Here is a 243,793-nt window from a genome sequence, read left to right as displayed (position 1 = left end):
CTCTGTCCCAAAAATAAAAATAAAAAACGTTGAAAAAAAAAAAATTAAAAAAAAAAAAAAAAAAAAACAAACAGACCTGGGTTTAAATTTAGGCATAAACGTAATTTTAACGAATGCATATTTCTTTAATTTTCAATGATATAACCATTCCTCTATTATAGCTTTTTTTTGCTATTATACATAGTGATAATTTATAATTTTGTATATAAAGCTTTTTCTCAACTGGCAATTTCTTGGAGTAAGTTGTTAAAATAGTTGAATCTATTCACATTTAGCAAACTTATACAGCACATGGTGCCAGGCACTATTCCAAAAACTTTGCAAGTAATGATTCATTTAATCCTCATAATCCAGTAGATACTTATCAGAATTATTCTCATCTTAGAAAGGAAGAAACTGAGGCATGTTAATTTAAGTCACCTCAGTTTACACAGTTGGTGAGCGGAGAAGCCAGGATTTAAATCCAGATATTTGGACCCCAAGGTCAGTATTTTTAAAGGGACCTTACATTAAAAAGAATTAATATTCTTAAAGCTTTTGGTACCGATTGCCAAACTGCTTTCCAACCGAGAATGGCGTACAATTTCACCAGCACTGCTGCGATCATTTAAATTGTTTAATTTATGGATCAGAAATGGTATCTGATTGTTTTAAAACTGTTGTTTGATTACTAATAAGTTTGAAGGCGTTTGGAGGGTTTTCCCACTTCTGTGAGTTACGAGTTCTTACTCTTTTCATTTTTCACTCTCGTTTCTCTTTCTCTAGACTCGTCGTGATGTTTTCTTCTTCTTCTCTCTTGACATTCGGTGTTTTGCATGAGCTTTTTACATAATAAACTCAATATATGGTTAAAAAAAATTTGGGCGCTGCCACTTAGAAGCTATGGAGGCTAGTCATTTAGCCTCTCTGAGCCTCAGTGCCTCCTTCCGCAAAGTGGGGATAGCCCCGTTAGAATCGCGCTGTGTTCTGGCACGAAGCGGATCACCGGGGTACAAATCCAGCCCTGTCTCTTGAAAATTTTTTTTTTTTCAACGTTTATTTATTTTTGGGACAGAGAGAGACAGAGCATGAATGGGGGAGGGGCAGAGAGAGAGGGAGACACAGAATCGGAAACAGGCTCCAGGCTCTGAGCGGTCAGCCCAGAGCCCGACGCGGGGCTCGAACTCCCAGACCGCGAGATCGTGACCTGGCTGAAGTCGGACGCTTAACCGACTGCGCCACCCAGGCGCCCCAAGCCCTGTCTCTTGAGAGCAGCGCGTCCTCAGGCAAATCAGTTCACCCCGTGCCCCAGTTCCCTCCCTGTCTCGGTGTCCTGTAAATTGAGGGTGATGGAGCCCGGGGAGTCTCTGCAGCCGGCTTTCCTCGAGCAGTTAGTTGTTCCCCAGAGTCTTCTGGACTCACAGAATGGTGCCGATGGGAGGGAAAGTAGAAGCTGGTCGGCCGCACCCCTTTAAGCATCCCACGAGGAGCTGCTCGGGCAGCAAAGACCCGGGGTCCCAGGGCGAGCCGGCGGCACAGAGAGCTCTTCCCCCTAGGCATGTGCCCAGCGCTCTTTCCCCGAAGCCCTGAGAAGAGATCCCCGCGGGCCCGGCCCAGGGCGGGATATTACTTCGCAAGTACTCGCTGCCTGGTTAACAGGAACAGCCCTGCGCTCTTGCCCCAACTCGCCCCCCAAATGCAGAAACGAACACCATCGTTTGCTGAGCACCTGTGGCGAGCCCGGCCCTGCTCAGGAACCGGGCATGTGTTACCTCGCTTAATCCTCGAGGTAACCGGTGAGCGGGGGCGCTATGGTTTCCTCTCGTGTGTAGATGGAAACACGGAGGCCCACGGAATTGAATACTCAGCCTGAAGCCACACGTCCTAGTAAGGGAAGATGCCAGGACTAAAAATACAGCCTCTTCACTCTGAAGTCTAAGCTTTTTGCCTCGCTCAGGCTCATCCTCTGCCCCCCCCCACACACACCCTGTAAAGATAGAGAGGGCCTCCTTGCTGTGAATAATTGGCCGCTATGACTTTTTTTTTAATTTATTTTTTGAGGGGGGTGGGAAGGGAGCAGAGGGGGGACAGAGAGAGAGAGAGAGAGAGAGAGAGAGAGAGAGAATCCCAAGCAGGCTCCACACTCAGTGCAGAGCCCAAAGTGGGGCTCAATCTCACAACTGGGAGATCAGGACCTAAGCCGAAATCAAGAGTCAGACGCTCAACTACTGAGCCACCCAGGCGCCCGTGACTTTGTAAATTATGCTTGTCTTCCGTTAGCCACAATGGATGACGATTGCTTTCCACTCTGATTGGAATCTTTAGGTACTGTCTTGAATACTATTCCTGGTTTCTGAAGAATGCAACATACATCTGTCAGAGGGTGAAAAGGGTGCCCCACTCACACAGTAAGTAGACGCTTGACCTTGGCACTTGGCAATAAATGCCTTCTCTCAAGGAGCTCTAGAATTCAGTGATTATCCCGTCTTCGTTAGGGACCAAAAAGAGCGGGTGCAGCTCAGGCGGTCGTCGTCAGTTCTAGACAGAAAGTGTGGAGGATATTTCTGATTCCTGCTCACCTAACAGTTGGATGTTTGCAATTAGGTATAGGGGAAGAAAAAACAAAGCGGGAGTCAGCCCAGCCAAGCACTATGGCTTTCTGTGTGATCTCGGGCAAGTTTCTCATCCTCCCTGACTCCCATGTAAGCTACAAATACAAATGGACAAAGAAAGATCAACAAAAGAGACCCCATGTGAACGCTCAAATTCCTGACCAAAGCAAAATGAGTAGGAAGAATCCAAGAATAAGAAGGCAGCATGAGGTGCTACGAGTAGGGTGTATGACGCCCCTCTCCTGGTCTTAGATGGTAGCAAAGCCCCCGTTGACTCCCGGAGAGGCCAGACGCGAGCTTTTTTTCCCTCCCACCCCTGCAGACAAAAGTGGCTGATCTGGCTTATCTGGTCCCCCCAGGCGACAGTGTAGCCATCTACCTGGACAATCAAGTCAAAGGACTCTGGCCTCCTAAAAGTCATGGAGCCACATGGGACTTGCATTGCCTTTATTCTGCAGCACAAGAGCCAAGATTCGGGGTGGAGCTGGGCTGGGGTCCGGGGGTGGGCAGGGGGAGCAGGAAATCTTGGTCGCTCCTTAGAGTCGAATAGCTCTTCTTTCGCTCTTGCCGCATGAAAATCTCCACACGAACAACATATTCCATCTAGGGAACAACGTGTTACTGAGTTTAGAGTAGCTTTTTGCAAACTGGGGACACGAGGTGGATACAGCTGGGTAACCCGAAGCCATCACCGGGCGGAGAGTGGAGACTGGAGAGCTGTCCCCTTCTCGACTTCGCTGCCAACCGGCAGGGCGTCTGGCCCACGTCCTTCCTCTCTGACACAGACTCCTGAGTCCCCGCCCACTGCCCTGTCACACCCTTGCCCCCCCCATCCCCCCCAGGAGCCTGGGCCATCGCTGTGGGACCGGAGTTCATGCCTCTGTAGCGTTTCCTTCTTTCTCAGTACCTTGAATTCCCTCTTCTTCTTCTCTTCCAGCCTTAAAACAAAAATGCCTTCAGAATATCTGCCAGTCCGTGTGAGGCCTTGAAAAGATGATGGGACCTAACGATAAACTGGACGACATCCCTTCACCCTGGCCCCTGGCCCCAGTTGGCTGGATGTGAAGAATTGACCAGGCTCCAGCTAGATCATCAATTAACTGAAAGAGGTTCTTTGGGGAAGTAGCAATTCTTTCTCTCCTGTGAACCCTGCGAAGGGGGAAGGCCAAGTGTTAGAGCTGCCCTGAAACCTAAATCCACCGTCAAGAATCTCCCGTGATGCTTACGGCGATCCTGAGACGGGAGAAATGGGTTGAGGGGTATCACAGCAGCCGGAACAAATGAGTCCAGGCACTGAGACTCTGACACAGTACCCAGAGTGACTTACACTTGGGATTTTAGGAAGACAACACGATAAATTAGGAAAGGGGAGCCCATACCCTGGAGAGAGTCACATAGGATTTCTCTACACCACGAACCCACGCTTGGTTATATACAAGTAATCAGACTCGCTGACCATGGGATCCCGATAAATCTCCATGCCCCTAAATAGCAGGTGATGAGAACCTTCCCCCGGAGGAAGTGTGGCTTTTCTGTTGTTGATGTCTTGTGTCGATTTCTCGTCTGTGGGTCCCGCTGTATTTGGGGGTCTCGGGTTCCGTGACTCACTAATAGGAGACTCCCGGAGCCAGAACAGCTTTTATGCTCACATTTCCTTCTTATTACAGCAAAAGCCTAGAGATTAAAGTCAGCAAAGGTAACAGGTGCAGGGGACAGGGCCCGGGAAAGGCCAGACATCAGCTTCCCGTTGCCCTCTCCGGCGAAGTTGCATGGGCACCACTTAATCCTTCCAGCAATGCCAATGTGACAACACGTATGGAGTATCGTCAACCAGAAAAGCTCACCGAGCCATGGAGTCCAGGGCTTTAATTGGGGATCAGCCTAGAGGCATGAAGTTACTCTGTCTTTAGGCTCTCCACAGGTCAAGCCGACACGCCGTGACCCAAGGCCCCTGCTATAAGTTGTATTGTTAGCTTGGAGCATCTGGCATGACCCAAAGCTCCAGGTCTACGGACACGCTTGTCAGGCGAGGGTTCGGAGGTTAACCCCGAGGAGCTGTTCAGGGCTGGACTTTTCTTTGGAAGATGCAGGGTTCAATGTCGTAGCCCTGCTGAGTCAACCCTTTCCCAGGCACCCACGGGCTAAGGTGTCCCTGTATCGGTTCGAGTCCCTTTTAATTTCTCCCCAGGCCGCAGTAGCTGCAAACACCCCTGTGAATGCCAAGTCCCCATGCAGAGCATTACTGAGCAGACTTGCTCTTTCCAATGGCCCGTGTGGACCCCGTGCTCCCTCACTGCTGTGCCCGGAGCTCCAGTCTTTCATGTTAACGTTCGGCCCGGGCATTGGTGTCCCACCCTCTCTGACCCATGCCTGCCCTTTGGTGAGAAAAGTCACTCCATTCACAGTCCAAGTAGAAACGATTTCCCCCCATCGGTAGACACTTGAGTGCCCTTGCCCTGACTACCTGTGGACAACATGGCTCTCAGAAAGGTAGAACTTGAACTTCGGGAAGAGACTTCCCTCCTCTCATCACGCGCAGAAAAGATTTAGTTTTAACCTCTGGAACACTTGGGAGGCCCTCAAAGTTATGCAAATGCCAAGCTCATGAACTACACCTGCCATCACGACTCTGGGGGCCTGCAAAGGGCCCTCTCGTTTGCAAAGCTGAGGAGGACATGGGAAATCTCCTAGGGCAAAGGGACCATACCTGGATAGGAACCAAAAAATGAGCACGATTCATCAGGTGGGGGTTGACCTGACCAGACCTTCTCGAATGGATAAAGTTGATATTATTAATCAGGGATCTGTGGCAAGAAAGTCTCCCAGAGGTTCCCCCAAAGAGTAATTTATCATCAGGGAAGGTAGGACTAAAGACTTGGTCCCAACACCCTGGCTATTTGTCTGTGGGGGAAACCGGAGGGTGCCCAGCCATCCCACATCTTGGGGATTATGACTGAGCATGACTATTATGTAAAGTTTGTTTAGGGGCGCCTGGGTGGCTCAGTCGGTTGAGCGTCCAACTTCGGCTCAGGTCATGAGCTCACGGTTCGTGAGTTCGAGCCCCACGTCGGTCTCTGTGCTGACAGCTCGGAGCCTGGAGCCTGCTTCGGATTCTGTGTCTCGCTGTCTCTCTGCCCCTCCCCTGCTCACACTCTGTCTCTCTCTGTCTCAAAAATAAAACATTAAAAAAACATTTAAAGTTTATTTATGTATTTTGAGACAGAGAGAGAGCATGCAAGCAGGGGTGAGGCAGAGAGAGAGAGAGAGAGAGAGAGAGAGAGAATCCCAAGCAGGCTCCGCACTAACAGCAGGGCTCAAACTCACGAACCGTGAGATCACGATCTGAGCCAAAATCAAGAGTCGGCCACTTAACGGACTGAGCCCCCCAGTTGCCCCACGAGCATGACTTAGAAAAGCCCACATGTGGAGGACCTCTAAGGCCCGTGCAGGGATCTGAACTTGAAGTAAAGACAAAGGCTCAGAGGACCACACAGGACCAATTTTCTAGAGTCACCCCATCTGCCACAACAGGGGCAATGACAGAAGGAAAACAGGACCCAAGAGCAACTGAACAGAGCTGAGTCCAGAGTCCACGGTCTCCTAGAGGTTAAGGGGAGGTTTGACCCTCCCCCGAGCTGAATAAGTCCTGATTTGGGGGACGCTTAGGGCAACGAGGAGGCCTTGGGGGTGCTGCCACACTAGAGTTCTTAATAATTTGTGCCTATGTGGCCATCAGGGGTTCACCGATGAGGTAAAAAAGACGGGGCCGTGACCGTCTGCCCGCTGATGAAGGAGTTACAGGTGTAACATCCGTTACACGTATAACATCACTAAACAGGATTCTTCCCAGGGGCAAAGGCACAGGTGCATTTCTGTCTGTCTCATTCACGCCCAAGCTAAACTCATATTCATGAATACAAGCTAAACAGGCAGAAGACAGGGAAGGGGGAAGGGAGGAGGAGGGGGAGGGAAGGGAGAAATTTCGGCACTGAGCCATGCTGCCTGTTGACTTAAGAGTTTAGAGATGACGCGTCTTCTGTGCTGGTGGGAAAGGATTGGGGCAGCTCCGTTCATCGTCAGTGCTCATGAGACACTGAACAATAACTAATGATCTATAAACAAATCTTTAAGGCACACGAGCAACTAATTATCTGCAGAAGCCCTCGGGTGGGTTCCACCAAGGCTCAGCGACCCCAGATCGAATCGTCGGATGAGCCCAGCAGGGAGGGTCAGGGGAACACCTCGGAGGGCTCTCAGTGGGCTCGCCTGCCCACCCAGAATGATCCCATCACCGTGAGCTCGGATAGATGCCCCCGCCTCGACATGGGCTGTCCAGTCTGGGAAGTGGAGTCCCTGCTGTCGTGACCATCCTGAGCGTAGGATTCGCCGGGGTCCGCTGCCGTGGTGCTGTTGTGAAAACGACAGGGGCAAAAATCCCATGAAAACACGTACGGCCCATAACAGCGCTCGATAAGCGCTCGTTTTCCAAGGCAGGGTCCTCCCCACGAAATGCAGGCGGGAGCCGCATCCGAGCAGCGACAGGTCACTGTCCCGCTGCTAGGGAGGAGGCAGGGCTGGTACCCGATCCTAGCGTGTCTGACTATCAAGCCCCATCTCACCCCACCCCACAGCTGGGGCAGGAAACCCCTTAAGGAAAGAGGCATCAAATTCCCGGGCCTTGAGGCCAGGAACATATAAGAAGAATCCCCCAGAGATCCTCTTGCTGGGGAATTCACTAGACCAGACAAAGCCTGCCCTTCTTTGTCAGGAGAGCCCATGTGACTTTCACCAGCCTTTCATCCCCCAGAGTCCCCCTGATGACCCCGAGACACAATCCCTGGGCCCCCAGGCCTTGGAGGTGAGGTAGGGGTGTGGAACAGGGCAGCTATTGTTCTCTGATTACAGCCTGGTTCTCCTCTGGGGCTCGAGACGGGCCCCTTAATATGGAGCCTCACCTGCTCCAAGGCATAGCGTTATGATGTCCCCCGCCCCCTCAGAGGCCTCCCACCTGCCAACCTGCTCGAATAGCTGTCCTCTCCCCGTGAGGAGTGGGGGGAGGAGGGATCACGTGACTAAGGGTCTTCCCTTGGGGTATAAAGGACTCGGTCTCCATCTTGTTCAAAGTCGAGCATCGTTCATCCAGCTGCTTCTAAGTGGGACCTTCGAGGTACGCACCCCCTTTCCCCTGAGGGGTAGGGAGCCGAAGAGGGCGGGAGGGCGGGAAGGTGGAGGGAGGGAGAGAGAAGGATGACAGGTTGGAGGGGGGGGAGAAATGGACGGCAGAAGAGAGGGAGGGTGGGGGGTGCTCTCAAGGGGTGTCTGAGACCCGGATGCTACGCCAGGACGTCGCTGGGAACCGGTCACCCTGAGCCCTTGTGCGTGCGAAAAGATGCAACGTCAGAGGGACAGCACCTGCTGCATGTCCCTGGGGACACTGCATCCCATCAGCGAGGGGCGTGCAAACCTGTGTGCGCCCATGTCTCTCCCCAGGGCACCTGGTGTGGAAAGGGGCCAGACTTACTGAGCACTTGGCCTACACCAGGCACGGTGCCCCGTCTAACCCTCAAGATACCCGGATGAAGAACCCCCTTATGGGCATTTTAGTGCCCAGGGAAACGAGTTCCGAGCAGCGTCAGTGTCTGGCTCAGGACACTCAACATATAAAAGGCCGAGCCCACCCCAGGCCTGGCCAGCTAGACAGGTCTTGCTCTTAGACACTTCCCACAGTGCCTTGGAGTCGGTCATCGGGCGCCAGGGCCCGAGGCAAGGCGAGGGGAGCCCTCATTTCCCCAAGGACCGTGAGTGTTTACCGTCGGCCCCGGAGGCCTCCTTGGGTAAATGAGGAAGAGGCAGCTCTTCCTGAAGGTGGACACAGCCCCACACCCGAGGCACCTGGCTCGCCCCACAGAAGGCTGCTGACTTCCGCAGTGGCCCTGTGCTCGCCCACCTGCAGACCCCGAGGTGCACGCCCCGCATTCGGGTCTCGCTCCCCATGGCTCAGGGCTGAGCGCGTGCTGTCCCCTCAGGCTGGCACCCAAGTTCCCCTTGCTTGGCTCTCGGCTCAGGATTGCCAACTAGAGTGTCACACCACACCCCAGCCAGTGGCTGGCCACTCCGAGGGGCCTCCCAAGCGGGTGCTCCCAAAAGTCACGACAGTCCTACCGCGAAAGACCCCGAGCCCGCTTGTTTGTTGGGCGTTCCGCGATCAGGATGGCACTGTCGGGCGGGTAACATACGTGGAGCAGAGACCTCGGACTGGCTGGCCTCAGACCGAATATTGTGTCTGGTGGTGGCACCCCCTGCAGTGGTGCCTCCTGGCAAAGGGGACTGTGGCCTCACCGGACGTCTCTGAGCCTCAGGTCCCTGCACGGCAAGTGAGGCGTGGGGCGGCTGGCTGGCTCCGTCGGTTGAGGTTCTGAGGTTGGCTCAAGTCATGATCTAGTGCTTCGTGAGTTCGAGCCCCATCGGCACAGAACCCATCTGCTATCGGCACAGAACCTGCTCTGCATTCTCTGTCCCTCCCTCTCTCTCTCTCTCTCTCTGCCCCTCCCCTACTCACCCTCTCTCTCTCAAAAATAAGTCAAACATTTAAAAGAAAAAAAAGAAAGGAAGTGAGGCGTGTGCTAGTCAAATCTCTATATGCCAGTCTAAAGCGCACGCGTGGTGGGGCCCATGACACAAAGAGTGACCCAGTAATGGAAGGCAGTGTTTAAAGGAATAAGGTCCACAGGGCGCCTGGCTGGCTCAGTCCGAGCATGTGACTCTGGATCTCAGCGTCATGAGTTCAAGTCCCCCGTTAGGTGTGGAGCCTTCTTAAAACAATACATAAATAAATAAAGGGATTAAGGTCCTAAAGTTTATAACTTACTTTCTTCTAATTGCGGCAAAATACACACAACCTAAAATTTACCATTGTAACTATTTTTAAGTGTGGAGTTCAGTAGCATTACGTACATTTACGCTGCTGTACGACCCTCACCACCATCCCTCTCCAGAACTTCCTCATCTTCCCCAACTGAAACTCCGTGCCCGTTAAACAACGACTCCCTTTCCCCCCCCCCACCCCGACTTTAAAAAAGACACATTAGAGCTGAGTCAAGATTTTGTCTGTGATAAGGTCACTTTTGCTCCTTTCCCTTCTAATAGTTACATGCTTGAAAATCCAGTAGAGGTCTCTGTAATTCCAATGAGCATCACCCTCAGCCTGTCTCCTCTGAGCGGCAGGACAACCCAGGGGAATCGCCTCCCGGAAGTGAGTGTCCTAGGAGAAAAAGGACAGCAGGCGCTAAACGAAACTGACCACCTGCTTCATTTCACCAGACGGGGGGCGGGGCTTCCACTCAAACAGGGCAGAGGGGCCTTTATCGTAACAGCTGCTGTTTACTGAGTCTTTCCTGTGTGCCAGACACAGTGGCTGTAATTCCTAATGTTTTCCAGCCACTTCTCTCCGTCAGGCACTGTTGTCACTGCCCTGCGTGGATCAGCTCATTCAGCCCTCACAATAGCCTCATAAGTGACACTGTTATTATCATGAGCACTTCCCAGCTCATGGGAAGTGGGACATTGTGACCATAAGTTGCCGGTCTCAGGGGCTCAATGATCTCATCTGTAAAGAGAGTTTGAACGACCTTCTCCAAGCTCCGACCGTCGCAGGATTCTCTCACAGAGGGTCGTGACACCGAGGCTTTTTCTTCCCCCAGGAAACGGTTCAGTTGGGTTTGTACCCGGAGAACTGAGCCCAGAACGCCACCTGGAGTCGTTTTTTTTAATGTGTTTTCTGCTTCTTTGTCCCCCATATATGGTAACACGCAAACATGCAGTCTGATTAAATGGTCTCATGTTACAAGGTCATGAAGGATGTTGTCACGTATGCATATAGCCAGGTTGCCTTGAGGCTTTTTTTCCCTTTCTTGAGGGAGGGGACCCCACCGCAAGACCTCCTAGCATGCTCTCCTTGTGGTGGCAATGATACCAAATGTACCAGGTGATGACATCAGCCTCAGTCTTGTGGGTATGACTTCAGTGGGTATGACCTTCTAGAATGCCTTCAGCTGTTCACCCACAGAGTTTCCAGGGTGGCCACTTTCCATCTGGAGACATCCCAGGCCTCGCCCTGAAGTTTCAGTCTGGTTTCTTGGCCTTGACAAGGAGCCATTCAGACCCAAATCTCCGCAGAACGATCAGAGAGCTGGTCTAACCTGTAACGTTAACCTGCGGTAGGAATTTATGTGGCTACAGAAGGTTAAAGCAGAGCATTCTGTCCATCAGATAATAACCAGAGTCTTAGAAGATGCTTGAGCTCAGTGGGAATCTTCAAGAACTCACGTTCTGCCCTCCGCAGTCATTCAACAAACATTTATTCTATAGCTACTAGAGGCTATGCTAGGCCCTGGGGAAGGTCCACAGAGTAACAATCTCAGGACCTACAAACGTGTTCTCCTTTGGGACACCTTCCACAGTACAAATCCCTGCCCACAAGGTAGAGTGACCCGCTGTGGCCCTGGGTCCATTTGCAGGGCCACCAGGACATGGGACAGCCTTTGTCTCTGGGAGGACAAACTGTAGAAAGTGCTCTTTCCTCCAGGCTGATGCAGCCCGGCAGAGGGCAAACTTGGGAGTTGAACACTGGATGCATTTCAGCCCCTATGTGCCCCTCAGTGCAACACCCTTGCCCAGTGCACAACATGTACAACCCCATCCAGCAGCCATGTGGGTGCCCCTGGGGTAGCACGATCACACTGTGCTATCATTTATACTCTGTTCTATGCACAAGTCAACCATCCATCTGACATTCTTGAAGGAGTTATGTTCCCAGGGAGTTAAAATTATTCTAAAATCCCTCTGGTTTTTAATGTTTTTCCTTCCCCATTAAATACATGGTTGACCTGTTTGCACTAAGTGCCTACTGAAGGTAAATATTTGTTGCCTTGCTCAGATCACGGGGCGCTATGATTGAAATGTGGTCAGTTCTTGGACTCTGCCCCCTTGCCACGACCCCCATGGCAGTCCCTGAGGCATGGTCTCTTGAACGCTAGGACAGCAACCAGGCGTTCAAATCGCTCAGAAGCCATGGGGAAGGAAGAAATAGTCCCTCAGGAAAGCACTGTTTGTTGGCAGGCAGCGCCACCTTGTGGTTGCCAAATTTATTCCTATGTCAAGCGTTGGTAAGGTTCAAAGTCAGACTACTGAAGGTATATACTCAGAATGCCCCGGTAGCCCAATATATGGGTTATTTACAGCTCCGTCTACAAAAGTCAAACTATAGCCCTTGTTCACCTGCCTCCCTTCCCTATTATTCTGTGAACAACTCACAGATAAGGAGCGGTTTTCACTCACTTTGCATTCTGGGATCCTTGCGATGTGCCTGCCGCAGCACAATAAGGGACCATGGGGAAAATGAATAAATGACACCAGATCTGTGGCCTCAAGGAGCCCGGGTTCAGATTCCATTTTACAGATGGATGAACTGAATCTCAGGGAGAGAAGGTGATCTGCTGAATGTCATTAGTTGATGCTGGTTAGTGGCGAAGCTGGGACAGAAACCCTCCTAGGGCTTTCTCCTGCTACCTCAATGCGCTATGGGACAAAGAGCTCGTGGGCATTCTTACTTCCTGGGATTTCCGAAAGCGTACTCATCATCTTCCACCGACTTCTCTCCCAGGAGGCTGTTCCCTGGATGCCTCAGCCCCTCCTTTGCCCTCACGCTATGATCGTGCTTCTCCTGAGTATGCTGATGGCCCCTCACGGCGGTGAGTAACGGTATTTTCCACCGAATTTCTGGCTTGTTATGTAACTAGCATGAACACTGGGGAGTGTTGTCAAATGTCATCTTATTTGCTTGTTACTACTTTTATCCCCTTGCCTGGGAGGGATGGAAGTCAAACAGTAATGACGGGCCACAGATTTAATTCAGCTGATATTTGAGGACCTTGCCCGGGGCACGAGGTGCGGGATGGGCGATGAGGAGGAGATCCAGGGAGAGCACAAGGCAGGGTGGTCACTCAACCATTCCTCCCCCCGATGGTACATCTCGTCTTGCCTTTGCTCGCCGGCCGCTGGCCCGTGTTTCGCTCGTTTCCTCGGAGTGTGTCAGTCCTCTCCACATGCGACAGGAAACACCCCTGTGTAGGTGTGTCTGCTGCAAAGGCACCTCCACCCCGCACCGGGGTCCCACGCCACCAGAGCCTGAAGACATCCGAGCAAGCTCCCTGGCAGCCCGGGCACTCGTTTCCAGTTCACGTGGAGTCGTGGTGACGATTCCGAGACTTCTGGCTCCCTCCTTTCTCGTTTGCGCATTGGTGCAGCTCTCGAAGCCCCCCACCTCCTTCTTTCCTTCCTACCACTGCTCTGGCTCCCGAGTGACTGACGTCACCCATTTACCCAGCCATTTCTTCCTTCCCTCCTCATGTTCGGGTAAACTGGGGACCAACACGCTGAGCCTCCCTCTGCAAGGTTCCCTTCCAAACACGGTAGTGAGGGTGTCAACATTATTGAGAACTGGTCTCGACCGTGACCCGAGTTAGAGGACGCGCAGAGATCTGCGTGCTCCCCGGAAGTCGGTGAGCACCCGTTATAGGGTAGGCACTTCACGGAGGACCCCGAAGCTCTCCTTCAGCTCTGGGTGCTCCCGAGCTCCGCCCCAGACCTTCCCTGCACGACAAAGGAGCACTCCCACTTCCAGAAGTTGACGGGCTGCTATTGATTATTTAGCTCCTTCGCGGATGATTTTTTTTTCCTCATTAAAGCCATTTTGTCGTGATTTGGGTCCCCAGGGCCAGTGGCTTCACCTTTTCCCAGACCCTGACTGTCTTGTTCAAATTCCAACTATGGCCTTGGTGTCCGTCATTTTTTATGATAAAACTATGAAATATTCTATAGCTTTTCAGTCTCTTCCCTATCCTTTAAAATGAGATCACATCAGGGCACCTGGGTGGCTCCGTCAGTTAAGCGTCCGACTTCGGCTCAGGTCATGATCTCTCGGCTTGTGGGTTCGAGCCCCATGTCGGGCTCTGTGCTGACAGCTCGGAGCCTGGAGCCTGCTTCCGATTCTGTGTCTCCCCCTCTCTCTCTCTGCCTCTCTCCTGTCCATACTCTGTCTCTCTCTCCCTCTCTCAAAAATAAATAAACATTAAAAAAAAATTAAAGCCACAGTTGGGGCACCTGGGAGCCTCAGTCGGTTAGGTCACAATCTCCCGGTTCTTGAGTTCGAGCCCCACATCAGGCTCTTTGCTGTCAGCACGGAGCCCACTTTGGCGCCTCTGTCTCCCTCTCTCTGCCACTTCTCCGTGCACACCTTTGCACACACACTCTCTCTCTCTCTCAAAAATAAATAAATCTTAAAAAAATTTTTTTTAAAAACCAGAGCAATAGAAAGTTGCACACACACTCTCCCTCTCTCAAAAATAAATAAACATTAAAAATTTTTTTTAAAAAAATAGAGCCATAGAAAGTTGAAGTGCAAACATATACATGCACGTGTGGATTTAAATGTCCCATACCTGCAGCCCCGACTTTGCAGGGGTGAGTGTGTGACCACCACGGATTCTATGCTACCCAGCCAACAAATTCACCAGGTTTTGGTCCAGGAAAAGGTCTATTTTTTTGTTGTTTTGTTTTGTTTTTTAATTTTTTAAAGTTTGTTTATTTTGAGAGAGAGAGAGAGAGAGCACGAGCAGGGGAGGAGCAAAGAGGGAGGGAGGGAGAGAATCCCAAGCGGGCTCTGCCCTGACAGCATAGAGCTTGACTTGGGGCTCGAACTCACGAACCATGGGATCACGACCTGAGCCAAAACCAAGAGTCGGGCGCTTAATCGACTGAGCCACCCAGGCGCCCCCGTCTGTGCTTGAGGCCTCCGCCCGCACGCCTAGTCTCAAAGAGGCGGGAGTGGTGCCTTGGTCTGGGTCCTCTGGGAAACGGATGCCCGGACTGCAGACGTCCTTGGAGGAAACACCTGGGGGATGGCAGGACTTCAACCAGGACGCCGGTCTCGGACAGCATCCAGGACAGGAGACGTGGGTGCGTCCTTGACCACAGCTGGGTCTGAGGAAAGTCTGGCAAGGCCGCTAGGGAGGAGTCCATAAGCAATGTCCCGTGTGCCCCAGGAAGCTGGGCCACTGGGGTGCACCTGCTGGGTCATGGCCGGGAGCAGCCATGGGGGACGTGAACCCTGTGCAGAGCCCCCTCGGGCTTCCGAGCACCGCAGGCACAGAGCCGGAACTCTGCCGGGCGCCTTCTCGAAGCCGCACCCCCAGGGCCGTCTGACTCAGACGTCGAGGCAAGGCTTTGGGGCGTGCGGACAGGGTGGAGGGTCTCCGTACACTTCCACGGCTCTCTCCGGGGTGTTTCCTCACCCCTGTGGCAGGGGTGGGAGCGGCCCCCTCAGCACGCCCGGGGCCAGGTTGCCCTCTCTCTTCTCTTCCCCGAGAGCTGGCTCGTGACTCCAAAGTGTTGGCCGGTGGGATGGTGGTCAGGCCTGTTAGGAGAGGGAGATACCCTTGAACCTTGCCTACCAGGGAGCTCGACACAGGCCCCCATCGCACAGCAGAAGTGGTGCCCATTCCCCCACCGTCCCCTGTGCGTCCACCTGCCAGAACCTGCGGGACAGGCGGCTGGACACGGGTGGGGTTTGTGCAGATCTTCTGGGCAGAACGCTTCATCGTATGAGACACCGCTCATAACCGCCGACAGACCTCGCCCTCCCGCTCTCCAGAGCTGGCTGATTTTGCTTAAAGGTTACAAGCGAGGATTCCGTGATTCCACTGGGCCGTCACACACTGGCTGATAAGTTGGCCATTTGATGGCATAGTTCGACCACGGGATGCTCATTCGTTCACTGCAGAGATATCTGCTGAACCGCGCTTACATTTGTCAGCGTTCTTACCCTCAGGAAGCCCCTGGTTTAGTGGAGGCAACGGTCCCCGACACAGGTCGTTGCAACCCGGGGTCACAGGGGCAGCGAGAGAAGGGCGTCCCGGCGTTACGGGAGCCAGGGAAGGTGTCCCTAACCCAGCCCGGTGTGGGGGTCGGGTAGGCCCTCTGGAACTCTGGGCAGAACGTGAAAATGTAAGGGCCGGTGACACAAAGGGGAGCAGGCGTCCGAGGCTCAGGGCGCCGCACAAGCAAAGCCGGGACAGCAAGAATTCGTTTGGGGTCTGGAAAACGATAAGCATCCCGGAAGCATCAGCTTCAAAGTCGGAGATGGTTTGGCAGAGTGAGGAAGGGGCAGATCCAGGGAAGCCGTACGTGTCCGGGCGGAAGAAGCTAGACCTTCCCTCCACGGGTCTCGGCTTCGGTGTCTGTGACACGGCCGCGGCGAAGGGGGCCCCACGGCCCCGGGCGCAGCGCCGGACTGGAGGGGATGCCTGCAAAACAGATTCCGGAACAGAACGGGTGCCAGCTGCCTTCCCTTCGAACAGCGCTCTCGCCGAGCCGGAATCCATTTTATTCTGCCGAGCGTTGTCCCCCTCATCCCCTCGGACCCCCCACCCCCCGTCTCCCCCACTGCCATCCCTCTGGGGCGGGCGAGTGAACGAACCCAGTCCTCTGGGATCCACAATTGAAGATCCACGGCGACTTCTGCAGCTGCTAATGAAATGGGTGGGTGTCGACACCCTGAGAGGACTGGGAGTGGGGGCGGGGGGCACGCATGCTTGGGAGCACTTCTCCGCGAGCGGACCACCTCCACCGGCCAGAACACCGGGGCAGTACCCGTGAGCCAGCGAGCCAGGACCCGGCGGCACTTCACGTTGCCGCAGAAGTGGGCCGCGGATGTTCTTAGCCGTCGGCTGGCACGCCGGTGAAATCGTGTCCGAGGCAATTAGACCAAATGTGGAATGTGCCAGAGCAATCACGTGGGCTCCGCGGTAGGACCCACCTGGAGCTGAAGGAGGTGCTGGGTCTCCCCGGGTCGGAACGTCTGTCCGCGGGTCAAGTCCTCGTACAGCCCATGGCTCTCGGGCCGGAGGGAATGCCCCTCGGTGGGAACAGGAATCCGGAGGACTGGAGAGGACGCGCCTGGCCACAGCCGCAGAGCACATCCTGCTGGGAGGGAGGCCGGGGTTGGGGCGAGCTCATCGTGCTGAAGTTCGTCGTGCGAGGAGCCAGGGAGCCAGGCTGCGTCCCCTCCAGCCCATCCCTGGAGGGCCTGGCCGCAGAGGGACCCAGCGCGAGCCCACGGGGTTGGTAGTTGGGGGGGCTGCTCCCCCGCAGACAGGCACCTGCTAACGATGCTTGCGTCCCCGGGATAAGTCCACGGGGGCGATGATGAGGTCGGTGATGAAGGTGAGGGCCAAGCAAGGCAAACCACTTGTTAGTGTGGAGGGGCAAGGGGGCAGCGAGTGGAAGGAGTTGCTCATAACAGTACTAATGGTAATTATTAATAATGACGAATGGCTGCCGTGACATTTGAGCGTCCACGGTGCACCGGCCAGTAAGCCACGTTTTCCAGGCTTCACAGCGCCTCTCTGATCCGTGGTGTCAGATCTTGCAGATCCAAGTTCATCTGCTATCACGGCCTTTGCTCCCACCCTTCCAGAATCTCGTAGACCCCCTGCTCCGTAATGAGGATTCCAGGCCCCTGGGGAGACAGCCAAGGCTGGGAAAAGGCCAAGTCCAAATGGCTCCCTGCCTGAGTAGCTCATGCAATTCAACATTTGCATCCCTTCAGCGCGACTCCACTGTGGATAAATGCAGGGTCGGGAGCTGAGTCTCGGGGTGCACAGACCCCTGGCAGTCATTGGTCATTTTGCTTGCCGATAGAGAGGGAAAGCCCTGTCCTTGAGTAGAGGCTTCCTGGGGTGGGGTCCTTTCCTTGCCTGTGCTTGTTTCCCCCAATTTTTCATCTCAAGGCACTCCAAACATGCAACCTAAGTCAAAATGGTATGCTTTGTATGCAACAAGAGCTTCCAGATGAGTCCCCAAACCTCTCTATCCTGAGCCAGAAGACCATTCTTTTTTTTTTCCTTTTTTCTTTTATTTTTTATTTCAGGAGTAGAATTTAGTGATTCATCACTTACATATAACACCCAGTGCCCACCCAACAAGTGCCCTCCTTAATGGCCATCACCCATCTAGCCCATCCCCCCACCCAACAACACCCCACCAGCAACCCTCAGTTTATTCTCTGTATTTAGGAGTCTCTTTTGGTTTGCCTCCTCTCTTTTTACCTTATTTTTCCTTCCCTTCCCCAATGTTCATCTGTTTTGTTTCTTAAATTCCACATATAAGTGAAATCATATGATATTTAACTTTCTGATTGACTTATTTTGCTTAGCATAATACACGCTAGTTCCATCCACATTGTTGCAAATGGCAAGATTTTGTTATGTTTCAATCACCGAGTATTCCATTATATATATATATATATATATATATATATATATATATATATAACTATATCTTCTTTTTTTTAAATGTTCATTTACTTTTGAGAAAGACAGACAGAGTGCAAATGGAGGAGGGGCAGAGAGAGAAGGAGACACGGAATCTGAAGCAGGTTCCAGGCTCTGGACTTTCAGCACAGAGCCCGACACAGGGCGCTAACCCACGGACCGCGAGATCATGACCCGAGCCGAAGTCGGACGCTTAACTGACTGAGCCACCCAGGCGTCCTTACTACATCTTCTTTATCTGTGCATCAGTTGATAGACATTGGGCTCTTTCCATACTTTGGCTATCGTTGATAGCACTGCTATAAACATTGGGGTGCATGTGCCCCTTTGAATCAGCGTTTTTGTATCTTCTGGGTAAATACCTAGTAGTGCAATTGCTGGGTCATAGGGTAGTTCTATTTTTAATTTTTGAGGAACCTCCATAGGGTTTTCCAGAGTGGCTGCACCAGCCTGCATTGCCACCAACAATGCAAAAGGGATCCTCTTCCTCCGCGTCCTCGCCAACATCTGTTGTTGCCCGAGTTGTTCATTTTAGCCATCCTGACAGGTGTGAGGAGTATCTCCTCGTGGTTTTGATTTGTATTTCCCTGATGAGGAGCGATGCTGAGCATCTTTCCGTGGGTCTGCTAGCCATCTGGATGTCGTCTTTGGAAAAGTGTCTACTCACGTCTTTTGCCCATCCGAAGGCCATTCTTAAGGCCAACCAATGTGAGACAGTAGGGCCGCCTTATTTTCAGCAACAGCTACCCCAGAGACCCGGCATAGAGTAGGTCCTAGAAAAATATACGTCGAATTGAATTTACCTGCGTCCCCTCATCCCCTTGCCTGCTGGCTGCCCCTCCCAGCAAGTGGGTTATGACACTGCTCCTGCTAACACTGCTGTCCTCCTCGATTATAGGGGGCCATCCTCTGGACACCCCACACCTTCCACGGGAGCTGCCTCCAGGACTCTCAAAAACTATCAGTAAGGATTTTTTGAACTTTTCTTGGGAGACCTAGCTGGGAAGGAAGTTGTCAGGGATACTGGCAGAGAAAATGACCCTTTCTATAAATACACCATTTACTGCTGTGGCTCTTGTAGGCACAGTGATTCAAATGGGGCTCAAAAGCCTCTCCCTCAACTGTCTCCCCTCCTGTCTGACCCACCATGGCTCTCTCTTTGGAGACAAAGCGCCAAAGCTCTCATCAAAAGATAAAGGTCAGCTGAAAGGGGGACAGGGGATGGAAGTAAATGGGTTGATCATGGGGGTAATATGGTCACGGTATTTTAGCTTCAGATTGAGCTCTGAGACTCCTAGAAGGCAAGGTAAAGAGAGAAAGAAAGACAATGCGTTCCAGGGCTCAACCTATAAGGAAGATCCATAACTGGTTTTTTGGGAGGGGGAAGTCTTCCTGGTGAGACAGGGTAAAGATTTCTCAGGTGGGCTCTTAAACCGGGTACCGCTGAAGGACACAATGCATAGCGAACCAGCCGGCCACACTCGCCCCAACTTCAGGGTTCACTTCCAGCCTTTCAGAGAGGCGAGCTGAGTCAACCAAATTATTTGTGCATGAGCCCATGCAAGCAAAGCGATCGGTCCCACCCAGACCCAAATGACAATCTGGCCCCTCTCCAAATGCCATAACCCCCCGGCCAAGGGCGATGCCCAGTCCGGAGAGAACTTGTAACAGATGTATAGACTCACAGCGCATGCTGGGCATTTGATGGGAACAAGGCCGGGAAACCCCGTGTGGCAGCAGGCCATGACAGCCCTTTCTCTCCAGCGAGAGCATCCCGGGCGATCTGCGCATCAGGATCCCAGGAGCCCCCCCAGGTAGCAGCTCAGATGCAAGGGAATGGGGCTCACGGAGAGCACCCACAGGACCTGCCCCGGCCTAGAAGCTTTATTCTCTAGTAGAATTAGTATCTCCAGTAACGATTTCATAGGTACCGTTTCCAGGATGCCCAGAAGAGACATGCTCAGTGGCAAGGGTCATCACACTGAGGGGGGTCCCCACACGACTCCCCACTAGGTATTTATAGTTCAGCCGGGGTCCCCGCCCATCCAGATACACCTCGCCCTCCAGGGGCCGTGTTGCTTTACTAACACACTTCCATGGCATCTCCGTGGTAACCCGCATTACTAGAAAGGTAGTCCGAGGTCAAATCCATCCTTAGAGAAAGAGAAAGGGTTTTACTTACTCTTCACAGGGGCGGGGCAGGGCGAGGAGGCAGGGCAGGGGAAGGGCCCGCCGACTTGTTTCCTCTGCTTTCCACTTAGATCTCACAGCCTTCCAAGGGGCGTTTAAAAACGTGGAAAGTGTGGCCGACATTTTTGGTAAGTGAAATGCCAAACTGCTTCTGTCTGCCGGGTGTCAGGGCACGGGGTGCGTGAGTGTGGGAAATCTAAGGAAGTTACCAGGGCCTTGGTCGCTGCTCTCTGGGCTCCCTTGCTCCCGCTGCCCCAGCCAAGCTCTGAACCGTGTGATCCGGGTTCCGACAGGAGCAGTGGTGTCTCGTATTGCATTGAGTGTCACCGGGTTGCGAGGTGCCTGCATCGTCCTGACTTTGTTAGTCCTGATCAGTCCGCAACCCGGGCGGCGGGGCCGGGGGGCGGCGGGGGGGGGGGGGGGGAGAGAATGGCGCCCCTGCTGCCCAGGCTAGGAATCGAGCCTAAGAGAGGTATGTGACGTGCCCAGGTCACAAGGGGGACGCTCCCCTCTGAGTCCAGAGCTTAGTGGCTGGCTCGCCTCTCCCCAGCTAACAAATACACGTAAAGCCTAAGAATTTCAAAGAGGGTCAAAGGCTCCATTTATCAATTACGTTTCTATCCCGTGACTATCGATTGCTGGACCCCGTGATGGTTCCCACCATTGCTTTCTGAAAGTACCCCCCAAATAAGGCTATCCTGCGATTGACAGGGAGCAAGGAGCTCTGGACGGCTGTGGGATTAGACAACACGGGTAGAGGACTGCACTGGAGGTGTGCATGTGACTCAGTGCAGGTGCCCACTAAGTTTTTGAGCGAAAATGCATATTTATATAAACACACACACACACACACACACACACACGCAAGGAGCTTTTTTCCCTCCGTATAGAATCATTTCTTCGTTTTCCGACGAGGCCATGTGAAAACAAACCATGGGAATGGAAGTTTGAATGGGGTAGGAAAAACTCAAAGAGTCTGGGAGGGAATAGTCCTCACAGACCCCTCGTGGACCTCCCCAAGCCCCCACGGGTGACCCTGCGCATTAGAATCATGGCTATGGGGTCACACCCCCTTTGGCGCTTAACGGTCTTGCAGCCAGAAAGGCAGAGAATGGGGAGGGTGGGTGAGCCGCTCGAGGTCAAAAACCTGGAAATTGCTCTCTTGCCAGTTTTGCTCGCAGGAACGTTCGTGTTTAGGGCAAATCGTTGGTTGCTGGTTGGTACCTCGGGCATATCTCTGACCTTCAGTTTCTTTACCTATGAAACAGAAGTGACAGAGTGGCACTGCCTCGTCGGATTAACGGGAAGGTTATGGGATCATGGGCCAAGCGAATGCTTTCTAAGGCGTGACTCGCTATCTCTCTTAACTACTGTCCTATTTAAAGCACATAGCAGTTTCTGGCCCATAATAGGGGCCCCCAAATTATTAGTGTCTGTATCCGTTCTCTAGGGCCACGACTGTATCATTTGGGGTCCACTCATCAGACTCATAGTGACTTAAATAACAAAGGCATTTAATCATCTCACAGAAGCCGTCTGAAAGCCCCAGATGTCGGAGGTATCAGCAGGTGTCAGAGGCCCATTCTTCCTCCACCGCTCCAACTAAGCATGCTGGCTTTTCGATATTAGGCTTGGGGCCTCATGGTGACAAGGTGGTTGCCACGGCCCCAGCCAACATATCCTCACCCATATTCAAGGAAGGAGAAAGGTGTAGAGCCAAAGGATGTCTTCCATGCCTTTGTCCTTTATTATGAAAGAAACAATTCCCAAAAGTCTCTAACCGACTTCCCCTTGTTTCGGCCAGATCTGGGTCACGCAGCCCTAGGCCGCTCACTGTAATGGAAGCCAGGATTCTTAGCATGACGAACCCAGAATGAGCATGACACATCCCCCAGGGATTTGCGGAAGGGGCTCACCTTCGCTGAGCGCCTTTCAGCTTTGTGGGTAAGGAAGAAAGTATGTGACTATTGGAGGTGACCGGCAGGGACCACGGCTCACAAACCTGCCTCCCTCCCATTGTCCACAACGACCCTGAGTACACAGTAGGTGCTTAGTAGGTTGCCGCGGTGCAGGAAGTCCCGGGCACAGGGGCTCCTTCCCGGACCCCGGTCCCCAGCTCCCGGCCTGCTGTCCCCTCCCCGCAGACTGCCTGGGCTCCCACTTCACCTGGCTGCAGGCCGTCCTCACCAACTTCCCCGCGCTCCTCCAGTTCGTGAATGGCATGAAGTGTGTGGCCGGTCTCTGCCCCCGGGATTTGGAGGACTACGGCTGTGCCTGCAGGTTTGAGATGGAGGGACCGCCCGTGGACGCGTCTGACAGGTGAGCTCTGGGAGGCCTGGCTGATATTTGGGAAAGCTGTCAGGAGCTTAGTTCTCCTCCCCTGCGAAGCGACTGGTTTCCTCATCTTTCCACGGCTATGTATCACGTCCTGGGAAGTTGTCAGGATCCTGGCTCTGTCTCACATGCAAAGCGTCAGAGTAGTGACTCTCCGAGTGGGGTCCTCCTGTATCAGAAACACCGGGATGCTTGCTAAAATGCAGATTCCAGGGGCCCATCCCAGACCGACCGACTCAAGACTACCTTTACCTAGAACCTGAAGTCTGAATTTTAAACAAGCTCCCCAGGAACATTATTCTTTGTTCAGAACAGTCCTGGCCAGCAGGGGTCAAGTAACTACGAAGGTTTCCGTTTAATTTTCGCACAAACGTGCGCCAATCCCATATGGACACTCTGCTTAATGTAACAGAATCCTAGGGGCGCCTGGGTGGCTCAGTCGGTTCAGCGTCTGACTCTCGCTTTCGGCTCAGGGCTTCTTGATCTCACAGTTGGTGAGATCGAGCCCTCCGTCAGGCTTTCCACTTCGGGCAGGGGGCCTGCCTGGGATTCTCTCTCTCGGTGTCTCTGCCCTTCTCCCGCTCTTGCTCTCTCTCTTAAAATATATAAATAAACATTTGACATACGCACATAGACAGAATCCTATCCCTGCTTCAAAGACGTAGGGAGCTAGTGGGGGTTATAGAGGAGACACAAGGGGCCCCACGACAGTGCGTGCCCTCCCTGCACACAAGGGAGGGGAAATTACAACAAATCTTCCACCTTTACACACCAGGTTAGGAAGAGAAGTTAAAATGTTAGATGCATCAAGTGTTGGCAGGGATTTGGCAAAAGGTCTGCTGGCAGCGGGAGGGCACCTCTACCCCGGATTCCATGTCCCCACCCACTCGTGTGCCCCTGTGCCCAAAGCCAGCGTGACAGAGCGTGTGCTCTCATAGAAGTGGGAAGGACTCCCCTTAGTAGCAGATGGGACAGCCCGTTGTCTTTCCCGGAGTCTCTCCATTAGGACACCTTCTTTGAATGCAACCTCCATGCTCCCCAAACCTGCCCCTCCCTGCCCTGCACCTGCCACGTGGGACAGCGCATGCACACGGTCTGTCTCACGCTCCACTCAACAAACTCTAAGCGGGGGTGGGGGGGGTGGGAGCTGCGCCGTTTCACTTCTGGGCACCCCCACTGTGGACCACAGCACTGGGCACATAGTAGGAGCTCAGCAAATTAACTCCAATTGCGTTTCGGAGATTAAAATTAAGTAATTACATGAAAAGTAATATATCCTTGCCGGAGCAGGAAAAACAGCTTCGGAATCAAGCAAGAGATCTCTCTCATTTCCACGTCTCCAAGAGAAGATGTCAGTTGCCTCTGCGCCAGAAGGGCACTTTCCCAACTTTGGGACCAGGAGCAAACTGACTCCCAGAACCAGCTCACTGACATTCCGACAGAAAGAGGCTGATCCGTGCGGCATGGTGCTAGGACCATTTCTGGGAATGTATTTTCCTTTCAGGTTCTCCCTTACCACTTCTACTTATTAGAATTATTAGAATTCCTAGAACACCTAGCCAGAAGTCAAAGAAATGAAGCAGCAATCCACCACAGTCTCAATGATGGAAGAAGTGATGGCCCCCCCGAACCGGTGGAATGATGGGCCACACCCAATTTCGGTTACTTTACACAGTTCAGTTGACGGGGGTGGGGATCTCCAAACTCCTGGAGGACTGGATGTTTCTACTTTGAACCTTCATAGCAGATTCCAAGAATAATTGCTATCATTTATTGAGTGCCTACCTCACGGTAAGATCTATATAGATGTTTTCTTTTTTTTTAACTTTTAATATTTTTTCAGGTTATTAACTTATTTTGAGAGAGAGAGGCAGAGAGAGAGAGAGAGGGTGCAGGAGGTGCAGACAGAGGAGAGAGAGAGAGAGAGAGAGAGAGAGAATCCCGAGCAGGACCTGCCCTGTCAGTGCAGAGCACAATGTAGGGCTTGAACTCAGGAACCATGAGATCACGAGCTGAGCCAAAAACAAATGTCGGTTGCTTAACCGACTGAGCCACCAAGGCGCCCCTGATGGATGTTTCCCTGAATCCCCCAAATTTTTGAGTTAGGCAGCTGGAGAAATTTCGTAGCTTGCCCAAAGCTATGAGCTGCCTGTGTACTTTTTCTTCTTTACATTGGTCTCCGCTGACCTCCTGTGCGCATTGCAAGAGCCTCCTGACCCCCATTCTAGTGTCAGCCTCACTCTGAGATTGACTTCGACCTTGGCAAGTTACTGAGCCTTGTACATCTCAGTCCGCATGTATATAAATGCTCATAATGATAATAGCACCTGCTGCACGGGTAACATCACCCAGATGTATGTGCACGCATGCGTATGCACGTGTGTGTGCAAAGAGCTCTATTGGAAACATCACTGCCAGGAATCCTCCAGAGACACCACAATGGCAGACTCCCCTCTCTTAACCTTCCCCCACACTCTCACCTTGACCTCCCCCACCTGCCGCAGCTGCTGCTTCCAGCATCGCAGGTGCTACGAGGAAGCCGCCGAGATGGACTGTCTCCAGGACCCTGCCAAGCTCAGCACAGATGTCAACTGCGTCAGCAAGACGATCACGTGTGGTGAGCATCTCCCGGTGTCTCAGGGAGCCGGGCTGAGAAACGACAGCTCGGGAGGCCCAGGCCCAGGGCTCCCAGGGTCCCCCCTGATCATCACTGCCACGGACAACATCATCGCCTCTGCTCTGAGCCCCTCGAGGGCTGGATCTATGGCATCCGTACCTCGCATGGAGTCGAGGCGCCATAAATGCTTCTTGACACGAAAGAATAGCCCATCCGCAGGTTGTGTGATTTGTGATTTTATACTGTAGCCACCCCGGGAGCTTGGGAAAGCAGATGGCTTGCAGCTCCCACACTGTGTGATGTTGGAACAGTCACTCAACAAGTCAGAACCTCTGCCCGGGGAGGAGAAAACCCCGTGCAGAGATTTGTTTTGAGAATTGAGTTAAACAATGCTTCAAGGTAAAACAGGGGTACCTTTGTTAAACGTAAACAGTGCTCCCGTGTGAAACAGATACCACGGTGACTGGCCTATGTTAAGAAGTCAGCAATGGAAGCGTAAGAGAGGCAGTGATGGACGGATGAGGTTTGTGGTTGCGGCTGAGTCGGTTCAAATCTCAGCTCGCCACCCGGCTCACCATGTCACTCCAGGGATTGTATTTCACGTCCCTAGACGGTCCCGGCAGAAGAATTAGAAGAGGCAAAGGTGTGGGGGGGAGCATGGCACCTTGGGGGCACGGTACATTGGAGCCATTCTTTATGGGCACCTATCATGTGCCAAAGGCTTTATACCCAGCAGATGCAATTGTCCTAACAATCTTATGAGATGGACTCATTATTCCCTGTTTTCGAATAAGGGCAGGAAAGCTCAGAGAAATTAAACAACTTGCCCAAAGTCACATAAGCGGCTAAGTAGCGGCATCAGGGTTTGAACCCGGGTTCCACTGACCCCCAAAGTCCAGCTAGCGAGGACTGGCTGAAGTGTGGCGCGTCGGGAAAGGAGTGAGGAAGGGCATGAGCCTAAATCCCTGCACAGTGAGCACGAAAACACCGTCCATCCATCCATCCATCCATCCATTCATTCGGCAGGTGCATACTGAGCACCTACCTACACTGGGAGCACCTACCTACACTGGATATCTAGGTCCTGGGGATATCCTGACCTTCTCAAATCTCCTCATGGCTGCCAGGCACTGTAAAAATACCAGAACCAAGTGCTAGAGTGTGTTAGAGACAGGAGCCGTGGAGGGAGATAAAGCAGGGGCAGGCACAGGGAGGGCTGGGGGGGAAGGCCCCCTGAGAAGATGCCCGCGGAGCCAAGACTGAGGCGCAGCGGGAAGCAAGCTGGCGGCCGTCCCGGAGGTGGGCACCGCCATGCCAACGGCTTGTGGTTGTGCCTCGATGTACACGGTGCCCCCCGTGCTTGGGAGACAGGCCAGACAGTCAGAAAGGGGGTGAGGAAGCAGGAAGGAGATGAGCTCCGAGCGCAGCTTTTACGTCCGTTGGGAAGTTGTCGGAAGGTTCTAAACCCCCGGAAAGACATGGTTTGCCCTGAGTCTCGAAAGGCTTGTCCTCGATGAGCGTGGACAGGGCAGTAGGTTTGGGGGCGGGGGCGGGGGGAGGCCACTGACAGAGCCCAGGCACGAGCAGATGGGGGCTTGGCCCAGGGAGGGGTGTGGAGGTGGGGATATGTGGTCACACTGTAAACAGGTCGAAAGTAGAGGCCCGACGGTCGGGGGTGAGCGTGAGAGGAGGGGGCACAGAACCCAGGTTGGGCCTGCGCAGCCGAAGCTCGCGGAGCCAACACGGTGAGAGCAGGACGCCCACAGGGGGAGCGGGACCCTGGCAGGCAGATCGGGGTCAGGGTGGAAGGTCGCATTCGCTCTTGGGATTCCCAGTGACATCCTGCCACCTGCTCTGCCCTTGCTCCGTGCACAGAGTCCGAGGACCCTTGCGAGCACCTGCTGTGTACCTGCGACAAGGTTGCCATAGAGTGCTTGGCTCAGTCCGGCATCAACTCTTCCCTGAACCTTCTGGACACTTCCTTCTGTCTGGCTCAGCCTCCAGGTGGGAAGAACCGGGCCCCGCGTCGGTGGTGGGGCCTGACAAGCTGGGGCGGGAGCCGGGGCGGGAGCCTTAGTTGCCGTGTGTCCTCAGATGCGAGTCCGGCCCCTTCCGACAGTCCCCCAATCCGCTGCCCTGAACAGGCTTCCCGATGTGTTTCTTTGCAGAGACACCCAGCACGAGAGAGCAGACCACGCTTCCGCCCAGAGGTAAGGCCTCCTAGGGAGGCTGTTCCTCGGCCCACAGGGGCCAGGCTACAGCTGGAACTAGGAGACACCCCCCCCATCCCCCCGCCGGGACTGCCTGAGTGACCCGTGGCACTGGAGATGTCCCCCCCCTACCTTCCCCTGCCCAGGAGACAGCATGACTGCTGAGAAACCCAGTTCAAACATCCAACAGCAAACGGCCCTCAGGCAAACATCATTCTTTGCCACGTGGACAGGGGTGCGTTTAATCCAGTTAAGGTGTAGACCCCGGGTGCTTTCTCTCTTGCTCTAGAGTCAGGGCCCTGGTGTACAATGAGGGCAGGACAGGGTCCAGTGCTCTGATGGAGGAAGAGGCTCCTCGTGGCTGGGTGAGCTCCTGGCCGCGGAGGCCTCCAAAGAGCAGACAGGCTTCCTCCCTCCTCTGCCTTCCAGAACTTACCGCAGAAAGCGCAGTCTGGGCCCAGACAGGGGCTCCTTGCAGGGGAGGCTATTTTTTGTCCCTCCTCTTAAGACAGGCCGCCTACTGAAGCCAGTAAGTGTTCATTCCTACTCTAAAACATGCGTCTTACGGGAAAAGCGAGGGTTCAGCTCACGCCGGGCGTTCCTCGTTCACCAAAGATCGCACGGCCTCTCCGTCCCGACGCCACGGGTGCCCGGGGATGGGAATTTCGAGGTGCGCTTTGGCAGAGCGCCCCTCCTTTCCTGGGGCTGGGGTCTCCCTCCCAGCCCCGCGGCGTCTGTCAAAGAAGCTGAGGTCAGCGCGCCCGCGCGTGTGAGCGTGCACGTGCGCAGGAGTGTGCTGGTGTAGGCGTGCGTACATGCGTGGCTATGGGTGTGTGTGTGCGTGTCCTATTTCGACGTATCTTCTGAGTCTGGTTCTCTTTCTTCCGTGCCGTCTGCCTCCCTTTTTTTTTTTAATTTTTTTTTTTTTGTAACATTTATTTATTTTTGAGACAGAGAGAGACAGAGCATGAACGGGGGAGGGTCAGAGAGAGAGAGGGAGACACAGAATCCGAAACAGGCTCCAGGCTCTGAGCCGTCAGCACAGAGCCCGACGAGGGGCTCGAACTCACGGACCGTGAGATCATGACCTGAGCCGAAGTTGGCCGCTTAACCGACCGAGCCACCCAGGCGCCCCCGTCTGCCTCCCTTTTGAACGGAGGTCTTTCTAAGTCGGGATATCACGGTTCACAAACCCTCGAGGTCTGCAGGCCTTTCACTGCCGCAGCCTGGGTCTGCTAGGGTCACCTTCCCCGGCCAGAACCCAGCAGGGGCTGCAGCCCCTCCTGTGCTGGGGCCCCGTAAGCATCCCATGTCCCGGGAGGTGTAGGGGAGACAGGGAAACCCTGAGACAGAACAAAAGCCCTTGTCTGGCAACAGCTCTCGCGGCCCCCTCCCGTCTCGGGCCAGCAGTCCCAGCCTGTCCTCTGAGACCCGTGGCACTTGGTCTGGGCGCGGTGTTCCATCAGTCATTGCTTCGGGGCTTTCTGTTCCAGTGGTTCCTGTGGACCCCGCAGACACCAGTGCGATGGCCGTTTCGGGAGAAGGTGAGCACGAGGGGGCCGGCGTGTAGCCCAAATACCCACGCTGTGGTTGTGCCATCTGCCTGCCTGCTGGGACTACTTCCCCTAAAATGCCCCCTGCCCGGGATTGCATGAGACTGCTCAAGAACGTTCCAGAGCCACTCAGTTCCTCCCGACCCCCGCATCTCTTCTCTCTTTGCTCTGCTTTCTCCCACACCCCTCTTCCCACCTCGGTACAATTGTCAGATGCAGGATAGTCACCCTGGGTCACCTGAGGCTGAATTTCAGATGAGCCACAAATACTGTTTTAGTATAAGTATGTCGCAGAATTTGCATGGGATATACTCATACTGAAGAGTGATCTGTCGCTCGCGTGAAATCTGAATTTAACTGGGCATCCTGTATTATTTATTTATTTATTTATTTTTGGGACAGAGAGACAGAGCATGAACGGGGGAGGGGCAGAGAGAGAGGGAGACACAGAATCGGAAACAGGCTCCAGGCTCCGAGCCATCAGCCCAGAGCCCGACGCGGGGCTCGAACTCACGGACCGCGAGATCGTGACCTGGCTGAAGTCGGACGCTTAACCGACTGCGCCACCCAGGCGCCCCGCATCCTGTATTTTTTATTTGCCACACTTGGCAATTCTATGCCTCAGGGGGATCGCCCTGCACCGCCACCTTCCCAGAAGTTTGAGCCTTTCTCTCCTCCGCGGCTGCTGCCGTGAGAAAAGACGCACGAGCTCACTGTGCAGCTGATCCCCGGCTGCCCTCCATGTCCAAGGGCATCTCATCCCCAACAGCTCTCGGGCAGCCCGTGCCTTGGACTCCAGGTCTAGGAGAAGAGGAAACGGCACCCGAACCCAGCCAAAGCTTCACCATGTGCCCCGCCCACACGGCAACCATTCCCCGCATGACCGCCAGTGGCCACTTCCATCAGGAACCGAGGCTGCGCCTCGGGCTTCGCTGCCCACGAGACAATCTCCGAATCACCCTCAGTTGGCACATTTTCCACTTTCTGCAGCCTGTGCCGTCATCACCCTGGGCATGGTGCAGAGAAAACACGCTTCGTAAGGAACCCAGAGTCTAACTGGCGAAAGAGAGTTCGTGCACTCACACGTCGGTCCCCCAGCACTCACGCACGCACACCCATGACCTCGCAGTGCCCACAAATGCCCTCCAGGAAAGGAGGGAGCCTGAATGCAGGAAGAAGCTTCGGTCACAAGGGAAAAAGACAAAGGGCCCGTGACTGTCCTCACCATCGTGTCACGCAACAACCATGCTTTGGAGTTCGGCAGCTTTGGGATGGTCTCCTGGCTCTCCCATTTTTCAGCTGTAGAACTCTGAAAGCATGGTTCGCCCTCTCTAATCTTCCATTTCACTTCAGAGAGCAGCGACTGGCTTTTTTTTTTTTTTTTTTCTGTAAAGGGCCAGATAGTAAATATTTTAGGCTTTGTGGGCCATAGGGTCTCTGTCACAATGACCCAACTCGGTCATTTGGACTGGAACCATAACGTCGGTAACTGGATGGGTGTGAACGTGTTCCGCTAAAACGTTATTTGCAAAAACAGGCTGAGGGCTGAGCCAGGGTTTAGCAGCCCCTGGAAAGGGATGGTTACACCTGTCCTTCGGGGTGACAGGGGATTAAATGAGAGAGAGCATGGGAGGATTCTGGGCCAGCGTCTTCTTCGGAAGTCTGGTGCGGCTATGAAAAAAGCAATGCGGGACACTGGACAATTTGCTTCAAATATTAAATCTCATTTAACGCTCACACAACCCGGTGAAATCATCAACCCCTCACAGAGATGGTAAAGTGAGCTGGAGAGAGAAATTGTCCAAGACATGCAGCTGGGTGGCGGACTGGGGTTCGAGGCCTGTATGGCGTCTGTCCTTACCGCTAGACTGCACCCCCCCTTCGGGTGCCTTCCCCCGTGGACCTGCTCCAGCAAGGGGACATAGTGTCTCGTTCTCCCAAAGGGGCCATTGGCTGGTCTCTTTGCCTACAAACAGGCCTGGTGCTAATGTGGCCCCTCGTCCACTTAATGGAGACCAGCGTGTCCTTATTCCTCATCAGACCACCATGGGCTTCCTCTCCTCAGCCCCCCGGTCCCTCGGCCCCCAAAGCTGTTTTGTTTGCAGGCAACCCCTGCCTGGCTTACGTGCTGAGCTGGGCGGGTAATTGAAGTTGAGTGGTTTCTTTCCACAGTGGCTCCTGAGACCAGAGCCGACCCGCTGACCACGCCCTCCAGGACAAGTAAGCAGAGAAGACTCCGCAGGAGGGGACAGCACGGGATCCGGTGGCGACATGCCATCTAAATATACATGCTCAGTTCTGATGACGGCTCTTTGACGGGCCCCAGAAGACACATTAGTATACCCATTTTTCAGATGATGTAGGAAACTGGGGCTCCGGGAGGTTAAAAGTTACAGGTGGTTCAGCACCAGACTCGCTGGACTGGTCTCTAACCCAGTCTCAGGTTGTAAGACTTGTTCCGTCTCTTGTTCCGTCTTGTTCCGTGTCGTGGTGACTCACGGAGAACAGCCTCGCCCCTAAAAACATCTAGGCCAACGTGTCCTCGGAAGAAGTAATCTAATCATTTACTTCGCTTGTGGTGATGAATAACCATGGACTCTTTACTAATAAGCATATATATCTCATAATAACCATTGACTAATTACTAAGAATGAATAAACAGATTCCTTGGTTAACAGGCAGCGACATCACGGAGGACTTCAATGTGTCGGCCCGTTCCTAAGCCCCTACGCCCATCCTCTGGGTTCATCCCCCTGGTCCTAGGAGGCCCCATTTGACAGATAAAGGAGGCGCTCTGAGGGGCAGTCGTTTGCCTGGGGTAGGACAGCGTAGTATTCCGTTCGTTCTGAACCTGAGAATTTTACTTTGAAGGGAACCATCTTCCCGGCTTAGAACCTCGGAGGTTCTGTGTCCACTTTTATGTGTCCACAGCAGTAGACTCGTGAGCCCGATCTCGACGTATCACCATGCCAATCTTGACCTTTGACACACTGAATTTAAGGCAGTTCCTTCCTTCCCCCATGGTGTTGGCAGTTACCACCACTGCCTCTCTGTAGTACGGCCAGAAGTGCAACAGCCCCCTAGCTCAGTGGTTAGGACAGCCACCTTCGGCCAACTGGCCCCGGGAACTGCATTCTGTGACTTCCTAGCTCCATGACCTACAGTAAGTGACCTGTCTTCTCTGTGTGCCCCCGTTCTCATCTCTGAGTGAGGGTGAGCACAGTACTAATTTGTGGAGTTGTTGTTTAGGACGAGCAAAGCACTTAATACTGTGTCTGGCTTGTAGTAGGTCTTAGTCTGTTCCTGCTGCTACAACAAAATGTCAGTAGCCTGTGAACAACGCAATTTATGTCTCATGGTTCTAGAGGCCGGAAGTCCAAGCTCAAGACACCAGCATGGTCAAGTTCAGGGACGCCTGCTTCCTAGACAGCCACCTTCTTGCTGTGTTCCCACATGGTGGAAGGAGCCAGGGAGCTCTGTGGGGTCTCTTTCGTAAGGGCACGAATCCCATTCATGAAGGCTCCCCCCTCCTGACCTAATCGCCTCTCAAAGTCCCCAAGATCATCGCACTGGGAATCAGGTTTCAACACATGAGTTTGGGGGAAGCACAAACACCCAGTCTATAGCGTAGTAGGAGCCTACTCGCAGTTAAACAACAACAATCTCACTTCGCAGGGGACCGGGGTTCAGCAGTCTCCTGGAAGCCACATAGCAGGCAACTAGAGCCCTTCTGCTGCCTTGTTCTTCTTCGTTCAAAAATACGTGGTTACAAAAAGGTTTTTGTTTGTTGAAACTCTGGAGAAGTCTGCTTTCCTCAAGTAGCTCAAAGATGCACCTGCTTTGAGACCTGCAGGTCGAGGCTGCTTTTGCCAGCAAGCCCGTGTCTGGGGAGGGCAGTCTCTTTGGCTTAGCAGCAACCCAGCCATTACCACCAGCTCCTGGGAGGTAGCCAGGGGCAGAGCAACGAGCACATTGCCTCCTGTGCCCGTGGGATGGCAACCGCTTCTGGAAGCCAGGGTGGGACAGACCGGAGTCAACACTCATCCCGTCTCTCTTTTTTTGTGGGCAGGCACGGGCCAAGGCCAGCAAGGCGCGGAAGCCGCTCGGACCATACCCGCTCCGGGTAAGCACACCGGGTCCTCCCGCCTGCATATAACCGTCATCCCTATACGTTTATGGGATCTGGTGTTTCTAAAACATGGAAGAACCATGGAAACCAAGTCCCTTTTACACCCTCTCCCAAGAGCAGACAAAGGAAGTTAAAAGGTAGGTCCATTTCGAAAGAAAGGGAAGAAAAGGTAGAAAGAAAGGGAAGCCTACCTGATAAAGAGATGCTTTTAGAAAAATATAGAAAACTGTGTATTGTTTTCTATTTAAATCACCTGTAATGTCACATTATACAGACAGCCACTTTCAACAGCTAGAGGCATTTCCCTCTACTGTCTCCCCACCAGTAGGGCAGCTCTATGACCTTAATTAACATGAATTAACATGAACCAAGATCGCTTGGTGCCGTGGCTTTGCAAGTCTGAGCTGTTATCACTTAAAACATGAGGCGACGGGGCGCCTGGGTGGCTCAGTCGGTTAAGCATCCGACTTTGGCTCAGGTCATGATCTCACGGAGGTTCGTGGGTTCGAGCCCTGCGTCGGGCTCTGTGCTGACAGCTCAGAGCCTGGAGCCTTCTTCGGATTCTGTGTCTCCCTCTCTCTCTGCCCCTCTCCTGCTCATGCTCTCTCTCTCTCTCTATCTCAAAAATAAATAAACATTAAAAAAATCTTTTTAATGAGGTGATACTCCCCTGATATTAAATATTTTCCTATAACATGATTTTGAGTGGCTGTACCACAGTTTCTGGTACGGAAGACCATAAATGTATTTAGCCAATTATCTCTAACATCTGTTATTGTGAATAATAGATTTAGGCTTTAAACCCACCACTTTGGATTCATTTGTCACCACAAATGCCGAGAAGCTGAATTACTGAGGGCGTGATCCTTGTAGGGCTCGCCCCATGTTGCCAAATTGCCCTGGAGAAAAACTGGCCCTCACCTGCGGATCCCATGACTAATACCGTGTACTATTGTTTAAAAGCAAGCAAACAAAAACCTCTATTGTTTTAATAGAAAAAAAGACCCACGGTAGCTCATTTTTCCTCCTTCTCCCCTCCGAGGAAAATTGAAAGGAGTGGTTTTTGTACCCAAGAGTGGCTGGCCTCTCACTCCGGGAGCTTTGGACCAGGCCTGGACAGAATTCTCAAATCTTTTTTTTTTTTTTTTAAGTTTATTTATTTTGAAAGAGAGAGAGTGCAAGAGGGGAAGGGACAGAGAGAGAGAATCCCAAGCAGAGCCCTACGTGGAGCTTGAACCCATGAATTATGAGATCATGACCTGAGCCAGGATCGAGTCAGACACTTAACCAACTGAGCCACGCAGGTGCCTCCAGAATTCCCAAACCTTAACCGAATTTATGGAGTGGGTCCCCAGTGTCAGAGCTGAGGGCATTGAGACTTGGACCGACTTTGCCCTCAGGTGCACAGTGACCTTCTCGGCCTGGGAGTTGGGGAGCGAGAGGCATTTGGGGTGGCCGTTCAGGCAGGGTGAGGGATGCCACAGGCCCTCCTCTAAGGGGATGAGGTGGGGGTCTCACGTTTGATTAGCACCAATGATCCAGAAAGTTCTTCCTCAGAGGGGGAGGGCTTCTAGCAGGACGCTCAGACTCAGCAGAGAGACAAACGGGCTTCTGGGGCTCCATCTGCCGATAGAGTTTTCCGCCTGGAGAGCCTCCGACCCCAGACCAGATATGTCATCACCCTCCCCGAGCGATTCTAACGGCTGCTGTTGACCGTGGCCTCCTTGCTAGGCATTTGGCTAGAAGGATTATTCACACACAAAACAGGTATCATTGAGGCGCCCGGGTGGCCCTGGGTCCGACTCTCAGTTTCAGCTCAGGTTATGCTCCCGCAGTTTGTGAGATCGAGCCCCGCATCAGGCTCTACATTGACAGCTTAGAGCCTGCTTGGGATTCTCTCTCTCTCTCTCTCTCTCTCTGTCTGCCCTTCCCTTACTCGCATGCACTCTCTTTCTTTCAAAATAAATAAACATTTAACACAGGTATTATTAACATAGTTTTAGAAATGGGGAAATTAAGATTGAGAGAGGCTAGGGACGCCTGGGTGGCTCAGTCAGGTTAGCATCCAACTTCGGCTCAGGTCATGATCTCACGGTTTGTGGGATCGAGCCCTGTGGTGAGCTCTGCACTGAGTGGGATTCTCTCTCTCTCTCTGTCTCTCTCCCTCTGCCCCTCCCCACACCCCACCAAATGGATAAATAAACTTAACAAAGTGGCAAGACAAATTTTATTCAGGTTTCTGCAGTGGGGAGGGGAGACTCCAGGGTCGAATGGGAGGGCGGACAGCTGTTGGGAGCTCCTGCAGAATCAGGGAAGCAAAAAATTCCAAAATGGGGGGAGGGGGCTGTTTTCTGAAAACTTAGGCAAAGGCAAGTGCTGGGTCAGTGAGCGTCTCAAGCTGTTAAGTTCTCTTGGCTGCCTCGAGCTTTCTCAGGCAGGAAGTCAAGGGGAAGTGGGAGGCTGGGTCATCCTGGGGACACCAGGCTGGGGTTGGTGAGCGTCTCCTTAGTGTGGGGGCAGGGCATGGATGAAAGAGTTTGTGCCGTGAATTTGAAGTTCTCATAGGTCCAGGTTGAGGCCTGGCCGAGAAGAAGGCCCAGAGGAGGCCGGCTAGAGGCTGGTCAAGGAGAGAATCTGTCAGCTCCCAGCAGTTTGGAACACGATGGAAAGAAACCCGCGCGTGGGTTTCTGTTTACGGGATTGGAGAGGGGGGCGTGATGTTAGACAGAGGTTACAACAGGGCTACTAAGGCTGTGTGCCCAACCCCCAGGGAACGGAGTGCTGAGCAAGGACACAGAAGCCCAGGGATATGAAGCAAACCAACATGGTGGATCTGGGGAAAGACTGCAAGTCAGGGGGCCCTTGAGATGCCCCAGCCTCACCCAGCGCTCTGGGTCCACAGATGGTGGGGGCGGAGCCCACGAGGCTCCCTCTGTCTGGACCAGACTGGCTTGGAGACATCCCTACCTCTGGCCAAAAGAACAGATGGGGCAGACACGGAGCAAAGGGGGATCTGGACGGTGCCAGGGAGCCTGGGGGTGGGGGGATGGGCAGGGCCAGACCCCTGGCCGCCTCACGGCCACAGCAAGGACCTGGCACCTAACTCTGAGCGTGGCGAGAAGCTGCTCCCGTATTCCGAGGAGTCTGAGGCGGGGTCCTGCTCGCCAACACTACTGAGTGCCAGGAGCTGGCTTCAGGATGCACCGTGCTTGTTACCCCTTCACTTGTTGTTGTTCTTTAATTTTTTTTAAACGTTTGTTTATTTTTGGGAGACAGAGAGTCAGCAGGGGAGGGGCAGAGAGGGAGGGAGACACAGAATCCGAAGCAGGCTCCAGGCTCGGGGCTGTCAGCACAGAGCCCGACGCGGGGCTCGAACTCACGGACCGTGAGATCGTGACCTGAGCTAAAGACGGACGCTTACCCGACTGAGCCACCCGGGCGCCCCACTCCTTCATTTGTGAACACCATGCCAGGCCCCCCCCCCCCCCCCCGCTTGCCGGCAGGTGCATGGCGGTTAACACCACACACACAGGTCTGGCAGGCTGTGACAGTCCTCGTTGTGGGAGGTCATCCATGTGGCATGGGCTCCTGTCCGCTTCGAGGTTACCGCGGGGCATTTGGAAATTCCCACGCAACATCCGCGGATCCCCAAGACTCAGCCCCGACGTCTGCAAACCCAGATCGAGGACACTACCCGAACACTGTGTTCTCCTGAAACACCCGTCTGCATTTGGCCTTGATCGTGTGTCCACCTGCAAATGTCTTCTTGGGCCACCTTTTGAACACGAGCCGTCACGCTGTGCGTTTTCAGGATCCGCAGAGACGGCTGCCTCGGCACCCGGTGTAACCATCGTCCCCGCTGGCTTGAAGTCTCCGGGCTTTGCTGCGTCCTCCATCAAAAGTGGCCCAGGGGAGACAACTGGAAAAGGTAGGCAGGAGCAGGCAGAGAAGCACGTGGCCTCTCTCGGCCTTGAGATCCTCCGCGTGGGTCGGGAGCAGAGCCCTTCGGGCCACGGTATCACGCTGTGACCTCCTGTCGGTGCTACCTCAAGGGGCCGCTCCTTGCCAGGTGAGCTCAGGAGACACAGACGGGCCCTGACCTGCCTGTGGCCATTCAGCTGCTGAGCCGGGGAAAGGGGCCCGCTGGTCTCGTGCTCCCACCCCTCACGACGGCCCCCAGGGGAAGAGCGTGGGTGGCATTACCCACACCGCGGTTGTTGGAAAGAAAGAAACACCGGGGCGTTCCTAACCCTCCCTTTCTCTCCCCTCCTCCCAGCAGAGCAGTGGAGAGAGCTGCATTTGAGAGGGAGGCCGGGCCGGGAGCCCTTCGCAAGGCCCCTGGTTCCTCGGTTTCCCCCCCCCCCCCCCCCGCCGACCATGTGATCGCGGGGTTTGCGCGGTGGACCGTAGCCTAAGTTGGCCAAAGCCGCAGGCAGGGGAGGCAGGGAATGGGGTGGGGAGGAGGGTGCAGGAGGAGGGCAGAGGCGGAGGCAGAGAAAGAAAATCCAGGCCTCTGAAGGGAGAGCCCTGGCGGAAGGCGGGGGTTCCTGGTGGGGTCAGGAAGCCTGGGAGGCCGGCCAGGACGCCCCCAGGACGCTGGGCCCCTGCCAGGGCCTCGGGTGGACACAGTCCCTCCACTCCGTAATCAGATGTGGCCGAAAAGCACCTGGAGTCCTGACCAGCCCCCTTACACCTCGGGGGGATTTGACCAGGAGCCTGGGCGAGGGCCGCAGAAGCCTGGAGGGAAAGGCTTGTTCTCTGAAACACAACTCGTGCCACACAGCAGACAGGGCGGTGGGGGGGGGGGGGGGCGTGGGGGGTGTGTGTACTGGCGGTGGCGATTTTCCCAGGAAACGGGGGAGGCGAGGACAGAGTTTCCCCGGACCCTCAGTACCCACGTGAATCACCGCGAATGCCGTCCCAGTGTTCCCTGCTCTCCTGACAGTCCTGTGTCTCGCCAGCCTGTGACAGGGTCACCTTCCTGCACCTGGGAAGCAGGAACATCACGCGAGTGATGCCTCAGCTGGGAGAGATGCTCTTTTGTCTGACGTCCCGATGCCCGGAGGAATTTGAAGCTTACGGTTGCTACTGTGGGCAAGAAGGACAAGGCGAGCCGAGGGATGCCCTGGACAGGTAGGGACGAGCGAGGGTGGCGGGACAGCGGTCACTGAGAGGGCCCACTGGCCGTGGCTTCACAGAGAAGCACTAGCCCACTCAGGACGGCTTGCTGCCATCATGGGCCCAGTTTCCTGATGAGCAGTTGAGGCTCAGCCTTGACTAAGGCCGTTCAGCTACGAAGGGGCAGACCCACACGGGTCCGGACCTTTCCAGGTGGGAGTCTAGAGCTCTTTTAGCTCTGCCCCAGGTACTGCCCTGCTGCCCTAAGAGAGTCCATCTGCCTATTTTGCAACGACCCCAAATCTGCTCATTTTGCAACGACCAACACGTCACATTGGCAGCCCCCCCCCCTCCCGGCTCAGGGTGCGCTGCAGGTGGCCACAGTGAAATTCAGCTTCTCAATAACTTTGAAGTCTAACCGCTACGTTTTATAGCCGCCACTCCTGGAAGAATTTTCAGCGACCTCGTGCATTGATGAGTATGTCCATTCCCTCACGTATGCACTCAGCCCACATTTCTTGAGCTTTTGCTCGGTGCCAGGCACCGTGCTAGGTGTGGGAGACACACAAATGGTTACACCCGAACCAAGCAGATCGAAACACGCGGCCAGTGCCGTTACAGCAAATAGTGCTGCACCGGGCACGAGACGGGCAATGCGACAAAAAGACCAGCAACGCGATAAATGCCACGGAGGGGACGGAGGAAACGGGGCAGGAGCCGACCTAGACAGGAGTTGCAGGAATATTCTGAGGGCAGAGTTGATACGGCGTTAACGACTGCACATGAGGACCGCCCAGGCCCACGGCCGGCCAGTGGAGAGCTCGGCGCTCAAGAGGCGTAGGCCCCTTGGGATGGGGGGCCACCGAAGGGAAATCGACAGCCACAGACCATCCTGGAAGCAGGGATGGCAGGCACATGGGGCATGTCACCTGTAGGTGCGAAGGTGTCTGGGCGCCCGTGTCACTCACCTCCACGGGCCCTTCTGCCCTCACCCCGTCATCGAGCTCCACTGCAGGGAATCTCATGGGGAGGAAGCGAGGGGCTCGGCTGCACAGGCCACCTTCCGAACTTCCTTCCCATCGGGTGACACGGAAGACGTGTTTATTCCAGCAGAGTGTATAACAATCATACATTGTCTACACTCGGAAGTTCAACAGCATGCCCTCCGCTCGCCAAGACAGAGAACAACGTAAATACTACTGTCCCTGAGGCCACGGCACTCAGGCAGATGGGGCAAGGGGTAGAAACCTAGGGTCCCATGGAAGGATAGGGGGATGCTTTTGGAGGCCTCCTGGCCACCGGCCATATTGCACAAAAACATGAGGTACGACCAGGCATATTGACCAAGGAAGTCAATATGGCTTCCTCGACATTCACAGGGAAGGAATCAACACTGCCAGCCACAGCCTTGACCGAGGAAGAGGTTCTCAAATTGATACCATTTTCCGCAAGGGGGTCTTTTCAAAACCACGTATGCTTTACATTCTGGGCAACTGGGGTGACTTTTAAGGGCATTTTGATCATACGTGATTTCTGATTCATTCACTCACTGCCTTCAGACTTTAACAATTATTTTAGCTACCCACCACCCCCGACCCCGGGCAGGTGCACGCACCAGACAGTGGGGCTCAGCCGTAACAACAGCTGAGTGGGGCTGCCTACGTGGACCTCCAGCCACCAGCTAACGTGACGGGCACACTGGGGTTGCTGGCAACAGGCACAGCTGATACCTTGGCTGAGCACAAGCGTTACCAAAGGCTGTGACTGCGCCATTTAAGGACGGGACGAGTTGCAAAGGGAGGATTTCGGGGGAGTGGCATCTCCTATGGGCTGGAGGTGTCACCAGATGCTTTCGGATGTCCGTGTGGCTAAAGGACACTGGCAACTGTGAGGCTTTGTCAGGCTAAAAAGCAAGACGCTGTTTCATTCATTCCCATACGGTTACCGAGGTCTTGCTCCGTGTGGGACACTTTTCTAGATGCTGTTTTTCATTTATGCTCTGCTCTCTTTCAAGGCTGGGGGCCAAGGGGGTGCCCTATGGATGTGGGATTAATTATTCTATTATGTAAAAGGTTGGAGGCAGTGGGGTCACTAATCCATGTGGTTCCTTTGTGTAAACGAAAGACAGCACCCCTTCCTCAAGACTATTCCATCTGTGGGCAAATTATTGTAATAAAACAGAAAAGCTTTGCAGTCAACAGAGTTGTGATAAAAATATAAAAAAAGAGCATTTTTAATAATAAGATGCATACAGCGTGACTGACACGGTCTTAGATGTGGCATCTTTGTGCAGTGCACAACTTAAACAGCCACACATAGTGGTCCTATGTGCGTTGGAAAGGCGGCCTTGGCTTCTCTCACTGCTGTAGGGATTGTGGGAGAAGCAGGCCTTGAAGGAGCGCCTTGGGCAGCTGGGTTGTCCCTGGTCTTAGGTGCTGTTTTTCCCACCACTGCTGCTTGGAGCAGGTGAGAAGGCTGGGCTGCCTGCTCGAGAGGCTTCCTCGGTCACCTGCGGAGTGCGTGGACGGTACAGCCAAGTGTAAGTGCCGCGGGCCCGTGCAGCGAGCCATTCCCTTCGTTCATGTCAGCGTCACGTACGGCTCATGCCTACTGATGCTCCCCCCAGCACATTTTCGTCTAGAATGTGATTTAACACTCTTAACCGTGAGGCACAGTTAGGACCCTATACTGACGAGGGCCCTGAAGTTCAACAGGCTAAGTCACCAGCTGCCCGCAGAGCTGGAGAGGAGGGGACCGGGGATAACATCAACAGCCCGTGCATACGCAGTGCCTACCACGTGCTGGCCTGAGATCACAGGGTGTGTTAACGGTTAATATGCCCAACTATCCTCTGAAGGGGCGCCGAGTCTCCCCTTTATGAGGCGGTGGCCAAGGCCAGGGTCACACAGGCAGAAACAAGTCAGTGGCAGGAGTGAGGCCCGGAAAACCATGTTGCCGAGGACCGAGGACAGAGTCCTCGTGCTCGAGTGCTCAAGGGTCTCGTGGCATTTTTCTTCTCTTCCTAAGAAGCAGAAATCTTTCCCCAAGTGAGACCCCCGAGGAACCCCATAAAAAGGGAGAGCCCTGGCCGATGGGAGAGATGTGCCTACGGCCCCCTCCCCCCTCCCCCAGGAGCCTCGGCGGGGACGTCTGAGAACTGGTGTCCCTGTGAGCGAGCGTCACTCTCACGCGCCTCGAGCCCGCTTTTAGAACTGGCTTCATTTCCTCGTCACACACATGATATCCACCCCCAACCCCACGCCATGCAACATTCGAGAAATCGGGTGGGGTTGCCAGACCTAGCAAATAAAAATCCATGAACTTGCATTTCAGATAAACAAATAATTGTTTAGTGTAAGCATGCCCCGAATGGACATAACTTATACGAACACATTTGTCTGAAATGCACATTTAACTGGGCATCCCGTATTTTGTCTGGCAACGTTAAAACAGATTGGACAACAACTACTTCCATTTGACGAAGGCGGAAAGTCTGGCCCAGAGAAGTAACGGTTCCTTCCAACAAGTATTTCCCGAGTGCTAACTCGGCAAATGGGTGTCAGGGATCGACTTACTTAGGTGCTTGAGCACATGGGCTCTGCCAGCAAGGTCCTCTGTCCGGCAAGAGGGGAAGGTGGAAACAGATGATTAATGCACAATGTCATTAACACGCAACGTGCTGGAAGGTAGAACCATAGTTGGGATTTGATGAGCGTCCACAGGAAAGACCCCCCCCCCTTTACTGAGGGGCGTCAGGGAAGCTTTCTAGAGGAGCGGATGCCAAGGGGAGTCTTGACAAACGGGTAGGAGTTAACCAGGAGGAGAAAGCGACAACATTCCCAGCAGGAAGATCACGTATGCTGGATGCCAGGAGGTAACAAGATGGCGGGTGGGGGGACAGGGCCGAGGGCCAGACAGGCCGGCCACGTCCCTCCCTCACGTCCGCTACTCTGTTCTCACCCCCAAAGGTGTGGGGCAGAGCCTGTGCGCGAAGCTGCTTTGTGCCTGTGACCGGACGGCGGCCGAGTGCATGGCCTCTGCCTTCTTTAACCAAAGCCTCAAGTCCTCGGGCAAACGAGAGTGCCAGGGCCACAGGCCGTCCTGTGAGGACAGCTCACACGGAGGGCCTGCGGCCTCCTCCCTCAGCTCCAGCTCTGAGGAGAACAGCGAGGAAGCCACACCCCACGTGGAGGGCCTGAGAAGAAGCAGAAGGTCTCTGGGGAAGCCACCGGGTGGTGTGGGGACCAGGCACCAACATGGCCCCACACAGATCCCCAGAGGAAGTGACGAGCACACCCTGTAGTTTCCTCCCGTTAGGGCATCCTCCTCTCTGTCCTCAGCACAGGCTCAAGGGGAAGAGGGCTGGGGCGACCCTGGCACGGCAGTGTCAGCCCGCGTGGGAATGAGCATTTAGAGGGGGCGGACGAGGGCTCTGTACTTCCTTCAGCCCACCTTGGCATCTCAATAAATACTCCCATCAGTGTTGGTTTTGGTTTGGTTTTCACGACATGTTGTAGATACCGGTGCATGGGTGGATGTCAAAGGTAAGAAGACAGAGCCACGGAGCAGACAATTATTATCTCCACTCTATGATAACTGAAGATGACTTTTTCTTCTATTAAAAACAAAGGAGCATATTTAATCGATCTTATGACCTACGGGACACCAATGACCCGCCGGGGAGGTCTACGAAGAACTGAGATAACACACCTTCCGGTAGGAGCCCTGAAAACATACTTGCCGTTCTAGTTGTTACGAGTGGCCATGTGTCATGGGCCACGGCCACCACCAGGAAGGATCACTGCTCAGGCTTGTCTCAGGTCCTGGACTTTTTGTCTGTTTGTTTTTAAAGGGTTTATCCCAGTGGCTGGAAGTTTTGGGGGTTTAAATGCCCATGATGGCAAATTAATATCACGGTAGCTGTAAAATATCTGAAACGCTAGCCATCCCTCCATCCACCCACTCACCTGACCGGGGTACCAGGCAGAAGGCAGGGTATTACCAGAATCCCCCACAATATTTGGTAGGAACACAAACTCCTTGGTTCATATCACATCCTAGGTTCCCAATCCCCCACAAACCACGTGTCTGGTAGGGAGATAACAGTCCCTGTCTGCTCCTCAGGACCCGCTAGAGTTCAGTGTTGCTGACCTTCTCACGGCAGACAAATATTCTGAAGTTGGGAGGCCAGGGTAAGAAATTGAAAGGTTGTGGTGTGAAGCCAACAGCGGTCATCCTTCCCTGCCTTCCAAGGCAATCACGTGAGGACACCTTTCGATGAATCCAACACACTGGCACCTTTTCAACCAGGTGACTTTAACTAGCAGCCAAAGTTTGGGTTCTCATAGCGAACCCTCTGACAAGAACTTGAGAGCAAGTTCAGTTGGAAAGTGAGGGAAAGCCTGACCGGAGACCAAAGAAACAGGACAGGAAAGATAATGAAAGGTGCCTTAGCAAACCAGGTACAGCTGGAAGTAGAATACATGCACGGAGAGAGGAGAGAGATCAGGACGTCAGCTTCTAGCAGATCAGCCAATACTCCTGGGGAGGGAGAGATTGCCTTCTGGCCTGCGGCACGTGGGAGCGAAGTGGGCTCCGGGGCCCAGAGAAAGCGTTCAGGCAAAGAAATGCAGGTGCTAGCGGTTGGCATCAGCCAGCACGCATTCGATGGCAGAGGCAGGCCGGTCGCTGATGGCAGTTTCTCCAACTACTACGTTGCTGGCTTGTTCCTCCTTCCTTTAGCCCAAAGCGATTTACCAACTGTCTGCTCCCACTGGCAGTCGTGGTGCCAGCCTACCACTTGTATGGCGACCATCTGCCTTCACATCTTCACCGGAGGCGGCTGGTTGTTGCTCAGGGAAAAGAAAAACTGACGTGACCCACCTCACTCTCGTAGTTCACAACCTTTAAACCTCATGCGGGTGCTCAACCTCTTCTTAAAAAGTTGATGTTCCTGCTCTCCAGGACAACTGTCTGGTTTTAGCTCCTCTCTCAGACCTCCCCACACCTTCCCCTCACACTCAGCTCATGACTCTGGAGGACCGTGAAGGGCCTGAGATTTCACCCTCCTTGCAGCTTAGTTGATGTGCACTGCAAGGATGCTGGCAGAGGACATGAGACACCTGGGTCAGAGACAAAGGACTTCATTACCTACAGTAAAGGCAGTAGCCCCAGCAGCATTTATGCTGCTCCCTCGAGCCCTGATGCAGACTAGACACACACACACACACACACACGGCTTCATTACATGGGAGAACCCTGAGTTTAGGTAACCTAAAACTATCCTTGTTGTAAGCCCACCTGACCTTTATCCCAGAACACATTCTCTTTCTACATGAGAGTGAGCAGGCCTGCCCTTGGCTCCAAAGGGAGACACCATCCCTACCTTCCCATAGTCTGTTTGCTATACTACATTCTGGGGGAGGTGGTCCAGGCTAAATAAAGGCTGTTGGTGTCTGCATGCTCACATGACAAGCACGGACACAAGAGACACAGAGAGAATCGTCCAGCAACAATGGTCTCAGCTGACCCTCCACTTTGAAAAAGTGAAGGTTTCTAATGGGAACGCCCTCACTTTCCTGCTGCCAAAGCTACAAAATTACCTGCAGTCTCTCTCTTCCCTCTCCTTACAATGAAGTGCTCCTTAATCTGGATCAAAGGTCAATCCCTCCCACAAGGCCCTGTGTACAACACTCTACTGCCTTCTCCAGGGTTTGATCCCTGCAAGTACTTCCTTTTAAAATCAATTTATCCCTTTTCTTCTATGACAATCTAATCAACATGCAAACGTGCCCTAAAATCTCCCATCTTTAAAAGTCCCTCCCTTGGGGCGCCTGGGTGGCTCGGTCGGTTAAGCGTCCGACTTCGGCTCAGGTCATGATCTCACGGTCCGTGGGTTCGAGCCCCGCGTCGGGCTCTGTGCTGACAGCTCAGAGCCTGGAGCCTGTTTCAGATTCTGTGTCTCCCTCTCTCTGTGACCCTCCCCCATTCATGCTCTGTCTCTGTCTCAAAAAATAAATAAATGTTAAAAAAAATTAAAAAAAAAAGTCCCTCCCTTGACTGATTTAAAGGAAGTGTAAAATTATAAATCTGATGCTCCTAGCTTAAATACCAAACTAGACAGTACTCTGTTGAACACCTTTTACCTGACTCTACATCATCCAACCCTACCTCTTAACCCGCACACCGCGGTGACAACCGGTTCCACACAGGCTTCCACCTGCCTCATTCAGAGAGGTGGGGGTCTGACATCTGCCTTCCGAACTTCCATTCTCCTCTCGATCTGACACAGTACTCCTCTGAGAAGGAAGCATGGGGCACCGTGGGAAACCACTCGGTGCTCAGGTACACATTCCAGAAATGGGGGCGGGGCAGGGGGTAGCTACTGCCAACAGGCCACCCTGGAAAATGAAAGGCACGCTTCCCCGGCTTTCATCACCTGGGTGGGCAGTGCTGAGATGGACCTCCGGTCACCTACAGTGACACACAATTCATAAATGAATCCCCCTAACGAGCCCTTCTCCTTGCATGGCACTGTTCCGGGCCCTGGCCGGGTTTGCTGGGACCGCGGCCCAGAACAATCCCCGAGTGTAAGCCTGTGTCTTAGCCCGGGTTCTCCTACAGCAGCCTATGACCGTGCCCTCCTCAGAGTCTGCCTGTGACTCAAAGCGCAAGTACAAGGCAAAGACAGCGAACAGAAGGCAGGGCTTGATGCTCTGTCTTGGCTCTGCTATTTCATTCATTTGAACTTGGTGCTTGAGATCAGTATTCATCAGAATGGCTGACAGGATCCAACAAGTTAGGGCTAGAAAGAAAAGCAAGTGACACAGCACATAACACAGGCTGCTCCTTCTATGCAGCAGCTTCCCGGAAGTAGCATCAGCGAACCAGGGGGCGGAGGGACCTGGAGCCGCTCTTTTTTTCGGAGAGAATTGATACAACAAGGAGAGATGCAAACCAGAAGCCTGGTGCAGAGAGGGCAGCAAAGCTTTCCCGGCTCACACCGAGAGCTCCACCTTCGCCACATCTCATCACGACTGGCAGCTGCCGTTCTGGTTCTTCGACGTATGTGAGGATGAGGCCCCCTGGCAACCTGATTCCTCCTAGAGCTCTTCATTTTTAGCGAAAGCAAAATATTAAACAAACTTGACTTGGTAAATGCAGTCACTATTATACATATGTACTTATACGGAAGTAATCTGATTTTGTTTTATTGCTTCCATAGGAATTGCAAAGGGAATTTTTACATTACAAGAAGCTCACTTTGTTACATTTCCTACATATACTGGCATGAATAAGACAAATCAGTTCCATTTTTGGACAGAAAGAAGAGAGATGCTAATTGCTGGTGAAGTGTAGTATTTATTCTAAAAGATAACGAGTACAGAAGCATTAAGGGGTGTACCGTGTGTGTGCGCACGCGTGCGTGTATATCAGGTCAACTCCAATGACCAACTAATCTAACTAGTTTGATTAGTGTTGTTGAAACAACACAAATCTAAGGAACATTTATATGTTAGCTATTCAATGTCAAGGAAAAAAAAAATGAGGCAAGTGTATACAGCAAAAACAGAATGATTAACAGTTTATTAAGAGTTTTAAATATCTACAAAAATATAGCCATACAAGTGAACTTCAACAAATCGTAAACTTTCAGTCTCCAAACTGGCTTGGACGTGACCCCCTACCCGCAGGATCTCCTACGGTCTCCTAGAAGGGACAAATAAAGCAAAGATCCACTTCTTGGGAACCATTATTTATCTAGGATATATAGAAGTCTACTGTGATTTAAAAACAACAAGAAAAAAACCCCCGCAAAACCCACATCAACAGTTTACAAACAGACCAAGAGAAAGGGGTGAGAAACATTAATTCAAATGGTTTTCCTTTACATGCAATACATGCATTTTTAAATCACAGAGAAACATGAAATTTTGTAGAGCAAAGTTTGTTTTGCACTGAGTGCAAATGAATATACAACTCCTTTACTTATACCACTAAATTATATATATTTTCATACAAAAGCACACAGTGTTCATCTATAAAATGACATCCAAGTGGATGATGGTTGTTTCTGTGTGTCCCCCTGCTCAGATGTTTTTAAATGCACAAAAATTAACACCCTTCTTTAAAAATAGAGAAGAAAAAAAGGGGAATAGAAAACATAAAACTTGGCCTATTATGTGGTGACACATTTTACCTGATCAAGAGGCAAAGTCCCAGTGACAGCTGAAGTAAGGTCATCCAACCCCCGTGCCGAATGCACTGTTATCCTGCAGATGAACATTCACGACACCGCCCGGGAGGCCCGAGTATCATTTTCTGGGTCTAGACAGCTAGGACCTTTTGCAAGAGGCTTCGAGACCCCGTACGTCAGTTTATTAAAAAACTGGAGGCAGGCTTGTTCTTTTGCCACTTCGTACATTTTTCTGTTCCTTGCAAAGGTGCCCAACAACCATATACACAAACCCCTAACATGCCATTCTCAACTGTAGTTTTTCAAACAAAAAAGGTAAAAACTGAATTGTTTTTTGAGATACAATGTTTGATATGTATATTGTTCTTTGTAAAAAGAAACTGAATCTGAAAAGGCAATATAATTATAAACAGGTTATTCTATAAAAATGACCTAAGACAATTTTATATGAGTTGCAAAGAAAGTTGCTCATTTTCTCTGTGTGATGGAATTCACTAAAATGCACATAATTTTAAGGAAACACTGTGGGGCTAGGAGCACATGTTACACGTGTAGTCTCGGTGGCCTCAATCAACAGAAGCTTCCGCTGACAATCCTTAGCACGCTTGATCACTAAAGCCATAGGCACTCTTTTGGAGTGTAATATAACAAATCCTAAACAGATGCATACAAGTTACAGTTCAAATCTTACAAATTAAAAGCCCATTTGGAGAATCTTTTGACTACGAAGATTTAAAACAACGCACAATATAAAAATGTAAATAATGTGCTTTGGAAGAAATCAAAATGTACACACTCTTCACAGGTGAACTAGTAGCTGTTTTAAATGTCTTTTTTTTCTTACACTAAATACAGATCTCATTTAATTAATGGAGCCACAGCAAAATACTACTATAGTTTCAAAGTATATTCTGTAAACTAATACATCTTATGATGTAAAAAAATATTGCACGGTTTGGTATGCCAAGAGTAAGCTCTAAGCTTCTCTCAAGTAGAATGGTCAACTCTTGGCAGACAACACAGTATTACGAAAACTAGACGCTTTTTAAGTATGGCGATTTTAGGGTTGGTCATATTCTAGGAATATTATTCAAGAGATGTCTTCTTACCATAAACAAGTTGAGGAATGCCTAGCACATGTTACTACAGATCACAACATCTAAAACATGGGGACAACAAGCCACAGAACAGTTTTGCAGCCCCAAGATCAGCAATATATTTGTATGTATTTGCTTTTGCAGATAACCAGACACAAAAGCAATTCTATTTCTAAGCAGTTGTGTAGATGTTTAAGAAAAACAGTAGACACCTGATGCATCTTCAACCCTCTGAAAGCATAATCTTTTAAAATTACCTGTTTGTGAAAAGTTTAAAATACACCGTTGAACTATGGAATGATGGGAGACCAATACATGTCCAACTCTGGAAGCCAACAGGAAGCTCAAAAGAAACTATCGTGACAGAAACCGACCCTCAAAAGTACTCTCAACCATATACAGCTCCACCGTTTCAATGCGGTACGTGCCAAGATTTGGTTGAAGAGAAGTCTCACCGTTATTCCCAGGAAGCATGTTAACACACATTAAGTAAACCCTGAAGACTCAGCGGGGCCTTCATTTATAGGCTTTAGATCCTATGCTGAGGTCTTCACGAGCCACTCAGTACACACACAGATCTGGAAACTTCATCTCATAGACTGGGACAGACTGGTACTGGGCATGCCCAGAAGTAATGGTCAGTGTTCCCGATGGACTAGGAGGAGGGCTGTAAACAGAAGAACAAGCCACTGTCAGCAGGTCCATTTAAAGGCTGTTCGTTTCACCGAGCATCCCAACAACTACCCGCGAACAGCAGAGTAAGACTCCTCCTGTCACACTGCCGGCCAGCTACATACAAGGCTAGCTGGGAAAAGAGGTGGGGATACCAAGCTGGTTTTAAGTCTAAGCCAGACGTTGCCTCTTGAATATATGCAGATGTGATTTTTAGTTAACAGGATGGCACATGCCCATTCTGGTTCAAACTTGCTTTGTTTCACCAGCAGAAAAATCTTCCTTATGTACACATGTTGTCCTCTTTTGCTGACAGCATGGTATCTCATCATGTGGATACACTGCAACTGATCGAATCCGGTGGATAAATGCAAGTTCATTTCCACTTTCCATTACTACAAATAATGTTCACAGGTCTTATACGTACACAATTTTATCCCGTCTCCAGTTTACAAGGAGAATTTCTTAATCAAAGCATACTCACAATGCTGACTTTGATACATATTGCCAGAATACCAGCGACTTATACTTCCATCCGGAGTGTACCTGTTCTCTTTGGCTTTTGTCGTTCTTGGTTTTAAATCTTTGCCAATCTGGCAGGCAGAGGGGAATTCATTCTGATTTTTAATTTTTGGGTTACTACCAGTGCTAAGTATCTTCGTAGATTTTGTTTCCTTTAAAATAAACTGTCTCTGTGAGTCCACAGCCTGTCGTACTCAGATGTTTTTGTCTCTTTAATACGGGAAACTAATTTTTTGCGTGTGTGGGAAACAAATACTTTTCCACAGTTTATTTTTTGAGTCTCAACCTTGTGTTTTGGGTTTTGTTTTGCTAAATGCTTAAAAATCTTACCAAAGAAATCAATATGATTTTATGACTTCCAGGTTTTGTGTATGCTAAGGAAAACTTTCCCTACACTAAGATCATAAAAAAAAAAAAAATGAGAGAAAGACAAATATCATATGACTTCACTCATATGAGGACTTTAGGAGACAAAACAGATGAACAGAAGGGAAGGGAAGCAAAACTAATGTAAAAGCAGGGAGGGGGACAAAACATGAGAGACTGCTAAAGCTAGAGAACAAACAGGGTTACTGGAGGGGTTGTGGGGGGGGGGGGCGAAACGGGGAAGGGGCACTAAGGAATCTACTCCTGAAATCAGTGTTGCACTAGATGCTAACTTGGATGTAAATTCAAAAAATAAATTAAAAAAAAAAAAAGTTAAAAAAACTTCCTGTATAAATTCTAGTATTTCTACGTGTATTTCTAAACAATGGGTTAACATTTTCTGTTTTGGTAAAACTCGTGAAGAATGCCCCCATGCTCCCTCCTTTGCTGGTCACCAGTCTTTAGCAGTTGCCCACACAGGATTTATTAAGCGTTTTGCTCTTCTCCCTGAAAATCTAAACTGTTATCTTTACCACAGATATTTGTATTCCAAACCCTTCTCTGGAATCCCCCCTACCTGCCCACAAGTCCAATACCCTGTCAGTACCAAAGATCTAGATGTTTTCCTCCCCAGCAAGCTCCCCACTGCTTTATACTGGAGTCTTTCCACACGGTCTTTGGCATCATTTGTTCAAGAATAAAAAAAGGACTGTGTGAACATTTCTGACTGAAACTACAGGTTCATCTGAAGAGAACAATGTCTTTAAGATACTAACTTTCTATTCAAAACAAGGTATGAGTTTCCATTTGTAAAGTGCTCTTGTGTGTTTTTCAGAGACTTATAATTATTTCATATAAGTCATATACAGTTCTGTTGAGTTTGTTAGTGATTTAGAGTTATGAACATACAGAAATAAATTTTACCTACCATCCATATGGTAATGAATTTAGTTAATGTACGCACAAATATTATCTAACTGTAAACAGTTCTCAAGTCATTCAGTTGATTCTATTTCCCTGGTATATTATTCTATTTCTGGGAACTAACAATTACTTTGTAATCACCATTCCAGAGTTTGTAACATCCCTTTATTTTTTACTGAGAGTTAATCTTCAGAGTGAAATGCAGGTTTTAAGTGTACTGTTTAACAAGAATTGACAAATGTATACCCTGGTGTAAGCACACCCCGGTTAAGATACTGAACACTTTTGTCATTCAACAAAAAGGTCCCCTGTTCCCTAACCAGTTTCTCCCTACTCCCACGTGCCCACATCCACCAACTATGTTCTGATCCCTGCTACTGAAGATTACTGTTGCCGGTTCCTGAATTTCATACAGCCTGTAAAAATGGTCCACACAAGCTATACTCTTTTGTCTGGTTTCTTTTGCTCATTTTGTTTGTTTAAAACCAAAGAAAATGCGTTCCTTTTTACTGCTGAATAGTACTGCACTCTATTAAAGATAGCCCTATTTGTCTCTTATCTATCCGCTCTCCTGTTGAGGGATATTTGGTAATTATGAAAAAAGCTGCTAACACATTCATGTACATGTCTTTCTGTGGAAATAAGTTTTCATTTCTCCAGGTAAGTACTGAGAAATGGGATTACAGGGTCAAGAGCAGGTATATGTGTAACTCCGGGAGTAACCACTAAAGTCTTACCCAGTGATTGCACGTTTTCTCTCCCGTGAGCAACGTAGGTGTGTTCTTCTATAATGTCCAATATACTGTTAGCTCATCCTATGAAATTTTGTCTTTCACATACTGTGTCACTCTGTTCTTGCATTACAATCTGGTTCTTTATCAGTTTCCTTTTCTCCGCTCAAACATGTGTATCTTTTCCTTTAAATTCTTTGGCGTGTGTGTGCGTGTGGCACACGTGCATGTGTGTGTATTTTTAGGTTCTTGTCTACTAATTCCAATAACTGGATCGCCTGTGGGGCTGTTTATTCTTATTGTATTTTCACACTTCTTTGCATTTCTTGTAATTTCCTTTCGTTGCACTAAGGTCAAAGGGAACGAAAGAACGATGGAGTTTGAAGTGTAAGACTGTCCTGTTTCTTTTCTTGAGAATACAAACCCTTTCCCCTGTCCGGCGATTAGAGTAGGCAAATGAACAAGAAGAAATGTATCAAACAAGACCAAAAACTCTGGGGGGTGCCTGGCTGGCTCAGTCGGTGAAGCGTGCAACTCTTGATCTCAGGGTTGTGGGTCTGAGCCCCACAGTGGGTGCAGAGATTACTTTAAAAATATAAAATCTTTAAAAAAAAACAAAACCAAAAACTCTATTGTGTAAGTTATCCAGAAGTACACCTTCCTAATTAGGTAATCTTGGATGAATTACCTAACTTCTATGTGTCTGTTTCTACACTTGTCAAGTAAAATTAATCACTAACCTTTTTAAGGTCTGTTATAAATATTAAATGAAATAATGTACTTAGCACAGTGCCTAGAACAGCATAAGCGTTCGATAAATATTAACTATTAGTAAGGGTTCAATAAATGCTATTAGATTTGCAATGCCAATAAAAGAGAATTAGCCATAATCATTATTCTAAAATATTAAAGCCACATAGCTAGGACAGTGTGATTAAATGTAATATGGTGGGTCCTAAGCAACATTCCTTTTAAGAACATGAGTTATGGATATGAATTCGGATTTTTCCACTCAGTAGCTGGATGACCTTCAGCAAGTTACTGGATTTCTCTAAAGCCTCAGTGTTTTTACCCAGAAGATGAAAAAATAGCCATTTACCTAAGCTTTTCAGGGCTGTCGTGACAATGAGCAAAAGGAACAGATACAAAACATGTAGTGTAAGATCAATTACAGTCTAGACAGTTACTGTTATAATTAACAGGCAGCAGATAAGTAAGTGCCCACATACATCGATTTTCTCTGAATCTAAGGTATGTCACATACTGCATATTACTGTCTGAGTCTCTGCTCTGAAATTCTGTGAATGAGGAATTCGTAGCTTAGTGAGGGTGGCAGGAATGGTGGGGGGAATGCCTAGAACGAGATGTGATACTGATGACAACATACTTTGCATACAATGGCAGAAAAAAGGCTGAACTAAAAGAACACGTGGACCACACAGCACGTACCTGCCTCTCCTGTTTACAGAACACTGGAGTTGAAGCAAAGCAGGCTTAGCTAATCAAGTTAAAATATAAATTATACCGCTGATGTATAAAAAAAATTCCGAAAGCACAGCTCTGAACTCTGGCTCCAACACGGTGCCACGTCAGACAAAGGTCCCCTTCCACACTGAGGTCAGCAGAAGAACGTGCGTAAGCGCTTTTGTCTGCTTAGACTGAACCTGCCGCTGCCTCTCTGTCTTGTGCTTCGCTACTTAATAACCAACACAAGCAAGTAGCCGAGTGACCAAATGTGTTAGGTACCAAATGTTTAGGACATAAAATAACTTACAACAGGACTAAAATGGATACGACTTAGGACCACCCAAGGAAACTTTAGCAATTGTAGTGAGCCATCCACACAGGTACAATTGGTCTTGCCCTGGAAAGAACTGTGAGGTTGAACCGTATGAAACTGCAGTTTTTTTGCAGATCAAAATGGTTAAATATGAGAAATTATCTGGTTAAGTTTATCATTAGAACGTGAGTCTCCCAAATTACCCAGATCTTTTGGGACCACGGGTAAGGAAGGGAGGGAGGGAGGGAGGGAGGGAGGGAGGGAGGGAGGAAGGAAAAGAAGGAAGGAAGGAAGGAAGGAAGGGAGGGAGGGAGGGAGGGAGGGAGGGAGGGAAGAAGGAAGGAAGGAAGGAAGGAAGGAAGGAGGAAAGGAAGAAGAAGGAGGGAAGGAGGGACCTAAAAAGGGAAGCTAGGAGAGGTAGAAGACACTGGAAGCAATGCTACCAAGGTCTGTCCAGGGAGCAGAATGACTACCAAGATGGAGGCACCTCTACGATCTCATGTTTGCCCTGAGTGAAAAGCACAATTACTTAAACATAATCAGCCACAACTCTACAAGGGTTTAACAGTTTCTATTTTGTTGTTACTTTATTGCTCTTGTAGTAATAAAATCCTTACCGTATGGTGAGTTCCAGTATTTGAGCAAGTCTGTCATGAAGCAAATTTGCCTATAAGGGAGAAAAAAAAAATGTTAAGAAAGGATTATTTTATTTCCCCAATACCCACCTGTAATAACACAAATGCAATTTAAAGGACAAAACATATGGGGCGCCTGGATGGCTCAGGTGGTTAAGCATCTGACTCCTGATCTCAGCTCAGATCATGATCTCATGATCTCATGATTCATGGGATCGAGCCCCACATCGGGCTCTGCGCTGTCAGTGCAGAGCCTGCTTGGGATTCTCTCTCTCCCTCTCTCTCTGCTCCTCCCCCACACATGCACACACTCCCTCTCAAAATAAACAAACAAACAAACATTTAAAAAAAAAAAAAAGACAAAGCATAAGTACAACCATGAGGCTCATGGCACAGAAGGCTTTCATGTTTTGGTTTTCTCTCACATGCTGGAACTGAATGTAAAGTTTCTTTCACCCGTTTCCTAGTCTCATTGGTAAAAACAAACCAACAGACGCACAAGACAAAACACCCACAGCAAAATCCCAGAGAGCCACTGCACAACAAGTACCACGGCCACAGGAACCACCCACGTGTGGTTTGCGACCTGCCATTTCCATCAGTTTGTGTTACATGAAGACATCACTTAGGCTTTGTGGCCAGGCTGCCAGCCCTCAGCCCCTATCTGACACATTACCCCGTGCCCCGCTGATCTGCGTAAAGTTCAGAACCTACCAACTAATTACCAAAACGTCACAAAAATCAAACCCCACCCCCACCCCCTTTACCAACTGTTCACTTACTTTGGATTCACACTGTGCTGCTATTTCTTCAAAAGGTGCTTTCTGGAATTTCTCTATCACAAGACGCCTCTTTTCCTTTTCCTGTTCTTCCATTCCACTGGTATCTATAGACACGTTTACAAAGACCCATTAAAGGGAATACACACTTTTATTGAAACTTGTCAATAACCAGAAAAGCAAATAATCTATAAATCAAAAATAAAGGTAATTTACAGGACTAATTTTAAAAGAAAAAAAGCAAAAGACCCAATCTCCATGAAATGTCTAGAAGGCTAGAAAGCGCATATATATAATTGTTTTTTCTTAATCTAAGGGTTAAAGCCACATAGTAAAAGATCCTTTGTCAAAGACTCCCTTTGTCTCTCTTACCAAAATAGGAGGGTGACAACTCCCTCCATGTGAAACAACTTCAAGGTCCTTCCTGAAAGATGATCCCCTCATGAATATTCATGTCCTCATACATATGAGATACGAAATTACAAGTCTGCTATACTTGATACTGAATGGCACAACTGAAATACAGAGTCATTTGGAACCACACTGTTGTAGCCTTTTCCATTTATTTTTTTTTTTTTAACGTTTATTTATTTTTGAGACAGAGAGAGACAGAGCATGAACGGGGGAGGGGCAGAGAGAGAGGGAGACACAGAATCGGAAACAGGCTCCAGGCTCCGAGCCATCAGCCCAGAGCCTGACGCGGGGCTCGAACTCACGGACCGCGAGATCGTGACCTGGCTGAAGTCGGACGCTTAACCGACTGCGCCACCCAGGCGCCCCTGCCTTTTCCATTTATTTACAATTTAGAAAGACATTTTATCTTAACATGCTGGGTGGTCCGACCAAAGTTTGTGAGACAGTCAAGTAAATAAATGCCTGTCTTGATACTACTGATTAGTGTGTATATTTGCTGAAGAATATGAAAATAGGGACACTTTATGGCTTCTTATTAATGGTCTGTTTAACGCCCCATCAATCATTCAGGTTGTTGTTTGGCTCCCCTGGTGGAGAATTTCATAGAACGAAATGCACTGTCTTCAACATTCTTTAAACCAGCCTGCTTTTCAGGTAGATAACTGCGGATAATAATTAGCTAGTTTTAAAAAGTGGAAACAGCATAAAGAGCAGGTCAAAAGGAAACAGGCATTACATACTTTCCTTTGAAATTGTGGTAGATTAACCAAGGTGAAGAATGTATATACCTCTGAATGACTATCGGCAGAGAACTATGACCACCTCTCTGCTGTTCGCTAGACTGGGGCAAGCAATTCAAATGTGCCAGAGGCCAGGCAGGAGACATACATGTTTAAATCAGGTCAGGTAAAAGCAGCAGAAAATAAGGGGGACTTGGGCAAGATGAGGCATATACAACCTGGTCTTAAATATTCAATTTCTGCAAATATTTCCACCTAAACTTGGCCTGGAGACAGCAAGTTTGTTTTCCATGCTCATTAGCAGTTCTCAAGCTTTCTGGCTTCAAGAGTCCTTTTTACATCCTTGAAAGTTACAAGGAAATCAAGTAGTATTCTAAAAATGTATTCTATCCATTGATATTTTCCATGTTATAAAACTTAGAAACTTTAAAAATATTTAATTCATTTAAAAATAAACCATTTAAAAATAATGAAACCATTATATGTTAACATAAACAAGATTTGCTTAATGAAAAAAATGACCATCCTTTTCAAAATGAAAAATTGAGTGAAGAAAGTGGCATTGTTTTATATTTTCGCAAATCTCTTTAATGTCTTGGCTTAACAGAAGGCAGCTGGATTCTATCTGCAAATGCAGCCAATCCACTGCAATGTGTTATTTTCGTTGAAGTATGTAAAGAAAATCCAGCCTCACACAGATATGTATTGGGAAAGAGTATTTTAACAGCCTTTCACAGAACTGTGAGAATTTCTTCTTGCACACTCCAACAGTCCTCGAGAAGTGGTAGTTTTCTTAAAAGTTAGTTGTGATATGGGGTTTCTAGGTGGCTCAGTTGGTTAAGTGTCTGACTTGATTTTGGCTCAGGTTGTGATCTCCCAGTTCATGGGTTTGAGCCCTGCATCAGGCTCTACGCTGACAGCACACAGCCTGCTTGGGATTCTCTCTCTTGCTCGCTCTCTCTGCCCCTCCCTGTTTGCCCTTCTCTCTCTCTCTCTCTCTCTTTCAAAATACATGAGTATGAAAAAAAAAAAGTGCAATATGAAATGTGAAATCTTACTAATACATTTCTTGTAACTGGTCATGGTAAAATCTATTCATCTATTTTGCACTCCGAATGATCCTTATTTATGCATGACTTTGTAACATCATGCAATGCTCATTTGGAATAATGACCCAGTGATTTATGCAGGTTCTCTAAATACAGACGTGTTTCATTACACAATTTTTAAAATCATATTTGTTAGTTATTACAGCTGATCTCATTGGAAATGTCTTTAAATATTGGGGACCTGTCAAACTCTCCAGCGTAGACAAAAGTTTCAAAATTTTAATTTTGTTCAAAGTGCTGATTTTATCATTAGAAGCAAATACAGTGAGGATGGTTTTGTGTTTTCTCTTGAAGTCACAGCTTCATTTATTTTCCAGAAAATGTCTACCAAATACCATAGGTTTTCCATCAGTCTTTTTTTAAGTAGAAATGGTGTTCCTTATAAAAATCGACTAGCGTAAGCTTGCGTATCAAGGCAATCCAAGTGCTCTATGTGTACTTCCCAAAGATACGTACCCATGTGCTGAGATTTAATAAAATAATTTATAATTAAGAGCATTCCTAAATGAAATCTCGTTTTAAAATAACCGTGTGTGCTGAAGAATATGACCACTGCCGGTCTAGCGTAATGCCACTGCCTGTATTCATGTTGACCGATGCAGTATGAGGCTAACGGTGCCTTAATGTTAGGATGAAAATACTTTTTCACTTGAATGGTCCCCTGAAAGAGCCACCACTGGCTATCCAGGAGCCACAGTCATACTATGAGAACCACTGCCCTAGACTGTACATTTCCAATGGGGGTTCAAAGTCGTTCATGGAGTTCAATTTTATTTTGGCAAATTTGCCATGGTCTTACAGTCACAAAAAAATCCTCTCACGGATTAAGCCAGGAAAGGTCAGATTTCATTTCATGTATGATGGGTGCTAGAGCACTCCACCTTTCCTGGACACCGATTTTCTTCAACTAACATCTCTGAGAGCCAATTCCCACTCTATACTGCTTTGCCAATTAGAAATGAATTGTGAACAAGGCACCATTAGCCTAGTAGTAATTTATATTAATACCTAATTTAGGGGCACCTGGGTGGCTCAGTCTGTTAAGCGTCTGACTTCAGCTCAGGTCATGATCTCACAGTTCGTGGGTTTCAAGCCCCACATCAGGCTCTGTGCCGATACCTCGGAGCCTAGAGCCTGCTTCAGATTCTCTGTCTCCCTCTCTCTGTCCATCCCTCCCAAGCTTGTGCTCTTTCTCTCAAAAGTCAGTAAAACATTAAAAAAAAAACAAAACATAATTGAAGGAACCACTTCAAACTTTTAAAAAAGAGGCAAAATACCAGATATAATTTATTTCCATAAAGGCCAAAGAGGAAAAAAAACCCACAGTACTATGTTATGTGAAGTAAAAAGATTAATCAGTGAGATGTGGGTATGAAAGCTAGCATCAGCATTTACTAGCGATGAGACCTCAGGAGAGTTTAATTTCCCTGCCCCAATGTTCTCGCCTATAAAACCGCACGAGTTAACATGGTGCTATCGTGCCTGCTGACAACCTCAGGCCACTTCTTTCTCTCACCCTGTTGGAAACACGCCTGTCATTACATGACAGGCCTGTTACAAGTTACTGTTTAATTTTCTCAGGTCTTTTCAGAATTTTCATCCCTCTCTCTCCTACAAAAGGAAACATGCTGTTTTCGTGAAGTTCGTGAAGCCCGCAAGTTGGTCACCAGACAAAGGTGGCATCGAAATAGTGATGTGCTTTCAGAATTCTAAGAAAGTCACTCTTTGCAAAGGAAAAGAATAACCTATGACAAGACAGGACAAATGTAAAAGTCTAAAAAATGTGGCTGAATAAATCCATTACACAACCACACAGAAACGCCATGCCGGGTGTGTTCACGCTGGCACCTAATCCAGGAAGGGGACAGCGGTGAGCCAGCCGGCAAAGCATCAGGAGAGTGAACAGATGAAAATCTCACCAATTGCTTTCTTCAGTGCTTCAAAGGTGATTTCTTCAGTGTTACTAACCTAGGGAAAAGTGATTTGACGTAAAACAAAGAGTTACGAAAGGTCAACACAAATAATACCTTCACCCGGTTACAAGTATCTAAGAACAGATTTCAACAGATTTTTTCCTTCTTTGTGTTCGCTGGGTTTGTGATTACATCCACTCTGTCCCTGGTGGTGACAAGGGTCTACTGCAGTGACTACTGCGAGGCTGGTGGCATCAGCCCCCTCCCGGCAGCCGAAGCACCACTGAGTCACAGAACTCAATCCCCAATCGCCGCGTGGGCAAGGCCCGAGTCCCGCTGGCTGAGCCAGACTTCGTGGGCAAACGGTGCTTGGAGGTATTCAAGGCAGAGACCATGTGTACATACGGTCCAGCTATGTAACACGTGAAAACCAAGGCCTCTCCACCGTCTAGATTATCGGTGCCACGTACAGTTTACTATTCAAAAATAAACTGAAAATTTTAACACGGTTTAAGAAAAAGCAAGAATTGCTACTCGGGCAAGTGTTCAATGAGTATAGCTAATCAACATCTTGAAATAATTACATTCTGGATGTTCTTAGGTCAACCACCAAGACCTACTCTCCAAAACTACCCTTTATAAAAGGCATGAAATCAACCGCCTTATGATAAGAAGGCAGTCATAGTTTTTATGGCACGAGTGCATTTTCGGGAGTAACACACCCAGCTACTACAGTACCTCCGAATGAAAGTGAAGAAATGATACCTGCGTACTTGCCTGGGCCTCTGGTCGTCCCTAATTTTAGCTCACGAGCGTCTTTCGCTAAGGCTAAGGCAGCAAGACTAACGAAAGCAAGACTTCGTGCCGGGCACCTGAGCTTCTCTGTAACTCAAAGGCTTTAGCGGGAAATCAAGCAGCAAGGGCTCCACTACCTCCGTTTTCCCACTGAGGGCTCATATTTCTAGGTGAAGTCAGATTAAACTTGGGAATCTTCAGTTGCTTTGTTCTAGATATTTGGAGCAGAGACACAGGATTAGGCTCTGGCTCGTTCATTACTGGTACTTAGAAGCAATCTAATATCTCAGTGAAAAAAAAAAACCACTGTCATTCTTACAACTGGTCAGGAGTTTTAGGCTTTTGAGGAACTGCTACAGTACAGGGGAAAGAACACCGAAGAAGCTACAAGGCCAGCATTCTTGTGACACATAATTGGTCACAATTACCTGTCTGGTCCCAGGTACGTGAAAAGCTGAAGTACTTTATTCCAAAAACCCTTCTTCTCTGTGGGTTCTTGTCTTCCCGAATTCGCGTGATCATGATGTCCCTCTCTTTTCTTTTTTTTAACCTCCTTTCTCCGACTCCTTTTAAGTCACCTCTTGGCCCTGCCCATTCTGCTCTAGAACAGGCGACTGCCCTCCTGCCTCCGTATCTCCAGCCTGGCTACCCCAGGCCCTCCTTACCCAAGGTGGAGACTATTAAAAGGATGTACTAATTGGCCTCTCTACTTCCAGTCTCTTCTTTCCAGTTCAGCCTGGTCACGCTTCTGAGATTCCTCTCATGAAAGCACAGCTCCGATAACGACACTCCCCACATTCCAGGGTCTCCCTACTTCCTACCAGATTACATACAAAGCCCTCAGGTGGGTGTCAAAGCCTTCTGTAATTTGGCTTCCATCTTGTTTCCCACCTTCCCTTCTGTGAATCTGAATCCTATTTAAAAAGGAAAAAGGACCAACTGCTTTATACCAGTGTTTAATGATTCGTATTTTTCACACAGTTAGTTCTAGCCTAGAAGGTAATGTTGTCTTCTCATATTTGAACAGTCATTCCTAATATGCAAAATCAGATTCCATAATGGCAAACGAGCCTGAGACTCCAATGCGCTCAAGTAGCTGTTGAAGACGAGCCACCCCTTCACTGGCGCCCAACCAAACTCCAGTGTGTTTGCCTTTGCACACACCGCTTGCACTGGGGCTCTGCAGAAACGGTGCAAAGGCACCAGCCTCGGGGAGTTTCAACACCCCTTTTACTCTTGGTAACCTGAACCTTATTCACGATCTGTAACTCTACCCTAGACTGTACAACGCCCTTGGGGCCGCGTGAAATCTGCTGTTTGTCTGGTCTTCTTCCAATCGGTCCAGGTGCTCTGTTACTTTCATGGACACCTTAGTAATTTTATGGCACCTAGGAGAGCAGCCTCTGACTGATATTACACCAGACTTATTTTGTTAGCACACATGCAAGCTTCTTTACTTGCATTTGGGAAAAGGCAGGGTATGAATATGTAAAATAAGGGTCTGTTGTTGGTCCTGGACTAAACAAGAATTCTTTGCAGCCAGCCAGCGACTTTAATTTTGTACGAAGAAAACTTCAATATGCACTCAAAATGCAATGTTACACATACAGCCTCCCATCCATTCCCCCAAATAATCAAACACCGACTATTATCTTTTAGAGAGAAGAACCAAGTGGTGATTTCAGGTTCTACTCATATCCATGATGCATATGAGTCATGCCCATAATGCTCAGAGATCAAAGAATCATGTCAATGCTGCTTTATGCTATTAGTCAAGCTGATAATTTTATCTCAGGTGGCAGAGACATTTCTATTCCATGTTAGCCATTTATCTTCTTGAATATTTTTAGATATCTCTCCATCTATATATCTCCATCCATATATCTATATAGATATATAGATTTCTATATAAATATATAGATAAGAGATATAGAGATATCTCTTATCTATCTAGGGCAATTTTTAGATAAAGTTCACTATCTATCTATCTAGGGCAATTTTTAGATAAAGTTCACTAAGTGATTCATGGTGGGCAAAGGTTTGAATTGCAAACATTACTAGTGACAAACCTCAAGTAGCCCAGGTATTTCAATAGACTACTGCTAACAATCTGAGTCCTTATTTAGGGAAACAGAAGTTTGCTAGGATCTCAGCTATATAATCTGACTTTCTGAAAAAAGTTACAAGCTCTAAAAGCAGACACGGGATGTATCTGAGGATGAACCGAGATTATGTACATAAAATTTCAAATAATTACGATCAAATACAAGAATGTTTTTTAATGAGCGATTTTCTTATTTGATTGTTAGCAAATACACTTAACCATAGTTTGATACTTTGTTACACCATCAACTGTTAGGTGAACACCTAACTGATGTGAATTTCTCCTGTCCATACCATGAAATTAATTAGTTCTGGCCTAGAAGGGAATGTTATTTTGTCTTCTGGTATTTGAACAGTCATTCCTAATAATGCAAAATCATATTCCATAATGGTAAACGAGTTTGAAACTCTAACGTGCTCAGGTAAATCTTCTAATAACCTGTACTTAACTTTTCGGCTCAGTGTGTAGCATATTTGACTTAGGACTTAGAGCAAAGAGAAAACAGGATCTTTAACAAGCTAACACATGTATTAATGGACTTTTAATTGCAAAATTTATGTGTAAGAATCTTACTATAGTTAAGTCTTTGTACAAATGCTTCTTCAGTTCATTTTATCATAACCGATGGACTCTTTAGAATAATCTGAAGTGCTATATATATACGTTTTTAAATAAAAATGGTTAACAAAAGGAGGATGGAATACTAGTCAATAAAATGTATTGCACACTCTTGATAAAATATATAAACGAAGGCTTTGGATTGATTTCTTCCCTCAAAAGGTAACAGCAGGAAATTCATGATCATTAAAACACAGAGCTAGCACAATACCTTCCTGACTAGTAAAAAGTATGTAAATTAAAATGGCTTTGAAGAGGTGAATTTAGAAAAGATGATTTTTCTTGAGCCTTAAACTGGCAAGAAATTACACCTGCCACATTTCAAAATGAATACTAACTTCCTCTTCAATTGCTATTGACATTCTGCTTATAATTTCTTAATGAAGCTGATTAATTCTACTTACTGTGGGGCACTGAACAGCATAAAAAGATGTAAGTCAGTCAGCTGTGGCCTGGCCACTAATAAGTTTTAATTCCCGAAGGTGAGCTGACAAGGATTGGGAGGGGGAGCGGGGGAGAAGGAGGTGAAAGCATGAATTCAGGCAAATTCCTTCCCCCTTTCTGAGACGGATGATCTCTTCTTTATACTGTATCATGAGAAATAATGAAATACCTAGGAAGGCAAGCAAGCCCCAAGGAGAAGGCTGGCTTGACATGCTGGTATTCCGGCATTTCTATCGGACTATCAAAAAATTCTCTGGCGATTTGTGTGGAGTAAGTCGTAGACAATACTAGCTGCTTTTTCTTCCTAAAGCACAGGAGGGTACACTTTTGTGCTCCATTGAAACAGGAGGAGAGCATCAAATCTGACATTTCAAATAAGCCACAGTCCTTACATCTGGCATTGACACAGCGTAGCCTACATGAAACTCATTACAGTTACTATCAAATGATAAAAAAACTTTCCCTTATAGATGAGGCTTTGAAACCTTTCAGGTATATTTGCCTTCGCATGAGATTGTACAATTTCGTTTATTCTCAAAATTTGTGTTTCATAAATCTTTAAAAATAAACAGGATCTGGAGAGCTTCCTAATTTATAATAACAGGCCTTATGTGGTATTTTTTACTGATAAAAAAACTTAGTTCTGTTTCACGGATCCTTTTAGTACACTAAATTACAATGTAAGATCTAATGACATCATAATACATACTGTTAAGTTTATGCATCTTTACCGATAGCTGAGTTTCATAAAATGAATAAAAAATAAGCTCAAGGCTAAATCAGATTAGTGTACTAATAGTTTTGTTGAGTTGGGGGGAAATTTAGAGTTCTATTTGCTCCTGTTCAAAAGCCTGGAGGGGCACAAAACTCTTTTACACTGATGTCTCTCTCAAGAAAGCCCTCTGTCGGACACCTTCAGCAACTTACCACATCATCAGAAGGGATGCTGTTGGGCAAAATATCCACCTGAATGGATACGGTGTCCACAATACTTTTTCTTCTAGAAAGTCGATCTTCATCTAAAATAAAAATTGTATTTTCCCCATTATTTGCTAGTGAGAAATAGTATGTCCTTTATAAATTCTACTTCAGATTTCAAAAAATTTTAGAAAGTTAAAGACAGTCTGTTTCACTCTTTCTAAATAAAAGCACTGTGTTCTCAGACTCCTAAATTTCATCAAGCAGATTAAAAAAATAAAATTGGTGGGGTGAACTGAAATAAGGTTAATAGTTTTATTTTTCAATAAGGGGCATTCAGAACAGCAACAGTACCATTATCTGATAATGTAATCAAAACTAAAAGTCAACACTAAAGGGAGGGATTACAGAATCTAAATGGGGTATGTTCATTTTTGCTGAAAACTCCCAATACTGCCCCTATAGCTCTCATGTTTCCTGAAAAGTGCAAAAGCTGTGCACTAACTGGTTCCAGGGGGCAACTCGGGAGCCCACATCTGCGAGGATGCCACCAACCACACTTGTGGACCAAAAGGGCCTGCTGCCCCGGGTAGGAGCTCCCTGCCACCCTTCCCGGCCACTCCACTGGCTCCTGACCTGTTGCTTAAGGCAACCACCTGGTCCGAAAACCCTCCCTTGGCTTCAATGCTCCAGCGCAGCCCCCTGCCCCTCCCTTCTGCACACTGGCTCACTTGCTTGGTCTCCACCAACTGTTCTAATCTTCCTTCCGCCGCCTCGTCTTCTTAGACCGAGTTACAATCCTGCCCTCAACTGCTCTTCTCGGGAGGCCTTTTTTCATAAAAATCCTGTGTCTTGGGGCGCCTGGGTGGTGCAGTCGGTTAAGCGTCCGACTTCAGCTAGGTCACGATCTCGCGGTCCGTGAGTTCGAGCCCCGCGTCAGGCTCTGGGCTGATGGCTCAGAGCCTGGAGCCTGTTTCCGATTCTGTGTCTCCCTCTCTCTCTGCCCCTCCCCCGTTCATGCTCTGTCTCTCTCTGTCCCAAAAATAAATAAATGTTGAAAAAAAATTAAAAAAAAAAAAAATCCTGTGTCTTCCTAACCAGTCAGCTCAGCGGCTACTCCTTGGCCCCCTGCCTGCCTAATTACTTCATGGAAATTTCAATTTTTTTTTATTATAATCTCCTTCCATACATGCTTTCCTACTTCAATTTTCTCTTTCCGCATTCAGCACATCTATTAAGTATTAGGCACCATGTTCGCCGTGAGGGGCAGACTGCCGAATGAAGTCCACTCCAGACTAAAGGCGAAGACCGAAAACAAACAATTACACAAATGATGAGGTGTGATGGAGAAGCACAGGGTGCTGGGAGAACATCCAATAGTCATGGCTTCATCAGAAAAACGGAAGCCACTTTGAGTATCCCGATACACAGAATTAGAGGTTTATTCAACCATGGCTGGAATTGGACAAGTACATTCTCTCTTCTGAGCTCCAGCTCACTATTTCCAATTTTCTATTCATCAGTTCTATTCCACATGTTCTAAACCCAATTTTAGCATTTCTAATAAACCGTCTTTATCTCACACTGACCTATTTGTTTTCAAGAGTGCCGTCATTAATATCCTTCATCTTTTTCGCCTCAATTCTTAGGATGGCTTCCTAGATGATCTAATTGCTCTCCCTTCTATATGAACAGCTATGAGTGCTGTTTCCAGAGTAAATCACTTTCCGTCTCAATTATAATTTTAAAACAAATACGGCTCCCTGACTAATGTAAAGCTTCCCAAGCTTTTGAAATTGGGCTTAAAACATGTCAGCGATAGGTGGAAGAGGCTGCCTCCACTGCAGGCTCTGGTGGCCCCAGGACCCACTCGGCTACTAGAAGTGCCGAGGAGATCAATATCCACACACCGGGAATGTTCCCAACAACAGCTGGGAAGCTCAGGTCTAGAGCCCATGTCTAACAGCACAGTCACTTCATATGCTGGCAATACCCCACCTTTCTAACCCTATTTTGTAAAGACTGTGGTTTTCTTCTACTGAAAGGGTCAAGAATGAAGAACTAAATGAAGGCCGGCAGAGATGAAGAAACTGGTTTCTCTCTTACCGACTACTTTTCTACTCCAAGGGAGCTTTCCATGGTAGTAATTAACACTGTTAATCACATGTGGTAGTTCACCCTCTTTGTAGGCAGACACGAGGACTGCAATTCCAGCTTCTCTGTGGTTTGGAGGGACCATGTAACTAGTTCTGGCCGATACAGTACAAGCAGTGCTCCAGAGAGCAGCTGCCCCATTCGGCTTGGATTCCGAATGGGATCATGAAGTCGCGCACAGTTAGTCTGAGCAACACATCTTTACTTTAAACCACCAAGACCCTACAAGTTTGTTACCACAACATAACTTGGCCAGGGTTCAGCGCTGGCGCTGACACTCTGGGCCAGATAATTTTCGGGCTGGGGTTTCTGTGTATTACACGATGTCAGCTTCTCCCACTAGAAGCCAGTAAGGCTACCCCACCTCTCCTTGCCCCAGTGGTGAGAACTAAAAATGTCCCCGGGACTCACAAATATTCATTGGCATGGGCAACATCACCCTCAGTTGAGAATCACTGACCCAGTCCATCCTGATTGCAACCCTTTCTGTAATGTTCCCTGTATGTCACCATCACATCATAAGCTCCTTAAAACACTAACCACATCACTCCGCCAAGCTACCCACCTCTTGAGGAATTAAAAAGCCGTTCTGGGCTTACCAGCAGTTAACTTCAACTGCCCCCTAATTTATCTAGCATTCAAATTAAATGTGCTATTCTCCCATCTCCGAGCATACTTTGGCCTATCTACCTTCCATACTTTCCTACAAACAGAAACCCCTACTGGAAATACTTTATTACCTGCCCTTCTTTATATCCTCACCACTATACAAATTCTCGTCTTTCAAGGCCTACTTGAATATCACTTCCTTAAAATATTAAATATTACTCCATGGGGCGCCTGGGTGGCGCAGTCGGTTAAGCGTCTGACTTCAGCCAGGTCACGATCTCGCGGTCCGTGAGTTCGAGCCCCGCGTCAGGCTCTGGGCTGATGGCTCAGAGCCTGGAGCCTGTTTCCGATTCTGTGTCTCCCTCTCTCTCTGCCCCTCCCCCGTTCATGCGCTGTCTCTCTCTGTCCCAAAAATAAATAAACGTTGAAAAAAAAAATTAAAAAAAAAATATTACTCCAATTATTTCTACTTACCCCTCTTTCCTCTACCTATAAAAATTTACTATCCATTACGACTGCTCTTTCCCCATCACCCTTCAGTCGTTATTGCCCTTCTAACATTTTCCGGGCCTTGTACTAAGACATGTAAACAGACACCTTCTCTCATCAACCACAGCAGGGCTCAGTGACAGACTGTGCTTTGCATGTGCCATGCAGATATAAATTAGCAAACACGATGGCATCAGTGGCACTGTCACTGCTGACTTGCTTTTTGCCCTCGAAGCTGGCCAACTGTCAAGGTCTCCTCAGAACTCACAATGAGGAACAACCTGCTTCTCACAAAGAACCCCATAAAAGGATTTCTAGGTTAAAATATATAGGCTGATACATGGTATGGAAGAGTCAGCTTTAAGCCCAAGATAAAAATAAAGGGGGAAGAGAGGCATGGGCGCAGGAAAGGAATCACTGAGTGGCAAAATCAATGAGAACATAGTCCAGAGGGAGTGGATTTAAGAAGATTAAACATTTTTAAAGGGAAGGAAAAAAAAAGTAACGGGAAACTCTAATGCTGTATATTCACAACTTTTTTCTTTGGACCTACAGTCACCTGCTTACAGGTGCCAACTGTAATCAGATCTCATATACAAAGTTCCCAGGATGGAAGCTGACAAGGATGATGCCCTCGTTCCTCCCCATGGGCCACCTGCATCTGCTCCTGACCCTTCCCCAGCCTCCTGAAATGCCACCTCACCGCAGCCTCTTGGACGGACTGTTCTGCTGACTCCAGAGAACTGCCTTGTCACCACCTCAGTGTCTTGATATATACACCCTTTGGAGAGACCCAGGCTTCCCTTCCTCAAGGGGGGCTGGGGCGCTCCCAGACACCGGGCCCTCTCCACTCTCCCATCCCGCCTGCTACTCTGCACCCTGGATCTGCTACTCACGGTGGTAATCATCATCTCTTCTTTTTGTTTTTAACTAGAACTTGGATGTTAGAAGCAATTCTTAGAGCTATGCCCAATTTCCTTCAGTGATGTTTTGCCGCCACTTGGTTTATCTGTGTATAACGTACGTAACTGCACTGAAATGGCTAAGAAACAGAGGAGACAGTGTGAATGCAAGAATGGCACAGAACTACATGAAATTGTTCTCAATGTAATTTCCCATGGCTCTATAAAAAAGTAAGACACAGGAACCGACTTCGCTGTATATATTAAGTCACAAATGTAATTAGAGCTGCTATACCACTCAGATTCCATTAAAAATCTACCTGTGGCACAATGAAATTTCACACGTAATTTACACAAAATTCAAAGTGTCATAGTTTAATGCCAATACAGCTCATACAGATATAACTTTCCGGGCCCTAAAGAAAAAACACAAAATTCCATCTAGAGCTGATGCATATTTACAGAATAAAAACAACTAAAAAGTGACTGTCACCATGGAATAAAAAGTCAGTGTGATACAGAAGACAATCCCTTTTTTAAAAAAAGATTTTAAACCAGAACCTCTACTATTTCTCCAAAGGAGAAAATACTTTTATAAGCATATAGTGATTGATATATAACAGGTTTTGATAACGCAGATAAAGGTATTCTTGTGTTATAAATGCTTTTGATCAATAGGACAAATTAACAAAATTCAAAATCCCGACTAAAAAATGAAGAAATTGAAAAACGACTAATACTATTCTTATGTTTATGTGGCATTTTGTTGTTTTTAAAAGGGCTTTCACGTATCTAACCAATTTAAGCCAAAAGGCTCAGCTACAGTTCCTGCTTCACAGATGAGAGACGAGTGGACAAGCTCAAGGCCGTGTGGCGAAGGCAGAGCCAAGCCCACGTCCTCTTTTTCTCTTCACTCCTTCACCCCGAGAAGGCCTCCTCCCTGGGCCTCCTGCAAGCGTCCCCTATTCGCTAATTTCAAAATTCTCATTACAACCTCCGAACTCCCACACAAACCCCAGCCCTGACTCCAACTACAGGGCCCCCGACTGGGATGGCGTCAAAGATACTGGACAAGAGGCCAATCCCCTAAACTAGCCACTCCTTCCTATTCATTTGTTAATAAAAACTCCTTCCTTCTATCATCCGAGACCCAAAACTACACATAGACAGTTACATGTGAAATGCATGGTTTCTTCTTTCTTTGCTTAAACTCAGTCATATCACCCAACCCTCCAAAACAAAAGCAAATGACAAAAATAAATGAAGCAGCAAATTCGCTCCACTCTTGCCCTCAGGGGGGCGCCACCTACCCAAGCGTCCAAGGCAGAAACCCCGACAAAATCTTTGGCTTTCTCTTTGCAACCCCATATTAATCGACTGCTTCCAAGTTCTTTCTTGTACGTTTTTCTAGAAGCCACCCACTCGGCTGTACTCTGTCATCTCTCCTGGAGATTAATACAGAGCATTCTAAAGACGGTGCTCCGTCTCCACTGTGCTAAGCTACAACAGAGGAATACTTCTACAGTGCCTACCTACCCCTGTTGACAATCACTCAATGACTCCCCACTGCTCGCAGAAGAGTGCAAACTAGTCGACCTGGTTCTACAATTTCCAGACTTATTTAATACTAATTCCCTGAAAAAGCCACGTTCTTGCCTCCCTCCACTCTTTCATACGTGCTGTCACTTCTGCGGGAAACACGTGTCTAACACTCGCTTCAGGCTCAGCCTAGGAATTTCTCCCTGTGGAAGACATCGCTGGCCCATCGAACCTGGACCAAATGCTCTCCTCACTGCTGCCTGGGACCCCTGAACTTCTCTGATCGGAGCCGTTAAGGTCTGTTGTGACTGCCCAGTTATTTACCCTGTTGGGAGACAAACTGTATCATGAATTAGCTTCTTTCCTATGCACGTGGCACAAAACTGGTAAAACACCATCTTGGGAAAACTGAGAAAAGAGTCACTCAAATCCTCTTCCGTGTTCTGTGGTCCAAGATGAAGAACCCCGTTGAGGAAGACTATCAGTTTTGTGAAAGTAGAGGCTTCTACCTATCTCGTTCGTTCCTGTTTCTGTTTGCACAGAAGCTAGAACTGTAAATACTCATAGGTACTTAATTAGACAAGTTTACTACAGCCACTGGCACCTCTGATTGATCTAGCTGAGGGGTATTACTGTACCCCTCATGGAGGAGCATTTCACACATGCCTAGACATGCACTATTCACTCAAATTCTGGGTTGAGATAGAAGAAAAATGCTGTAACTACCTAACGTTCATTGACCGCTTACTAGATGTCAGTCACCAATGGTTCGACAAACTTTAGGCAGACCATTCCTCTTTCTTTCAAACCAGTTGCCATTACATTTCAATCATGTGTCTGCCTTCTCTACTAGATTTTAATCCTTAATATCACTCTATCTTCAAAAATCCCCATGTTTGATATATAGTAGGCAATCAGTCAGGGTTTGTGGAATGCACGAAAAAATCCATCTGGATCAATAGGGATGAATGAACAATCTTGATGTACGTGGAAAAGAGTTAGCAAAATCAAGAGATTAAGCACCTAACTGAATAGGCAAGGCAGTGCATTCTAGTGGTGTTAACTCATCAAATTATTTCATTTCAACCTCATTATTCTCATTTGTAAACAAAGATAATGCTACCCTCTTCATCATTTTTAAGATTAAATGAGAAAATGAATACAAGCACTTATCTTAGTGACTGGCATGGAGTTAATGCATACTAAACAGCTGCTAATATTTTAATGACGACAGGTATAGACGCATGGTACACAAGAAACTAAACACGTTTTGCGTTCTATTGAAGGTATTATTCTTAAATCCCCTACTTTTAAAAATAAGTATCAGATGGTTACACAACACAAAGAAATCTTAATAACCAATTGATCATACCATAAAGTATCCCTGCATCTTCGGACTCTTTCTGCACTAAGGCAGGACGTATGTGCCACAGACTGTTTCTAAACTATCGAAGTCTTGGGACACCTGGGTGGCTCAGTCGGTTGTGTCCGACTTTGGCTCAGGTCATGACCTTGTGGTTCGTGAGTTCGAGCCCCGCGTCGGGCTCTGTGCTGACGGCTCAGAGCCTGGAGCCTGCTCCGGATCCTGTGTCTCTCTCTCTGCCTCTCCCCTGCTCACACTCTGTCTCCCTCTCTCTTAAAAACTATCAAAATCTTTATAAATTAAAAAATCTTATTCATACTGAGGGATTTCTATACAGTTACATAATTAAGTATACACTGAAATATATTCAGAATTCTTCCAGTGAATGATAGCAAGGCATTAAGAAAGAGAATATGTCTCTTAGGGGGTTGGGGGGAGAGCAAACCATCTGTTAAAAAACCAAACAGCACCATAATTTTCATTAAAAATTGTTACTCATTACAGAGTTAAAGGAACATGGTAAAAGGAAATAGCAGGGGGTGAAAATACACTACACTATGGCTACTGGGAAGGTGAAGGGAAACTTAATAACTGAACTTATAACCATATAAAACGTACAGGCCACTGGCTCCATTTCTACAAGGGAAATTTTACGAAGCTATTTTCCTAGAGGACGGGGAGGGAAGGGCAAAAGCCAAACTGACACTTGGATTTACCTTTGCGCTTGTGCCTGGGTTTGTGAGGTTTTTTGTCTGAAGGAAAGAGAGCTAAATCCAAATTATAAGAATGAAATATTTTAAAAGTCTTTAAAAAAAAATCTTTTGAATTACAAAACGGTACTGATGTTTTATTCTTAGCACTTTTATATCCGCAAGGACTACAGAATGAGGTATAGAATCTTTTACAGTACAGAACGTAAAAGAAAATGCAAAAGCATTCGTTAACATCTCAGAGGATTATGAAATATCCTTGTAATAAATGTATCTATTTTGGATCCACATTATAAAAAAGACAGCTAGTTACCAAGATTGTACTACTTTTAAGCGATTAATCCAGAGAGCTACCTAACTCAAACCAAACAGTTCTCATATACAAGAGAGGTATCCTCAAAGCAAGAACTAGTTGTGCTAGAAAACTGAATGTTTATGCAATTATCAAATGAAAATGGAGGCGTAGGACAGAAATGCTTGGATTTCGTTTTTAAGGTAAAAATTAAATGCAAGATACCATGCAGTCTTGCCTTCAAAACAAGAATTATTTCAGGCAATGAGAAGAACAGAAAGAAATATACGGCACACACAGGAAAACCTATTAAAGCATCTGAAGGTTTCTTCCACAGTAAACAGCCTGCACTCTTTCCAATAACCACAGTTGCCTAATTCATTCAGCTCAACAGGCACAGATCACTAATTAAACAAGTTACATAAATTTCCATAAGCCAAACACAATATGGGCTAATGAGGAAAGATTTCCATTTGCTTCTTCGTCTGAAGTACGACACTGATGTATTAAGTATAGTAACAATCACGTGAGGCCTCAAACCGCTCATGATAAAATCACAGGGCTTTAAGAGATTGGCTAAAGGTTTTCAAGCGCAAAATTCTAAAGCGAAAATAAAACCTCTTAAGCATTTGAGAAACCTCTTAAGCGAGCACCTTGCTAACTGAGTTCATGGAAACGTTACTGAAACGTAATCACCGGAGTCGGGTTCGAATTGCCCTCCCCTTTTACCTGTTACTTGCGGCACATACGGTACCGACAACCTCTCGACACTGTAACCGCTTCCGCCTAGTGACTCCGCGATCTTGTTGGTCAAAAAGCATAAACTTTTGTCATGCTTCTCTAAAGATTTCGGAAGCCTGTCAGGGTGATCAAAACAAAAGTCGTGCAGAATTATTTAAATTACCGAGCACAAATAAGTTAACACGCAAGCACTCCAGATAAATGCCTGAAGACAACGATAAACACAACTTAAACTGTAATTAGTAACAGAAAAATCGGTGTCGTTTTGGTGACTAATTGGACCATAAGCACGCACGGCCTGTGGTCCCATATGTTAAGCATTCGGCTGGGATTCCTTCTCCAGTAACATCCCAATGGGGCAAGTCAGCCTTAATTATTCTGTGGGTCTTCACACATCAGATGATGAAAAGGAATCAATTCATCTTTAACTTCCATGCTAATTAAAACTGAGAGAAGAAAATCAGAAGTGCAGCTCACTGACGATGAGTGAAGCACGTATTACGAAGCTAAATGCCAGGAAGCACTTGCCCAAGAGGAGCATCCAGGTTCACTTTGTGTTCAAACTGCCGGATACTATCTTACGCTAACACTTTCAGCACGAACTGCTTTGGCAGCCTCAAGTTTGAATAAAGTACTGTTCACGTATATCTTCCATCTGAAGAGCAAGGGAGAATGCAGGGCGTAACACTGATTCTCCTTAAAACATTCTCTCTCCCACCATGCGACGAGTACTGTTATCTTTTACTGAAGGTCTCGAACAGGGTACTGTATTCACTTAAAGGCTGGCTTATTTATCTATGAGAACATGTTCTATTTTAGACATATATCTCCATATTAAAAAAAAAGGCAAGGTAAGGTTTTTCACCAAGGATAGACTCCATGTGTGCATGAGTCTACATTTATAATGTACGAGAACTTTGTTATAGCAAAGGAAGAAGTCAGATGCGTTAAATGACAGAAATCCAAAACGACTGTTATAAACCACCAGAAACCATCCTAGCAGGAGTGTAATCCTTGACAATCGCCATTGGTTGGTTTCTAAGTCAGTAGTACCCCTTCCTTAAAATGTAAAGAATCAACATACATGCACTTCTCTCTGAAAATATGCTCTGGTAGAAAATAAGGAGCTTCCATAGTTCGAATTTCAATCACCTGAAAAATATCCAAAAACAAACCAAAACAAAATGAAAACCTTGCCCCTCACAACCTGGCTGTGAAAATTCGGGAAACTAAAAACAGAGAAATTAAACATTTATTAAAAATACCGGCACTTTATTTTGGAATTTAAGCTACATTTTAGAGCCCAAATGCTCATTTTATTTTCACATTTATTATTTCAAATTATTTCAAATTATTTCACATTTATTATTTCAAAACTTCAGGAGGTCTCAAAACCATGAGAATAAAATAATACACATAGTAAAAAACAACAAGAACATATTACATTTGATTAAGCCTACCACAACAGGATAAGAACACCTATTTTCTCAAATGCCACTGCCCTGGACCAAGCACTGGGCCCTCAGCACCCTCACTCTCCTGTGCCATCTTCTGGGGCCCATGCATGAGGTCTCAATGCGCTTCTGGGATCTGTCCCCTCCATCCCACTGGGGGCAACTTGGAGGGGGCAATCTGCTTTTGTAACATCTGTATCTCTCATGACAGGCATCAAATATTAGCTCAAACAATTGCTTAACGAATCAATGTTTTCTTTCTTAGAATGCACTGAACACCTACATTTTAGCGTGGACTGAGAGATGTGCTTCTAATATTATAAAAATAAGGCTCTCCTTGACCGATATCTTTAAAGAATAAAAATTAGAGTGGACTTTCTCTGCCAGGTAAGTGAAAACATGTATTAAATTTTGCAAGTAGCTATTAAATGAGGTACTGCTGAAAAAAGCTGAATATAGTTGAATGTTTTCTCCAATAATTCAACCTGTGGAGGCACACCTGGGTGGCTTAGCTGGTTAAGCGACCGACTTCTCACAGTTCGTGAGTTCGAGCCCCACACTGGGCTCTCTGCTGACAGTGTAGAGCCTGCTTAGGATCCTCTGTCTCTGTCCCTTCCCTGTGCATGTGCACATGCTCTCTCTCCCAAAAATAGACATTAAAAAAAACATTCAACCTCTGAGATCTGGCTCAAACAGATTGGCTTAAAACAATAACTAAAATAGTATAAACCAGTATAATAAAAAATAATTTCGATACTAAGATTCATAACGGTTTAAAGGGAAAACAATTATGTAAGAATTCACATGACTTATTCTAGAAGAAAACCACGTATTCTACTTGACCACCACACAAAAAAGTTCTAATAAAACAGGCACCAAAGAAAATATAAACACTAGCTGTAGTTTTAGTTTCAAATAGTCACTACTAAAAAAGTGATGCATATTTTTACAGCATTATCTTTATAATCTGACACACAATCATCAAAATCGAAAATCATCATCTCTGGAAGAAAATCAGTCACTTTTATATAGAAATCAAGTTGAAGAACTTTCCTAAATACGTTACCTTGCTGACGTGCTGGCAAAACGCTGGGACGGCTATCATCTGACTTACAAAGTTGAGATAGGCCGCAACCAGAGCCATGATTCCACAGCGATGGAACATGGACAAATTATCCTCATTGATAATCGCACTGTCCTTTAATAAAAAAACAAACACGGCTGACAGATCAAGGTCTTACGCTCCACCAGCATTTTCTCTATGACTATGCTGAAAAATGGCAGGTCGTTTGGAGTGCTGATAAAAATGTCACCTTATAAGAAGTTATTTTTTAAAGAATTCTAAAAGGAAAATAAATGTCCATATACAGAGGAGTTAAATCTCTCAAATAGCTCTGTCTTAGGAAAGTCTTTTGGGGTCGGGGGCAGGAAATACACAAAAAGACACACGTGTATATGTATGCACACATACACATACATGTATCTTATATTAAAATACACATCTGATATGTATTCCCATTACATGCCGTCCTTTCAATACATAACGCTTACACTCCGATTAAACAGCTACATTCGTAACGGCTATGGACTGACCCTCTCCCCCGCCAGACCGAGAGCATGGGCAGAGGGACCGTGCTGTTCTTTCATCACAGTATTCCCATGGCTTTGAACAAATTTAGCACACAACTGATGCTCATTCAGTATTTGTTAAAAGAATGAATGTGATCATAACCTTGAGTATTTTAGAGTTAAAAGTAGACGCCTCCCTTTTAAACTTCATGTCCTTGTGGCACCTGGGTGGCTCAGTCGGTTAAGTGTCCGGCTCTTGATTTTAGTTCAGGCCCTGATCTCACGGTTCATGAGTTCCAGCCCCGAGCTGCGCTCTGCGCTGTTAGCACAAAGCCTACTTGGGATTCTCTCTCTGCCCCTTCTCCTCTCCCTCCATCTCTCAGAATAAATACATAAACTTAAAAAAATAAAAATGAAATTAATGCCGTTGGATAAAGGCAACACCACTATAAAGATGGTATCTAGTTCATAAAGAAAAATGTTTTCTTCAATGAAAGATGACGAAAGCATACCTGTAAAGCAATGGCTAATCGAATGAGATCAATGACCACTTCCTCATTGGCCAATTCAATAGTGATAAGAGCAAGAGAAGTATAAAGTAGCTCATAGTTTTTCTGAACATTGTCTTCCTCTTTACAGCCCAAATATATGTGCCGATAGAGTTGTTGCCCATTCTGAAAAGGGAAATGAGGAAAAAGATGACTTTGCTTAAAGTGTAGTACAGACAGATGTCCCATGCCCAGAACCGTGTACACAGTAGCTCTTATTACATAACTAAACATGGAAGAGAAACTGAAGCTGATAATCAGATGATCATATCGTATTACGACTATCAATACCAACAAACGAACTACAAGCTAACATCAGAGTTGAAGAATGAATCATAAATAAAAACAGCAAGTAGGAAACAGTTCTAGTGTAAACAATGAAAATGCTTTTAGCGATCATTTGAAAAGACAAAAGCAACTTATGGGTTGATTCGGGAAAAAGGTGAAACGCCTGACAGAATCATGGGAGAGACTTCTGCCACGCAGCCTTGGCAAGGATAAAAGAAAACAAAACATCTGGCTCCGGGGAAATGCGCTCGGGCTCCTGGCCTTCACAGGCAGTCTCCTGTGAGGCGGCTTAGGGGCTGTCAGGGAGGAGCACCCGCAGGTTCTGCTGTGACTAATTGAAACTAAAACTACCTGCAGGTTCTGCATGGAGGGACCGTGGAGGGACGATGGAGGGACCAGGGAGGGACCAAAGGCCAGCCCGGAGCCCTATACGAGGGAGAGGTTATCCCACTCCAGGGACTGCAAAAGGGTCCCCCCAAACCAAACTAATCTAGGTAAGTTGATACAGAATACGGAAGCTTTCCCTATCCAAAGCATTCCTGGGTACGAGGCCAACTGCTAAGTGAGAGCTGACAAAAACAGAAGCGTGTTTCCCATTTAAAGTCACTGTGTGGTAATGAACTCAACTCGCTGCACTGGTTCTCCACACGAACTGAAGCTACAATCCCTGGGCGACTGGAATGACCACTGTGTTTCTACCCTCCCCGATGCCCATCCCAATACGATTTATGGTTACGAAGCCCAAGCCTCGGTATTTTTGAAGCACAGAGCTCCCCAGGTGATTCTGACATGCAGCCAGGATTAAGAACACTAGGGGCTTAGTCTTTCAGACGTGGAGGGACTTGACCTGAACACTCCGGACTTGTTTCTCAGCAGATTCATCTGGTTGTTCACGTCGGGGAAAGAGCCGATGGGCAAGACCAGCACAGTCTCCTGAGTCCAGAGTCTGGCTCTCTCAAATGGTTCTATGCTTGGGCGTGTGACAATGGTGTATGTACTGGGCCCTCCCCGACCCTTTCCGGAATCCTGTGGTTCCCGAAGGCGATCAACATTAAAGCTCGCACATGTGGGAGTTTAGATACCGGGCTCCTTAAGTGATTCAAGGTGGTTTTCTACCTACTGCATACCCATCATGTTAGATAACTTGAAAATCGAACATTACGTACTACCATAACAGAGTGTAAATCAGCGTGAGGACTTCACGAAGCGGTTTGGCACGGTCTAGCAAATCTGAAGAACGCATGACCCCTTACTTGGCAAGGCCTCTCCTACGGGCCTCAGAGAAATAGGCTGCCCACAGCACACCACGCGTACAGTAACACTCACGACAGCCCCAAACTAAGGACCATTCAAACGTCCCCGACAGGAGAACGCGTAACTTAGTGTGTTCGTGGTCCGCAACACTACGCGGCTACGCACGTGAACAAAATTTACCAAAGCAGAGCTAAACGAAAGACCTAAGAGTACACGTGACACAGTCTGGTTCCTTTCATATAAAATACAAAAACTGACAAAACCCTACTACTGTATTGTTCAGGGAGCTACAGATGAACACGTAGGTGGCAAACCGTGAAGGGGGGGAAAGAAAGGCAACGAGTCCGTTTTCATGAAAGAACAGGGATTTCCCGCCGAGGAAGACGCGGGGCTGCGGTGGGGCGGGCGCGGCGGCGCCTCCGCTGTTGGGCCAACCGGACGGTGCCCGCACCTGCTACATTTCAAAACAACTCGTGCTTTCTTCCTCCGCGGGATTCCCTGAACTGCCGACACCGTTCCCGAGAGCTCCCCCGCGTGGCGACATTCGGTCAGGAGTAGAGCTTTGGGCACCAGACACTGAGCGGCGACGGCTCTTCCTTGTGCCCGGAAGTGCAGCCGCGTCAGGAAATGAGAGGCGAAGGAGCGCCTCCCAACGTCAACTGTGAAGCTTCCTGCCTGGGACGCGGTTTTCCAAACACAGACCCAAAGCCTAAGATGTCCCTAAGGCGCGGGGATGGAGCAGTCTTGGGCTGGGTAGTGATATCCAGAGGGCGATCCATCATCCCCTGACTAGAGAGCCCCAACTTTATTTCCTTTAGGCTTCTGCTGATATCGCCACAAGGTGCCAGTTAAAGTTGCATAAGAAACCAAGCGGGGCGCCTGGGTGGCTCAGTCAGTTGAGCGTCTGACTTCGGCTCAGGTCATGATCTCGCGGTTTGTGAGTTCGAGCCCCGCGTCGGGCTCTGTGCTGACGGCCCGGAGCCTGCTTCGGATTCTGTGTCTCCTCCTCTCTCTGCCCCTCCCCTGCTCATGCTCTGTCTCTCTCTGTCTCTCAATGATAAATAAACATTAAAAAAAATTAAAAAAAAAAAAAAAAAAAAAAGAAACCAAGCAACATTTTGACTCACAGAATAAACTGGAAGGTAAATGAAAAAGGCTGTCCAGTTATAAAGATAAAATTGAATTTGACAAAAATGAACAGATTACACTACGATATACCAGAAAGAAATGGCTCATACTAACAGTACCAAATGCTTTGCCAGTTATTTAACATTATAAAATGGAAGGATAACTAATCCAGAGAACTTTAAAAATTCAAAACTTTTAATAATTTAGACATGGAATAATAGTCTAATCTTTCAGTTCAACTGGACCCTTCCAAACTGGTTGGCTCGCAAAATTAAGCAACGAAAAGGAGTATTTCTGTTACTGTCACACTAGATAAAATAAAATGAATCCAGTCCTCAAATTCAGGATTGCTTAATGTCATTATATAAAGTCAAAACCTAAAAGTCAACTATCAATGAGTTTTCAAAATTCATTCTATTTATCATGATTAAAATTTCTTCAGTGATGAGAAACTTCTTTTGTTAACTGGATAATATAAAGAAATACTGAAAAAGTAAAAGCTGGAAAGAGTTAATGCCTTTGCCCTATTTATTAACCACTTTTTTCATATATAACATAGCCAAACAAAGAATCATTTTACTCACATTAATTCAGTGACAGTATTTCATTAATCATTTTTTAAATTATTTTAGAAAGAGCATACACATCTGTGAGTGGGGGAAACGGGCAGAGGGAGAAAACGAGAGAGAGAGAGAGAGAGAGAGAGAGAGAGAGAGAGAGAGAGCGCACGCGCGCGCACAAGTGGGGGAAACAGGGAGAGAAAGAATCTGAAGCAGGCTCCATGCTGAGCAGGAGGGCTTGACACAGGGATTGACACAGGTCAATCTCATGACCCTGGCATCGTGACCTGAGGGATAAAGAGTCGGACGCTCAACCGACTGAGCCACCCAGGCACCCCTATAAATCATTTTTCAAATGAAGGGTTTTTTTTTCAATTTTTTAAATGTTTATTTATTTTTGAGAGAGAGACAGAGCGAGCGAGCCCTCAATGAAGTTTTAAACTGTAGGGGCATTAACCTGAAACACAGCGATCAACAGTAATAGCAAAATAAAAGATGGTGACAGGGACAAAGCATGGCCTAGTAATGAGCCAAAAAAAGAACGGGTGTTATAGACGTCTGCATCTATCTTCCTATGGGGCTGTCTGCTGTTCCCTGCACCTCTAAAGACCAAAGCACTTATCCACCATGACTGGGATTATCTTGAAGCCAGCTGGCATGTTTGTGTCATGGAGACTGTTGTATCTCCCAATGTGGAGCTCAGAATCTAGCAAATACTCAAGCTTTGGATGAAGAATACACAGAAAAATTATTCACTATGCTAAATAACTTTTAAGTGTCATGATTTTCTAAATTCAGCTACCAGCCAAGAAACCTACAAAATTTAAGTGATCGGGGGGTGCCTGGTTGGCTCAGTTGGTTAAGTGTCCAACTTTGGCCTCAGGTCACGATCTCAAGCTTTGTGAGTTCAAGTCCGGCATCGGGCTCCATGCTGGCAGTGCAGAGCCTCCTTGGGATTCTCTCTGTCTCTCCTTCTTGCTCTCTGCCCCTCCCCCACTTGCACGTGCGCTTGCTTTCTAAATAAATAAATAAATAAATTTAAGTAATCATAATGAAAATCTAGTTAAGTATGATTTAGAAGGGCAGAAATCCTGCCTACCTCATCTTCATATCCCAAATAATGCACAGAATAATGCCTAATACAGTAAACACTCATTATATTTATTTCTTCAATAGTGATAAGTATTTTCAAAAACAAGCCATTAAAAGTGGAATCAGTATGTGTGTTTGGGGTGGAGAGGAGTGTGGGACAGAAATTATGGGGAGACATTTTACTCAAAGGAAGAATTTAGAATTTACCATAGCATCCAACAATGCTTAAACACAGGCTAGAAGAGATACCATCAAGATAGGTGTGGTAAGGTGGGAGGGCTAAAGACGGCTTGGGGGCGCCTGGGTGGCTCAGCCGGTCAGGCATCCAGCTTCGGCTCAGGCTCAGGTCATGATCTCGCAGTTTGTGGGTTTGAGCCCCGCACTGGGCTCTGTGCTGCCAGCTCAGAGCCTGGAACCTGCTTCGTATTGTGTCTCCTTCTCTCTCTGCCCCTCCCCCCATCTCAAAAATGAACTTAAATAAAAAAAAAAAAAGATGGCAGCTTGAGACTTCCAACTCCAAACCTGAACGGCTTCCTTTTAAGGTCACAGATCAATATATAACTACCTAACAAGTCAAACAGCTATAACTTATATCATGCATTATTTTTACGAAAATAATCTTACCTTTTTCATGAAACTTGTGTCTTGTCTACAAATTTTTTCTCTTTTTATCTTTAGGTCAGCTACATCTGGTATTATTCTAGAGACAACAGATCATTTTTCATGAATAGCACATTTAGTTATAAAATTGTACCTTCTAGGGTATATCATAGTTATACTTAGGAATTTGAACTTTTCAACACATTTCAATGAGCATTTGAAATAAGCCTATATGTAATGATACTACTGAATTACCAACCTCAATTAAGGGGAATTTCATAAAATCATCTTGACTCCTGTCATTCCTAAGTTTAAAGCAAAGCCAAGATAAAAGTCACATAACTAGCGATTACTAATAGACGAGATCTCTGCAAATACATTAAAAGACCTTTAAACATTTGCTCTCTTAATTAATAATTAAATTGCCTCAATACCAATTAAACTTTGAATAAATCTTAAAAATCTTAGATTAAAAAAATCACAATATTAAATACATTAAATTTAAAAACATTATCATTAAGCCTATTTCAAAATGGCCCAATACCTGATCCCTCGAAGTTTTGCCCTGTTGTCATGGCGATCCATGAGGTTATGCATTACTTCCAAGACTAACTGTCTCAGTTCATAGTCTTCCATGAGGGATGGTGATAACAAAGGATCCAGAAAAGACCCAGGCAGTGCAGTAACAATTGTCTTTGCTTTATATCCAGAGGTTACCTGATTACAGGGAGGAAAAACAAAGAAACAAAAAACCTTTGTCATGAATCCTTCTTTGATAAAATGCTCAAACTGTTTTATAAGAACCATAAACTTAGGGAAACAGCAATTATGAACATAAACCTGAATGAAAAACAAAGAGGAAATTTCTAAGGTAGTGAGGATTTTTCTGAATTTACAAAAATACCATAATGAAGAGAATAAAATTAATACAAGCACATGCTTACCATGTGCCAGGCACGAATCTAAAGATGCACTGTATGAGTATTAACCTCATCTTCTCCTCATCCCTATGAGGCAGGCATCAGTGTGTACCCCCATTTGGTGAAGAAAAGAGGCTCAGAGAGGGTTAAGAATCTATGGGACAGGTAGTCAGTACTAAATGGACACAAGGTATTAGGTAGCAAATAGTACAGGTAAGACCTCAAAATTTTAAATTTAAATTGGCAAATTTTTCTTCTAAAGTAAACAGTTTAGGTTAACAGGAATACATTTTTATTTTGGAAAGCTGTACTTTATTCATTACTTGCTTTGACATTTCCGGATGTTATCTCCATTGTTCCAAATTTAAAGCTTTTAAAGAGAAAATATTTAAATGCTATTAAACATTTTAACCATACCACATAGACATTCATTCGGGTGACTAAATGGTACAATTAGGATTAGAGACAAGATGATTTATTCAGGGTACTTGTTTTTAATGAAAAGGCTTAAAAACAAAAGAAATTCCAGGTGGGGAATCTACATTCAGGATTACAAATATGAACATCTGACATTTACATTTGGGCACTTACTACAATTTGAGGTGATTTTATTTATTTTTAAATGTTTATTTATTTATTGAGAGAGACAGAGAGACAGTGAGAGGGAGAGAGGGAGGGAGGGAGAGAGAGAGAGAGATGGAGGGAGGGAGGGAGGGAGGGAGAGAGATGGAGGGAGGGAGGGAGGGAGGGAGAGAGATGGAGGGAGGGAGGGAGAGAAAGAGGGAGGGAGAGAGGGGAACGTGGGCAAGAGAAGGAAAGAGAGAATCCCAAGCAGGTTCCATGCTCAGCTCAGAGGCCAACACTGGGCTCGATCTCACCAACCGTGAGATTACAACCTGAGCCGAAATCAGGAATCAGAGGCTTAACTGACTGAGCCACTCAGGCGTCCCTCGGACGGAGGTGATTTTATAAGTAAGCAAGGAAATTGGTAGGACAACTGCTACCCACCTAGAAAAGTTAAAAATATATCCAAGTCTCACATCACAGACAAAAATCAACTTCAAAGATGCAGCTATGGAAAACTAAATTTTAGGGGCACCTGGGTGGCTCAGGTGGTTAAGTGTCTGATTCTGATTTTGGTTTAGGTCATCATCTCACAGTTTGTGCGACTGAGCCCCACACTGGGCTTTGCTCTGACAGCATGGATCCTGCCTGAGATTCTCTCTCTTTCTCTGCCCCTCCTCTGTTTGCTCTTAAGCATGCACTTTCTCTCTCTCTCAAAATAAATTTTAAAAAAAAGAGCCAAATTTGAGAAACTTTTATAAGAAAATATAAACAAAATGCATTAGTATCATAAGAGGGGGTAAGGGTTCTTTTTTTTTTTAATTTTTTTAATGTTTTTATTTATTTTTGAGACACAGAGAGACAGAGCATGAGCAGGGGAGGGGCAGAGAGAGAGGGAGACACAGAATCCAAAGCAGGCTCCGGGCTCTGAGCTGTCAGCACAGAGCCCAGTGCAGGGCTCAAACCCACGGACTGTGAGATCATGACCTGAGCTGAAGTCGAACGCCCAACTGACTGAGCCACCCAGGCGCCCCGAGGAGGTAAGGGTTCTTAAACAGCATACAAATAAGAAGGCACAAAACATATGAAAGGACTGATAAATGTTGGCATATTTTGAAAACTTCTGTAAGGCAAGCACAATAACCAGAATTAAAAATGAAACACAAAAGATATTCCTAATCTCTAAGTATGAAATATTTCTTTTAAAAAATGGGATCATGTGTATAATGAAGATTTCCTAAAACAGATTTTAAAGATCTTTAAAGATAAAGATTTGGAAAGGACACACATTCCAAATAATCAGCTCCTAGTTTGTTCTAGATAGTCAAATAAAAGATGAAAATAATTACTATAAAATATTCAGAGGACTTCACATATTCGGTATGCTTTTCCTTTTTAGCTATTTATAGCTGAATTACTATCCAAACGAGAAGTCATTATTTGGTCAGTGTACGAAAGAAATGGCCTGATTTGTAACAAGAACATGGTTTCACATTCGAGTTCTAGTCTTCAGTTCCAAGCCTCTGGGCCCAAGCATCTTTGTGTATGAAACACAGTACTTTCTACCCTTTATATGTTTTGTCATTGTGGAGGTCAAAATAAGATGATAGAAGTGAGGAATAAACAGTAAAAGAATAAAATAAAATATTTAAGAATATAAGCCATAGGGAAAAGACTAACCATAAATAGATAGTATCTTATAGTACAAGAAAATGTTGATAACGTCAAGCTGTTCTTTTAACCTCTTCAATAATGGAAGTGTATTCTTCACTTATCTTAAATGCCTTACCATAAGTAAAGATCTCAGCAACATTATCTGAATCCGCCTGGTTCCCAAATCCCTAAGATATACAAAATACTGGTATTATCTTATTAATAGTTATCGACATTAACATTATTTCCTTTATTGGTTAATTTTAAAACTCTATTTTGGTTACAGACTGTTTTCATACTAGCTAAAGTCATGGCTCACTTTATATTCAAGTCAATTTCATATAAATTAAAGAGTTCTATGTAAAACACAAACACAAAAATTCAAACAGAAATTAAAAAGCTATTAGCTCACTCTCAAAGAAAACAGACCAATAATGTAATGATATTCAATCATATGAGCCCACAATGAAACAACCCCAGTTAAAAGATGCTACAAATTGGAGAATGTATTTATCTTGAATATAACTGACATAGTAACTATTTAACATGTATCAATAAGCAGGAATGGACAGATGATTCAAAAAAAGAGCTAACAACTGGAAAAGGTTATCTAATTAATGGTCAAATAAATATAAATCAAATTGAGACTATCATTTCTTTATTAAATTAAAAACACAAAAATATTTACAAACTAAAGCTGTAGCATGTTGTAAAATCAAATCAAACTATAAAATGAGGAAGCCAAAACATATGATCTTTATAATCACTTTCAGTTCTAAAATTCTAGGAATAAGTCGACATTCTGGCAAAAGTGACATTCATCTTTAAAATTATGACAGGAAATCTGAAGTGTTACCCTACATCACATAGGTACATAGATAATGTCCAAGCTAAATAAACCTTCAACCTAGTCAATATAAGACACAGAAAACTTGAGAATGTATGATATATTGAAAACTGATTCTAAAATCACACAATGTTGATGCAACTGGTTAGCAATGTAGTGCCATAAAAACAATGTTTTCCACAGGATTTTTATTACTAATGATTAAAAAAAAAACCATTTTATAACATCACAATGAAATTAAACCCAAGATTAAATTAAAATTTATAGATTGAGAACATAGGAAAACTACATAATCGTACCCTAGTTGACTGATATCCAAAGTGTGAGTGGATGTTCCAAAAACGGGTACTTTTCCCATAATGAACATCATGATTTCTGACCTCTGATAATCTGGTAGGTTACTTCCAAAAAATCCTATGAAAATATTAGGATCAAGTTAGGATAAATCTTACACATTGAAAAGGTTATTTTTCCATAATACAAAATCATAACACATTTTTAATCAAAGCTTTCAATATGTGGTAAAACAATGTCTTTCGGTTACATATAACACTAAAAATATTATTTTTTTTTAATTTTTTAATTTTATTTTTGAGAGAGAGAGAGAGACAGACAGAGTGCGAGAGGGGGAGGGGCGAGGGTGGGTGGGACACCGAATCTGAAGCAGGCTCCAGGCTCTGAGCTATAGGCACAGAGCCTGACACGGGGCTCGAAGTCAGGGACCATGTGATCATGACCTGAGCTGAAGTCGGATGTAACCAACTGAGCCACCCAGGTGCGCCCCTAACTCCAAAGGTATTCTAATTTCTTTTGTCCAAAATCACTTAATCATGTATAGTAGAAGATGCGCAGTACAGACTAATACTTAGATAAAACAGTAAATGTCTGACAGTCTTTTGCATATAGTTTACAGTGGCAAACCATCATCGATTTGAGTTGGACCTTTAGAAAAAGGACGGAAAAAAAAAACCCTTTGGTAGTATTTCTGATGAAATTCTTGTTTGCATATTGTGAGCCTAACTTCTTTTTCTGCTAAGGAAGTCAGTAATTAGGCCAATTTTGGTAATTTTGGTGAAGAAATAAAAAATTTGGTCACTACTTTGGCTTCCTAAAATTGCTGAGATGTTGTAGAATGTCATTACAAAGAACCAGATTTACATTTTAACCCAGTGGGTTAATTCAATATGTGTAACTCAACTAATGCAAAAAAATAGTAGTAACTTATTTGCCTGTCATTTTTCTCATGCACTCTTAGGTCTTGTGGATATTTTAAATTTATCTGCTGTGGCTTTTAATGGTTTACTTCCTAGTTTAAAAGACTTAAGACATTTAGTTATCACTTACTCAAACTTCAAACTTTGTTGTTTCTTTGAAAGACCAGAACAGGTATCAAATCATGCTAGTTTTGTTCAGTTCTTAAAATGCAACATAATCATTATAAAAACCTTCTCATTTTTAATATTTCTTGAAGAATAGTTTCTCAATTTAACTCTTCAGTTTCTATAACTGGAATTTACAAACTATGCAAACTCAAACTGTTCTATTTATCATCTGATTGGATCTGGGGATAAAGTCCTTCCCCATTATCATACACTTCAGCAATCAAAAATCTCATGATCTTAACACGGCTCAATCTATATAAAGTATATCATTCTAATACTTCAAGAGCACATATTTAAGAGGTATTTGGATCCTCACACAACCTGATGAGTCTAGGTACTGTTATGAACCTTCATTGCCTCTCGTGGAAATGAGGAAATGAGAGGTTTAAGCCCTCAAACAAACAAAAAAAAATTACACACCTAACATTAAGGCCTGGGTGAGGGCTATTCATTTCCAAAGCCCATGTTATTATTACACTCTCCTCCCTCCCTGTAAGGTCCTTTAACTTTCCAAGAACCCAATTAGATATGTTCCTAATCACCGTACAAAAACAGACACTGATTTTCTGTTCCAAGCAAGCCAGTCATTACCACAAGGGCAGGGAGTCTCCAACATACTCAACTGGGAGGACAGTCCTGAAAGGAACTCATTCTCTGTAGCCACAGTTTGTATCTGAACCGAGCAGAAGTGCTAAGGAGCCCCCAGGAGGAACATGGCAGGGAGCTGCACTCTTTGATTACCATAAAAAAAGGATCTGACAACAGTCTTGCATTTTCAAGTGCCAAAGGCACAGCAGCCCTGCTCCCTAGTCCAACAGCATGATCCACGTGACCTGATAAGTACCAGAGTACTGAGAACTTCTAAAAGAAAATATTGAGGAAATCAGAAGTGTGACTAAATACAAATCTTACTCACCGTGCCACACTGCATTTCTTTTCTCTCATGTTTTAATTTGCATGTTATTCTGAATGTGTTATATCACAGAAATATTGCTTGTGTCTGCTGTATATTTATTTTGTAACAAAATACTTGAAAAACAATAAATTAAATATTCTAGAGTGAAACAGTAACACTGAATTAGTCAGAAGTCACAATTTAATTAATTATGTGAAAACAAGAATTGATTTGATATACGATCTTAAAATATCACAAAAAATCCGGGGCGCCTGGGTGACTCAGTCGGGTAACTGATCCACTCTGGCTCAGGTCACGATTTCATGGATCTAGAGTACAAGCCCCACGTCGCGCTCTGTACTGACAGCCCGGAGCCTGGAGCCTGCTTCAGATTCTGTGTCTCCCTCTGTCCCTCTGCCCTTCCTCTGCTCACACTCTGCAACCCCCTCTCTCTCAAAAACAAATAAATGTTAAAAAAAAATAGATCATAAAAATCCATAAACAAGCCAAATAAATTTAAGAGTCATCATAAAAGCTAGGTTTACCATATACTGATCAAATTGCTTTAAGCAACATCTAGAATGTCTCTGCTGTATTGAGATGCCATGGTAATTAATACTGGCCTCCATTCTATTTGGTCTTTTCACTCCCCAAAATCTTAAGCACCTACTATGTGTCAGTGTGTTGAATAAGACACACATGGGCCCTTGCCCTCACGAAGACGATTCCCGCGCACATGATAAAATCACAGCTAGGTGAAACAGGTACTACACCAAACAGATAAACCATATTCATCCACAAGGGGAGAGTCACATGCAGCACAAAGCCCTAGTACAGGGCCTGGTGTATATACACGCTCAACAGTTAAGTGCAGAATGCAGACCCATAATGCACATATGCATGTCCATAAAACTTTAGAAATAAAATAAAAAAGATAAACTTTGTATTAAACATTCCAAAGGACTATTATAAATATAAGTAGCCTACTCTAAGGGAAATTACCCAGAAAGAAGGCACAACTGGGGCTCCAGAATAAATTTATATATGACTCTATTTTTAGCAGAAACCATTAGTAACCATCAGAAATTAGGTGCTAAGTCCCAGAAACAAAACTCAATTTTCAAATTATTATAGCAATCACACAGTTACATTAAAATGTGATCTGGAAATTCTAAAGATATTAGGAGGAGGTTAAAGTAGAATAGGAATTTGCTTACTTTACTTTGTATTTAAATACAGTCAGATCATTTTATTTCCCCCCAAAAATTCTCATGGCTGTTTAAAAGTTTTATTTATTTATTTATTTATTTATTTATTTATTTATTTATGAGAGCACAAGTGGGGGAGGGGCAGAGAAAGGGGGACAGAGGATCTCAAGCAGGCTCTGTGCTGTGCTGACAGCAGTGAGCCCGATGTGGGGCTTGAACTCACGAACTGTGAGATCACGAGGAGCCAAAGTCGGACACTCAACCAACTGAGCCACCCAGGTGTACCATGGTTTTTGGTTTTTTTTTTTTTTTTGAAGTTCTTTATTCTTTTACCCTTTGTACATTAACCATGTTTAACAACAACAACAACAACAACAACAACAACAACAACAAAAGACATATGAAATTAAAGCCCAGGGTGTCAGTGAGTACCAGATCTTGGTTTCTAATACCATTCCTCACTAAAAGAAACCACAGCTCTTTGAGAAATGATGGATCCCATGGCTGGGGCAAGAAATATAAAATGAGTCGTTAACAGCTTAAACCAGTAAGGCGGTGCTCAAAAGAAATGGGATGTTACGAAGACCTGGAAAGAGGGGAGTTCCCATTGGCCAAATCTGGGACTTCAGCACCAAGATGTCATAATACAGAATGAATTATGCAGCATGAAAACACAAGTCCGTAAGCTCATACCAACAAAGATATAAATACCTGCACTCCTACCTACATACACAGGGGAGAAAAAAGGACCGCTCACCACAGAACAGAGTGCCACCTGACAGACCATCCACTTGCAACATTACGGTAAAGACTGGTTCAGTAGGAAGGATGAACGGTTACTAAATTCAGGGGGAGGTCTGGGTGAAAAGCAGAACATCTGCATGGTCTAAAAGTATATGCTCAGAGACCGTTTATTATTTGCAAGGATAAAAACGGAAACCGTAGAGCAGAGAGACAGAACACTTTGAGTGATCAAAACTAACATCACCAATGACTAGCAAAAGCACACTGTGCACCTCTGTATGTAACATTCTGAGAAGAACTTTCTCTCTTATGGAGCATCCAACCAGGAATGCACAGACAAACTTAACCATGGGCAAACACTGGACAAACCCAAATGGGAAATTTTTTTTTCCTTTTTACAAAGGGGGTGGTGTACAGTTAAAAACTCACATTTCATAAATGAAAAGTTCCAGGCTAAAGGAACTAAAGAAATATTACAAATAAATGCCATTTATGATCCTAGGCTGAATCCTAGACCTAAGGAAAAACATGCTCTGAAGGACATTAGGTCAAATGACAAAACTGAAATATAGAAGTTTGATTATAGTACTGCGCCAATGTTAAATTTATTGACGTTAATAACTGTACTCTGGTTATATAAGAAAAATATCTTATTTTTTGGAAAAATACTCTGTGGTAAAAGGCCATAGTGTATATGCACTTAATATCTAATGGGTCAGGGAAAAAAAAAACAAGGATGTATGTACCTACCTCTCTCTACATGTCTATATTTGTATATGGACATATACGTATATATGCACATATACATGCATGAGTGCACACACGGAGAAATGCAGGGAGGGAGAGTAAATGATAAAATAAATAGCATAAAATATTAACAGATGAATCTGAGCAAAGGGTATACAGTGTTCTTTGTCCTATTTTTATGTTTGCTTATTTTCTGAATATAATGTTTTTTAAAAGTCTAAGCTACCATTCATCCACCTCTGACTAATGTACCGTAAGAGACCACTCTCAGCGAGAGCTTTCTTAATCACGATTTTACACGATAGTTTTGAAAAGTGAAACGTACTCACCTATTGTTTGGATGATAGCATTCTGCACGATCTTCTCATCGTTGTCTTTGGTACTGGTGTTTAAGTTGGCACTGCCTACAGATCCCCCCTGTAAATCATTTGCTTCAAATTCAACACTGAGACGCAGGTGCTTCAGTAGGGTGTTAAAGACTTCCAGCACCGTGGGTCCTGGAAATGAACACTACTGTGAGCTTTTCCAGTATTATGTACTCGAAACCATTCTCCTATTTCTCAAATTTTTTGGTATTTCCAGAGTAGTGAAAAAGTAAATGAGAAACACCTAAATAAGAAAGTTTCCTAGTTATTCCAGCAAACATTTACTGGGCATCTCTGAGCAACTCACCGTTTGAACCTCTGGTACAAACCACACAAAACGTGTATGTGCATATAAATATTACCAAAAACTTCCCATCCATATAATCGTGTGTACTAGACAAATAATGTGTATTAGGACCATATTTACCTTAACTGTTGTGTCAGAATCCACGGGATTACGGTACTATAGCCCACTGTAATGTTGGAAATTTATTTTGCAACTTTTGAGGCTGAAGAAGGAATTTGCCTCCATTATTAGAAACTTGCCAACTCATCAGATTCAAGTCAATGAAATTTGCTCTCTGCTTTCAGTTCTATAAATACTCTGCACATATGTGTCACTGCATCTATCACACTATAGTTTAATCAGTGTTTTTATGTCCACCTTCAACTCTTAATTACAATGTTCTCTATCTAGGACATGGAGCCACGTTCAAATACTTCTTTAAATGTACAGAGCTTAGCACATGGTACCTTGTACATAATAGACAGTAATGTGATAAGTCAACATATGTTTCATTTAATATTTCAAATTAAGTAACTTTCCAGTTAAACGACTGCTTTCATCTTTTTGAGATAAATTACAAGATGAGCAATAAAAAGTCCATATCCAAAAGGCCCACTCCCTAGCTGACACTGAATGAGCATTAGAGTTTTTGAGTAGCTAATGTATTTCTACTTTGATTTTAAAGCAAAGAAACCATAACCAGATTCTCCTTCTAACTTCAGTAATTCTACTATGGACTCTTCCATTCTTCAAATGACATGACCTGTCCCTTCTCCTTATTACCCCTGTAGTCAGTCAGTTATTGAATCCTGTTTACATTCCCGTTCCTGTGCTGCCCTCCAAGGTCAAGTTCTTTCCCTAGTGCCTACAATGATGACAACCACCTGTCATTTCCAAAGTGCCCTACGTTTTGCAGCCAGATGAATGATCTATCCTATTACATATCTTTGATGATTACAGTAATAAAAACAACGGTATAATTATGTCCACGACCTGGCCACAACGTTAAAGCAACTTCTCTGACTTCCTCCATGCTACCACACATTCTAGCCAAACGGGCTACATAAGATTTTGCTCTTACCAACCTGTTTTCCATTCCTGGTTTGCATTCTGGTTTTCTTACGGTATGTGAACAAATTCTGCCTTGAATTATAGCCTTAGAGAGAGTTGTCTAACTCCAAGTAAACCATAAGTGTCTTAAACCTAGATCCTCCCAAACGTGTAACATATAATTGGTTTTCAAAAATCTTTATTAGAAAAAAGGAAGAAGTGAAGGAGAAGCTGATATGGAGGAAAATGCTCGCATGTACACTAAAGAAGTCTGAGAATCATGCGACCCCAAAATTTCAAGAGAAATTACAGCACATTTAAAAACATTAAAAAAAACACATTAAGGTATTTTTAAAGAGTCTTCCATACACTGCTATACCTACTAAAAAAACCTCTGGAACAGATTAATGCATTAATTTTTTTATTTGAGCTTTTTGGTTTTTTGTGGGTTTTTTTGGTGGACACTCACCTATGGAACCTTTGGCAGCAATGGCAACAGCCTCTAATAGAACCTGAATGATACCTGCTCGGACCCGTGGAGAATCTTTTTTACGAGCATCAAGGTGTCCTAGAATTTCCTGAATTACGTGGTGAGAATACTGAGCCTAAAAGAAGCAAGATAGTATAGAAAAACGTATGAGCAGTTATACGCACACTGGCAGAATTCTCAAAGAGTGAAAAACCATGTGACACTTAAATGTCCAATTACAGGAGGCTGGGACTCGTGTTACGAAACAATATGGAGCCATTAAAAACCATGCTTTTTAAGAACAAATAGGGATACCGGAAAATATTTATAATTCCCTGGATGAAAGAAACAAGTTGCAAAATACTATGCTTAATAAAATTTAATGTTTCTTTAAAAATACATAGAGAACTAGAATTATATACACCTAAATATCAACAGTAGCCAGGATTCATGAGAGGTTTTTATTCTCTTCATACTTCTCTGTAATTTCAAAGGCATTTATATACTCTTATAATTTGACAATAGAACAAATATAGTATTTAAAAATAAACAAGATTATGACATTTATAGCACTTTTCTCTTCCCCAAACACGATATGTATTATTTCTCCTTATGGATATCTAATGCTAAACAGTCAAAACTTCCATCTCATCAAAAGCCAGTATCAAAAGGAAAATGTTATCAATGTACACCTGATTAAATTTAAATCCAGGAGATATCAGAAGCTTTGCGATTTATAATTTACAAAGGAAATTTTATCACAGATAAATCTGATCAATCACAATGAATGCTACTGGGACTTAAATCTAAAATAGAATATATAGAAAGTGTTTACATACTCTTTGATTTCTTTTTTTGTTTAACAGAGTAGCAAAGCTGTGTTTTTTTTAATTAATAACTATACCCAGGAGTCATGAGTGGGTCTACCACCAAGTTGTAAAAAAACAAACAAATAAAAAGGACTATGGCCCTGAATCTCCTGGTCTGTGTTTGCCTTCTGATAGGCCTCACCACTCTCTGAATTTTCAGACTGGTCACCTTTTCCTCCTTTGGAATGGGTGGTTTTATACTAATAAGCAGTATTATGTCAGCCCCACATTATGGCTACTCTGCTCAAAAGCAAAAAAAAAACAAAAAACAAAAAACTTCTTCATCTCTATCAATAAAACCGAATTCGTCTCCAAGTATTTCTGGCATTTCTGTCACAACACATCTACTTTTACAACAACCCAAGGTAAACATTTTCACCTTTACTTTCTGCTATGTTAAAACAGAGGAACGCCAAAACTTACGCAAAACACAAAAGTGAACTTCTCACACGGGAAGCTGGGTGCTTCTGATGCATGAAGCTCACTCAAGTAAGAGTTTGTCTTATAAACAGGATGGCAATTTGATCTGTCCAAACCCGGACACTTCAGACAGTGAGTGAGTATTAATCACCACATAAAGCAGGGCTATTCTAAGCAAAGCAAAGCAAAGCACCTGTTCACAACCGCTTGCAAATACCACCTTGGAAAAGGAGCACAAACAGCAATGCGGTGGATTACACTTCGCGTTGTAAGTTTCTGACGCTGGTTTACTGGGCTATCGCGTACCTGCCACACAACTCACCTCACAGGGAATTTTAAAACAATATTAATGTATGAGTAGCTTTAAGAAGCAACAGGATAGAGTGGCTAAGTGTGTCAGATTTGCCCAAATTCAAATTCAGGCTCCATCACTTTATACCTTAACAGCTTATAACTTAAGAGAGGACTACTTTGGGGCACCTACGTCCGGGGGCTGGGGTGGCCTAGTGAGCGTCCGACTCTTGATTTCGGCTCCGGTCATGATCTCACGTTCCTGAGATTCAGCCCTGTGACGGGCTGCGGGTTACGCACGGACAGCGCGGAGCCTGCTTGGGATTCTCCGTCTCTGCCCCTCCCCCACTTGTGTGCCCACACTTGCTCGCTCCTTCTCTCAAAGTGAATAAACTTTAAGAAAAAAAGAGAGAGGACTACTTCACCTCTCCGTACCTCAGTTTTCCTCACCTACAATATTTAGAAAATAAAAACAGTTATTTCATAGGATTGTTGTGGCACTTAAATGATTTTGTTTGTGTAAAGAACCTAAAATTGTGTCTATCACAGGAAATGTGCTCAATCTAGCCACTACCACTGTTTAATTGGTGACTCCTGGGATCACATATTATTACAACGTTAAGCATAACAATAATGACAACAGAAAACACTTGATTCAGAAGCAGGTGCCAGGCACTGTTCTAAACACCGGATATGTGTTATCACATTTTATCCACACCAGGAAGCAGCCAACCCCAATCACTCGGTGCACTTCACGGCACGAGTGAAGCAGGTCACACAGAAACGCTAAGGAGGCCGAGCTGTGGATCTTGGTCCAACTTCAGGGCCTGGTTCTTAATCACCACATCTTATTACCTTTAACAAGTCAATTTAGAACAGAAGATGAGCTTTAAATATTCTCCCTTTACCACAAATGTCCTATTATATGTGAAACTATTTGAAACTATGTCTATTGTAACCCCTTAAGAATATGAACTCTGGTCAGACTAGCTAGTTTAATATTTTATGGAAAGAGTTTGAAATGTCACCTAAGAATGATTCCTATAAACAATTCTAAGGTAAACAGCAATGAAAACAATTTTACCAGAAGTTTTAATTATATCAGGATAGTTTTATTAAGCAAATTCCCATTCTACTAGGTATGAACATTTAATTTTTGATTAATGGACTTCATAAAACATATGCTATACTTAAAGCTATTTCCAAAAATATGCTGCGGGTCAGCAGTTTCTTAACATTTAATCAGCAAGTGTTCATTGAATTCCCTAAGTTTTTTTCACTTTATTAATTTACTTCTTGCAAAAAACAATTTAATAACAAAATGTGAACGAGGAGGGCAAATGAAGAAATACAAGACTACAAAAGACCAGGAGAATAGTCTTAATTATGTCCACAGATTGTCAGATCCACTTCTAACCTACTAAGTAATTAAATTAAAAAAATCTCAAAAGTTCTGATAAGGGGCGCCTGGGTGGCTCAGTTGGGTAAGCGTCCAACTCTTGATTTCAGCTCAGGTCATGATTTCACAGTTTGTGAGTTCAAGCCCCACATCGGGCTCTGCGCTGACCGTGCACAGCCTGCTTAGAATCCTCACTCTCCCTCTCTCTCTGCCCCTCCCCTGCTCTCTCTCAAAATAAATAAACTTTAAAAAAAATAAATAAAAAAATAATAAAATGTTACAAGAAAGTTCTCACAAGATGGAAAAAACACTATGTGGGGCAATGGATCTTGAATAAACTACTGTGGTAATCATTTTACAATATATACGTATACGCAATCGTTATGTTGTACACCTTAAACTTACACAATGTTATATATCAATTACAACCCAATAAAAGCAGAAAATAAATTTTTAAAATTATCCTGCCACATCCGAACCGGCTTTACTGTAACTACCACTTATCGAAAACTCACATTTGGAATGCCAACTTTAACTTAATGGTTGGTTGATTTAGACCAAAACTTGTGGAACAGAATGGCCACAGTTTCAATCCTGACCTCACTTTCTACCTGCGTGCCCGTGGGTGAGGTATCTGACCTCTCGAAAGATTGGTTTTCTGATCTGCGAAGGAGGGATAATAACACTACCTACTGCTGTACAAAATGAGGATCAAACGACAGCATATAGGTTACTGGCAGAGTCACAGGACACAGTACAGCCAGCACTTCATAAATGGTACTTCTATTTTAAAATATAAATGAATTATTCGGTGCCTGAATATAATTTTTGTTTGTTTCAGAAACGAGAAACCTGGAACTCAGAGGGACTGAATAATTTGCCCAAGTTCACACAACCAGTAAAGAGCACATCTAGGATGCAAATACTCGTATGAGCTACAGTAAAAGCTATGCTGCTTCTTACTACCATATCTCCTTTGAATTAAGGATGACTTTTTAAAGCAGAAAAAAATGTGGATTGTGTAAAAAAAAAAAAAAAAAAAGACTTAAAATCCCCACTTGAATTAAGAGCTACCTGGATCTGTTCAGGTTTTGGGGAAATCTAAGGTGTGGTCCTCTGCAGTCGAGTCAAGTTGTATAAAGGCTGTATAAAGGCTGGAGGAGTTGATACATGCACTATTCTAACAGTATAAACTCAATAAATGCTAGTGATTATTACCAGCCATATGCTGCTGTAATGAATTTCAATTCCATTACCAGTTTATCAGTGAAACATAAATACACAATATATTTAAATATATGCACCATAAACATCATCACAAGATATTTTACTTTTTATTAAATATCTTTTCATCTTGACAAATAAGAAAATAAGTGGTAAATTAAAATGAGGCAAAAAACGAAACTAAGAACATGTTGTATACCTATCTCTAATGGTATGCTTATCAATACAAAAACAAAATTACTTATATAAATATGATAAATACTTAACCAATTCTTACCTGAATGGAATACATTATAATTTTAAAGCAGTGAACTGCAAATTCATTGGGATCCCATAGTTTGTGATGGTCTAAATGCCTGTAATTAAAGAAAGTTAGTTTTAAGAGTTTCTTTTTCAATTCTGCTTTCTTCCTCTAAAAGCTGACAATATGCAAAGCTTATCATAAGAATACTATCTAAAAGAAAGTTCATGTCTCCATTTTCAGAAATATGATACATTTTCCCCAACTGCCAGATCCTTTCATAAAACAACAACACTAAGAGGCTGGAATATATGACTCTGAAATACCTAGATGAGCTGGCAAGAAAGGAAAGTCCCTCAGTTCAAACCCCGCAGAAGGCAAGAATCTGGAGAGGTTAAGTTACAGTGAAGTCAGCAGCTGTCCTAGGCGTATCCTCAGATCTCTGGTGGCTGACAGCTAGTGACGTAAAGGGTTATATACACAGGAGACCGGAGAGCAAGCTTAGGGCCCACTCAGGAAAGGCAAGCTATTAGACCAGAAATCCCTGCATCATTTTAGGACCCCTAAATGATGACAGCCTCAGAGAACTTTCTGTTGTAGAAAACTATCAAGAAACTAACACGCATTGGTCTTGGCTCTGAGGGGAACCATAGAATTCTCTCCAAAGAATTCAACCATACACCCAGTACTCAGGCTTTCACTGTGGTTTACCAGAATTCACAATATCCATGTGGATCAAAAAACTGAGGGATGTAGTTCAAAGTGATGCCTGCAGAACACCTGTGCCTGCGCCTTCAGCAGAAGCAAAATAAAGCCTCTTATGGAGGAAACACCACAAATCCAGGCTTCAAAGAAGTCCCACAAATAAAAGTTACATTGAACGTGAGCTCAAATTTAGGATTTAAAGAGCCACTTTGAAGGAGAGGCAGAGTCTCATCTTTGAGGACTGGAGGTATCACTGGAATTAATGGATTCAAAATTTAAAATAAGTTCACTTTTAGGTTTAAAGAGTAAAAAAAAAAAAAAAAAAGGTGATAAAAATTTGACAACTGAATAAAACTCTACCAAAGATGACAGGCAGATTTGAAAAAAAAAAAAAAACAACCAAATACAACATTCACTTATAAAAGATACAGGGCCAAACTAGAAACTAAATACCAGTTTAAACAGCAAATTAGGCAGGAAGAGAGAATTCATGAGTAAATCTGGAAAAGTACCTTAGAACACAGCACAGAGAAGCAAAGGAATGAATGATGCGTTAGAGAGCCCAGGAGCCAGGAAGTAAAAAGGGAGAAGACCTAAAACAACTACGGCTCAGGTCATGATCTCGAGGTTTCTGGATTTGGGCCTCACATAGGGCTCTGTGCTGACAGCTGGGAGCCTGGAGCCTGCTTCGGATTCTGTGTCTCCCTCCCTCTCTCTGCCCCTCTCCCACTCGTGTGCACTCTCTCTCTCTTTCTCAAAAATAAACATTTAAAAAAAATTAAAAAAAAAAAAAAAGATTCTCTGCCTCTCCCCTGTGCACACACGTGTGCTTGAGAGCACTCTCTCAAAATAAACCTAAAAAAAAAAGTTTGCTGAAGACGAGGACAGTTTTATTTATGTATCTATTCCCCCAAATACATGGTATCTTAGGCATTTACTATTTAATTAGCTAATTAATAGCTAATATATAATTAACATTTAATTAAAAACTTAATTAATTAACATTTGATCAGGATTTAAGTCCACTAAGTTCTACATAGTAAAAATAAAGCCCACTTCAGGTTACCCGGCTCAAGCACAGTTAACTTAGTAGCTTCTTTCTTCTACAATCACTCTCTAGATTTTTAAGGCCTTATAGAGTACCTCTCAATAAGAGTATTAACATAAAAACCAGAATTCCGTTATTAAATCAGCATGTCTGGATACTGAACAATAAATCTGCCTTTCGTTACAGCTGACATCATTTTGATTATTTCCTCAGTAGCATTTCCATATGTCCACAGAGTCATGAAACACAAAATCTCAATTTTTCTTTTTCAGGCAGTGGAAGAATCAGAGATCCCTTTGGAAATCTAATGATTCTATGATTTTTAGTACAATCTCGGGGTTTATAGACTCTTATTAACTAAAGCTCAACTTTAACCTAAATATTTGCCTTTAATAAAGAATCCCATATGTTCCAGTAGTCTGTATAAAGTCTAATACCATAGTCTAATTGGTAGTCAAATAATGTCTCTGAAGACATTATTAGTTGGGAAGGGAAAAGGATGAGGCAAACGATGAACAAAAGACTAGCAAACACGGCCAGAAATTACACAGCCTATTATACAGTAGATCTATCATCTGATGACCGTACGAAGGCTTGACAACAAGGCTTAAGCGATAATGTTTCTGTGGAGAAACTCAAAGTTCACACATGTATTTTCCCTGGGGGGAGAGTCTAAGTACCCATGAGATATTTAATAGTCCTGCTCTGACCAGTCACCAGGTGTAAGATGAAATTTAGAGAAGTGCATGTGCACTAAGGCAATCCAGCCACGGGAAAAAGCAAGCCACGAAACAGAACCAGGGACTAGGAAAAATGACCACAGAAGTTACTAAAAAGAGGTACATCACATTTGGACACTGCTGAGTATTTTACTCTGCATATGCATCTCAAGGCCTGGGAGAAAAATTCACAATGAATGATGCATATGACATCAAGCACTGACTGGATTTCATTTTTCAGGGGAAAGGCTGGTACAGTGCTGGAACAGCACTCAAAAATATGGTGGCCGACTCACGCCTATACCCCTCCCACAATGCTACACTTTCTACCAGTAACGCACTCATGCCAGCAAAATGTGTCCTCTGTAAGTGAATTAGCACAGAATTGACATGGCACGATCACAAATAACCAGGACAATATCAACTCCTTACGCAAAAACTGGTCTAACAGCGTTATTCATATTCCCAAAAGTCGCTCGACCCAGCAGCTCCCTGAAGCAGTTTTCAGCCAGCACGGCAGGGTTCTCTTCTTTGTCAGCAGCAGAAGGAGAAGGAGGAGGGCCTATGCGACTGGAGGAGAAAAGGAGATATGAAGAAAACCGTATGCAAGAATTCCGACACTAGTTGTAACAGCTAACAGACTTGAGTCCTCGGCAATGTGCAAATGTTTTCTCTTTATTCCCAAATATCTTAGAAGAATAAAGGAAATAAACACAGCCTAACCTTTTGTTTAAAATGGTGAATAGCGGTTATTATTACCATTATTATTTTGGTTAGATCTAACCACCTTAGAGCATCCTGGAGGTCTACAGAATAACAGATGTTCGGCTAGAACTTCTACTTCTCACACTTGCAGCTTTTAGTACGACTGGATGCTCAATAATAACCAGCAAGTGTAAATTTATTCTAAAAGAAATAAAACCTTAAGTGTATGAGTAATAATCTGTGGTCCACTAAGCCTAATGTGATCACTAAAGATGAGTAATTTTTCAAAAGAGCACATATTTAAACTCCCTCACATTTATGAGACCACTCTTTATGTAACACTAAAGACAAAACTTTCTTATCGGGCAAGCAAGCACACATGCACATGTACAAAAGTAACACACCCTCCACCTGAAAATCTTTATTAAATACCTGTCAACCTCTTCTATCTTCTGCATGTTAAATAACAGGGATGGAACAATTTTGTCCATGTGCTGGGGTTCCCAAATGGTAGCCCGAAGTTCATCATTAACTGTTTTGCGAACCACTCCCTGAATACCCCTGATTCCAGCAATTCGGATTCTACAAAAAAGAAAAAAAATGTGTCATGAAAAAAAATGATTTATTTGTAACATTTTAAAGTTTATTTGAGAGAGGGGGAGGGAGAGAGAGAGACAGAGAGCGAGTGTGCATGGGGAAGGGGCAGAGAGGGAGAAAGAGAATCCCAAGCAGGCTCCTTGCAGGAGCTCCTTGCAGGCACCTCCCAAAAAAGTTATTTAAATACGTCTGCTCTGGCTGTCTAGTTAAAAGAATCAAGACCAAGTAAATATTATCTCAAGTCAACAAAATGAAAATAATACAATAAATCTAAAAAATTAAAATCTCAAAAATCTAAGACAGAGGTATGGCAGTTCCAAAAAAGATTTACTTTTTTGTTTTTTTAATTTACTAATGTAATGTCTAGCCCCAATGCAGGGCTCGAACTCACAACCCCAAGATCAACAGTCTCGTGCCCTAACAACTGAGCCAGCCAGGCACCCCAAGATTTACTTTGAATAACATCTTTTTAAAAGCTGCACTTAAAGTTTAAAGGGACTATAAGATATACTAATACCAAGTCTATGTATTATTTTTCAATAAAAAAGAATGCAATCAAAAAGCATTAGGCCTTCCTAAGGGACAACAATAATCCAAACTAATGTGAACTAGATTCTTTTCCTTTTTTGCCTAGAAATCTCGGAAGCTGAGTAAAAACAGGATTTCTCTCTTCCTGAACACCTTTCAGTGCTTCCTCAGACCTGTTCAGGGTTTCTCCCAAAGGGCCTCTCCCTTCCTGCAGTCCAGGGAGATAGAGAACTAAGCTGGTTCCCGTAAAGGTATTGTGACACTTGAGAGCTATCATGAGTACAAACAGCTCAGCCATTTTAAACACACCCGTCCACGGGTGACTGAAGATCTACCCACACAGTGCGAGACGGCTGCCTTCCCTTCCCCTCCCCACCCACAACCCTCAACTTCCTCAAGCTCTTCCTCACTCTTAATTATTTTTTTAATTCTATTGGGGGCACCTGGATGGCTCAGTAGATTGAGTTTGGCTCAGGTCATGATCTCACCATTTGTGAGCTGGAGCCCCACATCGGGCTCTGCGCTGACAAAAGTGAAGCCTGCTGGGATCCTCTCTCCCTCTCTCTCCACCCCCTCTCCCGCTTGCACTCTCTCCATCTCAAATAAACGTTAAAAAAAAAAAAAAGCCTTTAGATTTAAGAATGAGAAGAAAAATGACTAAAAATAGGATACAAAAGCTGAGGAGGAAAAATCTCACAAACTGCTAACCTGGTCACCCAACTGCTCAAAAACAACTTCCTTTGGGCCCAGTTTGACTGTTATTTACTTCCTTTTTTGCTACTACTGGAAATACTCATCAACAGAGATTTATTCAGCTCAGTCAGCAGTGTTCCAAAAGCTGTAGGTTTTAAAGAATGAAAGATACCGGGAAGGGGGTGACCACGCTTTACAAAGCCATGGGGATATAACACAGGCATTCAGGAATGGCAGATGGAGAACAGGATACTGAACAGGTAAGAGAGTGAACAGGAGACATAAAGACAGATTTTTTTTTTTAATTTTTTTTTTCAACGTTTATTTATTTTTGGGACAGAGAGAGACAGAGCATGAATGGGCGAGGGGCAGAGAGAGGGAGACACAGAATCGGAAACAGGCTCCAGGCTCCGAGCCATCAGCCCAGAGCCCGACGCGGGGCTCGAACTCACGGACCGCGAGATCGTGACCTGGCTGAAGTCGGACGCTTAACCGACTGCGCCACCCAGGCGCCCCAAGACAGATTTTGCCAGAGTGCCTGGGTGGCTCAGTCAGTTGAGCGTCCGACTTTGGCTCAGGTCATGATCTCAAGGTCTGTGAGTTCAAGCCCCGCATCGGGCTCTGTGCTGACAGCTTGGAGCCTGGAGCCTGCTTCGGATTTTGTGTACTCCCCTGTCTCTGCACCTCTCCTGCTCACTCTCTGCCCCCAAAATAAATAAAACATTTTTTTAATTTAAAAAAAAGACAGATTTTGCCTATTTCAAAGCTGTACCTACACATGCCACTCTCTAAAACAAAGTCTCGAGAGACTCTTACAGAGCTACGACAAGTGGGCAAGCCCAGCATTACTACCACAGTGTCTGCTTCGTGTGCCTGCTGCTACCCCTCGGCTGATGAGAAGACCGAGCAAAGGTGGGACAGAACACAGCAACAAACAAGACGCCAGGAGGAAGGTGGGTCGGCGCCTTGTGACACAGCAAGACCCAGCAGATGGCGATGCCCTTATTCAAAGGAGGCGTGAACTACCGAGGGCGTCTTCGGCTACACAGCTGGCCTCCAATTCGGATCTAGATCTGGCCTAACCAGTATATTCCAGCCATGACCTTAAAGGAATTTTATAGGTTCCCTATCAGTAAAATAGAACTTGCCTGGGGCACAGGAATGTTATAAGGATCTAAATGAGTTAATTCACATACCGTGTTTAGCCGATAAAATGTTAAGTAAATTGGCACACAGTAGTTACCCGGTAAGCATTAGCTGCCCCTACTACTGTTCATCATTTTGATGACGATGATGATGATTGCACCCTTAACTGAAGGCTGCTCAGGAAATTAGAGCTTATGATTATGATGTACAACTTTACAGGTGGGAACCATTTCTACAAGGCAAATATCTTAAAATCATAATAGTGTTCAGCCCCATATTCTAGCCCCCCTGAATTCTATTTGATACAGTTTTGCTAAAAATAAAGGAAATTATAAGTAACTACGCGAGAAGCTAAATAGAATAATAATATGCCTAAAAAAACCCTAAAAAAGTAAAAAGGACTTTTACTTGCGGCAAAAAAAAAAAAAAAAATCAAACCCTGTAAGTATCTTAGAAGCATTTTAGTTTACTCATTTGTTTCAGCATTCAAATGGAATGTCACTGTGGAATTTCAAATATCATACAATTCTGGGAAGACCCAGAATTAAACAAATGTACCCCAAGGCTTTTCACTTGTATTTACAAAACTTCAAATTTCTTTTTGTAAATATTAAAGAAAAATGTTACATGAAAATATGTTCACAAGACAAAATCTTTCACTAGGGGGCAGTAAATACTTAAAAATAAGACACCATAAATAATAAATTTTGAACTTCTTAAATGTACCCTTTCATAAATATTATGGATATCACAAACACATTTCACCTACACTAGTTTATATGTAAAATTCACTTCAACCAAAATTTGAGAAATGTCTGTGTAGAGGTTACTAATATTTATAATACAAAACCAAAAAAATTCTGCATTATGCAAATTTACTTTATTTTAAAAGAAAACAAAATGGTCAAAATCTTGAAAAAAAGTGTCCTTTTCTTTAGCCAATCTATACCTTTTTGCCCCATTAACAAGTTAATGTCAGTCTCTGAGAACGGGGACAAATTTTTTTTTTTAATTTTTTTTTTTTTTAACGTTTATTTATTTTTGAGACAGAGAGAGACAGAGCATGAACGGGGGAGGGTCAGAGAAGAGAGGGAGACACAGAATCGGAAACAGGCTCCAGGCTCTGAGCTGTCAGCACAGAGCCCAACGTGGGGCTCAAACTCACGGACCGTGAGATCATGACCTGAGCCAAAGTCAGACGCTTAACCTACTGAGCCACCCAGGTGTTCCAGGGACAAATTTTATAAAACACTTTTTAAATGTCCTTCAGGTAGAAAGAAAAAAAGATTTTAATTGTGGTTGGAAGAAAGAGGAAATTAACAAGACAATTACAGTTATCTCTACCTTTCTAAGGCTTTACACTCGTAATAAAGGTACAGCAGCAACTCTAAATGGCCAATACTAAACTGAGGAAGAATTATACATACAGTGTGTCAGACAGCATGTTTGTATCTGATAAGAGCTATTAAATCACCTCAGCTTTCTTTCTCCAAGTTAAAATAACTTCTCACATTTGTTTTGGTTTGTGTAAACAATATAGCATGCACACTAAAAGCTAGTTCCTTATATTTTCGCACATTCCCTTATTTTAAAAGTAAAAATTACAAACGAGCTAAATCTTGACTATAAACTGCCTATAATAACTGTCTGAATTCGGGTTAGTCTGTATCAGTGTAGTATGGTAAAGCTCAAACTACTTTATGTATTTACCAAGGTCATTTTGATTGTAATTATTAACTTTAAAGCTTCTCATTTCCACATAAATATCAATCTATAGACTGTGTTTGTAGAGAAGTATTTGATTCCAGATTACTAGGAAGTATCTAGAAGAAATGTTTAAAAATACCCAAATCGGTTGTTATGATAACTTCAGACTGACAACATTCAGTAACAGACATTCATTCATTCAATTCACTTATGTATTCATTCAAAAAGTACTTATCGAGAGGCCCTTATGTGCTCAGCACTATGCAAAGTGCTAGTGATAAAATAGCCCTCAAAGCAAGGACTCCATCCTCCTGGAATTCATACTCTATGGAGGAACAGAAACCGAGATGAGAAGAAGATAAAAGAGGAACTGGGAATGGGATGGGAGGGTTGATATTTAGTAAATAAAAGGTAAGCAGGGGAGGACTCTCCTGAGGAGGTGACGTGTGGGCAGGAAGCTGAGCAAAGTAGGGTGGACAGCCCCATGGGTAGCCGGGGTATCATTCGAGGCAGAGACCACTTAGTCCAAAGGCCCTGAAGGAGAACTGCGCCCGATGTGTTCAAGAACAGCAAAGACACCACTGGTTGGATTAGAGCAAAAGGAACAAGAAATGATGATGGGATGGCAGGGGAGGGGGGAAAGGGCATTCCAGGTGACAGGGAAGACTGCGAAGTTTACTCTAAGTTGAGAAACCACTCTTTCCACCCGATCCTTCAAACAGCCACAGAAAGTCCTATTTTAGGAAAAAAGCATGTATAGTATTTTCCCACTTCCTTTGGTAATCATTATGAAATATACAAACACAGTACTCATCAATAAACCGCTCCCTGTGTCCCAGAGTAAATACATACTCTGTTCGTATTTCTGGATCACTATGACAGGAATGACACATGGCACTGAATCGAGATACAAAAAAGTCGTAACGTCGGTGATAAGACGGTGTGTCTTCTTCAATATTTGCAAATTTGACAAACTAAAAAACAAAACAACAATATAAACATGTTACCACCTTTTTGAAAGTATGGAACACATTTACTTTCATCCAATATTTGTTATGTTAACAAGAACTATCCAAGTAAGTAGCAAATGAAATATATAAAATATCACAAGTGCCACATACATACAAAAGGAATTTTCTTTAACTTTATTATTTATCTTGAAAGAGAGAGCGCGCAGGAAGGACAGGAAGAGAGGAAGAGAGACAGAATACCAAATAGGCTCTGTATGGACAGCACAGAGCCAGACCCAGGGCTCAATCTCACCAACTGCAACATCATGACCTGAGATCATAACCTGAGCCGAAATAGAGAGTCAAATGCCTAACCAACTGAGCCACCAAGGCGCCTCTATTCTGGCTCAGGTCATGATCTCGCAGTTTGTGAGTTTGAGCCCTGTGTCGGGCTCTGTGCTGACAGCTCAGAGTCTGAAGCCTGCTTCGGATTCGGTGTCTCTCTCTCTGCCCCTCCCCTGCTTGTGCTCTGTCTCTCTCTCCAGAATAAACATTAGAAACAGAAAATTAAAAATTAAATTAAATTAAAAATTAAAAGTTCCTTTTGGAGGCGCTGCGGTGGCTCAGCCAGTTAAGTGTCCAATTCTTGGTTTCAGCTCAGGTCATGATCCTGCAATTCGTGGGTTCGAGTCTCACGTCAGGCTCTACACTCACAGCACAGAGCCTGCTTGGTAATCTTTCTCGGCGTCTCTCTGTCCCTCCCCCGCTCGTGTTCTCTCTCTCTCAAAAATAAAAAAATAAAAAAAAATTTAAAAAAAAAAAAAGGAAATTTTTAATAAACTTTAGAAAATCAGGAATATAGCATTATAAGTATTAAATTTAACTTTTTAATCCAGTTTGAGTGAGTGAGCCCACTCTCTGAGAGAAGGAAAGGTCTTCCTCTAAAGCTCTTCTGCATTTCCTAGATACAGACAGTGCTTCAATGATAACCTCAGTTGGGCCTAACCAAACCTGCAGAAAATTTTACTCCTTAATCATGGACACCAAGTCTTCCTTGACAGTTGTGACATAACACCTGCATGAGTAATACTTATACCAATTAGATGAGTCAAGGAAAGGGAACATAAACTGAAAGAAATGTACACTCAATAGACAAGAAAAGTACTGAGATGGTAAAATTTATTCTACCTCCTTTCTAGATATGAAAAAAAAAAATCTATGTATTTGGGAAGTTTTAAATATCCTACATGTTCACAGACCTGGCCCTAAGGTTCCTTTTTGTGTACTTTGTTTTCTCATTAACTTTCCAGTCACTCAGTGATGTGTTACTTCTGGGTACTAGACCGCCTAAAGCAACACTGTGACTTTACTTACAAATTTAAATATATATGAACACCTGCCAGGATACAGACTGATGGCTCGAAAGGCTGTCACCAAAAGAATTATTCAACCAGATTTACCAACACTTTCCTGAAAACTAAACTGAAATAAGAATAGAACAGATGTGAGAAAATGAAATGATACCAAGGCATTTCTAAATTAATTTTGCCGGAGCTAAGTCACCAGTCTTAAATGCTAATTTTATGATTCATATTATCTAGAAAAGGGCCACAAATACTACTCCTCGTTGCGATTAAACAGACATTCATTACCTACTCTGTGCCAGGGACTGTGCTAGGTGGTTCACACAAGTTCCCGTTTAATCATTCAAATAGCCCCATAAGAAGATATGCTTCTTCCCATCTTACAGACAGCAACACTGAAATTCAAGAGGTGAAATCATTTGTCCACACTGACATTAAGTAGTGACGCGGGCATTGGTGGGTAGGGGTCGGACTCCAATTTTCAAGATTCTCACACTACACACTGGCTGCGTGATGTTCCAGAAAAGATTGAACTGAGTATTTATATTTTTCATAAAAATAAACCTTAAATTATATCAGGAAATGTTAAAAAAAAATCTAAGTGGGAAAAAAAACACACAAAGTCTATCTATAACATGTTCCCCACTTTCTAATACATATTTTAAAAAAAGAAAAAGACTGAAGGATTACTTCCGGAAACTGGAATTACAAACATCTTGTTTACTCTTTCATATTTTCTTAACTTTCCACATTTGCTACGATAAGCGTATTACTTTAAATAAATCAGAAATTTTTTAAGTGACCATTCAAAAGCTGAATGTTCTGGAAAATTTTTAGAAGGAGAAACTTTATTCTCTTTCCATTTATTGAAAGTCACAAGTTAGAGTACAGACCAAGGCGTCATTGACATAAGCAGCACCTGCTGCCTTCGAGTATAAGGAACTTTTACGACTTTATGGCCAAAAGATTTCCCAATGCTCTTTATGATCAGGTGGTACTGCGAGTTTCACAAGGAGCAACAAAAAAGATAGAGACGGTGCTATTTCTTTTCTTTTTTCTTTTTTTTAAGATTTTATTTTATTTTATTTTATTTTTAATTTTTTTTCAACGTTTATTTATTTTTGGGACAGAGAGAGACAGAGCATGAACGGGGGAGGGGCAGAGAGAGAGGGAGACACAGAATCGGAAACAGGCTCCAGGCTCCGAGCCATCAGCCCAGAGCCCGACGCGGGGCTCGAACTCCCGGACCGCGAGATCGTGACCTGGCTGAAGTCGGACGCTTAACCGACTGCGCCACCCAGGCGCCCCAAGATTTTATTTTTTAAAAGTCTCCATACCCTACCTGGGGCTCCAACACACACGTCGAGATGAAGAGTCACATGCTCCGCCCACTGAGCCAGTGTTCTAATCCTCCACATCTGTGCTGTCTGTCCCACCGCCCTGACCAGAGCAGGTGTCTTTACCAGGCAAAAACATTCTAAGAGACCAATTCTCGAGATGCTTATTAATCTGAAAGTTAGAGAATAGTTTTACTCACAGAATTTGTTCCAAGCACTTGCAGCTTTGGTTCCCCGGATTCTAGCAGCTTTGCTACCATATGCAGAAAGCTTTCTACAAATGGCTTGATGCTTTGAGAATGGCAAGCCATAAGAAGTTGGTCCAAGGCTTCCATAGCAATTAAAACATACCTAAATAGAAGAGAACAATGTCAGAGCATTTCTAGCTCTCCAAATTCTCCTAGGTGCTCTTTCCTGGAATAATTAAATGTAAATGCGCAGGACAGAGAAAGGCAAATTTAGTAGTTTCTAAGTGAAAACTTACTTCTCACAAGTACTAACGATCTTAGATTATACAATAACCCTCATGCTGAAGTATACAAAATGGTATCATTTTCCCTCCTCTCCAACTCTTCCAGAGCTTCAACATTAGCTTGTGTACATTTTTCTTTGTAAACATGGACATCTACCATTTTCCAGACTTCTAACCATATTATCTCTGTATCTAAACCAAAACAGTTACTATAAGCAATGTGCCTAAAATTTCCAATATAATCTACTTGTATTTGTAAATGTAAGTGTACAAAAACATTACCAGCAACAACAGAATATCATCAGTAAACAGCTCATAAATTCGACCCTATAATTCATCAGATTTTAAAGCTCATACCACAAATGAAAATTGACTTTAGATACCTTTGCTTCAATAATTACAGAACTTTTTGTATCAAGACTCACTATAGTGTTCTAAGCAGTTAATAATTTGGAAGCAGAGAAAACCAGTATCACTTGAAGAATGGAGTTCTCTAGAAAACTAGGATCATAAAATGAATATGGAAAACTATTTATAATCCAAACTATCCAAGTTAGTACTGTTCATCCACAGAGAATAGACTAAGAAGGCAGACCTTTATTTATAGGTAGGGATACAGTCAGCACAGTTTCAAATCAGCATGCTTACATACTCTGGACCTTTAATATCTAAGCCTAATGTAGTTCTCGTTCATTATCTCTTTTATTATTCCACTGATAGATACAAATCGGTTGGTTAACAGAATCTTTCTGTTTGTTTCAAATGTAGAGACTGATTTTTAAATTATAATATTGCATTAATACACTAAGAGAGTCAATTTCTACTATTTCCATTAGAGAAATATTAAAATATCAAAAATCAATGGATGTTTAAGCTAAAGGCCACTCCATTAACTTTCAAAACATGACCATCAGGGGGCGCCTGGGTGGCTCAGTCGGTTAAGCAGCCGACTTCGGCTCAGGTTATGATCTCATGGTCTGTGAGTTCAAGCCCTGCATGGGGCTCTGTGCTGACAGCTTGCAGCCTGGAGCCTGCTTCTGATTCTGTGTTTCCCTCTCTCTCCCTCTCTCTCCCCCACTCACACTGTCTCTCTCAAAAATAAATAGACATAAAAAAAATAAAAATAAAAAAAAAAACAACAAAAAAACCCATGACCATCAGGAAAGTAATAAAAGCTGCAAGCATCTGTATGGTATGACATATTTCCCTGTAAAATATTACAAAGTTTTATCCTCCACAGAGCATCTCTGTGTGACTAGACGACAAAACAATTCATAGCATGATTTAGCCTAGGAAGCATTTTCAGAGATACAGTATTAGCAGCGATTAGTTTTCTTACCCAGAACGATGTCTGACAACATCCCTGCTCAACCTTTCTGCTAAGTAAGAACCAATTCGATCCAACTTCTCTGGAGCAGATACTGCATAAAATGTCAATTTCTCCATGTCTGCTTTAACGAGGCCATCCTAAAAGTTAAGAAGAAGAACGAGGTAAGTAGGCTGTCCACATCTTCAGAGATACTTTTTTTATTTCCAAGCATTGCTTGCTTCACATGCCCCCTTCTGGATTTGTGATTAAATCCATCCTTTAGGCTGAAACTTCCTGGCGATAATCTCCTTTTATGGCATTCTGGATACAGAATTTTCAGAAAGTTAAACAAATGTCCCATTTAGGCAGAACATTTAAATATACCTTCATAAGTGATGAATTACTGTAACACCTTCCTAAATAGAGACTGCTCAACTAACTGCAATATGCAGGGAATGAGATGTATTTTAAAATGTGGAAAGATTTCAAATTTGTTTCGATTTAAAAATTTTACAGTTATGTTAAGTCAATTTTACTCCTTTACATAGATGACAGTGAACACGTTGTTAAAATGATTCAAAGTTGCTGATATCATTACAAAGCCTTAATTAATAAATGAGAATGTATTAAGGACTGCGTGTGTCTCTGCTCATCCAACATACTAAAAAAAACAAGAGTCCCCTGGTGTGGGATCAGCAAACTTTCGTTTGTCTCTGCCCTCTACAGGGAGACCCAGGCCACAGGTCCAATGGTTCTCCCCACCCTTAGACAACAAATCAATTCTCAGCCTAAACTTCTTGGTCATATATAGCCCAAGAAACTAAGGGTTCCTTAGGATTGTCAGAGGAGGTGGAAAGGAAGACAGAAAAATTATGCTAGGGGCGCCTGGCTGGCTCAGTCAGAAGAGCACGCGACTCTTGATCCCAGAGTCATGAGTTCATGCCCCACATGGGGTGTAGAGTTCACTTAAAAAAAAAAAAGAATCATGTTAAATGGTGAATCTACAACTGAAAATTTTATAAATCTGCGCTTTCTACTGGCCCCTCCATATTCTCTGGCTTTTTGCCTTACTACTGCTCCATCACCAATGGAATCAATCCCTCCTATTTTTACCTACTTGGTTGTCCTCAAACTTGCTCCTACGGCCACCTCTCTTCCCTCTCTGACATCAAATGAGCTCCTCTCCTCCTTCTCAGAAGATGGAAGCCATTGGAGTAGAATTTACTGGCAACCCTCCACCCCCATTTTCTCAGTGCCCTCCAGACCAGTGGTTCTCAACCAGGGAGACTGCACCCCGTGGGGCAATGTGTGGAGACATTTTGGGTTGTCACAGCTGGGCAGGGGGTGTACCAGCATTTCGGGTAGATGCCAGGGATGCTAACAAACATCCCACAATGCACAGGATAGCCCAAAAGCAAAGAACTAACTAGATCAGAAGGTCAATAGAACCTGAATTAAGAAACCCTACCCCATGCAAAACAAGACCCCTATTTTCAAAGGACTCATCTTAGAGAAACGTTTGCTTATGCTCTTTCTGTCTGCCTCATACGGCCCAGGATTTGACTCCATTGGTTAGCCTCTCTCTTTCCTGGGTTTTTGTTGTTGTGGTGGTTTTAAAAAAAATTTTTAATGGTTATTTGAGAGAGAGAGAGAGAGAGAGAGATCGAGAGAGATCACTAGTGGGGGAGGGGCAGAAAGAAAGGGAGACCGAGAATCCCAAACAGGCTCCGTGCTATCAGCACAAAGCCGACGGGCTTGAACTCACCAACCATGAGATCATGACCTGAGCCGAAGTCAGATGCTCAACAGACTAAGCCACCTAGATGGCCCCTCCTGGTTTTGTGACCTCTCCTTCTGTATTGGTTCCTCCACATCATCAGCTAAATATGACTGCCTCTCATCCATTTTTTTTTTTTTAATGCCTCACTGATTTTATTGAGGAATAATTTATACACAATACTCTACACCCAAGTGGCGCGTGGGTAGCTCAGTCAGTTAAGTGGCCGACTCCTGGTTTTGGCTCAGGTCATGATCTCACGTTCGTGGGATCAAGCCCCCCATCAAGCTCTGCCTGGGATTCTCTCTTCCTCTCTCTGTCCCTCCCTGGCACACACTCTCTCTCTTGCTCTTTCATTCTCTCTCTCAAAATAAATAAACGTTAACATTTTTTAAAATAAGATAAAAAATAAACTACACCCAAGTATATAATCTGAACTATGAGAGTCGTAGATCTATGAAACCACCAGTAAAAAAAAAAAAAGACACAAAACATTTCTATCATTTGCAGAAGATTCGTCATGTCCTCCTCTGCAGTCCTCCTCCCTCTCCAGGCTACCACTGCTCCCCGCCTTTTAGCATTATAAAAAGCAGTCTGACTGGTCTGTGGACTCCTGTCACTCAACTCACCTCTGCCTAAGGATGCTTCTCTGACTCACCGGGATGACTCACTCCTACTCATCCTGCAGGTCTCAAAGTCCTCCCAAAAGCCTTCGGGGCGCCCTCCCACCCCCCTCCCAAGCCTGGCTGAGAGGCCCCTCCTGCACGTTCCTTCAGCTCAGCGCGCTCAGCGCTGTGTTCCGTCACGCTGTTTTTCACTCGTGAAGCAGATACTAATCAAGCACTAACCATGTGCCAGACACTGTCATGGGCACTAGGGAAGAAAGGGTGAGCCAAGAATTCTATTAACTCATTTAATATCCATGAGATCCTTATAAAATCGGTACTATTTATAATTTCCATTTCAGGATGAGAAACTGAGGTACCTGCCCAAGATCACATGGCTAATAATGATAAGAAACGGTTTGGTTATTTGTCCCCCTCACTAGATTGCTCTTTGAAGGCAGGGACTGTAACCTGTAGACCCCTGCACTCTGGGCACCTACTGCCTGATCTGTTTTAGACACACGAGATCTTTTTTTGTTGTTGCATAAATTAACAATAACAAATAAGGTCAACTGGGTTATGATTGCCACACGTATGCAAGGTTCACGTAAATTTTTTTAAGTCTCCATTTAAACAAATCTTATTTAATACTTGGCAATCAATCAATCCGTCAATAGCTGGCAAAAATACTCTTTATATAACCATTGTCTACCTGTCATCACTAATCTAATCCACCTATCAGCACTCCCGTGATCAAAAGTCCCTCACTGCCTATGAGGAGTTAAAGCAGACAAAGTAGAAGCCCGGTCTGTCATTCACATTCCTCTATAATCTGGCCTCCACCTTATCTTTAGTAACCATATGTCCCAGACTCCTCAAGGAAATGACTTGAATATTCGGTCTATTAAATGACGTGTCTGGAATTTCAGATCAGAAATCATGGTCAGCACGATTACCACCCATTACCCTCTGCAATGAGGCTATTTAAACCTTCACTTCCAGGGTCTTCACCTCAAACCTACCCCTTGCTTTCTCCTGCACTCCTCTGTCTTTTCTCTCCAGGCCCCTCACTTGCAACAAAGAGACTAATCTCACTTCTCCAGATGGCATACATCCTTCAAAGCTCAGCAATCTCATTTCCTCTGAGAATGCTTCCCAGAGACTGCCACCCCACAGCAAAACCTCTGCTTTGAAGGCAAAAACTTTACCACCTGTTCTGCTTAACATTTTGCTTCCTAATTTATGCATTTTGATTTAATATTTAGTATGCTTTTGCTTTATGTCAGTCAGTGGATGGAAAGCTATGTAAGGCAGGTACCCTATCATATCTTAGGGCTTTTACCTGTCACAAATTATCCAGGATATCTGGCAGTCAATAGTATGTAACTGATTAACCTCTTCTAAATGGCTGAATGTTTAAATCGGATTTCATTAAAATGAGATATCTCATATACCATGAAATATATAAATTAATGTTAAGATCACCAAAGGTTTCTGTAATTAGCTACATTTTAATTTTTTAAAGATTTTTTTTAAAATTTTTAAGTGATCTCTGTACCTAACATGGGACTCGACCTAGAACCCCAAGATCAAGAGTCACACGCTCTCCCAACTGAGCCAGCCAGGCACTCTGACTACCTTTTAAAGCAAATTTGGGAAATCAAACCCATGTAACATTTTTCTGTTCATATCCATTTAACCCTGGACTAAAGGAAACTTAGAAAATTCAGGACGGTGTCAAACAAAATCATTCAAATATAGGTGCTTTGAAAACTGCAATCTGCCATAATAAAGTTTAATGGTTATAAAAAATTTTAAAGCATTGAAGTAAAAAGAGAACAAACTCTGCCTGGAACATGCTTCCTTTACTTCTCAATTCTCTTCTGAAAACTGAATGGCCAACCCATTTATTCTTTGGATCTTAGTGCAGATTTTATTTCCTGAAGGCCTCTGTTCTCCAAGCCCACGTTAGGTATCATTCCGACCTGCTCCAGGAGCACGGCGTGCTTCATCATAACATTCTTTCACACAGCACTGTAATTGCCAATTTCCTTGTCTGTGAGCTTGGCGAGAGCAGAAAACCTGGTCTGTGTTCACAGCTGTATTCTTAGCATTTCGTACAAATAATCCGGCACCAGCTCATAAATTTTTGTCAAGTGTTACTTAAATATAGGAACTATCTAGACAAGAGGACGCCATCTGTCCATCATGCCAAATTTAGACTGATCTACGAAAAGGATCAGTGAAAATTAGACAAGCCAGCATGGGTCATTTTGAAGTAGAAAAAGAGAAATATAAAAACAGCAGTGTACAGGATGAGATTTAGGAGTAAAAGTAGAGAAATGAAATTAGGGAAACCTTAGGGAGGTCAGCAGGGGGGAAGGATGGGTCAGCAAAGAGAAGGATCAGTAGATGTAGATCAAATTACTTTTGGATCCTCAGGGAATATGTTGTCCACCAGGCGTTTGTAGCGAGGACGCAAAGCAGAACAGCAGCAACACACTCCTGTTCAAAACAGAGTAAAAACACAAAGTACTGAGATTATTCATATTGTAAACGGACCTAGAAATTCAGGCTTCTGAATATTAATGAGTTATTTAAAATAAAACCCTCAAACTGGCACTGATAATAATAATAAAAAAAAAAGGCATGTGAATTCAATTACCGATTAAGAAATAAAAAGTTAAATCTCCTCTCCCCTCCCCAAAGACACATCAAAATGAATATATTAATGAATCATTCCAAAGTTCCATTTCAAATCATTTGGGGGCAAGTGTGCGCTTGTACACACACATACACAAAACTTACCAAATTCACCCTTTAAGCAAACATATAATCCATACCCCCATGACCCCTTTCTAATCTCATCTCCCACTACTCTCTGCATTGCACACCCCACTCTCCCACTGCCTGGCCCAATCCACCTACAGCACCTGTCACAGGGGTCTTGAAAGACGGTCTGCTCCCAGTGGCTGGCAAAAACACTCAGTATGTGCTATCTACACAAGGCATCATATGAGGAACTACATTAGTGAGGGAAAAAAACCTCAAAGGGAAGTCCAGGAATTTCAAAAATGCTCCAAGCCTGCTCTATTATAGTTTCAGGTGTTGGTATCTTGGAAAGAGCAACGGACCGGGATCCAGAATACCTGGGTACATTCCAAGTCTTACACTTAAGTGCCTACATGGCCTTGGGTAAAGCACATTAGCTATCTGGAAAGAACCATGTAAGCGAGAGGGATCAGTTTTCTTGTCCTGAAAGCTAGTAACAGGAATGTTGGTCTGGAGGCACTATAAAATTATTCCCATGATAGATGAAACTAGGGTATGTGTGTCTCTGTTTATGTGTACATTTGTATGTATTTACAAACCAAAATATAGTATGAAAGACTGCTTGAGCTAGAAGTTAAAAGAACTAGATCTAAGCAGACTTTTACGACTATCTCATAGAGTAAGATTATGCAAGAGACAACTTCTCCAGATCTCACTTTGCTCATGAAGTATGTACCATTCATGCATGCAGTCATATACTAAATGTCAACGGAGTACCCAGCACTGGCCAAAACAAGTAAGACTGAGTACAGATTTGCAGCAGAGTCAATAAAGCACTGATAAAAACAAGACTGACTTAAGCTCTGCACTGCATCTTTAGTGATCACAGAGTACTGTGCATACATTATGTAACACTTCCAGCAAATTAGTGAGGCATTATTACCATTACTTTACAGGAGTGGGATGTACAGCAGAACTGACCAAGTAACTTACTCAACAGCAGTGGCTAAGTGAGCATCCCATGTCTAACTCCGTAACCCCATGTTCTTCCCACAACACCACAGATACCCATGGTCAAATCAGTCAACACCCAAATATTTCATTTGTACCTACTATCTGCCTAAGACCATACCAGATGCCACACATACAAGAAAGTATAAAAGAGAAAAGATCCCTGCTCTTGAGTTTATAAACTTACTTAAAAAATAGTTTATTAATTTCACCAATATATACTTGGCACTATGTGCTGATAATGTAAAAATGCTATTGTTCAGAATGTTTTCTACTTCAACAGAAGAAAAAAAATTCTAAAGAGTCCGAATTTTTCAATTAACTAACACCAAAACACCTGAACTCTTTTTAGAATCCTAAAGCAAAAACACTGGTCCTATTATTAGAGGAAAAGAAGTGGGGAGGGGAGGGAGGTAAGAGCCAAGTAAGCAAAAGTTCTACTTCTGTCCGCGACAATATAAAAATATTTCAGATAAATATTAACACGCTGAAGAATTAAAATCAAATACGTATCGAGTGCTTGTTATACAGAGCACCGAGCTGGGGAATGCAATGATGAAAAGCGCCTGTGACCTGGTAAGAAGATCAAGATGAGCGCTCTGCTAACACTTACTCGAGGCCAAAAATAGCACACTCCAGCTGCTATGGTGGCAAAGAGACTGGCAGCGGACTGAAAAGCAAGTCTTACTGCTTCAAGGTCCCCATCAAAATGGTATGTTGTTACTTTCGATAAGAAAAGACTCTCAATACCATTAGGTTTCACTTACACTGACACTTTTGGATAGTACACATTGCTTTTACAGAGGCTTTAGAAAAAATGTGAACTTGGAATACACACAAAATCCAGTTCCTACTTTCAGGAAGCTCAGGTCCACTGCAAGAAACGGGAGTAAAAAGGAAAATGCCAAACAGGCCAGATGGTGTTAAAGGGAATGGGCTTTGCAGTCAGACAGGCCCAAGGTGACTTCAGGGTCTCTTCCTGTCTAGCTGGGTGGGCATGTTACTTTTTCTTACTATGCCTATGTTTCTTCATCAGTTTAATGGTGTAATAAATGCCTTCTTCATACTTACTGGTAAAATTAAAAAATGAAAGTTTTAATATATACCAAGCATTCAATAAAAGGTAGATATTATTAGTAACGCAATAAGAGAAGTACTACAATGGGTAAGCAGAAGGTGCCTGAGGGCCCTAGAGATAATCTTAAAGACAGTATGAAAACCTTTGCTTGTAAACCAATCGTTCAAAAATCACACCAAACGGGCGCCTGGGTGGCTCAGTGCATTAAGCGTCCAACTCTGGATTTGGGCTCAGGTCATGATCTCCCAGTTTGTGAGATCAAGCCCTGCTTGGGATTCTCTGCCTCTCTCGCTCTCTCCCTCAAAATAAATAAACTTTAAAAAAATCTTGGGGCGTCTGAGTGGCTCAGTTGGTTAAGCATCTGACTTTGGCTCAACTCACGATCTCTCAGTTTGTGAGTTCAAGCCCTGCGTCGGGCTTTGTGCTGACAGCTTGGAGCCTGGAGCCTGCTTCAGGTTCTCTGTCTCCCTCTCGCTCTGTCCCTCCCCTGCTCACTCTCTCTCTCTCTCTCTCTCTCTCTCAAAAATAAAATAAACATTAAAAAAAAATTGGGGTGGGGCGCCTGGGTGCCTCAGTCAGTTAAGCGTCCGACTTTGGCTCAGGTCATAGTCTCATGGTTCATGGGTTCGAGCCCTGCATCGGGCTCTGTGCTGACAACGAGGAGCCTGGAGCCTGTTCAGATTCTGTCTGTCTGTCTGTCTCTCTCTCTCTCTGCCCCTCCTCCACTAGTGCTCTGTCTCTGTCTTTCAAAAATAGTTAAAAAAAATTTTTTTTAATTAAAAAAAATCTCAACAAATTCTGCATATGGTTCACAATAAGCTTTCATAACAGTATCAGTACCAGTTCGGGGGGGGGGGGGAGGCAGTAAAATGTCATTTTCTGAACATGACGTGTGCAGCGTTATACAAAGTATTTTACAACATTCCTCACTTACTCCTACACTCACTTGCTGAAGTGGTTACCATCTCCCTCGGATAAATGAGGATACAGGCTCAGGGAGGCCATCTGTCCAATAGCACCCTGCTGGTAAGGAATGCAGCGGGGCCGAGATTCCAGCCCAGATCTGATGGCTTCAAAGGGTAACAGCCACACTACAATCAAGTACTAGACAGTTTCCAAACCAAACCACGACCGTGACTGCAGGAATGAGTGTGACGAACAGACCAGGAATGCGCAGCCATGCAGGGAAAGAAAGGATCACAATGAGTTTCTCCAGAAGACCCAAAATGATACAAAAACAGTTTCTTGACTACTTACTTACTATTAATGAAAAGCTACCAACTATAGAGACGACATATGAAACCAGGCTTCAAACTTTCAATGTACTCATATTTCTATAGAACGTGTTGAAGAGAATATAATGTCAAAATGACTGTGGCAACAGTAATCACAAAAGAAGTAACATGAACTACTTTAAGGAAGAGAACACTGTACTTGTAAACATCACAAGAAGCAAAGTAAACTGAAATCATTGACCTACTCAGCCACAGAAACGGGGTTGACTCCCTTGCCGAAGTCAATTCGTAGGGCTTTTCGAATTCAGCTGCAGGTACCTGAACGTAGTCTTTCATGTCGTAAGAGACTACTTTCTAGTCGATCTTTGAGCTTCTGGGTCCTTACACCACTGTTCAGGACGTGCCTAGTTCACATCACTTGCAATTAATTAGCAGAGGGCACTAATGCACCGTGACTTATCTTACTGGCTGCTGACATCAAGTGTAAAGCTATCAAGAACTTGATAATATGCATATCAAATTCTGCTGCCAAGACCAAAGAGTTTAAACAAGATACTACAAAAGAACGTGTGGCTAGTTCAATGAAAGCAGGTTTTCAGAGTTTAAGAAGTAAAAAAAAATAAAGCTACTTACACGCTTTTTTCCCTTAAAGCGTTCCTTCAGTCTCTCTCCATCCTCGCTTCTAATCCCTTCCAATAAACTCTTCTGAACCCCAGACCACCCTATTTTTAACCCCTTCCCAACGTTCTCTTTCCAAAGGACTAAGCGTATCACAGAATGCCTCAAGCAGTTGGCAAATCTGAGCAGTCAACAGGATTCTCCCTTTATATTTAATTCTAGTACAAAAGGAGAAGGGAGTCCACTATTCTCCTGGAGCAGAAGGAATTCAGAACTTTACTTATGATACGCTAGTACAAACAGCACGTCTCAAGTGAGAGAATTATGGGAAAATGGAACACGCGTGCAGCTGGAAACAGAAAAACTGACCCCAAAGAAGTGCCAAGCTGCATGAGTATACAGGCAGGCTCATGGGGCTCCGTGATTAATGGGCTGAGTACTAGCTCTCAGGGTTAGGGGTACTATAATATACATAGGCAGTGCCTGCAACATAGAAGCCACGTAAAAACATGTAATATATTTTTTAGCAAATTCTGCATACTCCTAAATTAGCCATTTCTTCTTTAAAGGCACCCCAAGATAATTTCTCCTCCTTAACTCCCTACTAACATCATTCTCATGCGGATTCACCGATGTCCCCTGGCCCTCATCTCAGGCAGGAGTGAGGTGCATTGACCTCTGGCAGCCTCCTTCTTCTGTGTTAGAATTTGATGGTGAGGTGTTAGAATTAATTTCCAACCCATCCTTACCCACAGAGGCATTCAGGGAAGGACCTGAGTAGCTAGTTGAACAGAAAACCTCACAGCTGAACTAAAAATAGGTCGAATCAGGCACACGAGCACACAAAGGTGCTGGGAGAATTCTGCTTAATGGGACAGTATTCCAAGTGGCTGGCCCACCAGTGAGTACTTTGTGACAACATTTGCTTGCTATGTGGGTGTGAGTTTGGGGGGGGGGTGGGAAGGAGTTCTGAATAATTAATAAAGACTCCTTTTCTTTTTTTAAGAGAGAAAGCAAGTATGATCAGGGGACAGGGGCAGAGGGAGAGAGAGAATCTCAAGCAGGCTCCACGCGCAGCACAGAGCCCAATGCAGGGCTCGATTCCACGATCTTGGGATCATGACCTGAGCCGAAATCAAGAGTCTGACGCTCCACTGACTGAGCTACCCAGGTGCCCCAAGACTCCTTTTAAAATAAGCTACTTATTTCAATAAACTATATTATCCAATGATAAGTTAAATCTAACTAGAAATATTAATCTCTCCATTATTAAACCATTAATGTCTCTATTATTAAACACCAACACAGCACTGGGTACCTGGGATAAATCTATCCTCTAAAACAAAAGTAAGTTACTACTAACACTGACACTGGAGTTGAAGAATGCTTAGACCCTATTATGAGAACCAACTGTATGACTTTAAATTAGGTTTCTTTTATGATCTACAGAAGCAGAATATAATAGTATCTGCATCTTCTACACAGCAATTACATTATCTCAATTCTTACAAGTAATACACTGGAAATTCAATGCCATATTTAAGGCTTACTAAATTTCATACTTTTAAATGGGAACAGCTATGATTACAGGATTTTGATTCTTTATGCCTTCAATGTATATTTCTACAACTGCAGTAATTTACATATTTATCTACATGTCGGCCTTTACCACCAGAACAAGAGTCCCTCTAACAGAAAGTCCATACATCTTACTCATTGTTGTGCATGTCTGGCATATAGCAGATATTTATTTTATTTTTTTAAATTTTTTTTAACGTTTTTATTTATTTTTGAGACAGGGAGAGACAGAGCATGAACAGGGGAGGGTCAGAGAGAGGGAGACACAGAATCCGAAGCAGGCTCCAGGCTCCGAGCTGTCAGCACAGAGCCCGACGCGGGGCTCGAACTCACGGACCGTGAGATCATGACCTGAGCCGAAGTCGGCCGCTTAACCGACTGAGCCACCCAGGCGCCCCAGCAGATATTTATTAAAACATTCCTTCACTAAATGAATAAGGACCCAGAGTTCACGGATAGATAAAACAAATTTAGTATCTGCTCACATATGTGCTGAAAGAATCAAAATTATCATCAAGAAAGTATACTGTCCACCACAAAACGCTCCAACACACAGAGGCCAATGTCAACTGAATCATTTTAAACACTTCATGCATTATTTTTAGTCCTACAGGAGGCCATCCATAATCAAGGTGAAAAGGGACAGACTGTTTTTCTATTAGAAGATTCTAAAAATCTCTCACTTCAATAACTGTAGCTCTATGTATCCAGAATCCTTTAAGGGTCAGTAGCATCACATAAAATTTTCTCCAAGGTTAAAATTAAAACTCAAGTTATGTATTCAGTTAGTGTCAGAACAAGATGTTTGCTTCATACAATTAAAAGGACTCAATATTACAGTCCCACTCATACATACCAGTCCCAAGTACCAAAAACTTGATACAGAAATATACATATGCACATACATGTACATGCTATATATAAAGCCTACAACATGGATGTTATTATGCCTGTACTTCAACGTGTACACAGTCACTGTGTGAAGAACTACATGGGATGAAAAATGTAACTATCGGGGCACCTGAATGGCTCAGTCGGTTGAGCTTCTGACTTCGGCTCAGGTCATGATTTCACGGTCCGTGAGTTTGAGCCCCGCGTCGGGCTCTGTGCTGACGGCTCGGAGCCTGGAACCTGCTTCGGATTCTGTGTCTCCCTCTCTCTCTGTCCCTCCCCCATTCATGCTGTCTCTCTCTGCCTCAAAAATAAATAAACATTAAAAAAAAAAAAAAGAAAAATGTAACTACTTAAGAAGACAAAGGCAAGATTTGGACAACATTAAAGGATAAGGACAAGGGATCTCCAGTGTGTAAGGGTTACCCACAGAGGTTCAGAAAGCACTAGGAGCTCACATGAAGAGGCTTTATGCAGGACACGGACTTCAGCCGAGAGCTGCCACGCTGAACCAATGCACTCAATTATAAGGATAAACTGGGGACAGTGAAGGACAATTACAGTCCAGTGGAACAATGCAAGAGTTCACTACGGAGCATGACACATGGGAAAACCAAAATGCATCTTCTAATGGCCCACAGCTTTTAGAAAGGAAGGAATGTGGGAGGCGGCACAAAGGAAGCATCAGAAGGGTTTGGTGACTAATTAGACACGGGGTCAAAGAAACGGGAACAAAATAGTCTTATCGTCAGGAAAGTGTTCCTTTTAAGAGGATTTTAATCCATTAGAGGAATATTTTATTACACAACTCTTTCCACTTGTAATTCTATACCTTCTCTCCTTTCATTCTCCATTTCACTACCTGTCCTTTATCCCCAGGCACAGAACCCTCGTGGAAAAGAGGACAACAAAGGCAATACTGGGACTAATGGCCCAATTAGACACTCTCTCTCTCCATTACATTGCAATACTTGGTCTACAACAAGCGTCACACAGACACATCTCTGACATACTTTCAAAACTACATGGAGACACCCACTGTCCACAGGAAAAAACAGCTTTTCTCTGAGTCAAATGACCAGTCTACACTTAACATGTTTCCCCCCAGTGTCACAATTTCTAAAGAAAAAATATGTATTAAACATTCTCCTACTTAGTCAATTTATGGACTTATACTTACATTTAACTTTACAGTATAGTACACTATCATACTTAATTCGAAACGTATTCCTCAGCAGTTACCCAAAACAGAAGCAATAAAATATAGAATAATCCTGGCTTTTAGAAAATGCAATCCTCCAAGATTCCATTTGAAAACCTCCTGGAATTAACACACAGAAAAAAAATTACCACAAATATTAAAATCAGAAAATGTAATTGTCTCTTCATTTCACCGGACGTTGGCTTCCACAACAATAAGGATCCAACGGATGACACTGAAACCAGAGCTGCCGCCAGGTAAGAAAAGCACTCACACCTGTCTCCACCACAGTCAGGACGTAGCATGTGGTCCACCCCTACTTCTAAGACCACATCCCTGGACCCTGCACACCACAGGCCTTCCTCAAACATGCGCAGGTGGCATTCTTGGAAGGGGAGCACAGCACTCCTGTGTCCCAACATCCAGAGGTAAGTAATGAGATGAGGCAGAATTGAAAACTAAAATGGTATGGGATTCCCTTATTTGATATATAAAATATTAGGGCACCTGGGGTGGCTCAGTAGATTGAGTGACTGACACTTGATTTCGGCTCAGGTCATGATCCCAGAGTCGTGGGACAGAGCCCCACCATCAGTCTCCACACTGAGCGTGAAGCCTGCTTAAGATTTTCTCTCCCTCTCCCCCTCTCTCCCTCTCTCGGGGTGCCTGGGTGACTCAGTCGGTTGCTTAACCCTCTGACTCTTGACTTTGGCTCAGGTCATAATCTCATGGTTGGTGAGATTGAGCCCTGCATTGGCCTCTGTGCTGACAATGCAGAGCCTGCTTGGGATTCTCTCTCTCTCCCTCTCCCCCGCTCCTGCTCAGGAGCACTCACTCTCTCTCAAAATTAATTAAAAAAAAAAAAATTAATTAAAAAAAAGATTCTCGGGGCGCCTGGGTGGCTCAGTCGGTTGAGCGTCCGACTTCAGCTCAGGTCACGATCTCACGGTTCGTGAGTTCGAGCCCCGCGTCAGGCTCTGGGCTGATGGCTCAGAGCCTGGAGCCTGCTTCCGATTCTGTGTCTCCCCCTCTCTCTGCCCCTCTCCCATTCATGCTCTGTCTCTCTCTGTCTCAAAAATAAACATTAAAAAAAAAAAATTTTTAAAATACAAAATAAGGGAAAAGTGGCAACAATCCAGCCAAGGAAGATAAAGATAAAAGAAAAAAAGAAACAGAAAACTAGTAAAAAAAAAAAAAAAAAATTGAGTATACCTAGCTTTAATTTTTCTAGTATATGATAATTAATTACAACCTTAATATCTCAATTGTCAGTTGCAATAATTTTTGTATAAAGCTCATTAACAGATAAATTTCCTGGACATTTATAATTAAATGTTTTATAAAATGCCTACCACAGTCAACGTTCTAATAAGCTAGGCATTGTGAGATGTGTTAACTCACAAAATTGGCTAACATCAAGAATTTTAAATAAATGCAAGATTATAAGGAATTAATGTTACAGAAACAAGAATTCTTTTACTAAAAACGAAAGACAGATGCACACAAAATCCTAAGGACGGCAACAGACTGAATTCACCTTCAGTCTCTGGGGAGGATTACGTATACCCAGTTATGCTGCCTTTTCCACCATACGCATAACACTATCACACCAGAAAACAACTACCACTGTCCTCCACTCCCCTAACAAAGTCAACACTCACAAGTTGTCTACTGTGTCAGTGTGTTTATTCTCTTCATAAGGTCACCTCACAAGAAATCCTAGGAGAGCAAACTAGGTTCCCACAGTACAATCAATGCTTTTCTTAGGGTGCTTTACAAGCCAGCTGAAGAAAAACCTCCTGGAGCACTGTTTTTCACTGAATACTCTCTGACCCCACCCAGGACTTCTGAGTCAATCTCTAAGGATGAGACACCACAGTTCCTATTTTTTTTAATGTTTATTTATTAAGAGAGAGAGAGAGAGAGAGAGCATGCGCACAGGGGGAGGGGCAGAGAGGGAGATTCTCAAAGGGCACACACACGCGCTCTCTCTCAAAATAAACACTAAATAAAAGAAAAGAAAGAGAAAGAATGTCTTATTTTACTGGGGAGTCGGACGAAGGAACTAGGCACGCCCTAAACATAACCCCAAACCGCATTCTTAGCGCCACTTACACAGTGAGCGCTCCACATCTTATTTGTTGAATGAATGAACAAATGTACTCTTGAGGGTCTCTCTCCAGACTGCATTCTGCAAGCCACTCTTCCTGCTTCTATGTGATATTTGGTATCACACAGAAGTGTATTTGGGTCGGAAACCTGTTTCCACATGGCCACATGGGGTCACCAACAAGCTGGAGTCAGGATGCCCTCCCTGAAGAAGGCTCAGTATGCCTGCTCTGCCCACCTGGGATTGCCCCTGGACACACCGTGAAAAAGTCCAGATTTGGAGGGCAAGTGACAAACAAGCCTGACGACAGACAAAAGTCAAGTCACATCCTCTGACCCAGCTTTACTAGTAACAGAGCTAATATACTGACTTGCATTAGACTGAGTTTTAGATTTCTCTCAGTTGGTTCCCAACTCAGAGGGGGACAAAGGTGCTATCGCAACCCTCTTAAAATTGCAACAAATACATATGCCTCAGAAATGTATCTGATTGGGAAAAACCTGTATACTCGATCCCATGTATTCTTTTAGCAAGCTTATAATGAGGCCTACCACGCCCCAGGTACCAGGCTGAATGCAGGGCACACAAACCCAGGCCACAGTCTCTGGCCTTCAGCAGCTCATGCTCTAGTCGTCAAAGACCATCACAGAGAGAACTGCTACTTTGTGTAATGACTGCTATGGCACACCAGGGTGCTATGGGAGGACAGCAGTGCAACATCTAATCTTCCCACAAGAAGTAACGACTGAGTCTTGAAGAAACACTAGGAATTAGTCAAAGAGGGGAGGATTATCATTCCAGGTGGACGGAGCCGCACACGCGAAAGCTCTGAGGTTTAAACAAGAGTGTGGTTTTAATTTGCAAACACACAAAGTTCTGCAACCTCAGAGAGAAGGCTAGACAAACCTATGAAGCCAACTTGGAAACCAACTGAACATAGAAGGTAAGAAGGAGGAGTCAAAATAACAAGGAGATAGGACAGTTTGGACACACGACTCGATGGTGGTGTCACTGACCAACAAGGAACAGAGGAAGATACATCCTGGGGTGGGAGGAGGGTATCAAAAAGGAGAGAAAGAATTTTATTTTGCACACGAGTCCGACTCTCGATTTCAGCTCAGGTCATGATCTCACAGTATGTGGGTTCAAGCCCCACGTCGGGCTCTGTGAGATTCTCTCTCTCTCCCTCTTTCTGCCTCTCCCCAGCTCACAGTGCTGTCTCTTTGGAAATAAATAAATAACCTGGGATGCCTGGGTGGCTCAGTTGGTTAAGCGGCCGACTTCGGCTCTGGTCATGATCTCACAGTTCGTGGGTCTGAGTCCCACATCGGGCTCTGTGCTGACAGAGCCAACTTCAATAATGAGTGACAAAATAGAGTGAGAGGGGTGCCTGGGTGGCTCAGTCGGTTGAGCGTCTGACTTCGGCTCAGGTCACGACCTCACGGTTCAGGAGTTCGAGCCCCGTGTTGGGCTCTGTGCTGACAGCTCAGAGCCTGGAGCCTGCTTCTGATTCGGTGTCTTCCTCTTTCTCTCTCTATCTGCCCCTCCCCCGCTCACGCTCCCTCTTTCAAAATTAAATAGACATTAAAATTTTTTTTTTAAATAACAAATAAACTTAAAAACATGCAATAGCAAAGCAGCTAGCTGGGAGTCACCAAAGGAAAACAGGAGGGAGTTCGGGAGAACGCTGGTAAGGCAAACGTGTAAGGGATGATCAGCAGAGGAGGAAGTGACAGAGAAGACAACGAAGCAACGGAATGAAAACTATGAAAGAACAGTGTTAGAAAAACAAAGAAGTTTTCCAAATCTTGTACCTTCTACACAAGTACCAATGACGTAAATAAAGGACACAAGAACTTCAAACAACACTCTATAAGATCATTTTTAAAAACCAAAAAATCTCAGATTTAATGGTAATGTGAATTAAAATTTCATGATAGATTAAACATTTTGACCAAACACAAATGACACCAGTGGCGAGTACGAATACCCAGACTACAAATCACTGTCCAGGAGACTGGACACTTGAGGTAGGAGAGAGACTGATCACATGGTTCACGGTTGTAAACTTACTAAAACAGGAAGATTGTGCTGTTTAGTAAGATTGTAATCTTACTAAAAAAAACAGATAATATAAAATATCTCTCATAAACATCTAGTTAATACTTCAACAGTTTCAATTCATTTTCAGTAACATACAAATCTTTTACCTAAAATGTAGAAATGGATTATGTTCTGACATTTCGAGTAAATAATGAAGGATAAAATAATTGACTAGAGGGGCGCCTGGGTGGCTCAGTCGGTTAAGCATCCCACTTTGGCTCAGGTCATGATCTCACGGCTCCCGAGTTCGAGGCCCGCGTCAGGCTCTGTGCTGACAGCTCGGAGCCTGGAGCCTGCTTCAGAGTCTGTGTCTCCCTCTCTCTGCCTCTCCCCCACTGGTGCACTTGCTCTCTGTCTCTGTCTCTCTCTCTCAAAAATAAACATTAAAAAAATTTAAAAAATAAAAATAAAAATTGACTAGAATGAGACAACTGCAAAACAGAAGTTCTACTAAAATAATGATCAGAAGGAAATTTACCATGTCTGCAGAATCCCTACCCTTCATTTAGCACTTGGTGTTGAACATATGATAAAAGCAGGCCGTTCTTCTAATAAGGTCAAGAATTAGGCACTCATCCTATTCTAACAAGAGATACAGTTTAACAGAAGGGCCACATTTGAGGAGTTCTTCCAGGACAGACATTCAAAGAATATTTTAACTATTTCAAATGACTAGCCAACCAACCAAATTAGGTTTATGAAGTATCTTCTGCTTGCAAGGTGCAGAAATGCAAGAAGCGTGTATTCAAGTTCTTAATCTAGAAAGGTAAAATTCAAAAGACTCTAGTTGTCACACTATTTTTCATCATCAAAGACAATTTTAAGACTGTGGTTACAGAACTACTGTCAGAATGTTCAGGAAATGATGATGAACAGGAAGTTCTAAAAGGCTGGGAACTGACAAGGCTTTCACAGCTTTGTAATTTCACATCCGTATCTGTTCCCGCACTTACTTCCATGTATTGGCAGTAGTTTGGTTCCCGAAGACTGGGGGTTATATCTTACTCATCTACCTAACAGTGCTCACTTTTTTTTTTATTGAAATAACGAACACATGAAAATTCAATTTCCGATAGAGATCAAAAAGTACAGATCAATAAATAACAACCACTAACACATACAGAATAATTTAACTGAAGATTTGTGAGTTCTTTTCGTTTTTAAGTTTTTATTTATTTTGAGAGAGCATGCTTGCAGGAGCAGGGAGAGACAGAGAGAGAGAGAGAGAGAGAGAGAGAGAGAGAGAGAGAGAGAGAGACTCTCAAGCAGGCTCCTGCTGTGAGCTCAGAGCCTCAAGTGGGGTTCAATCTCACAAAGCATGAGATCTTGACCTGAGCTGAAACTAGGAGTCAGACACGTAACCAACTGAGCCACCCAGGCACCCCTGTGAGTTCTTAATAAACCTATTCTGGCTCCTAAGACTATGTCTCACCAAAAGCCATTTTATTTTGTATATGAGTATATGTAAGATCCACCTTATGACCAAGTAACATCATATGGATTTTGATGCCCATATTTGCTTCTGTGTCTAAAGCCTTACAGGCCCCAAGTAACTGTCTAAGGTAAGAATAGTAAAGTTTAAATGTAATTTTTAGTATGTGGCATCATGTGTATGGCATGATACTTCATTTTGCATAACTCTGGCACAATAAAGCTTTAAGGTTTTGATTCCATGATCATACAAAAAAATAAGGTACAAACACATTTTTCCTTTCTTAAATTTCATCGCTGTCAATGTGACTGTCTTTAAAGTGTGGTACCATAACATTAAAAAAAACTGTATCGCAGCCTGTTGATCTTAACGATATATGCATATATATGTACATACATATATGTATATACGTATATATGTATATATCAACAGGCTTATAAGGAAGTTAAGTAAACTTGAAATCACAGAAGGGATAAATAATAACCTTTTAAAACCAATATAATAGGTGTGCCTGGGTGGCTCAGTCAGTTAAGCGTCTGACTCTTGGTTTCAGCTCAGGTCATGATCTCAACGTTTGTTAAGTTTGAGCCCCGCGTCGGGCTGTATGCTGACAGCCTGGGGCCTGCTTTAGATTCTGTGTCTCCCTCTCTCTCTGCCCTTCCTCCACTCGTGCTCTGTCTCTCTCTCTCTCAAAATTAAACATTAAAAAACATTTTTTTTAATAAATAAAATCAACATAATACATTCTGAGACTCTGTGACTAAACACTGTAATCTGTGATCAACAAACTAAGCCTCTGAAACAGCCATCAGAACTGGGGGCGCCTGGCTGGCTCAGTCGGTGGAGCATGTGACTCTTCATCTCCAGGTCGTGAATTCAAGCCCCATGTAGGGTGTAGAGATCGGCCCCACGGTGAGTGTACAGGTTACTTAAACATAAAACCTTAAAATAAACAAGAGCTAATATTTTTGTTTGAGAGAGCAGAGGTGCATGAATAAGCGTGGCGGGGGGCAGTACAGGGAGAGGGAGGGAGAGAATCTTAAGCAGCCTCCATGCCCACCACAGGGCACAACACGGGGTTCAATCTCAGGACATCTCAGCATCATGAGATCACGACCTGAGCCGAAATCAGGAGTTGGACGCTTAACCGACTGAGCCGCCCAGGTGCTCCGAAAAAGAACTAATACTGAGCTAATGTTGCATTCTGTACATTTCTTGATTTTCAAAGCATGCATAATTTTGAAGCCATGCTGCCTAGCAACATGAGCCTGGTAATGTTCACGGTATACACTGCTGACCTCTGTTCTGTGCCTTATTAGCAAAGTCTGCAGAAGGAGAGAAGATCTGGAGGTTTTGTTTGCTTTAAAATTTCTTCTGCCACACAAAACAAATGACTTGTTCTTGAGAATTTTTCCATTGGGATATTTGTAAAAGTATATTTGTATCATTTTTGTTTTTGTGTTTTCTATTTAATGAACTTTGAAATCAAATCAAAATTTCTTCATAAGCATTTCTATAGAATTCTCTGGATGCTTGTCATCACATTTTAGTCAGAAATGGGCACAATGCATTACCTTCCTGCAACAGCCAGTAAGGTATTTTACTGTTAACTGAAGAGAGTTGTGCCCTACTTCACAGATTCTGCAAAAAATAAACTACAAAAATAAACTGGTTTGACCAACTGTGGACGGACTGTGGCACTGCATATTTGAAGCTACTAAACGCAATTCATAAATCTTAACAAAAACCTTTTAGTTAAAAAAAATGCTTAGCGCACAATATCAAACAGTAAATGTTAAAATATCAGGTATTACTCAAACACTGAAAGGACATCATGTAAAAATGATGACATCATGGGATGCCCACAAAGAACAGAACTCAGGATAGAAGTAGGCAAAATTACTGATAATTCCCTAAGAGCTTCCACGCAGGACAATATAACAGCTGCTGTCTAACTAAAGGTCAGTCTAAGTAATGTAACGATTCTTTACTAAATGCACATGACGTTCTTGCCCAAATGCAAACAAACATTAATGACTACCAATTACTTGAAAGGTACTATAAAAGGTACTGCAGAAGGTACAGAAAAGACCAGCAATGGAAAATACTACTTAACAAGAACTCATACATTTGGAAGGGTAGAAGAAAGACCTACACATAAACAGTATTAACAAAATATAAGCGAAATAAGAAATTAAATTCCAACTAGAAAAGCCTCAGATTGCTTCTTAGAGGATGAGAACAGTGAGCTCTGCCAAGCATGAACGTGAGATCAGAAGAAGAAAAGATTTTTGTGAGCTGAAACGATTAGGAAAAAGCTATTCATTGCGAAAGAGCTGAACTGTGAGCCAGCCTTTGAACAGGAAGAAAATAAACAGAGGTAACAGGGTATTCCAGAAAGGCTGAGGAAAACAAAGGCTGTCCTAGAGTAGCGAAATCACTAACCTTCCTGATTCAGCTGTAGAGCCTAGGAGAAAAAAACCAGTAAGATAAACTAGCAGCAGCTGTACAAATGCACATATTAATACACTCTCTCCTTGAAACTGTAGATCTTGGACACATGGACGAGAAGTTTCACTTTGTACACAATACGAACGATCCAAAACGTGTCGACAGGGAAATGGCATTATGAAACTAATGTAATTATGAGTGTAGTCTGTTGACTGTGCCAAAGGATTTAAAAAATCACTTGGATAGGGCGCCTGGGTGGCTCAGTCAGTTAAACATCTGACTTCGGCTCAGGTCATGATCTCACGGCTCATGAGTTCCAGACCCATGTCAGAGCCTGGAGCCTGCTTTGGATTCTGTCTCCTTCTCTCTCTGCCCCTTCCCCCTACTTGAGCTTCTGTCTCTCTTTCTCTCCCCAAAATAAACAAACATCAAAAAAAATTTTTTTTTAACTCACTCAGTGAAAAACTGTAAGATAATTACCTTCATAGCTATGAGGGAAAATGCAGAATCAAAGACAAAGTAAGGTATGGAGATCTTTCTATTAAAACATGATTTAAGGGGCACCTGGGTACCTCAGGCAGTTAAGTGTCTGGTTTTGGTTCAAGTCATGATCTCAGGATTTGTGAGTTCGAGTCCAAACTGGACTCTCTGCTGTTCAGCAAGGAGCCTGCTTCAGATCCTCTGTCCTGTCTCTCTCTGCCCTGCCAGCCCCCCCCCCCGCCCCGCCCCTGCCCCACTCACTCATGTGCATGCTCTCTCTCTAAATTAAACATTAGAAAAAACCCACATAATTTAAGACAACTGTACCTAAAAGCATTTAATGTACAAAACTCAGCATAAAGAGTAAAGTTTTAAAAATATAATCAGAAGGTGCCTGGGTGGCTCAGTTGGTTAAGCGTCCAACTCTTGGTTTTGGCTCAGGTTACGATCTCACGGTTCATGAGTTTGAGCCCTACATCAGAGTGCAGAATCTGCTTGCAATTCTCTCTCTCAAAATAAATAAACTTAAAAAAAAAAGTAATAGAATCAGATTTTCACATTTCTATTAAAATAGCTTTAGTTTAATTAGATGTAAATTAATATCATTTCTGACTATACAAAATTATTGGTGGCAGGATCTGGAAATTATTCCCATGGTGTAAAAAGCTAACAATCATACTTCAGTAATACTGGTCCTTAGTTCTCATGAGAAACAATCTACTAAACATTTTTTATATGTTTACTTACTCTTGAAAAAGAGAAAGAGTGCGAGCACACACACAGAAGGGGCAGAGAGGGGACACAGGATTCGAGGCGAGCTCTGTGCTGACAGCTTCAGCACTGACACCAGCGGGCCTCACGCGGGGCTCGAACACACGAACGGCGAGATCATGACCTGAGCTGAAGTCGGACGCTCAACTGAATGAGCCACCCAGGCACCCTTAAACATTCTTTTTTATGACCTATGAAGGGCTATGTGAATAAGCAACTCTTAGCACGATACAGCAATTACAGTAAAGCAGTCAACAGGAACTTAGAACACAAGCTAAATGTTCAAAGTGAACATAAAAATGTTCACTGTGCTGCAGATTTTAGATTTTTAATTACTCAAAGAAAAGAAAAAAACTACTAAATCTACAAAGGACAATTTCAGAGTCTATTTCATTCATCTACACTCGCTACTCTTCCCACTTCCTTGTAAGTCAAAGGACACGGATTTCTAAGGAAAGCTGAAGATACGGCTGGGTTAGAGGACGCAGTGCTTCCCACACTGCACTCTGGCGAAGAAGGTCGGTTAGCTGACCTAGTTAGCTGATGTCGGTTGCCATTTTTTCCTCATTTTCATGCTTTAGTATTCTCCTTCTAAATTAACTTGCCATGCAGGTAACAAGAAAGTCTACTGAAGTTTTTGGTTCAAACCCAGATTCACAGAAACAGCCTTTATTCCTCCTCAGAAGTTGTCTGTGACATTTTCAGTTTGTAAAAGTGGGGAAAAAAAAAAGAAAAACTGACATTTTCCATATGCCTTTGAAAAGGATGTGAAATTATAAGGCAAAATGAACACAAAGAACATATGAAATATTTCACTGTACATCAGAAATATTGAGAATATACTGGAAAAGATGGTTAATATAGTATCCACAAGTAGACAATTTATAAGACAGTTTAATCAGAATACACCAAAAAAATCCAAATCACTCATTTATAAAACAGACATGATTAATTTCATAGCCTATTTTAGCTATACACACATATTTATTTAAAGATTTTAAAAATGAAGTCAGTTGAACTTTGCCAGGTTCATTTGTTTCTAATTTGTTTATGCTTCATTGCCAGGTTGGTCTTAGACACAGTCTCCACCTTTTCAGCCTTACTTTCCAAATAAGTAACATCTTTCACAATAAAAACTGTGAATACTCATAGCTCTCAAATCAAGCCCCAAACTTTTTCCTTCCCATTCATTTGTTTATGCCATTCTATCTATACAGAATAATCCATCTTAAAAAATTATAGGCATTCAGTAGTCAATATGCATTCCAATTACCAGACTCCTGGAAGTGAAATCTACTACAGGTTATAAATGAGGAGGTTCAATAATTTCAAATATAACTCATCACACTGAGTTGGTAAAGAAAGCATGAGACAAATGAAACTTTAAAAGGAATTTGCAACACAGGCACCTGGGTAGCTCAGTCAGTTCGGCTCAAGTCATGATCCCCAGGATTGGGGTCAAGCCCTGAGTAGAGCTCCAAGCTGAGCTTGAGACTCTCACCCTCTCTCTCTCTCTCTGCCCCTCTCCCCTGTTTACACTCTATTTCTCTCAAAAAAAAAAAAAAAAAAAAAAAAGAAAGAAAGAAAAAGAAATTAAAAAAATAAGAATTTGCAACAAACAGTTAAAACAGACAGTCAAAAAATGAACCATAACTCTCTACCTGGAAAACCAAGGCAATGGGTTAGCAGTCAGGACAGTGGACAGTTCCGAGTTATCAGGCTGAAGTACATTAATTTGTGGTAACAAAGTTGTCCATTTACTAGTCAGGAATACTTAAAAGATTAGAGAAAGAAATTAAAAGTAAAGCTAACTTTTTAAAGCAATGAACAAATGCTGTGGGAACAACTGTGTTCCCCCCAAAAAAGATACGTTGAAGTCCTAACCCGATGCCTAGGAATGTAATCTTATTTGGAAACAGGTTTTGCACAGCTAATCAAGTTAAAATGAAGTCCTACCGGATTAAGGCATGCTCTTCATCGATTTCCAGTATCCTTATAAAGAGAGAAAGACGTGGAGACTGACAGGGAAGAAGGCGAGGGGAAGACAGGAAGGGATTAGTTATGCTGCCACAAACCAGGAACTCAGGCCTGCCAACAAGCAGCAGAGCTAGACAAAGCAAGGAAAGATTCTTCTTCGGAGCCTCGGGAAGCAGGGCCTCGCCCACACCCTGATTTCAAACTTCTAACTTCCAGCACAGTGAGCATGTTCTGTTGTCTTAAACCATCCCGTTGGTGGTACCTTGTTCCAGCGGCCTTGGGAAACTATCACAAGTAAAATTTCATATGGCATGTACACCCATGAGTTCTCTACTTAGCAGCGATGTGCCCTTTCTGAAATCGATTCCAATGCCAAAATGACCTGAAGTCAGCCCCCAGAGTTTGTAATTCATTCCTTGATATTCCAGTCATTCAAACTCATTCTTTCCCCATCCCAGCAGAAGCATACAAAATAACAGATATGAAAAGAAAGAATTTTTGCTCAATTCCACCAATTTTCTTCTGGAGCCAAATATACTTAAGTTTAAGTAAATGACTGTTCGGTCTGGGTAAAAGAAAAAGTGACTATGCCACCAGCTTACATCAAAGTTTATTAGATAAGCATGGTTTTAAAAATGGAAACTTACAACTAAAAAAAATTTTCACTTTCATGTCTCAAACATACCTATTATAGGTTCAAATGTATCGCCCCCTAAATTCTGGTGTTGAAGTCTAACTCCCAGTGCCTCAAAATGTGACTTTATTAAGAGACAGAGTCCTGCAGAGGTAGTTAGGTTAGAATAAAGTCATCAGAGCAGCCCTAATCTGACAAGTCTTTGTAAAAGACTGGTATCTGTAAAAGAGGTGAAATTCAGAGACAGACACACATAAAGAACTCCACGTGAACACGAAGGGGGGCATCTACCAGTCAGCGAGAGGGGCCTGGAACACACGCTGCCCTCACAGCACTGGGAAAGACCCTGCCAACACCCTGATTCCAGACTTCTGACCTCCGGAACTGTGAACCAATAAAGTGTTTATGCCACTCAGTCTGTGCTCCTCTGTTACAGCAGCCCCAGGCAAACTAACACAACACCCACTGCTAAATGCAAGGTCCGTGAGACACAAATTCTGGTTTCAAGGATATACTGCAAAGAGTAGAAAACCTGAAGACCTAACCAAATGACTATGGGGCCTAATCTACCCCAGGATCCCTGCTCTTATTCCTTATCTGCCAGTCTGATTCTTTCAAAATGCATTTAACAAATATGTGAATATCTACTATATTCCTGATTTTATCTTCCTTAATGTTCACAAGAACCCTATTATGAATCATCAACATTTACAGGTTACAAATAGGGGATCACAAAAGTAAGAGTCCAGGGCGCCTAGGTGGCTCAGTGAATTAAGCGTCCGACTTCGGCTCAGGTCATGATCTCACGGTTTGTGGGTTTGAGCCCCGCGCTGGCCTCTGTGATGACAGCTCAGAGCCTGGAGCCTGCTTCGGATTCTGTGTCTCCCCTCTCTCTCTGCCCCTACCCCGCTTGTGCTCAGTCTCTCTTGGTCTCTCAAAAATAAACAGAAAGAAAGAAAAAAGAGAAAGAGAGTAAGCAAGCAAGAAAGATTAATCCAAGGTCACACAGCCAGAACCGCTGGATCCATTTAAGAGCCTGTGCTCTTAACAGTTTATGCACCGCACTGTCTTCCTGAAATGGCTTAAAAAAAGAAAAAAAACTGAACCGTTTAGTTCAGAGACTGAAGCAACACAGTCAAAATATTATGCAGCTGCCAAAAGACTATACTATTGTTACCATGGTACAAAAACCAAGTCAGATGGCAGAGAATGGAGAAGTGACACCCAGCCTGAGAATGTGTCGTATTACAAACCATTCCACTTCTAGAAATTCTCTTCTTTTCCTACTTATACGTGATTCTGAGCTCTAAAATGTCCCTAAGAAGCAGCTCTTTCTGCTCATGGGTCCTCTCCCCGTGCTATAATAAAAACAAACAAACAAACAAAAAAAGGAAATAAAATGCCCCTAAGAATATAAGAATGTGTAGGGGGAAAGAAGGAGACGCTTTTGTTACACTTTTAGAGCGCCTCCACAAAAAGTCATTGCTAAATTTCCAGCACACCAGAGACTAAGCAAGAGCTGCATGGAGGACTCGACTACTGAGAAAAGGCGGGGAGAACCCCAGGACTTCACAAACAGCCAAACGATGACCACTGCCCGGGATTCCTTAAAAGGCTTTCCTATTCACCGTGCACTTGAGTTTCCGCTTGTAACAACACCGCGCTCTGGCACAAGTGTCCCCAAATCAATAAGGAAAATAATGGAAACGATGCTGTGCAACCTTTCCCCAAATCCTAGCAGCAAACCCGTACTTTAAGCAATATCCGGTTTTGAAGCCAGAGCCCCCACTACTTTGTAACGATAACATGGGAATCCTTTGCTTTAGAGACAGAGCAGGCAGAGAAGAAAGTACAGTGATTTCTCCCCTCGGTAACTATGACTATATTGTGATTATGGTAATCTGATACTGGATGGTTTCAGAGTTTTAAACTTAAAGGTATACTATGCAAGTTTAAAAACGCACAGATAGGGGCGCCTGGGTGGCGCAGTCGGTTAAGCGTCCGACTTCAGCCAGGTCACGATCTCGCGGTCTGTGAGTTCGAGCCCCGCGTCAGGCTCTGGGCTGATGGCTCAGAGCCTGGAGCCTGTTTCCGATTCTGTGTCTCCCTCTCTCTCTGCCCCTCCCCCGTTCATGTTCTGTCTCTCTCTGTCCCAAAAATAAATAAAAACGTTGAAAGAAAAAAAAATTTAAAAAAAAAAAAAAAAAAAACGCACAGATAAAAATATCTTCTTTACAATGAGGAGATTAAAAAGAACTGGAATTTCAGACCTTTCATTTTAGCAAGTCTCCTAGTATTTATCAAAATGTAAGTCCTACTGAAACAAAATCTGGAGGGGAAAAAAAGTGGGGCATGTGGAAATTCATGTTTATAATCACTGCTCAGATAATTCCCAGGGTTTTTGGTTTATATAAAGATCCAGTCTTTCTATACACTTAAAACAGGTCAACTTTACGGGATGCAAATTATATCTCAATAAAGGTGTTTTTAAAAATCAATTACCTCCCTCATTAGACCTATTGTGATCTTAACATGTCATCTGTAACACTAAGGTCATGGTTTAAAACCCTACTGCTACCCTACTATACAAAATGAAAACACGGATAACGAAAAGTGATAGGAGTGATGGTTTTTGAACTTTTTAAAGTAAGCTCTTTTCCAAAAAGCACCAACAAATACCATTTCTACTTTTAAAAACTAAGGCACTATAGTCTAGAAAAATAAACCCTTCAATCAAAACATAATAATTTGTCACTCTTAAGAGCAAAAAAAATCTACCAGAGACAATGACTGAAACTTTTTTCAGTTTAACTAGGTTGATATGCATTATTTTTAATTAAAACCCTCTGAATATTTCACAAGGAGGATATAAGTTATATCAAGCAAAATTCAAATCAGCTTTAAAATCCCACAACTACTTAAATTTTAACAAATTCCTATTTCCCCATTAGTCATAGAGTAACAACAGTGTTAAATCTGCTGGGGATGTTTGTAACTTCCACAATTACAAATACATCTAATATACCAACAGCCCCGAGTCTTATAAATTTCACAACACCCACAGCATCTATGCCATATGTTAAAGATTTTCATCTGAATTGAGATGTTTACATTTTCCGATTAAACAGTAAAGGAAAAGAAGGGTAGCGCCGTTAATTATGTACCTAAACAGAATGCATACTGTAAGTTATTTTTTATCCCAAGTTTAAAGAGAGCAAAATATACCACAGACTTGTTGATAAGCCTTGCTAATAAGTAAAAAGCTGAATAAAAAAATATTAAGCTCCTAATTTAAACCTCCAAGTTTCAGTGTTTGATATAGTCTCCCCAAACTTCTAACTAAAGCAGAGACTCTAAACATTTTGTATTCACTCCAATCATGAGATTTTAGTTAACACAAAGTCAAAAGCCTAAGACTTCTTTTAATTTATCACACACACATTATCATCACAGTCAGTACATACAATTGATTTTTAGTTAATCAAAATGCTAAGAAGGCAATCTAATCTTTTCTCATATTTTTTTAGTGAATCATAAAGTAAAATCTGACGCCCCCATAAGACTTCCAAGGATTACTAAATTTTCGATTTCAAAAGTAAGACATTATGGGCGCCTGGGTGGCTCAGTGGGGTTGAACATCAGACCTGGGCTCCGCATCGGGCTCCCTGCTGTCAGCGCAGTGCCAGCTTTGGCTCCTCTGTCCCCCTCTCTCTCTGCTCCTCCCCGACTTGCCCTTGCGCTCTCAAAAATAAACATCAAAACAATTTTTTTAACCAATTTTTTAAAACTTTTTTTAATGTTTATTTATTTTTGAGAGAGTGTGTGTGCACACAGGGGAGGGGCAGAGAGAGAGGAAGACAGAATCTGAAGCAGGCTGCAGGCTCTGAGCTGTCAGCAGAGCCTGACGCAGGGCTCGAATCCACAGACTGCAAGATCATGACCTGAGCTAAAGCTGGAGGCTTAACCGACGGAGCCACCCAGGCACCCCCCCAAAAAAAAATTTTTTTTTAAACATTATTACTAATGCATGGAAGAAAAAATACCAGCAACTTTCTGTGATGTTATACACCAAGAACCTGTAAATCTGTATATATTTGTACTAGTCACTTTATTACTGCAACTGTTGAAATGTATTTATATTTTTTATATATTTATAAAATATATAAATTATATTTATATATTTCTTTATATTTAATTATACTTATACTGGAGAATTTTAAAGAATCAATGGAAAATTGTCTTTTATGGAAATACTCAAATTGTTTAGCAAGGCTGAAATACAATGCAATTTTAGGTTAAAAAAAATTAAGGATGGTGGAATCAACTGCCATTCCAACAAAAGCTCAGCAGCCAAACCACACTGAATTATATTCATCCCTTCCTAGTCCTCAGAACCACTGGATACAGAGCTTTTAAAATTGTTCAGCCCTTTAAAATTGTACCCCTATGTTTATAGCAGCATGATTTATAAGAGCCAAATTATGGAAGCAGCCCAAGTGTCCAGGGATAGATGACTGGATAAAGAAGATGTAGTATGTACGTATGAGTACACACACACACACACACACACACACACACACACACACCATGGAGTATTATTTATCCATAAAAAAGAGTATCTTGCCATTTGCCATGACATGGCTGGAGCCAGAGAGCATTATGCTAAGCGAAATAAGTCAGAGAAACACAAATACCGTATGATTTCATTCATATGTGGAATTTAAGAAACAAAACAAATGAGCAAAGGGAAAAAAGAGAGAGGGACAAACCAAGAAACAGATTCCTAAGCAAAGAGAACAAGATGCTGGTCAGAGGGGAGGTGGGTAGGGGGCGGAAGAAATAGGTGATGGGGACTAGGTAGTGCACTTGTCCTGATGAGCACTGGGTGACGTACGGATTTGCTGAATCACTCTCCTGTACACCTGAAACGAGTACCACACTGTATGCTAACTATACAAGAATTAAAATTCTTGAAAGCTGTTCAGCCCTTAACCAGCATGCTGCTGTACCCCATCAAGGCAACAAAAAGAGCAGCAATATTCCTATGCTGCTGAAATAAAAAACAGAGGCTGTAAGGGGTGCTGGGTGGCTCGGTCGGGGTGAGCATCCATCCAACTCCTGATTTCTGCTCATGATCTCAAGGTTGTGGAGTGGAGCCCCGCGTCGGGTTCCACGCGGAGCGTGGAGATGCTCGGGATTCTCTTTCTTTTTCTCCCTCTGCCCTCTCCCTCCCTCACGCTCTCTCTATAAAAGAAGAATGGAGGCTGCTTACTGAGTTACAGTCAGCAAATACACAGAAAACAATGGACGGAGGGAAAAAAGAGCAGCATTAGCTGTGTAAGGGGAGAAAATCGTGTGGAGAACTTAAAAGAGCTAGTGGAGGCTCTCAGGGGACAGTTCAAGTGCAGACACCTCTCACGTCTGAGAGAGAAAGCAGTTCAGTTCATCGGCAAGTCTACGTGAGCACCGGACCTGCCGCCAGCAAAGCATTCAGTTCTTTCATGCACACACGTAATAATGAGACTCCAAAAAAGACAACAAGAGACAAGTTACTAACAATTCAGTTCTACGTGAAAATTTTTCTATTACATATGTGGAGCTGCCTTCATTTCTCCTTGCAAACTGCACAATTAAGCATGTTTATGCAGGAATCATAGAACAGTTCACGTCCTCTCAACCTAGAATGACGATCCCTTCCCCCAGCCAGAAAGCAGTGACAAGACAGTTAAGGACTTAAGGACAGGACGGTACATACCATGGTTTCGATACACAATCGTCTTTCGATCCCTAAGCTTTAAATTAAGATTTCTTTCCTAGCACTTCACAAACTGTCCTAGCATCAGATCAAACAGTAAGACACTTTTCCCCCCTTTTCTTGCTATATTGGAATGTTTCAGATGCTACTATAAATAAATGGACCTTCATCTGAGTCTGACACAGCTCTTGTCGTGCACTGGTCGCAGCGGTATTTGATTTATGCGCCACCTGCTCCCTCTTTGGTCCCTCTGCCTATTTAAGCCTTAAGTGGACACATTCCTCAAGGATCTGCCCTGAGCCTCTTTACTCTCTTTACAGCCTATCCTTCAGTAATCTCACCCACTACAAATGCGCTCTGAATGTCCTCTCAGGCATCACACACTTATCACAGCCTAAAACGGACTCAGGTTCCATCCTAATTTCCCCAATTGCTCTTTCTCCAGGAAGTCCCTATATGACTTTCAGTTCACCCCAGTGATCAAGCATGAACCAGAGCCGTTCACCCCAGTGATCAAGCATGAAACTCTGGAGGAATTCTGACTCCTCCTTCTCCCTCAACCCCTCATCCAATTAATTCTATCAACTGTACTTCCCCAGCAGTATACAGACTGGTCCACTGCAATCTGCCTCACTACCATCATCCAAGTTCAAAGCCCATCGCTCAGGCTACTGTACTTTAATAACCTCTAACTGTTCTCCCTCCAACCTTGCTTATGTGTTTCCATAGCAATCTGTGTTTCTCTTAGTAATTTGAGTTACTCTACAAATATACACAGAATGTGTATCACGGGCCAAGCACTACATCAAAAGCTACATACAGTGGTAAAGGAAACAGGTACAGGTGCTCGTAAAGCTCCCTGCCCGGTCAGCGTAATTATGTGCTCTGGACTTGTCTTCCCCACGAGACTAAGCTTCATGAGAGCAGGCATGACATCCATGATGACGCCCATTGTGCCCAGTATGAGCATACTGCTGTACCCTCAGTGTCTATGAAAACTGACTCGTAGTAGGGATTGAATAAATGTGTTGATTAAAAGACAAAATTACCAAATACGCGCACACACACACGCACACACCTTCGAGTCTTCACTTTCCCCAGTACCAATGACTTACTTCAACTGGCTGCTAGTTATTTCCCCCCATATGACTCACCTCAAACACTTTCCCCAAATCCATGCTTCTCCTATCACTCCTCGGGCTTCTGATGGCACCTTGCACTGACCTTCCCCTTGCAGTCTCTTCTCTAGACTCCACAGCACCCTTTTAGGGTGCTTACCACATCCTTTGTGTTACAGCCATCTACACAAGGTTCTATTAACTTCTTAAAGCTAGAGACTGCTTTATTCATCTCTATATTCCCCACCCAGTAGTGCCCTGCCAACGTAGGCACTAAAACAATTTGCTGAATGAATGAATCCCTAAGAGAAATCCAAAGGAAAATGAGAAAACCGGAAGAGAACATTTGTGACTCCCATAACACACTGACAGCACCTATGACTGTATGACTGAAACGACTACAAGGAGAAATCGGACAGTTCCACTCCTGGAGGTCATCAGAGCAAAAGAGGTGAGACGCCATCAGGTCGATGGCTTTGGTTTTTGCCCCTCAGTTCCTAAGCTTTTTTTTTTTTTTTTAATATTTATTCATTTTTGAGAGAGAGGAACATAGAACACGAGCAGGAGCGGGGCAGAGAGAGGATGATGCAGAATCCAAAGCAGGCTCCAGGCTCAGAGTTGTCAGCACAGAGCCCAACGCAGGCTCCAACGCACGGATCGCGAGATCACGATTTGAGCCAAAGTCGGAGGCTTAACCGACTGAGCCACAGGCGCCCCTCAGTTCCTAAGCTTTTAATTCTAAAACATCTTATGTTTTTGTCTGAGGGCATTTTCTAGTAAGATTATAAATTAAAAAAATTTTTTTTTCAACGTTTTTTTTGTTTTTTGTTTTTTTTATTTTTGGGACAGAGAGAGACAGAGCATGAACGGGGGAGGGGCAGAGAGAGAGGGAGACACAGAATCGGAAACAGGCTCCAGGCTCCGAGCCATCAGCCCAGAGCCTGACGCGGGGCTCGAACTCACGGACCCCGAGATCGTGACCTGGCTGAAGTCGGACGCTTAACCGACTGCGCCACCCAGGCGCCCCATAAATTTTAAATTTTTAAAAAGCAGCCAACATTATTTCCCTACAGAAATCGAATGCAGAATCCCACAATAAAAAGCTACTCCAGCTGTGGCTGGGTCAGGTAGAGAAGCCCACCTGCTCGCTCAACAGTCCCTATTATACATTCACGGAAGACACTCTGAAAATTTTGGCTCTAAAGGTAGCTCAAGCTTCCCTTGTGCAAGCCTCCGATGTGGATCAGTAACATGGATTCTTAGGAACCAACAAGGAGAATCTGTGCCAGGGAACGGAGCTTTTGTAAAGGTAACAGAAACAGAACTGAACTGAACTGAAGCAAACGTACATCACTCTCTTCCTGCCCCTGAATTGTTCCATTTCACGCACCTGGTGCAGTAAGACAAACCTGGAGAGCCTCCCAAAGATGCTCCCATCCTCAGAAGACCAAGCAAAGAACCAGGACAGAACCAAGAGAAAAGGTGAACCAAGGAGTGGACAAGTCATGTAAGCTGTTTCTAATCAGGGCTGTGAACTGCAGAAGAAAGTGGACCTCTGACGTTCGCACAGTACAGCCCAGCTATGAGAACAAGAGAAGGCCACAGGAGCTCAGACCCCAAATCCCAGCCACTACCCATCTGCCTGGAGTGCTCTCTTGTCTGCAGAAGCCCTCCTGGAACCTGAGACAGCAAATGGTAATAATCCAAGAAGCACCTACCTTGCCCTCACACATACTGATTCTAATAACACGTTCACGAGGTATTTCTACCTCTAAAGCACAATTACGTAAGTTCTACTGCATCTCAGTATCCCTGAGAGGTAGTATCATTTTCCACTTATCAGGTCAAACAGCTGGTAAAAATACTTATAACTAAGTTCATAAGTCCATTTGGGTCATATTCATAAATGGGCCGCTCCTTTCAACTTCCAGGCCAGTCCTTCAGCCTGACACAGTACCTTCCACAAAGTTTATGAAGTCCCAGGAATTGACAATGGCAGACTTGAACACCTTGTACTTCATTTTCTCTGCCCAGCAGGAGTGAGATCCATTTAAAGCTAAGTGCATCCACAGCACAGAGAACTCTGTAGCAAATTGCCAAGACAGCTGTTCAGAAAGTCAATTAAATAGCAGGGGTGTGAAGAACACTTAGCATTACCCAGAAAACTCCGGCAGCAGGAATACCCTGGAGTTCAGCTAGTGAAAAGAAAAAGGTACAGCTGAATAACCCACCAGGTAAGAATAAAAACAAGCTAAATAAATAAATTAATAAAAAGCATTTAGGAGGACAGAGGTCTTTTTGAAGACTGCAGAGCAAAAATTTAATGCCTAATTTTAGAACACAGCAAACTCTTAATTCGGAGGTACGATGAAAAAAATCTGAGTAGTGACTCCTTCTTTAATAAAAAGAGAATCATGCTATCTAATAATCCCTGAAGTTAAAAAGCAGTAAATAAATACACAGAAGGAAGAATATGACAGCCTACGTGGAAAGAGGAAAAGTAACAGTAGCTCCTGTTTGCTTTAGAGCATATGCAAGAACAAGCTCATTTCAAGAACTGCACGAAGCCGGCAAATACAAATGAGAGAATTTTGACAGGTTTGACATCTTAATCATAGGAGGAATTGCCAGCGTTCATTTTACGATCATACTTCCCTAGAACTGTATTCATTCTAGAACACACAATCATTCCCCGCCCCCACTCAAAAAGACCCTGCAAACTCCTAATAAATTGAACCCACACATAATGACTCATCTTAACCTTTCAGGTTTTCATGATTGAAACCACCACTTAATAAATCAGATTTCTTCCTCCTTTCACACTAAATTACCAATGATTAAAAAAAAAAAAAAAGCCCCATTATTTTACTTCCTATTTAAGAACATTATTCACCAACCACTGTTCAAAGTAATTCCCAGCATTTTACATCTCCCAGCATAGGACAGCAATTGTAGTCAGACAACAAACGCAGTGTTCTCCTAAGCCAGATATATATACAACCAACACTATTTGATCAGTCAATCAAAATTCATTTCCGTGGACTAAGGCAAAAGCCAGTTCAGGGCAGTATTTTAATGTTTCATTTCAGTTTTGTGAAAAAAATTTAAAAATTTTTTAAAAATTAGGTTAAAGCTGTAAAGAGCCTTAAGCACCTTCTTCTGATTGTAGACTATATGCTAACTACATAGAAAATCTGAAAAACACAAATTACAAAGAAAATAAAAATAATTCATAACCTCAGCACATTCAAAAGTATCATTTTTAATGGTTGCATTAATGTTCCTCATTCAATTTCACTTCCTCATTATTGGCTACATAAGTTTCTGTGTTTTCACCATCTTATAAATATTACTGAGATAAACATCTCAGTGCAGAAACATTGGTACAGTCTGTTTTCAGTAATTTCTTAGGGATAGATTCCCAAAAGTGAAATTACTGGGTCAATGAACAGAAGTATTAGAGCACTTGATAAAATATTGCAGATTACTTTCCAAAAAAATCTGTACCAATTTAAACTTCTACCTTTTGTACTGTACCTCACCACCTTTGCCTGTTATTATTAAAAAGTCTTTGGTAGGGGCGCCTGGGTGGCGCAGTCGGTTAAGCGTCCGACTTCAGCCAGGTCACGATCTCGCGGTCCGTGAGTTCGAGCCCTGCGTCAGGCTCTGGGCTGATGGCTCGGAGCCTGGAGCCTGTTTCCGATTCTGTGTCTCCCTCTCTCTCTGCCCTCCCCCGTTCATGCTCTGTCTCTCTCTGTCCCAAAAATGGAAAATAAACGTTGAAAAAAAAAAAAATTAAAAAAAAAAAAAAAGTCTTTGGTAATCTGACAACCCGAAAATGATTTCAGCTTTTAATTTGCATTTCCTTATTAATGAAATGTAATCATTTCCCCCAAAATCTTTATCAATGTTTGTACGCAGACTTTTATAAGCATAGGTGTATGCTTTAACCACACAGAATTGGTGTTCTCCTTGGTTTATAAAAAAACTGCAAATATCAAATTTTTTATGTTTAACATTAACTTTAAATCCTTTACATCTTTAGCCACAGATTTTTGTAATACTTCCATCATGTATCCTTCTGTCCCATATGAAGGCAGTATGAAGGGTATGTAGCTGTGAACACCCCTCCAGGATTCAGATGACCCAGGTTCTGGCAGCACTCCATTACCCAGCTGACTGGCACACTTAACCTACTTGGTTTAACCTTCCTCTTAATGATTGCACTAAATGTTCTTTTTAGCTGTAAAATTCAATTCAATTTCATTTTTCCCTCTCCGGTGATCCTACAGTTCCTAAATGAACTCTCTTTATACATGCTGAATTTAGAAAAGCCTTTGTGAATATTCATCTACATTATAAGAAAAGGTTTCAGTCGGCTAGCTGAGAGGTAAGAAAAAATTATAAAAAGCATGTAAAATAGGGGGCAATAAAGTAGAAGAAAAAAGCCACCTGAGTGGCTCAATCAGTTAAGCATCAGACTCTTTGATTTCGGCTCAGGTCATGATCTGAGATCACCCCCAGTCGGACTCTGTGCTGGGCGCGAAGCCTGCTTAAGATTCTCTCTGTCTCTCTCTCTGTTTCTCTCTCTCTCTCCCTGCCTCTCTCCCCCACCTGCGTCCTTACACACACGAGCGCACACACTCTCTCTCAAAAACAAATAAAATTAAAAACGGCATGATATATTTGGCAAACGATGATATTCTTCTACAACCTGAATTACAAAGCTTTGGTCGAAGAAGAACTGCCATTCTGGTGATCTCCATTTTTGCAGGGGATACATCTCAGTATGCTTTTGAATCTCTTGAAACTATGCACAAGTTTATATGAAAATCTGCTTTCATCAGATTCTCAACAGGGTTTGTTTTGCAAAAATATTGAAGAAGCCCTAACCTAGACAAACAGCTCACATCTTATCTACTGGTCGACACTTTCCTCCTTAAAGTGGGGGGAGCCATACTGGGATTTTCTGTGCCCTCTTCTCCATTTCTGAGAATGCCAGGAACCTGTTTCCTTCAACATCAATAAAACCTCCTACTAACACTATCGGATAAGGAGGTACTCATTGTCTACACAGGGGCTCCTCCAAAGGAGTTTAAAGTGGAGTTTGTAACAGAACTAGCTGTTCATACAGAAAGACTGTCTGATTCATAAGTACAATAAAAATACCTACACAGTGATTCCTTCTTTGGTAAAAATTGGAATGTTATCTAATAATACCTAAAGGAAGGTGGACAGCAGTAAATAAATATGCAAAGGGAGAATATGACAGACTACATGAAATCAGATCTGTCCACTGCAATCCATCCCATGCCTACAGAAGGCTGTTAATGACAACTGGGTCATTCCATACCAAAGCAGAGCTATGTAATGGGTAATATGTAGCTTTCTCCTAACATAGTACCTTCATTGGACTCAGGAAAAAAAGGGCCTCTGCCTCCCAAAACAATGGACTTTTTTTCGTTTAGAGGGATTTGTGGGCTAGCGAGCGGAGAGGCAATATTAGAAATCACTGCCTAGAAAACCAGAGAAAGATGCACTTGCTGGTTCAAGTTGCTCACTCCAGATCACCCACCGTGGCAGATAAGTTCTCCAGAAAGCTGGGCTTACTCCTCCCACCTACCCCTGTATCCACATGGTATAGCTCTGGAAGGTACTTAGAACTGTGTGGAAATCTTGAGATGGAAAAGCAAGGTATGGGCAAAGGGGAACCTGCCTAGGTTCCCCAAAGTTGCCCGACAAGGTCAAGGGTCTTTCCTGACCCTGACCCTGACCTGACCTTACAGATCACTACTGACTAGATCAGACTGCAGGTTCCTTTGGGCCTTCAGGTTGAGAAGGCAATGTCTACAGGGACCCTGGATAGGAAAGCAGGCTGGGCTGCAGGAAGAGCCTGATCTATAACATTTAAATATTTAAATCAGTGGTTCTCAACCCAGGGACAATGATGACTCCCCCAGGGGACATTTGGCAACGTCTGGATACAGATTTGACTGCCACAACTTTGGGGAACAGGGAGATTTACTACTAGCCTCCAGTGGGTAAAGGCCAAGTTGCTGCTAAACCCCACAAAGCACACAGCAGCCCTCACCTCCCAAACAAAACATTCATTATCCAGTCCAAGACATCAACAGAGCAAAGTTTGAGAAATCCTGATTAAGACTACAATTTTCAAGCTTCCGTCTGTATTCTTAGCCTGACAAATGTTAGAGGCAGGCCTGCTAAGAACGTAATCATGAATTATAGAACTCTCATAACACTGTTTTAATGGGAAAAGGTTTAGTTCAGGTTTTGGTATCCAAAGAATAACTTCTGTGACTCCAGTTAAGATTCAGTGATTCAACGTTTACCAAGCACCTGTTATGTAACTAAGCACAGTGCTGAGCAAAAGTAATGGTGAAACTGATAGTATCTGGTAGACCCAACTCCTGCCTGGCTCAGAACAGTGTAGGATGAAAAAAAGCTAGGACTCTGAAGCCAGACCCACCTAGTTCCAATCCCAGCTCTACCATTTACTGTAATCAGGCAAACTGCTTAACTCTTCCTGGACTTCAATCTCTCCATTTCCATAATATGTCAATCAGGGCTTCCTACAAAGTAGAAAATAATGAAATAAGGCATTTCTCATAAAGCACAAAGTATACTGCCTGGCACACAACAGCATTCAATAATTAATTCTCTATTACTAACAGCAAGTTTTAAGTTTCGATAAAGTAATCAGCCTATTGGAAATGGCCAGTATGCCTATAAAGAGGACAGTCAGTGACTGTGACCGCATGAACACAATTTTGGTCAAGTTCATTCATGGCATACAAGATCCTTCAAGTTCTGGCTCCTATCTCTTCCAGCCTTACCTCCCACCATCTACACCCTCTTCGATGTCCCATGCCCCATGAGTGGGGACAGACTGAAAGATGAGATCTAGTAGTCACCAGTCTCAGGCCAAAGGTCACTGTGAGAAAGAAAATTCTTCAGTTGGGACTCTGGCAGTACACACAGGTGCTGGGTGGAAGGGGGAGGAGAGGTGCACAGAACCAATGAACACAAAGAGCTCACAAGCCAGGAATACGTCATTTGCTGGTAATGCATTTCTAAATGGAACCTCTCCACCCAGCATGCATCTTTCGCTTCACAATTCATCAGTACTTTGCACCTCTTTCATAACAGACTGAAAAACAAGTCAAATATAATCAGCCTCATCGGTGGGGAAAAAAAACAAACACGAAGTGACCACATTACCATAGCTTAACAAATCTGACCAGGTATCAATGCCAACATCTAAATGAGAAAAGAAAGCATTAACCACAAATTACTGAAAGTATAGTGTGTAGCAAACAATGGTTACGAGTTTCAGCTCCCCTTAGCCAACATACAATAATGTTACATAGATAATAAAAGAGCACGTTTTACTGAACCAGTTTCGAGGCAACTGTCAGCTCGGGAACCCCTTTCACATAAGCAGTTTTACTAAAACGGGAAGGCTGTGCCTACAGAACCAAGTATCCGCTGAATATACCGGTGAAACCTTCAGCCTTCTTTGCGGCAAGACAGAAGCAAAGGCAAAAATGTCAAATTTTCTTAGAAGTTTACATGCCTGACTTAAGTTTTGGCTAAACTCACTTTTATCTTCATGTAATCGCAGGGAATAAAGGGGGGGGGGAGGGTAAACTACTATCAACGTGGTGCTAAAACACCAAAACTAAACCTCATCTACCCTCCTCGCGGTGAAGGATTCTAGGGACTGGATGTGTGCTGGAGCCCTGGCTCTGTTCCAGGTGTGACCTTAGCCACGTCACTGAGGCTCGTGGGGGTCTCAGTCTCCTGAAACGAAAAAGAAAATAAAATGGCTGGATTAAGCTGTAACATCGCTTCCACTCCAATTCCGACTCAGGGTCTGACAATCTTTGAGATCAAAATGTTTCTTCACGGTCCTTCAAAGGAGAAGCTGAAATAAAGGCCTTTAGGGGCATGATGTATCAAATTGTAGGCTTGTAGGTTTGAAAAGACCATTTAGTGAAACATTCTTAAAATCTGTGCTTAGTGATTACTGCAAACGACTGGCTGAATATAGTGACATAACCACAGAATTATTCCTGTCGCGGCAGCTTCCTGTCAGGCATCCTTCCAGGTAGCTGCTTTCTGCAAAAGAGTTGCCGGCTCTCCAAAATAATTCCAACGAAGCTACTAGTTAACATTCATGTGATAATGCAATTGCTTAGCCTTCAGGGGTATACCACGCTCCATCAGATTCTGCTTATTAACACCGGTTTCAATGACTGAGAGTATCAATATTCCAACTTAGCAACCAAACAGCAATAGGAGAATAATTCGATGGCTGAGAGCAAGGGGCACTTTCAGAGTTCTAGTCTGAGAGACCCTAGTGTTCATCCCCAAGAGAAAAGCAGTACATTTATTCACTAAAGCTTTAAAGGATTAACGGGTCCAGCTTGCAACTGAGCCTCTGAACTCATTCGACATTTAAAAAAGATAAATTAAAAAGTTCAGTTGATTTGGAGAGAGATTCCTTCCTAAAAACATCCCCAAAGAAAGTGCCTATGTTGACATTTATTCTCCACGCAGAATTTCTAAGAAGTACCACGGTCCACTGAACTATCCCAGCAATGCTGGTGGTTCTGGCCACAAAGAGGGACAAAAGGCAACGTGAACTCAACCACTTCACCTGAGTCCTGCCAGCTGGTACTAGGTGTTTACGCAATCACAGAAACTGTACCACAACAAATACGACCAACGATAATGAGAGATAACTCAAACATTTCACTAGCCTTCCAATCAGGCCATAAAATCCGCATCGTTAACTACGCAAATACGCCATGGTTCATCCTTGCCTCATTTTGCATTGTAAATCATATATTTTAAAAGACACAAGTTTCCTGGGGCACCTGAATGGCTCAATCAGTTGAGCATCCAACTCTGGGTTTTGGCTCAGGTCATGATCTCCTGGTCCTGAGATTGAGTCCTGCATGGATCTTTGCTTGGGATCCTCTCTCTCCCTCTCTGCCCTTCCCCCCCACTCGTGTGTGCAAACACAGGCACCCTCTCTCTCAAAATAAATTAACATTTGGGGAAAAAAAAAAAAGAGAGACAAGTTTTCTGAATCCACTCCATGAGGCTAGATAATCTCAGCACTAAAAATTTAATTTCACAGCATAACTTATATTGCCATTTTACCAATAAATTCCACTTGAAGCCTTAACTTTCAAGAGTAGGTGTTTACACCGCCTCTCCCTTTTCCTTTCTCAAAGTAAGATTAGCACAACGCTCATCTCAAATATTCCTGGATAACAAGAACATACATTCAGAAATCATAAACAATAAAAAAGAAAGAACAATGATGATGATGATGTTCCTCCAGTCTACAGGAATACAATTAAAACATAAGTTGACATATTTAAGGAACACAAACTTCAAGACCATGAGTTAAGGACACACATTACTGTGTTCAGAACACAAAATCCACCTTATCCACATAAATAGGGCGAGTTAAAAGTAACCGTTCCATCAAGATCATTTAAAGACTTGCCACAGTATTACATAAACCTTTTTCAATATCCGGAAAAAAAATTCCTCTTTACCCGCCAGTAAACAAAACATGCATTTGAGGCTGACCTGGAAATCCAGTGTCCCTTATGTCTACCAAAATAAGGACAGTTAGGAGTTATGAATTCTAAAAAATGTGAGCTAACTGGAAGCGTCTTTTCAAGTGTTTACAGATTTTACAATATGAAACGCTTACTCAAAAGAGCCCTAATTGAAAACAGTTTCAAATCAATCATCTTCATGCTTCCTCTCCGTGCAAAATTAGGGAATTTCCTTAGTTTGCACAGACACATATGGGCCGCTAGGTTTCAAGTCACAATGCAATTCTCCGGGTCGTTTTAAAATGGGTCATTAGTAATATTGTCCCACCCCGTCTGTCCAAAATGTCCCCAACATGCAATGTTTTTCAAACTTCAGAGTCCCTCAGTAACACCTAGGCCACTTATTAAACACGCAGATTCCGGGGCCCGAGCTGCGGGGTCAATGTGCCTTGGGAAGAACCCCAAACAGCACTTGGCATCAGCAGCCAAGTGAATCGGAAGCAGGTGGTCCAACAGCCACACTTTGGGGCACAGAAGCCGAACAAGTTCCCAAAAGAGCACCTACTTCAGCCACCTCGGCGAGTTACCAACGGGGAGAAATTCAAGCTGCTGGGACTTCGCGAGCCTGGAGGAGGGGCTCTGGGCCGGGCCGGACCCCCCAGGAACCCCGCGTCCCACCAGGCGACGCCTGCCCCCCCACCCCCCGAGGAAGTCAGCAGGCGACGGCGCTGCGACCGCGGTGACTTCCAGCATTTCCATAAAGTCTCCCCAGCTCCGTAGGGAGCTGGGGACAGAGCCTGGACTTCGAAGTCCCACAGGTCTAGGTTACTCCGGCTCTCCCACTTACTCCCCGGGCATGCTTAACGCTCGGGCCTCAGTTTCCCCGTCCGTGCAACGGACTCACGCCTCCCCGCGGGCAGGCTGAGCCGAAACGAAAGTAACTCGCCGGGCGGCTGGCACTTCCTGGCTCTCCCCAGTCCGGCCCGGCTTCCCCGCCGCCGCAGCGGACCACCCGGGAGCGCGCGCTGTGCGGGCCGCCGCCTCCCAACGCCCCCCGCCCGGCCCGACCCTCGGCCGGCCACTCACGGGTGGGCATGGTGACCCCGAGCCGCGCTCGCCGCCGCACCCAGGCTCAGCGGGGCCGCGCAGGGCGCGCCGACGGCACCATGGCGGGCCGGCGCCGGGCCGCGGAGGCCCCGACCGGGCGCAAGGCGAAGGGCGGACGGAGCGGACGCGGACCCCGCGGCTCACGCAACGAGGCCAGCGACAGCCGCCACCGCCGGCCCAGCCGCGCGCCGGACGCCGCGTTGGGCGTCCCCACGCTCTGACGTCAGCACGCCGCCGACGCCCCGGCCCCGCCCCCGCCCTACGGCCGAGCCCCGCCCAGGAACGGACCCGAGCGGCCGGGCGCGGGCGGAGGTGGGGGACTTGGAGAGAAAGTGTCGCCTAGAGTAACTTCGAGCTTCGTTTTGTCGTTTGCATGAGTCCTTACTCGCGGTACGTCAGCGATATTTGTTGCACCGCCTTATAATGTTTGTGAGGGTGTGCGTGATTGCATCGAGGGCATGAGTAGACTTTTTTTTTTTTTTTTTTAGCAAACTGTTGAACTTGCAGTGCGTTCTGATTCTCTGAAAGCATGATTTGAGACGCACTGAGGCCGTTCGGGGTGATGGCTGAGCACTTTTTTTGAGAGGACAGAAAATGTAATTTCCTCTTGCTCCTACTGGTGACTTTCAGAGACATTATAAGCCTCAGGAGGCATTATACGCCACTTGGCTGAGCCACTTAATTCTTGACTCTTGAGTGCCATCAGTAATCGTTGTGTCTAATAGTCACCAAACTGAGCGAACACCTGGAGCCTAGAACATTCGGCACAGCACGTAGACTTTGCTAGGCCCCGTGGGCAGTGCACCGTATGCATGGAGAAATAGAAGCAAGCCACAGAGGTCTAAAACATTCTCAAAGAGGTTCAGGATTTTTTGATGCCTCATTCACTTGGGAACCTGTCAAAAAGCTGATTCGTAGGTCTTGAACTAAATCCACTGAATGACACGTTTCAACTAAGTATTTAAATTTGAGAAACTTCCTCTTTGAAAGCAGTGCCAGCGTTCTAAGGTTAAGAAATGATACTGTGCAGGGGGGGGGGGCTGGGTGGCTCAGTGGGTCGTGCATGGGACTTCAGATCAGGTCATGATGTCAGGGTTTGTGAGTTCGAGCCCCGCGTCCAGCTCTGTGCTGACAGTGCAGAGCCTGCTTCGAATCCTCTGTCTCCCTGTGTGTGTCTCCCCCCCCCCCACTGCTTGTGCTCTCTCTCTCGCTCCTTTTCAAAAATAAATAAATAAACATAAAAAAAAAGAGCAAGTCACAGAAGCAGGTGAGAGGAGAGTATATACAGTGGACTGTCTCTTGCTAAAGGGTAAATGCCAAACTGCCAAGTTACTTGGAGGACACTTCAATACAGTGGTTCATATTTTTATCATCTCTAACATCTTTCCTGCTCTGTTTTTGCCCTGAGACTCTCACAGTATCTTAACTTGCCTCTCCACTTTCCCCATTGACTCCTAGTTAAACTGCCATCAGTGCTTACAGTCCACCACCGGACTAGGCACGTTTCAGAAACCGTCAAAAACCATAGTCCGTATTTCTGTATCCCCTGCCTGGCACACCGTTTGGGGGCTAGGACATTTTAATTTAATAACTACTTAACAACGTCCATATGTATTCGGTGAATATGGGGGGAGAAAGCAGGTAAAATAGAACTAGTTAATGAACAACTTTGCAAGCTGGAAATTTGTCCTTTAGGAAACCATTCTAGGTTCTCTGTGAGAACAGTGACATTAAATAATCAGAAGCCGGGTTCTGTGGAGTATACACCATGACATTAACCATGGAGGGGAGTCCTTAGGACTGACACTGAAGGGAGCATTCGGTGCCTCGTCTTAGTGGTGGCTGTGGAAAAGGAATGAGCTGAATCTTACTGCAGAAAAATCCCTGGGATTTGTCGGCTACTGGCTTGGGACCAAAGGAGAGGCATCTGTTAGTTATGTAACTCCAAGGCTGGAATAAGGAAACGAATGATACTGGGAGAGCAGTAGACAAGTTGGGAAGGAATGTTGCTTTGGGGAGGGGTGTGAACAGAGGATGTGAGTTTCTCCTTGACACATTAAGCTCGATGTGGCATCTTTGCTTAGTTCTGAAGGCAGTGAATAGTTCTGAAGGCAGCTGGGCATACCAGGCTGAAGCAGGTGGAGGGATCTCAAGGTTGGAGATTTGGGAAGCTTTGGCCCACAGACAGGAGCTAAAGCCAGGAGTCAGAGAAAGCCTGCCGAGGGAGGGTGTGGAGCCAAAGAAAGATAGAAGAGATCCAAAGGGCACAGTGCCCTGTAAGCCGAAGGAGGATATGATTCCAAAGGACAGACATCTCTGCTTACATTACTCAAAAATGATGCAAATCCCAAAGGCCCTGAGAGAGTCTGGCCCATAATGAGTTTGGTTCTTTTTTTCTTTCTTTCTTTTTTTTTAAATCCCCTTGGTCTTTTGGTTTGTATTGTTGCCAGGAATAAAATCAGCAGCCAAAGGATTCGGAGGAAGGACAGCTGAAAGTCAGGAATAATTGCGTCATAATTATAGGATCGCATACAACATACATAAGTGTTTTTCTGGTTTACACGTGGGCTTTTGGTAACACGGTTACCATACAGACCCCCGTGCCCTCGCAAATCCTCTGTTTCACCTTCTGCCTGTGCTCCTTTCTGCCCCTTTTTTCTGAGAGGACTGATTCTGCCACCCCCTTCTTTAGACTTGATCTAAGTGTGGTAGCCTCTCCGGGACCACTCCTTCTGTTCCCCTTTGGCAAACACCTTTCCATCCCCTCTGCTAGTGCTCCCCTTTTGAAGTCCAATTTGGGCTGGTAGGAACTGGGCTTTATCCGTCTCTATCAGTCCCCACACTGCCTAGTGCCTGTACGTGCACATCACGTCTCGCTGACACAGAGATGGGCTGCTAGATTCCTCTTCCAGAAAGAACGCCTGCCTGGTACTGTCAGTTAAAGTGATACTGGGAAGATCATCATTGACATCCCATTGGAACATTAGCTTTTAGCCAAATTGCTCAAAATAGCTGCTTCCAGTTTAGTCCGCTATTTGTTCCAATTTCTAAATCAGGCACAGAGACCATGCACTTTTAATTAGCACATGTTTTAGTGGTCAAAGGTAATTGCCAGCAGATTGGCAGCTTATAGGAATTAACTACAAGGAGGCTTCTCCCGAAAGTTTATTCCCAAAAGGTCATCGTGATGCAGTGTGATGCTCTCATTGCTTCGTTTCCTTTATTGTTTAGTATTTATATCAATGACGTGCCCTTTTTGTGTCATCTTGTTCCATTTTATTTCTGCCATCGCTTAATAGTGACTTGGGCCTTTCCAGTTCTTCTGAGGCATAAAAAAGCACAGACGTTAGACTTAGAAAACCTGAGTTTGAATCCTGCCTTCCCCCTTCCCTGACCTTTTGACAATCCATGACCTCCCTGGACTTAATTTTCCTCAATTTCAAAATCAAGAGATATTCCCTTGTGTCGTAATGTTCTGTGGATCTCCTCAAGGCAATAGTTCTCAGGCTCGACTTGAACTTTGGGAATCACCCGGGGGGGGGGGGGGCTTTAAATAAGCCCCGTCCCTGGGTCCTACTTCTGAGATTCTAAAGTAGTTAGTCTGCCGTATGGCCTGGGCCTGGACCTAGATTAAAAACTCCCGGGTGTTTGTAAGCAGCCAGGTTGAGTTCCGTTGCCTTAGGGAAGAAGCAAGATGAGGCTCTAATTCAGAGTCATATACCTCATTGAGCCCTTTCTGATGCCAGTTAAGCTCATGCATTTTGAGATCACTGCCCTCTGAACGCTAGAGTAAATCTTGCACTCATATGCTACCCAAACTAGTTGCAAACATGCGTGAAAACAAATCAAAAGGACAAACCTCTAATCCAGAAGGTTATTACCAACCCTTTCTGTGCCAACTAGAACACCGTGCGAGGCACAACCTTCCGATCATCCCATTAGCCGACTATCATAGTCCTCTGTGCATTGTAAAGACATTGCCAACGGATAGGGAGCAAAGTCTGGTGATAATTAAGAGCTCTTGATTAAATCAGCCAAAACAGCTGGAAACCATTCCTTAGAAACACTATCATTTTAAACAATTAGAGGAAAGCATTCTCTTTTATTGTCACTTACCGAAATGCTAGCTAGCTTTAGCATTTAACACAGAGTGTAGTGGTGCTGTTAAAAGAAAAAAATTACTCCTTTAAATATGGTGGCACCGTAGGCAGTGAGGTCCTTTCCAAGACCTTTGTGACAACTGGGATCAAATCTTATTCATTGCTGTATCTCCTTTACGTTGAACAGATTAGGTGCTCAGTAAACATTTGAAGGAGAAAAAGAAGAAAACACGGAAGGAGTGAAGAGAGAAACCTCAAGGACATAGAGACAAGCAAACAGGTAAATCAGAGTTTTGGAAGAGGCTTTTTGTGGTAGATTGGAAAAAACAGCCTCAATTTCTTCCCCTGGCTGTATGCATTCTCGCAATTAACTTCTCCCAGAAGTACATTCTTTCTCCACTCAATCCGGCCGGGCCTTGCAACTTTGGCCAATGAGACAATGACAAATGTTGGGCAGGCAGAGACATAGAAAATGTGAAGACTGGGCTTCCTTTTGGAGGAGAGGCCCCAGTCATTCCATCCATTCCAGATGAGGCCACCGTAAATCAGCCAAACCCACCAGCTCAGCAAAGATTCAAGAATGAGTCTAGCCCAGACCAACATCAGACCACCCCACTGAGACGAGCCATAATTGTCAACACAGAGGAGCGTGAGCTAAATAAAATAGGTATGTTAAGGCCACTTATTTTAAGTTTGGGGTGGTTAGTTATGCACCCCATAATCACAATTGCTAATCATCACTACATAATTATTAGTTATTAGTTATAACTATTAGTTGTAACTATTGTTAGTTATCACGACAACTGTAGCTAATTAATCCCGTTGTAGAAAAGTCATCGTGGGAGGTATGATTTATCAAGATCTTCGTTTGTGCCAAGTAGCGTGCTAAGAACTTTACACGCACATTCTGACATGGTCCTCACAAAAATTGAGTAGATGAGTATCTCCATTGCTTTAATAATGTGAAGCTTGGAGAGATTGAGTAGGTATAATGGCCCTGGAATTTGAACTTATGTTCATGGGCCCCCAAGCCCAAACTCCTAACTACAGACAGTCCAAAGAGTCAACCACGGAGCAAATCAGAGGGCCTGGCAGGAGATGGTAGAGATGAACAGAAGGTAACAACAATTACGGCCTCTCTTCCAGTCTGCTCTGCTGAGGGAACTGTGACGCCCTTCAGAAGAGCGATTATGTTTTCCAACTGTTTCAAAGACTCTTAGGAAAGTCAGTAGGTTTCGTATCAGTTCTCATTTGGGGGAGAAATTGTGATTGTAATTGTAGACGGGTGCCAGGTTGCAAGGGCACCTGGTTCCGGGGGTCCCAAACAGACCAAATTCAGCCACTCGCCATGGGACGAATGGAGGTGAAACCAGAAAGGAATTTGTGTCAATGAGGCCCACACCAGGAAGACAGCGGACTAACATCTGTCTCGAAAGACAGTCTCCAAAGTGCCAGAAGTACTTCCAGGTTTACAGGAAGAAAGTGTGGGACACAGGTCAGTGAGCACGTGCAGGTAGGCAGTGAAGGTCAAGTCGATCCGTGTCTTGGGGTCACATGCAGTCTGGCTGGCTCAGGGCAGTCCTTTTTGTTTGGCTGGGTGGTTTCTGTTCCCAGCACAGGATGCTTGGCCCGTAGGGTCTTTTGCCTGAGTTAAGAGATAAGCTGCAAAGAATCAGTTAGGAAGGTTCCAGGTTCAAACAGAAGTAGGTGAAGTCCTCTTTCATGGATCACCGCAGAGTTGTCGGATTTCCTCTTGTGTTTAAGAAGATGGAAATAAACTGTGACAGTTGAATATTGTTTTCAAGTAAGTTAAAATAATTCTTAGGGACACCTGAGTGGCTCAGTCTGCTAAGCGTCTGACTCTTGGTTTTAGCTCAGGTCGGGATCTCGCGGTTTGTGGATGGAGCCCCGCGTCAGGCTCTATGCCGGCAGCTCAGGGCCTGCTTGGGACTCTCTCTCTCCCTCTCTCTCTTTGCCCTTTCCCCCCTGGCGTACGTTCTCTTTCTTTCTCTCTCTGTCTCTCTCAAAATAAATAAACTTAAAAACTTAGTTTTAAAAGATTACATCCCATGGGACGTCCAACGCTGGTGAAGTTCGTAAAGGAAATCTTTGTCCGTAAACTGTGCTCTCCCAGTCTTTGTGTAGCAGTTGAGAGTGAGAGACAGAGACATCTGCCTCTTGAATTTGTCTCAAATAAGGTAACAGAGTTGCAGTTAGACAATATCTCCGCTAATCAGACTTACCTTGAGCCTTGAGTGGGGGGAGGGGTAGCTGAAAACAAAGCCAGAACTTTAGGCCTTTGAAGCAGGAACCTCGTGGCAGCCAGGTTTTGGATAAAAACACAGTTTTTTATCCAATGAAATGAAGGTGGGGAGGGGCAGATCTGTTTGGAAATGATGAGAAGAATAAAAGAAAAAAGTTCCCCAAGCAGGTGGCTGAAGCTAGTTGTGGTGGAACACCAGAATGTTGGGGAACGCTGTTCTTACTGGTGACTCAAGGAGTCTGCGTGGCCTGTAGGTGTTTCTGCGTCTTGGATTTTCAACTGCAGAATGTATTTGTTTTAAAAGAGCAAGAATTAGGACAAACCCGGCATTTTAGGAACCACTGTTGGAGGGGAGGGAGCATGGGAGGGTTTTCCCACATGGACGAGCGATTTTCTGGACACCAGCGGGGGTCCCACAATTTGGCTCAATTCTGATGCTACCCCGAGATAGCGACAGTGTCCTTGGGCGAAGAGCTCGTTCCTACAAAGTGCCGCTGCCATGGCACGCCATCCCTGGCCACGGACACGCGTCCCGAGCCTAGACTTGCGTCCTCTGCTTCTGACTGACACAGGGAGACCAGAGGGACTCCATGAAAAGCCGCTTTTTTTTTTTTTGTTCCTTTTCCCTGCTCCTACTCTTTTTTTTTTAAGTTTATTTATTTTTGAGAGAGAGAGAGAGAGAGCAGGGAAGGGGCAGAGAGAAGAAGAGAGAGCATCCCAGGCAGGCTCCACACCATCAGCACGGAGCCCAATGCAGGGCTCAAACCCACGAGCTATGAGATCGGCCCCTGAGCCAAAACCAAGAGTTAGACACTTAACTGACCGAGCCACCCAGGTGCCCCTTCCTGCTTCTATTCCTGCTAGGACCTACACCCCCACCTTATACACACCTTACAGGGCACATAATGTCCTCCTTGTCGAGGTCAAGGAGTCAATGATGTCTTCCAGCATAATAGGTAACATCTTGACCAGGCAGGGTCCCCATGAACTTCCCAAGACCACTGACTCACCAAGAGCTCTGGATCCAGGGTACGGGTGACTTATGGAGGACACCTGAGCACTCATCTTTGTTCCCAAATGCCTGAGAAGACGTGTGCACCAGACAGATCACAGGCAAAAGGGAGACCCGCTCTCCTTTCCTTTCTGACGCTCCCAGACACTCTATATCTCCACTCTCTCTACCTTCAGTAAACTCCGCTCTTACTTCCTATCAGCTCATGTTGGATTTCTATCCCGCCCAAAGCCAACGTCCTACAGGACCTCTTACTTCCTATCAGCTCATGTTGGATTTCTATCCCGCCCAAAGCCAACGTCCTACAGGACCTCCTCTGGGTCCTTGGACCCACACAACCTGCATCACGACCACGCGGCTACAGATTGGAGGTTCCAGCGACCCCTCCTTGGCAATTCAATTCAGATGCCACTTGCAAGTCTGCCCTGTCATCTGTACTTCCGACCAACTGGCCATAAGTCAGAAGTTTCCACAAACCCCTCCTTTAGTTTCATTTGCTAGAGAAGCTCACAGAACTCAGAGGAGCGTTTTCCTTACAGCTCACTGGTTTGCTATAAACGGATATAACTCAGGAACAGCCAGATGGATGGGATGCATAAGGCGAAGTGTGGACAAAGGGCTCAGAGTTTCCATGCCCTTGCCAGGCACGCTACTTTCTTCACACCTGCACGTCTTCCCCAACCCAGAAGCTCTCCAAACTGTGCCCTTTTGGGTTCATATGGAAGCTTCATTGCACAGGTATGGTTGATTAACTTATTGGCCACCTGCAATTGAACTCAGTCTCCGGCCTCTCTGCCTTCCCTGGTGGTGGGGGTGGGGGGGGGGGGCGCGCAAGGTCTGAAAGTCCCAATCCTCTATTTACGTGGCTGGTCCTCCTGGCCACCAGTCCCCACCCTTGGGTTTCCCTGGGGCTTTCCAAAAGTCACCTTCCTGGGGCGCCTGGGTGGCTCAGTAGGTTGAGCAACCAGCTCTTAGTTTTGGCTCGGGTCTGATTTCATGATTCCTGGGATCGAGCCCCGTGTTGTGTTCCACGCTGCCTGTCAAGAGCCTGCTTGGAATTCTCTCTCCCTCTCTCTCTGCTTCGTCCCCACTTGTGTGCTCGCTCACACATGCATGTTCTCTCTCTCTCTCTCTCTCTCTCTCAAGAAATAAATAAACTTAAAAAAACCCACAAAAGTCACCTTGTGAACATAACAAAATACATCTTTATCACACTCATCACAGGAAATTCCAAAGGTTCTAGTAGCCATGAACTAGGAACCACAGACAACCACCAAATAAAATATATTGGTCATGTGAATGACCAGATACGTATTTCCTGTGAATCACAGTCTCACACCTGGAGACACGAATTCCCTGTACTTTTGGCTAGTGCACGATTCGAACTACCCTGCTGCATCCAAAATGTGCACAGAAGCTAGTACAGTGGTGCTGGGAGCATCAGAGAGAACATACATATCCTACCTTGGAGGTATCTAATGTGAGATCAGGCAATGCTCAGGGCTCAAAGAGTTAAGCTATAAAATCAGAGCACCAGATTTGCTCAATGCTAAGGTGTATGCTTTTTGCTTTTGAGTGTTTCTGGAATAAGGTTCCACCTGATGTTTTTGATGTCAGCTGAAACTGGCCAGCCTTGGAAGGAGCGGTGTAAGTTTCTTCCTGAAACAAGTTGATCCCAGTGGACTGTTCCGGCATTGCTCTCATTAATAGGACCACATGTGGTGGAATTTTAATGTGAATGTGCATTCCTAATTGTTGCTTAAATGAGCTCAAAAGGACCAGGCTAGAGTGCAGCATTAAAACAGAAGTTATCAGGGTTGCTCAGTTGGCTAAGCGTCCGACTCTTGGTTTCAGCTCAGGTCGTGATCTTATGGTTCATGAGTTGGAGCCCCTCATGAGGCTCCGTGATGACAGTGTGAAGCCTGATTGGGATTCTTTCTGTCTCCCTTTCTCTCTGCTCCTCCCGTGCATTCCCTCTCTCTCAAAATAAATAAACTTTAAATAAATAAAACAGAAGTTACCACGTGTGCAGGTAATAAAACTAAAAACAGTAGAAATGGCCAATCTCCGCATGTAGATCACACATCTGTCTAGAACATTGATAACAACAACAACGAGAATTTGCAAAGCTAGGAGAATTGCTGTGACTAAATCATGCAGCAAGCCATCATTCATCATCCACAGTTCCATCTGTAAATGCTTCTGACTGGTTCTAAGAGAAACTGTTTTACTTTCGGCAAGAGTACATTTAAGTGAAAAAATATGTGACGCACACACACACAAACGTGACGCTATGAACTTAATCAAATAACGAATGTAGCTAAAACTCTTGTATACTTGGGTTAGCTTCCAAATAATGCTATCAAAGCAACAGTTGCAATAGAGGCCAAGATGAAGTTCATGAAAAAGCAGCATGTCTGCATGATTATACACAGAGCTGTTGAGAGACACATGTGATTCAGAAGAACCTTTGGGTGCTGAATGTGAAGCAGGCTTAAAGTCAAACTTAGATTGTGAAATACACTATAATTATATAGGTCGATATATGTTCTGTTGGTTGATTTTTAAAATACAGTTACATCCATTGAGTTTCTTGTTTCTCCCCAAAACACTATGATTAAATCCATAGCTTATCTCGCAATTGATGGCATTTTACAGTGGAAGAAATGCAATGCACGAACTTATATTGGTTAAGTATATTAAAGACAAAAGTTTGGGGCGCCTGGGTAGCTCAGTCAGTTAAGCATCTGACTTTGGCTCAGGTCATGATCTCACAGTTCGTGGGTTTGACCCCCACGTTGGGCTCTCTGCTGTCAGCATGGAGGCCGCTTCAGATCCTCTGTCCCCCTGTCTCTGCCCCTTCCCCTGCTCATGCTCTTTCTCTCAAAAATAAATAAACATTAAAAAAAAAAAGTTTTATTGGGCCAGGATGCCTGGCTGGCTCAGCGGATAGAGCATGTGACTCTTGATCCCAGGGTCATGAGTTCAAGCCCCATATTGAGTGTAGAGTCTACTTTAAAAAAAAAAAAGTTTTATTGGGCCAAATATAGGAAAAGCAGATTTACCTGTGATCTAATTGATGCAATTGTTGATCTTAGAACTGTTGTTTAAATACCTGCTCTATACAAGGTAATTTTCTAGATTTAAAAAAAAAAAATCTGTATCTAAACAAATCTGATTTGCAAGTATCATAATCACTTTATTCTAGTTTAAACACACACGCACGAAGAGGGAATTTATTATGAGAATACAAAGGCAGGATGCAGCAAGCTCAAAATGACTTGGAATTAAAAGGAAAGTCATCAGGGGGCACCTGGGTGTCTCAGTCGGTTAAACGTCTGACTTTGGCTCAGGTCATGATCTCAGGGTTAGTGGGCTCGAGCCCCGCATCGGGCTCTGTGCTGGCAGCATGGAGCCTGCTTGGCATTCTCTCTGTCTCTCTCTGTCTCTCTCTGTCTCTCTCTCTGCCCCTCAAAATAAAGAAATACATTTTAAAAGGAAAGTCATGAGGAACGTTGGAAGTCATGTACCTTCCTCAAGGCTCTCTCTTGCCTCTCCCTCTGCAGAAGGATTATTTTGCTATGCGGTTCACGTGACTACAGATGGTCATTCCACAGCTCTCAGATTTTATTATCTGCCATACTCAAAATACCAGCAACCCGCGTTGAACTCTTCTCTGTTCATTCTAGCCCCACATTCCCAGGAAAATACACGGTGTGGTTTGAGTCAGATACACGTCTTGTTTCAATCAGCTGACGTATCCAGATGGCACAGCAGTTATTGCTATAATAGTTCTACAAACACACTGCCCCAAACCTCAGGGCCTTAAAACAACCACCATGCTTAGTTCTCATGAGTTTATGTGTCCCCTGGATGGCGGCACTGATCTGGACTGAGCTTGACTGAATTTGGCTAGGGAACAGCCCTGTGGACAGTATACATCTCACGTCTGAGGACCACGCCTGTGGGTGAAAGGCACAGTGAAGGTGATTGTTGTGAGCTGGGCCTCTAAGTCTTAAAACAGGCTAATCTAACACTGTGACACTAACATCTGTCACTGAATTCCCTCACTCCCCCTGTGAGATGGGTGTCATTTGTCTACTTGTTACAGATGAGGAAACTGAGGCAGGGAGCTGTCAGGGCCAGGATGCTGTATCAGTTCTACCTGACCACACAACCGGTAGTCATTCCATCAGATTCAGTTACAAGAGAATTTTTAGCCAACAGAGGAAACTATCAGCAATATTATGTAGAAAGAGGAGAACCAAAGAGGCATTTTTGGTGGATTCATATAAAATGGTCTTAAGGGAGGGGAACCAGACTCAAAGATTCAGACACTCTTTGTGTATCCTTTTGCAGAGATGAGGCATTGCTCCCACCTGTCCATTCCCTCCCTTCCCCCAACCGTTAGGGACTTTTTCCAAATAACTCACCATGCTGTATGACTTATTTCACATGTTTAATGAGTTAAACATTTGAAGCATATGTCAATTCTCTTGGCCCCAGTCCTGAGGTTTACTAAGCTACCTTGGTTTGGTTTCTCATCTATATTTGATACAAGAAACAATGCACTGATACAAGAAACTGCAAACTCCTGCCCTTCCTGATAGTTGTATTTCTCACCTGTGGACATTTGATTTATATACTTCCATCTCTCATGATTTTAATTAGAGTAGATATATTGGTCAGGGCACACCAAGTCATGCCACATCACTGCTTTATTTTTGGATAAATTAGAATCTTATATTACATTATCTCATCTGTGCTCCCCTCTCCCCCCACCCCCGGCCACTGCTAACTGAACAAGACTTTAGCTTATTCGTTCTTGCATGTGTTCATTCATCTTAAAAAATGTATTGATTGAAAAAAAAAAAAATTAAAAAAAAAAAAAAAGGGGCGCCTGGGTGGCGCAGTCGGTTAAGCGTCCGACTTCAGCCAGGTCACGATCTCGCGGTCTGTGAGTTCGAGCCCCGCGTCAGACTCTGGGCTGATGGCTCAGAGCCTGGAGCCTGTTTCCGATTCTGTGTCTCCCTCTCTCTCTGCCCCTCCCCCGCTCATGCTCTGTCTCTCTCTGTCCCAAAAATAAATAAAAACGTTGAAAAAAAAAATTTAAAAAAAAAAAATAAAAAAAAAATGTATTGAGTATTTGCTATATGCCAGGTATCCAACAGGTGCTGGGATAGACACAGCCAACTATCACCAGTTCACGGTGATTGCCGCATAGTAAGGTAGACAATAAGAAAGTACGTGAACAAATATCTAATTATGAATTGTGTTAAGTGCTGTAAAGCAAAGGAATAGTGTCCTGTGATAAAAAGAAATGGGAATAGGAAGAAGGAGATCTGCTTATGAGTTAGAAGGGCTGGAGAAGGCCTCTCCGTTGGCTTACCAAAGGCCAGGCCGTGGGTGGCTGTGGTTCATTGCAGACGCAGGCTATAAAAAGAGGCATTCTTTGGAGAGGACTTGACCACGATGAAAAAAAAATATTAAAAGTGCATTTGCTTTTATTATCACCATGTGCCAGCTATTATAAAAAAGTCAGTGATAAAATGCCCTCTGAAAAAGTTTTTTGTCTAAGGTCTAATCAATTTCTGTGGTTACTGTGAGTTCTAGTAATTTACATGTAATTGGCACATTTTTATTGCTTACAATAAAACATAATATTCAATTTGGAATACTTTAAAGAGCTCCCAATTATAAAAATCAGCCTCCACACATACGGACACAGCTACACACATTCAGAGAGTGGGTTCAGAGCGATTCCAAATTACTCGAGCTAGCTTCTGGTTCAGTTCCCATCGCCAAATCCTGTGTTACGACACATCTCCGTAACGCTATTTAAAAATTTTTAACACTATTTAACACTATTTAACACTATTTAACAATTTACTATTTAAATAGTAAAATTGGAATAAATGATAGCACGTTGACTGTGAACATTAAGAGGCAAACTTGAGGGTCTTCAATTCTTTTTTTAAATTTTTTTTTTTTCAACGTTTATTTATTTTTGGGACAGAGAGAGACAGAGCATGAACGGGGGAGGGGCAGAGAGAGAGGGAGACACAGAATCGGAAACAGGCTCCAGGCTCTGAGCCATCAGCCCAGAGCCTGACGCGGGGCTCGAACTCCCGGACCGCGAGATCGTGACCTGGCTGAAGTCGGACGCTTAACCGACTGCGCCACCCAGGCGCCCCGAGGGTCTTCAATTCTAAGTGACAACTTGTAGCTTTTATTTGTGTCTAAATTTTAAAACAGCAAATTGTGAACTCTGATACATAATATTGTTTGGAAAGGCACATCTCAGTTTATACATGAACCATTTTACATTTCAGTTTATACATGAACTATTTTACTGATTTTGAATGATATTTTAATTTTAAAGATCCTTTTTAAATTAATTGCTTTATTTTTTTAAAAGGCCTTATCTTAATTTCTTCCTTAGCCCCCAGAGCAGTCATACTGATGTGTTTTTTTTTTTTTTTGATGTTTATTTATTTTTGAAAGAGAGAGAGAATCAGTGGGGGAAGGCAGAAGGAGAGAGAGACACAGAATCTGAAACAGGCTCCAGGCTCTGAGCAGTCAGCACAAGAGCCCGACGTGGGGCTCGAACCCATTAGCCATGACATTATGACCTGAGCCGAAGTCAGACGCCTAACCAATTGAGCCATCCAGGCGCCCCTTGCTTTATGTTTTTTTAAAGATTTTATTTTTAGGTAATCTCTACATCCAGCATGGAACTCGAACTCACGACCCCGAGATCAAGAGTGGTACCCTCTACCGACTGAGCCAGGCAGGCACCCCTTAAATTAAAAGTTAAGAAAAAAAATCAGTCAAGATTATATTTGATTTTATTGATTATTAGATTATTACTAAAAGGGGCACCTGGGTGGCTCAGTGAGTTAAGTGGCCAACTTCAGCTCAGGTCATGATCTTGCGGTCTGAGAGTTCGAGCCCCGTGTTGGGCTCTGTGCTGATAGCTCGGAGCCTGGAGCCTGCTTCTGTTTCTGTGTCTCCCTCTCTCTCTGCCCCTCACCCATTCGTGCTTTGTCTCTCTCTGCCTTTCAAAAATGAATACATGGTAAAAAAAATTTTTTTTAGATTATTACTAAATGTATTTTTGTCATATAGAGAAAGAGACTGTTAAAAAATGATTGGCTCCGGTGAAAAAACACAGACACCACTGGGTCTCTCTGAGATAAGCGTCTCTCAAAGAGGAAGGTGAAGTTTAGGAGAAGGTAGGGCTTACAGGTCCAGCTTCCCCAACCGTGTGAAGTTTTCCCCTCAAATTGTCAACCTCAGGAATCTGAGACTTGGGGCGCCTGGGTGGCTCAGTTGGTTAAGCATCTGAATTTGGCTCAGGTCATGATCTCACAATTTGTGAGTTTGAGCCCCGAGTCGGGCTCTGTGCTGACAGCTCGGAGCCTGGTTCCCGTTTTGGATTTTCTGTCTCCCTCTCTCTCTGCCCCTCCCCTGCTCTCTGTCTCTCTCTCTCTCTCTCAAAAAGAAATAAAATAAACATTAAAAAAAAATATTTGAGATTTGCTTTTTAAAGGAAGATGATGTCTCATTTACAGAAGTCTGTAATGGGGAAAGGAATAGGTCCTTGAGTTTGGTGATTAATGATCATCATTAATGGTGAAGAGAGAATTTTTACCTGAGCAGATTAGAAATGAAGAAAAGATGAGGTGGAGAGGAAAGAAGCCTGCAGGAATAGATATTTAGCAGCAAAATGACTAGGAATCTTCTTTCCCCAAGAGGGGATTAGCTGGCCCCAAACCCCCATGATTCATGAGCAATGGCAAATGGAATCCCTCATTTTGCTATTAAGCTTAGTTTGCGACTAACTGTCCAAAACCACAGTGAAGTTTGTACACTTTTAAATGATCCCAGAAAAGGCAAGCCTGGGGGGATGCATAAGTATGAGCATAAGGGACCGGGAGATGACTCAGATAAACAAACACAGCATGAAGAATGAGCCATGGAGGAAAAGGAAAGAGAAATGTCATTGATTTTGTTGATATGGTTGTTCATTCACCATGGAGGTAAAGTAATACAGTTTTCTATAACTAGACAGGTGCCAGGGTTTACACATTTATTAAGTCAGTTTTAAAATTGCCCAATTTAATTGCAAATCTTTTAAGGATAGTTTCCCCTGTAGTTATTTATTTTAATATTCAGTAAAATTGTTCTTCACATAATCTGACCTTCTTTGTTTTGTAATTGTGCTAACAGTGAAATAAAACACATCTTCCCCGTCATATTAAGACATTCTGTTAATAACTTTAGTATAAGCCCACATAAACCAACTACAATTTCCAAATGCTGTTATAATGATGCAGAGTAGGAGAAAATAGTTTTTGATCGCATGAACCAAAAATCTTTGTAGGTGCCAATGACTCCAGCTGGAGAGGAAAATACAATCTGTCTAATGGAAAAGATATGTTTTTAAAAGACATACACACCAATCACAGAGAATCTGAAAAACGCAGAAGCTAAATGTATAAAGAAGAAAATACCAGTGATGTCTAATTTATCTCCCTCTGACTCAGAAATAACCTTTTGCTTTAGTATCAGGAGAAGGTCATGCCACGGACTTCAAGGGACTCTAAATGTGCAAAAGACAACAGAACATCAAACGTGTGTTTTCATTAGCATTTGGTTGATATTACCCTTTCTCGACTGTAAGTTCCCTGCAGGAAGTGACCATATCTACATTTAATATTGTGAGCATGCCGGGGCTCCTGGGTGGCTCAGTCAGTTAAGCGTCCGACTTCAGCTCAGGTCACGATCTCTCGGTTTGTGGGTTCGAGCCCCGCGTGGGGCTCTGTGCTGACAGCTCAGAGCCTGGAGCCTGCTTCGGATTCTGTGTCTCCCTCTCTCTCTGCTCCTCCTCCACTTGCACTCCGTCTCTCTCTCTCTCTCTCTCTCTCTCTCTCTCTCTCGTTGTCTCTCTCTCAAAAATAAATAACATTAACAAATTTGTTAAAAATATTGCGAACATGCTGGGCACAAGATCAGCATTCAGTATGTAAATGCTGAATGATGAGGTCTGTTTCCTTAGCAATGAGGCATTTAGGTTCTCATGACCTTCGTGCTTTATACCCTCCGGATGTGATGTCTCTTCTCTTGCCCAGTTCTCATTATGTCAAGGCCCATCATCATTTTGGCCATCTTCCTCTCCTTCCTCTGTCTTTTCCTTTTCCTCCTCTTCTTGCCCCTCTTCCTTGTCCCCCTTCTCTTGTTGTTCTACATCTTGTGATGTCTCTCTTAGAGCACAGTGCCCCCAACTTGCTCCCAGTATTGCCCTGGATGTGACAGTCATCAAAGGTGACACTGATTTACTCCTGTGCAAGGAACCAGACACAGTACTCAGGATATTGCCTACATTCTTGTTTTTAGGCTGCCCTGCAACCCTGGGATGTGCACACTAACATTTTGTCTTTTTTTTTTTAAGTTTATTTATTTATTTTGAAAGAGAGAGAGTGAGAGCATGAGTGGGGGAGGGGGAGGGGCAGAGAGAGAGAGGAAGAGAGAGCATCCCAAGCAGGCTCCGTGCTGTCAGCAAGGAAGCTGAGGCAATACTGGATCCCATGAACCGTGAGATCCTGACCTGAGCCGAAATCAAGAGTCGGACACTTAACCAACTGAGCCACCCAGGTGCGCCCATAACATTTTGTGTTTTTATTTTTATTTACTCACTTGCTTATTTACTTATTTATTTTACAGTTTATTATTTATTTTGAGAGAGAGTGAGCGTGTGTGTGAATGGGGGAGGGGCAGAGAGAGAGGGAGAGAGAATCCCAAGCAGGCTCTACGCCATCAGCGCAGAGCACGAGGTGGTCGCCTGCAACAGACTTTGTGGTCTAGCTGTCACTCACTACATCTTTCCACAGTCCTTTCTCCAAAAACGGATGGTCTGCTGATTCTTGCCATGAGGCTTTTAAAAATGGATGGGGAGGGGCGCCTGGGTGGCTCGGTCGGTTAAGCGTCCGACTTCGGCTCAGGTCATGATCTCACGGTCAGTGAGTTCGAGCCCCGCGTCAGGCTCTGTGCCGATAGCTCAGAGCCTGGAGCCTGTTTCCGATTCTGTGTCTCCCTCTCTCTCTGCTCCTCCCCTGTTCATGCTCTGTCTCTCTCTGTCTCAAAAATAAATAAACGTTGAAAAAAAAATTTAAAAATGGATGGGGAAAAGAATGGGAAAGTGATGCTGTGAACCTGTGCTTCCTGAGCCTCTGTGTCGGGGACTAATCACGCTGGGAAGGTCCAGATTAACTAAAGAAACCAGTTCTAAGTTTCCAAAATTCAATTTAAATGGCAACTAAAAGGCATTTACACATCCTGGAAAAAGCAGAAAGGCAGCGTCTGGACTGCTTTTGCTGTGGAGGCTGCAAGTCAGTATTATGTCAGGGGTGTGGGAAAGTCAAGGCTCAGGAGACACCCCGCATCTGTGGAAACATAATCCAACAATTGTTACACGCACAGGCTGACGCGCCACAGAAATGAAACAGTGGGTCCCTGCAGATAGCATTTTTTGCGCCTAATCATTTGGTTTCGATCTTGACAATGTTCTATGGATGCTTGTGGAAGAGGTCCCTCTGGTCAACAAATAGAAGGCTTTTAATTATACCATTAAAATGGGGGGAAAGTAGCCACAGAACCCGACATGGTGCTACCTGACGTGAACAGAAGCATGAAATGGTTTTGAATAAATGAAAAAGTCTGGGTACTTCCTGCATGTACTTTCCCATGTATTGGCTTTCAACTGTAGGGAAATAATCTGTGGAGTGTGTAAACAGGAGAAAGTGCTTTTTAGAAGCAGTTGTTAGATAAAAACATTCAGTTCATTTCGACTGACATGCATTGCATCCAATTTGTTGTTTTTACTTGATTGAAACTGCAATCTGTCCAAAAAGCGATTTAAGAGAAATATGTATTAGTAACTCCCTCTGTGCCAAAAGTTAACACCCGTTTCAAGAGGGGGGTTCAGAGATGGAACAGACCCCTATCTCTGAAGATACTCATCACACAGAAGAAGAGGTTGTATGTATCACTCAGCTCTTAGTTGCGAGAACAAGTCGTTTGTTTGGTAATGTCTTGTTGTAGAATAAACTCCCCTAAAATTTAGCGGCTTAAAACGATAATTTGTCGTTACTGCTCATGGTTCTACGATTGACTGGTCCAGCCAGGGGGGCCTGGCCTGGTCTCTCGTGTAATTACGGTCAGATATTGGCCGGGGCTACAGTCGTCTGAGGGCTTACTGGGCCTGTCATCCAGGCTGGCTCATTCCCACAGTGGGCAGCTGGCTGTCATCGGGGACCTCAGCCGGGCTGACAGAGCGCCTACTCCTGGGAAATACAATTAAAAACAAAATCTTCGAACCCAGAAAACCTCTCTGCAGGGGTAGTAGAATAAGAAAACAGTCTAAGGGCCAAAGCAGAACGTGCTGCACGTCGACGCATTCTGCTAAGTGATCGCGAGGAGGGGTCTCACCCTCTTACACGGCCAAGCAGATGCCACCCGTTAATTGCCTGTTCTCCAGATAAACGACAACGACTAGTCCCCAGGTCAGGGGACTTGATGGCACCATTTGTCACACATACTTCATCCTGACTTTACGAGGTAATCGGGGCGACCCTCTGCGTTAGCGAATTGGTTTTTTCCAGAGGGATAACAAACTTCTGATATCTTTATGACAGGACATTATTTTACAACTTGGAAAAAGGCACCCACTCAAGTTAGGTTCCCACCCTCTGAGAGAAATAGAGAGAGGGAGACAGAAGGGGCCGGGGTGGGAACTGGAACAGGGGCATCCCCCTTCGTGTCTACACTACAAAGAAAGGGCTCCCAGCTCTTTGAGAAAGACAGTTCTAGGTCATAAAGCTGACAAAAGACCTCTCTAGTTTTTGAAAGGGTTTATATACCCATTCCAAGTTGTTTTTTTTTCTTTAAAAAAAAAAAAAAAAACCTTTTTTTTTTTAATGTGTATTTATTTTTGAGAGACAGAGAGAGACCAAGAATCCAAAACAGGCTTCAGGCTCTGAGCTGTCAGCACAGAGCCCCATGCGGGGCTTGAACCCACAAACCTTGAGATCATGACCTGACCCCAAGTCAGATACTTAAGGGACTGAGCCACCCAGGCCTCCTGCCAGCCTCTGTATTCTTGAACTTCTGCTACTTTACTCTCAAGTTTCTCTGGAAAAATAAATTCCATGTGCTGGTAGCCTCCTTCTATTACCCACTTTTTCTTATTTGTGTGTTTGTTTGTTTGTTTTGTTAGGCTCCATGCCCAGAGTGAAGCCCAATGTGGGGCTTGAACCCATGACCCTGAGGCCAAGACCTGAGCTGAGATCAAGAACCAGACATTTAGCCAGCTGACCCACCCGGATTTTTTTTGAACTTTTTAAATTTATTTTTGAGAGAGAGAGAGAGAGAGAGAGTGAATACGAGCGGGGGAGGGGCAGAGAGAGAGGGAGACAGAATCCACAAAGCAGGCTCCAGGCTCTGAGCTGTCAGGGCAGAGCCAGATGCGGGGCTGGAACCCGTGAACCACGAGATAAATGACGTGAGCTGAAGTCAGACGCTTAACCAACTGAGCCACCCAGGCACCCCCCCTCCCCCACCCGACCCCACTTCTCACTTTTGGTTTTTTTTTTTTGTTTTTTTGTTTTTTAATTTTTTTTTCAACGTTTATTTATTTTTGGGACAGAGAGATACAGAGCATGAACGGGGGAGGGGCAGAGAGAGAGGGAGACACAGCATCGGAAACAGGCTCCAGGCTCTGAGCCATCAGCCCAGAGCCCGACGCGGGGCTCGAACTCCCGGACGGCGAGATCGTGACCTGGCTGAGGTCGGACGCTTAACCGACTGCGCCACCCAGGCGCCCCCCACTTCTCACTTTTGAATAGACATCTGGTTCTGGAGCATCTGATTGGTGGTGCATAAGTCACGTGGCTGAGTCTAGCTGAAAAGGAGGCTGTGAAAATGAGGTCCCGCCTTCTTTCTCGGGATGTTTCTCAGGATGATGGAACGCATAAGGGGTTTACCTGTGTCGGATTACCCCAATCAGATTTCTAGAGGTCAGCACCTTCTCTCCTCCTCTGACTCCACATCCAGTCTCATGATCAAGCCATATCGATTTTATTGAAAATAACCGTCTTTGTTATGCCAATGGCGAAACTCTTTATGCACGCAATGGATGAAACTTGTCTACTGAGTAGAACGGTGGGATTTGCTGCTTTTAAATTTGCTAATTTATCCTATCATTTTAAAAACAAAGAGTAGAAATAACTCCTTGCCGTTTGGTGGGTCCATCCTATTTGTTGAACTTGAGAGAACTTTCCTTTGCCTCGGTATCCCCACTGGTTAAAAAAAGGATGTGGACTGTGTGTCCTCTCAGCTTCTTCCCCACTGCGTCAATGAGTAGATTTCTTTTTTTGAAACACTAGAAAAGATGGGGAAAAAACAGGAAATCTGTGCCTGAGTCCTTATAGATTAGACAGTCGTGAGCTCTGGAATGCAGGGATCTGGTGTATTAGTCAAGCACCAATCCCCTTTTCACAGAGATTGGAACTGGATGCACTTCAACCCTGCCAGTTGAGGCCATGGCTTTTTTGTGCCTTGCAGTAAATCAGTATTGTCAGGATTTCTGATTATCATAACCTCCCGAAATAGAAGCTCATTATTCTCTTCCCATTCCAGGCTCAACAGAATTGTGCCTGATTAAAACTTTACAGGGAATGCAGGGAGCCTTTAGCAATTTTTCTCTCCCCCTGCCGTTTACTATGTTTTTCTTCTTAAAAATTTTTGTATGCGTTAGAACTGTTTTGTTTCTGCGTTCCTTAAGAGGCGGCTTGCATATGCTATGAGAGATGGTTGCAGTATTAAGGTGTTGAAAATCCTTGATGGCCCTGGTGTGCTACAGGAAGTTAACGCAGTGTCTTACAGTGATTCACTGAGAGCTGTTGAACTCCATGGAAACTTCTTTGTAGAAGAACAAAAGCCTAAGGGCATCTTTGTCGTCAATATGTTCTCACCTTCAAGTGAATGAGAAGAAGGAATAAACCCACAATAATGAGAGTACAGCCTCATGGCATTTTTACTGTGAATGATATTTCAGAGGATACTCTGGAAGATCTCTCTCCACACCATGTACAAAGATATTTTTAGACTGTCTATGTGTTTGTAATCTTGCTACAATATTGCTGCACCATGAACAACAACCATGAAATCTGACCGTGTTTTCACAATGGAAATCTCGAAGAACTTCGTAAAAGCATAAGGAGCGTTTGCTAAGAATGTTGGGATTCAGGGATCCTTTAAAAATATTTTCTTCTGTTCTCTAGAGAGAGACTTGGTGGTAGGTGATGTGAAATGTTGGGGTCTGGGAGCGAACAGTCAGGAAGGAATTCTTGAGGAGTGCCCGGGTGGCTCAGTCAGTTAAGTATCTGACCCCTGATTTTGGTTCAGGTCAAGATATCAGGGTTTGTGGCTTTGAGCCCCACCTCAAGGGAGGATTCTGCCCCTTCCCTGCTCTTTCTTTCTCTCGCTCAAAATAAGTAAATAAAACTAAAAAAAAAAAAAAAAGAATTCTTGAGACGTCTTCGGTGCAAACAAGGTGGTTTTATTAAAGCACGGGGACAGGACCCGTGGGCAGAAGAGCTACACTGGGATTGTGAGAAGTGACTGATTATATACTTTCAAGCTGGGAGGGGGTTAGAGATAGTGTAAGTCTCTAAGGAATTTGTAAGCAAGGTTTCCAGGCCCTTGAGTGGCTTGCTGCTATTGGGACGAGGTCATTTACTACTGTCTCAGTCGTGAGACCCTTCAGATATGTATCAGCGGGCCATATGTTTGCAGGATAATTGTTAACGTGTATCTCGGGGCATAGGTAGAGACAAAGGAAGTCGAAGGGATTTTTATATGCTGAAGAAGACTTACTGGATCCTGGAGGTCAGGTTTATGTCAAGCTAAGGTTGCCTTTTGCTGCTAGCAAAGTATTCACGTTGAGGCAGCTGAGTTCTTGGAGGAAGGTCACTTGGTCTGTCTCAAGTACTTGTCAACGGGATGTAAGTTACAAAGAAGTTTAATATTTTTTTTTAATTTTTTTTTTAATGTTTATTTATTTTGGGGACAGAGAGAGACAGAGCATGAACGGGGGAGGGGCAGAGAGAGAGGGAGACACAGAATCGGAAGCAGGCTCCAGGCTCTGAGCCATCAGCCCAGAGCCCGACGCGGGGCTCGAACTCACGGACCGCGAGATTGCGAGATCCAACGAGATCGCGAGATCGGGACCTGAGCTGAAGTCGGACGCTTAACCGACTGCGCCACCCAGGCGCCCCAGAAGTTTAATATTTGTATTTTTTTAAGTTTATTTATTAGAGAAAGAGAGAGAGAGAGAGAAAGAGCCGGGGACGGGCAGAAAGAGAGGGAGAAGAGAATCCCAAGCAGGTTCCACACTTTCAGTGCAGAGCCTGTCTTAGGGCCCCATCTCACGAACCGTGAGATCGTGACCCGAGCGGAAATCAAGAGTCGATGCCTAACCGACTGAGCCACCCAGGCGCTCCAGAAAGTTTAATATTTTTCTGTATTTCTTTGGCCTTTGTTCTCCACATCAGTGGGGATGAAACTGGGGAGAAGAGTCCACATCACCCAGAAGCAGTGTCAGTTGCTTACAGTAAAAGTTGGGTTTGTACTGTGCTCCCAGAAGTCACGTAATTTTCCAGAAAAGCAAAAGTTCCGGATTTCTTTTAACATTTATTTGTTTTTGAGAGAGAGACAGAGAGAGAGAGAGAGCAAGCCTTAGCAGGGAAAGGGCAGAGAGAAAGGGGGCTAGAGGATCCGAAGTGGGCCCCAAGCTGGGACAGCAGCGAGCCCGACGTGGGGATCAAACTCATGAACTGTGAGATCATGACCTGAGCTGAAGTTGGATTCTCAACTGACTGAACCACCCGTGTGCCCCTGTTCAGGATTTTAATAGATGTTCAGTAACCTAGTAATTTTTCAAAAAAGCGTATTAGCTGGGCCTCATGGGTGGCTCCTCTGGTTCAGGCTGGTCAAATCTTTTCACAAAAGCATATTCTCGTTTTACATTTCTCTTTTGACAAGTATTTACTGAACACCAGTTATGTTCCAGATACTGATCTAGGTACTAGAGGAACAGGAGTGAAAAAACAACTGCTCTCTGCCCTCAAGGAGCTCATAGTCTAGTGGATGAGAAGGATAGTGAATAATTAAGCATTTAATAAATATGACCATTTCAGATACTGAGGAGTGCTATAGCACTAAAAAAAGAGGGGCACCTGGATGGCTCGGCTCAGTAGGTTAAACATCTGACTTTGGTTCAGGTCATGATCTCACAGTCCGTGAGTTTGAGCCCCGCGTCGGGCTCTGAGCTGACAGCTCAGAGCCTGGAGCCTGCTTCAGATTCTGTGTCTCCCTCTCTCTCCGCCCCACCCTTGCTCGCACTCAGTCTCTTTCTGTCTCAAAAATAAGTAAACATTAAAACAATATTTTTAATTAAAAAAAAGAAAGAAAAGAAAAAAGAAAGAAGTACTTCCCTAACATTGTGTCCTTATTTCCAAAGGATTTTACTGTCTACTAAGTAAGAAATGGATGAAAAGACCCTGACCGTAGTAAAAGAATAAACACACACACACACACACACACACACACACACACACACACACTTTGTAATAATCCTATGCCTCAGCATGAGATTGAAGCAAAGCATGGACACAGATATCCAATTTGTGCAATCCAGTTTCGTGCAAATAGCTGTAATTTATCAAGGTTCTGCTACAAAGGCGGTAAAAATAAAAGCACCAGGAATGGTTGTTGACCCATGAGAACACCATACTCATCGCATGCTTCACTCACAAGGGGACAGTGGAGACACTAGCCAGCCCCTCCATCACAGGCCCAAGAAATTCACTGCTGCTCTGGACGGTCCCCAACTACACACATACAGGGATATTTATTGCCCATTTACTCCTAAGCGCCAGGCACCATGGTCGGCACTTAACGTGCACTCTTTCAGTTAATCCTTGCAGAACCCCCCGAGGCAGGGAACATAACCCCCCCTTTTGCAGATAAGGACCTTGAAGCCCAAAACCTGACAATTGACCTCACACATGGATAATGAGTGACAAGTGTGAGACCAGTCTGTCTAACTCCAAAGCCAACTGCTTTGTCCAGGCTGAGGGCACGAGAAGGCTAAAAACATCCAGGGCAGGGGGTCTGGGACTCTCACAAGGTGAATTAGCGGTCTACCAATGCAGTAAGTCTTCAGCCTACTGTCTTCCTTATTTTAGCTTCGATGGTGACCAGTGGGTCTAGCAGCATTTTAAAAGGTGCAGTAAGTATGCACTTAGAATGATCTGAATCCCTCTAGCCTTTTGGGATTAAAACTACGTCTAGGAAGGTGATGAAGTTTCGGAGGGAGGGTGGGGGTCAGGAGCCGATGGCCAAAAAGGAGTTCTAAGAGGTCTTTAGTACAAAAGATGATTTATTAGAGCCCGGGGACAGGACCTGTGGGCAGAAAGAGCTGCACTGGGGTGGTGAGGGGTGATTGGTTAAATACTGTGGAGTTGGGGGAGGGAAAGGCAAAAGGGAGGTTTCCAAAGAGAAACCTCGTGTGCTAAAGAGAACTCCTGAGATACTGGAGGCCCAGCTATGATCAAGCTAAGGTGGTTTTTCTCCCCCCTAGCAAAGCATTAACATGAAGACAGTAGGGAGTTGCTGGAGAAATGTTCTACTCCACCAGCCTCAAGCATCTGTCCGGTGGGCTCCAGTTTACAAAGGAATTTAATTTCATTTACATTTTCTTCTTGTCTTCTTTCCCCCATCACTGGACGGGAGGGTGATGTTAGGGCTCCAGGAAACTGTGACTATAGGTTTCTGGAGATTGCCTGGTTTTTTTTGTTTTGTTTTGTTTTGTTTTGTTTTTGTAAATCATTAAGTTGCAGACTGATTGAGACTCATCCCGCAGGACTGTGATCTCTATCAGTTAACCACTTGTTTCTCCCTTTCCTTTGTTCTTGGGTAGCCAGGAGAGCCTGAAGAATGTCACAGGTGTCCCACCTGGTGTGGGGGGGGGGGGTGTGTGTGGCGTGTCAGCTTGTGCTTTGTCCTCAGCTTGCCTTTGATGCCCCCATCGATAAGCTTCTTTCATTCATATTTTTAAAAACCTCATATATTGGGGCATCTGGGTGGCCCAGTTGGTTAAGCTTCTGACCCGTGGTCTCAGCTCAGTTCTCGTCGCAGGGTCTTGATCGCAGGATTGTGAGTTCAAGCCCAGTGTTGGGCTCCATGCTGGGTCTGAAGCCTAATTAAAAAATAAAGAAAAACTAACAGCCTCGTGTATTATGAACAGCTTACTAAGACAATAAATATTTGAATACCAGAATTAACATCCATAAACAGAGTTGCAGTTCAAAAGTAGTCATGTGTTTATTTGCTTATGAATTATCAAATTGCTTTTTGGAAAGCTTGTACGAATTTATTCTCCCATCGACTGTGTGACAATCCAGTTTCCCTGTATTTTCACCAACACTACATTATCTTTTATTTTGCTGTTTTATTGACCCCAAATATTTTATTATGGTTCTGATTTGCACTTGTTGCTTGAGAGGATTATCATTGTTTTTTTTTCCATCTTCACATGTGTTAACCTGTGTATATCTTTTATTCAGAATCTCTTTTGAAGAGTTTATCTATTTGTAAAACCCTCCATTTTGTCTTCTTTTATTTATTTTTTGTAAAACTTCCTTTAAAAAATATTTTTTTGATGTTTATTTTTGAGAGGGAGAGACAAAACATGAGCTAGGAGGGGCAGAGAGAGAGAGGGAGACACAGAATCTGAAGTGGGCTCCAGGCTCTGAGCTGTCAGCACAGAGCCCAATGCAGGGATTGAACTCACGAAATGCGAGTTCGTGACCTGAGCTGAAGTTGGATGCGCTTAACCGACTGAGCCACCCAGACGCCCCTGTTTCTTTCTCTTTCTTTCTTTTTTAAAGTTTATTTATGCGTCTTAGAGAGAGCAAGCAACGGAGGCGCAGAGAGAGAGACAGAGAAAGAGAATCCCAAGCAGGCTCCACACTGTCAGCACAGAGCCGGATGTGTGGCTCGAACCCACAAATCACGAGATAGGACCTGAGCCGAAATCAAGAACCAGACGCTTAACTGACTGAGCCACCCAGGCACCCCAACACTCTGTTTCTGAAATACAGGATATTTCTAGTGTGTGAGCACGAATGAGCATTTATCTCACGCTGGAGAAAGAGGTGGAATCAGTTGCTGCATAGAATAAAGCTCCTGGTAGGGCACAGACAGGCTGCTGGTGTGTGGATGTGTGGCCTAAAACTGTGAGCTCAGCGGCCACAGAGCTGGTTTCTGAATGGCACGTACCTGGAGGCCATCCTGTGTGAAATTCTACTGTTCTCTTCACAGCGCTTCCTTGGGTCTGGAGTCTCTCTGATCTATTCTGCCTTTACCCTGCTGAGGACAGATCACCTTGAGCAAAGTGCAACAGGACTGGTTCCATAACTCGAGTCTTTAAAAGGAAGGTAAATGGGAACTTCTTGTCTCATTCTCATGCTTTATGAATCTATAAAGGCACAAAAACATGGTTGTGTAATTTTGCTGTTAACACAGATAAGTCCTGTTTACACTAGACAGTAACAACCGATTGCCATCAGTGCGTCTGAGCTGTTTTCGGAGACCAGTCTGTTCCCATGTTATCATCTAAACGCGACGTTGGGGCAGGGAGAGTTAAATTGGGGAGAACAAAACAGTTTTTGTAGGGCTTTCCGACTACTACAGGGTATCCAGCAGCCACGGCACAATTTCGCTTTTCCCACCAATCTTGACGGTCTCCAGCAGGTGTCTCTTGTGTGCTAACAAAGGCAATCATAAGGTCACCTGTGGTCAGCCATGTTTCTTCTGCTTCTGGCTTTGGGCAAAGTCCACATCTGGGGCTCTCATTTTAACCCCTGAGCCCTAAGGCATAATGAGGTCCACCGTGAACTGTCATGAGATCCACCCTGGGACCGGACTGGATGGGGTGAAGGCACATCTTTGTGTTATAGCCATCAGCTCCTAGAGATTGTGCAGTTGGGTTGGAATGCTATAACTTGGCAATAAAAAGATTACATGGATCAGAGACAAAGTGTGGGTGCTGGGACACACATGAGGTTGTTAATTTGGTTTATCTTGGGTATGAAGGAAAAGAAGAGAGACAAACCTTGGGGAAGAAATGAAAGTAAAAGAAAACAGTACCCCCCCCCAAACAAAAACAAAAACAAAACACACAAACAACAAATGAGAAAACCAAACAGAAAAACAAAAAACTCTTCCTCCAGACCCCAAGTTGTATATAATGGCATTTATATGAAATTATATTTATTTACATGCACATGCATGTAAAATTAGGAAATAGGTGAGATGGACTGGTCTCAGCTGATTTTTAGCAGTACCCGTGCTTTTTGTGACAAAAGCGGGTGTATTGTAGGAATCTTTTGATAGAAACAAAGACAGAATCCATGGTTGTGTGTAGATACGTTGTAGGTGTAGATGAAAGCAAGGAGATAGGTGTGGAAAGATACAAATGTGTATTAGTCTGCAACAGCTGCTATAACAAAGTACCATATACTAAATGGCTTAAGCAACAGAAATTCATTTTCTCACAATTCTGGAAGCTAGAAGTCCAAGACCAAGGTGTTGGCAGGATTCGTTTCTTCTGAGGTCTCTTTCTTTGCCTTGCAGATGGCTGTCTTCTCATATCTTCACATGGTCTTCCCTTTGTGTGTTTGTCCTAATCTCTTCTTATAAAGACACCAATATTATTGGTTTAGGGCCCACCTATAGTCCTCATTTTGACTTAATTACCTTTTTAAAGATCCTATCTCCAAATAGAGTCACATTCTGAGATATTGGAACTTAAGACTTCCACATAGGAAATTTTGGGGAGACACATTCCAAACCATACCAACATCCAACTGTTAATATTGGATATTTCAGAAGATAGGGTGAGAAGGAACATAGAAGCAGCTGATTAGCTCTGTCTTATGTATTTTTTTACTATTTCTCATGTTTCAACAAGCATGTATTCCTTTCCTAGTTTGACAAATACTAAACTGGTTTAATCCATAAAGGGCGTGTGTTCGCTTGTAGGACAGCAAAGTTCAGAAGTTGTGCTTCAGGCAGTTTGTTCCAGGGGGTTCTGACATCATCAGGGCAATTCTCTGAACTCTGCCATTTTCTATATGTTGCTTTGCCCTCCACGTGCCACCTTGTACTGTTCATTCTTTAGCTTCTGGAAGCCATGTTTGCTGCAAGGGTTTTGGAACACACAGCTTCAACCTGGCTATCCACAGGAAAGCGGTTCCTTTCCTTTAGTTCCTATGGAAGAGAGAGGCACTTCCTGCCCAGAAGCTTCAACGAATATGTCTTCCTGCCTTGCTAGTTTGAACTGAGTCACACGTTCTACTGCAAACCAACGTTGGTGGCCAAAGGGTCACATGCTGATTGCTTACGTCTATTGAAGCGCGGCTCCTGGAGCTGAAGGTAGTATCGATCTAGTGTTGCCGAAATTGGAGGGAGGGTAGTTCTCCAGTAGAAAATCTGTGTTCTGTTGGTGTGGGTGGGGAGGTGGATGTTGGGCAAGCAACCAACCAATGCCTTCTACGACTCACCAGGGTCTCCATCGTGGTCTCTCAAGTTCAGTTCTTGTCTCAACTCTCAGGTCCAGCAACACTTCAACACAGCCTCTGCATTTCTCACCTCTGAGTGTATTCACTTCACAGTTAACAAAAATCTCCCCTTAGAACATAGGTTCCTGCAGGGCAGGTGTTTCCACAGCACTGGGAACGGTGACTGGCACTTTAAACGTATTTGTGGAATAGATGAACACACAGGTACTGAGTGTGAGCTGGGTGCTAGACTATTCTAAACACAGAGGATCCAGTGATAAAAACCCTATATCTCTGTTTTCCTGGAGTTTACATTCCAGTGGAGGGAGCAGTACGCAAATAAATATATCATCAGACTAGCCATATGTGCTACAAAGAGACGTGAAGTTTGGGTCGGAATAGACTGTGATGGGGAGACAGAAGGGCGCCATTTTATTTTCTTTCCCAGTTGTATATCACTATGATTGACAAATAAAAACTGTATAGGGGCGCCTGGGTGGCGCAGTCGGTTAAGCGTCCGACTTCAGCCAGGTCACGATCTCGCGGTCCGTGAGTTCGAGCCCCGCGTCGGGCTCTGGGCTGATGGCTCAGAGCCTGGAGCCTGTTTCCGATTCTGTGTCTCCCTCTCTCTCTGCCCCTCCCCCGTTCATGCTCTGTCTCTCTCTGTCCCCCAAAAAAAAAGAAAAAAAAAAGTTGAAAAAAATAAAAACTGTATATATTTAGGTCCTACAATATGATGTTTTGATGTACATATACCTTGATTACCACAATCAAGCTAGTTAACAAATCCATCATTTCACATAGGTACTTTTTTTTTTTTTTTTTTTTTTTTTTTGTGGTGAGAACACTTGAGATCCATTCTAGAAGGTTGCTATTTTAGAGAAGGTGGTCAGAGAAGACCTCTATGATAACAGAGACACCTGATCGGAAACCTAAGTGACGGAAGGGAGCAAGGCTTCAGGATATTTAGAGGACAAGTTATTTCAGATAGAGCATCTTCAAAGACCGTTCTCTCATTTTATCCAGTAGGACTTTTTAGTTTGCCCATACAACAAAAATTAACTGAGATTATTTTAAGCAACCAAAGAAGAATTTCTCATAAAGTGCAGAGGGGTTACTTAGGACCCAGTGGCAGGCATGTGGCAGGGTCAGGAGCAGGTGAATTAAGAGCTAGAACAACAATTAGGACCCAGAAGGAGCTTTCTCCATGCACCCATCTACTCCACTAAGCATTAATTAGCTAACCAATTGGTTAAAATCTCTTCCCCATATTCTAGTAACAGTTGGAGGTGGTGGTGGGGTCAAAGCCAGACGGTATACAATCTAAATAAAGAAAATCTGTAGTGTGTCAGATAGTGATAAGTTCTAGGAACAATACAGCAAGGACAGGGGGTAGGAGATATTATACGGAGTTTTAATTTTTAATTGGGGAATAAAGAGATCTCACTGCAAAGTTGATATTTGAGCAAATCTTTCTTTTAAGTTTATTTTGAGAGAGAGAGAGAGAGCACACACGTGCGGGGGGGGGGGGGCAGAGAGAGAGAATCCCAAGCAGGATCCTCACTGTCAGCACAGAGCCCAACTTGGGGCTCGATCCCACAAGCCGTGAGATCATGATCCAAGTTGGAATCAAGAGTCTGACATTCAAAAAAAAAAAAAAATTAAAAAAAAAAAAAAAAAGGGGCGCCTGGGTGGCGCAGTCGGTTAAGCGTCCGACTTCAGCCAGGTCACAATCTCGCGGTCCGTGAGTTCGAGCCCCGCGTCGGGCTCTGGGCTGATGGCTCAGAGCCTGGAGCCTGTTTCCGATTCTGTGTCTCCCTCTCTCTCTGCCCCTCCCCCGTTCATGCTCTGTCTCTCTCTGTCCCAAAAATAAATAAACGTTGAAAAAAAAAAAAATTTAAAAAAAAGAGTCTGACATTCAATGGACTGAGCCACCCTGGTGCCCTGATACTCGAACAAACCTTAAAGGGGTGAATGCCTGCGTTACCGGCCCTCTGGCCCTCTGGAGGAAGAGATTCCAGGCTGAGAGCAGAGGGAACACAAAGGCCCTGAGGCAGCATTTCCAGCAACTGTAGAGAGGCCTGGGGGGAGGGGCAGAGTGAGCCAGAGGGAAGTTAGCTGGAGATTAGATCGGTGATACTGGGGGAGGCCATATGGGTTTTTTGAACTGTTTTAGGTCTCGACTCTGAGGTCTGACGCTAGGACACAATTAAGGAGGGACTGAAGGAGTCTGGTTAGAGTCGGGACGGAGTCACCTCCTGCTGTAAAGGAGACTGAGAGGGGCGAGGGCAGAGGCAGGGATGCGTGTTAGGAGGCTCCTAAAATAACCCAGGAGAGAGACAACAGTAGCAGAGAGGTGCTGAACCGGAATGGAACTTTTTTTTTTTCCTCCTGAAGACTTGATTTCTCTTCTGCTTCACCTGCACAGCCAGTCCCGGCTTCTTGACGTCTCAAGTTAGACGCCTTTCTTCCCAATCAGAGATCCTGAAGTCTCTGTTCTAACGCCCCAGCTCAGGCTGGGTAATGTGCTCCCTCCTAGTCCACTCAGCCCTGGCTGGGGCATGCGGGGATACGGTACAAGCTGTGCGGCTGGGGTCTCCCCATCAGTGATTTGGGGCACCCCCTGGATGACCCCTGCTCTGATCTGCACCCCTAAATAGATCTATTAATCCCCACAAACTGAACGCCTCTTTCATTCCCTCTTTTTGCCTTTACCTGTCTAGCTTTTTAAGAACTGTACTCAGAGACCCCTCAACCTTCTGTCTTCTTTAGGCTCCCTTCATACTCTTTATAATTGGGTCACATGATCACTCTATTTTTTTTTTATTAAACAGTTTTAAAATATTTATTTATTTTTGAGAGAGAGAGAGAGAGAGAGCTAGTGGTAGAGGCACAGAGAGACAGGGAGACACAGAATCCGAAGCAGGCTCCAGGCTCTGAGCTGTCAGCACAGAGCCCGATGTAGGACTTGAACCCACGAGAGGCAAGATCATGACCTGAGCTGAAGTCGGACGCTTAACCAACTGAGCCACCCAGGCGCCCTCTCACTCTGTATTTTATTTTATTTTATTTAAAAAAATGTGTTTAATGTTTATTTATTTTTGAGAGAGAGAGAGACAGAGACAGAGCATGACAGTGAGCAGGAGAGGTGCAGAGAGAGAGGGAGACACAGAATCTGAAGCAGGCTCCAGGCTCCGAGCTGTCAGCACAGAGCCCGATGTGGGCCTCGAGCTCACAGACCGCGAGATCATGACCTGAGCCGAAGTCAGACGCTCAACCGACTGAGCCACCCAGGTGCCCCTCTCACTCTGTATTTTAATTGTCACTCATTATCGAAGTTGGCTCTGTGATGGTAAAACACTGTATCCCCTTCAGTATTACCAGCACCTAACAACGCTAGGCACATATTGCTGGGCTCGATTATTGCTTTCACATTGAGTTAAGTTTAACTTTGATATATTCACAAGTTGATTTCTTTGCTCTGATGTCTCTTCCTACCCTCCTAGCTGGAAATAAGATGTCTCTTAGGTTGCATGTGTCACTTGCACCTTGTTTGGCATGTACTGATGCCTAGTACAGTGCTGATCTCTATTTTTCTTGGTTGTGAAGAAGCATGAATTTTGTAGGATTCCTACAGGGAAAAGATCTCCTGGGTAGGAAGGCACCTCTCTGGACCGGCAGGTGGCGCTCTAAGCAAGACAGAGATGTGCAGAACTGGTTTCCTGCTCTTGGCCGTGTGTAGGGAAAGAAGCCTGTTCATTTTCACAACAGATACCTATTTCCTCCTTCCTGAAGTGTTCCTGTGATTATCGATTAGGATGTGGGAGAATCTGCAAGTTCCATCGTTAAAGCCAAGGAATTTTTAAATGTGTCTTGTGCAGCAGCCGGGAAAGCACAGGTGCTATTGAGAAGTATCTTTGGGATGGAATCAGACTGGTCTTCTGCAGTGACAATGCCTTCTGAATCCATTAGAGGCAGAAAAACAGCAGATTGCTCTCAGAAAGTGCAAGAATAACCTTTCTTGCTGTCTGTAGTAAATACCTCCCTGACCTGCCGTTTTCAGCCACAGCCTGTGAACACCCTCAGGGACACAGCCTGCAATCTCAACCCATGGCTCTGCAGAGAAGGGTGATTGGCGACAGAAAGTATGCTATCTCCACCTGGGCGTAACCTGCTTGTTCTTTGGGAGGTCTGGGTGATCTGCCTGTGACAGCTGTCAGCCACTGACATCTTGTAGTAAGTCATTTATCTGTCTAGAAGGAGGGGTACATACATCGATCAGTCCTCACTGCTCCAAGCACATCCATCTCGAGATATTCCTTCAATTAAGGGGGGATAGAGTTCTTCAGCCGAGAAAATGAAACTCTTACTTCTCTTAGATCTAGCTCAAAAGTCACTTGCCCAATGACACCTTCCCTGAAGCCTCCTCTATAATAGGAATTCACATTTAGTGAATATTTGTAGGTGTTAGGCATTGTGTTAGGTTCTTTCAAATACATTTTTTAATCCTTGCAATACGGTGTGGTCATTATTACCATTATCATTTTCATGGAGGAAACTGAGGCTCGGAGAGACTTAAGGTAACTCGTCTGAGGACCCACAGTGAGGGAATGGTAGAGCTGGGAAGAGGACCCTGTTTGCCCGGTCCCTTATACATGTCAAGTTAATTGCTCCCTTCTTTGTTTCCACAGACCTTGATGTTTACTTCTATCTTGGGTTTTTTGGCATAGCTCCCTCTTGTGTCCCCTAGGCCTTAGCACAATGGACAGCTCACTACACACGTCCCCTTTAACCTTGCCCAGTTGAATGACAGCCCTCTGCAAAATTAGAAGCCTTTGAGATCTCCTGTGTGGGTTGATTGCCTCCCTTTAAAGGCTCTGCAGGGCTGTATCCTGACCCATAATTGGAACCCTCAACACCCTCTTACCCTCTTTTTCTTTTCCAATCCATCCTTCCTCTCTCAAAGCATAAAAGGAATGACTGCATCATTTATTCTTGGCAATGAATCAACTGTTTATACGTCAGCCCAAAATATGTTTTAGCTGAACGAGATTCTCAAATTCTTTCAGTCGTGAAATGTTAAAAGCTAGATAGGTGCAAGCTGTTGAACGCTAGGTGGTACTGTTCCTCTTCGCTGGGATACCAGTGACCACACACAGGGTCCCTCTGCTTCCATACTGTGCTGAGTCCTGAGACCCGCCTCTGGTGCCCTGCATAATTTGTTCATTTTGTACATAAATGCTGCTGTTTCTGCTGGGACACAGGAAAATCACTGACACATAAGCATCCCCTCCTGTGCCCTTGCCTGTAATGAATGACCCTATGGCCTTCCCATCCTTTTCATGGGGATCTAGTGTCCATGGGGCTTCTAGTTTCCCTCAGCCTATGCCTTCCTTGCTCTAAAAAATCCTACCACTTTCATGCAGATAATTTTCCGATTTCAAGAAGGTCGAGGCTGCATTTACGGCTTTTTCTCCCCTTATTGCCTTCTCTATTTTCCTTTCTTCCTGTGAATTTTCTTCATTTTGTCAAAAAGTCCTTCTCATGCCACCTAGTGCATTTCTAGCCTTCTCCTAAAGCCCTCTTTAGTCTTCCAGGGATCTCTTCTCAGTCAGTCTTTAAGTTCTGTTCTTCTCCACAGCGCATTCTCGGCCCTCAGTGATCATGCGTAAGAAGGACACATAGAAGGTGTAGAGGAATCTCGAGGAGGGTCAGATGCTGTTGCAGAACAGGTAAAGTCTACATGGTGATGATGGTGTTAGAGCTGCACATGGAGGTATGGGTAGACTTAGTTCTTCTGTAACTTTTGTGTTTCTTTTAAAAGGCTGCTCTGCCCTTTTCACAGATGAGAATACTGAGGCCCACACAGGTATAAGTTCTGAGTTAAGACTGTGAAGCTAGGAAGTAGCAGAACTACTGATTAAGTGACTTAAGTGGGTTCTTCCATCATCCATCCACCCATCATCCATCTATTCATCCACCCATTCATCCTCCCTCCATCCATCCGTCCACCCACCCATTATCCATCCGTCTATCCAACCATCCATCCATCCACCTACCCACCATCCATCCGTCCATCTGTCCATCTATCCATCCATCCACCCATCCATCTATCCACCCACCCATCATTCGTTCGTTAGAAGATTTAAGTCCTGCTTAAGATTGCATAATTAATAAGTAGTAACCCTTCTACTCTTATAAGTTTAGTGAGTTGTTTTCACCATTCAGTCATCCATCCATCATTCATTACATTCATTCATTCATTTCTGCATTCAACACTTGTTGAATATTGAATGAATCCTATTATGTGTTGCATAATATACGCACTAGACATATAACAGTGAGCAAAAAACTAAGTCCCAGGGGGCTTACAATTCGGTGACAGGAGGGGGGGGAAGCAGACAACAAACAACAACAACCAATACATAGTATGTCAGAGATGATGATGTCACTCTCTGATGTGTGTGTGCGCACATGTGGTGCTCCGTTCATGCGTGTGTCATCTTGGCAGGTGTCAAGGAGGTTAGGGTGGGAAGGACAAACGTGCCCCCACAATTGTGATATCGACCTTTTCCTTATTAGTCGCTGTACGCTGCGAGGAAGGAGTGAGAGAGGAGTCGGCCAGTGTAGGCCTCCGGAGGCAAGAAGTTGTTCACCATAAACTGCTCTTAGAGAAGAAGCTGGGAATCATTTATTTTTATTAATTTTTTTAAAAGCAGGCTCCACGCCCATTATGGAGCTTGAACACATGACCCTGAGATCAAGAGTCACGTGCTCTACCGGTGGAGCCCGTCAGGGACCCCTGGGAATCACTTCTTGACAACAGTCTCTAGGGGTGCCTTGGTGTCAGTTAAGCCTCTGACTCCTGATTTCGGCTCAGGTCAGGATCTCACGGTTCATGGGATTAAGTCCCACATCATTGGGATTCTCTCTCTCCCTTCTCTCTTCTCTCTCTGCCCCTCCTCTGCTCTCTCAAAATAAATAAGTAAAAAATTTTTTCCTGATGTGGGTGTGCTTTCATCCTCCCCCCGCCCCCTTTTACTTCAAAATAAAGGGGGAATAAAGTCTGAGAGTTGAGGTTTCTGTCAGTGGTTCACACTAAGATTTCAGCATGCCTTGCGGAGGACATTCCTTCACAGATGGCCACGTTACAGAGTGAGGGAAGGGGGTCATTGCCGGCAGAGGAAGCAAATACTTGGGGGGAAAGTCGGTGCAGATAGAAGAAGAAAGGCAAAGTCATCAGAGTGGTAAGAGGAAAAAGCAGTGACGTAGGGGCCATGAAAGTGGGCAGACCTTGATGGCGTTCTAAGGCAATGAGGGATCATTGGTTGTTTGAAAATTGGGTGCCTCCCTGCTTTACAGATGGACAATCTGACCCAGAAAGCTGGCCTCCAAGCCACTCACTTGACTACTTCTGCTCTTTTGTCCCCAGGATTAGACAAAGGAGAGAGAAGGGTGGGGGAAAGAGGCCCAGATTTCCAGGGAGAGACATAAGGTCGCCTGGTAGATGCAGTGAATTACTGGGGCAATCTCCGACACCCCACACTTGGATCCTGAATAATACCTAACATAGAATCAGCCCAAACATGCAAAACCCTCTGTTTTCCTCTCAGGTGACCACCTGCCATCACTGACGTCAAGCCCCTACCGCGCCATCCATGCGGTCCAGATTCCTCAAAATTTCTGCTAGTTTCTAGACACTTGTACTCTGTCCGGTCACGGCTGCCCCTGAGGTTTGGCTTCTGGAAGACTCTTGTCTCTAAATTAGTTTCACCTTCTGGGTTGGTTCTTCACTCTCTGCCCTCACTGACTCTTCTCCACAAACGTGTTCCGGTCACACTGGTCCCGCGTGTGATTTTGGAGGAGGGATTGTCCCAGTTAACTACTGCCATGTCACAAACCGCCTGGAACTTAATGATATGAAACAGCAGTAATTTTATTACGGTCATTGTTTTTTAAAAAAATCAGGAATGCGGGCAGTGCCCTGCGGAGAGGGTTTCTCTACTCCCCAATACGTGAGGCCTCACTCAACTGGGGGTGACAATTTCAGTGGAGTGGAGTAGGGTCGGGGGGTTCCCTGAATCATCTGCGTGTGACTCAAAGGCCGTGCCCAGCTAGGACTGTCCACTGGGGCGCTTACCCACGGCCTCTTCATGTGGCTAATGCTTCTCACAACAAGGCTGGATTCCAAGAGGGGGGATCTCTAGAGCAACCATTTGAGGCAACCCGTCAGAAAACGTAAGATCGATCTTGTGTGATCCAGCCTCTGCTCGGAGCACCCGTAAGCCTGCACTTACTCAAGGATGGGGAACATAGACCCCTACCTCTCAATGGGAGATATGTTAAAGAACTCATGGCCATTTTTGTAACCACCAAAAGAAGGCTATAGTGCAGTGAGGCAATGATAGAAAATTTAATTTTATTCACCCTTAGAAGTCTTTAGCCTTCTCTGTTCCCAGGGGTTTCTCCCTGGGCACGTTTCACCATGGGCTCCTTCCTGCCGCATTGCTATTCCCGTTACCCACAAATTCCTATTTATTTTTATTCATGCGACTGTGAGTTCATTCCTGCATTCAACAAATGTTGACTGAGTGCCTCATATGTGCCAGGCTCCATTTCAAATGCTTAGAATTCATCAGTGAACAAAAGGTGCCATAGGTATTTTTCTTTGAGAGGTTGCATTCCAGGCAGAGGGAAACAACATATAAACATAATAAGTAAATTTCACAAAACGTTAGGTGGTAGTGCTACAGAAAAAGAAAGTGTAGAACATGGTGAGGGAATATGGCACTTGAGGGGGGCGAGTGCCGTTTCAGATAGGCGGCCATGGTAGGCTTCGCCAAGAAGGTGGCATTGTAGTGAAGACATGTGGGGGTGAGGAAGTGAGCCAGGGACTTGTGTGGGCAGAAATAATCCAGATAGGGGTAATAGATAGTATAGAGGTCCTGAGACGGGAGTAGGTCTGGAATATCTAGAGAAGGGCAAGGATGCTACAGTAGCTGGAATAGAGAGAGCGAACAAGGTTGAGGGAGTGACAGAGCCCAGATCAGGAAAGGTCTTGCAGGAGGCTAGAGTAAGGACTTTGTAAGAATTCTAAAATTGGGATCCATAGGAGGACTTTGAGCAGAGCAGAGATTTAATCTGACTTAATGTTTAAAAAGGGCCCCTCTGCTTCCTGTGTCCAGAATAGACCATCGGAAAACAAATGTAGCAGAAGGAAGATGAGTTAGGAGATTATTAAAGCCATTCAGGTGTGAGGAGATGGCGGTGCATGTATTTTGGAGGTAGAGCCAGTAGGATTTCCTGACATCGGAGAGTAAAAGAAAGGAGTCACGGGGAGCTTTAGTGTTTTTGGTCTGAGAAATCACAGTGACGGGGTTCCCATGGATTGAGATAAAGAGGGCTGTGTACGAAAGCACATTTTTTGTGGGGAGGGGGTTGGAAAGATGAGGAATTAAGTTGTAGACATGTTTGGGAAGTCTTGTACAAATCGGTGGAGATGTGAAGTTGAAAATATGAGTCTAGCGTTCAGAAGACGGGCTTGGGCTGGACATAAGAACTTGTGAGCTGTTGGTGTATAGTTGGCATTCGAAGCCACGAGACGGGATTGGGATCACATGGGAGTGAGTGGAGACAGAAGAGAGAAGGAAATCTAGGGCCAAGCGCAAGGACACTTCAGGAAGGGCATGTAGGGAGCGAGGAGCAAAGACAACTGAGCAAGAATGATCACCCCTTTAGATAGAAACACAAAAGGGTGTGTGGCGTCCTGGAAGCCAAATGAAGAAAGAGGTGTCAAAGTCAAGCAGGAGGAGGTAACCAATGGTGTCAGCCGATGCTGACGGGTCCTGTAAAAAGGCCGAGAACTGACCAGTGGATTAACAACGCGAGTATCTTTGTGCAGCCATGAAAAGAACACTTTCGTTGAGGGTGCCAGGAGTTGAAATCTTGACTGGAATGGATTTAAGGAGAGAAAATGGAGGCAGCAAATATAGTGAACACTTGAAAGGAGGTTTGCTGTAAAAGGAAGCAAGGACATAGAGCACTAGCTGTTGGAGATAAATGGTCTAGAGAAGAGAGAAGTTTCATTAAATAAAGGTGGGAGAGGGGCGCCTGGGTGGCGCAGTCGGTTAAGCGTCCGACTTCAGCCAGGTCACGATCTCGCGGTCCGTGAGTTCGAGCCCCGCATCGGGCTCTGGGCTGATGGCTCAGAGCCTGGAGCCTGTTTCCAATTCTGTGTCTCCCTCTCTCTCTGCGCCTCCCCTGTTCATGCTCTGTCTCTCTCTGTCCCAAAAATAAATAAAAAAAACGTTGAAAAAAAAAATTTAAAAAAAAAAATAAATAAAGGTGGGAGAGATGTTGTCAAGAGGGATGCAGTCCAGAGCACAAGAGGAAGACTTTGCCTTGGATAGGATTGTGGGAAGCCCATCCATGGTCACCCCCTAGAGGGAAATGCAGATGTGTATGAGGGTGTGGGGTTTCTCATCTGATTACTTCCATTTTCAACGCAGAAAGCAAGCTTATCCACTGAAAATGAGCTTAGGAGGGGCAATGACAAAGATTTGGTGAGAGAGGAGTTTTACAATAGTGATCTAGGAGTGTGGAGGAGTGAGTAGAGCAGGGAAGGTTGAGATGATTGCTGAGCAGTGTTAAGGCCCCTTTTGAGTTCCTGGTGTTAGACTGATTGATTGATTGATTGATTGACTGATTTTTCCTGGTCATAGATTTAAATCGACATCAGTCGATTTAACAATTTAACAGTGGTTGGGTGTTTTCTCCCCAGGCATGTTCAGTTGCACAAGGGCAAGCATGAATGGATTGGTTGATTTTTGTGGTTTTTCTAGCGAGTGAAGTGAGGGGTGGTTCAGAGAGGTGAAGGAACCACAGGTCTATGCTAACTGACTGTAGCATTGAAACTGGTTGGGAGGACAGAATTTTTTTTTAATGTATTTTTTAAAATTTTATTTGAGAGAGAGAGAGGGGGAGGGAGAGAGGCAAAGGGAGAGAGAATCTTTTTTCTTTTTTTTTTTTTTTAATTTTTTTTTTTTCAACGTTTTTATTTATTTTTGGGACAGAGAGAGACAGAGCATGAACGGGGGAGGGGCAGAGAGAGAGGGAGACACAGAATCGGAAACAGGCTCCAGGCTCCGAGCTATCAGCCCAGAGCCTGACGCGGGGCTCGAACTCACGGACCGCGAGATCGTGACCTGGCTGAAGTCGGACGCTTAACCGACTGCGCCACCCAGGCGCCCCTCTTTTTTCTTTTTTAAAGTGCATATTTTTGAGGGAGAGAGAGAGAGAGAGAGAGAGAGAGAGAGAGAGAGCGCTAGTGGGGGAGGGGCAGAGAGTGAGGGAAACAGAGGATCTGAAGCAGGCTCTGTGCTGACAGCAGAGAGCCCCATATGGGGGCTTGAACTCACGAGCCATGAGATCATGACCGGAGCCAAAGTCGGAGGCTTAACCGACTGAGCCACCCCGGAGCCTGAGAGAGAGAAAATCTTAAGCAGGCTTCGCACTCGGCATGGAGCCAGACTCGGGGCTCGATCCCACGACCCTGGGACCATGACCTGAGCCAAAATCAAGAGTCAGATGGGTGCCCCTGGAGGAGGACAGAATGTTAAGGGCTGAAAGTCAATGGGAGGGTCAGTGGAGTGGACACTGCGGAGGGGGAGGTGGAGGGATTGGATGAGTGAGTGGAACTTGCAAGGTGGCGGTCGGAGGGTGGGGGCATGAACTAATCGGAGTTGTTCGTTATGGGTGATGACAAGGTTGAGGATGAGCTCCTAGGCTTGAGTAATGAAGATGGGATGGGATCATGGGAGGAGAGACTTTCAAGAAACTAAGAAACCAGTATGTTGGGGGGGATCATCTAGATACACCCTGAAGGCGCCAAGGGTTGAGTTCTCCTGTCCTGTAGGCGCATCTCTTAGCACCATTTATCCTATAACAAATGTTCTAGGCATATACTTATTATCTTATTTGCCTACTTATCTAGGGATGGGATATGTGTTTGTGGAGTTGAAGGACTACATGGTGGTTGGTTTTACCAGTGCCTGCCTTTCCCGACTCTGCTCGCATGTGATCACCGAGGCTCTCCAGCACAGGGTCCACTCTGCTTGCTGCAGCCAACGCCTCACCACCCCTCTGCTCTGGGTTCCAACCCATTGAGAAGAGATGAGGAGTCAAACGGTGGTCTCACCACTGGCTTTAATCACGTAGGACAAATAATTCCCTAGCAAAGGATGAGACATTGTGTCTTTGTGTGCCAGCTATTCTGGGTTGTGTCTCAGGGTGTTTCTGGGTGAGAACAACGTTGAAATGTGTAGACTGAGAACAACCAAAAGCCTGAATTGATCAGAAGGAGTAAGAAAGAATTCTTTCTGCCAGACAGTCTTTGAGCCGGGATATTGGTCATTTCCTGCCTTCAGATTCAGACTCGGATTGAAACTCATACCATTGGGTTTCCTGATCCTCGTGCCTTCGGACTCAGACTGAAACTGTACACCTGGCATCCTGTATTTCCCCTTGCTGACTGCAGCCTCTATAATCTCAGCCTCTATAACATGTGAATCAATCCTTTCAAATAAACCTCTCTCTTCCTCTGCCTCCCACCTTCCTCCAAATCGAAAAGTAAGGACCTGCCCATGGATTGGATCTGTACCCTTATCCATCCAGGTGTGTGGAGACTTGTTAATCTTGTCTCACAACCCATTCTCAGACAGAAAGAACAACAAAGAGGATGGAAGAAAAAGTTAGAAAATAGATCTTTCTGGTCTAAAACATATCATGCTCTTTCTAATCTCCCAACCTCCTGTGGAGGGAGAGATTGACCAGATCAGATGAATTTTCTCCAACATTTCTGGAGTCGGGGGCAAAAGCGAAATTCTCCTTGTCAGCGTATGGACCTAAGTAGGAAAGTAGGCTGAGAGGTAGTTAATGTCTTCCTGCCTAAGGATAGAGGACATTGACAACTCTATGTTCAGATGGGGTATGGATTGATTCTGGGGCCCTACTTGGTGCCTACCGCATTTCGCATGCATGCCCACTGTGTTGTCACAGCACCCCTTTCCCCAGCCAATCACAAACACGTTTCTGTCCCAGAGTTCTGACTCCATGATAGATACTCACGGTCCAAGGGGACAAGGCTGTCATGGGCCAATGCACACGGGGCTGTGGAGAGAGGCCCACTCTGCCTGCATAGGGCCAAGTGATAGAGCCACTGCAACATTTTCGTACTTCAAAGATGATTACGTGTATGTTGTCTCACTTGATCCCTATGCCAGCATGGTGAGAAACTGACATGCATTATCCTGTCTGTCAAAATAATAATATTCATGATGACAATTATCAAAAGGTAGAGGAAGGAAGGCAGAAAGGGAAAGAATGTTGAGATATAAAATTCCTACACAAAATAACTGTATCACACCGGCATCGTAAATGTATTTCTTGAGATACAATGCCTCTCCACAAACTATTCTGTTGCTTTGTATTTCATATAATATCTCATGCTTATAAGAAGAGGTTTTGTGACTTTTTTAGGGGAATTGAAGAAAAGCTAATCTTCACAAAATAGTGAGTCAGTGAAATGGTAAACATAAAAAATGTGGAATTAGCTCCAAGGTCTGTGAAGCTTTTTGCAAGAAGCTGATCTAATGAGCCAAAATGACCTTCTTAGTTTTCTGTCATTTTCCCCAAGATGCTAATGTTTTAGATCTATGTGTAAATGTTACATGGGCTCTATCATTAGGTAGATATTTGCTCCTGGATGATAAAAAGGTACATTTTTCTCCCGAATTTAATTTGATTCTATTGCAACCATGGGCAGTGAGGAACAGCCTTTGGAGATGAGTGTTGCCAAGTGTTCTTATGAATGTGACATCTTGTTATATGGGAAAAAATTGCCAACAGTCTTAAAAGTAATAGACACAGAATGGAAAATATTAAAGGCCATCTCTCAGACTATAGTATTTGCTAGTAAAACTCACAAACTCTTAGAGCTTAGAAAGTTTCATGCTCCATTCTCTGGTTTGCTCCAGCAGCTTTCCAGACCTCTTTCAAATGTTGAACTCACTCTGGGGCGCCTGGATGGCTCAGTCGGTTAGGCATCCGACTTCGGCTCAGGTCACGATCTCACGGTCCGTGAGTTCGAGCCCCGCGTTGGGCTCTGGGCTGACGGCTCGGAGCCTGGAGCCCGTTTCAGATTCTGTGTCCCCCTCTCTCTCTGACCCTCCCCCGTTCATGCTGTCTCTCCCTGTCTCAAAAATAAATAAACATTAAAAAAAATGTTGAACTCACAAAGATAAGTATCCCAGCACAAAAGTAGAGAAGTTTTTCGTCTGCCATTCTGCATGCCTAGGATGGTGTGTCCATCCTGGGTTATCACCTGCAAATGGTCCAGCGCTCAATACAAAGATATAATGGGGCAATAACTCCATGTTTTCTCTTTGCTTCTCTGTGTCAGCCGTCAACTTTGCAAAAGTCCGTGGTCAGCCCTCGTTCTCTCTTCTCCCTTAATGTGTTTGAAGCAGCGCTATGTGTTTGGCCTGAACGGTTTCATTTTCTTCTTGGGCACCCGGGAAGACCATATTTCCAAGTTTCCCTTGCAATTCCATTAAGACTCTGTGTCCAAGTTCCACAAGTCAGAATGTATGCAAAAGTGTTGATGTACCCTTCCTGCTCATGGGATCCCTTACACACTCCTCTTTTGTGGCAATTCTAAAGACCGATTGTTGAAGATGGTCATGCCACAAGGTGCATGAAGCCTGGATACATAAATGACTGTGTGGATCAGGGCTCCCTGTCTACCATATTGGACTACAAGGTGAGCAAGGGAAAGTGGTTATTGTATTAATCTGCTGGCTTGTTTGTTGTTACAGTGGTTAGCCAATCCTAATTAATTTAATATTGCACCCCTCTCGTTTGTATTGTACTACATATTTGGACTAACAAATTCAGAGGGACCCATTTACTCTGGGTAACGGCCTTCTGATTTTAAATGTTTATGTATTTATTTTTGAGAGAGAGAGAGAGAGAGAGAGAGGGAGACACAGAATTCGAAGCAGGCTCCAGGCTCCGAGCTGTCAGCACAGAGCCTGACATGGGGCTCAAACCCACAAACCGTGAGATGGTGACCTGAGCCAAAGTCAGACCCTTAACCGACTGAGCCACCCAGGTGTCCCAAGCCTTCTAATTTTAAACATATGAAAAATCTGACCAAACCTAACAGCTATTCGAGTCCTCTGGGTCAAAGATGGGAGCTTGGCAGGTCGCCTCACCGATAGAGTACCAGCATCTGAATTCTCTTTCTTGGAAATAATCTGGGGCATAGGTGCTCAACCATTAAAGACCTTCAGAAACAGTAAGTAGAAAACTGTGGAAGGTAGGTCACCAGTGATAAAAGAACCTACAGCAGAGACTATTTTTGTCTTTGCTGTTTGCTTTTCCCTCGTGACAAGTATTTTCCTAATTGAAAGACTGCCTCTTCTTTTATCGAAGTGACAGGTGGTTAGGATTGTTACATTTTCTTTTGGCAAACCTCATAGAGAAGATGCAAATCCTCATGATTTGGAGCTGGGGATTGCACTAAATATAAAGATATGGTCGTAAGCCTTAGCATCCACAAATAGATACAACCTCCTACCACTACCCTTCCCTAATCCTTCACCTGTGATTCAGTAATACCCAATTACTTGGAGTTGCCCCAAGAACTCCGTAGGCTCATGCCTCAGCATCTTGGTTCATTATGTTCTTTCCACCTTCCTGATTCAGGGGCTGCCTACTTGTCCTTCAGCCCTCCGATTGGGCATTATCCCCTTCAGGGAGCCTCCTCTGACCTCCAAGCCAACAAAACCTTTGTACATTTTTCCTCTTGTGCTCTCATGGCATCTGTAGTTAACTACTATTGTAAAAGTTATCGGTCCTCATGATAAATAATCGTCTTTCCAGGAGGCTAGAAACTAGCCCTGGGGTACAGGGTTCCTGTTTTATTTATCGCTGCATTCCTAGGACTGGCAAATGTCTGGCTTATTGAAAGTGCTCAGTAAATCCTTACTGAATCGAATTGAGCTGACCAGGTGACAGAAGTCCCAGAAACAGAACAGTTTTAAACGTGGTGTGTGATCTATGGACAGGGAAACCTACGGCATGGGGCAATCGGAAGACACAACACAGAGGTGTAGCTGCGAGGTCTCTATTGTGTAAAGAGGGGCTCATCTTGATCCCAAACTACAGTCATGCTGTGATGCAGATGTAACTGCCATGTCTAAAGATCTCTGGAACATGCCCACGAGCATTGTAAAGTCACCATGGACTAGGAGGGTTTGGACAAAGGATTTTGTCTGGAATACAGTGGTTTATATAGGAGGGCAAGGTCATTTTGAATAGTGCCCATGTCTGCCACTGAGCTTGTTCATGACCTACCTACCATGCTCTTGCCTGATCCTAAGAAGAGGGGACTGAGGATAAAACCTGAAAGAAGTGTTCCAGCAAAGCACCGTAAGATGTGGAGTCCCTAAGGTAGTGCTGTCTGTAGGCTGCTGTGGTGGAGAGTTGCATGGGGACCGGGAATTTTCCCGGTCCCGAGTTACTCCCGGGCACAGCACAGACCCAGCCACCTGGGAGCTGGTCGAACTAGCTTTTATCTCAAATGGAGGAGTGGGTGTTAGTGGGTATTCAGCGGGTATTAACAGAACCACAGAAGACATCAGGCAGCTCCATGATAGTTCCAGGGCCAGAATCAACAGGAGATATCAGAGCAAGGGGAACAAAGGAGGAAGAACATGGTGGGTCCGCACGGTAGGGCTGGAGGACTTGTTCGCAAAGATCTGAGACGACCTCCGTGACCCCCAGGAATCTGGTGTGGGGGGCAATTTGAATTAGATGGAGTCTTACCATAATTTGTGAAATAGAAGTACACGACTTTATTAGCGTTAGGACAATCGTGTTTTAACCGCAATGCTGGCACGGCCTGGGGAAACCTAGGTTACATTTTAAGTAAGTGGGATGCATCTCAATCAGCAATATTGTATTTACCCAAGGACCGGGTGGGACATTGCAACCACGAGCAGCGATTGTAAATGATCCATGAAGACTGGGCAACATGGACAAAGTGAGGGAAAGGGGCAATTTAAAGTCCATTTCCATGAAAGGAGAAAAAGGTTAGTGTGGCGTGATATAGGTCCATCAACATGTCATGCCGCGAAACAAATAAACAAACAAACTGAATCTATCACCAGAAATCAATTCCTAGGCAGCCATAAGAACACAGGGTTTGGGGTGAAAAAGCCCTGTGGCTTTGTGAGAATCGATACATCAAACTAGTCTGTTTTCTTTCTGTGACAGAGAGATAGAAAAATTGAAACAGAGCATATATTTGGACTTTGCTGAGCCTTTTTATTTCTTTTGAGGAGAACTTGTCTGCAGTAAGGAGGATAATTCAGCAGACATTTTTGGAATGCTTAGTGCATATAGTAGGTAACAGGTATATTGTGATAACCCTCCTTCATCTGTGAGACACAGAGACTCTTGTAGGGGCAGAAAGACATGGGCAGGATTAAAAACTCAAGGTTAACGGGCTTTAATCCAGTCATGTGCAAAGGACTATGGTGGCACAAATCTAGAGCCCCTAGAACTTTCTGAGGAGGTCTCGGAAACCTCTTTTACTAAGGAAAACCTTGAGTAATCGTTAGGAATTTGATCAGAGAACAAGGGGAAAGGATTGGAGAGTTAGGGAAAAAAGCATGTGTCTCTAATACTTAGAACACTCACAAGAACACGCGAGAGCTGCCAAGGCCCCTGGAGAACATCACCATTTTCCTCCAAGTCCTAATAGTTCCATCTTTGCAACTAGAGGAACGGCCATGGTTTTCAGTTCAAGAAAGTAAAGTGGGTGTGGCTAGCAAAATACAAAACAAAGAAACCACCCTCGTATGAAGTATTGCCCTGGACTTCTTTGAGCATTTGATTTCCACTGCAATCCTACAACTCCAAGCAAGCAATCAGTCAACTTTGCAGAGGATAGCTTCTCATACGAGTCTTTCTTAGCTGTCTAATTGATGACCTCTTCCTTCCTTGCAAGCAAATCAGAGAATATGATAGCGTACATTTCAGCCAACCAAGGAATAACTGCCAGGGGTCACTTCTTATGACGGCCATCTGAGTTTGCAGAAATGACATAAGTGATGTAAAGACATTAGTTGAAGACGTTGGTGTCGAGGGATATAAATACATAAGTCATCCTGCCACCGGAGCCCTGGCCTCTGCATTTCCTCTTACGCTGCATTTTGAGGGACAGATGGCAGACGTACTGAGTCCTGTACGGTAACAGCTGGAACAGGGTCACGTGGGCAAGACACCAGCAATCCATGACAAGTGGGGACATAGCTTTGCTGTGTGTTTAATTTTTCTTAATTGCATTGATTTATTTTCGAGAGACAGAGTGCGACAGAGTGCGAGCGGGGGAGGGGCAGAGAGAGAGGGAGACACAGACTCCGAAGCGGGCTCCAGGCTCTGAGCAAGCGTTCAGTGCAGAGCCCGATGTGGGGCTCAAATTCACGAACGGTGAAGTCATGACCTGAGCCGAAGTCGGACACTTAACCGACTGAGCCCCCCAGGCGCCCCCTTTGTTGTGTGTTTAACATTTTTGTTGTGACGACGGTCTTTAGCTAAAAATAATATAATTCCTTTAGCTTAAGTGATTGAGGTGGTTAGGGTTACTTGAGTTACCTGAGTTACTCCTAAGAGGAACAGTAAATCCACATAGTTTAAAAGGAAGTGAATAGGTTCAAACTAACACTGGGACCTTGAGTTACTCCTAGGAGGAAAAGTAAATCCACATAGTTTAAAAGGAAGTGAATAGGTTCAAACTAACATTGGGACCTAATCCTTTGGCCGGCATATCCTGAATGAATTCAACATCATACCCTAAGGGGTCAGGAAATGCAAGGTAACTGAAGAATCTGCAGTGAATTTGCAGCGAATGCAATAAAATCATCTGTGTAGGTCACGCTGAATCGTTATGTGCGGCAGGACACGGTATATGGGAGATCGAAGATACGAGGTGAGAAAAGTCTGAAACAGCTGGATTACGGGGGTCCTATGGAGCTACACCATTCTGGGTCTCTTCCAAATCCTGGTCTTTATTAAATCTTCCTTTTACTGTGTTCCATTGCTTTTGTTTGTTTGCTTTGTTTATTTATTTTGAGAAAGAGAGAGAGAACATGCAGGGAAGGGGCAGAGAGAGAGAGAGGGTGAGAGAGAATCCCAAGCAAGTTCCACGCCGTCAGTGCAGAGCCCAACGCGGGGCTCCATCTCATGAACCGTGAGATCATGACCTGAGCCGAAATCAAGAGTCTGATGCTCAACCCGCTGAGTCACCCAGGCGCCCCTGTGTTCCATTGTTTTTGATGCCTTCATTCGTTCAGTATGTATTCATTTCTTTTTTTTTTTAATTTTTTTTAAGTTTAGTTATTTATTTTGAGAGACAGGGAGCGAGCGGGAAAGGGGCAGAGAGAGAAGGAGAGCGGGGATTCCAAGCAGGCTCCCCGCTGGCAGCATAGAGCCCGACGCGGGGCTCGAACTCACAAACCGTGAGTTCATGACCCGAGCTGAAGCCAAGAGTCGGACGCTTAACCGACTGAGCCACCCAGGTGCCCCATTATGTATTCATTTGTTAAGCCTTTTTTGTTGATAGAAAACATGTATATAGAAAAGTGCAAAATTTGAGGAATTTTGAGAAGTTGAGTGGGGCCCATGTAAACTTCATCAAGATGAAGAAACAGAACCGGAAAAGCACCCCAAAGCTCTCTAGAACTCTCTTAGTTATTACCCCTCACGAAGAACAATCACAGCCCTGGCCTCTAATGCCATCCATTAAATTATCTTTATGTGAAAGGAATTGCACAGTATGTGCTACCGTATCTCTGGTTTCTCTTGTTTCGGGTTATGTTTGCGAGGCTCATCCATGTCGTTACGTGGAATCACAGCTCACTTGGTCTCACTGCTGTACGATATTCCATTACATAAACACGGCAGTTCGTCCACTCAACTATGGCTGGGCATGCGATCCGTGTTGAGCTTTCGGCTATCACGAAGCGTCCTGCCGGCGCGTATTTGTTTTCCTGTGTACACGTAGGCATTTCTGCCACGTATATGCCTAGGAACGGAACTGCGAGATTACTGGCTCTGTGCGTGTTCCACGTCAACAGATACTGCTAAAGTAGTTTCCAAAACGGGTGTGCCACTTACAGCCCCGAGAGCAGTATATGAGAGCCATTTATTCTTTAATGAATTTGTCACATCTTTATGCAAGTCTGCGCTGTACATGATGTTAATCTGGGCACTGTGGGGTAGGAGGAAAAGAAAATGAGGTAGGTACCTGTCCTCAAGGAGCTTAAAATTTAGTCGGAGACCCAGACTCCCAAGTGGTTAATAACCAGGTCATGTGGAGGGAACTAACTGCCTTTTTTTTAAGTTTATCTATTTATTTTTGAGAGATTGAGAGAGAGAGAGAGAGAGAGAGAGAGAGAGGGGGGGGGGCGCACAAACAGGGGAGGGGCAGAGATAGTGGGAGAGATGAGAGAGAGAAACTTAAACAGGCTCCGCACTCAGCACAGAGCCTGATGCAGGGCTCAATCCCACCACCGCGAGTTCATGACCTGAGCTGAAACCAAGAGTCAGACGCTCAGCCAACTGAGCCGGCTAGGTGCCCCAGGAACTAACTGCTTTAAAAGAGGTACAGCAACGTGGAGGGGAGAGGCCCCTCAGAGAAGACGAAAACAGTAGCTCACCTTTTCATGGAGCGCTTGGCTGTTTGCTTAGCACTTTTCATATGTGGTATTTTATTCACTATTTACAACTCAGTACGGGCATAACTCTGCTTCTTTTTAACGTTTATTTTTATTTTTGGGACAGAGAGAGACAGAGCATGAACGGGGGAGGGGCAGAGAGAGAGGGAGACACAGAATCGGAAACAGGCTCCAGGCTCTGAGCCATCAGCCCAGAGCCCGACGCGGGGCTCGAACTCACGGACCGCGAGATCGTGACCTGGCTGAAGTCGGACCCTTAACCGACTGCGCCACCCAGGCGCCCCTCTGCTTCTTTTTAAATGAAGCAACAGATTCAGCGGTCAGACGATTTCTCATGGCTGAGCCGGTGGGTGGTGGAGTCTGTATTATCTACAAGGGCCTATGAAGGCAGTTCTCATATACTTGCTCTATGCCTATACTCTGTTGTCTCAAGAAGACGCCTTGTGCAGCACCTGGCTGGCTGAGTTGGAAGAGTCCCCCCAAGGGACTCTCGATCTTGGGGGTTGTGAGTTCGAGCTCCCTATTGGATGTAGAGCCTACGTAAAAAAAAAAGAAGGCACCTGCTGAGAATCATCTGGAAGCAGAAGGTAAGCGTGTCATGAGGTGGAAAAAGCACAAAAGATCGAACCATACAAGTTAGATTTCATGCACTAGGTTGAGATATCTTAGCTTTCTACGAGATCTCTTTTCTTCTCCGTAAGAAGAGAACGACAGGAATGACTGCTTCAAAGAACAGTTGTGAAAAGTAGACGCGTTAATACTTGATGTGTAGTTGATGGGTGATAGAACTGCCAACAAATGGCATTCCAACCTGAATTTGTTGAACCTGACCAAAGACAGATTCTTTCCAATTAATATCGAACTGGGTGCAAAATAAATGCTCGGTGGTTATTAATTCAGTGACTCACTCACTGGCTGCACTGTCAAGGGAGAGTGAATTTTTTTTTTTTTTGTTCTTTTCTGGAGGCTTATGGAAAAGAACAGACAAGGATTTTTCTGGTTTAGCGTTTGAGTTGGAAGATGACAAAATGATCTCTTGTGTCCCTTCTCCAGCCCCCAGACTTGATGATTCAGAACCATTTCAGGGAAATATGATTCCATTGTAGCCGATTTCTTTAATTAGTGATTCTGCAAGCTTTCTGTGTACCCCTCCCCCCCCCCATTATGGTTCTATACTGGGGAACTTCAGATTGCATAGTTCTTTCAGAAGCTTTATTGATTTTTTTAATTGAATCTTTACAGAATTTTTTGGTTCGCACACATAAAAACAAGCAGCGAAGTGCAATTTGTCTTCCGTTTTTAATCTTTACCAAGCCTGGGAAAGGAAAGGAAAAAAATATTTTATGAAAGTAATAAGCTTTCCTGAGGCTCTTGCTAAGGGATTTATTCTTCTATTGTTCTGGAGAAAGAGCACATTCCTCCTAATACAAGTGGCCATTTGCTCATTCCGGAGCCAGATCTGTGGACCTTTCTTATACCTTCTTCAAGAACTTTAGAGAAATCGACATTATATCCGTCCCTGTGTCTCCTGCCTGCTAAGGATCCCTGGTCCCCAGGCACGGAGGTAGCAGACATTTGCCTTTGCCCAGTTTCCAGACTTCATGCTAATGGAAACCACGGTTTGGTGCTTTGACTCCACGCACTGTGTCCATTCGCAGAGTCATCCGAAGCACGCTTTAGGAGTTTGCAGGGAGGAGCTGCCAAAGTCTGTTTATCCAGCTCAGGGACAAGATTTTACTACCCAACGTGGTTTCTGCCAGATTTGGGGTCTCATGTTTGTTTCCCGTGGATGCCAATCACCACAGACTGAGTGGCTTAAAACAACCGAAATACATTCCGTCATAGCTGGGGAGACCAGAAGTCCAAAAATGAAGGTGTCGGCAGGCTACCCGCCTTCCAGAGGCTCTAAGGAAGAAAATCCCTTCCTGCTTCTTCTGGCCTCTGGGGGCTCCAGGTACTGCCTGGCTTTGGAAAACAGCGTCACCTCTGCCTCTGTCTTCACGTGGCCTTTTCTCTGTGTTTCCTCTTCTGTCTCTTACAAGGACTCTTGTCATTGGATGTAGGGCCTGCCTGCATACTCCAGGACGATCTCATCACGAGACCCTTAATTACACCTGCAAAGACCCTTTTTACGAATAATGTCACATTCCTAGATGCTGGACGTGGACGTATCTTTTGTGGGGGGCACCACGCAAACCACTTTAGATCAGAGAAAAGGTAAATATGGTAAGGTGCAGGTTGTGTGTTGTGTACGGTCTCCAGGGAAACGAGTCCAGAATTGTATACTGGCCGGGGAGGAAACTCTGATTCTTCTCATGCCTCCCATTTATGCACTGTTTTCAGTATTTCTCACAAGCACGTCATTTCCTAACGTGTGACACCTATGATGAGAGGGGAGATGTTTTTAAGCTATCGATAGCCATTTTTCAAATTTTAATAGTTGTGTACTAACTTTCTATTGATGATTGTGATATAAAGTTTCCTTTTAAAATGATATTATTTAGCTAAAAAAAAATCACAAGTCAGGCTATAGAAAAATCTAAAGAAAATATTAGGAAAAAATAAAAATAAGGAAAAACCATGAGGTGGTACCTTAGTCACTGAAGTTTGACAAACACTGAATTATCTCATTCACCTTAATCTTTGTTAGTTTCTTTTTCTTTTTCTTTTCTTTTTTAACTTAAAAAAATTTTTTTTTTAACGTTTATTTATTTTTGAGACAGAGAGAGACAGAGCATGAACAGGGCAGGGTCAGAGAGAGAGGGAGACACAGAATCTGAAACAGGCTCCAGGCTCTGAGCAGTCAGCACAGAGCCCGACGCGGGGCTCGAACTCACGGACCGCGAGATCATGACCTGAGCCGAAGTCGGACGCTCAACCGACCGAGCCACCCAGGCGCCCCTCTTTTTTAACTTTTTAAAGTTTACTTGAGTAATTTCTATACCGAATCTGGGGCTCAAACTCAACCTTGAGATCAGGAGTCACACATTCTTCCAACTGAGCCAGCCAGGCACCCCAAACTTCATTAGTTTCATTAAAAAAATGAATGATATAGGGTGTCTGGGTGGCTCAGTTGGTTAAGCACCTGACTCTCGATTTCTGCTCAGGTCGTGGTCTCATGGCTTGTGAGGCAGAGCCCCGTGTTGGGCTCTGCATGAGTGTGGAGCCTGCTTGAGGTTCTCTCTCCCCCTTTCTCTCTGCCCCACCCTCACTCACACTCTCTCTCTCGAAATAAGTAAATAAGCTTTAAAAGTAAATAAATAAAAAATGAATGATATCAGTACTATCATGTTCATTTTACAAATACATCGAGGGCGTACACTGTTTAAACATGGTAGATGAAATACTGTTTGCCTTCTGGCCACTAAAATTAGAGTAAAAAAAGATCTGACCCACGAAGGACCAAGAGCACATAAACGGAGATGACGTAGGGATGCCAACGAAAATTCAGAAGATGGATAGCAGATGGCCAGTGTATCTGGGGGGCCATATCAGAGAAAGCTGAATGCTAAGTATCCATAAAGGAGGAAGCCAAGGCACAGGTTAATTTGTGCAGTTGAATCCTGGCTGGAACAGCTTGGGAAGTATAAGCCACGGATAGACTCTCTCTCTGCTCCTCCCCTGTTCACACGCTGTCTCTCTCTCAAAAATAAATAAAGATTAAAAATTTTTTTTTCTTTTTTTTTAAAAAGGGGTGCCCGGGTGGCTCAGTCGGTTGAGCATCCAACTTTGGCTCAGGTCATGATCTCAGGGTTCGTGAGTTCGAGCACCATGTCGGGCTCCGTGCTGACAGCTCAGAGCCTGAAGCCTGCTTCAGATTCTGTGTCTCCCTCTCTCTCTGCTCCTCCCCTGCTCACATGCTGTCTCTCTCTCAAAAATAAATAAAGATTAAAAAAATAAAAAGAAAATAAGCCACAGATAGTTACAGTGGTAGCAAAACAGGAAGATTGGTTAAAAGTGTTTTCTTACTTTTCTTTTCTCCCCTCTTTTCTTTCTTTCTTTCTTTCTTTCTTTCTTTCTTTCTTTCTTTCTTTCTTTCTTTCTTTCTTTCTTTCTTTCTTTCTTCATTCTAGAATTCTTTGGATTGTTACATTTGCCCCCTTCCTAGCCAAAGACAGTTAGTGATATACTCTCTGTGGGTATTTAACCAGAGGACTTAACCCTGGAATATCAGGCCTGGCTGAATTCAAGGATGCTGGTCTGAGACAAGAGGAACTACATGAAAGTTTTCATCCTAAACAGTAAGACCTCAGTCTACTCCCCACTTAGCTGTGAGAACGCTGACAGCTGGGCTTATTTCTCTCAGGCAGGAGATTGGGGAATTTATCTCTGGGAAAACTGTCTGCCACAATAACCTAGAGACAGTGACAGTTGGCGGTCCCACGTGGAAAGTCCAGGCCCTTTTCCGTTACCCTGTTGAAGGCTACCACCCAATAAGCTCTGCCCAGTTACCTTTAGTGCCTCATTCTTCAAGTGAATGAACAGCCAAAGATCGCCAGGTTTTAAGAAAAGCTCAGACTAAAAGAGGCACAAGAAGAAAAGTGCAACTTGGAGAAAATAGTCAATTCAAGGAGGAGAGGAAGTTTCAAAGAAGCAAAAGTTATAAGTTAATATTCTCAGAGAAATAAGTAAATCGACACATCCATGAAATAAGAACAGCATGCTTTGAAAAGCTAGAAGTTAAAATGAGAAATCTGAAATAAAAACTCCGAGAATAAGATTGCAAAATAAAGTTGAAGGAGTTTTCCAGAAACTAGAGTAAAAAGAAAATAAGAGGAAATTAGAAAAGATAAGAAAATAAGTGGAGTTAGACCAGCAAGTCCCAAATATGAATGATAGAAAGTTCAGAAAAGGAAGTGAGAAATAGAGATGAGGAATTTACTCAAGAAAAGTTTAATACATTTCCTAGAAAGGATGAGTTAATATTCCAGATTGAAAGCGATCTGGGTTCTTAATTTTTTAAACATTTATTCATTTTTGAAAGACAGCATGAGTGGGGGAGGGGCAGAGAGAGAGGGAGACACAGAATCTGAGCCATTAGCACAGAGCCCAACATGGGGCTCAAACTCATGGACTGTGAGATCATGACCTGAGCTGAAGTCAGATGCTTAACAGACTAAGCCACCCAGGAGCCCTGAAAGAGATCTGGATTATTAAAAGAACCTAATAGCATCTAAAAATTATACAGAAAACAAATAGACAAAAGCCCTCAAAGCAGTTTGCATAAAGAAAGAGGTGAAGAATCAGAAGGGTGTCAGAGTTTTCAACCTCAGAGCCAGTAGTTAATAGCTAATTGGATAATATATTTTTTCTTTTTTTTCACCATACAATATGATTACAATACCATGGACTGAACTCCCTATGCTGTAATATTTTCACAAAATCTCTAAAAAAGAATGATTTTCCATTTAGAACTTTCTTTTCTTTCCTTCCTTCCTTCCTTCCTTCCTTCCTTCCTTCCTTCCTTCCTTCCTTCCACCCAGCAAAACTACCAGTTAAGTAGAAGAATAGAAAAAAGGCACTTTTGGACATTCAAGTTCTGAAAAAGTTGCTTTGTATGACTCTTTCAGGATACAATTTGACGATATTCTCCCCCTAAATGAGAGTGTAACCCAAGCTTTAAAAAGATATACAGTTGGGCAAACAGGATTCAACAATGAACAGAAACAAAGACAATCTCCATGTTGATGATGAGAGCCCGTCCCAGGATGATATCTCATTAGCAGGTCTGGAAAAGCGATTTCTCTAGGTTGGACCAGGGAGTAGAGAGGGCTTTCACAGAGATGGCTCCAAGGGAAAAAGAAGCTTCTAGATCACCTGATGTGTGACCCATTGAAAGATGAATATACTTGTGTCAGTGTTTAAACCTGAAAAATTAGGCATTAGTGCATAAAACCAAGCACATAAAAATGAGAAAAAATAAAAAGTCAAACAACCATGAAAGTATAACTGTCCCATATACAATGAATTTCATATATATATATACTTTTTGTGGTAGCTTCCTGGCTCAGTCAGAGTAGAATGAAACTCTTGGTCATGGGGGGTGTGAGTTCGCATTGGTGTAGAGATTACTTAAAATTAAAATTGTTTTTTGAAGAATAATAGATATACGTGAGTGTGTGTGAGAGAGAGAGAGAGAGAGAGCGAGCGAGCGAGCGAGGCAGGAGCAGAGAAAGAGGGAAAAAGAGAATCTGAAGCAGGCTCTGCACCGTCAATGCAAAGTTTGATGCAGGGCTCGAACCCACGAACTGTGAGACCAGGACCTGAGCCAAAGTCAGGTGCTCAACTGACCTGAGTCACCCAGGTGTCCCAAGAATAACATATACATATTTTAAAGTAAGCTCTAGGCCCAATGTGGAGCTCAAATTCACTCATGAACCTGAGATCAAGAGTCACATGTTCTACTGAGCCAGCCAGGTGCCCCCATTATTTACAATGGTATTTTGATATCAAACAGAGGGCTAATTTAACCAAAAGTTGAGTCATGGGTGGTACAGAGGGAGTGAGTGTCTCTGTATCTGGGAGTGGCAGGGAGATGGGGCAGGGAAACAGAGACTGGCCATGGCGGGGAGGGAAATTGTCATCTTCCTGAGTAGGAAGTCAAGTAGGTCATGTGTCAAATGGGAGGAATTAAGAACTTTCAGGGGCGCCTGGCTGACTCAGGCAGCGGAGTATGAGACTCTTGATTTCAGGGTTGTGGGTGTGGAGAATACTTAAAAATAACATCTTTTTAAAAAGTTAAAAAAAAGAAGAAGAAAAAGAACTTTCGATGTGGCCTATCCTTTGGAAATTGAGAGGTAAATGCCCAGAAAGGTGAAAGTGGTTTCCTTCGGGAATGGGATTAGGGAGAGAGCAGCTAGATAGTTGTTAGCGGCAATGAAGCCATCAGGCTTCTTTTTTTTTTTTTTTTTTTTTTTTATTTTTTTTTTTTTCAACGTTTATTTATTTTTGGGACAGAGAGACAGAGCATGAACGGGGGAGGGGCAGAGAGAGAGGGAGACACAGAATCGGAAACAGGCTCCAGGCTCTGAGCCATCAGCCCAGAGCCCGACGCGGGGCTCGAACTCACGAACCGCAAGATCGTGACCTGGCTGAAGTCAGACACTTAACCGACTGCGCCACCCAGGCGCCCCAGAAGCCATCAGGCTTCTTAAGCGCATTCATTATGTGCATTAAAAACAAGCAAAGAAATAAGTGAAAAATGAGAAGTCGAGAGGCCAAATGTTAAAAGGGTCACAGGTCACAAGCGGCAGGACGAGATCTGGAGTGAGGTGTAGCGGACTTCAAAAACCCAGACTGTTAATCTCTGCCTCCCCCACTTTGTCCCCTTCTCTCCTCTCTCCACTCCCCTTTCACCCCTTTCCCACATTCTATCGCTCATTCTGTCTTCCCATTCTTCCCCAGTCCCCCTCCTTCTCCCCTTTTCCGACTTCCCTTTCACCTTCTCCCATATTCTTGTCCCTTTTCTCAAGCGCATCTGAGCTACTGACCTTTTGCAAGGCTCTCTGTGTGTCCCGCCCGATGGGTCTGATGACCTCTCCGGCCATTGCAGGGCCTCCGCTCGGTTATCTGCCACCCTCATCCATCCCTGCACCCGGCACGGTCCGTGCTTGTAAATTTTCACAGCCTGGTGATTTTTCTTCTTAAATTTGGGGTTGGCTTTTCTCACCTGTGAAGTCTGAACTCTGCAGGGTATTATTTTTAGACGTTTCATTTTAGAAGAAGGCAAAAGCCCTGCTCCTTTTGGGCGGATTTCACGAATCCCCCGGAGTACCCAGACAAAAAGCACTAAAAGATAATTCCACTCTTGAGTGATTTAATAGTTTCTTGGCTCAGCAGGTACATTACTTTGGTAAATTAGAAGGAAAAACTCCTTTTCTTCCTGATAACAAAAGTAATAATTTTTTCTTGTAAAAATAAAAAAGGAAATACAAAAAAGCACAAGGAAGAAAATGGAAACATATGGAATGGCACCTTCTGGAGATAACCCGACTTAACTCATTGGTGTACATCCTTTGAGCCTTCTTATGTATATGTGCACAAAAATCACTCTTTTACAAAATGGAAAACGTGCTCTATATATTATTTTACAACACTTCCATATTAATATTTTATAAACCTTTTCTCTAATATAACTTTTAATTCCTACCTAAGATTTAGGGACATGGATATTCTGCAATTTGCAGTAATTCGGTACATACTTTAAATGGCTTGAAGACATTATTTTTGAAGAGTGGTAAACATTGATAGCACTCTAAAAAATATACTTTCTCTCAATGACCGTGTGGCAGAGATGATACTTAATGAGTTCAACAAATCCTGCTTCTTAGTCTTCCCTTCTAGGACTATGGAAATTTGTATTTCCCGGTTCCCCTTGAGGTTAGGTGAGGTCATGGAGTGGTTCTGGCCAGGAGTGCGAATGGAAGTGAAGTGTGTTACTTCTTACTGATACAGGGAAATAGAAATGTACTGATTATCATTGAGCATTTATTGATTGAGGATCCCATGTGCAGACAGAGTGTCAGCCCCTAAAAGGACACAAAATGGTGAGAGACATAGTCCTGGCCCCCAAAGCAGCCAATTGAAGATGGCATAGATTGTAGAAATTAAACAGTGGAAATGCTTTTGTAGAGGACACACAACTTATAGCATCACAGCAGGTAGGATAAGTTTGGGGAGGGATCCTGAGAACTTCAAGTATTGACTAGGAGGTGTATACATGGTGAGAGAAGGTCTTTCTAGGGGAAGGGAGCAGCATGTGCGAGTCACAGAGATACCTGTGACATAGCATGGCATATTTGGAAACCCAATCTGTCCATCGGCAGGGAATGGAAGTCCGTGAAACCATGTTAGTTCCGATAATGGGAAGCTCACTGCTTTTCAAGATTAACAGTCCCGTCATTACATGGATCTATTCAGTAGAAAAAGTCTTTCTTATGCAAAACGAAAGTACGTCCTCTCCTAATTTTTCATGGCTTGGCCTTCATTCTCTTCTCTGGAGATGTCGAGATGAAAACTACACTCTTTTGGGGGCACCTGGCTAGCTCAGTCGGAGGAACATGGAACATGTGACTCTTGATCTTGGGGTTATGAGTTCGACCCCCACGTTGGGTGTAGAGATTAATTAAGTAAAACTAAAAAAAAAAAAAAAAGCTAAACTCTTTTTATGTGATAGTTCTTCAAATATTTAGGATACTGTTTACATCCCCCTGAATTCTGTGTTGCTTTCTTTCTCAGGCATTAGCTCCAATCTTTTAAAGGTGGTGTGTAAAGTTTTGCGTGAAATCTGGCATATGGTACTTCCCCAGCATATGCTGGATGACCGAATGCGCAGGTCAGTTCAAAAGTAGTCAGCAGCAGGGGCGCCTGGGTGGCTCAGTGGGTTAAGCGTCCGACTTCGGCTCAGGTCACGATCTCATGGTTTGTGGGTTCGAGCCCCGCGTCGGGATCTGCGCGGACAGCTCGGAGCCTGGAGCCTGCTTGCAGATTCTGTGTCTCCCTCTCTCTCTGCCCCTCCCCTGCTTGTGCTCTGTCTCTCTCTGTCTCTCAAAAATAAATAAATGTTAAACAATTAAAAAGAAGTAGTCATCAGCGATGTGCGCTCCATAAAAAATTGTGAAGGACGATCATTCATTATACCTAGTGGTTAGCATTTATTGAACACCTAAATTTTTGCCAGGCAGTTTACCGAGTTCTCTGCTTGCACAGCAGCTCACTTAATGTCCATCACCACCCTGTGATGTGGGGGCTCATACTGTTCTATCTTGGGAGGAGGAAGAGGTTTGCAGAGGTGTGGTATCTTGCTCCATCACGTAGCTCAGAAATGGTGGAGTCGGGATTCGAACTGAGGCCTGTTGGACGTCAGAGCCTGTCTTCAACTGTTTTCCAAGTGTCCTGTGTGATCCCACCTGATTCCCCTGCCAACGCTGTTGTGGCCATTTCACCTCATTTTTCTTTTTCTGAATACATACATTTCATAACATTCTAATTCCGGTGTAGTGAACATACAACATTTCACCCCATATTTTTTGTAGCATTTTTTAAAATGTTTATTTATTCTGGAAGAAGAGAGAGAGAGAGACAGAGCATGAGTGGGAGAGGGGAGGAGAGCAGGAGACCCGGAATCTGAAGCAGGCTCCAGGCTCCGAGCTGCCAGCACACAGCCTGACGTGGGGCTCGAACTCACGAACCTCGAGATCATGACCTGAGCTGAAGTCGGACGCTTGACCGACCAAGCCCCCCAGACGCCCCACATTTCACCTCATTTTACACTTGCATGTTGTGATGGTCAGCAAAGCTGAAACACAAGGTCACACAGCTTGCTTGGTTCAGGGCTAGGATGTGTCAAACTTCAAAGCCCATGCCTGCTTGATCCTTTCATGCGACTCCGCGGAGAGAGTGATTTCGGTAGTGATCTCGTCAGGATTTTTCTGACCAAGAGACAGAACTTCAACTTTCCTTCCCTTTTCTTATTTCATTTGGATCAACCGCTCGGGAGCAAATGAAAAAAACCAGAAGTGCAGCAGCAGCTGAATGTCGTTTTTAAGGCTCACAAATATCTGTGGTGAAGTTTGGATTGATCATCGCCTTGTCCTGGTGTCCTTGGGTTTGCCTGCTTCCAGATGGCCCCTGTCAGGTTGGGGCAGGGCGGCTTCTCCAGTGCTGGAGGAGTTGAGGCACAGCCAAAATCACCCCTTATTCGCAGGAGGACACTTGAGGTCTCCTCCTTGAATGCGGATTATCTGCCAAGATGCTTCCTGATTTCATTCTGCAGTAGGAAATTAAATAGTTGGAATGTATAATCGTAGTTACCAGCTATTACCTGTTTTAGTATTTTTTTTTTTAAAGTTTATTTATTTATTTTTGAGAGGGGGTGGGGAGGGGCAGAGAGAGAGAATCCCAAGCAGGCTCCGCACTGTCAGCGCAGTGAGGTCATGACCTGAGCCAAAACCAAGAATCAGACCCTTACCCGACCGAGCCAGGCGCCTTGACCTGTTTTCTGTGTAACACACACTTTGCTAAACTCTTGGTATGAAGTCTTCATGATAACCCGACGGAACGATCGGAGGAGCTAGATCACCTTCCCGAAGCCATGTAGACAGTTAGCAAATGAGATTCAGCCGTGGCCGCAGTGGCACCAGTGGGCTGTGGGCGGGGTCGCATTGGACTTAGGTTGGAGCCCTGTGGTTGGAACCTGGCCTCCACACTCGCTCTGGTCCAAGCAGCTCCTCAAGGCTCTGCCCCTCACCTGCAACATCGAGACAGTAGAAGAGCCTACGTTAGAGTTGTTTTTCCAATGAAAAGAGAAAATATACAATTCTTAACTGCAATGCTTAGCTCATATTAAGTTGTCAAAAACATTAATCGCTATAATGAGCGGTTCTAGAGCAGTGGTTGAGTGGTTGCTAACTTTTCTTTTGGTCATGAATCTAATGAGAGACGTCCAGTGAAAAACAGAGATCTGAAAAACAATCTTACATCATGAACTTTCAAGGATGTATGGTGGGGAGAATAGGCCATCCCTGAATACTTCACCTCAGCATACTGATTAGTTTGAATTAAAGTTACCTACGAAACAGCAGATACAAGGACACTGTGACCTCCTTTGTCCCTTAAAAGCTGGAAATAAATCTGCCTTGTGGAGGTATCCTCCCTGTACCAAGAGGGGAGAGAGCATCCATTGCCTGAGACAGAGATTTGAGGGAATAAGGAACATTGATACTTCTTCATTCATTTGCCACCCCAAGCCCAAACCCCTCTGTTTTGTCCAGTCTTCACGAATAATTGTTTCTTGGTCTCAGAGGCACAAAAGCGGCCTGTTTTGGTCACTTCTTTGAGTGTCGTGTTTCCATGAGCTCCCATATGTACAAAATTAATTTTTTTTTCCTCCTGTTAATGTGTCTTATGTCAATTTAGCGAGTAGGCCGATCGAAGATCCTAGGAGGGGAAAGGGGAAAAGTTTTCCTCCCTTATGGTGGATTCCAGTACATCTGTAGGCATCCAAGGGTTAATAAATCCAAGGTTAATATTTCATGGGAAGACAGAATCTCCCAGATGGGGGATTTTTAAAATTGATGTTTCTGTAAGTGTTTCTCTTTCTTCCTTTAAGGCAGTGGCTTAAAACAAAAACAAAAACGCAAACAGAAAACAAAAAACCTCCTGTAGTAACTGCCTTTTCTATCAACAAACAACACTCATATCATCCCCTGGGGGCCTGAAGTCTCTGGCCACCTGGAGCTCCGTGAAATTCCCCAGTTATTATGTGCTTACATGTTCAGCCACCATTCCTGTATTTTCTGCCTCAGCTCTCTCTGCATAATTATCTCCACATATTATTCCTACCCCATAAAAATGCATACAACCTGTCAGTGTGGAGCGAGCAGGGCTGTTCTGTGCTGCTGGGGTTTGCTGTGCAGATATTTTTTTCCTGTTGGTGGAAACGCTGAGAGTGACAGGGAATTTTTGGTTCAGGTGCCACCCTACTCTTTGGTGGGGGTGGAATGGGGATGGGACAGAGAGTGAGACGGAAATTCTTTTTTTTTTTTTTTTAACGTTTTATTTATTTTTGAGACAGGGAGAGACAGAGCATGAACAGGGGAGGGTCAGAGAGAGGGAGACACAGCATCTGAAACAGGCTCCAGGCTCTGAGCTGTCAGCACAGAGCCTGACACGGGGCTCGAACTCACGGACCATGAGATCATGACCTGAGCCGAAGTCGGCCGCTTAACCGACTGAGCCCCCCAGGTGCCCCAAGGAAATTCTTATCATTACGGCCCCAAGGACAGAGGTGAGACAAAGCAGAGTTCAAGTAATGGTTGAATGAATGATTTTAGTACATAGGCAAAGGAGGCCCAGTTACTCTCTGACTCCCATTTATTCCCCCAGTGTCAATAGAGAGGTTGTGTGTCATTACTCTGCCTTCCATTGGAGGTTTAGCTTTGAACAATACATACAAGGTCACAGCCGACGGGGAGCGTTTAATCTAGTGTGTGTATCCATCAGATATTATGGAGTCAACAGACCCGGTTTTCCTTAGCAAAGTATAAGGCAGAGGCAAAATGTGACCGTGATGGTGACTGTCTTTACTCATCTACTCATTTATTTATTTATTCCTTCAAACGCAAACATTTGTCGACAACCCGCTCTGTGGTATGTTTGGGACCGTGCCAGGCTCTCTTTGCCGCTGTGATTGTGATGATTCTTTGCTGTGGGCGGCTCTTCTGTGCCATGGGGGACATTCACAGCATCTCTGGTGTCTACTCACTGGATGCCAGAAGCGCCCCTACTTGTGATAACCAAAGATGCCTGAAGTATAGCTCAATAGCCCTCGGGAGGCAAAATTGCCTCCAGTTCAGGACCACCGTTCTCACGAATAAGGCATCCCCTCTGACATCAGTGTTAAAATAACCAAGAATATTAATAACCACACCAATAATCACAGTGTACGAAACGCCTCCTTTCCGTCCGGTTTTGTGCCGGGCACATCATCTTCTTTAATACTCACGACAATCTCATGAGTAAATATTTCTTTATGGATTTCTGAAGATTTATAATGAATATGTCTAATGCCAGCTGGCCGGGTCTGAGGAACCAGAGGGGGACCAGCTGTAGGACTGGTAGGACCAGCCAAGAGGGTCCTTGGCATGGCCTCACGCAGGATGGGAATCAAATGGGAGCCAACAGGAGGTGAAAGCGGACTTTATTGAAGAGATGGAGAGAGCAGATACAGATTGACCAACCGGGAGACTTGGAAAGGAAAAGAGCATGAGTCTTGTCTTTGTTCCGGGTCTAGGGTTTTTATTGAGGATGGCGGTCTGGTATACCTACGTGTCCTCCGGGGCATCCAGGAAATGGTTAGAACCCTGACAAGGGCCCAGGTGTTTCTCCTTGGAGCCAGAGGGTCTTGGTGTAGAGATGTCTAGCTCCCGTGGTCTGGAATACGCATATGATGGCTTCGTCAGGTCAGGTCTTCTCACCTGGTCCTTCCTTAGATGTTATCTATTTTAGAGAAACCACCAACTTCCTGTCCCTTACAAGGGGGCATACGCTATTTGCGATAAAAGGCATGTATGGAGGGGGCTGGGGGTGCAGGTCCTAGCAAGAAAAGAAGCAGGAAAAGAAACAAAGGAGAAAAACAGCTACTTCTCTCCTGGGGTCCCTTCGGCTTGCCTGTGTCAACCCTATTCACAGTTATTCCTGGATGTGGGAATTCCAAACTTCTCAAAGCAAGAATCGATGTTTAAGACTAGAGAAAATACGGAATTCGTGTTCTTAGGGATGGTAGAGGCTAAAAATGGAAAGACTATGCTTTCTTTCTTTTTTAAAAAAATATTTATTTATTTATTTATTTAATTTATTTTGAGAGAGGCAGAGAGAACGTGCATACGCGAGCAGGGGAGGGGCAGAAAGCGCAGGAGAGAGAGAGAATCCCAGGTGGGCGCCGCACTGTCACTGCAGAGCCCAACGTGGGGCTCGAACTCACAAACTGAGCTCATGACTTGAGCTGAAAACCAACAGTCGGACGTTCAACTTGAGCCACCCAGGCGCCCTGAAAGATCGTGTTTTCAAAAGGTGTTAGGTTATTCGATCTAGCAGAAAATGCTGAAGCAAGCATTTGCTTTAATATAAAGCAAACATAAAGGAGAACATACAGGTAGCCACCCCTTCCTTTCTTTGCGCTGTTAGTTTATGTTGGCTAACCTCTTCATTTGATTCTCTGTGTATTTCTCTTTAATTTTTTTGGAAGCATACGTATTAAGTGAGTAAACCTTTACATTTATGCTTCCTGTCACTAATAACAGGATGTTTTCTGGGCTTCAGAACAATAATTCATCATTGGGTTTCTGAATAGAAAGTCATCTTAGTTGCATAGAATCCAAACATCCACTTTACTGTTGAAGAACCCAAAGCTAGGTAAAGAGAGCTGAATTGCTCTAGGTTAGGGGTCTGCAAACTACAGCCTGTAGGTCAAATTTAGCCATTACTTGTTTTTGTAAATATATTTTTAGTGGGACACAACCACACTCATTTGTGTTTATGTATTCTCCATGTTTGCTTTCAAGCCACAATAGGGTTGATTAGACTCTCTGTCCCTCAAAGCCTAAGATGTTTACTGTCTGGTCCTTCATAGAAAATATTTGTCAGCCCCTATTCTAGGTCATACCACAAACTTAGGGCTGGAAGAGATCCGGGCAGCAGTGTGGTGGAGGGGAAAATCCCTGGGCTCTAGAATCAGGACAGGCTTTGAATCCTGTCTCCGTCATTTGCAAGCTGTGTGGCCTTGAACATGCAACTTGATCCCTTTGATTGAATACAATTAGGATGAATATATTTTGCAATTTTGTTATGTGATGTATGATCGTCTGATAAAGTCTCTGGCACATATTCAAAATAGATGATATTAAAATACAGCACCCTTTCTACTTAATAATGGTGACTTTTACTCACTCATTCAGTCAACATTTATTGGAACACCTGGATGGCTCAGTCGGTTAAGACTTGGACTTCGGCTCAGCTCATGATCTCAGGGTTCGTGGGTTCGAGCCCCGTGTCAGGCTCCGTGCTGACAGCTCAGAGCCTGGAGCCTGCTTCGGATTCTGTGTCTCCCTCTCTCTCTGTTCCTCCCCTGGTCATTCTCTCTCTCTCTCTCTCTCTCTCTCTCTCTCTCAAAAATAAATAAATAAACATTAAAAAATAAAAAGAAAAAATAAACATTAATTACAAACCAGTTACCTTGGGAGGGATTGAGGGCACAAGACTGGGCGTCTGAACTCAGTCAATGTCAGCCCAGCAGAGAGAGTGGGTCGGAGAGGCACCTCTTCCCGCAGGAGAGGACATTTTATCCGAGACCTTAAAGAAAGGTAGGGGGTAGCTAGGCACAAGAGATGGGGGTGAGCTAACGAATGTTTCAAGAGAAAGGAAAGAAGAATAATGAAGGACCTAAGGTTAGCAAGACACGGTTGATGGGGGGTGGGAGGGAGGGGAGGGTGGGGGATGGGTATTGAGGAGGGCACCTTTTGGGATGAGCACTGGGTGTTGTATGGAAACCAATTTGACAATAAACTTCATATATTGAAAAAAAAAAAGGCACGGCACACTAAAAGTGCTTAAAAAAAAAAGGTTCAGCACAATTTGGGTAATTCAGCCTTGGGAGGAAGTGGGGAGAGATGTGACTGAAAAAGTGGGTGAGATCCACATGCTAAAAAGCCAAGGTAAGCAGACACTGTGAGTTGCTCTCCCCACGGCCATGGCCTTGTCTTTACCGAGAGAATCATGATTTCGTACGAGCAGCAATGTGCCCACCTTAGAGGACGCAGCGGTTATGGCAGCGGTTGGTCCCAGGCGAGCTCGTGCCTGGCATCTGGCCGAGGAGATGTAAACAGAAGAATCCTGAGGTCTCTCAGAAAAGGGTTTTCCAGCTTAAAAACATAGACGGAAAAGTCCTCCTCCTCTCTTCCTTTCCGGCTTTATTTTTTTTATATGAAATTTATTGTCAAATTGGTTTCCCTACAACACCCAGTGCTCATCTCAAAAGATGCCCTCCCCGATGCTCATCACCCATTTTCCCCTCCCTCCTACCCCCCCATCAACCCTCAGTTTATTCTCAGTTTTTAAGAGTCTCTTATGTTTTGGCTCCCTCCCTCTCTAACCTCTTTTTTTTTTCTTCCCCTCCCCATGGTCTTCTGTTAAGTTTCTCAGGATCCACCTAAGAGTGAAAACATATGGTATCTGTCTCTCTCTGTATGACTCATTTCACTTAGCATCACACTCTCCAGTTCCATCCACGTTGCTACAAAAGGCCAGATTTCCTTCTTTCTCATTGCCACGTAGTATTCCATTGTGTATATAAACCACAGTTTCTTTATGCATTCATCAGTTGGTGGACATTTAGGCTCTTTCCATAATTTGGCTATTGTTGAAAGTGCTGCTATAAACATTGGGGTACAAGTGCCCCTACGCATCACCACTCCTGTATCCCTTGGGTCAATTCCTAGCAGTGCTATTGCTGGGCCGTAGGGTAGATCTATTTTTTTTTTTTTAATTTTTTTTTTCAACGTTTATTTATTTTGGGGACAGAGAGAGACACAGCATGAACGGGGGAGGGGCAGAGAGAGAGGGAGACACAGAATCGGAAACAGGCTCCAGGCTCTGAGCCATCAGCCCAGAGCCTGACGCGGGGCTCGAACTCACGGACCGTGAGATCGTGACCTGGCTGATGTCGGACGCTTAACCGACTGTGCCACCCAGGCGCCCCGGGTAGATCTATTTTTAATTTTTTGAGGAACCTCCACACCGTTTTCCAGGGCGGCTATACCAGTTTGCATTCCCAGCAACAGTGCAAGAGGGTCCCCGTTTCACCACATCCCCTCCAGCATCTATAGACTCCTGATTTGTTCATTGTAGCCACTCTGACCGGCGTGAGGTGGTATCTCAGTGTGCTTTAGATGCCAGTCAGGTGGGATTATGCCTGGAGCCGCTGTAGCGCTTCTGACCCCGGCAGTAAAGGTCAACAGGGCTGAGGGCGGAGGAAAGAGGAGTGGGGAGAGTCAGGGATGCTTCGTTGGATCAGCGTTGGCATTTGGGGCCGGTCGCAGGTCGCCATGCTTCCTGTACAGAAAGCAGGGTGAAATCACAGAAGCCTTGGTGCCCGGGTCCCCCTCACCTGCAAACAGCTGAGCTCTAAATGAATTAGATGACCATATGTGACAAGTAGTTAGCCTCTGGGGGAGGCCTCAGTTTCCTCATCTGTAAGATGGAAGTGATGACAGAACCATGCAAAGCATTGCTGTGAGGACGAAATGGTACAGACATTGAGAGAAGCGTAGGGCCTGGTACCTAGTATGTGCTCTAAATGGTGGGCGGTATTTCCATTGTCGTCGTGTCGTTATCCGTAAACTCAAGTTTCTTGATGACTTTGGCATTCCTTTTTTTTTTTTTTAAGTTTGTTTGTTTGTTTATGTATTTATTTAGAGTGCAAGCAGGGAAGGGGCAGAGAGAGAGGGAGGGAGAGAGGACCCAAAGCAGGCTCTGTACGGTCAGTGCAGAGCCCGACATGGGGCTCAATCTCATGAACCTTGAGATCATGACCAGAGCCGAAGTTGGACGCTTAACTGACTGAGCCACCCGGATGCCCCGACTTCGACCTTCCTAAAGATTACCTCGTGCTGGCATGAATCAGGATCTGTCATGGGTATTGCACAGGGAATCGATGAGATATTCTCCATAGCAGTTCTCTCCCCCACCCCGACTCCCACCCCCCACCCCCGTCACAAACTGTAGGTTGTGATCCGTTAGCATCTTGAGAAATTAATGGGAAGTGAAAAAGAATAGAATAGGTTAAAACAGGCAATATTAGAATGCGTCACATGTAGTAAGGATAGACATTATTTCTTAAGAGTTTTATGTATTTCCTTTATTTGTATGTGTATATGGAGTTGCACTTGGGAAGTATATTTCCTATTGTCGATTGCATTGTAAAAATTTTTTTCTGGTTTTTTTCTTTATATATATATTTTTAACGTTTATTCACTTTTTTGAGAGACAGAGACAGAGTGCAAGCAGGGCAGGGGCAGAGAGAGAGGGAGACATAGAATCAGAAGCAGGCTCCAGGCTCTGAGATGTCAGCACAGAGCCCAGTGCAGGGCTTGAACTCACGAACTGTGAGATTGTGACCTGAGCCGAAGTTGGACGCTGAACCGACTGAGCCACCCAGGCGCCCCTGTAAAAATTGTTTCTAAAAGACTGCTGTAAGGGGCCTTCCAACTCCAGATTCTGTGGTTATTCTCAGATGCTGTGGCTCATTCCGGCACTGTGCCTTCACGTTACACAACACTGTGATACCCTGCTGACTCACAGTCAGGAAACAGTTCCCTGGTCGACACGGGGGTTTTTCTCCATCACTGTTCATTCTTTTCTCTATCGGTCCTGCTTCGTTTTAAACAGGTGCTCAGGAAGATGAACATCTTCTGTAGAAGGAACTCGTTGCCCGCCAAACTGAAACGGATGCTTAGCTGGTATCTTCAGAGGTCCCCAGTGGGCTCTTCTTTCGGTCCCTGGGAGGCTGGAGTCACAGCCAAGGAGGCAAATGGGCCATGTCCTAGGAACGACTTTGTAGATTTTGTAGTTTTCGGATGGATTTCTCTACAGGTTTAATTCCCTCTTCTAATTGTAGTTTCTAGTGTTGACATCGTGGACTGGGGATTTGGGCAGCAGATTTTTACTGGGAAACATATCAGACAACTTTGATGTAACCTTTTTTTTTTTTTTCCCTGAACGCTTAAGAGAAAAAAAGAAACTAATGTTAAATGCATCCGTAGATACAGATACAGATCACACGCGGTACCTGTTCTATTCCTGGCACTGCCCACTGCCAACTATAGATGATTACCTAAGCATTATAATTGGCGCCGTCTAGAAGGAGACAGGATTAGCATCAGAGACTTTGGCGTGCCTGCTCTGTCCACTGCTTGCATGACCTTGAGCAAGTCACTGACTCATTCTGAGCTTTGGTGGGTAATAAAAGCTGCCTTTGAGGGAGTACTTAACCATGCATCGGGCACGTTATAGATACTACTTATCAATCTGAGACCAATCCTGGGAAGTAGTTGCATACATTCAGTAACTGAGTTAGGACCAGGTTGCTGGTCAGAGCCTGGATCTAGATTTGGACGCAAGTCTGGTTGGCCTCAAAGCCCACGGTCTTTCGTTACGTTTCTGCGTTTCCTCCTAAAAGTGGAGATAAAACCAAAAATGCTTGCCAACTCTGAAGGTTGTCTTAAAGTTGAAATCAGCTAAAATAAATGGGAAGATTTTGAGTGCTGTTAGTTCCTGTGATGATGACCATAATTTGTGTGATGATGGCAATTATTCTTTTTAGGAGCCCTAATAAACCCATACATGCTTCTTGTTACCACAACCCTCCTTACAGGCATACTTGACTAGGTTCTATTTACTTTTCAGTCTCCTGCACTAGACTGTGAGCGTATTGACAGAAGGGATCTTGACTTATTTGGTTGTATGTTGCTAATAACTGATACAATGCTTGCCACAGAGTTAAGTGCTCAGTGGTTGGTATACTGCAATGAAAATATGTCTAATTTCCAGTCTGTCACTACACAGAACATGCTTATATTTAAAGCCATTTCTGCATTTTAAGAACTCATCTTTTACATTGGAAAAGTTAAAAAAGAGGACTGGAAAACTATACAACCACACATTAATAGGAATTACGGGAGAATTACCTTTTTCTTTATATTTTCTAATTGTCTTTAGTAAACATGTTTCATTCATTCAATTAAGAGTTTGGGTTGTGTTTATTTTCTTTTTCTGTGTGTGTGTGTGTGTGTGTGTGTGTGTGTGTGTGTGTGTGTGTGTGTTTTCACTACAAGGGGTGACGTATTGATTCACCCAAACCCAGAAACATCAGCACCATTAACTGATCAAGTAAGTTCTGAGTTCCTGAGTCTTAGAAGAGGTGGAGTGAAAGATGAACAAAAGAAAAGGCCGTGGCTTGGTGTCTGGATTGGGACAAGGAATGGGTGTTTCCTGGGCTGCACCATGACCTTTATAAATTGTTGAATTTCAAATCTGTAAGCAGGAGTTGAAGCCAACCCTTCCATGGCGTTACCTTACAGAAAGTCTTCCCAGAGTCTCTGATAATGGTTACATGTCTTCTGCTTTAAGATTCCATGGGATGCAAACAAAGGAAATCCCATTTCAATATTGATCAGAGTGGATCATGACAATGCACCCTAAGTGGAGTTAAGCATTTGCCCCTCCCAAGTTTCAACTATTGGCCCCAGCGCAAAAGAGAATATACAGAATATTATTTCGACTTCCCTGAGTCTTATCTAGACCCCACTGAACACACTCTATCTATTAACCAGTCTTCAGATGTACTGGCTGTCAGGTCTGTCACAGTTTTGTTGCCAATTTTTGGATATAGTCATGGCGTAAGTTTTGGAAGCACGTGGCTCTGAGTCCTAATATGAACTATATCCGCAGTGAGCTATGTAGAGACCATTTAAAGTGACATTAAAAAAATAAAATGATAAATGAGGAGGGTGGTAGGAATAATAATTGCCAACATTTTGGGGTGCCTATTATGCACCAGGCACTGAACAGTGGGCTTTACATGCAAGATAACATTTCAGCCTTGAATTCCGAGTGTTGGCTTCTCAAAGTGTGTAATACATAATATGTGGATAGTAGGAGTAACCCACACGGAGTGATGGCATGGTTTCGATCCCATAATGTATGTTAAGTACTTAGAAGAAAGCTGGCACATGATGAACACAACCTAAAGATATAATAATAATGGCACCCGCAAAGGGCCATGATACCCTAAGTGAGGCCAGTCCTCTGCAGAATACTGTGGGGTATGAGCTCTTCTACTAGGACAGCAGGGAGTTCATTGGTGTGAGTTCATTGGAGTACAAGTTTATTGAGAGGAGGCGGGGCAGAGGGGAAGAAGTGTTTCTCATTGATCTGTGTAGCCATTTTGTCTGGAGCCAGGAGCTGAAATTGAGTGTTTTTAGAAGCTTTTTTTTTTGAAAGAGAGAAAGTGCAAGTGAGCGAGGGGCAGAAAGAGAGAGAGAATACCAGGAGAGGCAGAGAGAGAGAGAGAGAGAGAGAGTGAGAGAGTGAAGTGGGGTTCACCTGAATAAGGATTGTGTTTACCTGAAGGGGCTCATGTTCACCCAAGGCAGGGCTCGGGCTCATCCACCGATGTGGGCCTTGATCTCATGAACTGTGACACCATGACCTGAGCCAAAGTCAAATGCCTAGGGACTGAGCCCCCCAGGTGCCCTGAAATTGAGTGTTTTAATTCATGACTGTCTTTTAAATTAGCTTTTTCAAAATAATCTCCTGGGTTTTGATGTGTGTGTCAGTGGCACCCCAGAATGTCTTCTGCCAGTGTAGTGAACGGATTCAGTAAGAGTATGAGCTCTGGAGCCAAATCGCCCAAGTTCAAATCCTGTCTTCAGAACACGCCAGCTGTTAAGTCTGAGCAATTTCCTTAACCTCTCTGGGTCTTAGTTTTCTCATCTATAAAACAGTGATAATAATCGTATGTACTTTCTTGAATGTTTTTGAGGATTAAATGGGTTAATAGGTACAAAATACCTGGGAGAAAGCATGAAAAATGTTGGCTATATATGTATGTATTTTTTTGTAGAATAAAGGAAAGACAAGGTTGGAATGACTCTCCCTGGACCAGCTAGCTCTTTGATTAAAGAGCTTTAAATAAGCCTCAGCATAACACACACGTTTGCATGTGCGTGCGTGCACACACACACACACACACACACACACACACACACACCCCTCCAGCCTCTCAGCTGTACAACAGCCACCTCTTTCGAAGATGTCACATCCAAACTACCCTAAGGTCTCGTTGCATTGTAGAGCCATTCATTATTGAAATCGCCTCTCGCTGCAGGAAATCAGGATGCGGCAATATTGAAATGCCTGTGTGAGATAGAGTATGAAGTGTAGGTGAGAAGGCAAGAGTCCTAGCAAAAATCCACGGGCCGGCGCATATTCGGAGCGCAGCCCTCTCATCCTATTAGGAGATGTTTCTATTTCTGTGTTGCAAACAGGCCAAGAGCCTGACTTAGATTAGTGGGAATGTTAATTTATCTCCTAATACTATAGCCTCAGTGTGGAGTGTGTGTGTGTGTGTGTGTGGTGCATTTTTCTTAAATTTATATTCAAAAGTCCTCATGATATTGTTCAAGGTAATGGATGATAGAGGTATAGGACATTTCTCAGTAATACACAAACAAAGCCAAACTCAAATCATGTGAATTGCTTCATTCGTGGGGATAAAACTAAATTGCTCGGCAAGGCAGGGAGTCGGAAGAGAACAGAAAAGGTCCAGAGGGAGCAGTGGAGGAATGTTCAGTACATTCTCCTTGTTATTTCCGCATTTGTCAAAATGGAAGGCACCCCCCTCCTATTTTATATTCTTAGTTCTATACACAAGGCAATCGATGGCATTATAAATAAGTCTATTTTTGTTATGGGTATGAGACTGCTAAGGAAATGGAACAGAAAATCACTTTCCAGTCTAGCCTCAAAATCGATGTTTTCCAAATTATTTTTCTTACAAAACTTCTATTTGTCTCCTAGAATTCCCTTTCATTTACCACCACCCCTGTCTTTTTTTTTAAAAAGGTGTCTCACTATCACTTTCGACACTTGTGATCTCCATCAGAAACTCAAACCCTTAATTCTGTATTGATGCTTTTCTCATGAAGGCTCTAAGATCCCTGGAGGCAGGGGCCATTCCTATACTTTTCTCTCCCCTGGGGAATGTGGCATAAGTTCAGCAAAGTTCTAGCAGACTAGGAAGCAAGTTCCTCACACTTTGCAAAGCAGGATCATGCAAAAATCTTAGGTTGAATGCCTGTTACGTGTCAGGGAGGGAAGTAAATGCTTGATGTCATTTGATCTGGACCCAGCACGGTTGCCCCAGGGCTTGAGCCGCCCCTAACCCTCTTCTCCCCAACCCGCTGTCCCTGGGCCATGACTGATTGGTTTGGGGAAGAGACAAACCAAAGCTGAGCCAATCAGATGCTTCCTCATGGGCATCAGCTGGCATTGCTCTGGAAAAAAAAAAAAAAAGCCTCACAGGCACCTCCAGCCGGGCGGCCCTCTTCAGCCCACCCAAGAGCTTGCTTCAGATTTGCTTGGTTTGGTTTCCCATAGCCCCATCTCCAATTTTGGGGAGGTATTGGATGTAAGCTGTTGAGTGACTTGCCCCCAACCCTGTGGAGTGGGAGAGCAGGTCTGATGGCCCTCCAGATCCACTGTGTCCACCACCGTGTGCCCGGCAGCTCTTACCTCAGCCTCGCAAGAGCCCCATAAAACCCGAAATCCTCCGCTTCCTCTCTGCAGCGTGAGATCCGGAAGCCCACAGCCTCCGGGAGGCTCGATGTCACACATGGTAGCTGGCTCCACTGGTCCGGTTTCTAGCTTCTCGCAGCGTCCGATTCAGAAAGGATTTATTGGCTCTTGGCTATGTTTCGGACCTTACGCGAACTCCCACGAGTTAGTTCAGAATTAATGCCTACAAAAACCATCCGTTCCGTGCAGATCCATACCGTCCCCATACCTTCCAAGGAGCCTGGACCTTTTGCCGCCTCTCCCCCTGCCGCCGTGGCAGCCAGGTCCGGGTGGCTAAGTCGGTGAAATGACATTGACTGGAAAAGTACGCGTGGTGCCTGCCACCGGGAATTTGAAGCTGGCGGTTAGAAGTGGGAGCTGAAATGTGCGGGTCAGGATGTGGAGAGGGCACTGGGAGGCCACGATGGCCCTGAACGACCTGGAGTGAGCACCTGAAGCCTTATTTGGAGGAGAACGGGACCCTCGAAGAAGCAGAGGGAACGAGGAAGAGTCACACAGACACCATCGTACGCACCCACACACAGCTGCATCTGTTGGGAAGAACCAACAGCCTATTTTTCACATCATTTGTAATTTTCTCACAGTCCATGTAATGAACTTCGGTTACGTTTCAGTGAAAATTATCTTCCAGAGTAGTTTGGTTTCGTTTTCGTTTTTTTAAAGTAGGCTCCCCACCCATCATGAGGCTTGAACTCACGACCCTGAGATTAAGAGGTGTGTGCTCTAGGGGCACCTGGCTGGCTCAGTCAGTGGAGCGTCCAACTCTTGATTTCAGCTTTGGTCACGATCCCAGAGTCACGGGATCAAGCCCCATGTCAGGCTCCCCATGGAGCCTGCTTAAGATATTCTTTCTCTCTCTCTCTCCCTCTCTCTCTCTCTCTCTCGTGCGTGCTTGAGCTTTCTCTCTCTCCAAAAAAAAAAGTCACACACTCCACACACTGAGCCAGCCAGGCACCCCCGGAGGTTTTTCCCCTGGGAACAGGGAGGGGTAACTTTACTACATGAGTACGTGTGGCCCAGAACTTTGTGCAAATGAAGTATACAGCAGCGTGATCACTTAATTGTATTTACACAAAAACAAACTGAAAAAAAATGAGCGCGGGTTCTAGGACTGGGTTTCTTTTACCGATTTAGAAACAAAAGAAAACATTAAAAAGCTGTGCCTAAAATGAATCTTGTTTTTTGTTTTTTTTTTTGTTTTTTGTTTTTTTTAATAAGTGGCCACCTGGTTCCAGCATCCCGTAAAATCCAGGCACTTGACCCTTGGTATAGCTTCTATTCAACTTTCCATCATGGGAATGAATTGGTCTGCTTTCTCCACCCTTATCTTGAGCCGGTCACGTAAAGGGTCCCTGGCCAGTGCACTGAGGCTTTGTCTAAAGCAACAAGGGCAGCTCAGGGCATGTGGGGGAGGGTGTTTCTTTCTTCCCCGTGGTCCTTTGAGGCTTTCACCTTCTCTGGGTGAAGAGGCTGTTTATCCTTGTAAACACAAAACGTTTTAGCTTTTTGCCAGTTTTCTGTTAATGGCGAGACAATGGAAGCAAATAAAGTTTTATTGAAACTTGGCGAAAAATAAGGACAAAAGAACCAGGGTATGATCAGCAAGAACGGAGGCAGGAAGATTGCTACCTGAGCACGTCCTGGGGCATCCATGCTCCCAAGAACACTCTTCAGCCATTGAATTGCAGGGAGGTCCAGAAACTTCCAAAAGAGTCCAGCGGAAAGAGAGGGGGGCTTGGGCTAGGAGGGTGGGATTTGAGGGAGGCTATTTATTAACCCGTCTGGGTGCTTTTCAATGTTTTCAACCCCGATGGTCACAGCAGTGTGTATCCCATGTATACCACACCCACCCCTCGCTCCCACACACGCTCACGGAAGCACACTTGTCCATAGTGTGGCCTCGACAATTGAGAAGCGTAGCTAACACCTTCATCTAGGAATCCGTGATAACTTTTTACTTTCAAGTTGCAGCTCCGTTACATGCAAATTCTTATAATACTACTCCTCCTCCCACCTTTGTGAAAAGATCCGGCCACCAAAAAAGGCTGAGAAATCAACTGGGAACATGTATAATAAGAATAACAGTCATGGCTCTGTGCCAAAGCCCTGTCTTTACTTCTGATGTCTGCTCTCAGAGCCCAGACTGGTGGTGGTGGTGGTGGTTGTTGTTGTTGTTGTTGTTGTTGTTGTTCTTCTTCTTCTTCTTCTTTAAGTCTATTTATTTATTTTGAGAGAGACAGAGAGAGAGAGAGAGAGTGCAAGCTGGGGGTGGGGGGGGCGGGAGGGGAAGAAAAAGAAGGAGGGAGAGAGTTTCCCAAGCAGGTTCTGTGCTGCAAGCCCAGAGCCCAATGCGGGGCTCAAACTCAGGAACTGTGAGATCACGACCCGAGCCGAAGATTCAGAGTCAGATTCTTAACCGACTGAGCCACCCGGGCACCCCAGCCGAGAGTGGTTCTTAACATTCAGTTTGCAGTGGGTTCAGGGAAGGCATTCTCAGATTGCACTGGCAGGTGTAATGAAATCATTTGAGTTGTGCTGTGAACCTTTCGCCTGTGCACAGCCGTACTTTGTTTTTTTGTACCTACCTTTATTGTGCTCCATCGATGCTGCTTTTTTTTGTTGTTGTTGTTTTTTTGTTTTTTTTAACATACTGAAGGTTCGTGGGCAGTCTTGCGTCAAGCAAATCTATTGGCATCATTTTTCCCAACAGCATTTGCTGGCTTCCTGTCTCAGTGTCACATTTTGGTAATTCTCACAATATTTCAAACTTTTCACTATTACTATATCCGTTACGGTGATCTGTCGTCAGTCATTACGACTCACTGAAAGCTCAGAAGGTGGTTGCTGTTTTTTAATTGAGGTATGTACGTTGCTTTTTCAGACATAATGCTATTGCACACTTAGTTGTCTACAGTAAGCTAAGTCACATAAACATAGCTTTAATATGCCCTGGGAAACCAGAGAATTCATTTGACACACTTTCCTGTGGGGGTTTAGAACGACGCCTGCAACATCTGCAAGATATACCTTATAGGCTTTAAGGCTCTGGAACATTGTAGAACTTGAATCTATCTATCTATCTGCCTGTCTGTCTATCTATCTATCTATCTATCTATCTATCTTGGAGAATTACTATGTGGAAAACTGTCCTAAGCCACGGAGAAACGAAGATGAATAAGGCATGAGCCCCTCATTGAGATGCTCACAAGCTGGTGATGGTAGTCAAGGGGGAAGCAGAATTGAAAATGACCAAATGCATTATCTCGTGATCTGTTAATGAAACAGAAATGCAACAGAATGTGTTTGAAAATTTTAGAATAGTTCTCCGTTGGGAGGGAGATCAGGTGAATATGAGGAGAAAAAGGAAGAAAGGCATTCATAAAGAGGAAAAAGGAAAGAATATATTAATGAAAGGGAAGCCATTTCACTTAACTGTTCCTGTGTAAGCGAGAGCAGTGGAATAGCATTTATTTCTGTTTGCAGAAAGCTTGTAAGTTTCAGCAATGACTGTGACACAGTTGAAGTCAGTGCTGACAGCTGGGCTTGGAGGCGCAGAGGGAGGACAGGGCAGCGGCCGCAGAAATGGACGTGGACCTGGGACAGATCGCGCCCTGCTATACTGGCTAAGGGTATAGGTCTCTGCACTTGTGAGGAGGAACGAGCAGGTGATCCATACCGTGCTCCCCTGCCTGTGACCCCTGTATGTTATTTGCAATTTTTTCAGCATATTTCAGTATGTTCCTGCTCAAGGTTACAATTTGATCTCTATCTACAGACTGATTCGTAGGGGTTTCTTTTGATAACCCTGAGCTTGAAGAACTCCTTCTGTGTCAGCTGACATTGATATCAGTTCCACATTGTGTGGTATTCAGGGACCTTGTTGAGATATTTTATTGGGTAAGTGGATGGGCACAGACTCAAAAAGAGTACCAGGAAGAAAGGAACACGTGTTGAGTGTTTGCTCTGTGGCATCTCGTTTATTTCTCAGACAATTGCAAGTTTTGCTTGTCTCATTTTCACACGGGGAATTTGAGACTCACAGAGGCTAGTTCATTTGCCCAGCACCATAAAACTCATTAATAGTGGTCCCAGGATGTGAGCACAAGCTTATCGGTCTCCAAATTGCACGCTCTTTGTACTAAACCCCGAAGGAAGATAATGATGCCCATTGTCTTCCTGGAATTTATGCCGACACAATATGGCGATTTCTTCACCAATTTCGGGGCACCCCCGACCACAGCTATGGACAATTCTTAATACTTTGAGTCAATGCTTCTCTTTTTTTAATAATTATCATTTTATTTATTTTTTTTTAATATGAAATTTATTGTCACATTGGTTTCCATACAACACCCAGGGCTCATCCCAACAGGTTCCCTCCTCAATGCCCATCACCCACCCTCCCCTCCCTCCCACCCCCCATCAACCCCCAGTTTATTCTCAGTTTTTAAGAGTCTCTTATGCTTTGGCTCCCTCCCTAACTTTCTTTTTTTCCTTCCCCTCGCCCATGGTTGAGTCAATGCTTCTCAAACACAGCCTCCTCATTCCCATAGCTGTGGCTTTGATTAGATAGTGAGCCTGGTCATAATTTCCTCCTTTGTTGTCTGCCTCCGCCCGCCGAAATTTCTGAAACTCTGTCACAGTCCCATCTTTTCCCCTTACTGCTCCTGCCCCTATGGCCTCAATCTGTTCTGCACCTTCAATCCCAAATATACGTCTTTGCAACTAACGATGTCCTGCTTTAAAACATCCTCTAATTTATTTATACGTGTAAGTCGTCTCTTTTCAGCCGTACACAAAATGCACCACTTCGTATCCTTGATCTTCTGTTAAGTTTCTCAAGTTCCACCTATGAGTGAAAACATATCATATCTGTCTTTCGCTGACTGACTTATTTCACTTTGCATAATGCCCTCCATTTCCATCCATGTTGTTGCAAATGGCAAGATTTCATTCCTTTTCATCTCCGAGTAGTATTCCGTTGTATATATAAACCACATCTTCTTTATCTATTCATAAGTTGTTGGGCATTTGGGCTCTTTCCATGAATTGGCTATTGTTGAAAGTGCTGCTAAAAACATTGGGATACCAGTGCCCCTGTGAGTCACCACTGTTTTAATTTTTTTTAAGTTTATTCATTTTTGAGAGACAGAGCATGAGTGGGGGAGGGACAGACAGAGAGGGAGACACTGAATCCGAAGCAGGCTCCAGGCCCTGAGCTATCAGCACAGAGCCCAACGTGGGGCTCGAACTCACGAACTGTGAGATTATGACCTGAGCTGAAGTCGGATGCTTAACCGACTGAACCACCCAGGTGCCCCTGAAGCATTGTGTTAAAAGCAAAGGGAAGTCAGTGAGAACTGGAGAGATGAGTAGAATTTGAATAATTAAAGGCAGGGGAAGGGCATGAGAGGGTGCTTTCCTAGAGAAGGGTTTCTGGCAACCCCTAAAAGCCAGAGCGTGGTTTGTGCTGGGCAAGCTTGGGAGTTGGTAAACTGGGAACCAGCACTGGAGACCTAGCTCAGGCATCCCATAGGATGTGGCTTCTGTCCTTTCCCTAGCTCTCCCCTTGTGGACGTTGATCTGGGATTCTGTTGAGATAAGGGAATTTGCGAAACATCTGTCCGTCTCAGTTACGTTTTAGGGAGAGAGAAGTGGTAGGACAGGGAGACAGCAGAGCCCGGTGGAGGTGACGTTTTGTGTGGCATCTTGTCCACAGCCGCACGTCCACGTTTCGGCCTGTTGTCAGCTGTGGCTGCACAGAGTAGGAGGGGGTACAGCAGGCAGGAGGCTACAGGAGGCAAGCCGTGTCTGGCGGTGGCTCAGTCGGTTCAGAGTCGGCTTCAGCTCAGTGATCTCACGGTTCTTGAGTTCGAGCCCCCTGTCGGGCTCTCTGCTGTCAGCGCAGAGCCTGCTTGGGATTCTCTGTCCCTCTCCGCCCCCCCCCCCCCCGCTCTACCCCTCCCCATGCTCTCTCTCTCTCAAAAATAAACATTAAAAAAAAAAAAAAAAGGCTTGTTCCAAAGAGCCCTTTGAGGAGTAGAGGCAGTACCTCCGTTGTGCAGTAGGTGGTGCCATTGCCTCTGTGTCCTGAGGTTGAAGAACCATCTGACAGACTTGTTTCTTCTTTGCTCCAGGGGGGTCTCAGTCTCAGGACTGATGATGTCGTAGGCTGCGCGGGAGAGGGAGAAGGGGGTCTAACAGGTACTGAGATACGCTTATGTGCCAGGAGGGCACCAGGCGGTCTGCGCGATGACTCTGGGGCGCCCCCTCCTTCTCCACTCCTGCTCCCCTCTGTTCTTTCTGCCCCCCTCCCCTCCATCTTACTTTTCATTGTCACCATTGCAGCCCCCAGCCACTGAGGGCTGCGAGCCAGAGCCCCTTCATGCATGATTTTATTTAGTCTTTACCCCAAACTTTGCTGGGCCCCATGGTTGTCCTTCCTTTGCAGAGAAGACAGTTGAGCCTCAGAGAGAGAAAGTAGTTTTCCAAGATCATACGGGTAAGAAACGGGAGAACACAACTCTGAGCCTAGTTCAGCCTTTCTCGATAGTAAGTATCTACCTTTTGTTACATCGTGTTTGTTTTTTAAATTTCTTTTGAGAGAGAGAGCAAGGGAGGAGCAGAGAGAGAGAAGGAGAGAGAATTTTCTGGCAGTGCAGAGCCCGATGTGGGGCTCGATCCCACCAACCACGAGATCACTACCTGAGCCAAAATCAAGAGTCAGACGCTTAACCGACTGAGCCACCCAGTCGCCCCCATCGCGTTTATTTTTTAAGGTTCAGGTTTGTAAATTACCGCATATTGCGACAGTCAGGGACTGTTGTCCTGTGCTCTACACCTCCAACCTCCCCACGGTTACACAGTGAGTCAAGACCAGAGCTGAGCTTAGAAGCCAGGGTCCCGATGGGGTCCAGTTCTCAGCACCTTCTTGTTGCCTCCAGACGTTGGTGACTGGCCTTGTTACCACCTACTCGATTTCCTTCTCCCTGGAGTGTGTCCTCGCCTCTTTCCTTCCCATCCCTTCCCAAGCGTGTCCCTCTTCTCAGCTGCGTCTTTCTCTGGCCTTTCTCTCCTGTTACAGAACTGAACAGCTCAGGCTCGTCTGCTCTCAGGCCCGAAGGTGAGTTCCTCTGCATCCCTGTTGGTCCCTGGTGGTATATGTGCACACAGGCATCGTTCCCTCTGCCAGGGGTTTTGGGGATTGTAGCTGATGTTCCAGCACACGGATACACAGACACAGACACACAGCCATGCTCTAATGGCTGAAAACCCATCCTTTTCTCCTTTCTGGTATTTACGTCTCGGTAAGTTGAGAGTGAGTTAGGGAATCCCTAGATCGAACTCTACTTGCTGCAAACAGGATTGTGGGTAGGAACCGAAAGAAGCCTGTGTGGGCTAAGTGAGGGTAGGCATGGGACCCAAGTCAGGCAGACCTGGGTCCGTGAAATCTATGGACGCTTGGACAAGTCAGTGAGTTCTCTGAATGTTTGTTTCCTCATCTGTAAATCAGAGCGAAAGAGAATGACAAAACTCCATCTCAGCGAGCTGCTGTGATTGGATTCCCCGACCCCCACCTCCCTCACCTCTGATCCATCTTTCAAATCAGCACCATGGTCCCCCCTCTACTCCCCACATCACCTTTCGTGACTTCTCATTAACTTCACAGCAAGGTCCAAACTCTCAGCACGGCGCGTCTGACATTCAGCCTCGTTCATTCTGTAAGCATTTATTGAGACGGTGCACAGGGACTGTGTGTGGTAAGCATTGGGAAGCCTATAAGAAAGAATGCCTGTCCTTCTTCTGAAGGGACTCCCTATTTCTGACCCTTTTCTACAATCCAGCCATGCAGAACTGTTGAGGGGCTCAGATTTACCATTATGTCGCCACCCCGGACCTTTGAACATGCTATTCTCTCTGCCTGGCATTTCCCCACCCCTTCCCCTGTCTTCCCGGAACACTAAGCTTTCCTTTCCTTATTTAGGTGCAAACCTTGTCTGTAAAGCCCACCCTGAACACTTAGGCAGAACTGTCCTCCTCTCTTTTCCCTCCCTCCATCATGTACCCCTTTACTGCTCCCTCAGCTCTACCCCCACTAATAGCGGTGATTTACTTACATTGTCTTCCTGCAGAGGATAGGGGTACAGTTTATTCAGTCACCTAACTAGCGTCTGGGGGGTGGGTGCTTCACTCTTCCTTTTACCATCAACCACTGACGGAGTGCTTGCCATGCATTAAGTCAAGTTTATGTGCTTTATCTCATCCAATCGTCCTTAGCAACTATATGAGTCTGGTATGCACGCCCGTTTTACGGATACGAACATTGGGCCCACAAATAGTTAAGGAACTTGTGAAGGTTACCTCGTTGCTAAGTGTCCGAGCCAGGATTTGAACCCACGCATTCTGACTCTGAATCCTGTGCTCCTGCTACCAGACACGCCGCCCCTGGTGAAGGCTGATAAACATGTTGAGTGAGCGAACTTTGAATCACAACGACTGTTCCTTTACCGTTACGTAAGCGAAGCCCCTATTCAGTGCGTTTCAGAATACTTGTAGTGAGGATTAGGTTTGTTTAAGTTCCCATCTTCTGCAGAGCAGTACTTTCGTACGTTACAATAAAAAATGAATTACTAGAGGGGCACCTGGGTGGCTCAGTCGGTTGAGCGTCCGACTTCAGCTCAGGTCACGATCTCACGGTTCGTGAGTTCGAGCCCTGCGTCAGGCTCTGGGCTGATGGCTCGGAGCCTGGAGCCTGCTTCCGATTCTGTGTCTCCCTCTCTCTCTGCCCGTCCCCCATTCATGCTCTGTCTCTCTCTGTCTCAAAAATAAATAAACATTAAAAAAATTTTTTTTAATAAAAAAATAAAAAAAATGAATTACTAGAGAAAAGATCACACACTAGGATATTGTGATGATATCAAATTGCCTCAAATATTTCGAAATATTTCCTCTCAGTTCCCATCCTTAACATGTGGACCGTCTTTGAACAGCACTGCTCTATCCGACTGCCGGCTCGGACTGGCCACGTGTTGAGGACGCATTGCAGAGTGAATCTGGATCGTATAGCCGACGGTTTTGACGAAGAAAAATGGAAAGCTGAACATCTTGTGGGTTTTTGCCATGAGTCAGATCCTTTCCTGGGCTCTGTGCGAAGAGAACCGTCTCGTTCTCCAGAGGCGATGCTGCGGCAAGGGGTCTAGGCGAGACCTGTACCCTAGAGACCACTTGACGATATCTTCTTATATTTGGAGAGGCAAACAGGCCAGAACATTAAAACAGCCCAAACTACTATTTCAAAAGACTGTATTGCCCTTTCGTGCTCACATTTGTTTTTGGAAGGGGATTGATGAACTGTTCTATTGATTCAATAAGGCAGTGGCATTATTCACAAGTTCTCCGGTAGCACATTATATTCTAAAAAAAACCCTCTCTATTGGAAGTTTTTTTCATTGTATTTTAACACACTGGTTACTTTTCTAATGTTTACTGTTTTGAGAGAGAGAGAAGGGGGGGAGGGGAGAGAGAGAGGGAGACACAGAATCCAAAGCAGGTTCCGGGCTCTGACCTGTCAGCACAGAGCCCAGCACAGGGTTTGAACCCACAAACCACGAGATCATGACCTGAGCCGAAGTCAGACGTTTAACCAACCGAGCCACCCAGGTGACCCCATACAGGTTATTTTTGATGGCCAGTATGGATGCTGAAGAGTGGGGTTGGGGAAACATACCAGATGCAAAAGAATAAATAACATCAGACATTGCACCTTCAAGAACCCATAGAGTTCTGGCTCAAGGGTCCCATTGTATAGGCGAGGAAACCAAGCTCTTGGGGATGGGAGTTCATGCCCGGAGCTACAGATATACAGTGTTTGTTAGTAAACGAGCTGGGATAAAAAGCCTAATTCCTGGCTATGTCAACCAAACCTTTGGAACCCCCAAAAGCCCCAAGGGTGGCAAGGGGGAAACAGAAGCTTCCAGTTCTCTGTACATTGCTGAGCTGGTGAAGCGTCCACCCCACTGCCATTCCCTGAGGGATCAACACCATTTACTTTTACATTCTTCACGGGAAAGTCCCAAGGAACTAGTGAAACAACATCCAGAAGTGGTAATTGGCCAACCACTGAGCTATTGGCCAATTCCTCCATGCATGAAGCCTCGACTGTGGCCTGAATAAGTAAGGTTTACTAAATAAAATACGTGATTAACTATTCTTCGAATATAGATAGATGCTACTGTGATCATCCACATGGTTAGGTTGTGTGCTATTAGAGTAGCTCTTTTTCATGTGTTTACTTGTTTATTTATTTGGTCAATGATACTAAAAAGACAAGTACGCCCATATCGGGATCAACAAAATATGTAGACATTAAAACGGAGTTGTCTTATTTGAAAGATTAGAAAGCACAGGTGTAGAGAACTGTGTGTTGCAAACTGCCCTGAACTTAGGGAAACACAAAGTACTGCATCGCTGTTATGCTCAGTCCCGATGAGAAGCATAGGGGGCAGCAGAGAGGACCAAAGTCTTCCAAGAACTGTGTGTGAGTTGAGTTAAGCCTAGTGGTTAAAGGCACTGGTTAAAAGCACTACGACAGCCACCATCACCACCCCCACCCCCATCACCATCACCATCATCTCCACCCTAGAGGCTACAAAATGTAACCTGGTGAATTTACCTTCAAGCACTCTCGGCACTTCCTTATAATAACCTCTTGACTTCTTTTCTAAGATCAATATGTCCCGTGGGAACTGGCCGAGGCGTTTGGGTGTATGTTGACCCTAAAGTCCCTTGCTTTTCCCCTTTCCATACTTGTTACTTTTCAGCCTCAACCTTTTTCTGCCCATCTTCCCACCATGGGGTTTGGGGTTGGGCACCAACTGCAGTCCTAGGTTGCTTGAGTTCATGAGTTGGACCCAACAGGGGCAGGCACTATATCAGAAGCCTCAGTCCAACCATCTGTTGAAGTCAGTCTCTGCTCGTGAACACGGTGTGCGTATGGTAGGGTGAACTTTGGCTTGCCGTCTTCACCGCCTCCAGGCTATACCATCTGTAGGCCCCAACATCTGCTCTCTTCTCAAGGTCTGGCACTCCAGTGCCTGGTGAGGACTGAATGTCTTCTGGAAACCAAGTCTGTTTGGCTAGGCCCTGATGTCCTTGCACAGTGAGGACCAGACTCCCATTCCAGAGGCCTGGACTTTTCCTTCCTTGAGGAATAAGCTTACCACTTGGAAACGAGGTAAATGCACAAAATAACCCCAATCATGTTGCCCATGCTGCTCTTTAGGCCTTTTCGTTGTAGGTGGCAAAATCTAAATTCAAATACACTGGAACAAAATGAGTTATGGTATAGTCTCTTGCAACTGAACAAAGACTAGGAAATACTGACTTTGGGCTTGGCCGGATCTAGGTGCTCACGCGTCGTCGTTGGGAGTTTCTCCATCTCTCCTACCTTGACTTCTTTCTCAGGCAGTCTCACCCTAGTGCTGGTCCCAGTTGTGTCAAGTTTCTCCCCTGTCTTCTCAGTGACTTGAGGTGAGATGAGATGAGAGGGAGAGAGAGAGAGAGAGAAAGAGAGAGAGATCCTCCAACAATTCCCACAAATGTTCTGTGATTGACATCTATTATACATGTCCCTCCCAGCATCAATCGTGTGACCAGCCTGAGGCAGATGACCATCTCTAGAGCTGGGGGCAGGGGTCAGCCCCGGTCAAGCCACATGTCTAGAGATGGGGAGGGGCGTTCCCCACAGGAAAATCTAGGGGCTCGTATCTGAAGAAGGGAAAACTGACGCTGAGGAGACAAAAGGAGTAGTTATCTGTTGAACAGTCTGCTTTGACTGGCCCCAGTCAGCTAAACTTAACTGTAACCAGAACTCGCTGGGAATCTTGGGAAGAGTATGGCTTTGAAGCTAAGAGACCTGTTTGAATGTTTGCTCTCTCAATTCCCAGCTGAGTGATCATGAGCAAGTTGTTGTACATCCACAAGCCTTGTACTTCTTCCCTTAAAATTAGATGATAATGCCTTCCACTCAGCATTTGTTTTTTTGGGGTTTTTTGTTTGTTTGTTTGTTTGTTTGTTTTATCTTTTTTAACGTTTATTTATTTTTGAGACAAAGAGAGACAGAGCATGAATGGGGGAGGGTCAGAGAGAGAGGGAGACACAGAATCTGAAACAGGCTCCAGGCTCCGAGCTGTCAGCCCAGAGCCCGACGCGGGGCTCGAACTCACGGACCGCGAGATCGTGACCTGAGCCGAAGTCGGACGCCCAACCGACTGAGCCACCCAGGCGCCCCTCAGCATTTGTTTTGAGTATTCAGGTGACAGCAATCCTTCCCTCCTTTTTATGTTGATACAGCCTGACCCCCACTTGGGTTTGCTACACCAGGTAAATACTTTTCATCAGAACCTTGGGCTACCACAGAGAATCTACCTTCCACGTATTTTGCCTCGGCTTCCTCTTTATTATGATCCACGGGTATCAGAGGATCCATCCGTCCGTCCGTCCATCATCGGAACTAGTCGTAGTAATGATAAATAGAGCAATAATTCTGCCTTCGTCTTTTGCCTGACCTGTTTCTGCCCAAGCCTCTTACGTTTTCTCTTCACCAGAGGAAAAGCAGTTGATTTGGTTAGGCAGAGGCGAAGTCACAATGGCCCATGGTTGTATTGGAAAGACCTCTCAGCTCCGCTTCTTGCCCAGGGTCTGCGCGTAGCAGCGGGTCCCTAATGCTCCCTTCCACTCACGGCGGGGGGGCTCTGTGCATCAGTCAACCCAGAGCTTAGTTGTACAGGCCAGGTTATATTTCCACCCACTTTATCGTCTCAGAGTGTGTGGTTCTAAGGTTTACTTTCTGGGGTAGGAAAGGTGGGGTGGTCATAAAGGGAGGAGAGGTAGAGGATCTGTCCTACACGAGCCTAAGTCGTGTGTCTCTACCGGAGCCCTGAGCTGGGATTCCAGGTGGCGGTACAGTTCTCGATGGAATAGCACTGTACTTAATTTCCCGTTTGCCACGTGTGTCTCTGTGTCCCTGGGAACTCTTTGGAGAGGTAGGAATGATAGGAAGGGTGGTATATGATCACCTTTGCTATCGTGACCTTAATACCCTCAGCCCTCGCCTAGAACACGTAGCAGTAGCTATTTATTGAGCACTTTCTGCGTGCGAGGTATGCATGCCATTTGTCCCTGTACCAGTGTATCCACCCATCTGTGTATCCAACTGCTCAACATTTATTGGATGTCTCTTCTGTCCCCGGTGTAGGTAGACGCTGCCTCAAAGAAGCCCACACGGTCCAGTAGGATAAGGCTTTCTCGTCCTTCACCCCAACGAATCCTCATTTGCCTCCCTCCTAAATAAGTACGATTGATGCAGCAGACCTTCCCTCTAGCGCTGAGCCCTTGGGGGTGCAAAGAGATAAAGAATGCGGTGAGCCTCCACCACCGCAGGATTTCGACAAACGTGGAAGGCTGTTCTTTGCTCAATTTTTGGACCCGAGAGGAGAGAGCTGGGCCAGCACGTGGTCTCTTATTGCTTCTGTAACAAATTGCTACAAATGTGGTGGCTTAAAGTAATATAACTGTATTATGTGCAGTTTTGGGGGTCAGCACAGGAAATGAAGCTCATGGAACTGACCTCAAAGCCATGTGGGCAGAGTTGTGTCCTGAGGAGGATTCAGGGGATGGTCCATTTCCTTTTCTAGCTGCTTCGGCCCACGTTCCTTGGCTCATGGCCCCCTCTGCCAGCTTTGAAGTCAGCCACCACTGCCCTCTGCTTCTGTTGTCACATCTCCTCTGACTCTTCTCCCTCCTTTTCCCCTATTTTAAGGGCCCTTGTGATTACTGTTGGGCCCACCCAGATAATCCAGGATAATCTTCCCATTTTGAGATTTCTTTCTTTTTTTTTTTTTTTGTGAGAGAGAGAGAGAGCATAATCGGGGAGGGGCAGAGAGAGAGGGAGAGAGAGAGAGAGAGAGAGAGTCCCAAGCAGACTCTGAACTGTCAGCGTGGAGCCAGGCGCGGGGCTCGATTTCACCTTGAGCCTTGAGATCACGAGCTGAGTCGAAATCAAGACTCAGACACTCAACCGACTGAACCACCCAAGTGCTGGACATCTTTGGGAGCTATTACTCTGCCAACACAGCCACTATCACTGTCTCTGCTGCTTTGGGGGAAGTTGCTCGGTTTCAGGTTTCCCACCTGAAAAATGAGCCTCATAACGGCATCACCAACACAGAATTGTTGTAAAGATTGAATGGGAAATTACTTGTGAAGAATACGGTGCAGCGGGTGGTGCATAGTCAGTGCTCCTTCAATTATAGATGTGGTTATTATTCATTGTGAAGTCATTGTCTTTCAGCTTTCATGGGGGGTGGCCAGAGGGACGGGGGACAGACAGAGAGATGAATAGTTCTCCAGTCTTCTCCTATCTCTCCTTCTAGTATAATTCCAGACGTTGTCTTTGGGATGGACTGGTCTACAGTGGCCCTTTTCTCAACCTCAGGACTTAGACCGATTTTCCAAGAAAGAAAAATAATTGCTTGCCACTATCAGAAATAGAAATTGAGGTTCACGGAAAGCATGCACGTGTCAGTGTGTATGTTGGGGAAGCAGAGGGTTGGGAAGGTGTGGGAAGCACTATAAAATGTCTTTGCCTGGAGGCATAATGGGTATGACATCCAGAGCTTGAGTGCTGGGGTTTTTTTTTCCCCTTTTTTGTCCACATAGGAAATATCTAAATCTGCCAGAGGAATTTGGTTTTTCATTTGCAGGAACCACAGGTATCACTTCCAAATATTGTTCAGAATAAAACTTAATTGAAAACGTAATCAAACTGGAAAATTGCTTGACAAGCTGGGGTCACATTCGTAAAGGGATGTTTGTTTATCCCTCAGCCGTGATGGGGTCTGTGCTGGCACACGAGGGGACGGCTGGCACGTTGCTCGCATCGCTCACAGTCCCTGCTGGGAAGGAGCCCCCTCAATCTGGCTGCACTGCGTTTGCTTAAAGGTCACCCGTCAGAGAAGCAAAGAGCAATCCCTTACTGAGGAGGCACCAGAATAGATCCCTTTTGATTTTACTACAGGATCCTGCTTTCTGTGAGTTCAAATTGCTTGTCAGACAGCGGAGGCTTCACCGCTTCAGAAAAGGGCTCTTCCTGTATCCGTTATGTAAGAATTACTTGAGTGCAGTCACTAGTCTGGGACTCTGATAGCCCAGACTCTTCCCCCGTGTCTCCTCCTTGAAGCTAGACTGTGCCAAGTAGAAATTGGAACTCTGGGATGGTAACCCTGAGAAGGCTGTGCTAGTTGGTGTTATTTGTGGACAGGTAACTGTGTCATTCTTGGAGATGCTTGATAGAGGCAGAAAGTAACATAGGTCCAGAACTTTAGAGACTGTTATGGGCTGAAATACATCGCCCTAAAATTCACGTGTTGAAGTTCAAACTCCTGGTATCTCAGGATGTGACTGTATTTGAGATAAGGTCTCTAAAGAGGTGATTAAATTAAAATGAGGTTGTTGGGGCGGGGGGGGGGGGGTCCTGGATGGCTCAGTCAGTTAAGTGTCCGATTCTTCAATTCTTCGGCTCAGGTCATGATCTCCCGGTTCGTGGGTTCGAGCCCCACATCGGGCTCTGTGCTGACAGCTCAGAGCCTGGAGCCTGCTTCGGATTCTGGGTCTCCCTCTTCTGCCCCTGCCCTGCTTGCACTTTGTCTCTCCCTCTCTCTGTCTCTCAAAAATAAACATTAAAACTTTTTTGATAAAAAAATAAAAATAAAATGAGGTTGTTAGGCATGAAATCTCCAGAGTAATGAGTGTCTTCTTGAATGCTAATGAATAATGAAGCGACTCCTGGTGAGCCCTTCCATAGCTTCAGGTGGGGGCTGTTTACCACAGAAACCAGACCAAGGCAGGATTAGAGGGTTGAAATTTTCAATGCCGTCCCTCAGCCCTTCAGAGAGGGGTGAGGGGCTGGAGATCATGATAATCACCAGCGGCCAACAACTTCCTCCGTCATGAGTATATATAATGGAGCCTCCACACAGAAGCTCTAAACAGAAGGGTCTGGAGAACTTCCAGGTTGGTCAACGCATTCATGTGCTGGGAGGGTGGCATCACCCAAACTCCGTGGGACAGAAGTGTCTGTGCTGTGCGCTATGTACCTCTTTTTCTGAATGTTCATTTATACCTTTTATAATAAACCATAATGGGCTAAAAAATGAGGTCATTAGGGTGACCTAATCCAGTTTGACTGGTGTCCTGAAAAGAGGAAATTAGGACACGGGTACAGAGGGAAGACCATGTGAAGACACAGAGGAAAGATGGTCTTCCACAAGCCAACGGGCGAAGCCACAGTAGAAACCAAACCATCCCGGCCCACACCTTGATCGCGAATTTCCAGCTTCAGAAATGTGAGAAAATCACTTTCTGCTGTTTAAGCCACCCAGTCTGTGATACTCTCTTATGGCAGCCTGAGCAGGCTAATACATAGACCCAGAGCTCTTCTGTGTAGCATTAATTTTGGCTCCATTGTGTAATGCTAAGCAGGGCACCAAATTTCTCTGGGTCCCAGTTTCCCTATAGAAAAAAAGGTGGTTAAAAATAACCCCTGTTCTGCCAGATTGACAAGGTTAATGGCGAGGGCTGAATAGGATCGAGATTCTGGGAGGGCTTCCTTACACACCTCTCATCTGGGCCGAGTGGACCAGCAGTGAACAGCTTTGGGATTTCTTGGCTGGCCACCACCCAACCTGAATGGCGAGTGGATGTCATTTCCTGTGCCGTACTTGAATAAGTGGCTGTGATGTTTTCGGGTGGTGAGATAGGTTATAAGAATATGTGAGGGGCGCCTAGGTGGCTCAGTCGGTTGAGTGTCCGACTTCGGCTCGTCGTGATCTCGTGGTTTGTGGGTTCGAGCCCCGTGGTGGGCTCGGTGCTGACAGCTCGGAGCCAGGAGCCTGCTTTGGATTCTGTGTCTCCCTCTCTCTCTGCCCCTAACCCACTCGCATTCCATCTCTGTCTCTCTCAAAAATAAATAAACATTTAAAAAAAAGAATATGTGAAAATTCAGGGGGAAAAATGCCTCCGTTGAGTTGAAATGGGCATATTGTGAATTTAGGAGGAGTGGGAGGTCATCAGTACACTTTTTATTTTTCAGCTGAAGTTGGAGGCCATATTCTCGGTGACATCTTCCATCATGAAATCAGTTGATATCTTTCTTTTTTTCCTAAAGTTTATTTATTTTGAGAGACAGAGAGAATCCCAAGCAAGTTCTGTGCTGTCAACGTGGAGCCCAACGCAGGGCTTGATCCCACAAAATGTGAGATTATGACCTGAACTGAAATCAAGAGTCAGATGTTCAGCTCACTGAGCTACCCAGGTGTTCCAGCACCTTTTTTTTTTTTTTTTTTTTTTTTTTTTTTCAAAAATTTCTGTAGGGGCGCCTGGGTGGCTCAGTTGGTTAAGTGTCTGACTCTTGATTTGGGCTCAGGTCAGGATCTCATAGTCATGAGGTCCAATTCCTTGAATCGTCTCGAGAGAGAGGATTCTCTCCCTTCCTTTCTCTCTCTGCCTTTCCTCCGCAGTCTCTCTCAAGATCAATAAACTTAAAAAATAATAAAAAATTTCTCTAGAAATTTTTAGCATCCATCTTTCAATTTTTTAATCTTATTATTTGTGTTATTTTCCCATGG

At 44.8% G+C, this 243,793-nt stretch overlaps 2 protein-coding genes and 1 long non-coding RNA gene across 5 annotated transcripts; 2 read left to right on the top strand and 1 right to left on the bottom strand.

Moving 5' to 3' along the window:
- Nucleotides 1-12,267: 12,267 nt before the first annotated feature.
- OC90 (otoconin 90) lies at nt 12,268-42,434 on the top strand. The gene is made up of 14 exons (XM_047073849.1): nt 12,268-12,340; nt 18,879-18,944; nt 20,242-20,298; nt 22,315-22,489; nt 25,009-25,121; nt 26,997-27,125; nt 27,290-27,331; nt 28,825-28,875; nt 31,057-31,104; nt 32,954-33,007; nt 36,825-36,941; nt 37,975-38,146; nt 40,564-40,670; nt 42,100-42,434. Exons 1-14 carry the CDS (start codon nt 12,268-12,270, stop codon nt 42,432-42,434), a joined length of 1,539 nt encoding a protein of 512 aa, XP_046929805.1.
- Nucleotides 42,435-46,689: 4,255 nt separating this feature from the next.
- EFR3A (EFR3 homolog A) lies at nt 46,690-152,401 on the bottom strand. Of its 2 annotated transcripts, XM_047074196.1 has the most exons (23): nt 152,317-152,401; nt 114,845-114,921; nt 110,065-110,192; nt 108,454-108,604; nt 105,455-105,576; nt 100,364-100,513; nt 99,659-99,796; nt 96,791-96,869; nt 92,311-92,446; nt 90,470-90,637; nt 85,464-85,578; nt 84,454-84,505; nt 81,725-81,897; nt 81,205-81,280; nt 76,223-76,384; nt 75,208-75,339; nt 73,772-73,839; nt 72,676-72,803; nt 63,898-63,989; nt 59,016-59,064; nt 54,837-54,940; nt 54,037-54,086; nt 46,690-49,091 (listed from the first exon to the last, which is right to left on the bottom strand). In XM_047074196.1, exons 1-23 carry the CDS (start codon nt 152,324-152,326, stop codon nt 48,986-48,988), a joined length of 2,466 nt encoding a protein of 821 aa, XP_046930152.1. In that variant the 5' UTR covers nt 152,327-152,401; the 3' UTR covers nt 46,690-48,985. The 2 variants fall into 2 exon arrangements, with proteins under 2 accessions (XP_046930152.1, XP_046930153.1); XM_047074197.1 differs by lacking the exons at nt 114,845-114,921; nt 152,317-152,401 and adding an exon at nt 114,775-114,792.
- Nucleotides 152,402-152,649: 248 nt separating this feature from the next.
- On the top strand, nt 152,650-235,557 carry LOC124507816 (uncharacterized). 2 transcript variants are annotated; one of them, XR_006961139.1, is made up of 5 exons: nt 152,650-152,727; nt 156,625-156,717; nt 179,159-179,274; nt 187,040-187,130; nt 187,981-188,248. It is a non-coding gene; the product is annotated as an uncharacterized LOC124507816 (long non-coding RNA). The 2 variants fall into 2 exon arrangements; XR_006961140.1 differs by lacking the exons at nt 187,040-187,130; nt 187,981-188,248 and adding an exon at nt 235,100-235,557.
- The last annotated feature ends 8,236 nt before the right edge of the window (nt 235,558-243,793 follow it).

The sequence above is a fragment of the Lynx rufus genome, unplaced genomic scaffold (assembly GCF_022079265.1).
Source record: "Lynx rufus isolate CCGP_SWC_20201006 ecotype Redwood Valley unplaced genomic scaffold, mLynRuf1.p SCAF_12, whole genome shotgun sequence".
NCBI lineage: Eukaryota > Metazoa > Chordata > Mammalia > Carnivora > Felidae > Lynx > Lynx rufus.
The sequence above is the reverse complement of the archived record's forward strand: the minus strand, read 5'-3'. Positions and strand labels throughout refer to the sequence as shown.

Excerpts from the sequence above, each read along its gene's own strand:
- OC90 (XM_047073849.1), top strand. The coding sequence starts at position 12,268 with ATGCCTCAGCCCCTCCTTTGCCCTCACGCTATGATCGTGCTTCTCCTG. Across the intron at positions 27,332-28,824 it reads GACCACGCTTCCGCCCAGAG|TGGTTCCTGTGGACCCCGCA; the intron begins GTAAGGCCTCCT and ends TTTCTGTTCCAG. Across the intron at positions 36,942-37,974 it reads AGGGGAGACAACTGGAAAAG|CCTGTGACAGGGTCACCTTC; the intron begins GTAGGCAGGAGC and ends GTGTCTCGCCAG.
- EFR3A (XM_047074196.1), bottom strand. Across the intron at positions 110,193-114,844 it reads TATTCCCTGAGGATCCAAAA|GATGGCCTCGTTAAAGCAGA; the intron begins GTAATTTGATCT and ends CTTAACTTTTAG. Across the intron at positions 81,281-81,724 it reads GCAAAACTTCGAGGGATCAG|AATAATACCAGATGTAGCTG; the intron begins GTATTGGGCCAT and ends TGTTGTCTCTAG.